Source organism: Serinus canaria, chromosome 2 (assembly GCF_022539315.1).
Source record: "Serinus canaria isolate serCan28SL12 chromosome 2, serCan2020, whole genome shotgun sequence".
NCBI classification, from domain to species: Eukaryota; Metazoa; Chordata; class Aves; order Passeriformes; family Fringillidae; genus Serinus; species Serinus canaria.
In genome coordinates, this window is record NC_066315.1 from 102,702,097 (window position 1) to 102,975,887 (window position 273,791).

The window sequence follows — 273,791 nt, forward strand, 5'->3', positions numbered from 1 at the left end:
TAGATAAACGTTTCTAAAAAGTGCAATTATTAATTAATAATGTTGTTCTGCAACTTCAAATTACTGTGCAGTGGAAAATATAACCTGGAATACACAGTTAGTGAAAATAGAGCTGGGGGAGTGATACCATGCTGCCATAGATTGAGAGCTAGGAAAGCTTTGGAGAGGTAGGAAGGATAAAAAAAAGAAAATGTCTTGCCTCAATAACATGTTGGTTTATAATTTTTTTTCCTCAGTAGGCACTCAACTTTTGTTCATCTGAGAAGTGCATTGCTTGTCAAGTTTGATAGGTGGATTATACTAAGATAAAATAATAAAATGTTGGGTTTGGAGGTTGGGAGGGGCCTTAAAGATCATCAAGCCCCAACCCTCCCCTGCCATGGGCAGAGATACCTCTCGCTAGAATTGTAGAATCAGAGAATCATAGAAGGACTTGGGTTGGAAGGGACTCTAAAGATCATCTAGCTCCAAATCCCACCTGGTTGTCACCTGCTAGATGAACTAGATGACCTGCCTAGGACCCCATCCTAACTAGATGACTAGATGACCTGCACTCTGACCCTGAACACTTGGATGGGGCGTCCATAACTTTGGGCAACAACTTCTAGAGCCTCATTACCCTCAAAATAAAGATTTTCTTCCTAATATCTAATATCTAAAATCAATCTCCTTTCTTTTAGTTTAAAACCATAACCCTTCTATCACCTTTTTTTTTTACCCTGTTTTATCACCATCTCCCCTTTTTTATCCTTCTTTTAAGTACTGGAATGTCACAATAATCCACCGACAAAGCCTTCTCCAGGCTGAACAACCACAAGTCTCTCAGCGTGTCTTCATAGGAAAGGTGCTGCAGCTCTCTGATCATCTTTGTGACCCACCTCTAGACCCTCTACAGCAAGCACACATCTTTGTTGTGCTAAATACTCCAGGGCTGGACACAGTACTTCAGCTGGGGTCTCACAAGATTGGAGTGGAGGAGTGGAATCTCCTCCCTCAACTGCTGGCCATGCTGCTTTTGAAGCAGCCCAGGATGCAGTTGGTTTTCTGGGCTATGAGTGGGCACTGCTGTCTCATGTCAAGCTTTTCACCCAGAAGAACAACCCCCAAGCCCTTTCCTGCAGGGTTGCTCTTGATGAGCTTTTCTCCCTGTCTGTGCTCATGTGTGGGATTGCCCTGACCCATAAGCAAGACAGTTCTCTTGGACTTTTTGAACTTCATGAGGTTCTTGTGGGCCCACTTCTCATTTTTGTTCAAGTGCCCCTGGATGGCATCTCATCCCTTCATTGTGCCAACCACCCCACTCAGCCTGGTGCCAGCTGCAAACTTGCTGAGGGTGCACTTATTCCCACTGTCTGGGTCACTCATGGAGGTATTGAGGAGCACCTGGCCCAGGACAGAGCCCTGAGGGACACCACCTGTCACCGGACTCCATCTGGACATAGAGCCATTGGCCACATCTCCCTGGCTGCAACCAGGGAGATGGTTCCAGCCAGTTCCCTATCCCCTGAATAGTCCATCCTTCAAATACATGTCTCTCCAATTTGGAAATAAGGCACCATGTCAAAGACCATGCTGAAGTCTAGGCAGATGGCATCAATAACTCTTCCCTTGTCAACCATTGCAGTCACTCCATCATAGAGTGGGTCAGGCACAATTTTCCCTTCAGTGAAGCCATGCTGGCTGACTTCAGTTACCTCCTTGTCTTGCACATGCTTTAGCATTTCTTCCATGAGGATCTGCTCCATGATTTTCCCATGCACAGCAGTGAGGTTCACAGGCCTAGGTGTTTCCCTAGGTCTTCTTTTCCCTCCTTTTTAAAAACAGGAGTAATGCTTCCCTTTTTCAACTGACTGGGGACTTTGCCTAACCACCATGACATTTCAAACATGAGAGTGGCTTGACAAAAACTTCAGCCAGCTCCTTCATGATCCTGGGATGCACCTCATCAGGCCCCTTAGACTTGCAGATATTCAGTTTTATCAAGTATTCCCCAACCTTCTCTTCAGATCCAGTGGGAAGGACTTGCTCCCCCAAGCCCTACCTAGAGTTTCAGGGACTTAAAAGACATGGGAAACCTGATGCCAGTGAAGAATAAGGTAAAGAGTCCTCAGACTTCTCCACGTCTATATTCTCCACCAGTTCTTCCTGCCCATTTATCAGGAGACAAACTCTGCTTGGCTTTTCTTTGTTGACCTGTATATTACAGATTCCCTTCTTGTTATTCTCCACATCCCTTGCCAAGTCCATTCCATCTCTGCCTTAGCTTTCCTGATCCCATTTCTACACTTCTGAACCATATCCCTATACTCTTCCCAGGCCACCTGCCCCTTCTACCTCTGGCTGTGAATTGCCTTCTTACTCTGTGAGCATCAGATCCTTGCTCAGAGATTTTGTTTTCCAGCCTGTCTTGCTTGAATTTTTGCGCATCAGGAGGGTGACCTCTTTTGCTCTAAGAACATGTGGATAGAGCAAATTGTTTGGAGTCAGTAAGAGTGTAAGGATGAAATAAGTAATGTTAGTTTAAATATATTAATACAGTTTAGTATCTATACAATAAATATATTAATACAGTTTTTGAATTTATTCAATATAGTGCTTGGAAACTTGGAGACTCATCTTTGCAAACTGAAAACAGATTGGGATAGCCCCTTTCCTAAAGAAAATAAAAGATTCTAGGATCTGGAAAAATGAGAAAACCACACCAGATCCTCATGTAAAATGAGAATGGCAAGATCACAGCTATCATTATGTGGTCTGAACACTGATTGACATAAGCCCTTGTCAGGAGCACCTATTAAAATAGATAGTTGGTCTCCAAGGTTTAGTGCTTTCATTGTCACCGAATGAAGAAAATTTGTTTTTATGTAGCAATCCCTCTTTCTTAGGCCTTGTAAAGGCCCTGTGCTGACATTCTGCTAAGGCATAGTGTCATTCCATGTCAGCATATTTTTTTTCCTATACTCAGATAGCTTAAGATCAAAGAGTAAGTGAAGGCCATGATTAATTTAGTGTGTATTTGATATTTCTTTTAATGAAAATTAGTGTACGTCAGAAAGAAGGAAAGAGTCTCTAAACATGTAAGAATTATGTGTATCTGAGTAGTCTTAACATTTTCACATTGTTTCTTAAAAAGGACCCTTGTGACAGTAGGTTACGTGAATCCCACAGTGCAAACATTCCCTTTGTTTCTAACTGAGAACTAGAAGGGTAAGGCTGAAAACGAAAGAAATAATTTTCAGAATTTACTGTAATTAAACACATTTTTCTCATGTTAGAGTCACATAAAATTAATGTATTTGTAGATGTCATCTGCATTAACTTCCAGGTTTGTTATGGAAACCTATGAATTTCAAGCAGTCAGCCCCAGAAAAAAAAAAATTCATAGAAATACATAAAAATAACTCTGGTTTAAATATTAAATGTGCAGTAACATGATTGAAGGCTAACTCACAATGGGCTACTGGCACATTTTCTACCTAAAAAACCCCTCTGGTACAATATGAATCCATAGATTATTTTTGTTAAATAATTGTATTTGTAGTCAGGACCTTAAATTTGAACACTGGGAATTGTCATCTGGTTGCACAGCTGCTGGGATTCTTACACATCCTGCAGAAGAAAAAAACACTGAGGTGCTGGAGTGTTTCCAAAGAATAGCAAAGCTGTGAAGGGTTTGGGGCACAAGTCTTATGAGTGACTGTGGGAAGTGGGGTTGTTTAACGTGGAGGAAGGAAGGGTCAGAGGAGACATTATTGCTCTCTACAGCTACCTGAAAAGGGGCTGTGCTGAGCTGGAGGTTAGCCTCTTCTCCAAGGTAACAAGTGATCAGACAAGAGGAAATGGCTTCAAGTTGTGCCAAGGCCAGTTTGGGTTAGATTTCAGGAAAAAATTCTTCACCAGAAGGTTGTCAAGCACTGTAACAGGGTCCTCAGGGAGTGGTTGAGTCTCCATCCCTCACAGTATTTAGAAGATGTGTAAATATGGCACTTGGGGAAGTGGTTGATAGTTGGACTTGATAGTCTTTTCCAACCTAAATGATTCCAAGAGTCTATGATTTTGGAAACTGTTCCAAGAAGTAACTTCTCCCATAGAAAAGTGAGAGCCTACATTAACAGTGTGGGGAGAGCAAAGTCTCAGGGCAGAACCCTTCTTCTATCTTTATTAACATAAATGTTCCTTAACTATATAATGCAAAGAGCTGCTCTATATTTCAAATAATTTTAAACTATTAAAGTCTCATTCTGACTCTTTAAGGTTTTGCTGGTCATCTTATTCACCGCTGCCATAGCTGAAGTCAAGCATTTTTGTGCCTTTCATGTGTGCTTCAATAAAGGTTAATTTTTACTGATTTAAGTGTTTTCTTGTATTATCTTGCAATGGGTTTTCTACTGCAGTTTGCAAGAGGAGCTGCTGCTAGGTGAAGTATCTGTAAAATGTTTAGAGTGTTATATTTCATTCTTGAATCTTACTCTTCTTTGCATTCCTCTTCAAAATTTACCTCTGTCATGAAATACATGTGTAATTTCTATCACATAAAACTTAGAGGGTTGCTAGGTTGCTCTTAAATCTGTAATTTTTAAGGGAATTTATAAACTCTTTTTTCTTCTGTGTCTTACCATTCTTGAGTCCAGAATTGACTGAATTCACTTGTTAGTCATGCCAATATTTTTCCAGGTTGTGTTTTGTCTTTCATTGAGCATCTTTTTCAGCTGCTGCAGAGTAAGAGCTTTGATGGTATGGGGAAGGACTGGGGTGATGCTTTAAGAATCCTACATACTTCATATTGAACAGCTCTACAAAGTAATTTCTTCACTTTCCATGCCTTTTACTGCTATTACAGTGTCACCAGTTTAAGCATTCACCACTTTCAGGTGCACTCTCACCCTTGTTCAAATCGCAGCAATCACTTGGCTACTCATTGAAGTTTCAGGAGTGGAGCTTTGAGTAGGGAGTTGAGGCAGTGCAAGTCCAGTGCAGATGTGGAAAGGCAGGGAGTCAGATCAGTTTAATTCTCCTTGACTCTTCTATAGGCAGCTGCTGCTACAAATGTGGGACAATAACTCCCTCATACAAGCAGTCTCTGACTCCCCTCTTCTGGTGCGTGGCTTTGGATGCAGACTTTCGGAAAACCACTAGACAGAGCCAATTCAGTTGTCATTCTCCCTTATATAATGATTCTTTGAGACACTTTCAGTTGTTGTAGATCAAGGCTGAAGTCTGCAAACCTTTGAGGAAACATTTTTCCCAAATCCCTCATCCACAGCCTGTTTTTTGTAAGGCTGGCTGACTTAGGGAAGAGCAGTGAAAGCTGTTCAGTACCTATCCACTAGAGGCTGAGTTAGATGTTCCTTGTGATCTTATAGTTTATGAAAAAGGCCATCTGGTCTTTATAGGTTCAATCTTGTCTCCCTTCACACTGCCTTTTCTCCAATATAATAGGATTTAAATTTTTCATTATAGAATGGAAAAAGCCTGGCTATGAGACAATACAGTAGCCACTGCTCTCCTTGTCCATGCAGTTGTACTGTTGACCTGGCACTAATGAAATAAATTTAGACTGAAATGAGAAACACTTTAAGAAATATTCATGAAAACCTTTAAAATACTATGAGTGATTTTGTGCTTGCTTTTGAGGTGCTTAACCAGTACAGGTGGCAGAAATGGTAGAGAAGAAAAACTAAGAAAGCAAAACAAAATTATTGGGTAAAGTAGTCTGGTTTCAAAACATGGAACTGAAAACCACTCTAATTTATTTTTCTTTTAGTTTGGAATTAAAGACAAAAATATTTTATATAAATTACAAATTCTGTGAGAATTTAAAAATACTCTGATGTCTAATTTTTAATGTTACTCTCTCTGCTCTTTACATATGCATTTCTTTTCTACTTCTAAATAGTAATAGAGTTCCTGTGTAGTAAAAGAAATAGTACTGAATATTAGGCAAATTGAGAATCACATCTGGTACTCATAAGCTGCAGTATGAGAAGCCTTGCTGGGGCTCAGGGGATATATCCCACCTCCCCATTATCCTTGCTGTCTGAAAATCAGGGCTATTTGAGCAGATCTACCCAGACCTTGTTTGTGGTAGCTGACTTCTGCCTGCCTCCATCCACACATGTTATAGTTCCTTTGTCCTGGTATGTCCAGCCCAGATGAAAATCAGTATTTCATGGGGCTGAAGCTCAGCCTTTTGGAGAAGGAGCACTTCAGAGTGTCCTGTTGTCTGCTCTGCTCTTGTTGGTCTGAATGAGCTCTGGGAGAGTCAGCTTGCCTTTGCTCAACAAGTGACATCAAAGTGAAACACTTGGAGCGTGACTCAAGGAAATGCCCCAAAAGAGCTCTGGTAAGTGCTCTTATAGAGCACTGATGCTCCCCCACCTGCACCAAGGAATGCACAAGGCAAAGGGAAAGATTCCTCAGGCCCGAAGTGTGCTCAGGCCCAAAGATTTCTGGAAGGCATGTATGATGTATGCTCCCCTAGCATTAAAAGTTGCTGATTGTGTCTATGACACAGCACTGTTACTTGTCCTTGAAGTGTATAAAAGCAGACTGCTCTTAAATTTTAATCATAGAATCATAGAATGTTTTGGGTTGGAAGGGATCTTGAAGATCATCTAGTTCCACCCCACCTGCCATGGGCAGAGACATCTTTCACTGGACCAGGCTGTGCAAAGCTGCTGCCAAATTAGGGGCAGCATTTTTTCTCTGAAGGATCTTTGATTGTTCTGTCACACATGTAGTGTAATCATTTCTGGAGGCATTTTTTTTCCTTTGGGCCAGGGCACATTCCTACTAATCAGCAGTGCAGGTAGTGTGACAGAGGTCCTGTCTGTAGCTCTAAATTTTAATAAAAAACTCATCTCTTTATTTCTTCTGGTTCTCATTATGAAAATGAACTGGATTCTTTCCATCAAGTCCTCTGAACATGAAACTGTAGACAAGTTTCATTTAGTTTAGAAAAATACGTAGCACAAGAACATGGTCTGACGAAGTCCTGAATTTCATCCCTCCCTTATTACTAAATTCTTCCAAATCTTCTTGTCCTCTGTTATGATATTTAAGCTATCAGTTTTGGACAGATCAGCCCAGTATTTTCATTATTCACTGTTTCTTGAACATGTGCCCCTTATCACCACTTCAATACATATTTTTTACTTCTTTACTTTCAATGTCAGGACTGTTATTTTCCCTTTTTATCTCTGTATGTTACCACATCTAAGAAATAAATAAAAAATGTTTTATCAGCCTAATGTTGATGTATTTAAGGATCTTTAAGACAGTGTTCTGTATTGAGAGCTATAACAATGCACAGATCAATATCTGTGCTACATATTCTGTCCCAAGGGAACATTACAGTAAAATGTTTTTGTTCTTACAGACAAAATAGGTTTTTTAGAGAGTCAGACTGGTCCTTAAGTTCTGGTGAACTGCACCTTATTCCCCAAGTGGCTGTTGATGTGAATGGGAGCAAATTTTTTATTACCTATGTTAGTGTCATTTCCATACTGAAGCAATGTATCTCTGCAGTTATGCATTTGTAGAAAGCTCACAGCTTTCTACAGAAATGTACTACAGAGAATGTGCTACAGAACATACTGCAAAGTTTGTCAAGGGCAAACCACTTTCTTGCATTATTCTTCTTCTTTTTTTTCTGCAGTAGCTGATACAGCTTTTATTCTCCTCAAACATCAAAATCCTCCCACAGGGTTTTTTATCATTTTGACATCCAGAGTTTAGTTTTTCCCAGTTAGGGTCAGGTGCTTGGAGGTGAGAAACATTCATAATTTTTCACCTGTGTAACAGTTCTGAATGTGCAAGTCCTTTCCAGAAAGCTTGTAACAGTATATATTCTCATGAGTGCTGTATACATCTGTTATGGATGGTAGTGCATGAGTTTATTGTTTCTAAGGGTATTCTAATGTGCCCAAGTGTGTATTTATATGCAGGATATGTTTTGCATATCAGACAAAAAATATCCATATTTTGATGTTGAAATCTTTGTTAGGAATTCTTTTTTAAAAATAAGCATTTTATAGACTACTTAATCAATCTTTTGTAAAGAATAAGCAATTTGATCTTGTCTTCACTGTACTGCAGTTTTCCTTATACACACCCAGATTTCAACCAATAATCCTGATAGGTTGTTGGGGTTTTTAATAGAAAATAGGATGAGGAAACTTCTGGGTGTGCTATTTTATCAGTGTCTTCATTATAAGATGAAAAATATTGATGAATGAGTGAACAAAGATTTGGTTAGATAATTGTGATGGAACAAAACTGACAGAATTGTGTGTTCTGCTTTGCCTGTGGGCTGTTCTATCAGCACTTGAACAACAAATCTGAGAAGAGACAAAATTAAATCTTAGAAAAATAAATTGAGACAAATTGTGTAGTGTTAGTTGGTTTTCAGTCCCTGATAATTTGCTGCCTGATGGAAGTCAATCAACCAGTTTTCTGTTTTCCAAGGCTTTTTAAACATAAGATCCTTGGATGCTCACTCCATAGACAAGTCCAAAGAAGTTTAGCAAATAAAACTAATTTAAAAACAACTTCTTGTCAGGAGGCTATTTACTATAGGGAGGACTGTGCTCTCCTGATAAAGACTTGAAGCATGGAGAATCACTGAAAACCATGAGTCTAAAATGAGAAAGAAAACCAGAAAATTAAAAATATGCTGATTATTTATTTGTTTTAAATTATTTACTTTGCTCTTTGATTATTTACTTTTTTAATGCCTTCCTTCTAAGAGAACACTTTATCCAAATCATACTTCATTTTCTGGAAATTTCTGCTACCTGATGACAGAATTACTCAGCTAAATACTTGGACCCTTGCCAAGCTTCTTCTGCTTGGAGGTGAAATGGATTATTAGAAACAACTATCACTTTATTGATCTTGTGTTTATTAGCAAAGAGGATGCAGAAAGCGTATTTTTATGAATGTAGGGAGAACAAAGAGCAGACAATTTCCTTGCTGGAAATGTCATTGCTGCCTTTTAAGCCTGTCCTATGTACCATGGGTTTATTTCTTTATTTCTTTAGCATCTGTATGAGGACACTTGTGCAGTCACACTTCTCCCCTGTTTTCTTGTTGTCTGACCTGATCTGTGGCTTTTGGTTGCCTGTGAATTTTGTAGGTATGGTTTCATGGTATGAGGTGCTCTGTAATAGAAATGTTAAAAGAACTTCTGACCACTTCATGCAGATAAAGTTATTTTATTGCAGCAGAAACTGGACTTTACTGTGGCAATCTGAGAGGAATAGAGTGGGTGTAATGGCACTGAATGGTTCAGTCTGATAGAAATGGGGATTGACATTGCTAAGAATATAATGACAGGGGCATCTTGTCAGTTTAAAAGTCCATTTAGCTGCCTATGCCACATCCTCTCTTCAGTCGTGAGTAATAGCTACTACCATGACAAAAATACAGGTCTATGGCAAACATGCAATGAGAGATATTGCTCCAAAATCATGGGACATTGCAAATCACAACACGTCTACAGCGGGGCATCCACAACTTCTATGTGCAACTGTTCCGCAGTCTCACTGCCCTCATCATAAAAAAGTCTTCCTCATGTCCAATTTAGACCTTTTGAGTTGCCCTTTGTCCTGTCACTACAGGTTCTGCTGAACAACCTCAATTCTCTCAGCAGTCCTTCACAGAGGACTGTCTGTTTCAGGAGAGTCTGTGCTTAGCTATAGATTGTCCTTAATTTGTGTCAGCATTTTTCAAGGTATGTGAATTAGCCCTCAGATATCCTTACAGCTCCTTCTTACTTTTGTCTGGGGAGAAATGTTGTTTCATGTTAATATTTCCAGTGAAGTTGCAGTTTCCTTTAAGTGTGTGAGAAGTGTCTCAGGATTTTTTCTGCTGTTATCTTGTGTCTTTAGGTTTTGCTTTTTCCATGTTTGGCTCACAGTACTATAACACCTGTGCTTTCTATTCCCTGCAATTTTTCTGTCAACTGAAATGTGACCATATCTTAATTTCCTTGTGCTATACAAAATACATATGTATATCTTCTTTCAGAAAAAAACCACTATTTCTTGCATGAGTCTTGTTGACATTATAATCTGCTCCTTTTCAAAAAAAGCTGCCTAGAATGAGACCAGCAGAGTTCGATCCAAGGGGTGCTTACCTATTTCTTTAATTTTCTCATTTGATCAGTAAAGTCAAGAAATTAATATTTCTGATTCAGCCTAAATTCAAATTCTTCTCTTTATTCTCAGAGATAAGTGTTTCAATTTGTTACTTGTTTTGATGAAGGGCATGTGATTTATAAATTAAAAAGAGAAAAAAATTCTTAGTAGCAAATACCTACAAAAAGTAACCTAAGAGAAAACAGCAACAAAAAAAAATTGAAACTGAGAAACACTCAAACATTTGAAAGCATCCCTAGAGAAATGCCAAAATGCCTCAAAGAAGGTTCTTTAATTCAGGGATAAGAGTTTGAGTCTCTGCTCTGTGCTGTTTCTAGTGAATATGAGATAGGTCTTTGACTGCAGCAAACTCCTCTATTAGTATTGAGCTATTGCAGTTCATATTCAATTCCTACAGAAACTGTAAACTGGTATGAGCCTGAAGTCTGATTTAAAAGTTTTGATTCTCCTTTTACTGTGCTTTCTAGAGTCCCTAAAGTTATGGTCAAAATATATACTTGGAGGTTGAAGGTGAAGCACAGCTACTGGTTCCATCTGTGAGGCTACAGAAAAAAGCATTTTGGTGCATTAGGTGATGATACAACTTGTGTTTCCTTGCACAAACAAAAGACTTGTGTGGCCTTCAGTTAAAATCAGGTGTTCATGAAGGCAGCCAGAACTGTGGGACAACTAAACAAGTTCCATGTCTCACTCTTTTCCCTCATGCTCCCTGCATTTTTAAGAAATTCAAGTTGGTTCACTAAATAATTACTCTCTTAATTTGCAGAAAAGGCTGATACTTGAAAGGCTTTGAAAGTATTAAGCAGCTTATTTTTTTCCCTTTGGAGGAGGCTCCAAGTCTTCCATTTACTCATTTAATCTGTCATTCCATTGCACCCAAGGGCAAAGTGTCATTTCTGTGTGCTTCAGTAATTTTGTACAGCACACAGCAAACAAATATCAAGTGACTGAAGCCAAAGTAGATTTCATGCAGGAGGCTGTTTCCTTTTCTTGCCATACATTTTAATGGATATTTTCTCAATTGTGAGATGGTAAGTAGACTTCTGCCCTGAAATTTATAAATATGTTTATAATAGTAGTTGATACAAATTGTAGATCAAAACATGTTCTCAGAATACAGTGATTTTTCATCATATTAAAGACAGTGGTTTCATAAATATCTGGATACCATGAATGTACTTAGTAGTAAATCAAAACAATCTTCCATTTCACTTCTAGAAAACAGGATTTTAGATTATAATATCAGCAGTCATTTAGACTACTTGTTGTTTTAGAGCCTTGTACTACCTGGCATAATGATACAGGATATAAAAAAATAGCTTATAATTCACTCTTATTACATAGTGGTTTTAAATTTAACTCAGTAAGATAGTCCAGTATCTTGGTTCTTTTAGAGGATTAAGCCAGAGCTCTGTATCTGAGCTGAATAAGCCATATTAACTGATGTCATGTTTCTGATAAGGAATATGCTGTGCTTTTTGACTAGAAGCTCAAAAACATTTCCAAAGAAATAACAGACTGCCATAACATCCAAACTAGTTCTTGGGAGATTCATGGTTCTAAAATTAAAGAGGTTTTCCTTGAACTGGCATAACCACTGGTAATACTAAAATTGCAAGTGAAAGTTGTAAGTTTATTTAAGAGAAGGAAACGACAATAATTGAAAAGTATAAATTATATATATCTTACTACACAGAAGATATAAACAAGTTTTCTGAGAAAGTCTAGCATTAATTAGAATACAGAGTCCCTGTTAAATAGTGCCAGATTTTCTTCTCCTGGCTTAAAAACATGACAACCTTTTATTGATCCAGCATCATATTCTGATGAGCAAAATGGATGTCCTATACATCTAAATTTGAAATCAGGAAAGAAATTGTATATTGCTATTACAACTCCTACCCAGTATACATAATTGAGCTTATCCTTCTAAATAACTCCTGTACTTGGGCAGAGTTAGAAAGTGAGCAAAACAAATTGTGGAGATGCATTTTTGGCAGTTGTTAACATTTAGGGTGAGTTGATTTAAGATTGGGTTTGGCTTACTGTGAAGAACTAGAGCAGTTTTAAAATTTAGAAAGAAATTTAGTTTCTGTTTGAATTCTGGACTACTAGCTTTTTAAGATTTTCTACTGTTTAAAAATTAAAATTGCATATTTATGGCCAAATTACATTACATTAGCTTATAATTTATCCAAACATTTATGTAAATACCGAGAGCAAATACAATTCAAGGAAACTGAAATTTGCTTGTTGTACAGTCAAGATTTAGTCATCTTGGTGCCTAGAAGCTTGCCTCTAGTTACTTTTGCTGGGGGAGACATCTGATGTATGTGATCTTTAATTAGTAGTATTCCTAAGCCATTTTTGCAGCTCTCAGCACTATCGTACCACTGCGGTTTCTTTGTTTCTAGTGTAACTGCAGGCTTTAGAATACACCATGATGCCCCTGTAAAAAGGTTTCCCCACCTGCTTTTCCAGCTGTAACCTTTTCATGTTTCTGTGAGCTACTAGCTTAATTTTCTGCAGCAGCCTTTTCACATTTGTCTTCTCAAATAATCTTTTCCGCTTTTAAGGCTGATTGATTTTCACTCCGTATTTTTGAATGTCCTGGTTAGAGATGTCAGCCTAGCAGCAGCTTTCACTTCACCTTTGATTTTGTGTTTACACACCTTGCCACCTTAATTCTGCCTAGAAGAAATTAATTCAAGTAGGGGTTTATTAATTCTGAAATGGCCTGTGCTGTCCATTGCCATTGTAGGAAGTTCTGCCAGTAAGGCAGTGATTCTGCTGCAGTTCAAGCATGAGCTATTGAGAGATTACTGTTCATTTGCTTCAGTGAAAAAAGAAAAAAACTTGATGTTTTCAAGATACTTTTTGAGGTGGGCAATCCAAGAAGCATAGACATTCAAAGCAGTAGTTTTAAAATAGAAGGTCACTGAGAATGTTGTGGCATGGTGTGACAGAATGGAGAACAGGATAAAAGGTGTTATAGGAAGAGATTAAAAAACCTTCTTGTGTTTATAGACTAAACCAGGAGGAGCAGTGGGAGGGGGGAAGGATCACCATCAGTCATCCAGTTTGGATTACAAGGTATATCTAGGTTGGACATGATTGACCTCTGATTCCATTGTATTCTGAGCTACAGTTTTTACACAGAAATTAATCCTTTGGGGAATTAAAGCCTTCATGGATCCTATATTTCAAGATTCTTCATTCAATGTGTTTACAGATCTTTCAGCAAGTGATAGCTTAGTTTCTTCTTGCAATTGTTTCTTTATATAAGAATATATCTATAAGAAAAATTAAGCAACTAGGTTTTGTCACACAGGTTTTTGCACACGTCTTAATTTTATGAGACAATACTAACATGCTTAAGAAGTGCTACATGATTTCTTCACCAGAAAACATTTGATGACCAAACAAAAGGCAGATACACTCTTACTGCTCACCAGAAATTAAAATGAAAGCATAAAACTGGCACAATGAGAACATTTGCATTAAAATGGCACAATAAAACATTAGCAGAATTTCTGTTACTATGTTACAAAAGTCTAAACATTATTTTAATGCTTTATAGATATACATTCATGGCATATATCTGGACAAGCAGCATTTAGCATGAAAGTTTAGTCAAAAGAAATGAAATTCTTTTAGTCTAGCAATGTGTAATGATAAATAACTTTACTTGTTAGATGAGTTGGCCGTGTTGCAATCAACAGAAACTGCTAAATGCATAAAAGATGCTTCTGAATTCTCCATTTTACAGTGGGTAGTGCCTAACAAAAGAAGAAAGAAGAGACATAAATTGATACTGATGTAAGCAGAGGATGCAATGGGTCATCTTGAAATATGGTTGATGGGCTAAAAACAGTCATTGGGGGATAGAAATGGATGCAAAATAGTACAGGTTGAAGGATGCTATTTTGCAGAAATCAAACAGAAGCATCAGTGTCAAAAGGCACACCCACTCATAAAATGTCTCCAGCTTCTGCACTTAAAATGTCTAAACTGCAAATTAATGGAATTACATAATTTTGATTAAGTGAAACTAATGTAGTAACTAATCACTGGATCACTAATGGGAGGACTTGACATAGGGTTATAAGTTGTTTTATAGTTAAAAATGCATTTTGTGGCTGTCTGTACATTATTCTATAGGGTTTATATCACTTTCCTGTGAAATTTTGCAGATTTACACGTTCCCTTCTTTTCAGTCAGAGTTTGATGTGTGAAAATTTAGTGGGAAAGAGGAAACATAACCAGTTGATAAGCCTGGCTCTTCTGTCAGCTCTTCACAGCACCGTAAGCAAGCTTAGTAGCCTATCACATGGTGCAGAAATGCTTTCCCCTCCAAAGTGAAAACCAGTGTCGGCTTAAAAGGCTTGTGATGACAAGGACAGAGCAGAGAGACTGCTCTCAGAGGCTTGGGAGCAGGCTCTTCTTTCCATACCAGTGTGAGGATTTAATAGAGCAATTTCATGACTGGCAGAGAAAACCTGATGGCACACTCACTCCTCTCTGTTAGAGCAGCTTGGGCAGGATATGCGTAGGAGTTTATTTTAAGTAACTAAATAAAAGCTTCAGAAAAATTACAAATATTAACCAACAGCCTAACCAACTGCTTCCTTCTCAAGAATACTTTTGTGTATTTCCAGTTTAAATGCAGCTTATCTCTGTGAAGTGAAATGATATGGCAACAGTGCTTTTGCGCTACAGCATTGCTGACAGTCACCTGATTTGGCCAGGCCAGTGAGAGCCAGTCAGCCTCTTGCTGGCCTCTCTTCCTTTCTTTCTTTCTTATGATGAGGAAAAGCTGAGACAGTTAGGCTTGTTTAACCTTGAGAAGCCTGAGCGGTTCCTCTTTAATGTATGCAAGTGTCTGAAGAGGGAGTGCCAAGGACATGGAGCCTGGTGCTTCCTGGTGGTGCCAAGCAATAGGGCAGGAGGCAGCAGGCAGAAAGTGATGCATAGGAAGTTCCACCTGAACATGACAAAAAGCTTCTTTATTGTGTGGGTGACCACACACTGAAACAGGTTGCCCAGAGAGATGTGGGCAACAGATGTATTTCCAGTCTCCCTCACTGGAAATACTCAAGAGCTGTCTGGATGCAATTCTATGTGATGGACTCAGGGATGGCCCTGCTTGAGCAAGGAGGTTGGAATTGTGGTACTTTCCAACCTGATCCATTCTGTGATTCCTCCCCTCCCATATCACAAAAGTGTCCTGTGGAGGTGAGGCTTTCTGTTTTGTCCTCCTCATTTCCCGAGGTAAGCAATTTCTTCACTTACGCCCTGAAGACCTTGTGAGAAATAGTCATTACCACTGATGGGGACTGCCTCCTCCTACCTGTCCTATTGGTTGGAAATGTGCTTCATGGTCTATACAGGGCTGAACTGAGCAGCTTTTTATGAGAGTGGAAAGATGCTCAGAGCGCTTTTCTGTCCACAATCCCACAAGACTGGAGCTTGATATGGTTAAAGGTAAATGTAAACCTTGTTCAAGGAGGATGTTAAGCTGTCAAATGTTGTCCCACATTTCAGCCAGCATATTGTGGAGGTAAGGAGATGCTGGGTCCATCTCTCCACTGGGACCTGAGAAAGTAACAATGCTTTAACACAGGCCAAATCAGGACTTCTGTTCTTGGAATAAATGATAGTCCTTTTTTTGTGGTGGTGTGATTAAGGATCACAGAGAGTATCTAGTAGTTTTAAGGAGGAAACATTTTCTCCCTTCTCTGCTCCTCTTCATTATTACTTGGATCAAATCACATATACTGGCTTCAGAACAAGCATGTTTAAAGGTTTCAGTTAACTAAGTTACAGGAAATTTTAGAAACTGAAATCACATTGAACTCACACATCTTCTTGTCTGATAATACAATGTATAGTCTGTCTTGGTATACTAGGCAATGAATTCATCCTCTTGTATGAAAAAGAGAATATATTAAAAATCTTATCAGAAGAGAAGGGCAAAGGGTGATTTCAAATGTGTCTACAGTTTTCCTGTCATTTCTCCAATGCCACAAAACCTTCAATTAAGAATTACTATATCTCTTTTCAAGTGCATTTCTGGGATATGGCTACACCTGCAAAACATATGTTGCACTTATTTAGCTCAGTTATGATCAGATTTTAAAATCTTAATATACTGAGACCAGGTGGTTGTTCCAAATTGCTCCCAGTCAATATTTTGTGGGTTTAATTTGGAAATGCCACAGGGATTCATCCTACTCTTGTATTATTTCTGATCTATCACAGTGTTTGCTAGTGGGTGGCTGTCATTTGTTAACATGACATGTTTGTTTTATATGGGTCTGCTAATGTTATGCAACTTCATTTAGGCAGTTACATTGTCGAAAGAGAAGTGATAAAAGACCTGTGAGAAATATTTATTATGACTTTTTCATTATCATAAAAAATGTTTCTGTTGCTTTTCTTTGTTGTTTTCTGCAGAATCATCATATTTTGCATCATAGAATTCATACATTTTTGCCTGTATCATACTGCTTTAGTACCAGAGTAATTGAGGTTTGAAGTTAACATTTATCAATAGCTTGTCTTTACAGGTAGTGCAGTATATGCTTAGACTTGTAATGGGGGTGGATGTAAAATCATTCATATTGCAAGAATAAAAAATGTTCAGTTTGCAGTGTCGACCTTGCATTAACAAAATCCAAAAAATTTGTGACAGAAATCTTGATGATGGAGAATTCTCTTCATGAATGGTATTTGGCTGTAGGGAGTTAAAGCAAGGTCAGCTTTCCATAGAGCAGTAGATGGCTGTGGTAAAAATAGCTGGTCACTCAGTTGCTCAAAAGCTGCTCTTGGAATAGTGCAATGAACAGGTAGTGCAAAGAATGTGTTTTCCCACACCACGGGGTTGCTGAATTCCAGAACCATAGACACAGAGATAACTTTCATCTATATATTTGTTAATATATGAAAAACTTGGAATGTGAATGAAGTACTGCAAATGTCAATCCTTGAAACATTTCAAACACATACAAACCTCTATTCTGAATAGAATGTATATGTACTCTGTTGTTGGACAGTCATGTATTTGCACATGGACCAGATGTTTAAACCCATATGGCCAATATATTTGTTATCTAGACATGTTTGAATATATATTTTTCAGAACTTTCCAAAGGATGCCTTAGACTTTGATATATGACAGCACCTAGTTTGTTGACTTTCAGTAATGACTTCATATTGCTCTTCCAGAGTCATCAATATACATACCGCATTCATTTTTTGTGCTTCAGTAATTTCAGGTGCAGTATAATGTTTGTTCAGCTGTGCTTGCCATCTTTGAAGTAAACTAATGGACTCTGAGAAGGCAAAGTGACTGGCACAGAAATGAATAATTACAGTAATGACTGGTTTTTATTCTTGCTTATTTTAGGGGGTATTCTAATTAGCTGTTTAATAAATGGCTACTTCCTATACATAGCTGATATCTATATTAATTCCTGCGGTAAGACACATTTGATTTAATACTGAACCTTTCACCTCACCTAGAAATAGTGTTGACTTCTATACATACCTGTTCTGTAACCATATGCCAATGCACTGCTACTCCCACTGCTACCAGGCTCTAGCAGGTCCTAGAAATACATTAAATTGCTGTGGAAGACAGTGCAGACTGAAATTACCCCATCCTGTGAATTAGGAATGATTCCACCTTCCCTTTCTACTCCTGGAACTTTAGTTTGGGAGCCAACAACCAATGTCTTCCAAAAGAATATAGCAAAATAGATCCTTTCTGGGTGAGAATCAGTAATGGTGTTAACTTGCCTGTGTGAAATAAGAATGCTGCTGAAAAAGTGGATTGGCAAAGAATTGCAGTGGTTGCATATAAGCAGAAATCCTATTTTGAAAAGTAGAAAAATAAGGTAAAATGGGGGATATTAGAGCCTGGCCACTGGGGTGGAAATATACTGAAACCTAAGGTGTTGAGAAAGTATTCACTTGTCAAATGAAAAGGACCATGAATTAGTCTCTTAAGAGCTAAAAGGTATTCCAGTTCAATTGCATAAACTACGTTTAGCCATGACAGATGAGTCAATACACAGGATGTGGCAATGAAAATCAACATGAAAAAAGAGTTTATCTTATTTTTCTGCCAGTCTTTAATGGTTTTGATCATCCTCTATTTGTCTATTGATTTGATGGCATGATTTTCCAAAATGCTTTCCTTCTTCCTCTTGGGGTTCATGGAGGATATGGCTTTATCATTTGCCTAAAAAAAAATAGGAAGTTTTCATCTTTACTTTTATCTGACATGAAGCATTAAAATAAAAGTCTCCAAGATTCTCAGATCTTTTTTAGTCCATTTGAACTAGAAACCTCTTTTTTGGTGATGTGAAGTAAATTTTGGTAAATGAAGACATACAGGTTAACAACATTCTTCTTCTGCTCGTATCATCTATTTTTATACTAATTGTTTTGATTTATTTGCTGCTTTGGAAGGATATTGCATAGAATTTTTAAGAAAAGGGAAGAGATGGCACTGGAGGGTTTCAGCTAAAGTAATGTTTCTGCTTCTAAACCATGTGCTTCAGGGAGGATTAGGGACCTGCAGGATAAGGATCAGGAGAAATTATTGAGAGAAGAGGCTTCATTTACAATAATTGCTTCGTGAAAAAAGAAAATTGAGAGGAGATACTATAACCTTTACTTAATTGGACGGTTAAGACGAAGGAAACTTATTTTTCCATTCTATAAAGTGTTTGATAAAAACTAGCAGGATTGCTTTTCAGATATTAAGTTTTGGTAGGGTGGTAAATAAAATAACCATCTGCAGTTTCTCCCAGGGCATTTGTTTTTTTTCTATGATCATGAGGAAAGAAGGGGCAAATCAGAATTGAAATGACAGTGTGAAAGAAGTAGGTGTGAGAAAAGCAGTTAATTCTCTGAGGTAGAGGGCTATTTGAGGGTTTGGCTACACAGGAAGACTTTGTGAGGCCCTGGAAATCTAATTTTTAAGAACTATTGCTGTAAAAAATGTTTTAAAATTAATTAGGAAGTGAAAAATAGAGTTTATAGAATTGCTTGGGACTCCTTGTTCTTTAGAGTGATGTTTTGTTAGTAAGTTTTGCAGTTCAGCAATATGCCAATCCTGAGTCTCTAGTTAGCAAGGAGGGTGGTTCACATTTGACATATGCAGCGGAGCTGTCAGTTTGCAGCAAAAAACAGGGCAGGTCATGTTTCCAGTGTTAATTTGCACTTGACATCTGATTTATACCTGGGAAATGCTGTTATAAAATATTAGAACACAAATAATGCTGGCACAGCAGGGTTTTCAAAAAGAGACTTGTGTTGAATTTCTTCCCACAAAGTTAGGAAATAAATGCATCTAATATTAGAAAACTCTGTGCTAATTGTAGGAAGATGCCACACTAGTTACAGCATTCTCAAGCCATTGATTTTTTTCCCCAGGGAGAAAGAGATGAGACCCACTGAGCACTAACAGTAATGAGACTTCTTCAGTCACAGTAATTATGTTTCAATTTAGATAAAATTTCAGCGTGCGCTTGAGATGTTTCCGTTTTATTGTCTGTGTGTATTTAAAGCAGTAGAACTCTGTGTTACAAGCTCCAAACACCATGCATTAAGAAACTGTAGCATTTAGTCCAACTTGCTTCCAGGGTCTATAGGATTCTATTGAAACTTTTATCTGAACTTGAAGTATTAAAAAGTATCTTACCCCTATGGGTAAAAATGGTAAACTTTCAGTCTTATTCCTTCTAGAGGTTTCTGCGGTGCTGTGGTTGGGGATGGGGTATATGTGCTGATTTTACTGAAGACAAAAAATATCCAATATTTTGTCCATCCTTTTGGGGACCAATAACACTCCCTAAGGGTCCGGTTTCCTTCAGTAAATTTGAATGCTGCATTACTGTTTCATGGAAGTTGTCATTCTGGATCTCCCTTAAAAAAGCAAAAAGGTCAATAATAGGTGTTTGTATAACTCTGTGCCCTTTCAGAAGACCATAGGATCTGAGGACAAGTGAAAAGATAATTTCCCCTGCAACATTTTGATTACTATAGATTCGTTTCAAGCCTCCTTGGAATGCTTGAAAGCAAGTCACATAGGGGTATCCAGTTATGGTTTTAGTGGAAAGTCTCCAATCCTCTAACTCACCTGCTACATTTGGTCCCTAACTGCTCTTGCATCATGGTAATTGTGAATGTATAATACAGCAAAGTAGCTCTATTTAAGAAAGAAAGAAAAAAGTAAGGGTAGAGGTCTTTTCAGTGTATTTGAGTAGGAAAAAAGAAAAAGTCCTTTTACCACCAAAAAAAATATCAGGAAGTAAATTACACCTTCTGAATTAATTTTGCCCCTCAAAGTAGAAATTTCAGTAGTTATAACTGAAAACTCCCAGGCATAACACAAGATTTTTTCAGGCAGCTAAGTAAGCTTTAGATACAGCACATGATAGTCACAGTGGACCTATCATAGTTTAAACGTGAAATAAAGTGAGCAGTGCCAACTCAAGATATTCAAAAACATCCATCAAGCTCCAGAAATCCTTGACTTATGTTTCATTTTATTCAGCTGCTGGTACCCAAGTTTTGGGACTCCCTTGGATCTTGTTCTCACACAAGTGATGATTAGAGGCTTACTTTATTTTTGATGCTGAGTGAGTTTCTCACATTCTTTATCACATAGTATAAAATATAACTGTGCTGTTAAACCAAAATGGAGTTTTTTGCTGAGTGTGCTGACATGGCATTCCTTGAAGAAGCTGTGTATGTCTACTAAATGAAATGTGATTCTGTAGTACAGTTAATTTATAGTTCATCCGAAGATGAACTATAAATTAGTCTTGGAGATAATGGCTTGATTCATGAAAGCAGATGACAAATGCAATAGCATCAAATGTAGGGGGATGTTCCTCTTAAAAAGGTGAATTAATTACTTCCCTTATATAGAGATATTTTTGTTATACTCTTCAGGAAAGGAAGCCCTTCATAAAATTGATAGACTACATACATTTCACTTAAAAATTAAAATAAAGTTCTTAATAAATTCACTTTAAGAATTTTTACAAGTCCACCCTCTCTAACTAAAAAACAACTCATAGTAGAAATCCAGACAAAGCCATATATATCCCTCACCTATCCAGCAGAAAACATTGAAACACAATACTGGGGCATGGGCAGAGGAGTAATTCACCACTGAAAAGGAAGAAGAAAGCTTGAAGTCTACAGATTGCTTAGGGAGAAATTTCTTTACTCCAGGCCATATCTATGTAGACAGCAGATGCAATATTTTATGGACAGAGAGGTGCATATATAGTACATTTCTGCAGGCATCAAACAACATGAAACCTTTTACATTACAGGATGAAAATAGTTATTGATGAAAAGGAGAATCAAAAAGATTGGCTTCTGATTTAAAATCAGAAAAAGGGTCTGAGAAACAGAGCTGCTGTCTCTTATAATTACAAAGTATAGTTCATTTTCTTTCCGTTTCCCCAGTCTCTTTGAAGATCTTTGACCAGTGTTATGATCTCACTATCCTCTGCCAGGATAAGCAAACAAATAATTACACTCTTGGGGGATTTTCTGGACACTGGATCCAGTTTTCTTCTTCTGTTTACTTCATATCAAAGTTACTCCTGTCAGTCCCTCAAGCTGCTTCTGGCTCAACTGCCTGCAAGTGAGAGAACAGGCCATCATGGCTGATGATACTCTTAATACACACTAAGTTGACAGAAAAAGGAGCCAAGGAGAATTTCTCTCCAGAGCTGACATGATTGATCACTTTGATTTGTATTAGCTTTCTTTAAACTACCCTCCAAAAATGACAATTCAAAGTCCAATTTAATACTCTCTGTGCTTGTGGCTTCTTTTAACTAAATATCCCTGTTAAGTCTTGTAGGACATGCTCTTAAACACATTTTTTGCTGATTAGAGAATCAGCATGATACTGACAGAATTCACTATTAATAAATTTAGTTCCACATAAAAATTTTTAAACCCTTTCAGTGTCAGAAGACTTGGAGTCACATCATGTAACAAAGTATTGTGTTGTTATCAAGTATACAGTTTTGATGTCTGAAGGGACAACAGATGAGTTGACAATTGTTCCGTTTCCACAGTCTACTGGAAACAGTCGAATCACTTTCTTATTTGGCATTATTCTAGGACTATGACAACTCTACGCAAGTATTTTCAGGTTTACTTTCAAAATAGCAGTAAAAGTAGTTTTGTAGTGGCTCATGTCACAGTGTCTCAGGTCTTCTTTTGCAAGTAAAAAAAAAAAAACTGAGTCGTGTGAATGTTGAGCATTTCCTGAGAGTCAAGTGGGATTTATTTTGTTTTCAGCCATTATCATTATCATACCATTTGCAGCACAAATAATGGTTCTCTTAGGCAATGCAAGACTGCTATTTATCCTTTTTCCTGTGGGATCCCTTCTAGGAGAAGGGAGAATCTTGTATTGCAGTGGGAGACATTATATATTTTTCCTTAATTGTTTTGATTATTTTAAAAGATTAGAAATATGTCTTCAGTGAAATTGTAATCTGAGGTGCCTTTAAATTGAAGAAATGTATTTTGAGTCTTCCTTCTTAAAATTATTTCATAGCTGCAAAAGAGAAGAATCAAAGTATATGCCTTTCAGGGGAAGAAGAAGTAATCTACGTGCTACTGGTTCTAGTTTGGACCTTCAGATTTCCATCATTTAATATTCTCAGTTGCTCCCATTTCTTTCACATACAGCATTAAGATAAACAGCACAGCCAGAGCATGTGATTTTATCTGAACCAGAACTGCGGAAGAGACACAGACAGTCCTTGTTATTATCCCTGTTATTATGTACAAAGATACATTTGATAGGAAGCCCAGAAACCATAAATTTCAGTTCCAGCTCTCCTCCTAATTGCTGTTAATATTTCTATTTCCTTCACATTACACATGGTTCATATTTCTAACTTTGACAGTATCTTTCAGTGGTTCATTTTCACAAAATATTGAACAGCTTCTTCAAGGTCACTTTAAGCAGAGCTGGGAACAGACTTCAGATTTCTATTGCATTGGCATTAAGACTTATTTGCTCTGCCAACCCTGCAACAGGATTATGGAAAATAATTTTTATACTGCAAAACATTTGCACAAGAAGTGAATTTGGATGGTGTTATAATGTTCATTTTAATGTTTTCAGCTAAGAAAACCTATTTTTCTGAAACAGTTTTGTATTCATTTGAATGTGTATATTCAGAGCCTGTTATGGAATCATTTGCCCATTTCTTATATGCAGGACATCTGCTGATGAAAGCTACTAAAAATGTTAACATTTGAGTTAATAAGCTTGTCTTTCATCTCATTTTGCAAGATGCAGCAGAAGTTCTTTAAGGACATGAGATGTCTCAGGCTATTTCTAGTCATGCATAAAGCTCTTCCCTTGCAGGTCCAGTTTGAATCCTGCACAGCTCAGTGTTTGAAGTGCCACTACCATCTAAGTATTTGGAATCTCTATGAGATGAGTTTTGGTCTCATCTCTATGAGATGAATTTGTGAATTTCCAGTTCACTGTCCAAGGGGCTTTGTAAGTTCTTCAGTGCAGAAGCATCCCTTTAGTCTTTGCTGGGTTCCTGGCCCAGCCCAATGAAACCTTGATTCCCTGCTAAGAGCTCCTGCCACTGGAGGCATATTAAACTCACTGCCTATTTGCAGGGGGTGGCAAAGTCATTATTTCTGTGCTTACAGGAAATGAAGTGGAGAATTAGAAGACAGAGAAAAGAATTCTGGCTTGACCTTCTTTAAAAGCCTTCATAATTGGGGTTCTTTTGCCTCAGCTCTTGATGTTTGGATCTGACTTAAGCTTAAATCACTCTGCTTTGGCCATTCTCTTTTCAAAAAACACACAGAGAAAGGGATGGAGTTCAAAGATGATGCTGTTACATCAAATGAGGTATTTGTAACACCGTCATTGGTCAGATTTAGCTCAATCTCCTTTCTGTATTAAATTAGGTCCTAATCCATCTTTCACATTACTTTTGGCTATTAACTGAAGTGGCTAATTCAAGGGTTCAACTACACTCTATTCCCATGTAATCAATATAAACAGGTATTATTTTGTATATTAGGTAATTAAAATTAGATTGGTTTAAATTCAAGCCACAGATCTCAGCAGTCCCTTCTAGAACCAAAACCAAGGGGGTGACTTCTCCATACAAGAAAAATACAAGAAAGGTAGAACTCCAATACCCTGAGGCCATTACTTATTACAAAATAATTCTTTCCCTTTAACAAGAGCCGTTCACCACTGCAGATAGAAAGCTGCAAAACAGGAGAGGAGTGAAATTGGCACCATGAGTAGGGTCAACAAGATGATTAGAGCTTGCAAGATGGGGAGACTGTGAGCTGGGTTTCCTCAGTATTGCTTAGAAAGGAGTGTGAATGTATTGCTATTTTCAGCTTTACCTGTTGACAAAGGAATTCCATTTTGATATTAGGGAAATAATTTACAGGTAAGGTGGTGATTAAGCTTTGGAGCAGATCTCTCAGAGAGGCTGTGGCATCTCCATCCATACTCAGAACTTGACTGGACATGGCCCTGAGCAGCCCGATCTTACTTTAAAGTTAGCTTTAACTTTTAAGCTGCCCTTGTTCTGACCAAGGGGTTGAACCAGATGACTTTCAGAGGTCCCTGCCAGCCTAGATTATTTTATGACTCTGTCCCCCGAAGCTGCCTGACTTGGCAGAGCAGAGCTGTGCTGCAGCCAAAAAGGAACTGCTCTTGTACAGCATGTCCCTTCCTTGCCTGCCCTGGGCCACTGCCCCATGCTGGGCTCTCATGCTTTTCTTGCTAAGTGTGGATGGGAAGAGCAGATGTCAGCTGAGCCACAGCAGCCTTCTACTGTTCCTGGGATATCATCAGCTCTATGGTACAGCCTATATTATTTGTGCAACAGAGAACTGAATGTGCAGCAGAGAACTGAATGTGGAGAGTCAGTGCCTTTGAATTCATCATAGGAACTTTGATCTTTCTGTTTGAAAGTACTTTGACAGTTTCTTTTAAAACATCTGACAAAAATAGCTCAGTCTGGAAGCCAGCAGGTGTTTAGGCACTTTTTTTATTGCATATATTAATAAAAAATGAGTCATTTGTGTTAATCTGTGTTAGGCTGTTACAGATCTGCTTTGTACTGCATTAAAGAGATATTAGCCAGGAATATTCCAACACCTCTATGAGGAATCCTTCACTGTGTTCAAATATGACATGGCAACATACTTATGTCAATACAGATAAGGGCTTAATAAAATGGGGGAAAGTGAATTTACTTTCAATGTTTGAGCGTGGACATATGGTGTCAAACAATTAATTGCATTGAGAAGCAGGACTCTGTGTTCTAGGCTGCCACAGACTGAGCATTAAAAGCTACAGAATTTGCCCCGTAGTCTTGAGAAAAAAATAAAATGCAGATGCAGGTAAAGCTTCTTATATAAACAGCTGTGTCAAATTCAATGCTCTCTTTCTGTTATGCCACCAAATTTTCCAACAGATGTGTAGTTCTCTATGATACATTACTGTCCACATGCTAGTCCATCTTTTACTGTGCTTCCTTTGTGTTTGCTGGAGAAAAAGGAGATAAGGATGGGACAGCTAACATGAAAGCCTCAATTTTTACTTACTTGAGTATTTAGAACAGGGAATAAAAAGGTTGCACTTCAAAGGCTAGATAAATGGTTTTTAATGTTATTCAGCCACAGCACAGAATTACGTCAGTAGCATGTTTTCCAAGATGCTTTGTTGCATTTCATGTGAATGGACTGTAGAAAATAGATAAAGACATGAGGATAAACAACCCTTCTTTTTCTCTGAGCACACCTGTCAGCAAAAGGATGATTTAAGGCCTTTGCCCAGAGAAGCAGGGCCTGGGTGCTTGACACATCACAGGGAGCCTCTGCTTTCTAAAACTGTGCAGTCTTTGATTTCCACTCCAAATATCCTGCAGTGTCAAACAGACATATTTGGATTTGAGCTCTTTTGCAAGTATTTTGTCTGATCCAAAGTGCTGAAGCTGACAGGGACAGATACACTTCCATGAGAGTATAGACATAGAAAATTGCACTGGCTATACTTCGTAGTGTTTTGTAAGTACAACAAGATGGAATTTTTTATCTTTCTAGTCCTATGATTTTAACCAACAATATTTATTTTCATGGTTTTTTAATGTAAATTCCTTATGATCAGAGGATAAAGGTGCCTCCTAGACTTCGTAGAAGAAAACAAACTTTTCTAGATGCCCTGAAAAGTACTGAAGAAACTGAACAATATTAGTGTAAGAATTATGTGCCTCATGAGGTATTAATTACAGTATGTTTAAGGGAATTTAGAAGAGGTGCATGTGCAGAAGGAATCAGGGATAATGTCAGTTTATGCCTCATTTACTTGATGCTTTTTCTTACTTTTTTTTTTTTAATTGGTTTCATATAAAAGAGGCAAACTTGAAAATACATAATATGTGATACAGTGCACAATCTTTTCTCTGAAAGTGTGTAATTATAAAGAGATTGCTTTTTTTGTATAAATTTTCCAGATTTCACATTATTAATTGCAAATTTTTGTATACTAACAAGGACTTGAGATGGTGACTGTATAGGTCACCAGAAGAAAATCAAGAAAGATGACACTGAATCATTAACACTGCCATATGTTTACAGCTTTGTATGCGAAAGGAGAATTTTCCAATGATGACCTGATTCTGGCAGCATGTCTGTTTTCCACCATCTTTTGCAAGTGTAACTCAAAATCAAACAAAATGTACAGATTACTTAAATTTTTCTGTTTAAAATACTGTTTACTTTTTTCTCTCAGACATGAATCAGAGGTTGAACTCATGTTTAGGGAACTGAGCATGCTGCTATTTGAAATTCTGTAAGTTAGCCTGCTTGGCTTGCAGCTGTTCCTCAAAAAGGGCACAGCTCGGGTCTCACTCCTTGTCTGTACCTGCCAGCCCCACAGAAATGTCTCCATGTCAATGCTTAGAGTGTTCAAACTGGCTCAAGCTGCTTTTGTTTAGGTACCTGAATCCTGTTTCTTACTCCACCACTTGGAGGGCTGTTAAGGTACCAAACTGAATTTTCCTTGCAAATTTCATACTTAACCACCAGCAAGTTTCTTCCCATACGTTGATGTTTTTTGCCAATTCCATGAAAGGTCCTAATATTTTCTTGTTCCTGCTATTCATTTGTCTTGATTAGATCAACTGGAAGGATCCTGTGGAAAGATCTTGGGATCTTGGGTGCATGATCTTAGCTGTGGATCTCTCTTGTGCTAAAGCAATACAAATAGTACTAAATGAGTGAAAAGACAATAAAACCATTTGAGAAAGGAGCTCTTTGTTCTGGGATTCAAAGTGCCCTAAACTGTTAACATCAATACACCCTACGCAGGAGTTGTGTCAGCTAATTAATATTAATGGCCTTAGGAAAAAGAAATCAATTACTTTTGTATGAAAACTGAAAAGTTGATGTTCTTGAGTACTACAGGAGCAATTTTGTACTTCACACATTAATTTCTAGTAAAAGGAAGTTTTAATTAAATAAGTGAACTGTTCAGTGGTCTTGGTGATTCTGATTATTTTACTCTTACTAGCTCCACTGAAAGCACTTTCATGTGTTTGTGTGACACTGTGTCAAGCTCAGCAGTGGTACTTCCATTTTGAAAGAAGATAAAAAGGGACATCCCAGCCTTGCAAAGTTCTCAAGACAGTTTACCAGCCTGTGTGCAAAATCTTTTTTTGCATTCTACTATGATGATTGAAGAAAATGTTTTCTATCAGTGTCTCAACCTACTTCTTTGTAACCCAAGTCTTAAAAATTGTCACTTAACATGTAGCTGTTTTGAGGAAATACATGCTGAAGCAAAATATTAAGATCCTCAGATGAAAATGCTATATTTGTCCTCCTAATTACTGTCATTGCTTTAATTAGTAAGATCTTGGCTTTGAGCTATGACCTTGAGGTTAAAAAAATATTAATTATCAGTCTTTGAAAAATGCTAATTAACCTAGTCAACCATTAAATTGTTTAGATTACATTTGATAATTACATTTCATTAATATAAAATATAAACTCAGACTTTTTTAATGTCTGAAATGTCATTTAAATTAGCCTTTACTCCTAAGTAATTTTTCATATTTTAAAACAGCTTTTTTCTCACTAATGTAGACATTCTCATATGCCTTGAAAAATGTTTGTTATGTAGGACATTTTACAAAAATCCAAATTCAGCAGAATACTTGGGAATGTCAGCTTCTTATTTGCACATTAGTGTTTGCTAGTTTACTGGTCAGTGTTGAATTCCTGTCCAGGACTGAATGACCATTTAGTTAATCAGTGTTTAAGCTTCTTCCTGTGGTATGGAAAGACAGCCAGAGTGTTATTGTCTGTAGATTTCTTTGTGACATTTGGTGTTGGGAATGTCTGGGGCACTCTTTGAGCAAAAGGGAAGAGATCTGTTGTCAGAGAAGGGCATCATTAGGGGACCATGTGGTTTGGGACAGCCTAGAGGCACTGCAGATCAGATATATGCTCCACAGAGGATAATAAAAGACCATTAAACAGGGTCTGATCCCAAACAGAATTCAGCTCACAGAAAGATAGACTAAAACCAGTCTTATTCCCATCTCTAAAAGGACTGCACAGTCCATTCCTGTACCACACAGTGGGGCAGTTCAGAACCCTCTGCTTGCTCTCAGTGTGTGGAACAGGAGGAGAAACTGCTGGGAGTGTTAGTCCTTAGAAACAATAATGTGCCATGGTTCCCTGAAGGAGCCTGTGTTCCTGTCAGGCTTCCTGGTACAAGTGCAGAGTGTTTGGGTTTGCACCTGCCTTGTGTTTGATCCCATCTTCTCTGTAAGGTGCTCTGCACTTCCAGCACACTGGTGCCTCCTGTACCAGCAGCTCACAGAGCTGGTGGGAGAGAATCACTGGGGTTTCTTCCAACTGCCATAGCAACTTAGCTGTCTAATTATAGAAATTACCTTCCATTGCCCCATTCTTAATGGGGCAGGGGAGAGCAGAGCAGAGGGAAACAGGGGAGAAGAGGAAAAAAATTACCTTAAAAAATACCTAATTGTAGTCCCTTCACTAGAAAGGATATAGTTTATTAAATAAACTATGTTCAAAACTATCTAAGTTGTATATTTCTCTGCCACAGAAGACTGTCATATGAATTTTAAATTGCTGGCTGTTTTCAGTCTGGGGCTCTGAGAAGGAAGCCTTCCCATTAAATTTCCAGCAGTTAGGCACATGATGTGGTTAGCCTTTCCCACTTCATCCAGGAGTCACTGAGCTTCAGCTGAAGTAAGCCTGTTTGTGCAAGCAAATCTTGTTTCTGAACCCTCTCCTGGTAGACTTTTTCCTTAAAAAAAAAAAAAAAAAAAAAGATCCTTCAAGAGGTTAAACATCCTAGTTGCATCGTTAAAGAGAAAAATCCAGCTGCTTTGCTTTTAGTGATCACTGTGGTCCCTGCTTAGAAATCAAAGGAGTGAGGACATGGGGCCTTGAACCTTGTGACTCTCAGCTCAGTGCAAGGCTTGCTATGTCTGGGCTGAGATGTGCAGAGGAAGGTGTGGATGAACACATTTTAGCTGAGCAGACCCTGCTACAGCATCTCTCAGGCAGGCATGCAGGTCTGCGGTCTGAACATTCATTGTGGCTGCCACCCTATGACCAAGGGGAAAAGCATTTTGCCTCCTCCAGCCTTCCACAGAGCTGACAGACAAACTTAACTAGTTCTCTGATAATTAAGGGGAGAAAACATCAACTCCCTAGACACGGCCATCAGCATCTTTTATAGTGTCAAGTAAGTCAGTGGTGTGACAGTAGTATGACAAGCTGTGAAAAGGTCTTTGGGCACAGCGCAGTGGGCTATACGTGGGGGTGCTGGAATGGAGACTAATGCAGGAATGGTGCAGTGTACTGTTCTCCAGAGGATTTCTTCCTAGGAGGTATGGTGTGGATATGCTTGGATGATGAGTGTTTCCTGAGCTGTCCAGATTACCATAAACTATCAATATCCCCCTAATACAGTAAACACAGATACAGTTTTCATCTTTCTGGGGCAGGCGGATTTGCAATTTTAACTCAAAGGAATCTCATTATTCTTATCCCAAAGACTGAGAAATGCTAAAACAAGATAAACAAGGAAAGCTTTCAGCCCTTTTGCAGTAAATGTTACTTTAACATTTCAAAATGGATTTAATTGAATGGAGGAAATTTCGTTCCAGAATCCTTGCTATGCAACTGAAAGTAAGTGGAGTGCTCCTACATTTGTTTTTTACTGATTTTTTTTTTTTTTATCTAAAGCTTGTCAAAAGAATAATTTTGCTCTGACTGTAGCTTTTTCAAATTAAATATCTGCAGCCTTCTCTATCTTCCTAGACAAGAACAGCGCATTGGAAAGTTGCAAATGAAATGAGATAAAACATCATTTGGCAGAAGGAGACAGGCTTGGCAGTAGTGAATGAATGGGATATTGATATTTTTCATGTTGGCATTGTGAGCAGGGCTAGGAAAGGTGGGAATTTAGGAGCCCACTAAGCACTGCTGTGAGGGGCTCTGTGAACCTGTGAGTCACATAGCAGTGATAGTGAAGATGTTGGAGATCTGGTGATTTGTAGAAATATGAACTCTTGAGATGTCACTGCCTATAGGGATTAATGATATAGGCCCTTCCACCAGACTGAAGTCTTTTCTCATGAACATTGATGAATGTTGTGGCTTTTCAAGGACTGTTCTTCTATTTTTAAGGTGGGGAATAACTCGCCTGCACAGACCTTCTTAGGAATTTTGTGGTGGTGTTCGCAGGGGTCCCAGGATGAGGGAAGAGATGAAAATCTTGACTCCATGTTTCAGAAGGCTGATTTATTACTTTATGATACATATTATAATAAACTACACTAAAGAAAGAGAGAAAGGAGACATCAGAAGGCCAGCAAGGAAAGGAATGGAAGGATAAAGAAATCTTGTGACTGCTCACAGCCTCGACACAGGTGGCTGTCATTGGTCATCAAGTAAAAACAATTCACATGGAACCAATCAAAGATGCACCTGCCACATTCCACAGCAGCAGATAATTATTGTTTACATTTCATTTCTGAGGCCTCTCAGTTTCTCAGGAGAAAAATCCTAGCAAAAGGATTTTTCAGAAAATATGTCTGTGACAGGAAATTGGTAGTTATTAATTCCTATAGTGCCTGACCATGGAAAAAGATTGTGTAGGTTTTTTTCTAGTGGCTGTTGGTCTTCCTTTTCTTTCTCTTCTTCTGAGATACACAATGGGATTCCACATTCTTATTATTCCCGACAGAATGTTACTGAAATAAAATTGAAAGCATAATGTTGTGCATAACTGTACAATAGTTTATAAATTACAGTGTGTCATTCTTACTTTTTGTACTTCACTCTGTCTTCACAAATTTGGAAATGGCTTACTGAGTTTTTCAAATATAGTTTTACAGGAATGTAAAATAGTGTGTAATGTCATTCTTGTCTGAAGAAAATGCTTCTTTAAAGAAACTCATGTAAGCATTTCACCATTCATGTTCCTTGCTGTCCTTCATCTTTTTTTGTAAAGTAATGAATTTCACATTCCAGGTCTGTCAGCTCTAATAGGTATTTAAAATGGCAGCTGGACTATTGCCATCTTACTGTTCAGTATTTTCTTTAAATATGTATTTTCAGTGATATTTGAACTAATTAATTTTTTTAGACCTCCCATTCATTCTCTTATAAATTAAATTTAGGCCAAAATCCATATAAATAGCTTTAAGTGAGTGTTTTTCACCAGCTTTTTCAACCTCTGTAGATAATGGCAGAGTCCTGCTATGTTATTTTCATTGTTATCATTAGTGACAAAGAGTCTGTGGAGTGCAAAGTCCAGTGCAGCCACAATCAGCTGTGCAGGCTCCTTTTCCCATCCTACCCTAAAGCAGATTTTGTAGAGCACAGATCCATTTAGATACAAATATGATGAGTATTTTTTGAGGACTAGTTGTTTCTTTGGGGCTGCTGAAGTTATTATTATTTATATAAATCAGTGTTGATGAAGATGTTTGAAAACTGCACAGCTGGAAATAGTAGCTAATTGGACCTCACATACTTACACATTTTGGTCCTTCCAGTGACTTTTGTAGTAGTACTATTCAAGAATAATTTGGGCTGTTTGCTTACTTTTTTCCTTTTGAGAAAAGCGAAAGTGTGTTTTGACTTGGATGGTGCTCAAAGGCATTTAACAATTTTGAGTTGAAAAAGATCTGTGCAGGAGAGAACATGCCTGATTTCCTTCCACTCCATCAGCTGGTCTCATAAAAATGTACTTTTAAAATCTACCATGAATCCTTTTTGTTTGTCTCAGAGAACCCCACTGGCTGGGGTGGTTTTGCTCCTTTTTGGTTTTTTTTCCAAACTAGGTCCCAGTTATATCTCTGGATGCCCCAGCACAGGAAGCATGTGGACATGTTGGAGTCCAGAGGAGGGCCACAAAGAGGATCAGAGGGCTGTAACGCCTCTGCTATGGGAAAAGACTGAGAGAGTTGGGGCTGTTCAACCTGGAGAAGAGAAGCCTCCAAGCAGACCTTACAGCTGCCTTTCAGTATCCAAAGGCCTGCAAGAGAGCTGGAGAGGGACTTTTTACATGCATGCTGCAATAGGACAAGACATAATGGCTTTAAACTGAAACAGGACAGGCTTAGATTATCTATTAGAAAGAAATTCTTCCCTGTGATGGTGGTGAGGCATTAGAACAGGTTGCCTGGAGAAGCTGTGGCTGTCACATCCCTGGAAGTGTTCAAGGTCAGGTTGAAAGGGGCTCAGAGCAAACCTATCTCGTAGGAGGTGCCCCTGCCTATGGCAGGGTGAGGGCTGGACTGGATGATCTTCTGAACGAAACCATGCTGTAGGTCTGTGGCTAAGGTAGCACTCAGCACAGACAGAACACAGAGAGTTACTTTAATGTCATGCATCATACCCTGAGGTTCATTTAAGAGCCAAGCCAGAGGGGCCTGAAGAGGAAGTCAGACTATTCCCTGAAAGCTGCTATTTGCTTCTGTATTCATTTTTCTTCCAATAGTAACATAATATATAGTCAGATTAGGCTACCACAGCCTTAGATGTCCAAGTGCAAGAAATTAAGGAAGAAATAAGCAAAATGTAAACCTGTTCCACAGAGTGTGACAGATGTGTGTTACTTCAATAAAGAACAGAAAAACGAAACCAGGTTCCATGTTGTGAAAACAATACTCCATGGAAAATGTCCAACATTAGGAGCCTTAGAGCCTCTCTTGCCAAAGCACACCAGTCTTTCTCTAAATGTTTGTATTTTTTACTAGAAATTAATTTTACTTTCTGTGGTTATGTTCCAGTTACACTATGTATAGCTTCTGCCAGCAGCTAACTCACTGTTTTAATGTTCTCTTCCTTCCAGATATTTCAATACCTGTTACTTTTAGTCATTCAGCACAGACCCCACTAGAGAGAATAAAGGAAATGACCTTTTGATAGAAAGTACAGTATTAGTTGCAGCTTTCAACTTGCTTTGAAAGACAAGGTGTAATGAAGCTGATTTCATACTCAGGTGTGTGATGAAGAGGTTTTTTAATATTTTTGGATGTTGTCTACCTACATGTCCTAATTCTTAATCCATTTTTTTTCTCTGACATTCAAGTGAAAGTCTGAGCCTCTGGTACCATGTAATGGGATGACATCATAACCATTTGTCACAGCATTTTCATAGAGTGGTGTACATAGATTATGTGACCATGCACCTTCAGCCTGTCTGGTTTCCCTCCATTCCTTTTTTTTATTGCATTTTTCTGAATTACTTATTGACTATATCAGCTTGTTTCTGTCCAGGCAAAATTACTTTTTTAATGAGGTAGCCAGTTGAGTCATCATGAATGTTCTTGAGCTGAACTCTCGAGCTATTGTTTTAACAAGAGAAAAGATGCTCTCTTTGTTTCTGGTTTGAGTGTCCATGTGTCCATTCCCAGGCACTGCCCAGGAGTGTTGCTGGGGCTGCCTCTGTGAGGTGGCACTGGGGCTGTCCTGTTATGGACACAGGTGGCTCCAGCTGGCTCCAGCCAGCTCCAGCCAACACATCCCAGGGCAGGGCTGAGGCCCTGAGGGACACTGATTGCACCTCTGCAACAACATGTTTAACAAAAAGCAAACAGTACTGCAGAGCAGGTGTGAGAGAGCAGTGTGAAAGATGTGACAAGAAGACACCAGGGTCAGTGAAGAAGGAGGGAGAGGAGGTGCTTCAGGCCCCAGGGCAGAGGTTCCCCTGCAGCCCCTGGTGAAGACCATGGTGAGACAGCGTTGCCCCTGCTGCCCATGAGGGACCTCACTGGAGCAGTTTTCAACCTGCAGCCTGTGGAGGCCCCCACACTGGAGCAGGTGCAAATGGCTTGAAGGAAGCTGCATTCCCTGAAGAGTCCATGCTGCAACAGGCTCCTGGCAGGAGCTGCAGCCCATGGAGAGGAGCCCACGCAGGAGCAGGTTTTCTCACAGGAGTTGCAGCCCATGGGAAATTCACCCTAGAGCATTCTGTTCCTGGAAATGTGGACACCATGGAAAAGATCCACTTTGGAGCTGTTGTTGTGGAACTGCAGCCTGGGGAAAGGGCCCACACTGGAGCAGTTCATGAAGTATTGTACCTTTGTGGAGGGACTGTACTCTGGGAGAGGGGGACAGTGTGAGGAGGCAGGAGCAGCAGAGATGGAGCATGACGATCTCACCACAAACCCCATTTCCCATTCCCCTGTGCCATTGGCAGGCAGGTAGAAGCATCAAGAATGAAGAAGTTGGTCCTGACAAGAATAGGGGAGAAGTATTTGTAATTTTGTCTTTTTTACTTAAATACTACTCTATTTGTCACAGGCTGTGACTTAACATCATTTCCCAAGCTGAGTATGTTTTGCCTGTAGTGTTAATTGGTCCTTGCCTTTATCTCAAGCTTTTTCATCTTATTTTCTTCCCTTTTCTTGTGGAGGGAGGAGAGAGAGAGAATGGCTTGGCAGATGCTTGAGTCAGCCAAAGTCAAACCCACCACAGTTTCTTCATTCTTTGGTAAAAATTTGGACTGTATCCTTCTAGCTGAAAATATGCACTGCCTAACATAGCAGAATGGAGATTGTATTAAAATTGGGAAATTTGTATGTGACTTCAAGCCATGAAAATTATGTGTATGACTCACAAGAAAGAAAGCACACTGTGGAAAGATTCTAAAGATGTTTGTACTGGGATACAAAACACTGTCAGCCATCTAAAATTAGTCTAATGTTGCCTTTTCTGACTTTTCTGAAATTTCATTGAATCTACATGTCTCTGATTAGGAACATTAGGAAGACAGTTCTAAACATACTGCCACTTTTAATTAAAGCATCAACTTGGCCATGTTATTAAAGTATGATCTGAATGTGGTACCCTTTCTAAGCTCAACTTGCTCTTGTAAATCCTTCAAGATTGAAAGACGCAAATGGTGAATTTGGTTAGGAGGGCAGGGCCTCGACTGCCATGAGAGTCTCCTGTATACAGCCAGTTTCTTTTCCAGCTAGAATATTCTTTGATGAAGTTCAGGTCAGCTGCAAACAGCTTTTGATACAAACATCTGTATCCCTATCCTGTAGCTGTTATCTAGAGATTAAGAAAGTCTGAGCTTGGCTAAAGCAGCATGATTTTGTTCTGGTTTTTGGTGTTCACCCAAACCTACTCTGTTTTTCACTGATGAATTTTTTTGGTGCCATTCTGTGTTGTGCCTTCACTGAGTGTTTTTCTAGTGGTAGGAAGTTCCCTAGTATATTCTCTACTGACAAAGTGCTATTGCTAAAATAAATCATGGTCTTGCTGTTGCTAGGATATGGGGTACATTGAACTCTGTTTTGAAGACCTTTAACAAAGGAAGCTTAACATTGACAAAACTGTGTGTGGCATATATTTGTCACAAAATTAATTGCTGTAATTGCTTCCTCATTGTAACTCTGGCTCATAATTTCTGCATGGGCTTATTTCTACCCACCATCATGTAAGAATGTAGGGCAACTGGATGTCTGCAACACAGAGGGTAAAGGTGATGTAAGCACGCCTTTGTACGTTTTTACTTTGGTTATGCTGCTGATTTTTTCTTCTGACCTGCACCAAGCTCTTTCAATGATAATTTGTGCTATTGAATGGCAGAAGTTTCACAACATTGCAATTAGAGACTCTTGCTCAGAGGGCTTGTTAGCTATGACACTTGCAGGATGTAATGTATAATGTAGTGGAAGTGAATCCCTAAGGATATTCTATACTAGGATGTGTGTATGCCAAATTATGTTCAGAGCTGACAACACACCCACATTTGGGATCAATTTTCAGTGATATGAAATGCTCTGTTTGAAATACAAATAGCCAAGACAGTCCTGACAGTGATCTGTAAATCCAGTAACTCATAGAGGCTGTTAGAGAAGAGAATCTAAATGGAGCCATCAGTGCAATATTCCTGTTTTATAATAGGACATATTTTATCTACTGTTATTACCTACAATATATTGAATAAAATACTGCTCTGTCCAGAAACTGAAACCAAACTGGTACATTGCAAGAATCAATACATAGGAGATATCTTAAAACCTAGATATAGAGTTGGATTCAATTTCATTGACATCTGAGAATTGAGGAAGGAAAATAAAGTGTATGTAACTTTTATTAAACAGAAATATTAGACATCAGCTTGAGGAGAAACAAACAGACCTAAGCACATTTCTCGGTCTAGATAGAATATCAGATGTTCAGCTTGAAAAACTGAAAACAACTTGAAGAAAGGCAGTCAAAAATATGCACCCTTAGGGAGCTCAGAACACTTGGAAAGCAGTTTTGTGCCATGAGAGTTACATTAGAGAACATGAAATGCATTCCAAACTTGCTGCTCAGATTGTCAGAGAGAAAAGTTGAATGCAACTCAGTCTTGCATGTCAGATGCCTGAAGAGAGTGCTAACACTTATTTTTTTAAATGTCTCCAGTGAAAACATGTTTAGATCTTTTTATCTGACCCTCAGCATCTTCAGGTTAGGCAGCTCTTGATAAATTCAATTTTCAAAAACCTCCATCAAAACAATGTATGATAGGATAATTTGATATCTTGCTATTTATTTTCAGCTTAATATAGAGTACAGAAATAATCAGTCATTGAGCTTTTGCAGCCTTCCAAATAAACAGGACTTACCAGAAGGGCTCATCTTCATTTCAACAGACTTTAGATAACAATCAAGCAGATTTTAGTAAATTCTACCTCTAAATCATCAGAATTGATGATTGGTCAATAATCAAGACTTTTAAACAAGGAGGGTAACTTGGAAAGCCCTGCTATTGTTTATTCACTAAGAATAGTCATATTGCTAACATGTAGTCTGTACTTACAAATTATTATTCCAGTTTTACACCTATGAGTTACTTATGTCAATAAACCCTATACTGCCTCTGTGTTACCTTTTTCAGTTTCTGAATAGAAGTCACATCCCTTTCCCTTTTTTGTCAGTCAAAGGAGATGAAATGTTAATATGGCAATTTTTAATATATTGCTCATGGTGCCTGTAAGTGTTGTGTACCTGAGTACATACATGTGCATCCTTTTATTAAAACCTACAGCATTTTTTTCTTGTCTTTTCAGCAATAACTGAAATGACTTTCAGCTTTAGTTTTGAGTTTGGCATCTGATTATAATAAACTTACTAATATGTTAAAATAGTAATACTTCTTGATACACCTATAAATATTCTGTATATGAAAATGGCAAAATAATGCTTTCACTGGATAATTCCTGCCCTACTTTTGTGACACTGAAATTAATGAATTTAATATGGTAAAAATCTTAGGATCATTGTACAGTGCATAAGTCACATTAAAAGCAACTGCCATCAAGAAATCACTGAGTAACCCTTAGTATGGGTTTCAATTACTTTAAAATTACTTTTAAAAACTTTTTAAAAACCCCTAACCTCTGAAAGAGTGGGAGTGCATGTAGATTAGCTCCCTGAAGTACTTTCATTTAAGTATTTTTTTGGAATCTACAGTAATTTGTTCTGAGGACTTCAATATTAGAACCACTGAAATGTGTTGGAAGGCCACCCAATTGTTGTAAATCTCTATTCAGGAGAGAAGAGATAAGGAAACTAATTTTGACTTGTTTGCAGAGAAATTTTCTTGTGCTGAATTGCCAACGACACTCAACTTACCAGCCTGTCAACCTCTGAAGGAAGGGAAAAGAGTATTAAAGCAGAATATATTGTCATTTTTAGATGAGATAGCATCAGCAACTTAGGCCAGTGTAGCTTTTCCATTTGAAAGTACAGAGCACAAATTACTTCCATCCCTTAATCTAATTTAAGTTATACTTTAAAAATTATTTCTACATGGTCTTCTATCCTGAGCTTTTGATGGGCCCAGTGGTCTAATTTCTCCAAGCTTCCTTTCAACCATACAGCTTGAGATACAAATACTGTTTACTGTGATTAAAAAATATCAAAACATTGATTTTCTGTCCCAAATTCCTTTGCCAAGCTAATTTAAATCATTAACGACCCCATTGGAGTCACAACTTAAATTCTTTCTTTAGCCTACTTTTCTAATTTTCCTGCTTCTTGAAGTAATATTCCATCCTCTTCATTAATTTTTTAACACTTTTCCAATTCAATCAATACCTGGTGTAAAATTTAACTGTCAGATTTGCTTTGAAAAAACTAAATTAAAAAAAGAAAGGAAAAAAAAAAAGCCTGAAAGGGAACCAGAAATCTCAACAAGATTGTAGAATAACAAAAGCAGTAACTAATTTTTGTTAGAGGCCCTTAAATGGGTGGGTGAGTGTCATTACTCTGTTTTTAAATGGTCAATAAATTGAGAGACAAGCTTTGCAGAGGATAAATGCAGGAACATAGGAAGGGTCACGTAGGAACCTGGCACTTTAGCCCAGGGTGGAAGGCAGTCTGTTTTCTCTGGAATGGACTAGCAGATAATACCAGAATATCTTCCTCTCTGTCCTTCAGGGCATTTCCATTCCAGGAAGGTCAGAGGGGGTACAGAGATTTCAATTCCCTACTGCTATCAAAAGTATGCATAATTTTATATTTTGTTCCATTTTTACTGTACCTCTTGGCTTGGGAGCAGAATGTGGAAAATGAAGGTGAAACCATCTGTGGTAGCCTGCTAGTTTGATGTTTCTAACTTTATTATATACTGTAATGCTGAAGCTGATATAGATCTTGCCTCCAAAAGAAAGATTTTTGCCCTAACTTGCATTGGTTTCAACCTAATTTAATTACCTTAATGAAGAACCTGCATTCAGGTAACTACTTTTGCTCTCTTCTTTTTAGTTTAGTACTAGCACATTTTCTTTCTAATGATACAAAGGTAGCTTTAAGATGGCTAAGAGGCAGCTAATACAGCAATTGCAATTCCATCATGATGCTCAATCAGACTTAAAATAATAAAACTTATCAAACTATGCAGGACAGAGCCTGACATTTTAAATACTATGGAGCTGGGTCTGAGGAATAGCAGAGAAAATCTCAGGTGTCCATAAATAGCAACTGAAACTCTACTCTGAAGTGTTTCAAAGAGGTAGCTGTTTCTTCAGTTTCTTTGACCGGACCCACAGGGACAACAGAAAGATTAGCTTTGCCCCACACCTGCCTTTGAGTTTGAAACCAAGCCACAAGAAAGCGTCTCTGATCTTTGAGATATTGCACATATATGTTTTATTCTGGAGCAGTGGGGATAAGATTATTAAAAATGCATAAGTAGTGTATATATCTTTGGGAAGCTGACTAAAAACAGAGAGGTAATTGGAACAAAGTGCTTCTTTTTGCACCTAAGGGTGAAAGGAGAGAATACAAATGCAGTGAACCTTTAATAAGGAAAGACAGACATCTGATGGTCAAAAAGGAAATTAACAGAATACAGCAATCATCAGAATACAAATCTCAAAACAAATGACAGGACTTACTTGTTATCAGAATCTCAAGATATGTTTTGTTGTTTTATGAGCAGGTATTGCTTCTACTGCTTGCGACATACTCCTTAAGTGTAGTACAGTACAAATAAAAGAGAGCATGTGTGTGTGTTGATATATATTTTCTGTCCCTGATTTCATTTTGGATAATTAATGAAGTCTCAAAAAACCACAATTATAGCCGAAAGCATAGTTCTGCTAATCCAGAATGGAAAACTGAGACTTTGATTTCTCATTGTTGAATATATCCACTTTCAGACTATTCAAGCTGTAATAATTGTAATATATAATATAATTAAAGATTGGTCTCTCTTTCCTTGCCCCAAAAGATACAAATAATGGATTTGTTTTGAAAATATGAGCATCCATATGGTATGATTTGAAATAATGTTTTCAATGGAGTCAGTAACCTGTTACAGTCTAAGCCTGGCCATATGTAATTCCCCTTCACTATCTGAAATTGTCTTCTCAGAAGAACATTTGGAAACTAAATAGGCCTTTCCATCTGTCTTGAGCTCAAGAGCCTTCACAGTTTTAAGGACAGCAAATAAATGCAAGAGATGTGTCTATGGAAAAAGAAGCAAAGCAGGGCTGGAGTTTCGCTATTCACAGAAGTGCTCTAAATAATTTGGATGTGCCATGTAAACTGAGGAAACAAAATTAAAAAAAAAATATTCCAGCCTTTAAATAAAACAGATAAATTCACTATCAAATGCCTGTGGAAATGATACCTTCAAATACCTTTCCCAGAAGACAGGGTCTAACAGCCATCTGTGCAACAAGGATCTGCATGTACAGATCATCCTATATGGCCCTATGTTCTTCTAAAGGCAGTTCATACCTTTCAGTGCATACCTGAAAGCATTCCCCAGACTCATCATTTAATAGCTAATGTAATTTAATCTTTTGGTGAATATGTGTACTCAGTATAAGGCCAAAGAGTCATATATATAGTTATGTACTGTCTTCCATATACATAATAGCTAACTTGAAAACAGCCTTGGCCCTGACCCAGAACTGTTCCTGAAGTCGATGGGGAATGTTTAATCATGGAATGGAATGGAATGGAATGGAGTGGAGTGGAGTGGAGTGGAGTGGAGTGGAATGGAATGGAATGGAATGGAATAGAATAGAATAGAATAGAATAGAATAGAATAGAATAGAATAGATAGAATAGAATAGAATAGAATAGAATAGAATAGAATAGAATAGAATAGAATAGAATAGAATAGAATAGAATAGAATAGAATCCTTGTCCAACTTAAGCAATGACATGATGTTGTTACTGCTCATGAATTTATTCATGAGCTTCCAACAATTATTTAAGAGTACATGCCATATGGCATCAATGAGTTAAGCTCCCTGAAGTTCCTAAGACTTGATTTGTTGGTTCAATACTCTGATTTCATATGAAAATAAGACCTTTAAAAAATATGAAACTGCTGTACATCAAGCTCATGTTTCTTTAATTTTACATCAAGTAGCTAAATACAGTTTTGTTTCCTTCTCTCTATCACTTATATGTGTATATACAGATACAGAACTTCATGTCTCTAAAGGCCATTTCGATGCCTTACAAACCCATCTTTCAAATAAAGGCTTTTAAAGTCTTCCTCAAGCCAATTTGGTCTACTGTGATGGTTTTATCATTTAGCCCTTCATTGAATGGCCTGTGTAATATTCCCTGTAGGAGACCTCCCCCAGTATTGTTCAAGATTTACCAACTGTTCTTCTTTCTGTCTTTACAAATTACATTTCTGCTTCAGTGACACAGAGATGCTCCATCAGCAATTTGGGGTGTTTGTTTCCATTTTCTCTCTGGCCATTTTGTCATTTTCTGGTATCTGCAAGTAGAGCAATTCAGGGTAGAAAAATAAGCTATTTGCAGGCATGTTTTGTATTACAAGATGCAGAGAAACCTGGAATATTTGGCAAAGCTTAAGAAACCCTGTATGGGTTAATTTGATATTTTTTACAATTTGTGATACATACCAGATAGATACCAGAATTTTAATTACTTGAGTTGGAGGAGCAGCAGTGTATATCTTAGTTCTCTTGGAAATACTCTATTTTTAAGAAAAATATTAATAATTTGGTTGTTTATCAGGAATATCAGTGGGTCTTCTTTACTAAGAGCTCTCTGCTTTCTGAATGTGGTTATCAGGTACTGGGCTGTGCTGTGTTATAGTTGTCATTTACTGTATTGGTTATGAACAAAACTGATTTTAACCATAATGATGTTAAATGTTTGCTAGCCAAATACTGAGTATGAAGAACTTAATTGTATCATTTTTGAGGGACTATGTGAGGATCATATTAAACCAGAGTATTTTTAATCTGTATTAGCAAAACAGATGGACAGCTATACTGAAAATATTCTTCACTGTCCTTTGAAAGTTGTTTCATCATTTATGCATCCCTTTTGCTCTTTTAGTAAAGGTAAAAAAAAAATTCATCCCATTCTGAAAGCTCTCTAATGTCATCATATATAAAACTCCCAATTAGAACCACTTATCAAAAAATTAATTTATTTCCAAATCAAAGTGTTCACTGTACTCTTTTTTTATTTTTTCTTTTTCTTTTCCCTTTTTTTCTGCTTCCCTTACCAGTTTCAAGTAATTACTGGTGATATTTATGCTGGTGAAATCCATCACTTGGTGTTACTTTCCCACACATGGGAATTATTCATCCATCCATCAAAAGGTTTGCGTGGGTGATAACGATGTGCACAATAACATTAAGCTGCAGTAGCTCTTTCCGTAGACTCTGACAAGTTCCTGGCTTACAAGTATTCATCACAGGCACTGAGTATTGTTTTCCAAAACTGCACAGAGCATTTTCTAAGCAGGGGGTCTTTACAAGGAAACTCCACTCGGGTAGATGGAGCTGCTGCACAAATTAGAGGCTGTGCTGTTTCTCAGCTTTCTCCTGCCTCTCTTCCTGCCTGCTCTGATAGTCTGTGCTCAGTGCTACTTACTCACAATACTGCAAATACATCCAAAGGAGAAGAAGGCATGCAGAATCCTTCACAGAGCTCCATCAGGGCATGGGCTTCTCCAGTTGTGGCAATAATGAAACCAGTATTCCTTGTGTTTGGTTTTGGGCACTTTATTGTCAAAATGACAAAACATCAAAACGTTAGATGAGGTTTTTTCCTTGCTCTTCAAGAGATTTCCTCGGTGAAAAATCCTGGCAGGCAAATCTCCCAGTCTGTAAAAGTTTCTTTTGAGGCACTGTTGTTTTGAAGATAATCTCATTTGTATTGGTGAGGACTGATGCTGCCCATGGAAGTACCAGCATAGGCAATTGTGCATTGCTGAACTAAAAGGAGGTAAATAACAAGTGGTAAAATGTGTTGGACTATGAAGGGGATGACAACTAAGAAACTGCAAGATGAATATCAAGGAATGGCTCCTGGTTTGAGGTTTGGGGTTGGGTTTTTTTCTTCCTTTTTGCCTCTTTTTTTAAGACTGGGGAGTCTGGAACATGTAATTCATGTTACATAACTGTGACATATAGCTAAATCATTTTAAGGAAATTGATCTAGGCTGTGTGGATAACAATACTAGGACTGTGCTGTTTTCTTTAGCTCTTGAATGTCTAAATATCCTAGTTGCTCAAACAAAACCTTTCAGCAAATAATTCCTTTTATTTTTGCTTAGAGATGCATCTCTCCATCACACAAAGGTTGCTACCATAGAGCCTTCTCATTAGGAAACAGTCTTTGAAATGACTGCTCTAATATACAAGGGAGAGGCTTTAGACACCCTTTGGAAAAAGTGAAGGAAGCATAAAGGATTTAAATATTACATGCTGCCTAAATTGTCTATTTCAACTGGTAGAGAAATTGCCAAGGTGATATTATGACTAAATGCAATTCATCTAAGTTTGTATTCCAGGGAAGAGCAAAATCTGAAAAACATCCGCAATGATCAAAGCTGACAGCATGATAATTTTAATTCCAAAAACTGAGGCAGCCAGAGCAAGCACTGCAGGTGAACAAAAATGCTGCAACTTCTTCAAAAAATGTTAAGTTTTAACTAGAACACTTATTTGGTATGCCATTTAATGCATGAAAGAGAATACTTTCCTTTGTGTAACACCTCAGTTGAGAAAGACAAAGTTTAAGATTGCCTTTGCAGGAATTAATTAATAAGATAAAAAGACAAGGTTTAAGGCAAAACCTTTTCTTGAATCACTACTTTGAGGACAGTGATTACTGTCCCATAGGAGTGATTACACAGTAGATTGTAGGACTGATACATAGTTACAAAGTCTTAATGCAAAGTAATATGTTTGATTTGATTTTGGGGGTGGTTGCTCTGTTGCAGTAGGTGAATCAGAGAAACACCAAAGAACCTGTCATTGGCAAGCTTCAAGAGCAAACTATAAGACCAAGAAATGCAATGTCCAGCATCAGAGTGTGAAGACTCCGTGACTCAGTAGAAAGAGGGATGCTGAAATGAGGTTGTTTTCCACCTCCGAAAGCCCTGTGTGAATGCAGGTGCTGTTAAACCAGCATCAGCCAGTGCTGTAAACTCAGTTCAGTGAGGCCGTGTGGGCCCAGCCCAGCCAGTGTTTCAGCTCTTAAACTGCTCTGCACATTTTTTAGGTGTTTCACCAGCTCTTGACTCTTAGATTCTCATACAATCCCTCAGCTGTTAGTGTCTCATGGATACAGAAGACTGAAATAGAGAAAAAAATTTAGATGCTAGTTTTTCATAATATCCATCTCCAGTTTCCTTAGATACCAAGCTCACAGATTAGGTATCAAAATCAAGATATGAAAACAGATACTTCTGGAAATACCTGATCATGTTTATTCTCTGAAGAAAAGATACATAAAAAACATGGGTCCATGGATTTCCCTCTCAAGTCATTGTGAACTGACAATCAGCACCTGCTTTGTGCTCATTTGTCCCCCTTTGCCCCTTTCCTGGTATTTTTCTCATTTCACTGGAGTGTTAATCAGCGCTGACCTCAAGAGCAATTCGGAGAATTTCCACATTTCAACAGCAATGGATTTCTTGTAAAGATGCCCCTTCTAACAATTTCTTCAAAGCTACTTGTTGTCATCTTGTTTAAGTGTCTGCTAATGAAAACTGACAGTCTGGTCCTCTTTATTTAATGTCACATCAAATATCTGTAATTAAGGGAGAAGAAACCCTTACAAATGATGCATGCTTGAGGCTTTTTTTTTTCCTTCATGTAAATTAAAACCTAATTTGTTACAATATATGCTGGGTTTTCTGGTAGAATGTTCTCTTTCTTATTTCAGGCCTGAATACAATATAATAAAGTACATTTATAGTGCAATTAGATCTCTTTCTCATTTCATTTTTTTAATCTGCCTCTTATTTTCCCCCCTCTTTTTCCATCTTTAATCTTATGATGTATATCTGTATATTTGGTATCGATTTTTCACTTTCATTTCTCAAAATAGATAAAAAAATTCATGCAACTTTAAAGAATGCTCATGAATTTTAATGAAATAACTGCCAATATTTTGAATGTCTGAAGTGACATTTGTGTTAATATTGCAAAATATGATGTTAAGTGTCCAAAAATACTTTTAGTTTCTCCTTCCCTTCACAAAAAAAGATTCAGATGCACTATCTGCAAAAAAAAAAAAAAAAAAAAAAAAAAAAAAAAAAAGAGATTAAAAAAAAGTCTCAGTATGTGTTTTTTGAAACATCTCAATCTTGTATTGATAACTTGTGTTTATCACCTTATTTAAAATACCCAGATGTCTTTATCGGTCAGGCCTCTATTGTACAAGCTACAAGCTACTGTAAAAACATAGAGACTACAAATGCCTCTGTTGCAAAGACCAGACATTTTAGAAAATCAGAGTATTAATGAGCCTAGAGGTTGATTCTTCATGTTATAAAACATTACAGGATTTTGTATAAATTAAGAGAGTGTTTAGTTCAAAACCAAATAGTAATAAGGAATGCATCAACGTAACTTTCTCCCATCATTAATTTACTTGACAAAGTTTTCTTTTTCCTTTAGAAATAGGTATCATTTTTCTTTCTGAGACTTCATGTGGTTTTTCTTTATTCATCTATCATTTCCCCAAGACTTTGAGACTTTGGTGTTTTTTTCATAAAATATCAAATCTTGCTTGGTCTTGTTCATTGACCTTTAGTTCTAATTTATATTCCTTACCATAGTAAAGTTCATGCAAAAATTGTTTTTTGACTCTGTGATAGATAAACTTTGCTTCATATCTTTTCAAAATGGTAATGACTCCATGGAGTTTTAGTGTGAAAAGAAAATAAAATTATGGAAAAAAAGCAGAAAAAGAAGTTCTTTGTCTTTTGGAAATTTATTCCAAATTGAGCTTTCTTAGAAGGATTTTTAGCTTCTCTTATGTTGTATGACTTTTGGATACTGGAACCTAGTGAAGTATTTGGAGGTGAGAAGAAAATAACCTGGTCTGCCTCGAATTTCAAAATTATCAAATTCTGGCCAAATGGCAGCTTCCTTGCATTCCTCTCTTCACAATAAAGGTTATATGGTGAGAAAAATAATTTTAACAAAAAATCTATCCAAAGGAAGTGTGAGGATCCTCACCAAACATGAATCATCTTACCACATCAGTATTTTGGCTTAGAGATAATAATTTTGCTAAATATTTTTTTAAATACTAAAGCTAGAATTTGAGTACAAATTTTTCTGAAAAAAAATGCATTTTGTCATCATTTTCAGCTCACATTTTGTGCTGTTACTAATAACAATCCACAAATTTGAATTTCCATTGGAAATGAGTAACTCATGCACAGCAGTAAGATCTTCCAGGCTGAATAGACTATCTGTGAAATTTTAGTTTTACCTTCGCCTCAGTTGTGTGTGGTATCCTGCCAATCCTGCAGAGAATATTTGAGATTTAAATGAGCCATGTGGTTGATCTACAAGGCAAAGCCAAGTATGTCTCCAGAAGCATGTTATTTCATTTTGTTCTGGTACGGTATCTAAACATTTATCAAATGCAAGAGCAAGCTCTTTTTGCTGTTCAAAGACTTGGAAATGTCTCTTCTAAGCTCCATAAATAGTAACAGTGGATCTATTTAGCACAGAAGAAAGTGGGAGTGTAATTAAGAGTATATGATAGCATTAAAGCAGGAAAAATATAGGCTAAGCATTAGGAAACTATTTCTCATGTCATATTCAGTAGACAGGTAGCAATCTAGGATAAAGAGGCTGAAATGCCTTTATCTTTTCTTGTCTTTTTTTCTTTCTGAGAAAAGATGAGTTACATGGTAAGGAGGAACCTGAATCAGAACAGAAATGCTCAGCGTAGGACACAGCCTACAGAATGTTTAAAAAATTCAGGTGCCTTGTCTGAGAACATCACTACTCTTGCTTTGTGATCAAGGAATGGTCATAGTTTGGAAAGCAAACTTCCATGTCTCAGCTAAAAAGGAGTAAGCACTCCTTGGAGGAGCTGCACCCTCTTACAGACTTTTTTTTTCTTTTTTTTTTCCTCTGCATTTGCAAAGCAGAAAATTAACAGAAATACCTGCATTCCCTGCAACAGTAAATATGCAACAGCATTGCTGAAAAAGGATTGGTTAGCACTTGCATGATTTCCCAGTGTCAGCTTCTTAGATCCATTTTATGGTTGGGCTGGGACAGTTTTTGAGATGTTTGATTAAGCAACTCTCCTGAGCAGTCACGCTGTATAAACTACTGAGCTCTTTGTTAAGCATCTCCTGCTGCTTGTTTTACAGCCCAGAACCAATTTTTGTTTGCCTGAAAGCAGCCTGAGGCTGTTAGCTGTGATGGTTTCAGGATATGCTTCATGTGTGGCTTGCCCATCCATGCAGTGGTGATGGCAACTCATTGAAGAGAAGTAGAGCAAACAGCTGAGAATGGTGACTGTTCTCTGCCACCCAAGTTTAACTCACCTGCACTGCTGAGACAATACTAAAGGCTTTTAAATTAATTGCATCCTTTTCCAACATCTAGCATAGTAAAACACCCTCACTGAAGAGATGCAAAGCTGAAGACTGAGGTGATTTTGTGAACTTTGCTTTAGGTTTTATACAGGCAGATGGAAAATCTTTGGCACTGATCTGGTTCTGAGAGCACAGTGCATGTGCTGGTCCTGCTACAAACACTTTAATCCTCTCCTAGGCTTTTAATTTCAGTTTGAGGCTGTCAGCACAAAGCAGGGATGGCTTATTCCAGGTAAGTAACACAGTAAGTTTAATATTGGAGAATGAGAAAAGGAGAGAATGAGAAAGGCAAGTTATGCTTGATTTTCCTGCCCCCTAATCTGGGAATAAAAATCAATTTCATTTCACTGCTGCAGAATCTGTGTTTTCCAACATCTTGATTGATTTTCCATTTGCTTCAGGCTGTATGTCTTCTGACACAAAAGTAAAGCACAGAAGTTTGAAGTGAGTCAGTCTGAGTGTTCTAAACAAGAAGGGAAAACCTAACTGTCCCTAAACCCTGTGGAGAGAAGCATTTCAGACCAAATCTGCATTTTTAGGTTATATAAGATGAAAGAGACATACAATTACTTTGTAGAAATAATGAAGCTATCCATCTAAAGTCAATTTTCTACTTCTTGTCTTGTTATTTAGTCTTCTGTAAAAGAAAGTTGATTTAAATTAATTGACTGTCTATGCTGAGAACTTTTGATTACAATTTGCAATTTTCTGTTGTTACTGTTGAAGTTTTGAATACTTTCTTTTTTTAAATGTCTTGCAGTTTTCTAGCTTTAGCATGTCACTTTGGACATTAATATGTTTCTTCTGTGCACAGACAACAGAGTTTAAGCTAAAAATGCATTTGGCTGTGCCCGGACTTCTGACCCACAGTTGAGTTGGGTTTCATAAACATGAATATTTATAATCTCCTCTGTAGATTTTCAAAATGTATGGTCCTTTTCCCTTTCCTGAAAATTTTCTTATTTCCTTATGCCATCTTCTCTTACTATTCTCTTTACAACCCATCACAAGAAGACAGACCTCAAATAGGTGATCCTATCCTGTCCATACTCAAATCCTGCCCCAGATGTACTTGTGGCTCTTACATCCCTTAAAGAATTTGCCTGTTTGGCAGGTGGTGCTGTCATTAGATCAAGAAGGGGATTGCTCATCAGGTGAAAACTTGATTCAGAAAGATTTGGTTTAGGAGAATTAGATCACTTTTTGTTGCAGAGGGCCTTCTTGAGGGCTCTTGAGAAGAAGAGGTAATGCCTGTGTTTAAAAAGTATGTGTTATTCTCCATGAAATATGAATAATTTTTGCAAAAATGTGTGACTTCTGTTTGAATCATGAGTATTGGCAAGAATGAGGGACATACTAGGTGAATGATGCAGTTTATTTTCCCAATGAACAGATGGCATCTGCATCTTTTAATAACAAATTTTGCCCTCTGCCTCCTTTGTAAGACAGTTGAGGTTTGGTGCAAAGCTTTTCAATTTCTCACTATTCATTGTTTTGAGATAAAATCTTTTTAGCTACTGAGGTATATTCACTCTTTTGCAAATACAGAGGAAAGCAGAATGTTAGGAGCATGTTGCAAGGCACCTTCCTTAAAGAGCACAGATTACAGCAGAAGTTGTTTGTCCACTTGTCATTCCTTTTCATAGGCTTCAAACCTCAAGAAGTCATTTACATCTCACAAAAGTATAGAATAGCAACTATAAACCTAAAATTCTATGGTCTAAAAGGGCCATAGACTGCATTTGAAATAGAAATCAGAAGGATCTGTGGACACAGATTTCCAGCCTGTGTGTTTGGGGAGTGGATTTTTTAATTTTAGTTTTGCCAGGTTTACTGGAGAGATTTCACAGGACTGTGGGACCGGATGCATGGATGAATCACTGTAAAATTGTTAAAACATTAAGTTAGGTATACTTAATTGTCACTTCAAGCCCCCAGTTTTGATGCACTAATTAGAAAATGAAAAAAACCCAGTAAAATAAGGTCATTTGGAACAAGACTTCAGATTCTGAAACACAGAGTACCACTAGCTCCTGGGGTTTTTTTCATTATCATTATGAATTTAGTATTTTAAAGGATTTGGAGGGTTATTGAGTAAGTTCTTTTTCTTCTGCAAATAATTATATCTCACACACTTCTATTTTAAATGCACAGCATTTCAGAAATTATTCTGATATTTTAAGCAAAGTGTAGAATACTGGACTTCTGCAACTGTTCATGAAGTACTCATAGCTTCTATCTTTATTGAATATTTCTGAAATAAAATAGAAATATGGCAAGTACTGTAAAACAAATTAATTTTTAAAGCCCCTCATAGTGGCTATTCTGTCAGTGAGTGGTTCCTTTTATGGTTATCTTTCACTGGAGGTCACTGTTGTAATGATATTGAAGACCTGGCTAATTGTTTAAGCATTCCTCTCAGTTTTGATGAACAGAGAACAAGAAGGAAAGCGTGCCTTTTCTTTCTTGTGAAAACCAGAATGTGTCCAACAAAACAGTAGCCCTCTCTCAAAGGTATGTCAGGTTTTTTGTGAAAAATGGAGTTTCTCAGGAAGAAATAATTACCTGAGTATTTTCCTTGCTTGGTATATTTGTTTGTTTTGTTGATTGTTGGAGTTGTTGGGTGGTTTTTTTTGTTTTGTTTTTTGTATCAGGTTTAATCTGAATTGAGAATTTAATGAAAAACTTCAGTAAGGATTTCAAATACTGGTTTCTTGGATCCTATGGCTTTGATTTTCTCAGCTCCTGTGTCAACTGACTGCTGAAAGATTCAAATGGATAATGAAATCTCTTAAAATTCTGTCCCAATGTAGCTTTATGAAAGCATGCCCAAAGTTTAGTGGCCTTCAAAGGACCTTTGTTCTGTTAGTTATGGTCAGATGCTTTGTTCTCAATATGCACAGGGGGTTGTTTCAGCCACTTGAGTTTGAGAACTGTGGATTTGTGCTGGTGTTTTAATGTATTTCACATTAAAAGAATTTCTGTTTCAGAAGGCAGGATATGAGGCTCAAAGGGAAGTCCCGGCTAAAACAGTTATTTACTTTTGCCATCAATTATGCTCATAAGAAAAAAAAAACCTCAAGATTTGACAATGGATGAGAGTGGTCAAGACAAAAAAGTGCTTTGGTTTGTTTTGGTTTGGCTTCTTCCAGGATGGCATGCCTGCTCCATCTTTTGACTAGATTTGATTATCTTTCTATATCACTGTGGAACAGAAGAGTTTTCCATGAACATGAACAGCCACCCCTACTGTAGTCTATCAATCTGGCTCTTCAGATATTAGCCCTGTTCAGCAGTTCCATGAGAAAAAGCAAAGCTAGCATTATTAAATTGACAGAAAATAGTGGTGGTCTAAGAGCTGTATCATTTCTTGTATTTAACCAAGGCTCTGTAATGTTTGCCTGGTTTTCTATATTCAGAGCCACAATCTACTGCAAATGATCATTATGTCTCTCGGTCCATAGATACAGAATAAGGAAATGACCTCTGTTTGCTGACACTGAAATAACAAATTTCTGCCATTTCATCATTTTAGTAAAGTTCCTGCACTTCATTCTTGTGCCTGTTGCAGTGTGTTCATTTAACTGTATGATTTAAAATGGAGAGCATTTGGCTAATTAGCAGGCAGCTGTTCACTTAAGTAAATGACTCATAGAGTGATATTTATGGTGCATAACTATTTTTCAAGCCTGGAGAAACTTGGGGAAAAAAAGACACAAAAGCAGATGTTTATGCTTCTACATCCATTAAAAATGCAGTGAAAACCAACTGCTGCTTTCATTAAGGCATTTTTCTCAATATTTAGTGAAAAACTGGTAACCCCAGCTTTTAACTACTATCTTTCAAAATTAGTAACACTGTAAAGCAAAGATCCAAAATACTTAATTTCCAGTACTCGTGTGACTTAAACATGTAAAATGAATGATCAGACATCACATGTAGAGGCCTCAAAGGTTATGATATTTACTAGCTCAATTAACACTTAGATTACAGGAACTTGCAATTTGACTGAAGCCTGTTTGCTTTCTAAAATTATTACGTAGAACAGAGTTCAACTAAAAATTGGCAAATGTCAATCCCCATAAACATTACACAGATTCCATTTTAAAACAGCTTTATTCCAGCAAAATTCCTACAGTGTTCCCTTTGTTCTGCTTTGGGAGTTTATAACATCACAGATTTAGCATTTGGAATTAGGACATTCAAACATTCCCCATTAAGAGTACCTTATGTCCATGCTTCTTCCCATGACCTGGTTGTCTCAGAACTAATCACCTTGGTATTTTGGGAATGGGTTGGAGGTTTCTCCTCTTTCCCCTGCTGTAATTTGCCTGGCATCTGTCCAGTGTGCCTCTCCTGCTGTTGAGTTTTCTTCCACAGCTCCTCTCATCTTTCCTTTGCCTGTTTTAATGCTTGCTCTTCTGGGTGCTCAGGTCACTCAGCTGTAGCTCAGGTACAGTATAAAATCTGTTTTAAATAAAGAAAAAGAGAAACATAAAGGAGAACATTTTCTGTGTTCTCCTCCATTCTTTTTTCTCTGTTTTCTGAGACTGTACCAAGTTCTGAGTATGAGGTTCTGCATCATTGCTGAGTTGTTTAGGCAGGTGGAAAGTTTTTTCTCTCTTCCTTGGTTATAATTCTCCATCCTGCTTTCTTCTCCAACCTTTAAATTCTTCTGAGACTGTGTTATAAAAGGTGCTGGTTAAAATACACAGGTTTTAATTATTTTTAAAGAACTTGATCTTCTTTCTCATATAGATGCAAGGAAACTTTAAAAATGGGCTATGTACCTTCCATCGCAAAATCTGTCTTAGGATTGGGTGGTTTTTGCTTGTTTTCACTAGGACAAAGAGAAAAGACACTTCCTTCATGTAACTGGTAAAATTTTAGAAATATTCTTTTAGAAGTAGAATAGAATCATTGTGGGATATGCACCTATTAAATAATTATTACATCTTTAAAGAGGAACCTGAGGTGCATCAGTATTTTTGTGACAATGGATTAATTGACTTAGAAGGATCCATCTATAGTTTTATTTTGTTCAACAAAATTTTTTTGAAGCTAGACTTGCTGCTGATGGTCAGTAACAACCATCAAGGAATTATAACTGGACAGTCCTGTAAATTGGAACTGGTTTACCATGCTTTGTCATTGTATTCTCTGTGTCTAGTCTGGAAAAATATCTTTCAGTTCAGTTTGGAAATGAGGTGTACCAGAATGGAATGAAAAAGCATGCAAAGCCTAGATTTATGCAACAGAATTGGAGGTGTGTTAATCTTTTATTGCCTGATTTATTACCTATTTTTTAAATTCACAATCATAGGCCACAGTTATATTTAATTACCATGGCATATAAAATTGCTGTCCTAATTTTCTAAATAAAAAGGGAAAAGACAGCAAAAGGCTGGAGAAGCATATTTTATTGTCAAGGTAAAACCCTCAGCTAAACTACCAGCCTTCAGAAGCAGCATGACCTCCCCAGCTTGAGAGTATTTTAAGATTTCACTTTTCATCTCTCAACAGCTTTGGAACAATTCCCTAAGTGAGATTTACAGATGTTGTAATGGTTATTCTCTGATATATCTGAAATAAAAAAATGTGTTCTATATAGAGCAAGATTTCAGCAACCTTAAAAAGATAATAAAAATTATCAGTTTAACACCATAGAAACCTCTTGTAAAATGCAAGACTGAGTTTGTGTAGTACATAGTGGCTTTCTCATTCCCCTGAATGTTATTTGGCTTGGAAGCTTGTCACAATTCAGGCAACAGTTTAACTGAAAAATACTAAATAAATTTTATTAGAAATATGGTTAGGTGAGTTTTCCTTAAAAGACAGCAGAATTACCTGCTGGGTGGCTTGTCTATAATGCTGTCCAGAATGAGAGTATTCAAAACTTGTATGAAAAATTTATCCAGGCAGTATGATTTAAATGGAGGATAGAAAAAGCTTCATGGTAGTGCTGGAACTGAGTTGTAAATAAGAAGGCACCTCCACAGTGCAGTAGTACCACATGATCATATAAACCTCTCTATATATTCCCATTAGATGCGTATTTAATAGCTCACGATTATTTCTATTATTTTTGTCAGATTTAATGTTGTAAAGGTGGTTACCCCTCAGTGTTGCAACATTTTGTAGTAGTGAAGACTTTGTAACAGGGGTTACAGAAAATTCCTGTTGTATTTCTACCTGAGGGAGCTGGCAGAAGAGCCCTCCATCATCTGCCATAAGTTCTGCTTCACTGGGGAGATCCCCAACCACTGGAGGTCAGACAGTGTCATGTCTATCCACAGGAAGGGTTTGAGGGGGGACTCAAGGAACTACAGGCCTGTCAGCCTGACCTTGGTGCCAGGGAAGGTTATGGAACAGATCATCCTGAGTACCATCATGCAGAATGCACAACACAGCCAGGGGATCACGCCCAGTCATCATGGGTTTAGGAAAGGCAGGTCCTCCTTGGTCAATCCGCTCTCCTTTTGTGACCAGGTGAACCATCTGGTGGATAAGGGAAGGGTTGCAGTATTGATGTTCTCCACCTGGACTTCAGCAAAGCCTTGGACATTGTTTCTCACAGCATACTGCTGGAAAGGTTGGACAGCTGCACTCTTCGCTGGATTAAGAACTTGCTGAACAGCCCAGAGAGAGGTGCTGAATGGAGTTACAGCCAGCTGTCTCCAGTCACCAGCGGTGTTCCCCAGGGCTCAGTATTGGGGCCAGTCCTGTTCAATACCTCTGCTGATGACCTGGATGAGGGAATTGAGTGCACTAAATTGGGTGGGAATGTCAATCTGTGGAGGGGCAGGAGGGCTCTATATAAGGATTTGGGTAGGCTGGATCAATGGGCCAAGGCCAGTTGTGTGAGATTCAATAAGGCCAAGTGCTAAATCCTTCTCATGGACCACAACAACCCTACTCAGCATTACAGGCTTGGGGCAGAGTAGCTGGAAATCTGCTTGGCAAAAAAGGACTTGGAGGTTCTGCTTGGCAGCTGACTGAACATGAGACATCTGTGCCCAGGTGGCCAGGAAGGTCAATGGCATCCTGGCCTGTATCAGAAATGGTTTGACTAGCAGGACTAGGGAAGTGATTGTGTTTCAGTATTCAGCACTGGTCAGGTCACAGCTCGAGTGCTGTGTTCAGTGTTGTTCCCACAGTACAAGTGTCGCCCTGTTCTTCTAAGCCTTCTGATGCTTACATTTTTCTGGTGGAGTTTCTCACGCACTTTTATGTAAATAATGATTGTTTTTGCATTCTTTTCTGGAGGAGGAGAAAATTGATGGACTGTTGGTTTGACCAGTGTCATTGGAGAGGTGGTACTTTCATCCTCCAATCCAGGGTCACTTTTCTAATTCTATAAATATGGAGGTTGAGAATAAACTGCCCTTCTTTTTTCTTAGGAGGTTCCGGCATGTACGTCGTTTTATTTCGTGTCCTATTGTGACACTACAAGTAAGACACTGAGGTGCTGGAGAATGTCCAGAGAAGGGCAATAGAGCTGGTGAAGCATATAGAAAGGTGAGTCATATGAGAAAGCAGCTCTGGGAGCTGAGGTTGTTTAGCCTGGAGAAGAGCTCTCTACATAACACTCTCTTCAACCACCTGAAAGGAGGGTGTAGCCAGGTGAGAATCGGCCTCTTCTCCCAGGCAGCAAGTGACAGGATTAGAGAACATAGTTTCAAGTGGCCCAAAGAGAGGATCAGATTGGACATCAGGAAGAATTTCTAGCCTGAAGGTTGTTAAGCATTGGATCAGGCTGCCCAGGGAGGTGGTGGAGTCACCATCCCTGAAGATATTCAAGAAATGACTGCATGTGGCACTTAGTGCTGGGGTTTAGCTGTCGTGGTGGTGGACTCAGTAATCTTGGATGTCTTTTTCAATCTTAATGATTCTGTGATTCACCAGGTATGTCTTCTGACTTCACTTCTATATTTTCAATAGAAAAAATAGAAAAACATTAAATCACTAAGAAATACCACATCTCCATTAGAATACAAAGGTATAATCTTTGCTTAACAATTGCTAGTAAATCTTATATGTTCATTTTTTGCTAAGAGATAAATTCTGAGGCTTTCAAAAAAGAAGCAATATTTTTTCCAGCTTATTTGAAATTTACTGCTTTATTCAGTCCAGGCTTACATTGAGTGAGCTGGAAGCATGTAGAGTACTTGGGAACAGCTTCCTCAGATAAACTTGCATTATTAATGAAACTAGATTGAGTTTTGGAAGGAGTTCACTTTCAGCTGCTGACACCTGTTGCTCCATTAGTATATATCTAAGAAACTCAAGATAGGAGCTTGTTTAGCGAGGGAAAAAAAAATGGTTTTATAAAGGAGAAAAACTAGTCTGGTATTTGTCCTTTTGTGGCAAATATAATGATCAGTTCTGCAGCACACTTCACTGCAGGATTTTTTTAGTAGAAAACATATTACTTCTTATCCAAGAAAAATAAAAAGCTCAGTAAAGTACATTTGAGATGGTGAATTTAAACTCACAAATCCTTTAAAATAAAACACTGCATTTGTCAAAGTGGATTTGAATTCCAGTAGACCATGTGCAAAACATGACATACAAGAGTAGAAAACTACATATACAGTAAGTTGGAAAAGGAAAAAAATGAGAATTACATTGTTCATGTACTGAAGAGACAAAATTAAAGCATTCACTCAACAATTACATTGACTCTGATGTTTTATGCATACAGAGATCATGTAAATGAGATGGAGAAGAAGACAGTCCTCGTATTCAATATTGAAATATTATCTGAGGTAAATAAATAGCACCTAAAATCTGAAGAGGATCCAAGGTAAAAAGGGAACAGTCTCCAAACTGAGTGTACAGAGACCACATGAGAAGCCTACAAACTTGCTCACATCTTTCTCAGTCTTCAGTATTCATTATAAAATGTAAAAAATAAGCTGAATACTACATCTATTTTTTAAATCTGCAGTTTCATAATTCTCATACTTTGTAGAAATATTCTGTGAATTTACCAGTTTCCCGTGAAGTTGCTTCTGTGGGAAGCAGTACAGTGACAATTAAGCATACAGTGTTCAGATTAAGCATAATATCCTTGCTTTCAAAAAGTAGTCTTCCACCACTAGCTTAGGCCAGTAGCTCTTCTAGGCGCAGTGACACTGAGGGCTTTATTTATTTATTTATTTATAGGCTAAGATTAATTAAATATTAATCACTTGAGCAACAATCTAGGAAATACTAGGTTTGCTAAATACACCATTGCTGTAGAAGAGAGGCAGAGGGCCACCACTTTTATGGATCTGCCATCCAAAGTAATAAAGGATAAACAACAATACACAAACCACAGGGTTTTTCAGTGCACAGATATCCTAGACCCTGACTGTCAACAGAATGGATCGGAAGCCTTTCTTCCTATATATGCATTTAGTCCAGACCAGGCCACTTCAAAATAGTGAGATGGCTGGTGGCAGGCAGAGCTGTAACACCTCAGGGCAGTCTCTGGAGAGACATTCCAAGTTTCTGCTCCTGGGTGGGAGGATTTCTCCTAGGAAAACAGAGCTTTCTAACAACAAACTTGAACAGAACTAATTACCCACAGGAATTGCTCCTGTTATATAGACAATTTGGTGCTACATTGAGCAAGAGAACAGAAGCACAGGTTTAAGAGTTTGGCAACAGGGAGGCTTTGCTCTTGTGGTTATTTGCAATGGAAAGCAGGTGCAGTTCCACTTGGCTGAAAAAGGCTTTGGAGAGCCACCAGCTAAATGCTGCAGAGAGAATTCTGTATTGCCAGAAACCAGTGGGGCTGGGGCTGCTTCTCTGTGTTTCCTTTCAGTACCTCTGCCATAGCCTAAAATGTCTCTTCCCCAAAGAAATCTTCCCCAGGGAAAGCTTTAGGACAAATGGCAATATTGCCTCTTACTGTCTGCTTGGAGAAATTGAGGAAAATGCATGATAAGAAGAGTTTCATTTGCTTTTCCCTGGTGGACCCATGAAGTAATTCTAGGGAATAAATAATTTAACACAATTTCAAGCTATTGCTAGAAGTTCCAGCAAAATTGCATGATTACTTTAGCCTAAGTGCATGATTGATAGCTTTATTTGGTAAATCTCCATGAACATATTTTTGGGGAGTTGTTAAAGTGGTGGAGGGATGCACGTGTCTCGTCCCTCTAGCTCAAATGGTGAGTTATTTTTATCTCTTTGATTCTGCTCCATGTTCTTCAAATGGAAAATTGGCTCCCATCCTTCTTTACATTTGTGATAGGAGAAGCATGTAAGTTCTGTGAAAATTAGCTGTAGGTGGTCACTGTGTGCCTCTGCACATCTTTTTCAGCCCAAATGGTTCTATGATGCTAGGAATAAACCTATTTTCCTGCTTTAAAAATAGCCATAGTTTTGAAATCCCTTGCCAGATAAACCTCAGTTTTATCTAGTTTTAAGTAATTTATCTTATTCTTCCCTTTGTACATTGTCAGCCTCAGAAAATGAATTATTTTGCAGGCTGTCAGCAGTAGGCAATACCTCTCCCTGTCATGTACACAGGACTGTAGAGGAGAATTGTTTCACCAGCCACTAGACCTTATGAAGTAATTCCTTTTTTTTTAAGAGCAAACAGTGGGCATTGAGGACTAAAGGAGTTTTGAACCCAGGGTTTGGTGAGCTTGAGAAATGAGTTGCTGACCTTTCTGCTGAATGTGTTGGACTCAATAATTTGATCCAGATCTACTAGCCTAAAGGATCACTAGCATTTCAGCTAAACATGGGCTTTAGGACATAACTATACTTGGATTTTGTGTTTTTCACATTCTGGAAATGTATGTTACTACATGTTTAATGATTACCAGAACTGCTTTGCAAAAACAAAAAGATAATGTGGGAGAGTGTATAAGCTGATGTGTGTCATGAAAGGACTGTGTACAGGAAGGTGTTTCTTTTGGTGGCTGAACTGTCAGTTAACTCTAAGAACAACAAATGGATGCGTTGAAGACATCATGCTGCAGGCCAAGAGGCTGTTCTGAATTGTGAATTCGGCAGGATCTCCAGGATTTTGTGAATGTAGTTTTAGTTATTCCAAACCTATAGCTCTAGGCTTAAGATGAGACCCTCAAAAGTTTTTATATCTGTAAAGTCTCTACTTTAGAAATTAAATTCCCTTAGGAAAAAAAAAATCTAAACCCTATTTTTTTCAGTGCAAGGTAAGTTCCTCGTTATGTTTGCAATTTTGAACCTTCATTTTAAGACTAAGGAGAAGTGACAAGAGGTGCACTAGTCCCTGCACCTTCACCAAAAATAAATGTCATTCCCAGGTTTCTCTTTCACAGGCAGAAGATTGGTTTTTAGGTATGTATCACATACTGACTGTGAGTCTATATGGATAACATCTGCTTGTATTTTGTGTATGTACAGGAGATATATATATATATACATGTGTGTGTGTGTGTGTGTATATATATGTGTGTGTATGTATTTATGTATATGTATTTATGTATATGTGTATATGTAAGCCTTTTGTCCATTTGGTAGTAGTCAGATGGGTACCAGGTCCCATGCATGTGTAACAAAACACGTTGCTTCTACACCTTCATAAGCAGTATCTGCTTGTATATCACATCACATGACTTTATTCTTTGTATCATATTGACTGACAGAAATGAGAACTGATCCCATTCAAGTTTGCTTTTGGGGAAAATGAACCTGTTGGTGATTCTTCATCCAGAATTTTGAAATGCTTATTTAGCCTCAGTAAGTGGGATATTCCAGCAGCTAATACAATGTATTTCAAAATAAGTCAGAAAACTTATCAATACATTCAATAGTTTTTAGGCCAGGCCTTTCAAAATAGAGATGTCATAAATAGTATTTTTTCATTTAGTAAATAGAACAAATTAAGCTAGGACACATCTACCTCTACATATCATGCCAAGAACCCTTGATATCTTGAGAATTTAGATAGGAAATTTATATAGGAAATATTATATTTATAGAACATAGGTAGGAAGTTTATATTTATATATAAATTTATTTATTTATACCTTTATATATATATGAATTTATATAGGAAAATAATTTGTGTACTTATTCAACCATCATATTTCATTTCAACTTTGCTATTGTTTACAACTAAAATTTTTAGTTTTATCACTGTACTGCCCATTTGTGAAATGCTGGAGATAAATACTGCAAACATTCAAATTACCCCACATTTTTCTCATAAAATCTGAATTAATAGACAAGCTAACATCCATCCTCCATCAGAAATGTAATCTTATCAAATTAACAACCATAACCTCTGGGAGATATTTTGCCCAGTCAGTCTCACCAGAAGCATTGGACAAAGTCACAAACTTACTTAAAAAATCAGAAAAGTAACCTTATTTATCACTGAAATAAATGCAGTAGTATACCCTGTTTATTTTTATCCATGCTGGCAGACAGCAAGTGGCATAATGTCAGGTGACATCACTGTAGGAAAAACTCCAAGAATGCATCCTTAACATCTACTTTAAATATGACTTCTTTCAGCTTCTTTGGCCAAGACTCCGTTGTTGAATTATTCAGGTACTGCTCTTGCTGGCAATACTTTTGTCACCATATGTCAACATTTAATATATGTCAGAAAAGTTAGAACTTATTTCCAAAGGAAGTATGTCAGCTTTCCATGTAGCTTGGATGCTGAGTGGTCTAGAGCATGGTGGCTGCAAATCTTTTTTAAAACATCCTTGAGTTTTCCCCAGTGACATTAATATTACCTGAGCATTTCTATTTTCTTTTTAGGAAAAAGTTTGGGTGGGGTTCTTTTCTGTGTGAAACTAGCAGAAATCACTTTTTGTGAGAGCTCCCATAGGAGGGAACGCTAGAAACAGCCCAAGTGCTACTGAGGATAAAATTTAGCTTAAACAACTGGAGCAAAACACAATTTGTATGAATCTATAATGCAAGCAGAGTTTAAGAAGTCCTGCAAGATGGCTCCCCATACTCTAAATTCAGCATTGCAGGTTCACTGCAAATCCTAGTCAAGCACAGTATAATCAATTTAAAGCTGCATTTCATGGCAGGACAAAGGGAAATGGCTTCAAACTGAAAAGGGTAAATTAGATTGGGTATAAGGAAGACATTTTTCACGGTGAGGGTGAGGAGGCCCTGAGAAGATGTGGATGCCTCATCTGACCTGGAAGTGTTCAAGGGCAGGTTGGATAGGGCTTTGGGCAACCTTGTCTAGTGGAAGATGTCCCTAACCATGGCAGGGGTGTTGGGACTAGGGTGTTAATAATAGTTCTAGTGAACCTGGTAAATTCAGATTGTATGAGCATATTGTGTCCTCCTAAATTCTTCCAAGGGATATTTTTTTTATCTTGATCAAATAACAGATACCTGGTTTTAGAATTGTTATCTATTACTGTGTGTAAAAACAGGGGAGAAAGCCAAGTATTTTGATTTTTCAAGTTTATCTCTTTTAATTTTTGTGATTTTTTTTTAATATTTCTCATTCTTCCCTTCCTGCTCATCTTTCACTTTTAAAGTTTATCCATTTTCAAGTTAGTCTTACTGTTATTGAGCCTGATCTTTGTGCATGTATCTGCCATGTAGGTCGCAGAGGACAAATAGGTAGTTTCAAGCTACAGCTGGTTGCAAAATTAGCTTATAAGTACATTTATTTATTAATTTCATGGCCCAGGATGCCAGTGGAAATATTACAAGGGTGTAATGAGACCCAGTCTGCAGTCATTCTTAGACAACCTGAATTTGTACAAAGGCATAGGAAAGACCCTGATATCCAGTTTTGCTGTTCATAACAGAATTACTGCGCACAGCCTGATATTGAAAAGGATTTAACTTTATTCCCTGTCTCCCTCCTGAAAAATAATTTGGGGAAAAAAATTGTCCTTCTGCTCTGAAATATACTGTTATTATGTTTCTAAATGTGAGTCAAATCAACCAATCCGCCACCTTAGGGAAAACAGCTAGGTCTTATATCCCCTTTTGGCATTGCACAAAATTCCAGATTATATACTCAGATGTTCATGCCGAGGGAGAATTTTTTTTTTTTTTCCAAATAAAATGCATCTTTGATAAAAATCTATCACTTACAATGCAGAGAAGATTGAATGCTTTAGCCCAAACATCTTGATTTTTCCCAAATCCTTAACAACAATTACAAATATGTAAAGGATACTTTTTTTCTTTTTTCCCAATGCACTGACAGTTTCAAAAACATCACTCAAATTCATATGTTGCATTTTTCTAAGTGGTCACTTGCTATGCAAAGAAATATGAATTTAGATTGTGAAATGGTTATCTTCTTGCACATATTTTTGCTTACATTATTTATTAAATCTCTTCTGCTGAGACAGGAAAGAAAATTGCACTTTTGGAATCAGTGTGGTGTTATTTTGTTATTCCTTAAGGTGTTTTGAATATTGTAACTATTAATGATGTGTCTTTCCAGCTCCATGCAAAAGTTTTTTGAAGCCCATATTAACCATGAAATATATTATCAAATGAAATACTTGATAGAGTGTCTGACCCCATTGAAGTTTATGGCAAAATAACCTTTGACTTCAAGAGGCAAAAGAGTAAAATGAATTTGGTGGATTTTCAAGGATAACTTGAGCTACATCCCCTAAACTTTGCAGATCCAAGCTGTCACATTTCTCCTGTTATGATGACTGGTTCAGCTGGCAGTTCCTCAGCTTTATATGGAGCTGACCAAAAGGCCAGGTTTTGATTCCATACACCACCAGGAACACCTACTTTCAAATGAAAAGGTAATGAAATTTCCACCTAGATATCTATATAGGCTGGTTCTACACTTTTCTTCGTGCAGTAGATATAGAGGTAAAATAGAATATGGGATTTCTCAAAGCCTTAGTATAAGCTACTTGTCAATTTAAGTTTTACATTCTATAAATAAATAATTCCTTAGCCTCAGGGAGCACAGAAAACTAACATCTGTTGGGTTCATAACAGTGACTGACTTCTCAGGATGCTTCTCCATTAGCATTTTTCACCCTTCTTATCAAAACCGCACGTCTTGCAGAAGTACCACAAACAGTTGCAAAAAGCAGCAATAGAGAGGAATAATGAGGGTTCATACCAGCCATGAAATTATTTTTTCCTTGGGTGTATTTTTTTCCACATTCAGTCAAAGTTCCCCTTCCTTGCAAAACTTTAATATTCATCATTTGAAAACAGCAGTCTTCCCTTGAGCAAATCTGTAAGTAGGAACAGCAGAGGAGGAAGCAGAGAAATGTGTGCAGTGGGTAGGTGGCCTCACTGAGACTGCAAAAGAAGCAGGGTGAATCAGGCCACTTTTACAATTATATTCTCAATTGAAATAGTGAAGCAGCTCAATTTGGAGCTGTTTGCTTCCTTGAAGCACGAAGACAGCGTAGCTGAAGGCTCACCCCACTGGCAGCAGGCAGTCTCAGTGGAGACCCAAGACCTTAAGACATTGTTGACATCACTGTGACAAAAAACATGTTGTTCAAGGTTCTTCAGTATACCAGTGCCTTAAATTCTAATCCTTAAATGATTTATTTTGAATCAGTATTTTCTTTTGAATAATTTTTTAGAGTACAGTGAAAGCTCATTTGTGGACTAATTCAGCAGCAAGCATTGAGCCAGAAGTACTAATTGTATTCTCTGCACCATTAATGTATAATTATTTGCCACTTCCTTTCAAAAAAATGGCTTGGTCTGTTACGTCTCTAATTTAAATAAATTAAGACACTTTAACGTGTGATAGCAAAATAAAAATTGAAAGCAAGATTTCCCTCTGCACAAAGTATTTCAACATTGAAGTAGGCTGAAGCAGTAACTTACCTGGCACAGGAGGTGCATGCATATCAAACTTTAGAGTATTTTGGTATGGTTGCTCTGGTACTTCAAAGATCTGTTCTTTCTATCCTGTGTATTTTTCCACATTCAAAACAATGCTATTTCTCCTGTTATGATGACTGGTGAGGGTGAAGGTTAGATCAGCCTTGTTTAGTGGACAGCATAATCTGGTCTCTGAGTAGGCAGTTTGGCAACCTATGGTTTTTCAAGTGCCACTGAACAGGTAGCAAGATAGGAATTTCACTATGAAATAGCAATTTTTAATCTTTCCAAATTATTTTTTATCTTATTCAAATTATTTTCCTGATTACACTTTAAAGTGTATCTGATTCACTTGCACATAGATTTTATTATTTTTTAATTCATCCATGAGGATAGGAAGTTGTCATATTTTGTTAGGAACAGTTTTTGTAATGCAGAATCCTGTTGCAGCAGTATATTGGCATGAAATTGTTTGAAGGATTGGCCAAGATACTTCTTCCCTAAAAAGTTTGTGGGTTTTGGAAATTTTTGCAGCAGGGTGGGGGGAGAGACTAATTTCTTAGTAGCATGTTTACACTTCTTAGTTCAGTATTCAGGCACAAGATGCTATTTTGCAATTTGGTAGGAGTAATAGTGTAGGTACCTGATGTAAAATAACATGCATAAAATCTAAGGTTTATGTGTTACCTATAGTTTATGTGTACTATGCCTTGTTTCTACATCTTTCTTATTAATTACATTATGAAAATCTGTATCTGGGACCTGAACTGTTGTAAACCTTGATTTTAAATGAATTTATTTCAATATGTAGGTAAACTTACCATTTTTCCAGTTTCTGATAAATTCATATACTGGATTAATGTTACCTGTTCCCAATGATGCATGCACTCAGCTCCATGTGAGAATAGGAGCAAATATCTAGAGCTCACTTAAAGTGAGATGAATATGAGATACAAAGTTATTATGTGACAACTGCTGTGGTATTGAGATGAAAATAAGTAATATCCATAAATTTCAGTACTTTTTTCATGATAGGATAGTTTCTTGGTATTCTATAATCCATTATATTTGTTTAAAACAGGGAATGCAGATCTGTGTTTTGTGTCCCAATTTTTTTCAGTGACTACAATGAAAGAATTCTCTTTAAATAGTTGTAAATACAGTTTAGGTTTGATTAGGTTTGACAGTTACCTTAATACCTCTAGATGCCAAAATAGTCTCTGAGGAGTATCATAATTAGTTGTTAAAAGTGACATGTGCAAGCATATGCTAAGGACAAAAATACTGGCCCAGGTGAGAACTGTCAGCAGGTAAATTATTTTGCTGGGCTGCACAGATTCAGTGCTGTTGCTACATTGAGAATTGTCTGTAGTTTATTGTGGCAACAGTACAAGTGGACTGCTATGCTTGAACTCTCGAGCTTATTCAAATACACCAAATTATGAACCTTCTGGTGAAGACAACAAAGGCTTTGTAATGGAAACTGGAACAAGATTTATAAATGCCTAGATTAAGGCTCAGGACATTGCTTCTAATTCCTATTGTTTTCTTGTGCACACACATCCTCACACACATCCTTATTTTCTGAAGTCTCCCTTACATATGTCTCAAATCTAATGGGACAAATTTTCCTAGAACACTTCTCAATGGCTATGAGATACAGGTGCAGCCTCTGGAAGCATACAGCAGCCTGTCTGTTCAGGAACTGTCTTAAGAGGAGTTGGAAAAGATCTGGTCTCAGAGAGAGCTCCTTTGCTGTGAGAGAAGAGCATTTCTTACAAAATGTTCCTCTCCCACTTACAAGGTTTTTCAGCCAGTTTTTGACTTGGGCTTTTCACAACAGTGCTATGATGGAAACCAAAGTCATTTCCTGGCTTTTGCTCCAGAAGGTGCTGAGTAACTGGAATCCTTTGTTTGTCATTCCTTGCTTGACTTATGCTTGTGTTTCTTAGCTTTTCGCTCTTGAATGAAAAAATATGTTCAATTACTCTTATTCATGAAATAGCTACATTTCAGTACCTCATTTATATAGTTACACTGAATATAATAGAGATTTCTTTCTTTCATGCTTGGAAAGGAAATCTTTGGTCTCAGGAGAGTGGACTGCATTTTTTGACTTTATTTAAAAATTAACCATGAAATAAAATGTTTTTACCTGTAAAGGAGTAAAGTATAACCTGTTCATATTAAGTTACCATGTCTTTTACAACTTCAGCTGTGCAGAGATATTTGCTTAATTTAATATTAGAGAAAGGGATTAGTTTGTGCTCTTCTTTTTCATTGTAAGCTCTCTTTCATTTTCCTGTATTGCCTTTGAAGTAATGTGAATAACACTTTAAAAATGTGTCAAAAGTTATTCTGATTCAGGAATGGACACTGACCCAGATATGTAGTGATAATTTTTAAATTTAAACACAATAGCACTTTCTTTCATGTGAAATCCTAGCTCCTTAGAACTTCTTAGCACAGATTTTCTTCATTTTGCTGTATTTCTATAGCACTTACTGTTTTTCCACTGGGAAGAACATAATCTATTATTTATTTGTAGCTTCAAGAAGACTCTTTGCATGTTTCTTTCAAATATGAAGCAGCCAGCAATATTTCAGCAGGAGAGTAAGTTTTATGGAACATAGGACTTCATTAAAAAGTTTCCAAGTTAAATTTATGTATTTTTACTGACTTATTTGTAATGCTTGATTTTCATTTTGTTTTGCATACGCAAAGCCTCTGTGCAGTATTTTAAGAAAGTACACATGCAAATCCTTTTTGGCTTTGAATGGAATTACCTGTTCCCTTCCCTGTAGTGGTGTAAAGATGTGTGTGCTGTCTTGTGACTTGAAACGTAAGGAATTCCTTCTTTCTCGTAGGTCATTAAAAATTGAAAACAAAGGGTAGTGCTGTAGTGTATCTGTAACAGCGTGGCAGAATTACATTTAACATTTCAGTCTGTTAGCAGTTGTTGATCATCAGAGGATAATCTGGATTGGTGCCATTGAAATGATAGGACAGGGATTTCTTATGTTACCCAAGCAGAAAGGAGGTGTGGTCAGCCACCAGAAAAGAATGCAGGCAATCACTGAAGTGGTGCATTTTTAGGTCTGATGGAGAAAAAAAATTTGGAAAAGGACAAACTGAAATGCTGAGTACCTCAGTCAGCTTGACTCATCTACATTATTCTAGTGAAAGGCATATCCTTCATAAAACACATTACACCCTTGCAGCAATATGCAAAGAAATGAAAGTGTTTCCCTGTGCTCTAACTTTACTCCAGCTGTTTACATATTTTCAGGATTCTGAGCATGGTCAGGTAGGAGCTGTTTCATATTTTCAGTGGCAAAGGACCTGACTTTGCTTGATTTTGCTCCCTGTATTTGCTATAACTCAAGACCTAAAATGGTCAATATTGAGTCTCAATATATTCCAATGGACAATATCTTGCAGTTTATGAATCTTATTTATTACTGGAAGGTTGATAAATACAGTCTCAGAAGCATTTCCATAACCACATAGAAGTGCCTGAGATATCACTTCAGATTATGATGGGTTTAGGCTGTTTTGTAAATTATGTATTCATAGCTCTTTCTCTGTCTCAATCCTCCAGTATTAAGTTTACAACCAGATATAGAGCCTACAAATGTGCAGAGAGGAATAGCACAGTGAAGATTTTTTACAGTTAGAAAATGCCATTAACGTTTCAAAGTTTTTCCCCTTTCACAATAAATATGACACCAAACTTGTGCATTTAAGATATGATTTAGAGACCTTGTCTACACTTGTTTGGGATACAGCATATCTCAGACATGGCTTGGTTGCTCATGAATAAATTCAAGTAAACTTTTCATACATATTGAAAAATCCATCATAACCATTGTGGATTTGAAATCCTTGTAGCACTCTTGAATTCATTCACTCACATATGTAATCACAGAATGGTCAAGGTTAGAAGGAGCCTCTGATGACCACCTGGATCAACCTGCTGGGTTTTGCCCAGAGCAAGGCCTGGCTTAGGCTACCCAAGGACCTGCCAAACTGTCCTGGGTGTTCCCAGTGAAGGAGATTCCACCACTTCTCTGGGCAACCTGTTCCAGTGTTTGTTTTCCCAGTGCAGAATTTCTTTTCTTATGGAATTTACGCTGAAGCAGCTGCACCATTTGTGAAGCCCTTCACCTTTTCTCTTATCAGTGGATATCCTTGTGAAGAGAGTGCCTCAGTCTGCTCTATAACTACCTTTTAGATATTGCAAGACTGTGGTTATATTCCCCTGAGCCTTCTCTTCTCTAGGCTGAATACAGCCAATCCCAGCAACCTTTCTTCCTATGTTAACTTCTCCAACCCTCTGATCATCTTGGCAACTCTCCACTGAATTCCCTCAAGTTTTCCATGACCCTCATGAACTCAGGAGACCAGGACTTGGTACAACAGAGCAGGATAAACAGGGTTTCAACTTTGACCTAACAAGTGCAGGACAGACAGGACATTCCCAGCTCCCTCCATCTGCTGGCTGTACTCCTCCCCTTGAAGCAGCGTAGGACATATTTGCCTGCAGGTTCATGTTCAGCTTGAATGTAAACAAGCCCATGTGCACCAGAACCTGCAGGGCTTTTTCCACAGAGCTGTTCACTACATAGCTGGACCCCAGCCCATACTGCTGTGTGAGTTATTCTGGATTCAGGATTTCACATTTATCTTTGTTAAACCTTATACAAATCTTGTCTCCATCTGCCAGGTGGTTAATGTGTTTTTGTGGTGGCTATTCTTTCTGGCTGACCTCCTTCCATTTTGGTACCACCTACAAGCTTGGTGAGGGCACAGTCACTCCGGTCATCCAGATCATTCCTAAGATATTGAATTGTACTGGACCCATATCCACCCTGACAAACCATCCAGTGGTAACCAGCTGACACTTGAACTTTAAGGCCTTCCTCACCACCCCTTGAGTCAAGTGGGTTAGCTGATTTTCCATCCATCTTCTGATATTTCCAGTTCATTTCTCACCTGCTTGTCCACAACAACTTGTGCATGAGGCATCATGTTGGAGACACTCCATATATACAGGGGTATACATACGTACGTATATAAAAAAGAAGAATATATATCCCTATATGCAGTTTTATCAGTGCTGTGTTACCAGTATGGGTCTTTGGCAGAAGTGATAAGCTCATGAATAATCTTTGTCAGAGAAAATTGTCCGGCTAGTAAGAAAATTCTGAAGATGCTTCAATTCTGTTATCTTTAAACTCCCTGAAAGACTCGTCATAAAAATATTACAATAGTAATTTTTCTCCCTTGGTAGTTTGAGAATTGTTCTTCCTTCATTTTAGGAGTCTACTGTTACAATTTTCTTTTTAAAACAGTCAAATTGCAATAAGTTTAAGAAGCTAAATCATCTTTCTTAAATGCCTCTATCTGTTGTATTGATGCCTTAATTAACAGCCACACTACTAAAATACTAAATCTAGAAATGTCTTTGTGGCAGAGTCTTGTGGATTCATTGGACAAAAGGATCAATTGCTACAGCACTGAGTAATGCCAAAACAAGTTTTTTTCAGTGCAGTGTAATTCTACCTGAACTTTCCTTTTATGACATGGCGTTCAGCCCATTATGTTACTTTGTCTGAAGCACAAGCAGACTGCTTCTTAAAGACATACAGTAAATTAAATCAGTCATTTTTCTGATTGTGAACTTCAGGTTGTGCCCAGTCAAATGGTATTTTTTTTTGCCAAGACAACAAATGAAGTGCAACACAAGGGACCAGCGTGCTGTGGTATCAGAGATGCTCAGCAATAAAAATCTCTCAGCAAAGATGTTGTCAAACAAAAAGATACCTGCTGTTATTACATTGAAGGAGGTAATATTTTCTCACACTGTTGCTGCTAATGATGGCCATGCTGTGTTCAGATTTTCTTCAATCTTTGGAGTGCTAGCAGGAAGGGAAGCTGTAACTTCAGAACCCTGAAGCTGGAGAGAACTGGACCTGTGAGTCCTTGCATGTAAGACAGGTCTGGTATGAACATACCACCTGCCACTCCTGATTTAGTAGACTCAATTGTACTCAGTCTTGACAACACAAGGGAATGTAGCAACTCAAAAGGATTTTTAACAGGGCATAATATGGAGAAATTGCCTCAAACAGGGAAGTTCTTTGATTGACTCAGAGATTTAAAGTGCCTAATATTAATGTAGATGTTTAGACATTGGCAATTCACATGCTCTAGAAGATGTAAATGAGTTCTTCAAAAGAAACTTTGTAATTAATTGTCTCCTAGCTATAACAAAAACTCACAGCTCAAATAATCGTTTAAAGTCCACTCCTGCTTTTCAGTAAGTGATTTTGAAGGACTATAAATCCATCATTTAATACTTTGCTGAGCTTTCATCCAGATTTCATTGGAGGCTGTTTTCAAAATTTGGGCTTGATTTGCTGAAATTTGGCATTAATGAAAGCAAGGCAAAATGCATTTTGTTATGTGTCTGCTAGAATTTCCCTATAGATAAGATATCCCAGTGAGTTACTAACTTCTAGAACCTGTTTCCCTTCTCTCAGAACAAACTGGTGAGGCCCTCAATGCATGTGATAGATCTGGTCAGAGCATACATTGGCAATGATATCTGGCAGGCCTGTACTCCCTGAGGCTACATTCTCATGTTTCCACAGTGGGTCTGCTGCCAGAGTAGTAAAAGCTTTCAAACAGATGAGAATTGAGCTTTGTATGATGCATGTCCATTTATTTTAAATTAAAAGTTGCTTACTAACTGCCCTGATTTACTCCTGTTAAGCAGTGGCTTACAATCCAATTATTCTGAGTTATGAGAAAAATGTTGGTTTTTATGATTTCAGTGGCAAAATTCGATCATGTTCCCTGTGTATTTTCCACCTTTTTTTTTCCAATTCCAAGTGATGTTTTATTGTTGTGACCAGCCTTTAGAATAATTATTCCCAATTGCCTTAGAACAACTTAACTAAGAACTTAGCATATTTGCCACTTATATGACATTTGCATTTTGCTAATTTGGTAAGAAACTCTTGGGATTTTTTCCTGGGAAAGATCTTTTAAGAGGATTTTTTTTTAACTTACATATGTAATAAGTGAGCAAATGGACAATTTTCTAATTTCCAAGAGCAGGTTGAATGGGGCTTTGAGCAGATGGGTCCAGTGGAAGGTGTCCCTACCCATGGCAGGGTGTTCAAGCTAAATTATCTTTACAATCTCTTCTAACCAAACCATTCTATCATTCTACAATCACTAACTGAATTCTCTCATAATGAACTGAATTCTATGATAATCCAATCCTATGTTAATCATCTGATTCTGTGATGATCTTTCTGGATCTTTCAGACCAACCATTTTCATAATCTCTGTTGGCACTGCCCTTTCTGATGCTCAGCCAGAATCCATCTGCCAGACACTGTCTTCTCCAAAGACTGGCTCCAGAAAAGTGAACCTTTTTGGAGACTTTTTACATAACAGTAAAACAGTCTCCAGTTCTTCTATTGATGAAGAACTTCCCTGTGAGACCAGATGTCTGCACTAGTTTTTATGCTGTTTGCTCCCTCTGGATGGGGATCTGTTTTCTGCCCTCCTCACTGAGGGCAGGTAAGATTCCCATGGAACAGGTTCCCTTTCTAAGGGAAAATGATCAGGTAGGCCACCAACGTGACTAAAGTTTTCATCCCTTGAAATATAATCATGTTTGGAAAATACTGGTATCTAAACCATAAAATTCACTGTCGGTTCACAGTCCTTGTTTTATCCCCCAGTTAAGTTGCTTCTTTAGATAACTGTGTTTGAAGGACTTAGGCCAGATTAAAATCATCCTGGGATGCCTCATGGGCTTCTGACCTGCCATCTAGAAATGTCCTCAGTTGAGCCCCTGTCTTCCTAAACTCCCAAGTAGTACCAGACTGAATAAATAACAAGTCTGTTTTTCTTGCTCTGTGGACTTTGCAGAGAATGACCTAAAATATGTAAAATTATCATTTTAGTCATTCTCTGAGTAACTCTTGCTCTTACTGTTATTTGTAGATAGCTCATGGTATGTTTTCAGCCAAACAGGATATCAACATTTGATGTGAATCTGTGAATTTAATTTGACATGCAGACTTAATCTAATAAAGGACAATACTGCAATACTGTCTAAAAAAAAAATATACCAACACCTTATTGTTCCTTAAATTTTGGCTATTTTGGATTGAAATATGCATTTGAACCTGTAAGAGGAATGGAGATCTAAAAATTTTCTCCCGATCTATTTTAAACAAACCTGAACAAGTACTATTTAGAGTCAAGCATTATTTTTCAAATATTTTTCAATAAAGTAATGAAGATGCATTAAAAGAAATATGTAAGAAATATCTCAGAGTGACATGAAAGATGCCTTATTTCTAACAATCTGGATTAGAGTTTCTGCCCTAACTGAATCCCAGACTGCATGAGAGAACGCTCTTGGAAAAGAGCACCGTTGACAGGCAGAGACGGAAGTTTTCATTCTTCCATTCAGAGCTCAGATCACTTCTATATCCTTTGCAACAAAATCTTGTATGGGTTTTTCCTAGCAGCTGCCATCTGTGTTTTGGATTTTATTAAGTGAATTTGTTTCCCTGAACAAAACAAAACATCATTCAGGCTACAAAAATAAGTAGACAGGTGGTCTACATAAAAGATATTTTTCCCATTGTGATGTATGCCACGATTTAGTCTAATTATCCCTATCATCTCACCCCTTATAGTGTGATTTTTTTTCCCTCAGAGGAAAGAAATAATGGCACTACTTTTTGGGAACAAAGAACTAACTTGGAAATCATGCAAAAAAGCAACACTGCCCATTGGTAGCCTTGCAGAAGTGCTTTGGCAACAAAATAAAGAACATAAAAGGACATCTAAAATCTATTAAATCTGGGGGGAAAAATAAGTAAGTTATTTTCAGGTTCTGTGCCTGTCCTTGAGTTTCTCTGCTAGTTCATCTTAGCTTTTTACAACCATTTGTGTTAAAAGTCTGAATAGAAGATAAAGGCTCATTCAGTTGTGGGGAATACTGCTCTTTGTGGGGCTGTGGTACAGTGCAATAAGTTAGGAAACAAGAAACAAAAAGTCTATTTCCAACTTCTTTGAAATAAGGGAGATTACTCTGTTTTTATGTCTTTGCTTAGCTTTTAATACTTCTTTAATTTTCACTATTTCCCTCCCCACCCCACCCCAAAACTACCACAATAATGCATTTAATATTATCAGTGCCTGGCCAAACTAGAGGTAATCAGCTCCAGAAGCGTAATTCTATTAAACATATCCATTACCATGCATCCCCAAAGAAAATCTATAGCCCATTACAGCCCACTCCCTTGTATGAAATGGTAAGAATGCCAAGAGCAACCACTGAGATGAATTACTGTCAAGTGTTTAATTTGGCTTTTAAAGTAAAAGGTAAAGAAAGCTTGGGCCAAGTTCTTAGACATTTGATAGTTTTCATGCATTTAGGTAAAAAATAAGTTGAGGAGTCAGGGGTTCTGTCCTCAAATACTAAATAAAATACAACACTCAATGCATGTTCCCACATTCTAAAAATCTACATTTTTTCAAGTGTTGATGCTTATATTGGTTTTGTGACCGTTAACAAAAGAAAGAAAATTCTGTCAATTAAATGTGCACAAAAAGTCCCATTTTAGAGCACCTAAGCATTGTTAGAATGAACCAGAATAAATAAATGTGTAAATGTATTGCCTGTGTCCAAGTCCTCTTGGACATTTTCACCACTAGTAATTAGAACAATCTCTCAACTCAGTGTCTCAGTGGAGTGGCTGAGAAATGAGAACGACATTTCTGACAGAGCTTGGGGTGTTATTATGTGGGAAACGCTGAGAAACAAGCTGGGATTAAAACCAGAACAATTGCAGCGGGAGTTCAATTCCCTCTTTAGTGCATTTATCAGCTTTGCAATCTACTTAGGTATAGCAGTGAAGGAGGAGAGCACTGCACATCCCTTTTGGTCACAGCACAGCATATTTGCTCCATGAGAAGACAGGCAATAATCAGTGCCTTCGGTAAAAAATGTGATCCTATTGCAAAGAAGGATCCTTCTGCTACGAGGTAGTTTCAGGGGGTTGGGATAGATAGCTAGAAAACCTGTAGGTATTACATTGACACCTTAAAGATGTAGAAATAACACATTTTGAGACAATATTACTATAGGAGGTAATAAAAAAGGTGGTCTTTATTGGGGGCTGGCTCTAAGGAGCAGATATGGAAAAATGCCCACCCCGCATGGGGTGAATACCATTTTATAAATTTAGAAAATTAGCATAATTGATAAGAGTCCCCAATTAGAAGCACAGGTGATGAAGTAATTCCCCCTTTTAGGTCCCACCTCTTCTGTAGCCCCCCTTTAGAGAGGCACTTAACTTTGTTTATGAAAATGTGTCTCAAAGAGCTGCTTTCAACCTCTGCTCCCACCAACAACCAAGATAGGATAGGGGCTTGAAGCCTCTGTAGTGTGTTTTGTCTTTCTGTCTATCAGGGCAGGGAAAAGGTAGGGAAAATTACTGGAGCTGGCTAGGAGCTATATTACTATACAGCAATAGTCTACAGTGCTACAACTATATATGAAGGAAATATAAAAGCAAAAATCATTCTGTCATTATATAAACCCTCTCTCTTCAAAGGGCATTACAGAGGTGGGTTATGATAAAGTTCTGCTTCCAGCATAGCCTGACTTCCACAGTTCAGGTACAGTTGCTAGTACAACTGAATTTGATCTGCACAATGGATCAGAGAAACTGGCTACAAGTGTTGATGTGTTAGACCCTGATAAAATGGGGTGGGGGGTTCTCAGTAACATCATGAAAAATTTATTAGGTCACAGCAGGGCTTTGTCTAATTATTTTATTTAGTCCTCGTTTCTCAAAAAATGGCAAATATGGGAGTATCTGGATATTCATGGTGTTGAAAGCTGTTTTCTGAGAAACATGTAAGGCTAAATTAATGAACTGCATAAAGAGAGGCAAAGCTAGAGAGAAGCCAGGGCCAGATCTTGCTTGTGGCCTTTCTTACAGTTCATTCTCTCAGTCAGTGACTGAGAGAATGAACTGTATTGCCCTCTAGAAAGACCTATCAAGTACATCATAGCTGAGACCATATTGACTAAGATGAAGATCACACAAAAGCACAATTTATTTTCTGTCCCTGTTTCACCCAAAATTTAGGATTTTGATTGTAACAAGTGAGAAAAATGTGAGAGAAACAGCCCTACAGAACCAAGGTCAGCAAGGCAGGAGGTGCTCCAGGCACTGGAGCAGAGATTCCCTGCAGCTGGTGGTGCAGAGCATGGAGAGGCAGCTGTGGCCCCACAGCCCATGGAGGTCCCCAGGGGGGCAGAGATCTTCCTGCAGCCCATGGAGGACCCCACACTGCAGGAGACGTGTCCTGGGGGAAGCTTCAGCCCACAGAGAGAAGCCTGTGCAGGATCATGTTTCCTGGAGCAGTCTGTGCCTGAAGGACTGTACCCTGTGGAAAGGAGACAGTTGGAGCAGTTCTTGTACGACTGCAGCCTGTGGGAAGGACCCACAGAGGGAGTGTGAGGAGGCAGAGAAAACCAATACAAACTGACCACAAGCCCCATTCCTCTTCCCCCTGAGCAAGTGGGGAGCAAATAGAAAAGTTGGGACTGAAGGACTGAAGCTAAGACCACGGTGTTTTTTCTTTTTTTAAACAAGCAAAGAAAAATATTTTCACTAGTTTTGTTTATAGTGGGATTCTCTTGGCTGAAATTTTTAAAGAATATTTCAAAGGAAAGCTCCCAGTAAGAGAAAATGTCAGCCCATATGCTGACAGAGGTGTGTTAAGGTTATAAGGAAGATTTATAAGGTATTTGGCAGTCTTCAGAGTAAGTGGTGCTGTATGCTCATGTATAAAACATACCATAGTGATGCACAGAGCTTTAGTACCACCATTTGGTATGATGGCAAACTTAATGAAGTCAGCTGTAGCTCATACTGCGTTCTTGCCACTATTTCTGGGCAAGTTCTTGAGCTGTGTGAAAGCCAGGGCAAGTTGTGCCCATGTCTAATTCCCTCAAGTTCAACAGGAGTCACTGTGGAAATGTGGCACAGCTGAGAGCACGCTGCTGCAACCTCTTCCCACAAGCAGTCTGCAAGTAACTGAAAAATTCAGCAACCTGCTGTTATCATCTGTCACAGTTCACTTCTCCTTCCTTTCCATTTATTCCTCAGTTGCAGCTGATAACATATCAAGATCTTTTTTTTTTTTTTCCTTGCAAAACACCAGCCTGGTTTTAAGCACTATAAATATGCTTATGGAAGTCTGGCATTTTTTCTGTAGGGTGAAAACGTAAGTCATTGTGGGTGTTGCAGTAATTTACATGCAAACATAGTTTTCCACAGCATTAAAATATGATGAATAGATTCATTTTTAGCCTAATCTCATAACATTGATGCAAATATTTTAGTGATATAAATGTACTACAGTATTTTTTGTCTCACTTGATAAGGATGTTCTCTTTTTCTTTTACACAAAGAATTTTTTTTAATATTTTTTTCCCAAAAGAACCTTAAATGTAGTCTCCAGAAGTTGTAAAAGAAAACTTTTTTTTTTTTTTTCCTTCTGTTTTACTTGAGTTATAACATTGCAGATTCTTTCCTATTGTACATTCCAACTGTTGAAACGCAGTCGCTGGTTACAGGCAATGGCACATTTCACTGCACAAGCAGACGTAATCCAACAATATATAACTTTTCAACAGTGAGATTTTCTTCCTTGTAGTGCAAGAATGGAAACTTTAAAGCAGCCTTCCAAAATACTAGCTGCCAGTTCTTATTAGACTCCTTCTTATGGGGATGTTCCCCTGTGTCACGATTTGCTCCACAGGAGGCCACGGTGTTCCTCACAATTGCATTGCACCACTGCTGTTTGAAAGTTGCCTTGTCCAGGTTAGGGGGAGAGCCCATGGGCAGCACAGTGTGCAATGAGCAGTGTGTAAGAAACTGTGAATCCCGTTCTTGGTCTGTGTCCCATTGTGTCAATCACGAGGAGCTCCTTTGATATATATAAAGCCAGTGAAGGGACCTGGTATTCTGTCAATAATTTTGGATTCAGGACAGAAATTGGTTGAACAATATGTCCTTACTTAAGAAAATCTTCCATAAACATAGAATAACATAGTTTATTGAATAATGAATAGCTGTAAGAGAATGCTGAGCTCACATTTCATTTCATTTTTATTTATGCAGAGATTATGGTGGTCTTGAATGAAGGATGAAGTTGATCACTGATCACTGACTACTATCTAAGGAAAAAGACTATTTCCATTTCAGAATGCAAAATTGTCTGAGGGATTATCTAATGCTTAGAAAAACAGTACTTCCACATCAGTTGGGTAAATTAATATTTATGAAAAGGATGAGTAAGAACACATGTGAATGTGTTTGCATTGTCATGAATATGGCAAGCAGATTTTTTCAAAATAATGTAATGCATAAACCACAATTATCTCTGCCTCGTGGGAATACAGTATATGTGTGCATTCTTAGGTTAATAATTGTAATGAGTTAAATCCATGTCCAGGGGGTTAGGAAAAGATAATTTTTAGGCCCCTTCCAACCCAAACCATTGTATGAATTTTACATGTAGTTCTTAGAAATTGCAATATCTGTAATTCTTCCAGTGTCTTGCAATTTATCATGCATGGTCACAACACCTTAAACCCTCAAGAAATTCCCAGTGGCATCAATGACATGTTCTTTTATAGGCTTACAACTTCATCCAGTACATTGAAAGATTAGTGTAAACGAACTGTAAAGAAGCTGGCAGTATAATTCATTTCATTCCACTGTCTGGTTTCAGCAGTGGAGCTGCATGGAAATACCTTTGTTATAAATGATAAAATTGTGCTTGAGAACACAATACCCAGCATAGCAAGGAGCTGTTAGGAAAATGTGTGTGTACAAAGTCAGAGCTTATAAAAGTGGTTACTCGGTCCCTACCAACAGCATCTTGCTATGACCTATTTAAACATACCTATTTTTGTGCACCCAATCTGGAGGGATCTTCATTCCAATATTTCCTTGTGCAAGCAGTGACTAAGTTTTATGTGTAGGAACAAACAAGAGGGATGTTAAGGAGTGCCAGAACAGTTAGTTTCCTATAATTAATATGTTAAATTGCAAATGTGTATTTTCATATTTGTAGATTATAAAGAGAATGCTTCCAGAGGATATTTTAAAGGTATTTTACTTGGAATAATTTTTGTTATGTAAAATTACTAGTAGTTGACAACATTGAATAATATCTTCAGAGAGAAATGTGATCAGTTTTGCAGGATGCTGTACATGGCAATTTTTTGCTGAAGAGCAAGTCTACATAGTTATATGTAGTTTCTTTTTTTAAACTCTGTCCTGAGAGTTTATAAGGGAGGTAAGATAATTAGAAATACTCTTTTACTGAAATTCTACATAGGTAATTGTTATTTTCAGTTTTACAATATATTCAAGTATTAAGAAAAACATACATTGATACCTGACATGAAGATTACCTAGCTTTAAAAAGACATTTTTCTGTATTAATTGAAAAGACATCTAATTATACTATGTTGGGCAATAATGGTTTTGGCCTACAGGAGAGGCCACAATAGAATTATGCCAGAAATAAACATTGCATGTGTTTGCATTTACATTATAACTAACAATATTCTTTCCTCTGAGGATGCTCTGGCTCATTGCTAATGTTTAAAGAGTTCTTGATCAAATCATTCCTGTATGGCGCCAGTAGAAAAGAAAATTCAATTAATATGCCAAAAAATGGAAGGCAAACATGAAAATAATGTTTTAAGCCCTGTATTCAACTGTGTGTTTGGCAGGAATGTCCTCTATTTCACAAATATTTAGTATTATGAATTTTTATTTGCAAATAGATTAATGTGCATAGGATTATTCAAGCTAGTATAATTGATGTGTATTTGCAGAATGATAGATGTGTATATTAACCAATATTTAACTTGCTATTTAACTGTTTTCCAGTTTTTTATTTTACTTCTTGTCTCAAGTGAAACAATGTACAGATGTGTTATCTCCGTAGCATATTTGCTGGAACCCTTCCTAGATCTCAGATTTGTAGTACAAGTTATGAACAGGGATATAAATAACATGTCAGCTTCAAAAGGAAAATATATTATAATATTAAAATATTTTAGATATATTTAAATATAATTAGATTATTTAATAAATTATTTATTTAAATATAATGTATTTTGAATATATTATAAAATTTAATATAACCCTATTTCTAGCTCATTCAGGACTGGTGAAAGTCAGCTACTTAGCCAACTGCAACACAGGACAGTATATTCTATTTTTCTTTATTTTGTCAGTATACTGCAAATTTCAACACTAAATTCTTGCTGGAATAATCTTCCATAAGGAAATGTAGTAATGTTCCACGTTCCATACATGAAAAGGTAGTAAATGACTTGATCATTTGCAAACAGAGACTGCAGCCCTGCCAAGCATACCAGAATCTGCTACTGAAGAGACCAAAATTTGGTAATCCACTGTCTTATTCACACAGCAGATTTCTGTGGCTTGGGTTTAATGTTTTTCTAAAGAAAATACCTGAAATATCCAATTCCATCAGACTTGAAGTTTTCTCTTTCAAATTATACAGAACATTTTTTCACTGAGGGGGTATCTGGGGGGTTCTGGGGGTATCTTTCATGGGGTATGTCTTTCACTAAAGCCCTCTTGCCTGGAGAGGCTGTTGAGAGCAGGCTTTGCACAAGTTGCTGCCGTGCAGCCTGCGTGAGTTGTAACAGAATGAAAATCCCTGGTAGTGTCATCTGCTGGAGGGATTTTGCAGAGCTGTCAGTCATGCTTGCTTTACAGAAGGAAAGGGTATTCTTGTTTCACACCTCAGTTCATGGTCTCAGGGGTGTAATCACACAAAGGGTCTCTCCAGGGAGGTACCACAGAACCTGATGAATGCCATAGGCTTTTTCCATGGAAGTTTCCCAAGAACTAGCCCTTGTTCTCAGGTCCAGTGGGCTATGTGTAGCAGAAATTTTTTTTTCCACTGACACAAAGCTAGACTAGATATGCATGAAGCATGTGCTTCACTAATCCAGTCTAATGGCAGGAAGCCTAAACTATCCATATGCTCGCTGTGGTCTGGCATTGCAGAGGCATGCTGACAATTTGGCGATGGTGACTGTTCCTGTGGGCGTCACTGAGACATTCCTGTTTCACTTCTTCTCTTCAGTATCATATGATGTTCTGGGAAGCTGTGTACATTCTGTTTCTTCATGCTTCAAGGAGAATGATATTACATACCCCAAAGTCCAAGAAGTTAAGAAATATGTACCCCAAGCTGTAACAGACCAGGAGGTGAAACAGGAAAGGTTTTCTTCAGGCAGTGGTTTAATACCACCAGCCAGTTTCTTTGCTTATGATTATCTTCTTTGTCTCCAAAGCAGCCAAGCTCTGTTTACCATGGACTATTTCATATTCCTCTCACTCCTCTTCATGTTTCTTATCATACTTGGTTATATCTTCTCTTTCAACCAGAACATTACTCTTTAGAAACACAACGCTGCTTACATGTCCCTGAGAATGTACTTCTGAGGCCAAATAATCTTAAAGCCAGGGAAGGTTATCTGTGAAGTTATCCTTGGAAGAAAATGGAAGAATAATATCCCTTGTGTCATTTAAACAAACAAACAAACAAACAAACAATTTAAAAAATACCTATGGAGTTCATTTAGGAATGCAACTAGCTTGAAGAAAAGTCCTATCATTAAGTGTTCAACAAAAAATATTCAGTTACTGACAATTTGGCAATTATTCTAGCTTCACAAAGGGCATCTAGTTAGTCATTAGAAGAGAACTGAAACATTTGCATCAAGTTCATTGTTGAATTTTCTTCCAGAGAAATTGCATTCCAGGCAAATTTCATCCATGACTTCGTGCTTTTAGCCATACTGTTGATGACCAACGGCATGAAAATTGCCAGCTTAGGAGAATAAATCTAACTTTGTTACTCAGTGCATTTTTAAGAAAACTTCTTTCTTTGCATTCTTGCTCTCAACCTGTTTTCTAATCACAGCTAGTGCTGAGGAAAACCAACATGAACAATTGCTGGGGACTTCAGGCCATGGGAGACTGACAACCACAAAGTCTGGTAACAACAGTTTTGTGTGCCATGTGTGAAGGAGTAGGCAGGACCCTGTGACTATCTTGTCTAAGATTCCACAGTTTGCCTATTAAAAGTGAGTACAACCCCACCAAATTAACCAGAGCAGGACGCTACAGCAAACCTGTCACTTTGAGAAGGGGGTGTCATAACCCCCAGGAGGAGGTCAAAGGTTTTGCTGAGGAACACAGGCATCACCCTGAGCAGAACCACTCCAGTCTGAACAGAGCAAGACAATACTACAGGCTTCAGAACTTCTCCCTTTGGATGAGATTTAGAGTGTGTGAAACAAGGACTGATAAATTTTGACAGCTTGCATTTCCAGATGTCAGGTATTGGTTTAGCTACTTATAAGAATATGAGTGAACTAGAATTGAAAGTACAAAAGATTTTCTTCTTTTATTACCTGCATGACTGTGGGATATTCAGACTTGCTATAATAACATGCTCTTTTAAGTAGAAGATTAACAGATATGTTAACAAAAGTGTTTCTATTAGTACAATTTTGAATTTAGAACATCCATTTTAAAAAATTTACTGTAGAATTCTAATCCAGAAAACTTTCTACTACAACACAGTCCAGTTTCTTGAGCTTCTGTCTTTGGAAAGAAACAGGAACATTAATGAAAAGGAGATAGACATAATGTTTTTTACAATTGTCATAATTTATAGAATCATAGAATGATTTCAATTGGGAGGAACCTTCAAAATCACTTACTTCCAACCTGTTGCCTCAGTCAGGGACGCCTTCCATCAGACTAGGTTGCTCAGAGGCCCATCCAGCCTGGCCTCCAGCAGTTCCAAGGATGGGACATCCACAACCTCTCTGGACAACCTGTTCCAGTGCCTCCCCATCCTCACAGTAAAGAATGTCTTCCTAATACCTAATCTAAACCTACCTTCTTTGAATTTTCACCTTTGTTCTATCGCTCCATGCCCTTGTAAAAAGTCACACTTCAGCTTCCTTGTCAACCTCCTTTAGGTACTGTGATCTTCTCCAGGCTGAACAACCCCGACTCTCAGCATGTCTTCATAGAAGAGGTGTTTCAGCCCTCTGTCCTTCTCCACCTTTGGACTCACTCCAACAGGTCTATGCCCTTCTTACTTTGGGGTGCCCAGAGCTGGCTGCAGTACTGCAGGTGGGGACTCATCAGAGCAGAGCAGAAGGGGAGAATCATCTCCCTCACCCTGCTGCCCCTGATGCTCTGGATGCAGCCCAGGATGTGGGTTGGCCTCCTGGTCTGCAAATGCACATTGCTGAGTCATGTTGAGCTTCTCATCAATCAACACTTCCAAGTTCTCTTCAGGGCTGCTCACAATCAATTCTTCACCCAGCCTGTATTTGTTCTTGGAATTGCCCTTCACACGTGCAGGATCTTGTCTTGAGCAAGACAGGACACAGGAATGAAAAAGCTATGAGAAGTGAACTTCTAAATGTTCAGGTCTGGTGTGACTTCCTATTTTTTTATGAGACTTGTAAGAATGTAACCATCTTTACAGGTAGAAGGTTGTCTCAATCAGATTTGAGTTCAAAATTTTATGAGAAAATGGCAGAAAATATAGCTGCATACTCAGTCCAAATAATCACATATTCTTCAAAACTAAAAAGAAAAAGTGTTCTTTTTCACACTTCCCAATAAGGTGAGAATTAATTGAGGTCAAATAAACCTGTGCACATGGAGGAACTTTCCCAGGTCTGCTGTAAGAGTAAAGTAGGAGGTGCTCAGGCAGCTGAGAGGATTCAAACTGCAGGACCAATGGGAGCAAATCGGGTGTCCACATCTGACCCTGACAGCAGCTCCTGCACCAGGCACACCTTGAGGGCTGATTGCAGGAAACCTGAGATGGTATCAATCCACAGAGCTCCTTGGCTTTTCCAGGTTCCCAAACAGAGTACTTGGGAGGCCAGTGGATACTGAAAGAAAAAGGGAGAGCTTGGAGGATCCCTGATGCTTTCTGTGTCTTTTGCTCTTATTCTTTATCTTCAGATGCCACTATTTCCAGCACGGTGTGGCTTGACCAGGTGGATTGTGTCCGTGGTACCTTGTGCCACTGGAGTCAAAAAAGGTCCAAGTATAATTCCTTTCTAAAGAAAAATTCAGCTTCTTCTATGTTTTTTTTCCCACTGTCAGGAAACTGATAGGATTTGCTTCTCTTCCCAAAACTTCCAGGGGTCATACAAATCTTGTATTTCAACCCCTGCCAGTTTAAATTTAAAGCAGGGAGGCAGGGCAGGAGGTAGGGTGGTGGATGGAAAAATGGGCATGCACAGATGGGGGATTGTATAAACCGTATTACTGAGGGAGCCTGGCAAATAATGCTTCACAGATCATTATTGTTGCTGTGCACCATCTCTTCTGTAGCCTTCAAAGTTGCACTTTGTAGCTGTCTCAGATCATACTCCTAACTGCTCTGTAAAAACCATAAAAACCCCCTTTTAAATCACAGTCTTATGGAACTAAAGCAATGTTTAACAGACTTAGCAGGCCTGACAGGTTTCTTCCTATTCACTTAGGGTAGAAGAGATCACAGACCTCTTCATGCTGCTTCCAGAGTTTTATTCTGAACTTTCTCTACATATTCACTTGACCTGCAAGTCTCTTCATTTAGGAAAAAAGAGGAATGACTTTTTCAAAGTATGCAAGGCTCTTCTAAACACAGCTTTATCATCAGCCTATAAAGTACTTATCCTAATAGTGAAAAAAAAAAAAAAAAAGTAGGATCATTCCTTTTAAACTTTCAACATATTCACTGTTTTGAGTCTGGCTGAAATGGAGTTCATTTTTCCACAGCAGCTCTCAAAGTGCTGTGCTTTGCATTGGTAGTTAGAAAGGTGTTGATAACACCATTATATTTTCTCTCCCCTGTCCAGTTGCAAAGGGGGGCAATAGGGAAGCTTTGGTGGTATCTGGCATCCAGATAGGGTCAACCCACTAGAGGGTTTTGGTGCCAAAACATGGGGTCATGTGGATTTTGAGATAAAGATAGTAATTTGGAGAAGTAATGGGCAAAATAAATCGTGAACAGCATCAAAGAGTGGATTGATCATAGGGAATTTTTGTCATAATTGTTGTGAATGGACAAGGGTTGAATTTTGTGTAAATTGTCCTTTTTTTTTTCCTGTGTTGGGATGATGTTATTTTGGGTTTTGTGCAGGGAATTTTGTTTTGTTAATTTGGTTGCATTTGTTGATTTTCAGAGGTGAGGGGTGGAATGTATTGGGTGGAATGTATTGGGTTTGCATGGCCAGGTAGCGGGGTGGAGGGAGGCTACAGAGGTGGCTTCTGTGAGAAGTTGCTGGAAGTTTCCTCCATGTCCAGCAGAGCCAATCCCTGGCATCTCCAAAGAGAGGCGTGCCACTGGCCAAGCTAAGCCAATCAGAAATGGTGATAACACCTCTGTGATATCATGTTTGAGAAGAAGAAAAGGAAGTTATTGCACAGCTGTAATTGCAACCAGAGATCAGAGTGAGAATTTGTGAGAGAAACAACACTGCAGACACCAAGGGCATTGGAGAAGGAGGGGAAGGATGAGCCAGAGCAGAGATTCCCCTGCAGCTGATGGTGCAGACCATGGAGCAGCAGCTGTGTCCCTGCAGCCCATGGAGGAGCACAGGGATGCTGAGATCTGACTGCAGCCTGTGGAGGAGATCAGTGCTGGAACAGATGGATGCCTGAGAGGAGGTTGTGAACCCATGGGAGGCCTGTGCTGGAACAGGGTCCTGGCCAGGGCCTGCAGAGCCATGGAGAGATGAGCTCATGCTAAAACAGGTCTCTTGGCCCAGTACCCACGCTGGAACAGTCTGTGCCTGAGGAATGGCAGAACTGCACCCTGTGGAAAAGTGACCTGTGTGGCAGCATTTTGTGAAGAATTGTTTCCCATGGGACAGGCTCATGTTGGAGAGAATCATGGAGAACTTTGTCCCATGAGAGGGATCCCACGCTGGAGCAGGGGAAGGACTCCTCTCCCTAAGCAGCATTAGGAACAATGTTGAAGAATTGACCATAACCCGCATTCCCCATCTCCCTGCACCACTGAGGGGACAAGCTAGAACTGGGAAGGAAAGAGGAGTAAAAGGAAGATGTTTATAAGATCTTATTTTACTTCTTATTTTCCTGCTCTGATTTCATTAGTGATAAATTCAATTATCCCCAATTCAAGTCTGTTTTCCATATGACAGTATTTGATGGGTGCTCTCTCTTGGTCCTTATCTCAACCCATGAATCCTTCATTCTGTTTTCTCTCCCCTGTCCAGTTCTAGAGGGCAGTGTTAGTGAGGCTTTGGGCATCCAGCCAGGGTCAAGCCATTACATTCACTCATGCAAAGATTAACTCTGTTTGTTGGATCTAAACGTGTGTTCTTATTTTGTGTGATTTCAGGGAGTTTGTAGAGTGTACAAGTTCTGTTCCATCTTCTGTTTACTAATTAGTTTACAAATATCCTTCAGGCAGTTGTCATCTACAAGCTAAAGAATTTTTTTTTAAAAAGCTAAAATATTTGAATTTTAAATAAAATTCATGCTCAAATAGTTTCAGAATGGATACTACTGAAACCAGTGTTCTTCATTCCTGCTGGAAAGAGCTCTACTGAAATCATACATTTCTGGAAGCAACCATCCATGTTATCTTACAAAACTCCTTCTTTGGTGCCTTAAAATGTAGACTCTGAAAGTACACTGAGTATTCCAGTTGCAGCAGTACAGTTTTTGTAAGCGCTGTGTCCTTTTTCTTTGCCAGCGCTCACATGCATTGCTGTTTCTGCAGCGGTCAGCCTGACTGTCAGAGCAGATAACCATCAATGAGTCTGGCTTTACTGTGAACTTCCCAAGAGAGAGGGTAGGCATGCAATTGTAGATTCAGCTACTGTTTTATGGGGGTAGTGTAATTCTGTTTCAGCAGTACAGATTTAACGTTGCTAAAAAGTAGTCGATGAAAATGCGAGAGAAAAATAAAATTAGTTTACTTGAACATTGGGCGTGATTCTGAGTTACATTTGTGAAAACACATGTTAATGTGTCTAATCTCAGTTAAATTCCTTGTAGACTGAGGAATTCACAAGAACAAATCTGCAGTTACTGATACAGCCTAACAATTTCATTGCATATCTGATAAGAACTGTGTCTGATACAAAATGTATAAAGTAGCCAAAGGCTGGATGGGAGGAAGCTTCTGGAGTTCCTAAAGGCCTGAAAATCTACCTTCAGATGTGATTGAGAAACACAGTCACTTTAGGTTAAGATATATAAGAGCATGAAATAGTTGTGTCTCTCAGCAGCAGGAGGGAATGTGAGCTTCTGAAAAGGCTTATTGAAAAATCTCCAGAGCTATCCGCTGGAAGTGGATGCTGGACGCATTTAGCTGCAGCTATGTATCAGTGGCTAATTACCAGAACAATTTTCTTGGAAATGAGGCAGATTCTGTTACTTCACGGCTTTAAAATCAGACCTGCCATCTTTTCACAAGGTGTACTCTATGTCAGCAATAAATTGTAGCTCCACAGTAGTAGTTTTGGATGGTTTTTATAAGCCTCATGAGGAGAAACATGAGGACATGTATGAGGATAAACAGCATAGCCCACTGTGGCTTCTCCTGAACTTACACAATAATGCTGGCATTTAACATATGATGAACCTCAAGTTTTGAGGGGATAGATGAGATTTCAGTTGAATACCTCAAAGATGTAAGAAAGTGAAAAGGCTGTGTGCTTTTTGTTTTGTTTTTTATTCAGGTTTAAGGGAGTATGTCTTTTTAGTACACAAATTAAAGTAGATTGTAGAAAGCACTTATTCTTCACCTTGAAATTAAATTAGAATAAATTGGGAGGAGTAAGCAACAAGGAATTAACAAGACGTTCTGTATCTATTACCAGTTTGATATATATCTGGTAGCCTGCTTATGGTGTTACTCTTCTAAAGAAACATTTTTCTAAGTATTTTCAATGCTATAGAAATATTTATTGCACATTTTCATATTACTCTGCAGGTATTTTTTACAGAATATTAGAACTTCTTTTAAGTAAAAATAACTTCAAATGCACTGCTTCTGTGGGGATTTTTTTAAATACTCATGACAAGATGCTTTGCAGTAGAACCTAGAGATAAAGCTCTTCACTTTAAAGTGTATGGTATTCCAGTATATGAACACTTTATCGTTTGCAATTGCATGTAAAATAAATTTCAGGAGTTTCTTAAAGTGTATTTCATTTATGGTAGTTTTGTGGGATAAAGCAATGAGCTACCCATAACATTCTCTTTTAAAGTGCATTATTAATAGTTTTAAAATTCTACCTACTTAATATTATGGAGAATACTTACTCTATCCTATTATTTTAAACCATCAAATATTAAAAGCAGAAATTAAGTTCATTTCATTATATTCATGTTGGTCTCAGGAGCAATTCCATTGAGATCTGTGAAGTTACATCAATTAGGGCATTGCTAGAAATAGAAACATGCAAAAGAAGGGAATTAAGCTTATACTTCCTCCTTTTCCTTTAGTGCTCTCTCCTTCACTCCCTCCTTCACTTCATTTTTTCTGTATCAATGAAGGCTTCTAAATACAGCAAAGTTCAAGTGAAATGAAAATATTCTTGAGTATATTTTCCTTGATTTTGACTTCTTTACTCTCAATATATAAAGAAAAGTTTTAATTCCCTTCTTTATTATTGTGTTTCATGTCAGCAATGTATGAAGTTCAGACAGGGCTATAAAATAACAGAGTCCAGTGCTTTGGTATTCCCTCTGAGCCCCCAAGAGTGAAATATGCCCTGCATAAATGCCTAATGTGCTGATGAAGTTAAACATCCTTCAGGAGTAAGAAGTTCATTTACCATTTTGCATATCTCAACACAGTGATTTCCGATGAGCTTCTGTACAGCATGCACATAGTGAAGAGAAATTGTCTTCTAATCTGGCTTTCTTACAAACATGGATGTGAAGTTCATGCCCAAGTATTTTAGGTGCCACCTAATATGGCCAGCACCACCATATTCCTCATAGTGTCAAAGCCTCACTGATAAAAAATCAGTCACAAACTGTGGAAGTAAAGAAGTCACAGTTCAATTCTGTGGCATTGCAAAGCTGACCTGTGCAATTCAAGATTATAAGCATGGTTTATTCATTTCATCTGTTTGGTCATCCAACATCAGATTATTATTCATAATAATTCATTTCATCAAATATTTTTTTCAGTTATTTTTGCCTCTTCCTGATTTAAAAGCTATTCTGAAAGACTTTTCTGAAATGTTTAAGCCATGTTCACTGTTTAGAAAATATTATTTCTCTGAATAGGTTTTTCAGCCTGCTTGCAGGGGTTCATTAGTTTGTATGCAGTAATTAAGTTTTGTTTTGATTTTACTTGTATAATAATAGAATCCTTTTCTCATTCTTTATTGGATAATCATAGTTCCTACAATCAAATTCTTACCATGTTCCATTTGTATGCATAACTAAACATAAACAAAAGAAGTTAAACTTCTCAAAGTATTCTCTGATCTTTAAATCTACTTGTTTCTAGGTATGTGCAGTCCATTGGTTCTGTTTATTGGAAAATGCATCCTAAAAAAAAGAGGCATAAGTACGATAGAAGCAAATTCCATGTGCATAAATAATAGCAGAAAAGTCTGAGATATTATTTTTTACTTTTTTATGTTTACAATCAGAATCTTATCCAAAAATAAAATTTACTGTTACAGGGGTTTTTTTAATACTTCTAAATTATTGCTGTTGTAAATTAATAGAATAATGTAGGTGGTGGTTTGGTGGTTTATGTGGAACTGAATGAGGGCTTAAAACAGAAGATGAGAAGTTGTATCTTCTGTTCAAGGGCAGAATTGTCTCCCAGAGGAGATGCAGCCACTGTCTTGTGCTGTGCCTGGGGAAGAACGTTTTGCCCACAGACTTTCTCTTCCTTTTGCTGTCACATTTTACTCTATGACATACTTGATAAGCAGCTTTTTGAAAGTACCAGTAATTTTTTTCAGACATTCTTCATAAATTAAGATTTATTTCCCAGTTTGCCATAGCTCAAAATCATTTTATGGAATTCTGTGAAAAAAAGTCCTCCTTAAAAATAGTCGCTATCTCAATTTCTTCATAACTAAAATCACTTGAGAAGATATTTGTTGTAAATGTTTCCCCCTGAAAAGAAGATTTTAAGGTTTCTTATTATTTTTTTATGCCACTAGAGGTGAAATGAGACAAGTTGATTTGAGCAAGCAGCTTAAGAGTTCTGCCAAATCTAACTATATTTCATAGCATTGCTATAAAACTGGAAAGTATTTCTATTTCATCTACTGTGTAATAACAAATATTGATCAGTTACTGTTGCTACCAAAGATAAGGCAGTTAATACAATTGCATTTCTATACCACAGATAATCCGAGGATTTGGTTCAGGTTTTAGTTGTTTGTGGGCTTTTTTAACCTTAAATTCATGAAATTCAGTACTATAGCCATGTTTTAGGCAATAAAGAATCCTCTTAGTGTCTGCCTTTTAATCAGGTGTTTCATATTCAGTGCCTAACTGAGCTCACAATTACTGGTTTTTACTTTTAGATTGAGCTGAGAGGAACAGGTTGCAATGAAAAAGATTAAGTTTTGATCTAAGCGTGACTATTTTCTACAACCCAATGAGTTTTCTGCCCTGCTGGCTGAGCTCTTTTATCTCACACCTTCAGAGAGGGCTTTTTCTTGTTTCTCCCAGGAGTCAGTTTTCTCCCATGTAGGAGTTAGCTGGTCTTGCATATGAGCAGAACGTTCTTGGCATTGTGCGCCTCTCCTCTTTTCCTACTGCCTCACTGGAGGAACCTGGCTTGGGCACACAGAGCTTGGAACATATCCATGACCAAGCAGGGTGATCATAGTGGTGACATTTGTTGTTACAGTTAAAGCTCCATAATACCAAAATGACTACGAAATGAATTTTCCAGGATGTTCTTACTCATAGTTCTGGTGTGGGACAGTCTCTTTGAGGCTTTGCAGGTTCTTTCTGGTGGGCTAGTGGGGGTTACCAGTGGGCTGCTGTGGTGATTAATATGGCCTGTATTGTCATTCTGTGAAAAGCAGTGACTTCACAACTCTTACTCTTGGTTCTCACAGAGCTTCTGTAGCATTTCCATGGAGTTTCTCCACTAAGACACTTTTACATTAGCTTCTGGGCTCACAAGAGGTATTCAGGGAAGGCACCATTCAAACAGAGCTACGAATTGAAAGCCAAGATAGGAGACCATCTGCAAGCATAGAGATTGTGGTGCTTGTATGTTCTTGTAGCATCCACTTTTGCTTGGACTTAAAATATTATAGTGTACTAGGAAGAGTATTTTCTCAAAGAAATCATCACTATTTCTGCTAAATGAGGTCAGGGTGTGTAAGTCTGAAGCTGTAGATGGAGTCTTGTAAAACTGTTTCATTAAATTGAGTTGAGTGATTTTTCATGGAGAAAGAAATATTTAACATAATGTTTCACTTGATCTCTAAATAGCAAGGAATACAAAGCTTAGAGACAGATTGAATCATGAGATTCGCTGGTCAAGACCAGCAAAGTCATGTAATTATGCAATCACACTGTCACTGCCATCATGGAAGTCAAAGTATGGATTCTCAGGTGTCTTGGGTGGAGTGTAGTGCATAGGAGTACTGTCAGTTCCCTGGCTTTACAGTGAACATGGTTCTGTCAGTGTATGTGTACAAAAGCTCTAGAGAGCATGAAAACCTGTAGCTCAGGCAATAACTTAACTGTGATACCTGTGACATTGCCATGCTACAGAATTGCAAAACACTTTAAAACTGGTAGAAAATGAGTTAATGACCTGTGCAGATGGGATTTGTGTAATGTTGGTGCAAGCTCTGATTAGCAGCTTCCATTTGATCCCTGTCAGTCACTAGTAGCTATAGTGGCTCCTAGACTTAGACATGCTGGTGTCCTTGCAATGAGGATCAAGATCTTGTTTTAGTAGAAAAATGTCCATTTTCACTATGTCAAAGACACATTGAAGACCATGAATTTATCTGCCTTTGACAGGAAAAGTGCACATTTAATTTTTAGGTTTTATCTGCTGATCGCCTCATTCCTACTAGAAAAATTAACCTTTGACATTCATAACTGACTGGCTTGCAAGAATCTAGATACATACCTGTATCTGTATTAGTCATTTAATGGTGTCTGTTTTATGCCATGGTGATAGCCCCTCTATTTTTATCAGATGCCAGTGCTGTAGGAATGTTTGGCCTATCTGTCCCTCATAGCTGCTTCCTTTTGTTATCCAGAGACAGTAAAAGACACCCATATCATACTGATTATTTGCAATTGATAGAAATTAGTGACTGTAGCCCTTTAATTTTAAGAATTCTTCTGAAGAAGGCAAGCAAAATAGAGTTGCAAATTTAGGTGCAACAATAAGGTACCTAAAAGAGAGCAGCCCAGGTAAGTACATGTCAGCCTGATTCCAAATTTTGGTCTATCTTCCCTTTTGCTCTTTCCCCAGACAAAGCAATCTGGAAATGCATTGCAAATTCTGCTTTTAAAAAAAAATATTAAGGTCATAAAGCTCATCATCCCCCAGACTGAGGAGATTAAAATGCAACATCTAAATTTGGGTATGAGGTAAATGCTTCAACACTGTCTATATGACATTTATTCAATGATTCCATTTAATATATTATTTTACTTGAACATTATACAGACGTAATATCCTGTTTGTTTTCCTTCTGGGAGAAGAAAATGTCCATTGGCAGTTCTGAATTCACAACAGGCTCTCCAACTGATGTTCTGTACCTTTTTGAGTCAGACTCTGTCCTACACCACAGGAAAGTAATGAGTAGTCTAATTGCACTGAATATTATTACACACTGAAGCAGATCAGAATTTTTTAAAAGTTGACTCTTAGTTTGAGTGCAAATCAGGAGAGTGGCAGAGCAGACAGTCACAGTTTAGTACTTCTTTTTGTAGAGCCACGATCTTTCCATGCAATCCTGCCAGCCACACTCCTGAGAGGATTGAAAAAATCTGTCTCTTTGTGTCAAAATTTTGCTGACATATTACTGAATTAGAATCTTGCAGACTTTGTAGTGTATTTAGATATGACTCAGAGGTTAATTATGTGTTAGGTTACCTTAGTGACTACAGATTTTATGACACTCCAAGTGGCAAATCAACTTGCTTTTAGCCACAGAGATGAAGAAGGTAAAGCCAAGCCCAAAACTTTTAGGCACATACTGTCCTGGTACTGACCAGCACAGTTGCTCACCAAAAGCACATGTATGGAAACAGTAGTCAAGTTTAAATATGATACCTGATACCACAAATGTATGCAAACTAAAAATTGTTGGATGCAGTCAGAAAAAAAACACGCAACTTTTTATGATGCCATTGGTGGGATGCCTCTCTTCTTGGTTTTTTTCTGATATGCATACCATTCACAAGGGCCTCCTCAAGATCAGCTAAAGCTTAATTATGTTTTTTTTTTCCCCAGTTACTCCCACTTATTGATCTCCCCGTGCACTTGGAATGGATTGACTGGCCAATATATTTCTCTTTATGACTCCCTGTCCACTGTTCAAGATTAAATTATACTGTAAATATCACTTGCCTGGTGTGATTGCTGACACAGAAGAAAAAATTAGATGTTCTCTTGAGAATTTTACCCAAGGCACTGAATTGTTCATATTACATGCCAAAATGTATTAGGGAGATAATTTGAGACCTCATTTTCTTTCCAACACCTTTAATAAAATATGTGGATAGATGAATTTTAGAATATGTATCCTTTTATTGATGTCTAGATTTTCATTAAGGTGATGCAATGTAACAAAAAGGCCCTACATAAAGGCTGCAAAATATCATGACCTTTGCAAAAAAGCAATGTTCTGCATGAGGAGCATGTGGAAGTTTCTTACCATAATCATGTTTTCCATTTGTTTGTAAATTTTGAGAACTGGGGAAAGGAATTTCACTGAGAGCGTTCCATAGTGTGGGATTAAATAAATAAACAAATTCTGAGAATCTTGGAAGTTTAGTATGGAAATCAAAACCTATCTTTGTTTACCACAAAGCACAAAATGAGCGCACAACTATAAACAGTACTGCTAAGAAGCATCATTGGTTCCATTTGTGCTCATGATTAAATGCCCTCCTCGCTCAGAGCTGAACATACACATAAACACATTATGTGTTTACGTTGCCTTCCATCTCTGTCCCAGTGCTTCAATTTCTGGACCTGGGAGACACCTGAAGATTCAGAAGTGTCATCTGACTCTTGGAATGGTATCTTAGAAGAACCACACTCATCAAACAATAAAAAAATCAACGTCGCTCACTCCTTGGTCTCTGAACAGACAAAGATATTAGACCCAAGGTGCTGTGGCCCTGATTATGCCTAATTAGGGTGTGTCTGTTGGTGACTTCTCTGTTGGAGAAGAGAAGACTTCCCCATGGTTGAGGAGGATTGGGTTAGAGACCATGGAGTCAAACTTGACATCCAGAAGTCCGTAGGCCCTGATGGGATGCGATGCACCCACGAGCATTGAAGGAACCAGTGAACATCATTGTTAGATCACTCTCGGTCGTCTTAGAAAGGTCATGGCAGTCAGGAGAGGTACCTGAGGACTGGAGGAAAGCAAATGTTATTCCTGCCTTCAAAAAGGGGCATGAAGGAGGACCCAGGCAAGCACAGATCTATCATCCTGTGGGGTGTTAACCCTGGCAGGATGTCAGGTGCCCACCAGAGTTGTTCTATCACTCCCCTCCATGACTGAACTGAGGAGAGAAAAACAAAAGTCTCATGAGTTGAGATAAGGACAGGGTGAGTTCACAAACCAGTTACCATCACGGGTAACAGTGAAAACAGATTCAGCTCAGGGAAACTAATTGAATTTGTTACCGGTCAAAGTCAGAACAGGATAATGAGAACTAAAACACCATCCTCCTACCCCTCCCTCCTTCCTGGGCTCTACCTCTTCCCCCACTAAGTGGCACAGGGCAACAGGGAATGCTGCTGCTCAAGAAAAGGAGTCCTTCCTCTGCCCCAGCATATTCTGCATTCTGCAGTCCTGTTGGATGAAGTTGGATGGGCTCAGGGGCATATCAGTAAATCTTTCCTAAGGCAGAAGGTTGAACATATATCTAAGGGAAAGAATACGTTTCTCAAATATGTGTTTTATGAGTAAATTTGGAACACAAGAGTAGACAATATGGTTAAATGAAATTTGTATAAAAATAAGGTGATTTCTGCATTCAGGTTTTGTTATTTTGCATTCATTTTCATTTCAATTACATAGGATTTAAATAGGCATTTTTCTAGCCAATAGGTTATTCCAGGAAATTGTTATGCACTAGGGACACCACATTAGGGACAAGCATGAATATATTTGTATTGTTCTTACCAAGGGCATCCTCAAGAAAACAAAAGCAAATGTAACATGAATGTTGAAAGTAGTAAGCATTCTTCATCCTTACAGTGCTGTATCTCTTTAACATCTCCTTTATTCATATGCCATCAAGTAGTTTTGGTCTGCTGTCTATAGAATTGCTATTTGCACTGTTTATTAATGTGTTCATCAATTGTCTTGCCCTACTTCATAAATAATTAAATGTTCCTGTTTTGGCCAAAAATACCAATAAAATAAAAGACTTAATTGGTTTCCTCTCAGCTACTTATGGCATGAACAAATAGGCCTGTCTCCAGCTGCTAATTGCACTAAATGTTGATATATACGTTCAGACAGCACAATCATGGACTATGATACATATTCTTTGAAAAATACTGATGAAATCAGAGACTGTAGCATAGAAATTTTTTCTAGACTTGTATTAACATATTAAAATGGGATTGAGGTGTGAGAGGGACTTAAGTGTGAGACTCAGAGACTGTAGCATAGAAATTTTTTCTAGACTTGTATTAACATATTAAAATGGGATTGAGGTGTGAGAGGGACTTAGGTTTTGTGTTTGGAGTGATTTTGTGCAGAAGAATTGTCCGCTGAATATTTAAGAAAAGCAACACTTCTTTCTTCAGTGTTGAGCATAGTACACTTATTCTTTCCTTCCTGGAAGGTGCAGTATGGTACATAATTGGGTTTTTTCCTAATTCATTGCACTTTAAGTGCTGTGGCAGCAGTAATACAGTTAAGGTAAAATGAAGCTATATTCTAGTAAATGCTTATGTGGACTTTTTAATCACAATTTTCATGATAAAATAAATGTTTCAGTGCTGTTTCACCAGAAAAAAAAACCCTCTCTTAATGCATCCAGCAGTCTAGGAGTTGGGAATAAATCACCACCATTCCTTTTTGTTCCACAGGTTATTTCTTCCCGTTTGGTTTTGGCTTGATTTTTCTATCACTCTCTGGGTTTTGCTTGTTTGTTTGTTTCCTCTTTTTTTCCTTCTCTTTTAAATCTGATTTTTCATAACTCTATGATCTTTTGCTTTCACAAGCATCTTCTCTGCTATTCTCCTTATCTGTTCGTCTGATTCCATTTGGGCAGATCGTCCTATCTAACGTCTGCTTTTTTCTCCAGTACTTCCTCATAAAAGATCCATTGACAGCTCAGACTCAAAATACATGCATTTTTTCTCCTAAACATTTCCATCCTACTTGCCATCCAAGCTCATCTAGCAGTGCTTAGCCAATCTTCCTCCACATTTTTTTTGAAAGCCTGTCGTCTTCTCTATACAGGCAAATGTCACTTTTCATAAGCTTTTTCACTTTTTACCACTTTTTGCACATCCTCTTTAGCATCCATATTGCCAGTCCATCCAAGACACAGCTGGTAACATGGCTGTTCTCATTGGTCAAACCATAACTCCATCCTTTAAGCTTGTTTTTAGTTTCAAGGTTTTCCTTGAAAATATTCTGTCCCAGTCTATAAACCAGCTCAAGAGTTTCCTGATCCTAGCCATTTTCTGTATCAGTATATTAAGGCTACATTTTCTCAATAATTCCATTACATCTCCTGTGCCTGTCATGACTTCACTATGCTGTAAATTATTGGTCCTTTTGGTTCTTTGCCTACATATACTCTTTTTTCCATTGTATATGAAAATTTCATAGCCATTCAGATAGAGAAAAAAATGAACATAAATCACTGTTTTAGGGCATGTCCCAGCTCCCAGTTAGTTGTACTTTTTCATATCTTCCTCCTATCTTTGAGGCAAGGTTTAAATTTTTTTAATCTTATATAGCACACTAGTGTATTTTTAGCCTTAAGAGAATTTATCCATCATCGTAAGGACTGTTGCATGGTTGCAAATGGATTTATGGATTTAAGTAAAAAAAAAAAAAAACTAGCTGAAGTTTTGTTTTCATAAACCTTGATGTGTAAAAGATATTCATAGATAGCAAAGATTGGACTATTTTTTATTTGGTCTCTATATCCTTTAGAAGTACTCTGCTTGATGGGGTATCTTTGTTCAAGTCATATTTTCAATTACCTAACTAATTAATCTACTACATCCCTTTGGATGTTTCTCGATTACACAGACTAATGGATCATATTTTTAAAACTATGGGAGGGATATAAAATTCTCTTTAGAAGTACTAAGTATTGTCACTACTGTATAATTGACAAGTACAGCTCCCTGAATGTATTATTTTCATGCTTTTAAAGGTGCCTTTGGCCATTCTCCTCTTTAGGTAAATCAGTCAGCTTATCCATTTGAAATATTTCAAGAGCCTTTTGTGGTATTTTGAAAACTTTTTTTTTAATTCAAGGTCTCCTGAGAAGGAACATTTTCTGCATTGCAAGGATCCAGTGAGGGGGAATAAAATGCAGGACATCCAGATTAGCTTTGAAGCATACTGAAAAAACCTCCTCTTTGGCTTGCTGCAGATTCAGAAGAAAATGTAAAATAAGTTCTGATGATGTGCGGAGCATGCTTTTCCAGACTGACATTAACTTAATGCTATTTTAGAAAACTTCATTGTTACCAATTTGCCAGTGGGAGAGAGTGCTGGAAGAGCATAGTGGAAACCTTTTTGCTATGCATGTTAGTCCTTACACCAATAAAGATCTCAAGAGCTACATTTCCAAAAGTGTTTATGTGATTAGCCATGCCAGAAAGCAGTGAAGTTGCTGAGTGCTGAGTGACTCCCATTTCAGTGCAGTATAAGAAAGCATCTAAGGAGTCCTCTGTTCTTCAGCTTCTCAGATGGCACCATGAGACTGCTTTGCCACACCTGAAACCTCATAATTTACACATTAGTACCTCATAGGTTGCATCCAGACTTTTGCTAGAGTTGAGGGCTGAAATGAGGGCATCTGGCCTCAAACAGAGTGGTTATTATATCACTTGGGGTGAAGATTTCCATTTTCAGTTTGTTGTAATCCATATTCTACAGCATTGCGAGTCACTTCAGGGACAAATAACTGCAATCAAGAATTAAGTGTTATTGTTATTAACTGTTATTGTTGTGTGCAAGGTTTGGCTATCCCAGTTATTTTAATGGTAGGAGTATGTAGGGATATATGAACACAGTGTAGAATAATGAAAAATTATTAAGAAATAAATCAAGCCATGCATTAGTAGAATAAGATGGGTGTTTTTTTTAGTGAGTAGGAGCCAGAAAATAATAAATACAAACCCCACAGATATATAGGATGTTAAATAGTTGGTTTGGCTTCGTTTTGACAGTTACTGTAATTTATTGTTATTTTACTCTTAATTTGAAAAGAACTTACAGAAATAATGTTTTGCTGTTGCCTTGAAATGATTACAGTCCAGGCAGATGACATGGAGATTGAGTAAATACATTCAGTGAAGTTAGAGAAAGGTTTCCCATTAATTGCACCATGCTTTGCGTTTGGGGAAAAGAAGCCCAGAAAGTGTGCGATTAAAGAAAATATCTTTTTTAATGTGGCCATTTGGCCAGAGAACATGCAGATAGGCAGTTAAGGCATCCTGGAAGAGCCCTGTCCATGAATGTGTTCACGACTGAGGTTTTAGAGTAGAGGTGACAATACCTATCTTGCTTTTCATGTTGGAAACATTGCCTTGTGTCTGTTTGCAGCTAATGGAATAAGATAATTTTTCTTGTGTACTGCTTATACATTATCACCATGCTGGATGTGGGAAAGATTAAAGGATAAAAAGAGTTTGAGAATGTTTATTTCAGTTACTTTCGCCATAAGAAACAAAGAATGTTAAGTGTGCACATGCTGTTTGTTCTCTCAGCCCGAATATCTTATGTGTTCTGTTGTATTTCTTTCTTTTAGGCCTTTCTCTGAGCTCTGCCTGTCGCACAGCCATACGTATTAGATGACTTTGGGACTCGTTTTCCACCAACGATGAAGGGATTATCCAGCAGCCGCAGTCACCACCACGGGGTTGCCTGTGACCCTGCGTGTGACAGCCTGCCACACCACCAGGACAGGAAGCCATATTTGTTAAACCCGGTGGACCCCCACCCCGCAGACCACCCTTACTACACTCAAAGGAACTCTTTCCAGGCCGAGTGCATGGTGCCCTACAACGATCAGATTGCCAGCAGCACGTTTCCCAGGAGGCATTACAGCTCCCACCACGAACTCAAAGACGAGTGTGCTCTGGTTCCCCACGGAACTGCCAACAAGACCAACCGCATTCCTGCCAACCTCTTGGACCAGTTTGAGCGGCAGCTGCCCCTGAATCGGGATGGCTACCACACTCTGCAGTACAAGCGAACTGCCATGGAGCACCGCAGCGACAGCCCAGGCAGGATCCGGCACCTGGTTCACTCGGTCCAAAAGCTCTTCACCAAGTCCCACTCCCTGGAAGGACCATCCAAGGGGAGCGTCAATGGGGGGAAAGCAAGCCCAGAGGAGTCACAGACGATGAGGTATGGGAAGCGCAGCAAGAGTAAGGAGAGGCGATCAGAAGGTAAGCCCAGATCCAATGCATCAGGATGGTGGAGTTCAGATGACAACTTGGACAATGATGTTTGCATTTATCATGGTCCCAGTGGGGTCATGACCATGGGAAGATGCCCTGATCGCTCTTCTTCCCAATACTTTATGGAAGCCTATAACACTATTAGCGAGCATACTGTGAAGTCCTCCAGAAGCAATAATGATGTCAAATGCTCTACCTGTGCAAACCTGCCTGTGAATTTGGACTCCCAGTTAATGAAGAAAAGCTCTTGGTCCTCTACATTAACCGTGAGCAGAGCCCGTGAAGTTTACCAGAAAGCATCAGTTAACATGGACCAGACAGTGGTGAAGGCAGAGACGTGTCAGCAGGAACGGTCATGTCAGTACCTCCAGGTACAGTGTGGAGAACTGGTTGCTGTTAACTGTGCTCTGCCTTGTCTCAGGTGTTTTTGGGGGATGGAGGTTTGCTCTGATGTCTCAACTTCCCCAGAGGTCACTGATCACCAAACAAGGGGTTCTACTACTAAAATTAAAAAATATATCAGCTTTTTGGGTTTTTTTTTTTTTGGTCCAGAATTCAGTATTTCAAAGTAACAGTTCATGTTAGAACAGGATGTTATTTTTTTTCATGTGGGAAAAATAAGACCTTTCTGTGTGCCTTTTGAATTTATAAGGCTGTCACAGTAGGGGTATGGGGAATTTGATGTTTTAGTGCTTTCATTTAGCATTGCAATGTCAATTAACTGAATGTTACCAGGATACAAATTCTTTGATTTCTGTAATTTCAATTTTGCTTTCATTTAGTGCTCATTTTTTAAGAAAGCTTCAGAGACCCTTTTGAGAAACTATGGGGTACCTTAATACTTTCTCCAGCAGGAAAACAACCTACTTTTCTTTTTGCTATAGAATATAAATTCTCTTAAAACAGTTATTGTAATGTGTCCAGATTTGTTTATCAGGCGATTCCTCTTTTTTATGGCTCTGAGTCAAAAATAAAAAAATCAAAAGGTTGAAATTATTGCTTGTTCTGATTATACATTTTAGGAGTACATCACCTACTCCCTCACAAGCTGTTTGCAGTTAATACAGCGTCACTATTTTTCACCAGTATTGTATCTTTAAATGTCAAGAATCAGATGTCTCCTCTTGGAGCTATCATACTGCCGGTGAATGTTTGTGGCAGGAACATGGATCAGAAAATATTAAAACTGTTTCATTCTTAGGAGAGCTGTGGATAGCTTTTATGCACTTTAAAAGAAGCACTTATGGCACATCTAAGTGTATGTGTAAGATGGAACAACGTTGCACAGAGAAGAGAGAAGACCATGAGGAAAAAAGAGGTTTGCTGAGATGATTCGGTTTCATTTTAATGTAGTGGGACTCTTTTCTATTTGTATAGAACTGTAGCAGGTTCTCTCATATGGGTGCTTTAATCAGACAGTCAGCTTCCACATTCTGTTATTTAAGTCAGTATGCAGAGAAAGCGTAGGACTGAGGCATCAGCATTTAAAAATTGATCTTAAAACGTTTTATGGAGTGTCGTGCAAAATAATTTTTATTACCAGCCTCTGGGATGCTAAGTCTTAAATGTAAAGGAATGCATATGTGTATTTTTGATCAATTGTTTAGGAGAGTGGGGTGGGGGAAGAGGGGGCAATACAAATGCTCAGTGTGTTTACAGCTCTGTGTATGGGCTGGGGAGGGAGAGGGTTTCAAAATAGCCTCAGGTTGCAACCTTTTGATGTTTTGTGGGGTTTTTATTAAGTATCTTTTGTGTGAATTTTGTGAGTAAGAAGAAATCATAACTTTTGGCTTGAGTGTTGTGGTTACTTTGAACCTTGAGATTTTTAGATTTTTCTTGTTGGTATTTTTGTTTACTCCTTCAGCCTTCTCTTGGGTTTAGATAAAGTAGCTGACAATTCAGTATGTGACCAGATGGCTAGAAAAGAGTGAAAAACTGTGCCAGCATCAGCTTTAAATGAACACCTCCATAGGGACCTTTAGATAATGTTTAGCTGACAGGAATAGACTCCTCAAGTGGAATTAGAGGGCATTATCTGTGTCTGTATGAAAATATGTCCAACAATTGTCAAGGGCAAGAATGACTAAATTCTCATTTAGAATCACTACATTCTCACTGTGTTTCCCATTCTCACTGGAAGTTCTATTTCAGTTTTCACTTAATTTTGTTTTATTCTTTCTAATTGCATGCCATTGTAAAATCAAGGAAAATATAATTGGTTTGAAACTGTTTTATTTTTTTAAGAAGGAGAATCTTAACCAGACATCAGTTAACATTGGAAGTAATATTCAAACAGAGTACAGTAGATTTGAGGAAGCAGGTCAGGATTATTCTTCTCCCTTGGCAGCTTGAAGAAATGACAAATGCATGTAGGTATTTAAAAAGTCAGTCTATTTTGAATGCTTCCCCTTGCTTTTCTCTTCACTATATAACTTATCTTTTTACACTGCAAGCCCTTTGGGGCTTGGACTTTGTTCCCTTTTGTGTTTCCACAATGTGCATCACAATGGGACACAGAACCCAATTGAGGCCTTTTGTCTGTCCTGCAATATAAATATATATTAACAGCAGCAGAGTTAGTGAGTTGTAGAGTTACTCTGTGCATCTGTTTTCCAGGTGCACTTCTCATTATTGTACTAAAAGGCTGGTGTCCTGTGTTGGAACAATTGGAAAGGCACAAAATGAGATGAAAGCTGCAAATTCACAACAACACTGGACAACCCTGATCATTTAATTTCATTGTTATGATGCTTCTTTGTTGCTTTCTATAATGTCACTAAATGTTAAATAGATTTATCAACTTGCTTGTTATTTAAGTTGTTGTCTGCGGTCCAGGACATAAACTCTGATCATTCAAAGAGCAGCTACTTGTTCATGCAATCTCTTCTTGTCACAGTATCTGAATTCAATGAAGGAGTGACTTTTTTCCAGCTCAGGATACTCAGGATAATTTTCTTTATCCTGATAGATCTGAGTATATCAGAGATCACAGGTGACATTGACTTCACATTTCTTTGTAAGGGCTTTTATCACAAAAGTATCTGCATGAATTCTCAGTGTAAAGACATAGAAATAACAAACAATTATTTCACTTGCTGTGATATTTTCCACTTAACTGTTCTGTGGAAGGTGTTGGCAGTGATTAGCATTACAGATGGGCTTATTTCTCATAATTTGGAATTTGGATCAAGTGCAGAGTCCTCAGCATTGTACTGTCTTTCTTTACCTCACCAGGCTCCACTTCCAGCCCTGGTACTGAGGCACAGTGTCCATCCTTGGAGTTCTAGGGGAGGCTTGGGTCTACGCTGTGCATCTTCAGAAACAGATATTGTCCTAGAATATTCTAAAGACTGTCAAGCAAATCTTTTCCTCATACCCACATTTTGGGAATGGAATTGCATTTTTATCTTCTATTTCTCTTTTCAAAAGTGAGCAGCTGGAAAGTAGAAAGATAAGGTTCTTTTTATGAGCTGATTTTTATTTCAGGAAAGTGCTATTTGATCCAGCTTTACAGTTGGACTACAGCGAAGGATGGTGAGAAGGAATTGTCCATGTTTTATCAAAATGCTTCTTCAAGATGGTTTTCCTCCCTTGAAAGAAAAAATTTTGAAGCAGTGGACAGCCTCTACTTCTCTGCTAACTTCTGCTCTGGAAAAAAAAATTAAATTAACAAAGCTATCAAAGACAACATGTAAGCAGCAGTCCTTTGCTGCAAACAATAGGGTCTAAATACATGGGGAGATATTTCTGACCCTCTTGTTTTCTATGAATTCATGATTTTTGGAGCTAATAGTGTATCAAATACACTGCAAAGTTTGTCTCTGATTATAGTTTTGCCTTTTAATGTTCCTTGTAATTACCATTCCTGTTGTCCTTGGTCCATTTGTTAAGAGACTGTGAAAAATACAAAGAGTATTTGTAAAATACAAAGAGTATATACGCTTTTCAGATTAATTTTCTTTTCTTATATGGGTCAGTCATAAGTTTTCTTTTCATTGCAACTGATGAGACTCATATCAGTTGTGTCAGACACTTGAGGCTAAGGATGGAAATTTTACCTCTGAAAACTGAAGCACAGAAAGTGGGGGCAACAGTGCAGTCATTCAGCCTCCACATTTGCTTTGCTTGTCCTTTGGTGGGATACTGTGAGAAATACTATTAAAAATATAAGCCAAGTCTCTGGGTGCAATAAGAATTTTCTGGTGGCAAAGGGTTCTGGTTAGTACTGCACTCAGTTTCCTGGGTGAAGGTTGCCTGTAATGTGCATTGGTACACAGTGTTTAGTGCTGAGAAACTCATTATCCAAATGACTTGTTTTCCAGTGTCAGGACAAGGCACAGTTTCTTAGGAAAGCTGAATTCCAGTCCCAGACATCCTCTTTTTGTTGCCTGTGTCCATGGATGACCAAATAGACCTAAGGGTCAGGGTGCTAATAAGGACCAGTCAGTGTAATGTGATTTGTTAACATAGAACCTTACATTTCATAGTGTTTATCCCTATGATGCAGCAATTTATGTTAGATCTGTTAAACTAAGTTTATCTATGCAAGTTTTTCAGCATTTTCAGTTTGTGCTTTCCTCATTTACATGCAAAACACCTCAAATGGTGTTTGCATTTCACATGCAGCTACCATATTCAAATTAATCTTCCAGAATATCCTTACATACATACATACATACATACATATATATATATATATATATATATATATATATATATATATATATATATATGAAAGTTGTATTAACATCCATTAATATAGATCTTCTATTTTTCATGTATCTAATTACTTTTTTGGCTCATATTCCATTATAAATTGAAAATTAATGAAGCACATGTTATTTCTCTTCCAATTTTCCAGTCAGAACTACAAAGTATATGAGGTGTAAGTTTCAAGGGTTTTTTATGAGCTCATGAGCTAATTCTTAGTAAAGCTAAGTGGAACAAATTGGACAAATGAGAAATAAAGTGTCAAATGTTTTAATGTATTCTAGGTCAACTTCCAGGTAATGCAATAATCATGAAAACATTTGAAAATTCTTAAATGCTCTTGAATTTTAAAAGGAACTAGTATGTAAGCATATTAACACTGAAAAAACTATTCTCAGAAAGCCAATTTATTTTAGTTTTAAAATTGTGAGGTGGGTAATATGAATAATGGCTATAGCTGGGGAATTTGTGGGAAATATAGATTAGGCACAAAACAGCTTATTTACAAAATGTATATTACTAACAGATAATTCCATTAAACTAGCATCTTGGTTACTTAGCCTACCTGCAAACCCACCCAAGATGTAATTGTTATACTGACAGAAATATGTTGGAGAGTATTTTAATATACTTATCTTCCTCATCTTTGCAGTCCTTTAATTTAGCTAAAAAACAAAACAAACAAAAAAAATACAAAATTGTCTGCTGTGTTGGTGATCATGATCTTACCACTCATTTCACCTTAACAAGTGGTGTGTTCTTATTTGCTTAGTTGAAAGCTGTGCTGACCTTTGGTGTCTTGAGTCACAGGGGCCTCCTAAGTACAAAGAGAGCTCTTCAACAGCAATTTCAGCTGCAACTTTATCTGCCAATGTTCCATAATTTTCTGTCCTTTTGTTTTATTGCCATCCTGTAACTTTTAGGTACTGAATGTACTGGCACTGACCTTATTTTTTCCAGATTAACTTGAATTACTGTCAGTTCATTCTGTTAGCATCCTTACTTTCTGACAGTGCATCCATTAATGAACACAATTCTGACAACTGGAACCTGTTGCTGGCATACCATTTATAGGATTTAGCAGCCTACTTGGGTGACACTACATTACATAAACTGTTAGGTCAGAAATGTTTACTAAAATTATGGCTGCACATTACAGCTGGCATTTGGCAACTATTTCAGTTCCATCATGGATAAGGTTTGTTTCAGTCATGAATCTGATTCCTTTCTGTAGCCTTAAATATTTGGAGTTTTCCAATCTTATTCTTTTCAGTAATTTCACTATATTAAAAAAAAAAAAAAAAAAACAAGAGTAAAACAGAAAATCTTCAAGACAAGTCAAGTCCAGCAAAGAGGATCATTTCAATCTGCCTCTGAGTTTGAAACCATAACTTTTATTGTGGAAACACGAGAAAAATGTGGGGAAGAAAACACTGTGCAATGATACATTTTCCTCAGTCAGTGCAAAGTTAAAAAGAGTATTTCCCTTCATCCAGTTATTGGGTTGGGGTTTTGTGCTTGTTTCAAGAATGGAATTCACAGTACAGATCTTGAGTGAGGAAATACTACAGTGTCAGAAGAGTGGTTTGAGCTGGGTTATCTGGCCACAATTTTTGTTCTGCTTTACAAATGCTTTACAAATTCTCTGCACAGGTGAGCTTCTGTCGCTGGTGAATTAAGCAATAAGAGTATCAATCTGGTGTATATCGTTTGTCCTTTCATCCTCTTACCCTGAAACTGTGCAATGAACTGTCTTTGGGCTTCTGATAGATGTATTTTTCTCACCAAAGACTGAGCAATGTGTCATACAGTTCGATAAGGCATTGTGACAGTTCTGTAGGGCCAGGGCTTCCAAATACAGACTCTGAATTGTGTCCAGGAGTCTTTTATGCAAATAAGTTTGTGTCTAATTTTGCTTTGCTGACATAACCCCAACCTGCTAACCAGTTTGTCAGGAAATTTTTGAGGTTTCCTGCTCTGTAGCAATTCAGTTTCCAGCTGATGAGAGTCAGGACTATGACCTTGATTTCATATCCTATGGGGCACTACTGTAGAACACAGGTGACCATTTGGTGACCATTTGGAGTGGCTAAGAAGACACACTATGATGTTCTGGAACTAGGACAGTTTCCTTACAGTCAAATGAAATCTTATTTCACAGGTGTATACCATTGCTGTAATCGGAAAGAAATCATTGTAAAAATGTCAGTGAAGTGTGACTGCTGGCCACTAAAATGTGACAGAAGCCAACAGCCAGCAGGAGATGGCAATTTCAGGGCATCACTTAGGGCTTCTGCCTGTGAGAGCACATTAGCAAAGCACCAGAGATTACTGAGTTACAGTCAGCCAAAAGAAACAGCATAAGGGCTGCTTCTCAAAATGCTCTCCCCACCACATCTGTTTTCTTCCAAGGATACAGATTCAGCTACATGTTCTCCACCCACTAGCCAGTTTCCTGCTGTCTGCTTCATAGCAGACTTGTGCCTGCATGCAGAGAAAGAAAGGTAAAATGGCATCTCATCTAACAGTATTGCTTTGGATGTGAACCAGTCACTGTATGCAGCTGTTGAAGTGACTCACCTCAAAAGAAGATATAAAGAAGAAATGAACATTTCTCTACTGGTCATTGAAAGTGTCCTTTCAAGGATTGGTATTTGTGTTAGCAGTCGTCTTGTCATCCTTAACTGGCCAAGAAAACATATGTCATCATAACCAATGGCACTGAATGCTTCAAGGGTACTGCGAAAGATGAGAAGGAATGTCTGCCCTCAGCCACTGGAGAATATCATCCATGAGTATCCCTGGAGCAGCTCTAGTTTGAGGTCCTGGCCCAGAGCCCTGCTCTGTGACCTTCAGTCATGTTCACCTCAGCTAATGGACATACTAGTTGCTGTTTGGCTTCCTTTCTGCAGAAGATGTTTACAGGTGGCAAACTTGCGAGGCAGTGGATGGAATCATTGTTATTGGCATGCCCCTCGTCGTGGTTGGTTGGACTTTTACACATAAAGCAGAAGGAGAAATATTTATCTGGACTCAAGACATGGTAATTTTATTTAGAAGACACACATTCCTCGTCATAAAATAGAATGTGAATCAGATTGATGAGCCAATGGTCAAGACTCCTTTTGGTGAATGGGCATCGTAAACTGGAGTAATGCTTGAAGAATTTTGTCTATTGGCTGACTCTCTCAAGATTCATACTGGTTTAGAAGACTTTCCAAACTACTGTTATGTGAAGGAAGATTTCAGTTCTTCACCCCATTTGTCCAGGTTTGATGCAAGGAGTGGGCACAGGATAGAGGAAGTAATGCTCTATCTTAGACAGGTCTTGGTTCTGGGTTAATTCCTTTCTTGTAAAAAAATATAAGTCAGCTAAATTAAATTAATTTATAGTAGAATGATTGTTCAAATAGTACAGGCTAAAGCAAATGTTGCTGCAGATACTGAGCCTATTAAATTTATCCTAAATAAAGGCAACCCTCCTGACTACCTTTTGGAAAACACTTAAGGCTCATTAAACATATATTTTTCTTTCTGCTTTCTAAGGCTTCCTTTTTCTTTCTTTTTTTTTTTTTTTTTGTATACTTCAATGATTCTTAACATATGCACAGTGATAGAAAGAAATGCTACTCATCCTTATTGCTCTGATTAATTCAATATTCATGACTGCTTGGAATAGGCTCAGCAAGTGGAAGATGGCAATTGAAACTTCCTTTACATCATGCAGAAGAGGCATAATAATGGCTAAGAAGACCAAATTGCATGGGTTTGAAAAATCTACACTGAGCAGTCATTAGGCATTGTTCTTCAGTTGTGAGATTTCATTTCATTAAGTATTTGCATACTAATAGAAAGCTAAAGTTACAAGTCTACTGCTGTGAGTGATGGTTAGCCACTCCTTCCAGTCCTTTTGTTTACTTCTGTAGTCATCCACATTGCTTTGGCAAAGCACAGGGAGAAGCTTTAATGATTTCAGCTGCAATAAACCAAAGAAAACTAGAGATCAATAATGAACTTAATTTGCTATAGAGACAGTCTGTTTGCTATTTCATCCAGCAAGGTAAGTTAATAACTGTTTGGGGGGGGAAAAAATTAAAATTTAAAAAGTAAAGGAAAATAGATATTCTAATTTAATTGATTAGAAATTGAATTTTTAAAAAATGTTTTCTTTACCCTTGTCTTTACAATCTGGGCTTATTTCACATACTACTACATGTAAGCTTATGAATATTTGAAAGCTGTGGGGCCAGTATGCCTGTTTGTTTTGTTTCTTTATTAGGGGTCCTAGGCTGTCTTAAAAAATTCAGTTCCTCTATATCAAAAAATGCATTTCAGGAAGTGACAAGTCAGTACAACCTGGCTAATGACAAAGGGTGAACATTTGCACAGCAGCATAAATTTAGTTAAAAATTGGGACAGGTAATCTGTACACTAAATGATGCTAAATCCAGGTAAAATGTTGGCCATTAGCAGGACTTCATCTTTATAGTCTGCAATGTTTACAAAAGAATGTTTTATCAGCCATTTAATCAAAAGAAAGAAATTGTTTGTCAGGCTTAGTGTTCATACATGTAGCAATTTATTGCCAGGGGTTTGCTGAAGTTTTAAGTTTCAGTAAGCTGCATGCTCAGAGGCCTTTGCTGAATATTTTATATCTCTATTCAAGTTGTAATGTTGTTCTGTTTCACTATGCCTTTTCTATAAGTGAAGTACATTCTTGATTTCTAGGCTTGTAAAGATTTGTACATGAGCTTAAAAATTTAGAGAATGAAATGTTTCCAGAATCATTATTGCTTCAATAGGTTGAATAATAATAGTCCAATTTTAATAAAAGCAATGTTCATTGTTAGATCTGAATTTAGCTCTTCCCCCTGTTGTATGAGAATTAAAACAATCATGCAAGTTATGATCTCTCTTGATATTCTGATACTGGAAAAAAGTTATTGCCAAGGTAATTGGATAATATGATTTTCTTAAAAGCATGAAACAGCTTTATCTCAAGTATGTCAATCTTAATCCCATTAATCCTCTAAGGCAGAAGATACAGTGCATTTGCACTTGTGTGACCTTGCAAGGCATAATATTGGCCATTCAAATAACATAAGAGCCTGTGGGAACATTTGTGCAGACCCCCTGACTTGAAAAAAATAAGAGAGCTGGAGGTTCACAGAGACATTTCTCCCAGCATTTTTTCCAGACCAACAGAAGAAATCACACTGCAGGATGTGTAGAACCATATGTGTAGAAACAGAATGTATGAAATAATCTGATTGATTTTATTCTTGCAGTTTTCTTTTTGGGGAGGGATTTATGTTTGACTTTTTTCTCATAATATGAAACACTTTGTTGCGACAGTGAACTGCACTGTCTGCATGAGCTGTTACAGCCACGTCTGTTACAGCCAATACTTTTAGGGACCAAAAAAGCACTCTGAAAATCAGGTCACTTCTTTTAGTAGGTATTGCTTGAGGTATTTGACTACAGGCACAGCAGTATTAGAATGATGACATTATTTTATCTGCCTGAAATGAAAGGAAATGCTGAGCTTTAAGGGTTGTTTGTCCTACTCAAGGAGGACACAGAGAGACACCCTTTTGTAAAAGGTATTGCAATTGTTAATAGCTGAGACAGAACTTCTAAAGTGTTTATTTACCCTGCAAATGCTCTTAATCAATTATATGATGCCTAAACCAAATTTTGAAATCAGGGTTTCTTGCTCTTGTGAATGTAATATAAGAAATATGAAAAAATAAAATAAAGGGGAGCTGGACCCAAATTTTCATCTACAAAATCAATTATATACTGAAATTTTACTGAAAACAAACAAACAATAAAAAAGAGTAGTAACAATATTAGCAAAAAAAACCAAACTTAAATACCTACAAAAAAACCTCATGGTCAAACTTTAATTAAAATAGCTTTTTAATCAAATTTCCATTACATTCTTGTATTGCAGCTTTGTCTAGGCAGGTAAGGTAGTTTGTACAAACACTCTGAATTCCTCAGTGAGTTCTGTGAAATTAGAAGCATGTCTGGGTTGGCATTTTAGTCTGTTCTCTGAATCTGGATGGCTTTTTAACCACAGCCATTCTTTTCTCTTTGGCACATACAGGGTTTACCCTTAAACCCATAGTATGGAAATGGAAGTTGGGTCACTTTTGTGTTATTTCCTTTGGTTTTGCACATGCAGGTGACTTCCAATACCCAAACCAGCCAGTGGGTTTGTGGCACTTACTGAGGCTGCTTTGTCCTTATCTCTGTGTGAACAGCTCAGCTTTCTTTCTCTGCAGCTAGTGTTTTTTAAAAAGTGGAAAAGCTACTAAAACATAGCTGTTGTTTTTCAGTGATTGCTCCCCTCACTGATAGGAGCAGAGCTCAGACTGGGAACTCACAATCACATCATACAAATTGAGGGACTAGAGCAATGTGCTCAAACCTCATCATGGTACACAGTGTTTGCATGTGTAAATAGAAAGTTTTGGGGTAAATCCATTGTAACCAGCATTCAAAACCTGGCCTGTTGCATCTGAATAATTTTGAGAAGCTTTGGGGTAAAAGGTCTTGTACTTATACGTGGGTTTATTGATAACAGAACTCAATAATTCCAAAGTAAGGTCTTCCACAGTAATGACATCTCCTCAATTGTGTTGCACCTATAAACTATGGCATTAAATTTAACAGTGGATCTATTATTCAATAAAACTAAAAGTGTTCAGCTTACCTGGATTATGGGTGCTGTATAAACATTCTAACTTTAAAGGCACCAACCTTAACAGTATACTAACATAGTTTGTTTAGTGCATTAAAGAATAATTCACAGATTTATCTTAATGAGAAAAAGCAAAGATCTTCAATTAAAGCATCATTAATAAAATATTAAACAGATCAAAGTTCATCTCCTCTGAGAATGCACAGATTGTCTACATACTCTGACTTCGATATCCAGTAAGCTGCCTGAAAACTGATTGGAAATACACCAACAGAGGTTTTAAACTGCTGACTGAAGTCTAAGAATGCCATCGAAATGTCAGCAGAACTTGATTTTACTAAACCTGTCTTAAACTCTTTTTTGTATGAGTGATTTGAAAAGTCAAGGTTTTTACACTGACAAATAGAAGCTGTAGGTTCCAAAATGTGGGGGAGAGGTGGTATGAATATAGATTGAATACTCACTGTTTGATGATGTTCTAGGTCTAGAACTAATGCAAGAGTAAGACCTGAAAAAAATGTTATACTCTGTCTGTCATAAGTGGCTAAGGGAGGAATGTAAATACTCTGTACTCCTCTATATCAAAAATCAAAATTGCTACTGAGTGTTACCTTCATTTTGAACTCATCAGCTGTCCAGACCTGTTGTCTAGGCATAAACTCAGAAGCCACAGAATGGAAACATTTCTTCTTCTTCCTTTTATTTTTTTAATTTTTTTTGTGCGGGAAAATATTTGAGCTGTTCATTCAATGCTGTTCTTCCAGTAGATTTTGTTAGTACTTGGTACTCTTAGTTAAAGCTTTACTCTTTCCTAGAAGAATACTTCAAGTGTTGCTATGAGTATTTATTCAGTAATATCCTATAGATGCACAATTCTGCATGGCATCATTCAGTAAGAAAACTGGACTTAGAACTATATTCCTGCCTAAAGGAACTTAGATTCTTGTAGCCCAGGAAAAAAAAATGTTTAAAATAAGCCAAACAAAAAGCCACACACACAGAGCAAAAAAATCCCAAACCCACAACAACAAACTTTGCATGCTGATGGAAGATAAGAATTGTAGAGCCATTAACTGAAGGATATTTAAAGACAACATGGAAATTTACTTTTAAAAGGCACAAGGAAAGAATTAGTTAAATAAAGCATGGAGCATTTGAGAACAACTAAGTCCTGAAAAGGAAGTGTGGGTCTTAAGAAAGAATATTGATAACGGTGCAATCTAGAGTAGATCTGCAGGATTAATCCTCAGTCCTTTGAGGAAAATAATGAAGGTCCAAGTGAGTTTCAAGGCTGGTCCAAGTGAGTTTCTTGACCAAGAGAGGATGGGGAGAGCAGAACACAAGAGGAAAGAAAGACTTTGAGCCTGGCAGCTTAAGGAAGGCCCTTAATCATTATGTCAGAAGCAGGAAAAGAAAAATCAATGAAGGAAGAAGGTTGGCATGGTCTTGGGTTTTGAAATCATCAGGAAACAAATCAAAGACATAGGCTGTGAATAGTTTAATTAATGAAATAATATAATTAATGAATTATAACTAGTAATAAGCCTACATGTACTTAGGACCATTAAATATCTTGCTCCTTTGTATAGCAGAATGGATTTAGGGTTGCAGTTTATAGCATTATGGATTGACAAAAGGCCATAAAAATGTATTTGCATTAACAGTAACATTTGAAAGGCCTTACAGCCTCTGGACTTACACTTAAGTTTGTAGTGGAAATCAACAGCAAAGCCATTAGCAAGCATTCCAATGTTTTAGTTTTGATTGTCTAAACAAACTGGCACGTACACGCTCTAGCTGAAATCTGCAGTGGGATTCACAAGATCCTCAGGTGAAGGTAAATGTTGATGAAAAACAAGCTTCTCATAGAAAAGATTATTCTGGTAGGTGAGAGTATTTGTAAGGTGCAAGACAAATTTAGTAACCTAGATTCATGCCTCCTTATTTAATGTGGCTTGTAAGGTTTTCTGAGCATTATATAGCTGTGGCTGTTTAATAGAGTTGATTCACTGAGAAGAATCAGAGAAGCAGCAAACTAAAAATTCACAACTGCTTGTATTTAAGTCTAACACAATATTTAACTAAAAAACCCCTTTGCAGATTCACTTTTAGATAAAAACAGTGTTTCTGCAAAACAGCTTCAAAGACCCTGCTCCACTGCAGGGACTCCAGTTACAGGAAAGAGGAGGATGCTGCTTTACATGGTCAGAAGCCCTGGGAGCAAAGGAAAGGAGACAATGGGAGGGCAAGAGCACTCTGCTCTTGGACTGTCCTTTGTCATGTCTCAAAATCTCATGAATGCACATTCCCATTGTTCCAGATTTCCAATACAAAGAAGGGACAGCACTGACTTCAGAGCAAGAGAAATAATGCACATCATTAAGAAGAAAAAGAAGGGAATAAAGGGTTGTAGGACTCAGGCACTCAGAATGGAAAAGGAGGCTCACTGCAAGCTGCATATTTGCAGTTGCACCAATTAAGCTATAGAAGCAATACTAGTAAAATTTCACACTTGCAAACCTACTTTTGTGATAATTAGTGCATAGCTCCACTAATTTGAAATGTATCTTGAGCCAAAATCATCCTGGTGAGTGTTCCTGTGTACATTCTGTCAGATAAGATTGTCATACAGGGATTTGTATTTCAGCTTTTGTGCCTCCCCAAAGACATTCAATATGTTGAGCTGAACTAAAAATACTCTGATCTGGTTTATAAAGGCTTTGAATTAAAATAGCTGAAAACACCCAAGATTTCTCCAGTCTGGTATTAAACCTAACCAAGCCTTCTATGTCAGCATATTTGCTAGAAGCTTCCCAGATAAGAAATGGAAAATAGCAGAGAACTCCAGAGGTGCTTGCGCCTCTTCAGGGTGAGAAGTGGACCTCCATTGCAACAACAACCCATGGTCAAATGAGATCAAGAAACGGCCTTTGGCCATCAGAGTTTTTGTTATGGCTCTGTTGTGGCTTACCAATAACATCAGGGAGGAGCGTGCTAACAAGAGAATTGTGTTCATCATTTCAGGTTCCTCAAGATGAATGGTCTGGCTACACTCCACGAGGAAAGGATGACGAGATTCCCTGCCGCCGGATGCGCAGTGGCAGTTACATCAAAGCCATGGGGGACGATGACAGCGGAGACTCAGACACAAGTCCCAAGCCATCTCCAAAGGTTGCTGCACGGAGAGAGAGTTATCTCAAGGCCACCCAGCCATCCCTTACCGAGCTCACCACCCTTAAGTAAGTCCAGGTTCTGCTGTATCACCTACAGCTCTCCATTAGGACATACATTTTCTATGTTTGCTTCTTCTCTTCACATTTCCTGTGTGTCCTATGTTTGTTTCTTCTCTTATTTCTACCAGTTCAGGAACGTATTTGAACAAGTGTGTTCCATCATGCTTATTTTTGCAAGGTTTTTTTTCTTTAACAAGAGTGAATCTGGGAGTGTATTTCAATGTTATTCTTTAAAGGAACCTGCACTATGAGTTTGCAAAGTATTTTAACCTGTTAGTGTTAAGTGAGCACCCAGGTATGTACAGTAGGTGCTCTCTTTGAATGCTTTGCTAAAATACAGCTTTGGCCTGCAAAAACTTTGTGTAACCGTGTATTTATATATACTCAGCATTTGAAATTAGACCTAAGATAGTCTTTGCAACCCCAGACAGAACCTGACATTTAATTAAAAAGAATGAAGACCATCTGAAAGTAGACAAACCCATGTTTTCCACTCAGAATTGCACTGTATTTTGTAGAGAACCAAAATTGGATTTTTTTAAATTGTTTATGAAAGCTTTAGCCAAAAGGAATCTTGAGTTTGTGGGGTTTTTTTAAATGTCACTATCTGTTTTTCCTTTATTCGGGCCTTTAAAAAAGCCACCCAGATTGTCAGGAAAATTGCAAAAATGGACAATTTTGTGTTAACGTTTTATTTTAATTGATTCTAAAATGGAAAGGTCCCTTAAACCAAGAAAATAAATTATATCCATAAAGAAAATAGTGTGGATTTAAAATCAACAATTGTCTCTGTCTTTTTTAAAATTCTTAGCTATAATCATGAATCATAGTTCACTGGACCAAAAATAACCCAATCTTAGTATAACTCGCCTCAGGCTGTAGCTTTAAAATGGGGGGAAAAAACAAAAAGGATCTCTATCTCTTCTAGTATCCATGACCAGTGACAAAAGACTTCTTCTACATTTCCCTGATTAATTTCTTCTCCTTCCTCGTCCTACTCTACCCCATTTTTTTCCAGAGACCTTATCTGAGAAACAGATTTTAGAGAAAACTTTGATCCTTGTTAAGAATGTCATGCTCTTGACATCAGTGATGAATAGGCCAGCAGAAAAAAGCAAGCTTGCTGCAGCTCCCCATAGCAGCCTGCCTGAATTTGTCTCAAGGGAAGCCTGAGATTGCTTCTTCTCTGTCTTTCTATTTATTAGTGACCAAAGGAGAAAGAAATCTCATTTTGTGCAGGGATTTTCATAATCTAGCTGGCTTTTGCTCAAGGGATCCAGTAATTCCTTTCATCATCCAGAAGAATTTACCACATGAGCCAAAACTCCTTCTGTGAAATCAGTTATTGCAACCTCTGCAAGGTGAACATGAATGTTATTTACCACCACAAACTCCATCCAGCCAGGCTTCATGCATGGGCACACTTTCAGACACAGAGCTTATTCTTTTTGAGTTTTTAAAAGCATGCTTTCCAGAGTTCCATAGTATATGTGAAGCTCAATGCATCAATATGAGTGTATTTGCTCTTGGTCATTTCTGTTCTCTGTAGATACAAGATTTGCAAAAAAATATCAATTTATGAAAAATCAAAAGTCCTGCATGTCACTGTTCACCCATGGAGGATGTCAGACCAGAGGTGCTAGGCAGCAGAAGCTTTTAGCTTTCAAGTCATTTTAATTCAGCAAAGTGCTTGTATAAATACTTAATTTCCCATGTTTTTTAATTCTTTCCTATTTGGGAAAGCTTTTAGGAATGTGCCAAACCTTAAGCTGCACTCTGTAAAATTCATGTAAGTTTAGGAGCTGTGCAGAAGTAGGATGTAAATCATAGGGTAGAAGAAGGAAGGGAAACTGGTAAATGGCAGTAAAACAAAAAAAAAGGAGGAAGCATGAAATAACTTCTCTTTTTCAATGGCTTTTCATCATAAATTGGGATGAAATAGAATTATTTCTTTTAATCTATGCTGATATTTTAAAGAAATATATCTTCCTGAGAAACCTTTCACTTTCAGGGACAATTTCTATAATACATAATTATGCAGTGCTTTCATTACTTTCCACTGAACATGGTAATTTCTGGGGGTTTTATGAGAAACAGCTGAATGCTTGCTCTGGGAATTTAAGTCTTCTGTTAAGCTAGGTCTTTGTTTGCAGACTTCTTCATACTTTCTTAATAGTGTGACTTGACCTTCACAATGACATTAGTTTTTCATCCCATGGCTACCCTGATTACCCTGAGAGTTGTGTCAGAGTTTTGCAGGTGTGTTAGACAGAGACTCCACCAGGGCCCCTAACTCACTGAATATAGGTCATCAAGCAATTGTGTGATGTGTGATAACAAGTTATTTCCTTAGCTTGCTGTTGACTTGAGTTCAATTTGCACCTGAATAAGAGCTTTGTGGAAATGAGCCAAAGCCTGCTCCAGGCAGCAGGCAGCCTTTTACTGTCACTAGTGGACCTTCTAGTTGACCTCAAAGGGTATTATTAACACCCTAAAGCTGGGTGGTATTTCAGTCCTTTAATTATGGGTTTTTTCTGTCCGTGAAGAACAAAGCACACTGTGAAATCAGTGTTTCCACAGCTGTAATTGTCAGGGATCTTCCTGATGCATTTCTTTCTGCTACTCCCTTTCTCAGTTTGCTGTATGCAGTCTCTAGTTGGCTGCACTTTCATCTCTGGCAGAGCAAACAACTTAAAAACATGTTCCCTTTTGCTTTCACTGTTGTTCTTGAAGTGATTTTTTCATCTTTTGGGACTTTTCCTCTCTGACTCCTTGAAGTCTAATATTGGTCTCACAACCCACGCTGTTCCTCCCACCTACCTACCTACCATTGCTCATGCGCCTACTCTTCTAAGAAAGTATTTTCATTATTACCAGCGTTTCTTTTTATATAAGGAATAACCTTTGAACAGAACAACTGTGTCATATCTCCTTTACATAATACAAATTTATTTTCTTGGTTCTGCCGAGGATTTTTCCCTGCCATACTGTACAATCTCCCTCCTACCATTTTCCTCCATTGCCATGGTTTCCATGTGGTTACAGCACATGTGTCAAATGCTGTGGTACCATTCTGGATAAAGCACAGCTTGCTGTGATTTTGAAATACACACCTCCGCTGCTGCATTCTCATTATCCTATCAGGAAGTAAGCAGATTTTTTTTCTCTGTCTTTGCTAGCAGTCTGCTCTTGCTGTTTAAGATTTCACAGTCCAGATAAACCGATTCAGCTGGGGAAAAAAAAAGGTGGTATTTTCTTGCCATTCCTAATAAGTGGTAAAAGTTTATCTTTCACTTGTAGGCAGATTGAAAATGGACTGGTCAGCAAACTTCCAAAGAAGGTGCAGGTGGCAGATAACTGATAATTCTGTTGCAGCTGAGCTTGATTCAGGACATAATCCCTCACTGCTTATATGTACCTTGCTTATGTTTAGCTTGGTTTTTTGTTGGGATAAAAAGTGTGCAATTACATTGCTGTCCGCATGCCAACCTGTCACCTCCAGCTGCCAGTAACTCAAATCCATTGGGCAGCTGTAACCAAGTTTTCTAGAGAGACTGAAATCTGAAAGATAGGAAGTTCCAGAAAGCTTTATCAAGATCTGTAGCTGGATAAGGCAAAGAAGGATCTGCAGCCATCACTTTTGTTCTATTGAAGGGCAATGGGCAAGGTAGCTGGTGGGCCAGCACAAGGAATAACATGGCAGCATTTCCCAGCCTAAAAAAAATAGGGAATATGAAAGGGACTGCAAAACTCTGTGGAGGACAAGAGGACTGAGAAATGGATCCTGTCATCACAGGTTTTCTACTTCATTTTCCCCCTTTCCTCTTCTCCATTGCAGGCATACTCACTGCTTGGAACACAGATTCAAATTCTGCTTCTTAACTCATTATTGCTGCTATTGTGGGGACTCCATCCATTTGAATCTTTTATTTGACGGGTTTGTTTGTTTGTTTGTTTGTTTGTTTGTTTGGAGGGTTTTTTTGTAACATATTACCAAACTTAACAATAATTTATCTGTAGACATGGATTTTGGGTTAAATACAGTTGCAGAATTTTTCTTTTGAACTGATATTTGATTACATAAGTTTTTTTCTGAGACAAGTTGTACTCTGTGATCACTACTGAATTGAAAATTTTAATGATCTTGATACTTTGTAAATGCATTTGTAGAACTTAACTGAAAAGGAGAGAAGAACAGAAAGGCTTTTTTCTTAGCATATCTATATTTTCTAGGTGTTTTACTGGGCATGTGGTCTTTTTCAAGTCAGCTGTGATTAGGAGAAACTTATAAACACAAAATCGCTTTTCAATGCACACCAATTTTCACCACTGACAATGAAGAGAGTATGTAAGCATATAATCATTAGACTTTTCTCCTTTTTATCCCATGGTAAAGAATTTTTCTAAATAAATTCCATCATAGCTGCATCTGTTCCTGTGATTTACTGCATAGATGACTTAAAATACAATTCCTGACTTTAATGTTTATCAGAGACATTCCAAAAATATCTCAAAATAGGGGCATGTTGTCTACACCTACATTGATATTTTTATGTGTTAATACAAAGAGAGCAAGTACTTTCTACTTGTATGTTTATGGGAATCTGGAGACAAAATTGTTTTGAAAATCAAATCACAATAAATTATCAAGATCAATTAAGTGGTATAATCTGTTAGCAAGCTTAGTAGCAGTAACAAGAGCAAGGAGAAAGAGAGAGATCTGATTTATACATCCTGAACTCAAACTTTCACATCACCTCCCTGAGAATTGATCAAGTCAGTTCTTGGAGAACACCAAGGTAGGGTCAACCTGCATTACTTACCAAATCCTAAGAGAATTGCAGCACCAACTCTGCTAGGATGACTTGGAAGGAAAATCAAGCCACTCCATTGTTACTTAGTATAAGACATATTTCAAGATAGGAAATCCCCTGGTCCTTCTAAAAGTGATCCTTGGGAAGTGTCTGCACTGAGGGAAATTACAAGGGTTGCATGGATAATTTTAGCCTGAAACAGTGCCCAGGCTGTTCTGTCATTTGAGCTGATGTCCTTGCACTACACTTCACCATACAGCACATCATAAATCCCTAGGTATGAAAACCTCCCAGTCCTGGGAAGGACTGCCTATTTACTTTGAGGTGTTTCTATATTACTGTAATATACTCCAGAATAACCAGAAAAAAAAAAAGTGTCATATAAACAAAAGCACACTTCATTTTTCTTTCCACTTTCTTTCCACTTTCTTTCCACTTTCTTTCCACTTTCTTTCCTTTTTCTTTCCTTTTTCTTTCCTTTTTCTTTCCTTTTTCTTTCCTTTTTCTTTCCTTTTTCTTTCCTTTTTCTTTTCTTTTTCTTTCCTTTTTCTTTCCTTTTTCTTTCCTTTTTTTTTTCTTTTCCTTTTTCTTTTTTTTTTTAAATGAGGTGTTGTCCTCATTCTGCTAAAGGGATCTGATCCAGATCACAGGCAGGGGGAAGGGAGAGGTGGTGCAATACCACATTTTCATTACGGTGAATATTTTTAGACACATGCAGGGAAGCTTGTTAATTTTCTTTCTTGCTGAGTGACTTCCAATTAGGGAACAATGACTTTGCTAATTATTACAAAAGGAATAAGTCTGATTAATCTTTTACTAGTGTTTTACAGTATGTTTTCAGTACAGTTGGTGTAATTGTTTCATGTTGCAGTCTCTTTCATTTTTATCAAACCTGTAGCTAGCAAAGGAATTGTTTCCATGTTCCTTGAGGTGTGTTTTGTTTCTTTTTCTTGAGCAGGGATTTTCTTTTAATTTTGCATTAAAGAGACAGAAGCATCTCCATGTGCTTTGGACATGCAGCCTGAGGAACATAAGTATTCTGGAGCTATTAGTGGCCTAGGTAGTAACTGTCCCAGCACACATTCACTGATGTGTGATTATTGATGATATTAATTTGATTATATTATTCACTGATGCTTGATTATTGATTACTGATGATATTAACTTTTTATTCATACTTTTACAATCCCTTCTCTCTGAAACTAGGCAGAAGCTGTTGGACATATTTCTCACTTTTAAAGCTTGTGTGTCAAGTATGATTAAGTTCTGTGAATAATTTATAAGTCAGAAAAAAAACTTAAAGGCAAGACAATGAAAAATATATTTATTTTGAGGTAGTAGGTGGACATACTTCAGGAGCCAATGGTTTCCTTATGGCAGCTGACATCTGTTTTGTGTTTATGATATTTAAGGAGGAGAGGATATTGATTTATTGGAGGAACTTAGAGCTTGGAGCTTTTAATGAACAGTTGTTAGTGATGGATTTATAAAACACATTCAGGCAGTTATGGGCATGAGAGATATCATGTGCTCCATGGCAGCTTCCCTTCAGGGTTTTGTGTCCCCTATACACAGAGGTATGGATGCCTTTACATCCCTACATTTCACTGCCCAGGACATGGGTAGGATGAGCACTCCTCCTCTCTATTTCTGTGATGATCCCCACCAGTTTATCTTGCAATGAAACAGATTCCCTAGATATCACAGTCTCACTGGGAGCAGTCATTGCTTATCACATTGTAAAGCCTAACTTTCTATTAGTCCACACCTAGCTACATACAGTCTGTTAGGTCAGTATTACCATATTTGTATAAATATTATTTCTTGTTTCTCTGAGATGAGAAGTGAAAATTTTGTTGTAATCCTTGGTGTATTCTGTTATTATTGTCCCACGTGTACTTTTACCTTTACTTGCTGAAATTTGAGGCAATCATACTGTCACAACAAACTTGCAAAAGAGTATCCATAGAATCATAGAATGGTTTGGGTTAGATGGGACTTTAAAGATCATCTAGTTCCAACCCCCATGCTATATACAGGGACACCTTTCACTAGACCAGGCTGCTCAAAACCCTGTTCAACCAGGCCTTTAACACTTCCAGGAATGTGGCATCCACAACTTCTTCCCATGTCTCACCACAGGAATAGTTAAGAATTTCTTCCTAATATCCAGTCTAATCTCTAAACTTGCTTTCCTTTTTTCAGTCTGAAGCCTGTTAGCAAGCTTAGTAGCAGTGACAAGAGCAAGGAGAAAGAGAGAGATCTGATTTATACATCCTGAACTCAAACATTCCCCCTTGTCCTATCACTACATGCTCTGGTAAAAAGTCCCTCTTGTAGGCCCCCTTTTGGTACTGAAAGGCTACAATGAGGTCACCCCAGAGCTTTCTCTTCTCCATGCATAAACATTGGCAAAAAAAGGAAAAGCCTATAATTTCCTAGCCAAAATGTGATTTTTTTTTTTTGGCAATATTATAGAAAAACTTTTGGAAGTCAGTAATCTGTATAAGAAAAGCAGCAACCTCATTTAGATGATTGTCTTATTTGCAGACATGAAAATTCTTGTCCTGTGTGTAGTCATCTGTTTCATTTTTGCACAAGATTTAGCTTTATATGGAACATAGCCACAGATGAAAGTTAGGACTTCCAACATCCTAGCTTCACAATTAAATCCTAAAAACATTTCTGCATTTTACAGCAAATGATGTTGAGGAATGCAAAGTATCACTGTTTTCTCTTAAGAAGCAAAGCTTATCATTGCACTTTATGTATCAAATGGACACTTCTAGGGCTTGTTTTAAGAAAAACAATTATAATTACTGAACCAAAATGTGTTTTTCAGCCATCTCTTTCAGTATATAGTCCTTAGAGCCAACATGCATGTTTGTCTGCAAAAGTGTTTGGTCTTCTTTATTTTTAGCCCTACTTCTTCCCACATACTTAAAATGCTGCCTCAGAAAGGGAGTTAATAATGTCCAGTGGAGGCAGGGAGAAAAAAAGACTGTGTGCCAAGGCATACACAGGCTATATCTTTTGAACATTTTCCTAGCAATAATGATAGTTAAGTGTGGGAGTTGATTGCCAAAAGAAATCACTTCACTGGGCATTTTCAAGAAAAGGGTAAAAAATGTCTGTCAGAACAAATTTAGGTGTTGCTGATCCTGCTTTAGGGTGGAAGGAGGGACCAAATGACCTCTTGAAGACCCCTCCAGACCTATCTTTTTTGATTCTCTGTCTGTCTTTCTCAGGCTGTTGAATATACCCGCTGTCTCTGTTCTTACTTCTTTTCCTTAACTTATTTTTAAATGTAAAAATAAAACTCTCATCGGGACCAAATTATTCCTGAAGGCCTGCTGCTGAAAAGTAAATATAGATATCCCACCCACAGCAGGGCTGTGCAATTCTTTCATGTTCTTTAAATGTTACTTCATTGCTAGCATTTTGAAATCATGTTCCCACTGCTGCTAGCCATACCATGCTTGACCCTTGGTATGTGATCTTGTGCTATCTGCTTTGGTTTGCTGAGGGAAGCTCAGCTGATGTATTGAACCTGCCATGCAGAAAATGCACAGGCATAAAAAGAGATGTGCTTTTGCAAAAAAAAAATAAAAAATAAATAAAAATTAAAAAAAAAAAAAAAAAAAAAAAAAAACCTCAGTCTGGAGTCCTTAATACATAGCAAGACAAGCAAACAGGCAACAATAAGTTAATTATTCGTAATAATTTTCTATTCTGATCAGCTAGAAGGGCAGTCATTTTTCACTGTGAAATGGTGGAGTTCTTTTAGATTAAAAATAGAAAAAGTTAAAATAGTGTTGCTTTTGTTTTAATGTGAAAATACAAGACAGTGTTTCTGTTGACATGCTTTGGGATCTTCTGCTAATCTGTATCATATTAGGGTGAGAGAAAGGGACATTAAGATAAAAACTCTTTCTGCCCTTACGAATACAAGATACTATTACCATCTAAGTCATGTTGATACCCAGCTATTTGTTTCTTCAATTTTCTTGTGCTTGTATTACTATTAAGATAGAGCAACTTTCAGCTTAATTTAGTCATTCTCTGCTGGCTTGGGAGCAGGGGAAGAGTGGGAGCATGGGGCAGCAAAGAAAGTGTATAGCCCCTGTAATAGGTGCAGCATCAAGTACCTCTCTTCTCCCCATGACATATGTAAATAAAGTTCATCTGAAGAGACCTGACTTTTAAAAATCTCCTCTCCTCCTAAAGAAGGTATGAACCTTTTTACAAGTGTGGAAATGAGGGAAAATCCTTAAGGGCTTTTTTACATGGTGCCAGCTTTCTTACTCTTACACAAGGGCAGAGAACCACCATACAATCACTGTTTAATTTGCTGGTCTGGGAAACAAAAGTGTTGAAAGCACCTTTGAAGGACCTACTGAGTCCTTGTGAGAGATTTCTGTGGTTCCATCTGCAACTGAACTACACAGCAATTTCCCATTCCCCTCCAGAAGGGCTGTCCTACCAAGCAGCCTGCACCCCAGCTGCCCAGCAGCTTTGCCTCCAGCAAGCCCAATGCCTGCAGAAAGCACTAACTGGTTTTGTCATCCCCAAGTGCCAGCAGCCACATCCACAGCACCCAAATCCTTCTCTTTCTTCAAGTGGTTTTGGGCTGGCAGACATATTTGAGCTGTGTCTGTGCAGCTCTGCACTCTGACAGTGATGGATCATGCTGAAGGGCAATCTCGGGAGATTTCAGGACTAGTATGTAAATTTTTCTTGTTTTATATGTGACAATTGCAATTGCAAATCTGTGCTAAGCCTTCATTACTCCATGCTTGAAACAAAACCTTGAGAAGCTACTTTTGGGAGGTAGTCCTCCTTCAGTTAGTCCTAAAAGTGTTCACAGTTATTTATTACTTTAAAAGTAATAATTTGGTTCTGAACTTAGCATAAATCTCAAAAATAAGGAGAAATACTTAATGCAGAAAACTTAGAAACACTCTGGGTGAAATGCTGTCTATGTCATCATAGCTGACATAGCTATGATAGCTTCATCATCATGATGAAGCTGTAGCTTCATCACATAATAGTTATGTTTGTAGAAGTGAAAAATTTATATTTATAAAAGATGAAATTTTAAGGGAAGACAATTTCTATTTTGAATAGGTATTTTCTTCTGTATTCTACTGGGTGTAACCAAAATGTCATTAAACCATCCTCATGAAGTTGAAATGAAAAAATGTTAGAAATCTCAGAAACACTGGCAATGCCTTGTCAATAAGGTCCAACCTAAATCTCTAGCCAAGGATTCCAGCTTTGTGCAGGACTGTTGGACCCATGTCAACCATGTGGCTGTAAGAGCTGTGAGACAACAGGGCTTTGGCAGAGATGTGTTGCTCAGACTTGTTTGAAATTCTGGTGAGTCAGGCTGTTCCACGGCAGTTGTTCAGTCATTTGCTGTTGGGTAGGATGACATTTCTGGCAGAGGTAACTCTCTGTCTATTGCTTCCTGTTCTCCACCACTTCCCTGCCCCCTACAAAAAGATCATTTGACTTAGGGCACAAATTAATTGTTGTTTACATGTGATGAACAAGTTTGAATTGAGAGGGAGTGGATGATGCCTTATTCATAAATAAGATGTTAGACTGACAGTGGCTGGAATGAATGTCAGCACTATGTCACTATTTCTGTTGTCCCTTTTCTTTTCTCTCTCTTTTTTTTTTTTTTTTTTTGGGGGATTCCTTAATATTCTTATATTCTTACTTAGCTGTGTCCTTTCTCCATTAAAAGAGACAAGATTTGCATGAAGACTAGCACAATAGCAGTCACTGTCCCTTCACTCAGTGAATGAATGTCCTATCAACTATTTCTATATTTCCACCTCCCTGCTGCCTATTTTATTTCCTTTTATTATGAGTTTCACACTTTGAAAATAATCAGGACATAGCAGCTTCTTCTGCTTTCATTTATTATAACCCTGATCCTTACACATCCTCCTGCTAGAATTTCATCAGTGGTCATTTAATTATTTTATTTCTTTTTCATTAGTGCAGTTACTAACATCATTCTTATCAGTCTTTAACAGCTCTTGTCCTGTCCTTTCTAGTCCTGACTAGAGCCAGTCTGTTGCATGCACTCCTGGATCCCTCTCTTTACATCCTTTCTCACTGGGGAGGTGTGCAGCTTGTGCTGAAAACACCTCTGTCTTCCTTTGGCTTTGGTGCTCCATTGCTGCCACCATACACGTGGTGGGTAACTGCACTCAGTCATGCTTCAAGCTATCTTTGGAGTGATTTCCTCAGCAGCTGGGTGTGCTCCCTGCTCCATTTCTCCAGGCAGAAGTGGCTGCAGTGGCTCAGGATCACAGCAGCTGAGGTGCCCTTGTCACTGGCCAGCAGTCAGGTGGTGCTTGCACACTGATCCCTGTGCAAACACACGTGAGCACCAAGGAGCCTTTATCCCATCATCTCTAATTGTTCCTTCTCCAGAGAAGCTAATCAGATTCTTTATATCTCTGTGATGACTGCAGTATCCGTCTGAGTGCTTTGCCTCTGGCAGAATATGGACAAGCCCTCATTTTCCACTGAAATTGCCTGTTATGGCTATATTTCTTCCCCTGTTCTCAGAATCAGTATGTCCATATAATGGCAGTTTGTTATTTAATGTAACTAGTTTCCCTGAGGGCAACAGCCCAAAGAATAATAAAATAATCCATTTGAAGTTCATACAAAGAATGAATCACCTGAAGAGCTGTCTCTTTAAAAACAGGGCTGTAGTTTGATGCTGATTTTGTAGAGATTCTTCTTCTTTTGAATATGTTCCCAGATTATGTATTTTATTTTATGTAACTCCTTTAAACCAGGTACAAAATAGAGAACAGTAAATAATAGATAGAGGAGGGTTCTTTATTTTTATGGAGTATGTTTAAAGAAGAGGATGAAGTAAAATTGATATGTAAAGTAAAACTTAGAACTCTGAATTAAATTTTTTGAGATTTATTTGCGAGCGTCTTTTGCAACATTTTCAACTATCAATTTTTTTAAAAATCTAAACCTTTGTCATAATATTTATATTTCTAGAGATAAAAATTAAAATTAATCTTGTTTAGCAGCCAGACAGAGATAAAAGTTTACTTCTGGTTTGAATCCTACAGTTTCTATTGTGCTATCCTATATTTCAGTTACTCCCTCAATGCCTCTATGATGGGCAGCATTGCAGCCAGGCAGTATGGGAAGGTTAGATGTGATCCAGGTTAGATCTGAGATGAATGTAAATCTTTTACCCTTCTCTTGGGGCTACCCACTGCCCCCAGTAAAGGCCTGAGGTATCCATTGGGATGGCTTCGTGCTCTGTGGGGAGGTAAGCACCATTCATGAAATAAACACTAGTTTTTCTCCCCAGGGCATGAGACTTTATAGGAATAAGACACATAAAAATGTTTGTTGACTGTTTCTCTGATAGCCCAAGGGAATTCTATGCAATTGGGATATGGGTCCTCAGTGCTGGATTCTGCAGTGGGCTGTTTACAAGTCTCAAGTGTAGCATTTAAAATCTGATCTATGGAGGATTTTTTCTCCCCTGGACAAAGTTGATAAGAGGCTTTAAATGTCTGCCTCCTACCCAGTACAATGGGATGATAACTTCTGCCATGAATTAATCAACCTGCTTGTTAAAAAAACATTATCTTGCCACTCTTCTTCCAAGTCCTTTTGAATTCAGACAAATTGAACTGCTTTCTCTTCCATAAAAATGATACACTAAGGTTAATTACAGTTCAGGAGCACTCTAAGGTATGATTTTGCTGCGTGGTGTTTCTCAGGTCAAAAAAGAGCCAGAGGGGTGCACCTGGAACGAGAGCCTGGCTTGAATTGTTCCCCTAGAAAAGGGGCGGATCAGTTGAGCAATTAAAATGAAGGACTGGAATTGCAAGGCTCTCAGGTGTCGTGCCCCTCTCTGTGCCAGAAGGGAGCAGAGAGGTGGGAGTGTGGCCCCCACACCGGCGTGCTGTGCCTCCATGGCAGGAGGCTGTGCCCTCGGGAGCAGGGGCCAAGGACATCCCACTGCTGCTGTTCCCTGCCTGGCCCCTTCCCAGGCACTGCTGTCTGTGTGCCTCCAGTTCTGGGCAAAAAGGGGTGGTGGCACTCACCTCCTGTATGTCAGGTTGATTCAAAAGAGTGAGTGCAACAATTAGAGAACCTTCTAATGAGGCTGTAGAGATGGTATGCAGTCATGTTAGTCATTGTCCCCTTGCTCTTGGCTCCTGTTGTGTGCTCCTGTAGAGAGGCTTGTGGCAGCATTTCCTAGTGCTCACTGAGATGGCTGGGAAGAGCCCCACCATACTGTGTGAGCAGTGAGGCACAGCATGGGGAGAAGTTAAATCATCCTCATGCTTCCCTGCCAGAGGAAGAGCTGCAGAGGCTGGCAGGACCCCACCAAGGAGTAAAAGGGTCAGTTCTTGTAGTTCCTCCTCAGCTGTTCTTCCCTTCTCTCCTTCCACCTGCTGCACATCTCATGGAATTATTCCCTTAGTTTAGCTGCTGTAAACTTATTTTTTCAGGCTAGCATCCTCCATCTCCCTGCCTGCTGGGTAATCCATGGTGCCTCTGTGTACACACCCTTTGCCACGTGAAAGCCCAGAGGGGAGCAAGCTACTCCCAGCAGTGACACTAAGTAATGCTGCATTTTGCTGTGTCTGTTGAAATTCATAGGTCTGATCTTTTCCTGACTTGACAGACCTCCCATCTCTTTCCACCATGCAGCCCACAGCCACTGCTAACATATGTCCTAGAGGTGGCTCAGATGCTCTCACAGGGGCATGCTGCCCCTTCAGCTGCCTGTACATCTCCTCTTGCCTCCATGACCTGCCCACACACATTAACACACAGCTTCCCACTCACTTCTCTATAAATTTTCTTTGTATTTCTTACACTTCACACTATAGCAGAAGGGAATCTTAAAATGCCTTTTTTCTTTTTCTTTTTTTTTTTTCCATAGGGAAGGCCTTTAGAGCTAGGAAAAGATATTTTAGTACTTTTCAGAGCCTGAGCTGCCATGGTGTGTGCTGCAAGAAAAGCAAGCACACCACACACTGAAAATCACAGTCTGGTTAAGTGGAGAGGGTTCCTACTGTTTGCTCTGTGCACAACTATTCCTGGAAAACCTGTGAATTTTCTGAGGAAAAACCATTTGGAAGGCTGTGGGAAAGATTTGTCTCTGACATATTGTCTCCTGATTTCCCTTCTTTGAAGAGGGTAGACAGCAGCACCAATGGTTCTACACTGATGACAGCCTAATTATCAGCCTAACAAGAGCCAGCCACAGCAAAACCCACAAGGGCTAGGGGAGGAGCAGTTTTCTAGTTACATCCCAAACTCTTAGTGTACTCAAAACTAGATTATCCATGAGCTTTCCTCACTCTTTTTATGAAAAAGTTTTTTCTGCTTAGTTTAAGCTTGGCTTTTTCCTGTTTGGAAAGACAGAACTGGGCCTGCTAACTTAGCAGAATTTGCCTAAATTGAGGAAAAAATGTGACTCAGACTTTTCCATTGACAGACCTCTAGCAAAACTCTTAAGATTTGACCTGCTAAACATCTAGCAATTACCTATCTCATTAACTACTTTCTTTCTTCAGATAAAAGCAACTTTTTAAATTTTACTTAGCATTTTCCTGTTACTGAATATCTTCTTATCAGTGAATAGTGAATAGCTCTACACACAAACCCCTGCTTCACATATCCAAATTGCTTCCTTCCTGCTATAAATGGATGTTTAGCATAGTAATCTGGAGTGAAAGGCACAAGATTAGCAATGCAGCCACTGAGAGTGTGTTATTGTGTTGGGCTTTTCTTTGGTTTCTACTTTCAAATAGCTTTATTCCTAAAGAATATGGAAGTTACATTTTTAGCAAGTTGCTGGTTTCTGTACAGAAGGAAAATACCTTTTTCAACCCCAGTACTGACCTGCCCTTTCTAGTCACTAAGAAAAATACTTTGAATCACAAAAGGCACATAAAAAACCTTTCAATCCTATGATTTTTGTTAATGATATGCTGAATGCTGTGAAATTAAGTTGCCCTATGAATCCTAATCAATTGAAAATCAGGTCCGCAATTCATCTGAGCTATGAAAATCAGACTATACTCCTGAGGAGACATAAAGATTCTTTTTTTTTTTTTTTTTTTTTTTTTGTATGTTTTCTGTTTCTTGAGCCCTTGAACTTTGTGGTTTTTGTGCTTTCTTCACCAACTGTGAAAGCTCGATATTTTTTCCCTTTAACTGGAAAGGTTTTGCAAGCCTCATGAGATGAGCTTTAAGAAAAACATAGCGAATTGCAGAAGCATAATAAATAGCAGTCATTGGCAGCACTAGATCATTCCTCCCTCTAGTGGCTGGCTGGCTCCAGTGACAGTAAGTGGAGCTCTTCGTTAACATCTTGAGGAATTATTCCCTTAGTTTAGCTACTGTGAACTTTTTTTTTCAGGCTAGCATCCTCCGGCTCCCTGCCTGCGGGGTGATCCATGATGCCTCTGTGTACACATCCGTGACTGTGTTATTTGACCAGACTTTCAGTTTTTCAAGGTCACCTCTACAGTGTTCTCAAGCTTTTCCAATCCCTTCTGTACATTTTATTATATGATTCTCAGTAGCAGTCAGGTAAAAGAGGTTGACCCAGTTCTATTGCATTTCTATGGTCCAACACGGTGATTTATCACAGCTGATCTCTGATGTATGCTAAATTGAAGATGTGATGAATTTGAGGCAGCTTAGCTTGGTGCAACACTGGATTTAGACAGTGAGCAGGAGACCAGTGCTTCTTCCATCTCCTTGGATGTGTCAGTGCATGCCCATAAACAGCAGGCAGCTCAGGTGGGCTCATGTCATTAACAACTGACCCATCCCTTCCTGGGTAATTCCAGAAAATGTAAAGCTGCTGCAGAGTTGAAATACTCAACTTGATTTTGTTTAGCTTCAACCCCCAAATATATATTTAGTTGGAGGGACAGAATTCAATTGATTGACAAATTGGCCCTTACCTGACACATCACAAGAGAAATCGGAGTGCCAGGACACTGAGAAGCCTCTTCAAAGGTGCCATCCCACCTGCACACAAAGACATTCATCAAAAGTATGATTTTGAACATCATACTTTGATGAAGTTCAAACATCATCACACAGGTCTCTGCCATGGTGATCCTGAAAAAAAGAAATGGATTAATGTTATCATAATGTTTTCATAATCAAGGTGACAGAGCAGTAAAAATACCTGCTGCGTATACAACAGCCATTTAAGGAAGAGGTCATCTGAGGAAGAGGGTACTTACTCATGTAACTAAATTAAATTATGTAAGTTCAGGGCAAAATTCTGTGTCTCCTCATAAGAGTTGTGAGGCTTTAGGAAGTAATACAGGTTTCCTTACAATTTATTTAAAATCGACGTTTTAGGCATTAAACTTTTCAATAGGTTACTGAAGTTTTCTTAGGCAGGAGAGCTTTTCAAGCAGTTGTGTCGCACCTCAGCAAAGCCATTGACTTGAAATGATATCATATCCATACCACCATCCACAGTCAGTAATGGTTTTAATCAGAAAATATACTTCTTCTCAAGTATCTTTTGACCATCATTCCAAACATTCTTTAGTCTTGATTAACCAGGTATTCTGCTTGATATACAATATCAGTCTCTGGGGCTGAAGATTACTATTTTAGTTGTTCTGTGACCTTAGCTTCCAGTAATACAATAAAAATTTGGTGCTGCTATCCATTTCCATCAAAGAAGCTCAGTTTTGTTTGCTGACTTCAGTTCATCATCACAAAGCCAGCTACAGCCACAGAGCTGCTGTAGGGAAGTATTAACACATGTAATATATTTTCTGAGACTGAAGGGTTTATATGACTTCTCCTCCAGGTCACACAGCAAATTTCAGTCCACACTGAAATCTGAACCCGTGAACAACCATCAATTACCAGTAGTTTTAAATGTCAGCAGATGATATTTATCCAGGAAAATTTAGAGGGGTTTTGGGGGGGGCTTTTTTTTGTTATGTTGGGGGTTTTTTCTGTCATGATATTTTAATCAAAAGCAGAGATATCCAAGTGTTTTCATCTTCTGAGCAGAACCAAAGGCCATCTGCAGCTTCACCATGTAAATTATGTTCTATGTTATATTACGAAAAGAAGAGGGGTTGTTCTCTAAACCCTTTCACCAAGTGTTTGTTTGTTTTATGGTTTAGATGGGATAGAGAGAACACTAGAAATCAGTAAGAAACTAGCTTTATGCCCTTCAGTGCAAGCACAGACATTTGCTCTTTTTTAATCTTTTTTTTCTTTATTTTTTTATTGGAAAAGAGTACCAAAGTGTACCAATTCAGTAAACCACATATTTTCATTCCAAGTATGGAAATCAAATTCAAAAAAATATTTGGAAATACTTGAGAATGCCTACTGTTACAGGTCAAGAAGCTACCTGCATTCCTCAGGAGTTAAGGCTTTCTTCCTTTAAAATGAGCAGCACAACCCTTCTGGAGTTCCACAGCCCTGAAGGGGATCCACTCTTTGGAAGTACTTTTTACATTCTCATTGCCTCCATCTGAATCATTGTACTTGACACTGACAGTGTGATGAATGACATGACAACTGGTTGTCTGTTCCTTTACTAACAGACCCAAATAAAGGTTTCAGAGTATTTCTGGCTCAGGGGATTAAAGAATACCTATTTTAAAGAATTGCAAGAAAAAGATCCCCTTCAGTGCCAAGCAGGATTTTGTATTATTATGAAGATTTCTTAAGACATTTTTTTCTTTGGTTCTCTCATGCTCAAAAATAAAATTAGTGCTACTTTATCAGGATTTATTCTGTACAAGTTTTTCCCAAACAACAGCCTACAACACAGAAAGTATATCCTGGGGTTTTTTTATAAGGAGGCAAAAAAGTCTGAAAATGTGTGTTAAGCATTATTTCACATTTTTTCAACAAACTTCTGTTCATCAGAAGATTTTCAAAATGGATATCAGACTTCAGACTTTGACCTTGAGATATTTAGTCCTTTGGCCCTGTTTATAAGAGCACTGGCCACACAACTTGCCCAGACCACTATATTTATATATACACCTGAAATAACAGGTTATCACCTTATGTTGTACCTCAGAAAAGCAAACAGGTCCTTCTGTAGTTACTACAGAACAAAACTGGAAAGACTTTGGAATGGAAAGAGAGAATATTAAAATATATGTGGATAACTGGGGGATTGGAATTAGCAGGGCTTGTTTTGAGGAATTTCTTTTGATGTAAAAGCATCTGAAGGGAAAGTGATTGCTTCTTCTTTTCCTCTGAGGAATAGCTCTCGTAAAGTTACGTGGAGAGAAATTCTCCCTGCTCCTGGGGTATTGCTTTTGCTTTGTAAGATCAGTGAGAAAAGGGAAAATCCCCCAGAGCAGCAGACTGCTGCCCAGATTATCAGTAAAGAATTTTCCAGAAACCCTACTGCATTCCATCATTTTCTTGTATTACTTGCAATCCAGACATTACTTTAAATTAAAACATAGGTTAAAAGTTACCATTTATAGCTTCTTTGGTACAACAGGAGAAATTGCAGGCTTTTATCTTAGTCAGTTTCCCCAAAAATCTTTGCTTTTTTTATCAGGAAGAGACAGCTGCAAGTCATATCGGAGCTCCAACCTGTACTTACCCAGACACACCTCGAGAAAATGGTAGAGTTATCTAGGAGCTCATTACTCTGTCTTATCATACCCCCACCCCCAACCCCTGTGCCTCAGGAGTAGCTGGACCCTATTTCAAGTCACCATCTTCCAGGTGTCTGCAGGGAAACAAAATGTACCAAGCAAGAAGCACTTGCTTATAAAAGAAGAAAAGGCAGGCTTCTCTTCAGGCATTTTGAACTGCTTGGTGTTCTTCAAACACAAAACAGCTAAAATGGAGAATACTGAAGTAGCCACTTAGTAAGAGGGCAAATGTGATTATTCAAAATTACCCCATCAAGAGGGAACAGGAGAGAAAATCCATGGTCACCACCAGCACATATTATACTCACAGCATTTGGTGGGTAGCGTGCTTTGCCTTGTGTTGAATCTTGCTGCCTCAGATTTTCATTTGGGCATAGGGCTGTTACTCAGAGAAGTAAGAAGGTGAGCTCACCCCCTTAGCTTTGTTGGATTTAGGATTATTCCCTTCTCCCTGGCAGTTCCTAGCCTACCCCCCTCATTGCTTTAAAATGTGCTTGCTTTTCAGTTTCTCCAGTAGTTTGGCTTGTGTTGCACATCTGTACAGATGGTATTGAATCTGCTGCTTTTGCTCTTTTTTGTTTCTCTTTACTAGGTAGCCAAAAGTTTTGAAACGGCATAATACTGAATAGGAAGTGAAAAATTGCTGCATATGTAAAACACATTTTTTTGGAAAATGCAGGTGGCTGTTTATGTATGTGAAGGTTTTGGAGTAATGTTGTTGACTTGCAAAACTAAGATATTTCCCTACTCTCACTGGGAGCTGTTTATGCAGATCTAATCTGGATGTTTGAGAATGTCTTTCTGAAGGAGGTGACTCAAATGCAGATACATGACAGGGCTTGCAGGCACATGGCCATGCAGTGTGTGGGTGATCACTGCCTGGTTTCAAGTCCAGGAGGACCTGTGGAGCTTAAGACACTGAAAGCTCAAAATGCATTGCAAGTCTTCACCAAAAAAATTGCTCTTTAAATAAATGCTGCAGTGACATTGACCAGAGCAAATGCTTTCTTAGTATTTACCTAGAAAAAATTATTTGTAGATAAATACTGCTCAATTTTGTAACTTGGAGTAGCACGGGAGGGCCTTTCAGTTACGGGAAGTCTGCCCAGCAGATGCCTTTTAGTGAGCTGGAGCTCCATCCTCCCACTCCCAGGAGCAAGCCAGAGCTCCTGCATAAATCCTGGTGCTAAGCAGGCAGAGCTGGTTGTGCTGCCAGCTCAGCACAAGCCAGGTGACATTCCTGAAAAGTAGCTGCTTTCCTCTTGTGGCTTGGCAGAGAGCTGTAACTCTTTGGTGTTCCCACTGGCAGAATTAATCAAACTCTTAACATATGAATGGGGGAGACCTGAAAATTTAGCTAAGCAGGTGAGGTCTGAGCTTGTGGAGACTGTGATTTTACAAGGACTGCAACAGGGAATATCTTCTTTATATTCTGTAGGCCTTCCAGTATCTAAAGGGAGGCTACAAGAGAGATGGAGAAGGACTTTTTACCAGGGCATGTAGTGATAGGACAAGGGGGAATGCTCGAATTCCTAAAATAAGAATTAATCTGAGCAGACTGCAGATGACTTTTAAGTTTCACTAGTGAGGAGAGGTGGCACTGAAGTAGCCAAGAATGGAAAGTGACATGGAATCAGATACATAACCCTGGCCTTGATGAGGAGAACTGAAGGAGTGGCTTCTGCAGGAAGGAGGGTATAACTTTTGTGCTGGCAAAGAGTGCATCAAAGCAGTGGTGGAAGGCTTCATTCTCACCCCAGCAAGGTCCAAAGGGCTCCAGGCAAGGCTGTGAGTATGGCTGACCTGCTCAGACCCTCAGGCAGTCTGCATTCTCGTCCATTTTACCTGATGCTAGTCAAGATCTTTTCCCAGCTTGGGTAAATATATGTCTCTGTGCTGAGCAGCACTGGTTCCTGGGATAACTGGTGCCCATTCAAAAGAGAGTTGGGCTGAAAAAGGCAAGAGCTTTGTCATGCATTTGGTCTAGGCTCAGACCTAGATCAAACTGTCCCCAGCAAGGACCTCCAAAATCCCCTTTGAGCATGTACCCAGTAAGATTGGCAGCAGGGGGACATTAAGGCTTACAGCTTTCCTCAAAGGGTCTTCTGAGAGGAGAACTGTTCTTAAGCTGTCTGCCCTTGACAATGTTACATCTTCCCCTGCTTCTGGTGACAAGATAGGGTGGATTTGTCTTCTAGTGTAAACAAAAAATGGTTTTGCGCAGAAACAGCTTACCCTGGCATCACTGGATTGAGCTGGTTCATCTGGGTGGAACTATTTCTACTTTTCAGAATCTCTTTTTGCTCTCTGGGATGGAAGAGTGCTCACAACTGTTCCCACGCACACACACGCACATGGCAATCAGAACCAGCATGGAGACCAGATTTCTGATTAAAGAGAATTGTATAATGTCTGTCTTCATCATCTTCCATCTGCTTTTCTTGCCAGCTCAATTGCATATGTGCCACTTTCGTGCTGTGCTCTATTCTTTCACTGTGTCTAGAAAGCAAGGAGAAAATGCAGTATGTCAAAGACAAGGGAAATCTTCCTTAAATACATTAGCCTGTGGTATTTTTTGATTGTACAAAGTACCTGAGAGGAACTTTGAGATAAAATGGAAGATTTGTTTTAATGTATACATGATTTTTTTTTCAATAGTCATCTTTGTTTGCTAATATTTTAATAACTAACGATTGCTCATGAAATAAATTCATACAACTTCAATACCTCCACATCCCAAAAAGAGAAAAAGGGCCCCAAAGCTTCTGTGTCCTTTGAGAGGAAAGCAGGATTTTAACAAAATCACAAATGGTCCCATGATTGATTCTGAAGCTGGCAGTAGTCAGATGTGGAGGGTTTTAAAAAGGACTGGGCTTTTTAGAAACATTTTCTACCATAAAACATTGATCCAGTTCCTGCTGCCCTCAAACAAACAAACAGACAGGACATCATGTGCTCACTCAAAAACTGCACAACAGCTGGAGATAGAGATGCATAACACCAAACTGTGGGGGCTTTTGGATTGGTCTTTTTTTTTTCCTTTTTAAGTGCTTTCTTCTATTTCCCAAGAGAATCTGAAAAATCAGACAGAGGCAAATACACCATACTGTAATTTCTGCCTCTTCTCAGCATGGGAAAAACCCTGTGTCACACAAAATTGTCCATGCAGCTTTGTGGTATGTGTTGGCTGGTGCAAGCAGCAAGGACAATTTCTGGTCTGGTAGTAGAAGCAAAAGGAAGAAATGCCATTTTTGTGTTTATGGCATTGTTTTGCTCTTCAGCAGATAAGCTTTTTCTGGATATCTCCAAGTTTTAGAATTTTCTTTCTCACACTTGACCCTTTAGTAGGGTCTGGATTTAAAGAGAGGTTTTATTGTGATTTTTTTGTAGTTTCAAGGCAAGAACTCCCCATGAAGAAGTTCACTTCTTTATAAACAAGAAAGCAAAAGGAGATCTTCAAATCCAGAAAAATCTGTAGTGGGGAGGGCAAATACTAAAAACTGTTTATGTGCTGCCCTTGTCTCCATCAGTGACATGACAGCCCCCTGTTCACTGCACCAAAAAGTAGCAGAACATAGATACCAACACAGAAAAATTACCCCAGCCTGGCTGACCCATGTCATGACCAGGATCAGACAGATGCACCTCAGTAAATTGTTCTCTGCATCTTCCTCTCTGGTGTCCTTCAGTGTTCACCTTGGGTCAGGCTGCACTGGATTATTCTACCTTCTAGCAACACTAAAATGCAAATAAAATTAAGCAGGGAAATGTATGTTGGACGTGCCCACCGGCCACGCCAGAGGTGGAGCATTCAGCCGAGGATAATATATCCCCATGGAACAAAGCTGTCAGTTGTATGCAGCAAAATTGAGAGCTGGGATACTTAACAGTAATGGTGGCTTTGAGATTTATTTTTTTCTTGGTTTCATGTTGCATGTGGTGTATTTTTTGACATCTTGTTCTTTGTTTGAAGGCAAATTTTAGCATTGCTGGCTTACAGAAGCATTTGGGACATGTTTCTGGACTTTGACTTTACTCTGCTTTGTCATTTTCTGTTGGCAGAACATGATACCCATCTGGCACAACACTGTGCTATGATTCTGACTGCTGAACTTGCAGAAGACAATACAGTCTCAGGACTACATTTTATTATATTGTGTCTGGCCTAAAGGGAAAAAATAGCAGTAACAAGGCTTGGTTTTCCCTTTCTTCATTCAGAAATGAAATGTGATAACTGAAAGTGCTTTTTATAACGAGCACGTATGTGACAGAGTGCATTGTGCATTCCTAAATTAAAAGGAAATATGTGAAACTAAAATTGCCTGCTTATGTAAATCCCTGTTGTCTATCTTCTCTCTGTCATTTGAAAGACATTTTCAAGGCATAGGAACTCTTCCAATAATATATTCAAAGTTATTTCACTGTTAATTGCTAACACTGCATTTTGAGCCCTTTGATACAGAATCACAGAATCGTAGAGTGTTAAGGGCTTGGAATGGACCTTTAAGATCATCTAGCCCCCTCCCCCACTGCCATGGGCAGGAACACCTCCCTCTAGACTAGGTTGTTCAAGGCCTTATCCAAATTGGTTTTGAAGACTGCCAGGGTTGAGGCATTCACAACCTCCCTGGGCAACCTGTTCCAATGTTTAACCATCCTCGCAGTAAATAATTTCCTCCTAATATCTAACCGAATTTTTCCTTTGTTCAGTTTGTAGCTTTTACTCCTTGTCCTTTCACTACAATTCCTGAAGAAGGGTCCCTCTCCAGCTTCTCCCTCTCCCTCTCTCAGAGCAAAGCAACTGAGTCTAGCTGGTCTCACAAATGCCTATACCAACCAACTCCTTACTCTGTAAATAATCAATGAGGGACCAGAATGTGTTTTCATCTGAATTATGTCATGTAAATCATGTTAATATAGTGTAAATATAAACACATCTCTAACAGTGAGTTAAAAGTATTTCTTACCATGCATGTTGCAACAGTGGTAAGGTGATTAGATGTGCGTGTTTTAAATACTTTTCTCTATTTGAATAAAAACCGGAGACTAGGCTTCAGTGTGTTCAAAATGTACAGAGCAGAAATCTCAGTGCAGTATGCAAAGATTTCCTTTATACATCTACATGATCTTCTGGTTCAGATGCTTCACTAGAACATGTTTTCTGATTAAATGAGCATTCTCCTGCCTCTCAGAGCTTCTCATTTAATTTCTGTGGCATTTTGTCCTCATCGGCAGGGTACCTTGGTCTTCTCTGATGCACAGTGTAGATCAGAGGCACTTGCCTTCCTCTACCCAGGGGAGTATTTATTTATCTGCTGGGACTCAGCAGACTCCATTTCCACCCACTTCAGCTCAGGGCTGGCTCCTTCTCTTGCAAATCCCGTCGGGAAACCCATAATGGCAATCAGCAGAGCAGCAGCAACACAGAGCCCTTATATCTCCTCCTGGTGCCTCTTGCTGTGGTTTTTGGGAAGCACATCCAGTAGTGCTGTGCCTCTCACCCTGTGTGGTATCAGTGTGATGCTGTTTGTGGCTCTGCTCCCATCCTCTGGGGTGAGGCCTGGGGCAAGGGCAGCAGTGTGGGGAAAAAGCATGGTGCAGCCAGTGTGAGGACCTGCCACTTGTGGGTGCAGCCCAGAAATGATGGAACATGCTTGAGGAGCTTGTTTAAGAACCTAAATAATTCACATCCCACTTCTGCCAATTAATACATCCAATGCAATGAATGGAGCCAGAAGACCATTTTGTATTGGCCAAAGAGCTGTCCCAAAGTCTCAGTCCTTGGCATGTTGTACTTATTGTAGAAATTACAATGGCAAAAAGAGAAATTTAGGTAGTGCAGGATAAATAAGAGACCAACTTGAACCCTCAAGGAAGAAAAAGGTATTTTCATTTACACGTTACTGTTAATAGTAACGCCAAGAAAATTAATTATACATTCAGATCTTGCACATCATACATAGTCAGATTTATTCCTAAGTGGCATATTATCAAAATTTCCACTGGCATTTCAGCCGTTCATTAAACTTTACTGTAGGACATAGTGACAATTTATTACACAGCTATAAAAGCAGCAGTAATCACTATAAATGCAAGCTTTCAATGTTTCTTTCTCTAGATTTAAATCCCTTTTATTCTCCTTTTTTCCCCCACCACTACATCTAATGAAACAGAGATTGCAGCAATCAGTAAGCAAGGAGCTACCTCCTTCAAAAGCAGCCAATTACCTCCTCTGGTTTATACAGGAGAGGGAGGTGTGCACAGATTAAGATAAGTAGCCCCCTGTAAAATATGGTTCTGGATTTGTGTAAAACTAGCCAGTTGCATAGTGGGGAACAAAAATCAAAAAAAGCCAGCTGTGCTGAGGATCCACATCTAAAAAAAAAAAGGGGAACATCTAATTTTATGAGGAATGACTTTGTTTCAAGCAGAGTTGTGAAAACAATATACAACACTAATGCATACAGAAAATTAATTTCTATACTCTTTGTGGTGGCTTTCCATGCCACTTCCATGAGTATCTTACATGATCTTTACTCTGGCTGCCACAGCAAAATCTTTGTGCTATGGATACTTGCTGTATTGGTTCCACTCTTTAAAGGACACATGCCTCAGCAATTGCAGATTTCTGTCTGGCAATATCTGTGCATTGAATCTCGTGATGTGCTGCAGTCTTCTTGTGAGCTCAGCTAATCAGTGGACAGCAACAAGCCCCAGGTGACGTATTTGACTAACTGGCAGCTAATCAAGCTGATTTGAATTTTGCATGTCACATATTGACAGCAAACTGTTCACATCATAATCATAAAAGACGTTTTGAACCAATCTAGGAAATGCATTTCAGGCGACGCTGATCAGTTTGCAGATCTGCAGCGTGGTGAAGTAGCTCACATGCATCAGAGAAATTATGTCTGCTGAATTATTCATTCAATTTTTTTTTAATCCAATGACAGTCAATAATTTTTTTTCCAAGAGTTACATGGTTTGTTAGTTACCAAAATCAGTAAACAAATGTAACCATTAGTAACAGTTGACTTTTCATCACTTTTTCTGCCTTTTTTTGAGTTGCTTGGAGCACCACTTATTCTGATATCTAAACAGGTTTTGTCATGTGGAATCGAATGGTGTAAGGAGTCAAAGAGTATGGAAATGGCTGTTGTATTGCACTGTATGCACAGTGAAAATAGCAGGCAAAGGCTTTCTCTTCATCCTGTGACAGAAATATAGAGTAATTAGCATAAGTTTACCTATTTTTATTAGGAAGTAATTAGCAGCCAGAGAATATGGTATTGTAGAGATGGCCTAGGTTTTATTACAGTATTGGATGATTCAGAAATAGACCCAGTTTCTGAACTACTTAGGTGAGTGATTACACAATGGAATCGTCCTCCCAAAATGCATTGACAATTACCAGAATTGTGCATGCCACTGGGAAATTGCTGATACTAATTACCATCATTAGATACTTGAATACAAAATATCTGCAAATGCTTCAGGAAGTAGATATAAAATGGGGTCTCCTCTTTCAGGTCAGCTGTGCATGTATTTCTAAAGACTAGGAGACAAAGATTAAGCCTGTAATTAGGTTACAGATTTTTCTTTCATATACCTGTGAACATCTCTATGAGATTTACATTTTCAAATGGAAAATTTAGTTAATATTTTACGTAGTTTACTTTGTGACACATGAAGAATATTTAAAACTCAAAAAATGCATCAAAGACTCACCCTTTTGATACTTCATTCATTGATGAGTTCTTTCAGAAGACATATCCCCCAAATTAATTGTATTTCATACAAGTGTATTTCACTCACTTTTTGGGACTCACATCTTTGTAGGATGCCTCAGGTTGTGAAGACAGCACTTAGCCAGAGTGCTAAGTGCTGTCATTCAGAGGATTAAGCATCTCACAAGTGGAAGATTGTTCTAGCTGACTCTTAGCATATAGGGCAAGAAAATAGTAAATGTACAAATTCCATGGAAAATGAGGGGAGGGGGGAGGGTTTTTTGTATGGTTTTGATTCCTTGTACATCTCATCTGTCACTTGTATTGAAAAACTGGGCAAAGTTATCACTTCGAAAATACAACCATGACTTTTAAACTTCTAATTTGACATAGTTATATAAAGCTACTTCCCTAGCATGCTTTTTGTTAAGTTGTGGCTTAAGCCAGGTCTAAAATAAAATTTAAAGCATATCAAACCTTATCAGGTGGCCTGTGCTGTTGGAGTGATTTCCCAGGTTAAGGCATACTATGAGTGTGTTTTCCATGGTTTATATGATCTGCCTGCCCTATTGGCCCATACACCCTTGAAAGCCCCATGAGAAACAGTCCTATTTCATGAATACATACATGAGAACATATCAAATTGCATCACCAGCAGCACTTCAAGGTGTGGATGTTCAGTTAATAAATTTAGGGTCATCCAGCTGATCGAACCATCAGGCCTCTTCCTTCTTTACCTGCCTCCCCAGTTGGTTTTGATGGTTGCTGCATTCATCTCTGTAAGGCCACAGGGCTTTCTCTGCTGCTCATCTCAGTGGCTTCTCTTGCTCTTTTAAAATCAACTCATGAAGTCATTTTAGTGTTGTCACTTCAAAAAGTTCCTCATAGTGGGGGGTTGCTGGAGCTGTATGCTGTCAATGTCAGTACAGTGTAAAATTTTTCCATTCTGCTGTCAGTAAAGAAAATGAATGTGATTTTGCCATTGTGCTTAGACATGGTTTACAAAACATGAAAAGAAATCCTTTCCATCCTTTTCTCTTCCTTCCACCAAATAAAAGTGCTGACATAGCCTTTATTTTATAAATATGTAAGACTCTGTCACGACTTGTTCAAGTCATGCTGTTCCAGTGAAAAACATCTGGTTATTCTCACTCCTGGTGAGACCATTCAGATTTGATGGAATCTCTTTTTTCTTCCTTTCTTTTTCTTTTTTCCCCACCCAAAACTCCCAGGATATCCAGTGAACACTCGCCAAAGCTCCAGATCCGGAGCCACAGTTACCTGAGGGCAGTGAGCGAAGTCTCCATCAACAGGAGCCTGGACAGCCTGGACCCCGCAGGGCTGCTGACCTCCCCCAAGTTCCGCTCCCGCAACGAGAGCTACATGAGAGCCATGAGCACCATCAGCCAGGTGGGTGACCTGCACCTGGGGCAGCCTGGAGAGCAGGGGTCACACTGGACACTGCTTGCAGTAGGAGAAACTGGATTTTGCTTGAAGTGATGCACACCAGCACTCGCGTTGAACAGGGTTCTTAAGGATCTTGTGCTTAGTACCTCCAATCAGAAATTTTCGGATGCCTCAAAAGAAAGTTTGTATGCTGCCTGAGGCGCTAATTTAAAATTAGGCTGTTAATAGTTTGTATTCCACAATTTTAATAGAGATTTTATTTTATTTATGCTATTTTATGCATTCTTTACTTTGTGTACCTCCAAACCTAAATAGTACAAATATCACAGGATATGTATTAAGTTAAAAAATCTGTCTGTATTTTTGCCCTGAAATCCTGTAAGAGATCTTTGTGCTCCTAAACAAGAGGAAAAAAGAAGTCTACCATGACAGATTCAGTTTATGTGTTTTAATGTTATAAAATAGTCTGTCCTTGCATTCAGCATGCTCGTACAGTTGAGTTCATAGGGAACAGATCTGAAAGAAGTGCAAAAGTGACAGTACACCACAGGGCAGAGGGCCAGTAGTTCATCTGCTACATCCTCTAGCTCCTTGGTAAGATTTTTGGCTTTTTAGCTCAAGTGGATCATTTGGGTAAATCACTTGGATGAAAGAACTTTCTTACACTAGTCCAGAAGTGCAGCAGGCAGGATTTGTGGTGCCTGATCCTGATCCCTAATGGCTGGCATACCAAGTCATCACCATGTCAAAAAAAGTGTCTGACATCAGTGTCACCAGGACTTAAGTTGTGGCCCTAACAAATACATGTGCTATTCAATATGGAGCTGTAGTTTCCCTTTCTGCAGTCTCCTATGTTTAGACACTTCAGAGTATTTTTAAGTGTATTTTGAAGGGAGGCATTTTGCATAGGGCTTGGGCTGATGCTCTAAAAGGAGGGTCAGGATGTATCTGGGAGAAAACAGCACAGAAATTCAGGTCTCAGAGGCAACTACATGAACATTAGGTCAGGTTACTTGTTTAGCTGCACACCTAACACACAAAGCTGTCAGCCAAGGAGTGGTTATCCTTTGCCAAGGTGAAAAAGTTTTTTTGGTTTAAAAATGCATTAATTCACAGATATTTACTTGAGGATTGGATATTCTCTGCTATAGTAAGATTATTCTTTTTGTGGTACTGCCTACTACTCTTCCATGCTATTTTAAATAGTTTTCCTTTGAAAAAAATATATTTTGCTTTCTGAGATTTTTCAGTTATGTATACAAAGACTCCACAAAACATTTTTCTTGGTAACATTAATCCTGGGAGAGAATTTCTAATGGGGGCTTTTTCTACCTTCCTAACATAGTCTTATCTTCTCCTGCTAACTTGGTCTTGTACATGCTTGAAAACTAACAAAATCCTCAAGTGATGGTTTCCATCTGCATGTTTCATACAGTGATAATTATTGTGCTTTAATGCCAAGCTCAGGGCTCAATGCTCAGTTTAGAAACATGAGCATCCATTAATAATTAAGCCAAAGTAAATGGTTTCCAGATTCTTAAGACCTGTAGGAAGTTTTTGAATGCTCTTTAACCACCATGAGCACAAGTCTTTGTCACCACCTAGTGTCTGCTGCACAAAGGGTCTAAGGATTCCTTTGCATCTGCTCTCAGCCAGAAATTTAGTTCTACAGACATTTTTCCCCAGCAGCAAAGCTGGTTCCCTTACCAACCTCCCTTCTGTGTTTGTTACCCTGCAACTTTCCAGCCACTCAGGTTTTATCAGTGTGATTGCCTGTAGGTTGCATTGATAATGTACTGGGGTGAGGCTGACCCTTCCTGTTTTCTTCCTCAGCCCACAATGAAAGTGTGATTTTTGCTTTATATGTAATGATCACAATGAGCAAACATTCAACCTCTGCCATGGGCTCTGGGATACATAAAACAGAAGGTGCTATGAGGGCTCCAGGCTTCCCACCAGTTTCAAAAGGGCCAAAAGCCCAAACTCTGCTGAATCTTTGCCCAACACCTCTGTCTCCCCTTTTTATATGTTATTTTTTTCCCCTCACAATTGCTGGTATGGGATGTCCCATTTATCATTCTTCATGTGCAAAGGGATCCTCTAACAGGTGCTGGCCATTGTGCCACTGTAGCTTGAGAGCATTCTACTGACTTCACATGACATTTGCCGCTAATTTTTCTTTATCAAAAAGAATTCCTGGGTTAGGCTGCCCTGCTCTGTGTCTGCCCCCCCTTATCTCTGTCCTTTGGCTGAAAGTTTCTCCAAACATAGGCTTTTTACCAGAACAGGCAGTCAGACTAAACAACTATGTTTGCAAGCTACAGACTTAACTCAAAGATGTACATTTCACCTAAATCAAAATGGATTTCTTCTCTGGAAAATTTCCACTCTGTCTCATTTCTCCCCCCTTTCCTAAAAATAAGTAAATTCTTTTACCTGATGCAAATCCCTACGACAATAAGTGTCTCTTAATGCTTTACCATGTATGTTTGATAAGGAGGTTAACACAGCTACTCACTGTGGGATTCTCCAATTCCAAATTAGCAATATAAAGGATAACCCTAAACTTACTCCAACTAATATTAATAAAACTACAGTGGGATGACACAACTTATTAAAGATCCCATTTGCAGTTGGTGACCGCCCAAAGATTACATCCCACCAGTGATGACCTGCATTTTGTTTTATTCTTTGCAGAATTCTGGTTATTTCTTTTGTATCCTGTTGGACAGCAATTGGGGTTTGTGTGGAATATCCATGCATGGGCTGCACTGACCCTGCCCTGTGCCTGTCTGCAGGTGAGTGAGATGGAGGTGAACGGGCAGTTCGAGTCCGTCTGCGAGTCGGTGTTCAGCGAGCTGGAGTCCCAGGCCGTGGAAGCGCTGGATCTGCCCATGCCGGGCTGCTTCCGCATGAGGAGCCACAGCTACGTGCGGGCCATCGAGAAGGGCTGCTCCCAGGATGACGAGTGCATATCGCTGCGCTCCTCGTCTCCCCCGCGCACCACCACCACCGTGAGGACCATCCAGAGCAGCACTGGTGAGTAACACGGAGGGAAATCCAGAGGGGGAGGAAAGGGAAGGTACTTCCAGTGCATTTCTATCAGATCATGCTTTTCTCTGCCAGGTGCCAAGCCCTTAATGGAGTCTTGTGTTTCACCAGGGAGCTGGACAGACTAATCAGCCTCAAGCCATACACAGACCAAGGCTGTGCCTTGATATGGTTCCTTATGTGTTCAAGCTAATTTATTCTGAGCTAAAAGCACATAGAAGGGAAGTCCAAGGTCATGTCTCATCTTGCTATCCACCCCAAAAGAGCAATCACAATTTGGCAAGGCTGAACAAAGAAGGCTCTGGGTTGGCAGTTCTGCTGGCTGTGACCAGCAGAAAAGGGTGCCTCTGATGAGGTCTTCTACAAAGATGTGATTGTATAAGTTACTGGATGTGGTTTTTACTGGCTTGAAGAGACTGTTCCAGCTCTCTAGGCCCCATGTAAGATGTGAGAATGAAGAAAGGAAAGAAGAAGCTGTCTGCAGGTCAACCATGCATGTTCACATTTTGCTGTTACATTCTTTCTGCAGTTCAAACTATTCAAGCCTTGCTAGAGGAAGAAGTTTCGGTGTAAATGTGAGACTTTTAACCTTCCTTTTAATGTTTGAGGTTGCTTTTCTTTTGGAAATAACCATGATGAATTTCAGATTTTGTCACCAAAATAGTGCTTAAGGGGAAGAAAAACCAAGTAAAACCAAATTCCAAATCTGCCTCTCTCATTCAGGAAAGCAAGAGGCAGGAGCCATTACATGTGTGTGCTCTTCCCTGTGGCAGGATGAGAGAGAGCCTCTTTCTTTTGACTTCTGTGCAACCATTCCACTGTTTTACACAAGCTTCATTTACTATTCATATACTGTTCATATACTAATCATGTTCTTGACTAATATTGACTATTATACGTATTTCACTGTACCTGCTATCTCTTTTGCGGTATTTTTTCATTTCTGTTTTCTGTAAACTTTTGTCCTTTTGTGTGTTATCTCACAGGTGCAGTTGTTTGTTCCTTGTAAGTCTTTTTTAAAGCTGCTTGTCAATTGTTCTATGTCATCAAAGAACACTTTAAATCCTTTTACCAAAAATGTTCAGCTAAATTAAAGGTTTTTCTAAAAGTAGCAAGTCTAAGTACTGTCGGAAATATATTGGCAGTACATCACAAACATAAAAGCATTTTTAACAAATGCTGCAGAGAAGTTCTCATCTAAATCACTAAAGAAATAGTATTCACATGACAGCATTTCTGCTATAGAAATTGCCCTTGTGAGCACACAGGGTTTGCACCAAACCACGAAGAAGACAGGATTTGCATAAGGGTGTGCTACTTCATTGTGTGATAGTAGTTTGTGTCAAACATATTCTGAGGCAAAAGCTGAAGGCTGGGAGTTTTCAGGGATTTATCAGTGTGCACTCATCTTTGTTAAATCAGCTTGGGTTGATCCCAAAGAGGGCTTTCTATTCTGACAATGGCTTTGGTAACACTTTTCCTTTATGAAAATAACTGTGATCATTAATACAGAAGAGAATAACTATTTTTTCATTATCTCTATGTAAGAGGTTGTTTCTGTCACTTAGGAAAATTATGCCTGTGTCTGGGGATGATGGTGTATAAATGGAAAAGTTTGGCTGTGTGTGCCAACCAAAAATGCTGGAAAACATGAAAGAGGAAAATCTGTACTGTAAACTATCTCTTGTTGATAGTCCCTTTTTTGTAGTGAAACCATAGAGGCCTGATCCCTTCTCTGGGTAGCTGGCTTTATTTAAAAAATCATATGAACAAAACTGTGATATTGAAAAACATTATCAATGAGTATGTCTTGGGTTATTGCTTCTGTAGTCAGGGTGTTAAAAGCAGAGAGGAGTGATTTGCAGTGCTCTCTTTGGATGTACATACAAGCATTTGAAGATTGCTGTAGATGCCTGTTTTCTGCTGTGGGAGTTTTACTGAGTTATTTTTTTTCATTTTCTAATTCTTGGGCTCCAAGGGCCCATCCCTTCCACTGGTAGGATTTCATACAGCTTGTCTCTTTTAGTACCTGACTTACATACCATACTTAATGGGTATTAGAACTGAATTAATTCTATTCAAAAGCATCTGCATTGACTACCTTGGTATTGCCTGTGCCTGGCTCACAGAAGAGAAATATGAAAGGCAATGTTGATGGTTTCTATTTATATCTGCTTCAATAAAATGGGAAATGGAACAGCAACTAGACAGACATGAAGAAAGGAGTACAGTATCTCAGGTTTATCTTCACTGAGGTGATGTTGCAAATGTTTTTGTGGAGACATGGGAGCAGTTATGATCTAAAAATGGTTTTAACATCCCCAAATCAGAGAATGGTCCTCCTGCCTCTAAAGCATCTCTGCCTGTTCAACCAAGAAAGATTCCTTTCACCAACATTAGTGATACTCTCAAGAACATGGTTTTTAATTCACTAATACCAAAGCTGTGATCATACACTGATATTGAGAATCTCTTTGACAGCTGAAAGTCCAGGAAAATGCCAACTTGATGGTGGAAAAGACAGGAGAGCTGTCAGTTTACTGGATTCAAAATTGTTCCTCTGGAGCTGTGATCCACAGCTTTCTGGGGCATCTGGATAAGGCAAGAACTATGGACAAAAATCACACTTTGCCTGTTAGCCTTTGCTGTTGGGGTGGCAGCCTCAGGTTTTCATTTCCTTTCACCACACAGCGTTGGCATTTCAGTTCTGCAGTCAGGAATTGCAGCTCTAGCTCAGTTCCTCAGGATGTGCCCAGTCTGGCTACAGATCTGTGCACTGACTACAGCACAGAGCTCAGCTAAGGGTGGCTGCCCACCTGGTGGCCTCTGCAGCCTGCACTGACCTTAGTGCTGCTGTGGGGACACTGAGGGGTGGCTGCAGCTCGATGAAACTGAACCCAAATGTAAAAGTGGAGGTGGAGGCACAAACCTGATGTCACCAAAGGGGTGAAATGTTACATTATGACTGGGGAGGAAAATCCTAACCTCACCAAAGTCTACCATCAAAGTTCTTCCTAATGTCCAACCTAAACCTTCCTGGGCACAGCTTAGGACTAAGTCCTCTCATGCTGTCACAGTTTGCCTGGGAGGAGGAGTCAATCCCCATCTGTGAGTCAACACATAATGGCAACCACCAAACCACAGGTGAAATGCAAAGAGCAGAGTTATTTCATTACCTCACCTACATGGCTGGGCAGCAGAGACACACTGGGGCACGGGCTCTGTTGGGCTTAGTTCATCCTAGTGCAAAGGCACAGGCTCCTTTAGGCTCGGTTCATCCTAGGACAGCGTGATGAGAGAATTCCTGCCTGCCCCAGACGTCAAAGGGCCTTACACACGTGTGATTTATCACAAGGCTGTGCTTTTATGATATCTCACTTCCAGCAGAAGGCTCAAGTATGTCTCTGAGTGTGTTGTCTCTACACTGGAATTCTACTTCTCAAAACCAGCAGAGGATGAACAATGCTGGGCATAAGAAATGGACACTCTTCACACTCTGACATTCTTAGCATTCCCAGCTGCAAGGTCACTTTGAGCAAAAACTATTCCCTCCTTGCAAAATCTGGTTTTAACCCTTTCCTCCCAACACCACACCTGGCTACAAACTCCCTTTATCCTTGCTTTTAAATGAAGGGTTTTGGAATGAGGAAAAGAAAATGCAATCTTGGCATTTTATATGGAATTATAAATCACACACAGAATCACTGTGTTGGAAGAGATCTTTAAGATCATGGAGTACAACCCAGCCGTAAAACCTGAATTAGACCATGGGACAGAGTGCCACATCCAGTCTTTTTTAAACACATCCAGGGATGGTGACTCCACCACCTCCCCAGGCAGACCATTCCAGTATTTTATCACCCTTTCTGTAAAATCTTTTTCCTAATATCCAGCCTATATTTCCCTTGATGCAGCTTGAGGGTGTGTCCTCTGATTCTGTCAGCTGCTGCCTGGAGAAAGAGACCAACCCCTACCTGAATGCAGCCACCTTTCAGGAAGTTGTAGAGAGTGATAAGGTCACCTCTGAGTCTCCTTTTCTCCAGGATAAACACCCCCAGCTTCCTCAGCCACTCCTCACAGGGCTTGTTCCAAGCCCCTCACCAGCCTTGTTGCCCTCCTCTGGACACACTCAGGAATTCTATGTAGTAAGCTGTATGTCACAACTGCATCATGCCTTGACAGCTAATCAGCTGAAAAGCTCTGTTCAGCCTCATATCTGTTCTCTCAGTATCAGAGGTGCCCATGGAGGCATCCTGACTGGGGCCATCCCTGGGAGCAGGGCTGTGCAGGCTGGGAGGCAGAGCAGCCCTGAAGTGCTGACATATGTTATACACCATAGGCTGCACTAAAAATTAACACCCAGGTCATTTGAGCTCTTCAAAGGAGTTTAATGAGCTGTGAGTTATTACATAATTTGGTCCCAGGTTATTTGCAGATGCAACTATTGTAGCTGAAGCACTTCAGCCACCAAATCCAGTCACTAAATAAGTAGCCTTTTAAGAATTTTAAGTCTGTGAATCATTTCATTGAGCTTGAAGAATGCAGTAATTAAGAAACAATTAAATGTTTAAGTAGTCTAAAGAACATATTTCTCCCACATTTATTGTGTCTATGTTTCTAAACTTTCCCAATGTAGCCGTGCATGATGCTTTGCTGTAAACAAACCTTATGACATTGTGAGGGTCAGGCATGGGCACACGTGCATACAAATATATATAATATTATATATACACATATATATAATATGGTATAATATACAAATATGTAATGGCATGTCTTTAACAGAGCTCAAGTTGTAACATGAGGGAAACTCTGCACTAGATTGCAATTCAGTTCCTATCCTCTGTAGAGTTAGGCAAAGAGAAATATCTGAGTTATCTGCAGCAATGCCATCTGGTGATTCTCAGTAATATTACACTTCTGCTTAAAAGCAAAATAAATAAAAACCCCAAGGAAATCGTGCTGTGTAGCCAGCAGGTTAGAGAAGGACAGAGAGTTACCACAGTATATGCTAATTACAGTCTTTCAGCTGAGCAAACCATTTTCCCTCCATTCATTGGAACATCTGATCAAGACAAGTCAGGTATTTTGTAGAAAATCTCTAAGGGGCTGCCTAGCCAATTAAAAAAAAAAGCATATAAAATGCAAACAAGTCTAAAACCTGGCTTGTGCCAGGCAGAATTCAAAAATAAATCAAATCCTGTGGATAAGGAAGCTGTAACTGAGTGTATGCCAGATGCAAGTACTTTGGATTCCTCAGAGCTGTCCTTTCAGAGATTGCTCTGTTCAAAGGGAAATAACAAATTAGGATTTCACATGTGATTTCCAGTTGAAGCTAAGGTTGCTTTCTGGATCTGTACCAAAATTAGGACATTTCCACAGAAGGTCTGAAGAAATATAACTATGTTAATGCCTTCATGCAGATGTTGAAACTTAAAATAAATCTGAGGACTGTAGAAGACTGTTTGGCAAAGAATTTACATGGTTCATTTCCTCTCTTTCCTTGTGTAATCCTAAAATGTGTTCTGCCTTTGGATCTGCTATCAAATTTCTCAAATCAGCACTTTAAAATGTTTTCCTTTGCTAATGAGGATCTGACCTTGGAGGAGAATATTATTTCAAATTTCAGAGGTGTCTGACAGTAGCTAGTACGAGTTTCATCTCTTCTATCCTAGTAGTCAACTTGATGAATGTTAAGCTCCACATCACACCAAAAACCACCATTTTTATGAAGCCAGTGAAGGTTTTTAATGAGAAACTCAGAAAGGGTGAGAAAAAGGTTTTATTTTGTAGGACGTGGCCTAATTATTTTTTTCCACATTTGAAAACTTACAATGCTTGGAGGAATTTACAGCAGTCTCCAAAGTTATAAATGTGTTTCAAATACAGGCAATAAAAAACTAGTATTACCCTTTGGTATTCCATCTTTGCTTACTGTTCTTACTCTTTATTTGCTTGATATGCTTCTAAACATTTGGGCTAAGGCTCATAGTGAGGTAAGAAAGAGAAAGTGAATGGGAGAAAGACCTTAATTATTCAAAACCACGAGCTTAAAATGTCTTGAAGGAATATGTGTTTACTTTGTAAACACTTCCAGAAACTCAGAACAGCTCTTCTATTTTGTTGAGACAGCACTTGTTTGGTTGACTTCTCCAGTTGTCCAAACAACCTGGACACCTCCAAGGTTGAAAATGGGTGACTCTGCCATTGGCCAACTCTGCCAGTGTCTGTATTTCTCTCATGCTGGGGAGTGCCATGCTGGGCGCACGCTTGAGGTGTGGCCTCACCAGGACTACACCTCTCCAAACCTCCAGCTGTGCTTTGGCAGAGCCTGGCATGCAGCCAGCAGTCCTCAGTGCAAGGATACACTGCTGTGTGCTGCTCAGCCTGCTGCCCTGTAAGACCCTGGTGGCCTTTTGAGATGCTGGGAGTAAGATGGCCATCAGACCTGTGAGGTGATTGTCTCAAATGAGATGGGAAAAGGCATGGTTTTAGAGGAGAAGGAGAACTTTAACAGAAATCCCTATTGTTCTGTGCAAAGAACTATTAAGTGTATTTCTTATCAAGTGGAGCACAAATAAAGAGGATGCAGGGATTAGTTACTTAAAATGTAATGTTTCATTATCTGTTAGTCTTGCAATAATTTTGATACAGATAGGAAAATTTTTGTGGAAGCCCTTTGCATATATTTGTATGGAATGTGCTTAAATTCATTTTTCCATTAATCCATTTCTTTTGGTTTTGCTGCACGCATGAAAAGTTATAATCTTTTCAAGGTTTCAGATTTACACAGCTCTCTCTAAAGGTGTACAGAGCATGTCTGGATTTGAACTCTGCTTTAGTTTCAGACTGGGTAGTTGTGTTATCAAATGCACCACTTCTGGAGATTTCTGTAGGGATGTTCAGGACCCCAGTTTCATGGAGACCTCCCAGTGTGCTAATGCAGTGAGAGAGTCCTGATCCCATAATTGTGTGCCCACTCCTGCTGGTGTGCCTGCTCTTGTAGGAGTGCCCTGATGGAACCTGCAGCCATGCCCATGTATTACCTGAATGCCCAGCACCTAGCTGGGTAAAAATGCCACTTGATGTACCATAACAAATGTACAGGAAGTCATTACAAGCAAAACAGTAATTTAAAAGTTGTTCTGCTGACTGAGCACTGCATGCCTCACGTCTCATTAGCTGAGAATTAACATTTTTCTAAGCCCATAAACAAGCGTGAAACCTCAGTAATTTTGCCACAATCCAAGAAGCAATGGATTATGGCAAACAGTTTCCCCTGCTCACTGCTGTGAGCAAGGCAAGTCTGCCCTTTACCAGCAGCTTGGGCTGGCTGACAGGTCTGCCTCAGACAGGGGCAGCAGTTTAACTCAGGTCTGGCGTCCTAAGAGCAAACTCAGGACAAGGCTGATGTGATTTCAGCAGCTCTGACTCAGCAGCCTTGTGTATCTGCAGTTTTGGGGAAAGAGTTACCTGACTTGAACACAAGGGTAAGAACCAACCTTCTTTGAAATATGCCTGGAATCACATCACAAGGAAGCATGTTTCCCATAGCAGCACCAGCTTATATTTGCAAACTAATGGGTGGAATATGCAGCAGGATATAAAATAAAATAAAAAACAGTAATTTTTCATTTGTAAATTGTGAGAGGGCAACATAACTTTTATCCCAAAATGTTGTTTTTAGGAACTGGTCATTGCTCTAATTCTCAGAACTCTGAGAACTAGAGATACACCATTCCATAGCGCAAGAGCAAATAATTAAATTTTCCCTTTATGGAAAAGTACAAGAAAGACTGGAATCTTTCTTTGTTCCAGCTTATTTCCATTGCAATGTTTTTGTGATGGCAGTGACAGAAATGAGCGGAATCAGTCACTAAAGGCATGCCCCAATTTATATAATGAGATCACATTTTGAGTGATAATTCCTGCTATTTTCCCAAAATAGATTCATGTGCTTTTAACTACAGCTGTCTTTTGGAAAGCAGGACTTAGGCCTCTTTCCTGAAGAGGCTGTGCTTAATTAATACAGCCAGTGTGTAAAAATAACTCAGGTTTTTCTTTTTAGTTTGCGCTACTGTCCAATCTCCAGCCAGGTGCTGCCACTCACCTTCACTAAGTTCCACATCATTCCTTTAAGACAAGCCTCAATATTTTCATTTTCCCCCAATATAATACTTGCAAAGCTCTCTTGAGCCATAGGATTTTGCAAGAAGTTACAGATGAAATACTTGGTGATGATGAGCTTTTTAAAGTGACTGAGTGATTTTTGATTTCAAAAAACTAAGGATTTTTAATAAGTGTGTTTAATGAGTACAGCTCTACAGGGCCCCTCTTGTAGTACAGTAATTTGTTTGGAGCCATTATATTTCATCATGTCAGTAATTCCCATTTTGGAGTTCAAATATGATGTATTAGGTACTGAATAGTGTAAATAATTGCACATTTTCATGCTTCCTAAATATGTGTTTATGCAACAGTCTAACAGTAATTGGCTCTTTGAAGCTATGGTAGACTATGGGGTGTGTACATTATTAACCACTTTTTGAAACAAACACTGCTTTGTTTCTTTAACAATATGACAGACAAACCCAAAGGAAATGTGGCAGCAAAGAAAACCACCCATTAAAAAAATTGCAGAACCTCTGAAGTATACACAGAGATATGATTTACTCTTTTTATTTCTTGCTATTACACCAGTCTCACTGCACTTCTTCTTACAATGCTTACAATAAAAAGCATAATGCAACCAAAATACTGGGGTCTGGAAAACATCTAATGCTATTTTGCAAAGAGGGACTGTCTCGCTGCCATCAGAGTCTAACAGTTCCCTTTATCAAAAGCACACCGTAGGCAGATGTTGGTAATCTGTTCTAATGCCACAACCTTTGTCTGGCCTCTCAAGGGGCAAATGGATGTGTTGGTCTTTGGAAATTGTTTTCCCTTACTGAATTTAGCTTTGGTCAGATGGGAGAGGGCTAAATTGCATGCCACTTGAAATGCAGTAAGCCATCTCAGCAGAACAATTCCTAGTTGCTTTGATCAAGGATTTGAGCTAAGCTATCAGAGGAGGGAAAAAAACCCTAAAAAACAATAAATAATCCCACAGAACCCTCTGCTGTGACAGATCTCTTGCCTGTTCTGTTGAGGAAGATGCCTACATTTTGTCTTTGCACAGTCAAGATGATGGTGTCTTGATAACCATTCTCTTTCTCGTAACAATTTTCAAATTAATCCTGTCTTTAGCTAAAGTAAAATGTAGATATGTATCCCACAGGGAAGATTTAGAGGAAAGTCAGAATATTTTAATAGGATAGCAAAACAAATGCTGGCAGTCTGTTTCTGTTTTGAATTTTTTTTCTCTCAATTTCTTTTAACTTCCTTCTGAACTTCACGAAGAATCAAATAAAATTATGAATATTTGTGGTCTACTAGACCAAAATAACCAAGCTATGAATAAAACCCAACTCCTCCATAAGCCTCAATCTGACTGCCTCACAAAGTCCTGAGAAAACCTGCTGCTTTCCATTTTGCATGATGGGTAATTTGCACCCAAGTAACAGAACAAGCTGTTACCTGGTGCCATGGCCTTACACTGTCTTATCTCACACAGCCCCCTGAATGCTCATGTGACATTTTACCATTTGCCTCTTTTATTTAAAAAGGGGGAAGCAAAAGCAGAAGAGTTCCAGAGAGATGGAGAAGGGGTGAAGGGAAGTATTGCATCTGTCTTGGAATCTCTGACTGTGGGGCTGGTAGGGCTGCATGCTCTGATCTAGGTGAAATCAGTTCCCATCTTGTTACATACTTCCAAGGAAGCTTGTCTTGCCCTATTTGGGATGTGGCTATGAGGGAGTTAGATCATGTTAGAAGTTAGATTAATGCACAGCTAAACCAAAATGCTTATTTCCCTTTCAGGGAAAAAAAAAAAAAGTAAGGACAAGGGCATCATTAGTTAAGATTTTCGATATCAATACTATCCCTAGATCTTCCTGTAGGATTTTGCCCTCAACCAAAAAGCTGCATCATGTTCACCCAGATGCATACAGTGTCATTTTTCATAAATAGGCAGTTGTGTTTAACCTCCCATGAGCTACCTGCAGGGTTAATCCTTAAACAGGCACTCCTGGTCCACGCAGACTCCGCAGCCTGTGGCGCACCAACATCTGTTCGGTGTCGCGTTCTTCCACAGATTGCACACGGCATTAGCAGTAAGAGCTCCCTCCCATAATCCGATTTATATTGCCAGTTGTCCCCTTTTCTGGGCTTCAGATATGTGCTGCAGTCCCAAGAGCCTTTTTCTATTTCTGTCTTTGCTTACTGAGAGCAGAAGCGTGTATCTCCCTTCTGGAGGGTGCTTACTGCTGCTTTAGCCAAGGAGACTCTCACTGAGGGCAAAGGTTGCTCTCACGTCCTATGAGTTTGGGTGGCATAGTCGAGGAATACCTGTAGGGTGAACTGAACCTGGGTGGTCATTTTTTTTTGATTTAATAGAATACAATAGCACCACTGGAGAAAATGCTTATCTGTAAATAAGTAGCAGTTAAAGCAGTTTTTACTCTTAGCACTTTTTTTTCCTAATTCAGCATATCTGCTTTCATTGAAGGGCAAAGAGTTTGATGGTTAAGTAAAAAAAGGTGAGAAGAATTGACAAAAGGGGAAGGAGGAGGACAAAGGAAAAGTACAGATTTTGAGCAGCAAATTTGGTCCAGAAGAGTTTTATAAAACGAAGTTATGGCCTGCACTTCAAAAATCATTCGTAGAATCAGTAACATCTTTCTCTGTGTGAATAATTGATGGTGAGAAACAGATGCATGGAGCTTTGAACCTGAATTTTTCCGAAATACTTTGTCTTCTCCTTATTCCTTCATCATGTATGAATTGGTGTGTGTAGACTAGGTGGAGATGATGTGCTGTCTAGCACGTTTTATTGATGCTGTTTGAACTCCCAGTGTAGACAGTTTTTGACATTTATTTTAGAACATATTTTCTGGTTGTGATGAGATTCCAGTTTTCCTGCAGGCAGGAGATATAGAGGGATATGAAATGGTCGTCAAGTTAATGGTGTCCAGAATCCCTTTATTGCTTTCAAAGGGCTGGCAAAACTAGTGAATGGAAAATAATGAACATGACAGATAAGTAGCTTGAAAGCTTGAATAGCTGTGGGAATTTTTGGGACCACAGCAGCAGTGTTGGAATTTCATCAAATGAAGGGGAATGCTTTCCCCCATCTGTTCTGCAGATACATGTCTTAATATTTTAAGTACAATATTGCAGACCAGGGCAGTCTGTTAAGTTACAAAGCTGAGACATGTCTTTCTTTTCCTGCAAAATTTTCTCACTGAGGGGCTAGTTGTGCAAGGTGCTGAGTGTCCTCAGCTGCCACCATCATAGCATCAGTTCATGATTTCTGTATGCCTGGTGTCACAGAAACATCTGACTCCTCTATTTCGCTGCCAGTACCTTTACAACCAGAGGAGTCTGGGCAAGAGCATGAATCTGTTGGAATCCAGTTTAGGAATTTTTTTTTAGAAGAAACAAATGTAAGCTTTTCTAGTCCTTTTGCTGTTGAAATCTTAAACTGGACAATGAGATTCTAGGGCTTAATACAGACATGGCTTGCAAAACAATTTCCAGGGAATCTTTTCAGATTTTGGGGTTGGGTTTTTTTTTCCATTTTGCTGCTAAAAAGAATTAGATCCTGAGAAGTGAGAGTGGGGTAAATTTACACTTCCCCTATCCTGCAGGAGCAGGCAAATTTGAGGCAGAATAAAAACTGATTTTATTGCCCAATGTCAGGATTGTTTCTTTCACATCCATAAATGGAAGAGATTGAATGGGCAACTGTATCTTTCCTTCTTCATGATTAACAAGGAGATCATGCTCAGCAGAGTAAGATGGAGCAATACTGGGTGCCCTGTTGTCCATAACACCATGTCGAGAATTGACCACTGCCACAATATTTCATATATGTGTGCTAAACAATGATAAAAAAGACCACCCATTGCAAACTAGCATGACTCCATTAAAGGGGTTGTTTCTATCTGCACTGCAATCATGTGCACTTCTCCCAGACCATTTGTTATTTCCTCCTCTGCACATTAAGTTTGGTGCATTCATGTCCTTTGAAGAACTGGCCAACAACTGACTTTGACAGCTATTGCTGATGTGGAGAGGAATCCTCACTCCATCTTCAGACAACTGCCTCTCCAGCAGGCATGGAAAAGTGTTAGGAACTCTTTTAGGTGGCATTCTGGCCAATGCCTATGAAGATGCACAAGAGCAAAGTATTTTTTATTGAAGCCAAAATGCATATAATTGAAATTGTCAATTACCACCACTAATTTCCAAAAAAACCCCAGTGTGTTTATTGAACACAGTTTGGTACATGTGACATTAATTATGGGTGCAGGATTAGGCATACCCACCTGGTCTAGGCTTCCTTTTTTTCACTCCCAGCATGACATTACCTAATTTGGGGCCTGAGGCATAGTCAGCTTCTGACACTGAAGTGTGCTGGCTGTATCAGCATAATCTGGCATCATCTTTTACATCTAATTTTATTCTCCTGAAAAGTCTATTATTATTATTATTGGAGCATGACAATATGCTTCTTAGGAGAGAGAAAAAAGCCTAGGGAAATTATTAATTCAAACCGTCAGCAATATCTAGTTCATTCATATTGTTATGAAAAACTTCACTTGTAAAATAAAACTGGTGCATGTTTGCTTTTTGATAAAGTATCAGGAGCAAGTGGGTATCTTCCTACCAGGGCAGTTTGTAGAAATTTTGCAAAATCCAAATTAGCATACATCTTCCTGAAATTGCAGTAAGTTATAAAATTATGGCTTTTCATCAAAAAAAGGAAAGTGTTGCATTTCTCAAATTAGATTAAGTGACGATAAGTTCACGTTGCACAAGTGGTAATGTCATTAAATAATTTTATAGGACAAGGCCTGTCAATGCCTTGTGTGCTGCTGATGCATGTCATCTGCCAGTCAGCTTTCCATTTACCTTTTAGCTGCTTTGCTGATTCTTATCAGTTTGTCTGCTTAAAATGTGTTTTATAAAAGACTTTTTATTTCTAAAACTTTGATTCATCTCTACTCTCAATGAAGATTTCCTATTTAACGCCATTGAATTAGTATTTTAATACTTGTTGAAGTTGAAGGTGACTGGCATGTCTTCTCCTGGAGCTGTATTTACACTGATTTCTCTGGTGCAGTCCCTGATGACTTCCCACAATAATCAAGACTGAGCTGTTTGCCGTGCTTCACAGAAGTGGTTGGTTAATGAAGATTTGTTTGGAGACAGGCTGAAGCTAACAGCATGGCTCATTTCCTCAATAAAAATTGCTGTTTAGTAAACTGTATCTGATGACCTCAAGACACTCAAGTCAGTCACTGTTTTTCCTAGGACATTTATTCTGATTTTTACAGATAATGGCTCTCCAACCACTCTTTAATACTGTTTTAGAGAAAGCTAATGATTAATCTAGTCTCATAGATTTTTATCTTTCATCTTTTGCTGCCTATGTAAAATGTAGATATCTTTTAGTTTGTCAGCCAGCAACACCCCTGCAGAAGTCAGACTAAGGACTCTTCAGATGGCCATCATTTATATAGTCATATTTTATATCTGCTAAAAGCATTATGGCATAAAGTTACTGCTGTGCAACATTCCCCACATGCATATTAATCACCCATGGGTGTAACAGTGATTTCCTCTAAATTTTGCCTATATTTTAGTTTTTTTTGTTTCCCCCAGTTGCACCCTTCTGGTTAGCTTGAAGAAGAGCTCTCTTTCAATTCCCAGTCCAATGTGTTGTTGGACAAACAGGGCACTCCAGTAGACAAGTGTCATTCCTGTCTGAAGAAAGGAAATGGGTTACAAGTGGGAAGTGAAGAGGAGATGACAGTGTTTCAGCTCTGGCAACTCGAGAGATTTTTCTGGGTCCCTACTAGGAAATCAAATTTCATTTTTCTTTTTTTTTTTTCTTTTTTGTGTTTTAATTAGTAGAATTATAGTGAGGCCATCTTAGCAGACCAGATATGGTGGCTTGTAGAAATACAGCAGCTAAGGTCACCCACCCAAGCCATGAACTATGAAACCATCATGTTTGCAGCTTCTGAAGTGGAAGAAATGGGGATAACAAGCACAGACTGCATTTAAAGAAAGATCATTGCTAATCTGTAAGCATACAATACCAGTGCTTTTTTTCTAGTTCTTTTTAACTGCATATAATTATCCTTCAGACAAGCTGTCCTTTTTCACAGCTTCTTTCTTTTGTTTCCTTTTCCTCTGATTCTGTTTCATGTTGCTACTTTGAATAATTATGTAACTGTTTCTGATTTTTGGAAGGGATAAGCACTGAGGTGGATTCCACTTGTGTAGCTGGGCTCACAATCCCTCTGTCACCAAACTCAGCTGTTGCCCCATGGGCCAGCAGTGCCCACCTCTCACCATTCTGTTGTTGCTGTTTCACTGCATTCAAGGGCACTCAAGTAGCATCAAGGGCAATCCCCCACTTCTTGCTAAGCTATATATCCTATTCCCTGTTGTGTTAGGGAATCTTCTGTATCTTTTCTGAATTCTTATTTCATCTTATTAGCACCATTTCCACTTGCATAAGGCAGCCATGAGAAAGCTCCAAGCCGTGTGTTCCTTGCAAAAACAGAAATTTGCAATCAGTCCTTTTGTCTTAGTAAAAACATGAGAGCAATGTGAGGAGGCAGAGTTCAGGTCAGGCTGGCAATGAACCATCACAAAGATGTGTCCTTTCCAGAAGAGCATTTGAGGTGAGGCTATCCTAAATTGCATGCGTGAAATTCGTGATTTTAATTCTTAAAATGAAAATTAAACAAAAGTTAGCAGGCTATTGGAGAAGTGCTGGTAAGGCAATCCCAATGCCCCTTCCCACTGTCTAACCTTTAGGGGAAAAAAATACCATCTTTATAGAACTTGGTCAGCCGCATCTCCATTTTTCTTAACTTGATCTTCATTTTACATGGACTAGATTGAAAAAGCAGATTATGCAAGAATGTTTCTTCTGGCCACTTGAGGGTTTTAACAGCAGAATAATAACTAATTCCCCATCCTGCACATAATTATGGCAAATTCTGCTGAGAGGATCAATTTTCTCCAGTCTCCATTCTCCCTTTATCTAATCATATTCAGCAGGAAGCTTTGCCAGTAATCTGGCTGGCTCAGTTCCACTTCACCATAGTTCTTTTACAGAAAACTCTTCTTGAACAAGTTGTTACAAATACAGGACCATTACAGTATATTGTGTTCTTCCAACTTACAGATTTTAAAATGTAACATTCATGGTGAGAGCAAGGCCTATGGTTCATTTAGATGCACGAACTGTGTAGCACAGGGTCAAGTTTTTTATTAACTGCATTTGCACGTGGTGATTTCTCTCATTTGATGCTTTCAGGGAACCCTCCTCTTGCTAATGGGTCAGAATTGATCCTAATGGGTCATAAGATAATGGGTCCAGCACAAGATACAAAACTCTTAACTAGGTTTGGAACAAATACAGTTCCTTTTGCAAGAATTAGGTTGATAATAACAGCAGTAGTTTGAATTGATTGTAGTTCTGATATCCAAAACGTTATGGGCTAATTACTTTTTTCTTTCAATGTACCCTATCTGAAATGTTAAAAACTCTTACTGCACACTGAAGGCAAAACTATTTCCACAGCCAAAATGAATTTTGCCCTAAAATAAGTATATCCTAGATAATTCTCTTTGTACATCAGAAGTAAGCCCATTAATCTCATGTCTTTGAAGCTGAGCAGCTGAGGATACCTGTGAAATCACAACAAAATGGTGCAGGTGTACTTAGTGCCAGTTTCTCCACGGCCTGAGTGCCTGACAGGCTGCCATGCGTGACCGTGCCGTGCTGGAGCTCACAGCAGCCAAGGCTCAGCTCTGGATTTCACAGCTGCAGGCAGCACTGAGGACAGACAGCTCTGAGGAGTGCAGTTCAGCTGAGTGTGAACTGCAGCGCAGCCTGAACTGCGCCAGGGTGCCCTTTGTATTTCACTTTTCTGGAAGTCACGCAGCTGCCTTGACACCATCACCCCCCTCATGTGAGAAAATGGAAACTGTTCTCACAATGTTTAGAAAAACAGGAATAGTGGAATGCTTGGGAAATCACGGTGAGCCAGTGCTGTTGAAAGTGAAAGAGTGGATGATATCAGCTGCACCTCTTGCTTCCAAGGAGACTGACACCTGATCCTGGAAACAAGGAATATGACATGATGGTTTTGATTTGGAAGGCCATTAAAATACTTCAACAGGTGCTCTACCTGATATGTGCCTGTTCTAGTGCAGAGCTTTGCAAATCTGGTATTAACAATGCTTATTTTCTTGAAAGCTGTTGTTGTGCCTCAGTTTTGTGAATTTTTAATTTGTCAGCTTTATTCAATCTTGAAAGATTTCTAAACAGATAGAAACAGACAGATTTCCTGTCTACATTCCTTGCATCAACAACTTGCATTGCTTCCACCCCTAATTTAGAGAGCAAATTGGTCCCAGGCAGAAAGTTGCAGTATGAATCCACATTTCCCAGAAGGATACCTGCTTATGCTTTTGACAAAGGATCATCTCAAACTGGAAATGGATAAAATGAGAATGTTCTTGGAACTGCAAATGTGGGTCACAGCTTTCCAGCAGACCAGTGATGAAAATGAGATGTGTCTGCTTCCTCCTCTGACCCAATTGTTCTTCATTAGCATCAGCAATAAGCCCTACTAAGCAGTGCTGCAGCTCTCTGGCCTTTTAAATTCACACAGAGAAAGATCACTTTTGTGAGGCCTGAGAACAGCTGGTTTTACTTATGCATATATGATCATGTGGGAAACAAAGGGAATCACTTAAAGCAAAGAGCCAATAATTTCTTCCAGAGATATTCACTTAATGTATGGATGCCTGATTTCCTTAAAGTCCTGCTTGTAGCAAGCATTGCTTCCTAATAAAGAGACCAGAACAGAATGTAAGCAATTGCTGTCTTTCATGGTCATCTTTAAAAGAGAAAGATAATGCCTAACATGTTCAACAAGATATTTTTCTTCCCAAAACGAAAGCTTTCTCACTTGCTGAAGGGAAAAAACCCTCTCAAGTACCAGTCCATAGTGATGTACTTTGTTTAAAAAAAAAAAATTTGGAAAAGAGATGTTTAACTCCAGGGCCAAGTGTTTGCCTGAGCCAACTCTCTTGAGGAGCTGCAAGAGCAAATATCAGGAAGACCCTGTAGGATACCTATAAACTGCTTGTTGACTCTTGAGATAGACAAGGAGAATGGCATTTTTATAAGCCTGGGACTGAAAATTGAGATGGTAGTGACAGGCAAGGCAAGAAGACTTAGGTGGCAAGCCACAGCAGGAAGAGTGTTAAACTGTGGTCCCTAAGAGGATCCACCATGATCCCAGGGAGATTCAGCTGGGAGAGAACCTCGAGTCTGTTATGTTTTGAGGTAGATCATTTCCATCCTATTCTTTATAGTGAGTTTCCCAAAAAAGACCCAGGAGAGCTTTCAAACTTAAAAAGCTAAATTTTACTAGACTTTGACCTGAAGTAGTTGGCTTTTAAAATAAAATTCAAAGGAAATTCAAAGTGACTCAAAAAGATGGGATAGAAATTAATAAGACTGAAGAACATTTTGATGAAGAAGCTGTGAGTGAAAATTGCTCAGGAAGGCAGACAAAAGCTGCCCTGTGGAGCTGGATTTTTTCCCTGCATTTGACACAAAGCTCCTGTGTGGTTTTAAACAAGCAATTTCCTGCAGGTATCAGAGAGACACAGAATCACAGATTGGGCTGGAAGGGACGTTTAAAGATCAGCTAGTTCCAGCCCCCTGCCATGGGCAGAAGCACATCTGCCTGCTTTGAACTTGTTTCATGGGTCTGTGACTGGAGAGGGTTATTTGGTTGGTTAATTGCTGGGACAGAAGTGAAGTCACAGGGAGCTCTCCTTTGCCTGTAGGAGGTGATCACCTCCTGCACCCAATCTCTACTGAATTAGTAGCCATTTTTTTTGAAGAAGTAGCCAAATGGGCTGAGTTAAGGCTTATAAAGACTGTGGGGTTTTTTTACAGGTTGAGTACAGGGCATATATTGAGAGCATGCTGGAGGAAAACTTATGTATTATGTGCAGATAGATGGCTATATTGATTATACAGAAAAATATATAATATAGACTTCAAAACTAATCTTCTGCCCTCTGATTTCTCCCCAGCTGCAATTCAGTTTAAATTGTAGCTTATGCCTCTCTGTGTGTGGTTTTCTCTGGGATCTTCAGTGTTTGGATTTTGTAACAATTTGTGTTAATAATGAGACTCTAAGTCATTTCCACCTTCATATGGAGTTTGTTTATAGGCAGAAAATGCAAATGCAGCCATGCACTGCTGGGAATCCTGTAGTACCTGACTAGTTCTCAGAGAGGTCCCCCAGTTTTTCCAGTATCCAATGTTGGTACATGAAGAGCACTTTTTATGCTCTCTGTGCAGTATTTAATGGTCTACAGGTTTAACCAATCATCCTAATAAAATCTCAAATATAGAAAAGCTATTCTTTAAAATAAATGCAGAGACTGAAAAAGGCTGCAATAAAGTTGATCCCATAAGCTGTTACCATTTTTGCATTGAGTTTCAAGCTTTATCACACACAAATTCACTAGACACAGTGTAAACAAGGTTAAAAATCAAGTATTTTTGGAAAGGTGGAAGCAGTGATAAGTAATGTTTAAAAGAAAGGCCTAAACTTTGTTGTTTCAAACATGTTTGCCATTTCAAAGAGCTTCCAGCTTTAGCTTTAAAACCCTCCCAAAATGTTTCCTCTTTAAATTTGGCTCTACCCCCAGAAATAATTTCCTTCTTGAAACTGAAAACAGCAGTGACAGCTCTTCTGCATGTTAAGACGTCACTGCTTAAAATCTGATATTGCATATCCCTGCAGGCTCAGAAACTGGAGCTTTATATTGCTGCAGAAGGTTGATCTCCAGCTGCCTAATTATTCTGTGCAGCTGCTTCTTTCAAATCCTGTAAGAGCCTGATGTATCAAAGTTGAAATTATCAATTTCTGCCATGAAAAGCTTTCATAAGTCTTATATATATATGTTTGGTTTTATGATTTCAAATGGGTCCATAGAGAGTTGAGTATGTAGCAAGTGTACAAGAAATTCTTTGAAAACTCAAATTCAGGTTTTTTTGTTTCATTTTTCTTGTAATATGCCTTCATTCAGGAAAGATGCAGTTTCAGAAGACTTGAGACAGTGAAAACTTACACACCCTGACATTCACTGAGTGCCTTTTGATAGTACAGTGTAATACAATACAGTGTTGGCTACAAAATATGTTTCTTGCACAGCTGTCCTTTGCATTCAGTTACTTGATTTCAGTAATAATGAAAAATAGCCTGTCCAAAGTCGTGTTTCATAACACACTGTAAACAATATCATTTGATCTCAACAGCGTTAGGATGGTCAATTAAACAGAAAGTCGAGCCACCAGCCACCTGTTAAATCCCTTCACTGTTGCTCCATCACCAAGAAAGCTTGCCCTGTGCTCAGGCTCTCCCAGAATGTTTTAGAGAAGATGAAAAGCCCAGAAGGTCACCCCTAGGGACTTCTGGGAGCAGGAGACAGGAAGGCTTGGAACCCTTGAAGAAGGGCTTGGTCCTGTGACAAGTCCCACTAGAGCCAACCAGCTGTGACAACAGTGTCAGTGCTACTGCATTTAATATCTGCTGAAGTTGTTGAATTTTGACAGATCTGACAACACCAATCATGTGTTTGGTGTTAGAAGCTTAGGGTTTGACATAGTGATAGACCTGCATATCTTAACTGAAGTCTTTAACAGTGCTTTGAAATGGAAAGGAAAACATCCTCATGGATGAGGAAAAGGCCAAGCTACCCAATACCTTCTTAGTCTCAATCTTTGTAGGATCAGTTCTCCAGGTATCCAGCCCCTGAGCTGGAAGACTGGAACAGGGAGCAGAGTGAACCCCCATATTCCAAAGGGAAATGGTCAGTAACTTCCTGCACCACTTAGACACACACAGGTCCATGGGGGTGGCTGGGATCACCCAGGGATACTGAGAGGGCTGGTGGAGCCATACTCCATCTCTTATCAGCAGTCATGGCTGGTACACAAGCACTTGTGGTATCATGGTATCATGGACATCATACTTTTGATGTCCAGTTGGTTCACTTTAACATTCTTCCACATTTTAATTGGGACAAAAAGGTGTAGCACCAGGAAGCATGCCAGCATGCAAAATCTAATAGTTTTAGAGTCACTTTTAAAATTCTGTCATTTTGGTCTTACCCTCTTACATAATGTACAGAGGGATCCTCAGCTCACAAAAAGCATTGACACATCCATAGCATTCAGTGTATGCAGTTCATACACTTTGCTGCAGGTTACCCTGTATTCCAGATTCACTTCATTGCTTCTAAATGCTTTTTTAAAGAACAAAATTTAGAATGACCTTGAGTTTATTTTTGAAAGAATAACTACATCAGTGCCTGTTTCTGCAACCTAAACATAAAAATCACATGGGAGTTTAAGCCTTCATATTGATTTAGAAATACCTAGAACATGAGTTGAGTTGGAATTTCTGTGTTTCAGCCATAAATGGAAATGTAGGATTAATTTTGACTGAAAGGAAGCTTGCCAAAGGCCACGAAGTAACATTGTTTTGAATGATAAGCAGGTGCTTGCTCCTGTGAAGTTTTGTTGAGATTAGGAGTGGAAAAGTTAAAGGGACAGAGTCTCCAAAGCATTTCACTCCCACCTTTGTCAGTGGAGTGAATCCTAAAAATCCACTAGGAGAAACAGCTGATATCTCTGATTCAAAAAAATGAAGCCAGACCTTTGCCTGATATATAGACATACACTTTTATAGGGCAATATGGCTAAATTATTTTATAAACAACAGATAAACTGCTGTAATTTGAAAGGTTTGTCATCCATCTTGTTCTACTGACTGCCTGGACATATAATAAGCCAATAATGCTTGTCATGTGTTATCTTAAACTGATGACTTTTGCTTATATTGATTTTAATATTTTAAGGAGATTTTTTCTTCTTCTGTGGTTAGTTCTACTATTATGCTATTTGTGTCCTCTGTGAATTCTCCAGGTGAAAACAGTTGTTTTTTTTAATACAGAGAGATAATTAAAAAGGACTTTGTAATTTCCTTTTTCATGTATCACTAGCTGCTTTGGAATTCACATAACTACAAAATTTTACTAGTTACATAATCCTGTTCTTTGTCAATGCAACCACTCTTCTGTAAAGTGAAAATCTCAGACTCTACCCATACATGCATCAAAAGATACTTGCACTTACGATAGTATTAATTTTCAAAAATTGTTCCATAACATTTTCAGAATGGACCTCCTTAGTTGGAAATATGTGGGGGAAAAAATCATATGGTGATTTGTGAAATTTGGCTTCATTACCCAGAAATAAAAAGATTCATGTCTATACATCACCAGACTACTTCCTGATGAGTTCAATGTTGTGCATTTATGGTTTCAAATACCCCATTTCTTTACTTTTTTGATATATCTTCATTATTCCATTCCCACTTATAAAACTAATTTATGATAATACTCAACACTGACACTGTATTTTTCATCCTTGCAACAATTCACAAATGAGAAAAGTAAGGATTATTTGCCCTGTATCACTGATGGAAAAAACTGAAATAAGAAGGGAATTGGAGCTTGAATTTTACTCTAGACCTTCTGATTCTTGTCTTGTGAGTGCTGATAACATTAAGCTTCCCACCTGAATACTAAATTTTTCTTCTTCTCATAGTATTAGCATCTATGCTATGGTTTTAAATTTGCCTCTATTTTAATTTCTGTTCATTTAAGCTCATTTCAATTAAGATTTTTAATTTATATATATATATATTTACCTCAAAAAATTGTTTTTCAATCAACATTAAAAGTGATTTAGGAGTGAACTCATGGATTTTAAAAGTTCAGAAACTGAACAAAGCAACATATTTCAAAATTACTTAATAGTTATGCTTGTCTAATCAATGCACTGCTAACAAAGATTGGGAAAGTGGTTACCTAATTAAGGTTTGGCAGAATAAAGTTGTTTGTTGTCACCTCGATGAGGACTAAAGAAAGCAATGATGATAGCTGGACTTTTGATCCTCCTTAGAAAGAGAAATGGAAGAGATGAGGTTCCTTTTTTTATATGCATTGGTACATCTGCATGAAAAATTTTGTTCAGCATCTTCCTAGGGATCTTGTTTGTAACCTTTGTGTCATACTTCACTTTTTTTTCTGCTCACCAGATTAACTTCTATCTGAAGTTTCTGGATTTCATGTGAGATGGGAAGATTAGCACTTATAGTTGATTAGTTAACTTTATTTCCTAAAAATGGATTGAATTCTTGAGTTTCTTATTTTTTGCAACACAAATGTTTGCACTCATGAGAAAACTCAGCTGACATCGTTTTGGGAAATCAAGGAAATAAATGGCAAAAACAGCTGTAAGGAAATTAATATTTGGCTAGTTCGCTTGGAGTACAGTGAATTTCTCAGTCAGAGCAGAGTTTCTATCTGCTACAACCATTAATTTTGCTGATTTACTGTAAACATTTGAAATGGCATAAGAGAGCCTAATTTCCTGCCTTTCTTTTAGAAATAGTACTGCCTGATTCCCACATGCAGCCCCACTTCAGCTTGGAGTGTTTATTGGTACTATTTATTGTTCTTGTTAAGCCTGGGTAGCGTTCTTTGAGCTCCCACAGTTCACTGCAAAGAGGGACCTGCAGGTCTGTGAGGCATCCCTGGACATTGGAAGTTCAAAGCTGCTTAGGTTGAGAAACCATCAAGATCCCTTTCCTCAGAATCTCGAAATTGGGAAGTTTGTGTTCTGGTTTGTGACTCGAGAGGTGTGGGTTATAATCTATAGGAAGGAAGTGCAAAATTACCTTGATTTTGTCCAGAATGAGAGTTTCACAAAACTTCAGGAGCCACTTTAAGCCTCTTGTAGTGACAAGATCAGATAACAGGCACAGTGAAACACTAACTCCAGTTAGTGACGCCAGAGAGCTGTGCTGCTCAGCTGGAGTCTGTGTATCCATCATCCCCAGGGCAGCTGCTGTGAGTCAGCAGCTGACCCAGAGCCCAGGACTGATCCCTCCCTCTGATGGCTCAAGAGAGGGGGGATAACATGTCTGTGTAGGACAGATCATCACAGAGGGATTATGGATGGGTAATTCCTGTGCCCAGGGATGGGGGGAAGCGCCTTCCAACAAGGGCAAAAAAGTAAAATGCTCCTGGAGTAGAGCCAGGATCTGTCCTGCTGACAGAACAGCAGACTCTCTGTAAAAAGCAAACCTGGAGACATTTCTGTACTTGGTATTTTGGAGAGTGAGTGAGGCAAACTGGCTGGGCTTGGATAGACAAGATGAGGTGGTCTGGTCAGCCTGGTCGACAGTAGATTGTGCTGCTGTATCACTGGAAGCTGTGCCTCAGCACTCCTCCTAGCTTGCCACAAATTCCTTATGGCAATGTGCACATTTATCAACAAATACAAAAGATCTTCTAAGACCTTTTAAAAGATCTCTCTTTTTGAATTCTTAGGCTCATATTCATCATGTCCTGCAATTAATGCAGTTTATGTCATTTAGGATATTACATCTGACCTGATGAAACTTCCATTCTAATCATCACCTTTTGTCATTATGAGATCATTTAAATCTACATGCTGATGTCATTAAGTAATTCCAGTCTCAACCTCTACCTCTGATTTAAGGTGGCAATATCTAAAAATATTTAACCTTACAGTAATGAAACTTTGAGTAGCCAGTAGCATGTTTGTAAGTGTCCAGGAGCCAGGGCTAGGGGGCTTGATTATTACTGCTGAAGAGGTGAGAATTTTTCTTTTATTAGCTTGTTTCAACCGTCCAGGAGAACATGTTCTTCAATCATTCTAGACAACTAAACTTCATTTTCTGTTTTATAACCCAAATAAAAATGTCATTTTACTTGTTTCCTGTTAACTCTCCCAAACATCTTGTGCCTCTGCCTTGGCCAAACAAACAGTCCGCACACTGTAGTTCTGTTGGACAGCTAGAAACTGTTTGCTCATTTTGTTGACCCAGTTCCTGCCAAGCAATAAATGTGGAATACAAAAAATTCCAATTGTCTTGGTCAAAGTCAGAAGAATCAGGTTGTCTGTAATATTTAGTTGCCAGTGCCCAGAAAAATGGGTGTGAATACTTTCCAAAAGAAAAGCTTTAAAGACCATATGTGATTTTAAGGATTACCATGAGCAAGAGGATTATTATTTGAGAGACAAAGGGAATAAGAGATTACAGCACATTAAAAGAGAGTTGTTTTACATCAAAGGTGTAGGATGGTTACACACTTTGTATAACACAAGGCATTGGCCAGAGAGCCAGACAGTTGGGATTTAGATTGAGCTCTCAAGCTCTTTTAGCTTTTCTGATTTCAGCTCTATATGGCAGTGTCTGAAATATGCAAAGATGTTTGCATTCAGAAGAGAATTAAGCAACAATAATCAGCTTACAGATTTTTGTTCTGTGATATGCTGAAGAAAAGAGAAAAAATCCAGACATTTAGGTCAAATATAAAAAGCCTCTGGGCTGTTTGGAGTGAGCATCCAGTTGAAGGATCACAGGAAGAAATTTCTATAAAACATCCCATCAAAATAGCCTCTTCTCTTTGGCAAAATGCATAACTCAAACATTTAGTGTCTTTCATCTTGTCTTGAGATTTGTTTCCATCATCTGATCGCAGCTGAAATCTGAAAAAAAATTTTTGTACTTTAAAATTATTGTGCAATATATATTTAAGACTAAAAGTTTTGATTTTCTCATAAATTTTAGATTAAGAAAATTTGCAGTAAGCATTATTGTAGCAATAGATCGATATGGCCTAGCCCAAAGGGCAGGAGCTTAATTCTCTTGCATCTCATTTTTCTTCCTCTGCCTGCAGATGTAGCTTCTAACTTACTTGTAGGTCAGATTTGAGCGTCAAAGCTGTGACAGCATTCCTGTAAATATGTTTGCAGCTGAATGACAGTTCCACATTGTCTGTCCCAAAAGCTGAGCACAGCAATTCATTAACTCTGAACTATCATCCAGCCATTTGACATATCCCTATGTGTATCCCAACCCTCTCGGGACTGGATTGGTAAGTTCCAGCATCCATCAAATAAAGCATCCAGACACATTGCAATAAGCCTACTGTTCATGTAATTAAATAAATGCAGGGAGCATGTAAATGAGTCTTTGGCAGCATGAGCCCTCGGCAGCAGCGGAGTCCGGCATTCCACTTTTCCCCATGTAATGTTCCCGGACCTGAGTGCCCCTGGGGCCGGCCCGGTGGAAGCAATGGCCTTTCTGCCCAAGGTGTAAAATGCCATCGGTTAAGGAAAGAATGTTTATAGTTCATACATCATCTGACAGGGTTTCCTTCCTCTGGCAGGGTTTCCCTGGGCTGTGGCGGAGGCAGTAACAATAGCAGGCAAACACCAGAGGGAGTTATTGTTCTACTGGAGAAAGGAGTGCCTCAGGACACAGGGTTTTAAATAGCGTGAGGCTTCTACCCAACGAAAAATGTTCAGGTGACACGACTCTGCAAAATGTAAATGGTGAAACCATTAATTCTAGACATGTTTGAAAGAGCTGGTGTTCTTCACCAGTTTTCAGTGCTGATTTCAGTGTACTGCTTCTTTGCACCAAGCAGTTGCTGCATAACACCCACTCACCCTCCAGTCAATTTTTTACATCTCTTCTCAATACTAGAGCCTTGCAGTTCAGTGTCAAGAGCCAGATGAGCAGGCAATAAGAAGTAACCTTTTTCACTGGTTTGTTAAAGGAGTCTTTTCTCCTGGTCCATCCACACAGACTGATACTTGGTCAGAGTGCCTGTGTCTTGACTGGTAAAGTCCATGTACCCTCAGAGTCCTGGTTCCTCAGAGTCCTGCTTGTGGAAAATGACCAGGCTGCAACCATCTCCCCAGCTGACCTAGACTTCCGTGAAAGCAATTCTGGATACACAGATAGGAAAGAAGCAAGTGGGTTATCTACGTACTGGAAATGGGCTGCCCTTTCAGCAGCTATACCTGCATTTTACACCTGCTGAAAGTCTGGCTGCCTTCTGCTCATGAAGTTTCAGCTGGCCACGACCAGGAGAAGTGCATCCCCTGGGCTCTCCATAGAGAGGCTCTTGCAACTGCTCAATTTGCAGTAACTGATTGAAAGAAAACACAGTCAGCCCCAAGGTGAATCTATGCCAGTATCTTTTAGAGGAACATTTCAGTGAGCAAACTGACCCAATTCCATTACACTTCACACAATGCTGGGGCAGGTGGAAAGCTTCTCCAATTCACTGCTGAACTTCCAAGACAAAGGACTAAAGTGGAGAGTCACTGTCTGCTTTTTCTGTGCATGTAATGAATGCTTCTGCTCTGACTGCTTTTAGTTTCTGTTGTTGAAACGGTGCTTAACTTTCCACAGCCATTACACTGAGTGTCACCTGTGGAATATGAAGCAAAGATCAGCTCACCTGTCTTTTCAGCAGAAGACTTCAAAGCTCTCTTTTCTATTCTCAAAAGGGTATTCTGTAAAAATCACCCTTTCATTGATGAATAGCAAAGTAAATCCCGGCTGAGCCCAATGTTAAATTGTATACCCCTGGCTTTCACAATGCTGCCAAGGTGAAGGATTCTGCAACAAAACTATTTTTCCTAACAGTTTTATTGCAGGTGTGTAAGATCTAATGGAGATGAGCCTATTCTCTTCTTAGGTGTGTCAGCTTTACAGAGCTCACCAGCACAAAAAGAGGATCTTGGCATTCTTACACTGGCGAACCTAGAAGACGCTTCATACATCCGGGTGGATGACTTGCATTGTCAAGATCTTTTAAAAGATCTGGGCGTTATTAGAGGTGGGTGTTTAATTGTTGATTCATTAAAACAAAACCATACATGAATTATCCAGGCAGTCAACCTTTTTCTTCTGATGGGTAAAAAAGAACTCTGACAGAACTGGGATCACACCCTTGCCTCAACTACACCAATGTGAATATAAAGGAGGAGAACTGTATTTAGGTAATTGATGATGCAGATAGGCAAAATTCTCAGAAACCTCTATGCAGACCAGATGTTCAAGTAGTTTTGATTTTACAAATCTGTTTAAATATCAGTATCTCTGTGAAGTCAGGTATGATTCCTTGGTTGCAAAATAATTAAATGCTCCTCATTCTGAAAGTAAAAATCAATATAAATCAGTATAAATTTGATACTTCTTACAATATTAAATAAAAGTTCTTATAAAACCAACCTCAGGGAAAATAAAACTCCCTGGTCAAAACTCTCATAGTCAGTGTGAAGTCAGAGGTTCTTTGCACACCTTAAGTTAGACTTTAGTGGTAGCATGCTGTCTTCAGAAATGATATTGGCATACAGTATCCCTGGTCCTGTTTCAGTTTCTTTCTCCCTCCAACTCTGCTAATACAGCTGATTTCTGGACCCGTGCTGTGAATATGGACTTAAGTTTAAAAAAAAAAATAAGAAAGAGAGAGAAAGCAGGGAGGGGACAGGGGAAGCTGCTACCAGTGAAGACAACTGCCATCAGATCTTGTCCTTAATACGTGCTCTGGAAGGAGCTGAAGTGATCCTTTGTGAACAGCCCATTCACTGGGGACCTTTCCATTACAGACTTTCAAACACTTCCATGTGTCATTTCTCTGTGACTTGCTCACAGCTCCTGAGCAGTGCATGAATTTTTTCTTCTAGCACTGAAGTGATGGGAAATAACCTTTTTTCTACAGCAGCTTTTATAATGAATACTGATGTTTGGACTGGAGAACACTGGCTTGCTGGGAATGGATAGAAGTTGCACAGGAGCTTGTGGCTGTAGTAACTGTCCTGAATGAAGTACAGATATCCAAAACAAATTGTTTTATAGACCTGAAACACTATGTTATCATCACCTAAAACATAAAATGATGGTGAATGGCTCTTTAGACAAAAGTGCCACAGCAAACATTGGAACTGTCATATTTGTGTAAACCCAAGAGAACTATAAACAGTTAAAATCTGAAATGCCAAGCACGACTTACATTCAAAACTATTCACTGTAATATTAACTTAAAGCTCAAAAGACTCTGCCAGGCAGGTTGCAAGGACAGCAGAGGAGGCATTTGTAACATGAAGAGTCATTTCTCACTAGGATCTTTCAGGAGCTGGGTCTGTGAAACGAAATCTTCAATTGTGAGAACAGGAAAAAAAAAAAGATTAGTTTGCCCTTGGGAAAATATGGCTTGTAAAGCTCATATAGCTCTCCTTTAATAACACATTTTTAGATACCTGTGCTTTTGAATGCCTGCTTTAAAGAACACTCACCCTTTGGAGCCTTTTCATGAGGACGTATAATCTATGATTAAGATTTATTTTACTCTTATCAGTGTGTGTGTCCATATGTCAGACCTCAAACAGGGAAGAGAAGGACTGGATAGTAGTCCCAGTGGCAACACAGAGACTGATTCCCAAGAGTAAAACTCTGAATGACTCAGCCATCTTTTATGTTTTCTTCATCTCTATCTGAAGTTGTTATATCAAGGTATTAAGACACTTCATTTGATGTTTGTGGTCTTCTGAAACTGAAGCCTTCCCACCTCATCTGAAATACAATGTCTACATTTCTGCTACAGCATATTTTCCTTATCTCAGTATTAAAACCCATTTACCAAGGTAAATCTAAATTATTTACATATTAAAAAACTCATCACTCCTTTGAATCCCCCCTCTCATTTCAGTAAAGGATATTTCTTTAGCAAGTCTGGATACCTTCAGAACTTGTTGGAAATTTATCACTCTTAGCCTGTCATCAAAGTCATTGAAGTGTTTAATGCTAAGCTGTTAGCATCCACTTGTCCCCTTTGCTACAACACCTTAGTTTGATTTGTGCAGCTGAATTTGCATCAGGAAAGTTTCACAGGCCTCAGCCTGGGCTTTGCATGAGGTTGTAAACTCAGACCATGTTCAGGTTCTCAGGAGCAGCCCCAGAGCCAGTTCTGTTTTGCCTCTGCTGTGTCCAGTCTAATCACGGTTTCTCACTGGAGCCTGGATCCACGATGGGTCCTTTGGGAACCCAAACTCTGTCTAGCCTCTTTTGCTAAATTAGAGAAGCAAAGGTTTAAGTGGTCCATCCTGAATCCTGTCTTCCTTCCACTTTCCAGGATCCTTGGGGAGTATATTTCTCACCCTAGTTCTGGTGTTGGCTACAGAAAAGACAAAATGTAAGCAGGACACACTTTTGTATATAAGTTTAAGGGACCTCTTTATAATAATGTGATGGTACTGTGATGGCAGTAACAATGTCCATTTCCATCATTCTATCTTCCTTCATCCCTAAAATGGCGCACAAAACACCTGCTCCAGAATGTACTGTGATTCATATGAAAGCCTTGGCCAAGCCTGTACTTGACAGCTCTTGTGCTTTGCTGAGGATTATTTCAGGGGGCAGTCAAGGAGAGAACAACTGAAGACTGAAACTGTTTGTATACACACAGATGTGTGTTCCTGGACTAACATTTCTCTGCCTGACCTCAGGAAGACTAGATGAAACACAGCACTAGCTGCTGAGTCAGTGAGGCTCTTTGAACTGATAACTGTGGCACGTTCTGTGATGTGGTTTGCCTGGAAACATATTTGTTTCTTTTGAAAATACAAAATACCAAAATGACATCAGTTGTAGTGTGCATTGAAAAACCTAGGCTGAGATGGCAAGCTGTTTTAGTCCATAAATGATTGCAGATGTTTGGGTGAGGCTACAAAACACGAGGCTTTTCAAGCGTGTACATTTGGGGAAGGAAGCTAGGGACACATATAAACATGAACATAATTGTTATATATTGCAGCCTGTCAGCTGGTCCCATTTTGGAATGGCTATTATTAAAGATGTGCAAAAGTAAGTGGAAACTATGATAGCTGCAATGCATCTGGTTTAGTGAGTGTTTTCTATTTCTGACCCTATAGGCTTTTCTTCCCTTTGTCTGATGCCAGTTACATACTAAACACACAGAACTATCAACAGGCTGAAAAAGAGGCCTAGGAGGTATACTGCTGGTTCTTATTATCACCAGATTGCAAAAGCATATAGCCTGAGCTGGTTTTCAAGCAGGCTGAGTTGCAGCCCTATGTCCCAGGAGCCTGCTTTGCAGAGCAGGATCTGGATGGTACCAATTTAGAAAGCTCTCTAAGTTTGTGATGCCCTTTAAGTGAATGAGTCATTTGCCAGAGTCACAGGCCTAGGAACAGGATAGAAAGAAGAGCTACTAGATAAGGAACTATTGGCATTAGGTCTTCCTCCTGATCTTCAAACTTGGGCTGTTTTTCCCTGAATTCCAGAAGGCAGGTCCAAGTTGTTCTTGCTGACACAGACAGTATTGAGAAGGTGAGTGACAAGGGCTGTTGGAGAACATGGACATCTTCTTCCCAGCCATAAGAAAAAACAAGTGATTGTGTGCTTTCACCTTCAAAAAGCCTATGGCAGGCAAAATCTGTCATGAATTTTTTTTTTTTTTTGGCCCAAATTGCAGCCTTTTAATAGCTTGCCATGTGATAATTCTAACAAATCCTTCATCTGACTTGTTCAGCCTTACCCTCTATGCAGCTGTGGGCAGAGTGAGGAGGGCCTTGCTGCAGTGTGTTTGCAGTTGCTCTGCAGCATTATCTCTAGTTATGTGTTGAGATCCTGTAAACCCAGCTACTGACATCTCTGCTCTCCTGTGTTTGTTACTGATGAGAAATTAAAAATAAAGCTTCAAGTATTAACATAGCAGAAAATCTCGTCCCTCAGTTCTCTTAAAAATTAAACTGTCAACTACTTTTTCAAAGTTGTCCTTTTAGGAAACTGCAACTTTTTCAATGTGCAGTTGGAAGATGGATAACATAATTTCTTTCCTGATCAGTGTTGTTCCTTTCTATTTGACAGACATTTTATTTTAAAGTGCGGGTTTGATATAAGTGTGCCAAAAGTGCTAAAATTGAAGTGCAGAAGCCTAGGGATGAAAATTGGGAGTTTTTATGAAATGTCCAAAACTATTTAGATGTTTTATTTTTACTGTATGGGTTCAAGAAGCAGTGATGCAAATAAATCAGAATTTTTTTTCATTAAAATAAATTAAAATCTACTATGGAATTGCAAAGGATATCACATCAGACTAGTAAGTAATTGCATGTAATTGAGACTCACCGGTTATTCAAAAAAAGTCTGTAAATATTGATTGTGTGTGCTAGAAGGCAAAATTTAGTCAGTGATTTCAAAATTCATTGCTGATATTTGGTTGTTTGTTCTTTTCTCAGTACCCCCAACTTCATAAATATGTTTCTGTTTAAAATGTCTTCTCAATGTCTGAAAGGTTCAGTAAAACTTTGCAGCTGAGAGGAGAAAAATGCACAAAGTCATTGCAGGTTCCGTCCTCACGAACAGCAGCAGACAGCAGCTTGGAATGAAACTGGTGCCCCAAGTGGCACCAGGGACTAAGGGTTTCATCAAGAGCAGAGTTATTCATAGGAATAACTGAAAAATGGTGGGACAGCTCACATGACTGGAGGATTGTGATGGATGGCTACAGGCTGTTTCAAAAAGACAGGCAGGGTAAAACTGGAGGAGTCTTTCTCTTTATCAAGGGGAATTTCTGATACATAGAAGTCAACCACAGCAACTGTGAAAGCCCTACAGAATGCCCTTAAGATCAGAGAAGTCATCTTCAAGGGGAATGTTTCAGTAAGCAAATTCTACTGACCTCCAAACCAAGACAATAAGACCAACAAAGCCATATTCAGGGCACTTAAGCAAGCTGTGGAAGGTTCACGGAACCTGTTTCATGTGGGGGATTTCAGCTGTCCAGACGTGTTGGAAGAACAGTACAGCAGCTCATGTTATCCATGAAGTTCCAGGAGTGTCTAGGAGGACTACTTCCTCATACAAATATTAGAGATGTGCCAAGCAGGAATGAGGCACTGCTGGACTAACAAAGCGAGGAAACCTGTTGTGAAATACCTTGGTCAGTGATAGCCTTGGCTGTAGTGATCACAGTATTGTGGAGTTTGGGATTCGGCTGGGCATGCTGAAGGTTAGTACTAAACCAAAGCTTTTAGACTTCAGAAGAGCAAACTTCATCTCTCTCAAAGCTCAGGTGGCAGGAGAGGCAGGTGGAAAGGGAGGATGGTAGTGTCCTCTGGAACCTTCCATGAAGTATAAACATGGAAACATGTTGGAAAGCTTCCAGAGAAGGGAAACAAGGACAATCAAAGGACTTGAAAGTCTGCCATATGAGGAAAGGACTGCGTTTGTTTGCCCTTGAGAAAAGAAGGCTTAGAGGAGACCTAATCTTGCAGGGGACCCTGTCTAAGAGAAGCTGCCACTGCCATGCTAATAACATTAACACAAAGCAACAAGTACCTGATAGCAAGATGGAAGCATTGCTGAGACAACAGAAGTGCTTGGTTGCATTAACTTTATGGCATCATCCAAGCCCCTGAGTCAGTACTTCAGTGTCTTGCAAGCTGTACTCTCAGTGGTGGTGGTGAGCATCAAAAGGAAGGGGAGACAACACTGCACAAGCTGTTGTGCTGCAAAGAAGGTGAAGTGAATTTTTGCTTACATCATGCAAAAGCATACGATTCTGCTCCATAGAATGTAGCATGTTTCTGTGCTTCAAGTGATGAGCCTTTCACATTTGGCTGGTTCTGGGGTAAGATGTAAGCCTGGGCCATGTCCAAGCAGAATTTACCTGCAGTGATGGCAATAGTATGTTACACCAGCAAGGACTAAAGACATTCTGGTGCTGGAGAAAATTCTCTATACTCTGATTGTTTTGGTCTGAGGGCTGAGGAGCACAGTTGCCTTCATGTTCCCCTTGGGCAGCAGCACATACCAAGCAGAATGATCTCCACATCACTCTAAACTAAACATTGCTGGCAATTACACCTCATTCTTTAGGAAATGCCATCTTGATGACATTTGAGGTATTGGTCTAGAAGCTATGTTAGGTCTGGAATCTGTATTCCTATTTAAGTCTCCCAGTCACAAGAGGTAATGGCACATAGACAATTGGAGAAAGGTTTGCTTGGCCAAGGTGCTATGCAGCAGAGGTAGTTCCTCTGTAAAACCAGTGGCTTTGCTTAATCCCCCAGTATGCCAGAATGGGCTTTATTAGGCTTTGCAAGATGTAATCCAGAGGACCTCACGGGTTTTTTCTTCTTTTTGTTCTGCTTTGGACAAGAAGATAATTTCAGATCGAGGCATCTGTAGCATATGTTTTCTGCAGAGCTGGTAATAATAGAAACATTTCAGTGAGGTCCCTGTATGAGTTACGTCACTTGTTTTTTGACTGGGCAATCAGAGAGGAGCTAGCAAGGAAGCCTGCTGTCAGTGCTGGAGAAAGGATGTAGGTCCTGGCAGCAAGCCCAGGCCTGCTCAGCAGATCAAAGGCTCTTCCCTTGGCTCCCATAGCAGCCGGAAAAGCAGCTGCCCAGTACCCTTTCAGCATCCTTCGTTCCTTTCTCCTCTGCCAGCAAATAACTTCTTTTTGCTCCCCACCTCAGCAATAGTCCCTTTTTTTCCCCCTCAGTATCTGCCAAGCGAGGTCCTTTTATGGAAAGGGCTTGTGTTTACTACCTGCAGATCTTGGGGCCAGCCAGTGGGAATGCACTGGGAATACTCTGGTTCTTACATGCTCCTCCCTTTCCCCAGATATGCTCCCAGCTGAGACTTTAACCTGGAAGATGAGGCAAAGCTGAAAGGAGCAAGCCATGGTTCTAAACCACATGCCATTTTCCAAGCCAGCCTGATGGAAGATTTGAATTTGGAAAAGTACTTTTTGTGCCAAAATAGCATAACAGCCATGCTTTGAAACCCTTCCCACTCACCTCCCAGAAAAATAAATAATGTGGTTTTTTTGTGGGCTTCTTCGTGGTGGTTTTTCCTTTTTAAATACACAACTGCCTTCCTCCAAAGCTGCTGCTTGTCAGTGCTGCTCCTGGCTGTCCCTGTTAACTGGTTCCTGACGGGAAGTTTGTCGGCCATGAAAGGACACTCAAGCAGACGTGTCAGAGAACTGCAGACTCTGCAAGAAGAATACTGTGTCTGCTATTACACTGCTGTTTCTGCTTCAGTTACACTATGGGCTGGCTGATGGGAGCCTTTAAAAACAGCAGCACTGAGCTTCAAAGGCTCATGCAGCCTTACATACCAAATTACTGCTAAACAGGGGATGAAAGCCTGACCCTTGAGTGCCCCGCTGGCAGTGTCTGCATCACCAGCACCTTTTCTCCTCCTCGGTTTTGAGAGTTGATCAGCCCAGTAGTGGTAGGTGAATAAGCTGTCCTGCACGAGTCTGCTAAAGGTCTTGAAAATATTTTTGTAGTTGCTTTTGTAAGCACTGTGAGGCACTCCAGCCTGCAGTCAAACTGCACTGTGGATATGAGGTTTTCTTTTCTCAGTTGGCTTGGGTTTGCTGATTAATTATCTGCCATCATCAAGATTAGTATGGGAGCAATATCTTAAAAGATCCTTGTTCCCAATGTGAGCTTCTAATGGCTATTAAAACTGTGAGTGTTTGGAGGCTCCTCAGGGGAGCTCTTCTCCCTGTGTTCACACACTGCTAATAGCACCTTCACACGGGTTTGCCTGCTACAAATTGCCAGTAATTAATAATATTCTATATAGAAGCATCAGAAACAGTTAAAGCATATGACTACAGGCTGGCCCAGTGCCTAGCCCAGATGCTTTGTAGACAAGATTTTCTTTGCCTCAGTTTCTCCTTCAGTAAAATCAGGAGAATATTAGACTTAGTAAAATGGGGAAACCATTGGAAGTGACAGGTGCAGAAGCGTAACAGGTTATTTTCCATAGCTTTCCTTATTATACCTGATGCTTTTTTAATGGAATCTAATTTTCTAACTCATCTTTTGCATAAATATGCCATATTAGACAGAGTGGCACTGTGGGGAGAGTTGGAATAAGTGGAGAGAGTAAACTTCAGGATCATTATTACCCGAAATACATATCATTGTTTATTATCATACCTCTAATGAGGTACAATTATTCCTGTAAATTTTTTCTCATTGTTGTCCCTAATTGCTCTTCTCGCTGTATGTCCTACCACCATTTCTTTACTATGTGTATTGCAAAACTCCTCATGGGTCTAGTGAGGCACCAGTATCACAGAGAAGCAGGGAAGCCTCTTGAGTATGTGCAGACTTTTCTTTCTGTCTCCATTTTCTGTCCTCTCTGCCTTTATTGGCATCTTCCCGCTTGCCTCTTCTTTCCTCTCTGTGAATCTGGTTTCCTCTTTACCACGACTGAAACAAATAATTTTGATGAAACAAATATAAAGAAGGAGGGCAAAACACTCTCTTGTGTTTTGTTTAGTAGTGAAACATGCAGCATTATAAAATACCAAAACCCCAATGACTCTGTAGGGAAATTCAGGTAACAAGTAAAACATATGGATACCCAGAGTAAATACGTGAATGCACCAGGCAGGATTCAATTCAAGACCATGATGTGCCTTTATCCCAGGAGGGATATGAGATAGTCATAGGCCGTGGACTTCAACACTTTTTAGAATTCTGGAAAATTAATCATTACAGTAAGTTTTTAAAGGATTTCAAGGAGTGGGTGAAGAAAGTAATTTATCTTGAAAGGACAGCTCAGCACTTTCTTGATCTTTTTACTGTCCCGGTAAATCATTTATCAGGGAAAACTTTCAGAAAACTCCCACAAAAACTATGCTAGACAGAGTCTCCCAAAAGTAATATTACTCCTCCTTTATGCTTTCCAGACCTAAAAAAAGAGAGACTGTAGTACCAGGGTGGTACAGGACCCTGCTTGATAGTGTGAGGGCTTCAAAGCTTCCCTTTTTTCTGAAATATTAAGTGAATTGTTCAGGACTATTTCAGGATGTGCATTTCTCATTTAACTTTGCTTTTATGTATTTTTTTTTCTGTGATACCTAACACAAAATTCAAAATAGTACCACAGTGTGAGATCTTTTCTCTTTTGAATTATTAAAATGGAATATAAGCTTTATTTTTCCCCCCATTTAATTGTTCTGGTTGATTTCCCTAGCTTAGAGCAGAGGTGTGGTTTGGAAGGCTCAGATTTTAAAATATTAAGAGAAAGGGGAAAAAAAAAGGGAAAAGGAAGAATGTCTCCCTGCACATTAGAGGCTCCCAGAAAATCTGGGATCACATACATGACTTCTGGAAGGATACATTTTAACTTGTGTTCATCAGTTATCTCTGGTCTAAAATATCCCAAACTATTCACTGTCATTTGTATGCAGCATCAACTCCAATCTGCAGTAACAATAAGGAGGTATTAATAAGGAATTTCTCCCTGTTTATATTTTGAGTTTCAAAAAATTAAAATTTATTTATTACAGGAATATTAATTTAATTCAAGGACCAGAGCTTGGAGAGCTTTCTAACAAAATGTTAAGACTGGCAATACAAATGGGGCTATGAGGAATGATGGATAATTTCTATTATTGTTTTCTCCATGGCCATAACCTTTTCCCCATCATAGATATTAGCACATTGTGAAAGGAAATAGTCTAAGAGGCACAAGGAATAACTCTGTGTTAATTTTCAGCAAGAAAAACAAAAGCAGGTGTTGAAAAAGTTTTGTGTCAATGAAAAGTGTATGCACAGAGAAAGTAGCTATACATGCAAGAGATATGTACCTTTTTTTAATTATTATTATTTGCACCTAGCATGAACTGATAGATTTTAATAAAGCTCCTTCATCCCAATTATTTAATTAGCCACACTTCTCATGGGCTGTGAGAAACCTGGAGAAACTGAAAAGGGGTGAAACAATGGGGTAGGTGGAGATTATAGAGAGAGAAGGGGCTGAAGTGAGAAAGAAGTAGTCATGGGGAAAACAGGCTTCATCTGCTATGTTTCTCATGGAAAAATTGTCCTCACCCTTGCCAGCCTTGGAACTTGGAGGCTTTAATTGTGGACTCAAAATAAGAAACCTGTGGTTTTCTCATTCAGATGGGCTCCGTCTGCCTAACCGCAACATCTGTGAAGCAACTAGGGTGTTCTAAGCTCTCCCAAACCTAGAATTTTACAACTAATTTTCTAATTTTTAGTAGGAAGAGCTACTTGAAACAAAGTGACAAGGGCCTGTATTAAATGCTCAGTAACATGTCCATGAGTGACACATGAGTGTCAAATATGATAAAAATCCTTCTTCCCCCCACCCCCATACCTATCCATACCCCAGCTCACCAAGAAAACTCGATTCCCCTCACCCCAGAGAGCATTTACCTGGCACACAGACCTGTCCCTTGTGCCCTGACTCATCTCTGCTCTGGGACTGTGTCTGTCTCTTCTGCCTCCGTGTCTCAGGAAGACAGTGTTAGCTGTTTGCCAGCATTAAAGCAAACATGGCTGCAAAATCCCTTCCACACAGCAGCTATTTCCAACAAGCTGCTGTGAAGGAATTTCTGCTAAAAACAGAAGAGGAAAAAAGAGCTGGTATCTCAAAATACTTTCCCAATTGCAGCAGTCAGATGAGGAAGCGTGTCAGGAGTGAACAACATAATGCTGTTCTCAGGTGATGTGGGGTAAGGGGAAGAGGGTAGGAGACACTGAAATCTGTTCATAAAGGAGAGAAGGAAACCTCCAGACACACAAAGAGGAGAAGCTAATGTGCCTTCAAAGTACATTTAACGTGGGATTGCTGACATGTCATCACAAGCACCAGCACAGAGCTATTACATGGGTCACTGCAGGGACAGGGTTACTGTGCCCTTCTGTAATCCTGTTGGATTTATTTTATATTTAACTTTGCCAGTGAATTCCACCTTGTATAATGTTTGGTTTAGGAAAAACTGCTACAGTATACCATTTTTTTAATTCTCACCTGGCAATACGACTTCTAACCCCAATTCCCCCCATATAGTTTTTGTTTGAAAAGTAATGTAAAGTCTCTTTGAATAGTATCCTTCATTCTTCACAGGTATTTTTCATGAGAAGTTCAAAGAGAACTTTTCATTTCTCAGATACTCATGTTGTTTTTGCAGGTGCTTTACAAAAGTTTCCATTAACAAATAAACAGTAAGAGTCATGTGTGATTAAAATTGTTCAGGCACCAACCATCAGCACTGAATATGCTAAGATACAGTTAAAGTGAGTTGCTTAACAAGGGCTAAAATCTGACCTAGTTCCATAAGACGTCTTATAGAATGATGCTGCACATAACAAAAATATACCAACAATCTTTTTCCAAGTTTTGTGAATAGTAAAAGAGGTGACTATGTTCATTATTGGTTACAAACACCCAAGCTTCTTCTTAATGCAGTTTCACTGATACACTCACAGCCTTCTATGATCCAAAATACAGAACCATCATCCTTCTGGAAAGAAAAAAACAAAAAAGTGGTTTTAAAAGCAAGCGAAAAGAAAGCAAAAAGCATCAGCACCTCAATGATGTCAGAAAACTTGTGGCAAAAAACCAAATATAACAGCTTCCAGTTCTCATAGGTGGATTTTGGTATGGATATGGTGGAAGGGTGTTGAGACAAGGTCAGGGTCTAAACTGTATGTGCTCCAAGCATTTGCACGGAAACTGTGAGCCCTGGCTTGCCTGGGATCCTAGGAAAGAGGACTTTCTTAGGGATGTTTCCTTTGAAGGGAGATGCAGCATCAGCAGGTCAACAGCTGCCTTTGTTGAGGACACCTGAGCAGCAGCAGTCATTAAGTCCATCCATAATTTCCCCTTTGGTGGCAGTATGAAGAATATCCCAAAAACACCTGTGCCTGAGCTCTGCCGCCCCTGTCTGGGTCACTTGTGCATGAGGTGACAACCCTGAGCTGTGCAGGTGGTTCAGGACACAAACCCTGAGCTAGACTCACCGACTACAATTGATTAAGCACAGAAGCGATCCCAGTAGCTTCATGTATTTGACAGTGGTGGCCTTGTATCATTTCAGAGTTTATATACTTCCTCAGAAATCCTCTTACTAATTTTGAAAGTAGTAGAAGTAATGGATATTTCTTTCTGCTTGTTGATAAATACATTGAAGACTGTGAACAAAATCCAGACAAAATGTTGCTTGGGGCAGAAGCCATTATATTTGAAGAAGTCCTTGACATCTTCTGGAACAGAAGATATCTTGCTTTTTTTTTTTTTTTTTTTATTTTTAATGTATCAGACTCATGAAAACAAGGATCTATTTACAAACCTATCTGAACAAATAGCTCCGAAGACAAAAGGTAATTGCCTAATGATTGCCACTGTGGTAGCAAAAAAAATTTAATTATTAATGGTAAGACTTCATCTCCACCATTTTTGCAGACTAATATGCCTTGTGGGATAGGGAATGTGCTTCATTAGGGGCTTCTCTTAAAAAACAAATGCAAACCATATGCACGTTCAGCTCAAGGTCTTTACCTCAGAAATAATTATGTCCACAGCTACACACTGCCTGTTAGCTAAATGTCATTCAAGGTCTTCCTTGTAATATTAGAAGCATGAGTAATAACAGATTAACCAAGTTCCTGAAAAGTATTTTGAGGGCTATTCTTTAAAGCAAATTAGCTTGTGGGACATTGCTCAAGGCACAGAGAGGACACTGGAAACCTTAAGGAGCAAAGCAGTCCTCTCGCTATTTACTGCAGGGTTGTCTGTGTATTGTTAGGCACAGGACTTTTGCATGTGAATAAGAACCACATGTACATGAAGAGAGAGTAAAAAATTGACATTTTGGGGAAATTAGTTCAAATGGTGCCTTCACATTTGTGATCGCCAAGGTCAAGGATAGCAAGTGCACAGGCTAAGGTCCAAAGTTCCAGTGAGACACAGAGAGGGATCACAATATCCAGAAATACAGCATTTTATTTGGCAGGAAACAAAATACAGAAGCACAAGTGTGTAAGCATATGTACTGTGTTAAGCATATATATTGTGTATTGTCCTTAAATGTGGTTGCTGGTAAAAAGGGATTCTGCTATAAAGAAAGAACCATCTCTCTACTCAGTTCTTTGGCAATTTAACTACTGTTTCATCACATAGGAAAGATTTTCACCCTGACAAGGGGTTCCCTCAGATCTGGGGACCTTAACCAATTGTAGTTTGAAGAAACTTAAAGTGGGCATGAATTATTAAGGACAGAAGGAAGAGAGCATGAGGGACCAGCATGTGTGTGTGTGTGTGAGAGAGAGAGAGATAGAGAGAGCTGATCCTTGTAGGAGTTAAGCTGGGAAATGATACCAGTCCTTAGGTATTGTGGTCAGTGAAGCCCAGTGTTGGGTGTGGACCTGCTAGCTTAACCCTTACAGTATCAGATCTGACCTTCTGATGGCAGCCACATGGCCCTGAGTCTGTGAAATGGCATAAAGCTGGCAGCTCTGCCTTGCAGTGTCACAGTCCCATATGAGATCTCTCTATGTACAGGGCAACACTGAGTGGTCCTCAGAGGGACAACATTGTGTTATGCATCACAAGCTGCTTTGTGCCCTGCCACAGTGACCCTCCCATTCCCAGAAAAGCACCTGCTCATGGCTGGTCAGTGGGGCTCTGGCTGTGCTGGAAAAATCATGGTGCGTTCTTACTACACAATATACTGTACACATTCACATATCTGGATCTATTTCTTTTCAGTTTATACCTGTCTAGTTCTGTTGACCTTGGTGGATTTATCCAGGTGTATGTCAGGCCAGAATCAAAGCCTCTGCTCTGTCAGTGAAAAGGGAGTCAGAAGCTGGGCTGGTGTGCTAAACACAACACATGATTACTTGGAGAAATGACTTGGCAGGAGTTAAAGCACCAGACATACAGAAAATGTTTGCTTTGAAATTCCAGAGACTTGACTGTCCCTTTGGTTTTTTGGAATGCTTTGATTTAGTCATGTGGGGTGGGAGCTGGCTGTAACCTTGCAAGGGCACTGGGAACAGTACCTCTTGTGCAGCTACAGGAGATGTGAAGGGAATTAACTGTCAGCAAGCTTCAGGCAGACAGCAGATGTATACGTGGTTAAGAGAAGTTTGGCTGGCTTGTAAAATTTATTTCCACCACAAGATCAAAAGTGTATAAAATATGTAATCCTTGGATGTGTAATGTATAACAGGACGTAGCAGTGTAAGTGAGGGAAGAGCGAATTCATTGCATGCGAATGACTGAACAGTTTCACTCTTAATTACTTGAGAGCAGGAAAAAAGAAGGCTCCTGCAGTTTCCACGCTTACAAATTACACATGCCCACAAGGAACTCAGGATTTGGTGCATTTTAATAATCCATTTCATTATTCATTTTCAGAAGTAAACATTGCAAGCCAACTCTGCTTGCTTTTGGGTGCAATTTACAGGAGAACCCTTGCATCAGCAGAATGAACCATTGACGCAAACCTCCTCGCTGTACTTGAGCGCTCGCCTGATTTACTCACGCGCTCCTCAAGTTAAAGGTAGCTTGCGTACAATTTCTGCTTCTGCTTCTGTCACTAGTTCAAGCGTGAGTGTAGATGGTGCGACTCCAAAAAAATTTCAGTGCCAAAAAAGCTGCAGTGGGGCAGGGTGCTGTTCCCATGTTGCCAGGGTCTCCTGCTGGACTCCTACCCCATTATGCATCCAGGACCAAAGGCTGCATTCCTGGAGTACACACTGGACATTGTTAATGAGGTTTGCACGAGAGAAGAGAAAAAAAACACATGGCTGAAATTTCCTAACAATAGCTTCAGTAATTCAGCCCTCTTCTGTAGCTTTTGTATATTGTTAATAAGTGGTTCCATTTATTTTACATTGTTACGCTGGCATTTTTTTTCAAGGATGATAATAAAAGTAGGATGATGGGGAAGAAACACTGATTACACACTTTAAAAGTAGATGTAACAAAAGGAAGGAAAAATTACTGCAGTAAAAATATGCTTCTATTCCACTTTCTTAATAACCCAACCATGGAGAAATATTCTCATAAGATTTTTTAAAAATATGTGTTCCCTCTGAGAAAGCAGCTGATTCTTTCTGATTTGCCCTAGACTCTGAGAATAGTCACATGCATAAACCTCACAGATGATCTTCGATGAGCAAATTGGAGGACACAAGAAACATGCTGAACAGGGCACCAGCGCAAGCCAGACTACCCAAGAAAGTTAGATTTTGTGTGTATGGGACCTCTTATCTGATGTAACTCATTTGATGTAATCTAGAAGACTTTTACTGAAGCGAGTTTTGATGGAAAAAAGAATAGGTAGGTTATAATCATTGTTGACTTCTTGACTCTAGGCTTGCTAGTGAGGCATCTTCCCATGCTGTTGAATCTCCTTTGGCTGAGGTTTGGTTTTTTTTACCAGGCATCCTAGGAAGGTGGTTGATGTCCCATCCATGTCAGCATTTAAGGGACATTTGGGCAGTGTCCTTAATAATTTGCTTTAAATTCTCAGCCCTGAAGTGGTAAGGCAGTTGGACTAGATGATTGTTTTAGGACTTTTCCAACCAAAATATTCTATTCTATTCTATTCTATTCTATTCTATTCTATTCTATTCTATTCTATTCTATTCTATTCTATTCTATTCTATTCTATTCTATTCTATTCCATTCCATTCCATTCCATTCCATTCTTTGGCATTCTGTTTACTTAACATTGCACTTCACTGTAAGGTTATGTTGAACACTTGGGTGAATAAGACCTACTTTTAGAGTGCAATTCTTGTGAAGAGCAGCTGAGGGAGCCTGGGGTTGCTTAGCCTGGGGAAAGGGAGGCTCAAGGAAGACCTTATTGCTCTCTGCAAGTACCTGAAAGGAGGTTACAATGAGGCTCATCTCCCAGGTAATAAGGACAAGAGGAGGCAGCCACAAGTTGTGCCAGGGGAGGTTTATACTAGACATTATGAAAAATTTCTCTGCTTAAAGAGCAGTCAGGCATTGAAATAAGCTGCCCAAGGAAGTGGTGGAATCACCATCCCTGGAAGTGTTCAGAAGACATGTGGATGTGGCATTTGGGTGTATGATTTAGTGATGGACTTGACAGTGCTGGGTTAATGGTTGGAAGTGATGATTTCAGAAGTATTTTCTAACCTTAACAATTCCATGATTCTAACAGGTTTTAAACTGTGTTAGAAAGTGGGATAGGAGTTATAAGAAGCTGATTGCTTTCAAGAATTTGGATTTTAAGGAATGAGATAGAATTTTATTTTAATTGAATATTGACAGTTTCTTCATGGTGAGTTCAGTTGCTGTAGCTGTGTCGCTGAGAACCCTGCAAGCCCTCTGACAATGAGTGCTGCAAACAGCAGTTAAATGTGTCCACAGCAGACGGGGAAATTGCATTTCATACATAATTCACAATGTGCTACAACAATTTCATAAGGTCAATATCTATTGTTAAGTCGGAAGAAATCATAGAGAAAAGAAACAAGCATTTGTCCTCCTGATCTGAGAAAGAGCTGTCTACAAACTCTTGATTTCCTCTGCACAGCACTACACAAACAGCAAAGAGCTCTTCTATGTAGAGACAAGCAGTGTATCTGAGACAGATAAACTCTGAGGGTACAATAGTATCTTTTTGCCTCCAGATTTTCATCTCAGAGCCCCACAAAGATGGAGAAAAGAGACTAAATATAAACAAGGGAAACTCTGTGCAGCAACATGCTGAAGCTGTTTAGCTTTGGGATTCCTCTTGCCTAATTGGCCATCCAAAATTAGTCATCTGGGCTTGATGTTCAGCAAAGGGAGGGAGGCTGACATTGCCAAAGGGTAGTTCATCCCCTTCAAATATACCTCTTATAAGAAGGGTGGGATAAGTTACTTGACAGAGTACCTGTGGTTTCCAGGTATTTATAGGCATTTATACAGGTTCTCACAGATTTTTCCTCTTTTTGTTTTCTGGATATATTTGCTAAGTGGAGTGTGAGGGTGCTTTGTATTTGTTTCAGATTTCCTTTTGCAGCAAGGAACTGAAATTATCCACATTGAAACTGCTCAGCACACAGAAGCTAAGTCATAACTGGGATTTTCAGACAGACAGTACTGCAACAGGACATAAACAGCATGTTGGAAAACTTCAGGAATTTTGTTCATACTCTGTGCATTGAATAGGCACTTAGACAGGGTCTTTTTCCTTCTGGACAATGAGGGTGACATTTACTGTGTTGTTATAGAAAGCAAAACAGCAGAGGCCCAAGAGGCCGGTGATCAAACAATGCATTGAACTCCAAAGCAAAAATATGGTGTCCTAAGATTCTGTAGGAAAGAAGGAATTCAGCTGTAAGTACACCAGTTTTGGGAGGGCAGTGAGGCTCAGAAAGAGCATCTGCAAGGCTGCAATGTGAGCCTGGGCTGGGGAAGGGGCAGAAAGCTTGGAGAGAGGCCACAGTAGAAAATACAGTGAATGTTTGTCCTACAGACAGAGAGATGTGGACACTCCGAGGTAAAGGGCTTCTTTTTCCTACAGGAAGCATGTTTTTGTTTGCCTAGATGCTTGTTAGAATGGAAAACTGTCCAGGAACAGTCAGGACAAAGTCAGGAGAACAACATGTATGTCTGTGTGTGAGCAAGGGAGAAGAGAGTAATATTTCTGTGAGCAGTGCTCACATGGCCACATCTAGGCTAACAAAAACCAAAAAGACAGCTATTCCCTCTTTGGATGTAATCTGAAAACCATCATTAATTAAATAATGCTGTCCTTTTATTTCCTGACTAGCTTAAGCTGTAACAGAGTGTAATCTGTTGAATAATAAATATCCTTGTGTTTCATGGAATGTTCTTCAACTACATAATGATGCATGTCAAGAAGAAATCTGTGGTTCTCCTTGAGCATCTCCAAAGTTGTTTAGATTTGCCTTTTTAACAAGGTTTTAATGTAATCACTGCAGAGAAATATCATAAGACAATGGTGGTCTGCACATGGTCTGGAGACCACATTAAAATAATAAAATTATAAACCAGAGAGTTAAAACACAGGCAAGAAGAGTGCCAAGCAGGCCACAAATGTGTGGCAGGCATTTCATTTGCAAACACAAGGGATTACCCAAAAAGGCTGATGGAAGTTTCTACGAGTTTTCACTGATTTCTCTGGCGTTTTGCATCCACCAAAACCTTTTGTAAGATGTGAAGAGCTGGGAAGGCAGTGTGCATGTCTGTGTGCTTTATCCCATGGGGCAGGGCAGGGCAGGGCAGGGATGTGAAGGCATTTTAGCAAAACCAGGATCCCATCAACAGTGGGAGAGTGGAGCTGGTGAGTCACTGAAGCTGCCACTTGTGGTGTGTCAGCTTCCACAAAAAAAAAAGTGTGCTGCATGTGGTCTATTATCTATTTATTTGAATGGACAGTAGAGTAGACTCACCTGCCTGTTTCACCTACAGTTCTGGCAGCACAAGAGGGCTGTGATAGGTGCTGCCCTTTAGGCTGGGTTACAGCTGCTTGGTGGCACTGGAACAGGAGTTCCTGATATACTGGTGATCTGAGTGTTTCTGAACATACAGTTAAATTTTTACTTAACAAATAGTCTACAAATAACAAATATCCTCAAATGTTGGTTCTTATTTCAAGTTCAAAGCTGTTATGTTTTCATGAATTCCAAAGGGAAATATCTACTCTGTACAAGATACCTTTCTAACCCATAACTGACTAATAAAATATTTATAGTCTTTATATTCTATTCAATAGCACATCAAAAATTACATGGACTTCTGTGTTTCTCCCCTCTAAGGCTGTGCACTAAAATGAACACAAAATTACTTTCCATTATGCTGTAGCCTCCTTAGTGACTCATGGATTCCATCTACAACAGAAAACAGGTCTGTATCTGCGTTCTGCAGGCACCTTTCCTCTGAGCAGCCAGACAAAACCCCCAACTCTGCATGCCTTAAAGCACTGGGATGTAAAAACTAGGAAGGTCATTTTATTTTCTAAGAGAAACTAGCCTGAAAATAATTTGTGTTCTTTTTACCCTGTGTTAGACACAGATTATTAGTCTGAAAGGTAAAGAAAATTCTCTTCAAGTAAATGAATCTATTCATACTTAGATGAGCTATTCTTCTGCTTTGGCAACCTGTGGAAATGGTAATCTAATCATGCCACTGTATTAGTATCCAATATGCTGAAAACTTGCAATTCATAGCTCAAGGGGAATGTGGAAGATAGTTGAGAATCCAGTAATTATAGGGTTGGTGTTAGACTGAGCAGTGAAATAACGTGCATTATTTTGCTCCTTAGCAGAATATTTTTTTTAGCCCATAGTGAGCAACTGAGCCACAGGATTTTTGTCTGACAAAAAGCTATAGGACATCTGGTGCTATTAACTACATTTCCCTCCTTGTCCCCGTAACACCTTTATAAAAATAGATGCACATGTATGTACACTTACCTTAAAGCTGAAGAAAACTTTTTCAAGAAAACATATTCCCGAATATATCTCCCTGTGCTGTTCTGTGAAGAGCTGAAGAGGGAACTAAGTTGCATTTGGGTCCAAACCGGTTCATGCTGGGGACACTCAGCTCTTTAACCTGTGGCGTTTACCTAGTTTTCCTGTCAGAAAGGATCACCTGGGCACATCCATCCTCATCTAGAAAGGCCCACGTGACTGGCCAAGCCTTTGAAGCTCTTCTGCTCACTTCCCATAGCATTTTAGTTTTGAGGTTTTAGCCCTTTTATTACTGCAAGTTCTATGTGTTTTTATTAGTGTTGGGATTTGAGTCCACATAGTCAGTGTTACAAGATACTTTGGGATTTAACATGAAAGCTGTGGATAGACCAAATAATCCCTCCCTGTGTCATATGCTGAGGAAGCTATGAATGCTACACAAAAGGAACATCCCATAAAAAAATCCCAAAGATACAATTCCAAGTTTGGGAGAAAAGTATGCCTTGAAATTTGTTGCATCATGCAAGATGAGAAGAAAAGCAAAACTCAAAGGCAGAGTTGAAGATGAACATAGCTTTGCATGTGTGTGCATGGGTGGCTGTATTTATGTGTTCAGGCAGGTCCAAACACACAGGTATTTATTGTCCTCGTGGGCTCCTCTTCCTTGCCCCACACGCGGTGCCTCGCCCACCTGTCACCCTGACGCGCCTTATACAACGCGGGGTAAGATTTTCCAAACACGCTTCCAAGAAAAATAATGCCATATTGCTTTTATTAGAAAACTGCATGTGCACAGTAACAATTCATCCAGCCTCTGCCTCATCTGGCAAAGTGCAGAAAAGCACTGTGCAGTCAGGAACATGTGTTACTGATGCAACTGATGTTAAAATTGTCACGTAGGATGTATTTCACACATGGCAGGCTGTGGAAGGTCATGGGAAGCTCAGTTCTTGACCAAGTGGCACACAGCAGTTTAAAAAATGTGAAATATAGCCTTTTTAACCCGATTTTTCTTTTGACAACATGTTTTTTATAAGGGGGAAGGAAGTAATGTGTGCTCAGCTCTCCCTAGCAAGGCTAATACCATAATCTAGGTCTTACTTTTAACTTGTAAAAGTGGAAGTGAGGAAAAGAAGGCTCTGGAACATTTCAGAGCATCTTAGGACACAAACTAATCTAACTTAAATTAGAGTGCTTTACATCCTGAAAAACTTTTAACATGCTAAGCAATGGAATGGGCTCCCTAGGGAAGTGGTGGAGTCACCATCCCTGAAGTGTTCAAAAACCAAGCAGACGTGGCACTTCATGACAGGGTTTTAATGGGTTGGATTCTGTTGAATGTTGGACTTGATGGTCTTGAAGATCTTCTCCAACCTTCATGATTCTGTGCCCAACAGACCACATGCACTCTCTTGTGTAAACATGGCAAAGTTTGAGATTGTTTCTCTCTTGAAAGGTTTTGCATGTTTTTTCCTTTATCATTACAGAGTTGTGCATAAATAGAAATTTGTTTTGCCTTATAAGAGTCTAAATTCCACTTCATGTGCTTAAAAATAGACACAAAGTGATTCCACACAGGCATGTATAAAGAGCATTAAGGGTATGCTTTTCCAACTTCACATTTTAAACTTTTATGTAAAGAAAATTATTTCTGTATTTTTTGAATTATGTAAAAGTATTAGAAAATAAGAAAAAAAATTCTAGACTGGTGACTTTCTGCTTGGCTCTAGAGGATTAAAAAATTGCTCACCAGAAGAAAATAGGGAGAAATAAGAAACAATCTTGTCCTGTTGAGATGACATTTTTTTCTTGATAAGCAGGTCAAATCAGCAGGTTCCCAATCTCAAAGAAAACTGCTGTGGTGGCCTGCTTGGCTGTTAATACATAGCACATTCAGCACATGTATGGAAAAGTCAACTGAATGGGATAACAAGAAAAATATGACTCACCCATAGGACTAAGCACTAAATTCAGGAAAACTGCTAAGAAAGTTCCTCTTCATTTTTTGAGTATATTACATTCCTGGTGTATGAAAATTAAACAGCAGTCTTAGACACAAAAGAATGGCATTGAAGAAGAATGTGTAAGAAGCTGCTTTGAAATTATTAAAATGTATTTGTTCATGCTTTTTCTAATCATTGTGTTGTGCCCTGAGAAACAGAAACTAGTTCATGCACACACTTTGTTGCTGTTTTCTTCACCCAAGTCACTCAGCCAAAGTGTCTTGCATATTGCCCTTTTTTAGTCTTTTAAAGCTGAAGGGAGTCAGACCTGCCCAACCTTTGACAGACTCTGAAGAAAACAAAGGTTGTGGGAGAAGACTGCTGGCTCAGTGTGCTGTGCTATATTGCTCTGTAACAAAGTCTTTCTAACTCTGGAAATTCTCCAACATTTACTGAGGTTATTCCACAATAGCTCTTCATCTGGAAGCCCTTAATCTCAAATAAAAAACGGAGGTGTAGTGATTCAGTTTAAACCGTTTCCAAAATGCATAATTACTCCAGAGTAATAGCTCTTCTGGAAGGTGTCCAGCTAGCCTCAGCCCATCCTCTCAGCTGGGTGCAGTGCAGCCCTGGATGATGCTGCTGACCTAGAGCTAGGCATACTCTGTGTATCCTTTTACACCTCCTGTGATAAAAAGTAAATTATATTAATATTGTTAGTAATAAGAGCTGACTGATTTACTCACTGGAACTGATTTTAATCTTGAATTTTAATTTTTTTTTCCCAGTTCACAAATTGTTTGTAAACAGTCATCATTATTGCAGATGTGTTTGTTTTTCATTTGTTAACAGGCAGTTTAGGAAAAGCAGACCCTGGCCTGTGGATTATTCATCATCTGTCCATTTTAATTATTTGCTTTTTGTGCACAGTGATTGGCATTTGACAGTGATGCTGCTCAGACTCTGTAATTTGATGAGAATAACAAATAATGAGTAACCACATGTTAACCAGGCAGATAAAGGTGCTGGCGTTAAGACAGACATTCTTCAAACATCCATGCAAACAGAAATTGAGGTCACAGAAAGGTTTTCAAGCAAAGCAGAGATGAATGAAGCAGCCTGAGTTGAACCAGGCTGAATCGCTCTGCTTAGCATCCTTGGTTTTAACCAACATTTGCAGCTATCTGTATTAGTCTCTTTATTTATTTATTTATTTATTTGTTTATTTATTTTTAATGGAACTATTTGTACAAGAGGATCCAGACTTGATTTCTTCCCCTTTCTTTCACATCCTGCAAGCCTATGGTAGCATCCTCAGTCAGAGATTTGGGTTTACCCAGTAAAGTCTCAAAAATGGATTTCCAATCCAAAATAAATACCAAGTCTATATGGGTAATATGGGGGTGTGATAAAAGGGTCTTATTAGAGGGATGACCAAGAAGAGGAAGTTTCAGGCTGGGGCAGGAAACTGTAAGGAGAAAACTCAAAAATTGAGCCTTGGTTATAAATTTGATCTTTCTTGCATTTCATGCACAGAGAGGTCTGGAGTGTTAGCTATGTGCATGTGAAATTGTATGGATTTGTAGGACTCATTTTGTTGGCATGGCAAAGATTTTTCTTTTGGCCTTGTGATCTACAGAAAGCATTTATGTAGTCTAAAGATTCAAAAGGTCTAAATAATTTGAAGTGTCAAAATGTGTTTGGGCTTGTTTACTTTCTCTTCTTGTGTCTCAAATAGGAGTCCTGGGTTTATGTTTTGACTTAGCCAACCCAGAATGTCTGGGTTTATCTTTTAGCTAAATCACTACAAAGTGCATTATTCACTTTTTTACGCTTAAGTAAAGACGAGAAATGCTAAAATTATTTTGCTGTCTAGGTGTTAGAGAAAAGGGAGGTGCTAATGATGAGCACTAATTCCAAAATCTCTTGCTAAAGTACACTGTAAGTGGAAAATAAAATGAGTGGTTTGGAGAAAGAGTTTATTCTCATGGTTCTGTACTGTGACAATGCTTCTTGTCCTTGTAGAAACTATGTAAAATAAACCCATTACTTTTGCCACTGCAGTGATATGGCACAAATTCAAGGTTTCAGGATCATAATGGCAAGTTTTAAATTTTCTGCTTCTACTGAGTGATTTCTTTTTTAATAAAAAGTAAATGAACAAAAAATAAGGAAAAAAGCTGTTAGACCATTATCAGGCATGCAGCTAGTGTCTCCAAGGAAGATATGTGGGTTTGTGTCTGACAAACTGTGAATCTCCTTCAAACTGTGAATCTGTATTACAGGCATTTTTTTAATAAATTGAGAAATATGTGGAAAGAAATTGCAATGCCTTTCACTCAAACCTTGCTTAAAAGTCACACAAGACTGGTCTGTCCTCTTTCATGCATGCCAGGGCTATATGAATCTTTCTGTATCTAAATCTCTTCTGGGTGCTAATTCAGGACTCCCAACAATAAGTGATTTTTGTGCTCAGATTTATTGAAATGCTCTCATCTGTACACTATAATGACTGTAAATGAGATGTCAGTATTTTTTGTGCTCAGAGCACTTGGGCTGATCATTAGGAATTCTTCACATTAAGAGTATTTTCAGCTGACTTGTTGCATTATTAAGTAGGATCCTTGTCATAAAAACAAGCAAATAGCTGAAAGGATGAGGTCATTCATGGTGACCTCAGACCTGTCACTGAGCAAGGACATAACTTGTTCATTAGAATGTAAAATGAGAGGACAGAAATCAGGGTTTGGTGTAGATTTTAATTCCTGTCAACACCAAATGTGTATTTCAAACGTATTTTCCATATGCATTGCTCACCAAACAATTCAATTTTTTCAAGTTAATTCAAGAAAAGTGCTGACATTCTCAAGTCTGTTTTACTATTTTACCTGAAATTAGGCCAAAGATAAGTATAATTTCTTGTGTAAACACTCTGTCTACATTTCCTCCTTATTTGAGACGGGATTGGATTTTCCCTCACAGTGCTAGAGGATCTGCCCTGACAGGAGACTTTTTGCAGGTCATCTGATAACCCTGTCAACAGAGGCAGAACTTTGGAGCTGGGGCATAATTCTCTCCCTCAGGTGACAAGTCACTGTTCAGCCTAGAACACAGATTTAGCTGTAATTTTCCTTCTTTCCTCCCTTCTTCCTGCAGCAAGCAGCTCTTGCTTTTGGTTTTGGTTTGATTTTTTTAGGAAACACATGAGCATAATTTGCTTGTTTTAGGCATTCCTGCTTGGACTGGAACACTCCAACAATGATAAGCATGCTGAAAAATGCAGTACTGGCTGCTTAAAAACAAGTCAGTACTTCCCTGTCTGAACAGATGTTCTTGCTCAATAGGCACGTGATACTTTTCTTCCTGAAACCTGATTTTCTATGGTTATGTTTATAAGGATTTTATCTATGAGAATAGCATGGTGTGCTGTTATACCTGCATAGGTTTTTCAACCCTGTAGTGTTACACTGAAATTAACAGTAAAATAGTTGAAATCAGTTCTTGTGGTGCTTCATAGCACTTCATAGTAGCTAAAAAGTTGTTCCTACTGTTTTTATCAATCACATTCTTCTTTTAGTTGACATTGGCTTTTATTTTCTTGTCTTTGGTACTCATGGAGTTTCTTCCCAAAATCCATCTGATTAAAATATAGCAGCCCTTCATCATCACTGTCATTTGAATAACTTTTAATTTGTAGACAAACTATTTAATAAAGTCTTATATATCAACTAGCATAAAGCAATATCTTCAAAACTCAAATGCTGACTTTTGAAACCATGTCAGAGAAGAAACTCCTTGGTGGCACCAAGTACTGAGAAAAAAACCCAACATATAGTTTGTTTTTAAGAGTTTAAAGAGATTTGAGTTAATTGCTGGATCAGGGGACAAAGTGCTTTCTGCTCTGAGGAATCACAACCTATACTCAACAGCATCATAAAGTAATTTGATTAATAAAGTAGGTGTCTACTGTACCAAAAATAGTAAATCCCACCTCATATAGTCTATATTAAATGCATTTGATTAGTCTATATCAGAGCAATGACTTTCTCATTTCTTAAAATCTTCTGAACAGCCTTAGGGTTGAATAGCATGCAAAACTGGTATACCTACAATTCTGTATTTGGTGTGTATACCAGTCCCCTAATGACTGGATGAATATAACTGTCCTACACGTGTATGAATATGTATTATTTTTATACATATATAAAAATAATATACATTCATATCCACACACACACAGAGCTATCTCATAGTGCAGAACTTTCCCACTGTGGGTCAGGTTTGAAAATTTCATTAATAACAATGCATTAGAACAATGCGTGTTCATTGTGTTCTCTGGTTTAGTGTAGTTTTAAAAAAATCCCAGATAATAAAGTAAGCAAACCATGCAGGCACAAATGAACTCAAATAAAGCAACCCTGAAAACTGATTATGGTGCAGAAAATTAAATTTCACAAATTCTTACTGGGTTAAATGATACTTATACAGTTTTTACTGGATTCAAATGGAAAGAACTGATAACAATGCACAGCTTGTTTGCACGCCATGGCATAAAAGGAAATCACTTTAAAATCGTCAAACTGATGCAGTTAATTGCAATAATTGTTGAAAGAATCAGTCTTATTCCCTTCATTTTCATTTAAGTTTAAAAATAGACATTAACAGTTATATTCACTTCTAAATATGTCCACATCAGGGGTGGGTTTGCAGCAATTTAAACTAATTAATTTCTAAGCCAATTTAGATGCATCACTAATCAAATTCTGTGAGACCAGCTTGATACCAATGTGTGCAATAATACAGAATTCTGCTTACCCTTCCTTAAGTTTATTAAGTATTCGGAAAACCACTGGGAATACAAACCAGTAGAAACTTGTTTTCTTGCTAACATGAGCAGCAAACAAAGAAAGTACATTTCCAGACTGAGGGAAAGGGAACAACTTTTAGACATTTCTTTTAATACAGAAATCACACTTTGAAATGTCAATACCCCAGCCAAGTGTTGCCTTTTGAAAGTTAGCTGCAGTGAAGAGCTTAAAATAAAATCCTTGCCATAATGTTGAAAAGAGTGATGCAACATTAATACCTAGCTAATTTAAATGCTACACTATCAGATTACTGAGAGATAATTGGCTTGCTTAAGTCCCCTCTAGGCTCACAGGTTGGTTTCTGGGATTCAGAAGGGGAGGATCCGAATTATTCTTTAATCCAACCTCCTGTGACAAGAACTATGCAATTTCAACTTGCAATTTCTCAGTCAAATCTGTGACAAGCTCCTCCTAAAATGACTGACTGGAAAACTTGCTTTATCATCAGTCTGCCACCATGAAAGGATGAGACATTGGCAGCAGAGGCTCAGGAAGGACAAAATGCAGTTCTTCTTAACAAACTGTGAAGGAAGGCACATCACACTGTACTTGCTTCAGTAAAGATCAGGAGATCATTTCTTATATGGGGGCTTGTTTCTGCCCACATATTTGCCTTGATGTATGTCCAGCTTTGATAGGGTTTAAGCCTCCTGGATGCTCAGATATTAACTATTCCTTCTGTAACTGAAGGGACAGCATATACACAAGAGTGTATTAATATGGCCAGCACCAGTGGTTACTAATATATTATATATGGTAATTTCAAGAAACAGCACCTACAGTGACTTACCCAAACAGAGTGGGATGTGTGGGCTCCACTATGGCACACTGACTTCTGGCATGTTGAAAGAGTTACTGATACGGTCTGGAAATTAGGTTTTATATCCATATTTTGGGAGAGGTTTTGAAGAATCCAAAGTCAATTTAGAAATGTAATCAAGACACAGGTTTTTGAGTTATTAACACCAGGAACTTGCAATGTGCACTTGCAGACAAAGTCTTTACATTCTACCATTACTCAGTAGGCAAAAGACTAAGTGATGAATTCTTCAGAGCATGCTCAGTTTGAAAACTTCTAAATACACTTTCTAACTACAGTGACTAGACACTTGTACCCTCTTCAACGCCTTGTGTTTCTGAAAATCTTGGGTTTGGTTCTCCTACTGTTTTTACATAAATATTTGTTCACATAGATGTGTCTGTATTTGGTTAGCACCACTACACATTTTTTTTTTTTTTAATGCACATTTTGTTTTTTTAACATTATTGCCAAGGGGAAAATATGCAAATTCTGGAACTCAAAAGTGTTGCAGTAACACATAACAAAGTATATGTCAAAGTGCCAGCAAAGTTGCTTACTGGAAAACATACAGGAAAAGAATCTGATTTCATTAAGCTGAATATTATTACATTTATTTATTGTTACACATTCTTGATCTAAGTGGGATAAACTACCATATTTCACAAGGTTTTTCTTGTTTTCCATAAATTCATTTTACAAAATTAAAGTACTGATATTCAGAAAGCTTATTAATTTTTTTAAATTATGATTTTATGGCATATAAGTTCTGAAACATAAAATACTTTCAAGTTCCCTATTTTTATCTAAAATTATAAGGTTTTGTGTTTTCAATTACTGCTCCCAATATGGGGGGAAAGAAAGTTTTGGCAAAGTGCAGAAAGCATTTGAATGGTTTGCTAGTCTTAGTTTAAGCAACAGATCAAGCAGTGTTTCCCCAATTTTCTCAGAAAAAGCTGCTGCACCTGTGAAAAGATGGTAAATACTTCACATGCTAACTAAAAAAGACTACTCTGCTGTACTGTTTTTCTTTTTTCTTTTCCTTCATCATGTTTCATTGCATGTAGAGGTTGATATTCTGTATCAGAGACCTTTTACCATGACTGTACTGAAGCATTTGAAACTTCAAATCTGTAGGAGAGACTCTGTCCTGAGCAGACTCACATCCTTATCCTTGAAGTTCTGGGTGGTGTTTTTCCAGATGCTTTGTTTTTAGCCAAAGGTTAGGGGCAAGGCCAAAACTGTTTCTCTCCTGATTTCTCTCAGCCTGAGTGAATTTCAGCAGGTATATATGATACCTGTGTGCATATATCTATAAATAGAGCCAAGTGCTAATTGCTTGACACCAGTAAAGTTCACAAGTTTTGGGAGTTAAATATTATAAGCCATCAGCGATCCACTCTGGGTAATAACTTTCAGTTAATGTGAAATCTTTTGTCCAGAGATTCAGTTGCTTATAGACTCCTGACTTTTGGGCCACAAGAGTTGAATTGCTTAAGTTGAGTGCTGTTAATGTACTGGTCATTTTTATAGAGAGAGAAGTTCAGCAGCAGCTGTGTAGTACCAGGAATAAAGTGGGTCTCCTAGGAAGCCTACATGCCCTGGATTTTGTCTGTGCATCCATAATTTGTGATAATATCCTAGTGATAAACTGCATTTAGCAGACAACTTTGGCTTCCTCACCTGTTCTCTGCACAATAATTCAGCTTCCCTGGGATAGCAATTAAGCTTCTGACTGGCATCAGCAGCTTCCAGCAGAAGAAATTAAAAGGAGAAAAAATCTGCTGGAGAAATATTCACCTGTCATCCACTGGGTATGCACATGCAGATTTTCCAACTCAACTCATTTGAAATGCAGGATGAGCCATATTTAGTCTCACCTTCAGGAGATCCTTCACTGTATCCAGCTGGGAAGCTGGAGGCACACTACTTGCAAACAAAAATGTCCAAACTTATGAAAAGTCACCAGCAACGGCTTTAAACCTCTGAGTACATGGGATAGTAAGTCTGTGGTGCACCTGTGTGCCATAAAAATAGTTTAAATACTTTGTAAAAATTTCTGTAGGATTTTAGGTTTTTTAGTTTTGCCTGTTTCCTAAGCCAGTGAAGCTTAGGCTTTCATCAAATAAGGTATCAGCTTGGCAGTGAGGGAGGTCTGGAAAAAGCATGGCCTTGGCAGAATTCCTGATGGTGTGGTATCTAGATTTCAGTAGTTCTCATTTGGAATAATGACATCCATAACTCACTGTGGTATTATTCCCTCGGGCAGTTTAAAACTTCTTATAAAAATCTTTGCTTCAGTTTTGTAATAGCAAATCTCTACATCCTCAGAAACCATCTGCTTAGTTTTTTATTAAGATAATGCATGCTCCTTTTCATACCAATTTTTCGCATGCAAAAATAACTATACAGGATTTGAAACTCTACTTTCAAGCATTCAAAAAAAAATCTCAAAAAAATCTCCCAAATCTCAAAAAAAAAAAGGAAATATGTATATGGTTTGAGCCCAACAAGCCAAATCAAGAACTGGCTCTCTAAACCCAGAGGCTGCAGTACTGAAGCTTACGTCTGCTGAGATCTGCTTATATCTGTGTTTTGTATGGCAGTTGTGTGGGGTACAAGGGCACCACTCTTAACACACCCATTCAACAGACAGTAAATCAGAAGACTCAGGTCCATCTGTGCAGCACGGAAGAACTCGTGCTTTTTATCCTCATACTTAGTTATGTGCAAGTTAGAATCATTGACTCATAGAATGGTTTGGGTTGAAAGTGATCTTAAAGATCATCTCTTTCTAATCCCTGTGCCATGGGCAGGAACACCACCCACTAGACCAGGTTAATCAGGGTCCCATCCAAGTGGCTAGCCTTGAGCACTTCCAGGGGTGGCACATCTGTAACTCCTCTGGACAACCTCCAGTGCCTCACCACCCTTGGAGTCAATTCTGCTTAGCATCTAATTTAACCCTGCCCCTTTTCAGTTTAAAACCACTGCCCTTGTCCTGTCACTATCTGCTCATATAAAAAATCCCTCTCCCTCCTTCTTAAGATACTGAAAGGCCACAGTGAGGCCTTTGTGGAGCCCTCTCCAGGCTAAAAGTCCCCAGCTCTCTGAGCCTGCCTTCACAGAAGAGGTGCTTCAACCAACTGGTCATCTCCATGGCCCTCCCCTGGACCCACTCCAACGGGTCCAGGGGAGGGCCATGTTGTTCTTGGCCTGAGCAAATTGTGTCCTTTGTTGCTCCTTTCAAACGGTGGGGCTTGTGCTTTTTCTCAGAAGAAACACTATTATTTTACTTGAATTTGTACATTCATTTATTTTTGTTAATCAAGTTTATATAGGGCTACCAAGTTAGAAAGCTATTACTGATGTGTCTCATCACCTGAACTGTTCAAAGCACTGCATGAATTTGATCCCTTCTCAAATACTAATCTGCGTTGGGGTTCTCCTGAGCACCCATTCCCTCAGTGAAAAATTTGTGTTTGCATGCTGATGTTTATTCCTGAGGGCTCATCTCCCCTAGTGAGCATGTTTAAACAACTGAAGTACAATGAAACATTCAAATTCAAGCCTTTATTATTATGCAATCTGGGATTCTTTTTTTTTATCATTAGACTTCCTTCTGAACTGGGTGGTTGACACTCCCTGTTCCAAATTCCTGTCCCATGAGCTAGTTGTTTGGAAATACTGGCTAGGAAGACAAAAACCGTGGCTTCTCCTTTTTTTTTAATCCAAAGAAAGTGGTTTCTTTTCACTAGGTGTTTGGGATTAAACTGTAACCTGAAGGCAGTACAGAAATAGGGTAAAGATCAAAAGGAAATGGAGAGCATAACTTGGAGGACTGATGCACTGGAAACAGTGAGCCTGATTCAAAGTGGTCTGGCTGTCTGAGGATTTTTGTGCATGACTTAACTAGTTTCTGGATTAAACCTTGCATATGCCCTAGGAGAGGAATGTGTACCTGCTTCAGCAGCATGTGCTCTCTGGAAAAAACTGTGGAAACTAGTCCATGTTGTGTCAAACTGAGGTTCTTTTACTATTCAGAACAAGAGATTTCTGATTAACTCCATATCTAAACAATTTTAATGATTCACAGGACTACTTTGACTTGACTCTCCAGTCAGATCAGTTTCCATACAGAACTTCACTCCTTGATCTACGTCCAAAAACATATTTATGAGGGAATTTATACAGCCCTTTAAATTCACTTCCTTATGTGAATTGAAGTAGCTTTCATTGTTTGAAAGTTCCCTGTGTGTGAAGTGAGGATTCCTCCAAATTTTTCACCTGTCCTGTGGTCCTATCGTGCTCTCCCTCGGGGTCCTCCTGCCGGGCAGTCTGAGCCGCAGGAGAGCCGCAGAGCTGAGTGCAGGGGAAAACGCCGCATGGATGAGCTCTCTCTGCAGCGACTGAATGCTCAGCCTCTCCCGGCTGCACAAGGACAGCGCCAGCCTTTTGACAATTTTCTTGGGGAGGACTCGTTTTATTTTTCGGGCAGCTTAGCATTCAAAATACCGTGGCCACTTGAAGAGCCGCAGATGCTTCAGGTTGCCCTGACACAGGCTGCCAGGTACTTGAGCACGAAGAAGAGCTGCTGCCCCGAAAGGCTCTCGTTGCCTCAGCGGCTCGGAGGGCCCGGCCAGCTCCAAGGCTCTCATGGCTGAGCCTCAGCGGCTCGGAGGGCCCGGCCAGCTCCAAGGCTCTCACTGCCGTGCCTCAGCGGCTCGGAGGGCCCGGCCGGCTCCAAGGCTCTGACTGCCGTGCCTCAGCGGCTTGGAGGGCCCGGCCGGCTCCGGCGTTGGGAGCAGCTGTCTCCGACAGCGGCAGCGACCCCGCATTGTTTTTGTGTCGTTTCTGCAGAGGAGCGGCAGCAGGAGCTTACATCATTTCCAGTAATGAAGTGCCTGGGGTTCTTTTATGACTTGCACACTCTGCTTCTCTGGAGCTGTACAGTCTGTGCTGCGTGACTCCAGGAAACCGAGGATTTGTTTTGACTTGCTAAAAGAACGTTTTGCTATTTCTCTTTACAATTTCACCATGTGACTTGTCAGTTCTCTCCCCCTCTTAAGAATAACTTCAGATTTAATTAGCTGAGTGCAAACATCTTTCATGGCGGTGTGGATTATACTCCTCATTGAATACATTTACCAATGGAATGAAAGACAACTTAATCAGGCAATTCTGTATTTGTACTGCTGTGTCCAGAGAACATGGTAGTTGTCAATAGACAGTTGCTATTGACTTTCTTTCTAGTGCGGGATGCCTAGTGATGTGGGGAACCATCTTGTTAAGGCTTGCTTTTTGGTTTTGATGCTCTCTCTCCTACCTAAGACGCCTTTTCAAGTGTGTTTCATTATCATTTCCCTCTCTGCTATGTAAGAAAAATTATACTTACGTGCCATGCTGGGATGTACTGAAGGTGCTGGCATGTCCCCAGAAGCTCCCCAGTACCTTTCCTAGCATATTTTAAATAGTACAATTTATACTTTGCTGAATTGCAAAGTGGCATTGCTCGTGAACCTTTATTAGACAAGTTTGGCAGCAGCTTCCCAAAGTGTTACCTGGATAAGTGTGTGTGTGTGTGTGTGTGTGTGTGTGTGTGTGTGTGTGTGTGTGTGTGTGTGCACTTTGAATTCCTGTGTGCTGAATTTCAGATTGCATTTCCACAACTCGGAGAACATTCTCCTGACAATGAATCACCCACAATATTTCTGGGGTACCCTCACTCAAGCAGCAACCTCCACAATTCTCCATGAGTCCTGGAGTACACGACTGTGCTGCAGCAACAGCAGCTGGTTTACCTGCATATGCTGCCACAACAAATGCTTTTTGACAGGACCAAAAACAGTGACAAACAGCAAAACATTTATAATCCCCTTTGTAATACTGTCATCCTTTCTGTTAGTTCCAGGTATTGACCTTGTCATGAGCACTTTATAAAATACCTTTAAGTCTATTAAATATTCACTTCCCCAGAGTTAAAATTTGACAAGTCCATTTTTAGCCATCTCTTCTCTCAGACATGCCGTGGTTTCAGTTTGATTCTTCAGAAGTGAATCACAGTTTCAAAACCCTCACTACCTGAAACACTTTTTTTTTTCCATTAGTATTCAACATGTTTAATATTGGTTCAGACATGTTATCAGAAACTTATACTAGAGTCCTTTAAAAAAATCCTGTGTGATTTCATGCCCTGGAAACACCTTTCACACTGTAACTGTTCCTGCAGCTATGGGGAGATATGCAGCATATGGATGTGAGCTAGTCAAATTAATACCATAATGGCTCCTGGCTCGACAAGCAGGTACAGTGCAAACAGAGAGCAGAACAGCTGTAGCAGAGTTACCTTTTATGTGGGTGGCATAGACGTCTGCCAGTTAAAATGATCTGATGAATCATTTCTTGCCATATGATTACTGTTAATAAGAATTTATGTTAACAAGCTTGTGTCTGAACTTTGCACAGGTTCATGCCTGCATTTTATTTTGTAAAAAAATAGAGCATATCATGGTTGTTTTTTGTTCTTAATGGGCTTTCTTTCCTCCCTTGAAATCGTTCCAGGACTTCAGTAACGCAGAGCTGCCAACTAACCCTTAAAGGAAGATGTTTTAATCTCCATGTAGTGCTTTCTGTATGCAATTCTGTATATACAGAGCAATAGTTTAACCTGGAAACTTTGAGCTAAGCTTATCATTCCACATAGCAGCACTTGCAAAGAGAGCATGGCCTTCAAAATATGAACTTCTATTAAAGTCTTTGTTATTGCAAACATTTATACCTACACTTTACCACTGACTGACAGGTTTTAGCCATTGACTACATTACACTAACTCCCTGTGTGTAAAATCAAGCAATTTTTTTTTTCCAGAACTGATGTTATATTTATGGTGAGAAATTAGGCATGGCAAAATGTTTTTTTAAATATGTCCTCAGTAACTCGCAGAGCATTTTAAAGTATTTGAGAAGTCTGTGCAACAAGTGAGACATTTTATGGAAAGAAATACACAAGTCCAAGCATGGTGAGTGTTAATAAACTTTGATAAAGGATAATTTGAGAATCTCTTTTTCATCAGAAAAATGTGGTTTGAAATTCTGCATATAGTAGGACAGGGTAGAGAGACAGAAAACAATTGCTTGAAATAACGCTGCTTGAAATACAGTTTAGCTGGGATAAGTGGTTGGAGACATCATCCTTGTGAATCTTGCTTGGGAGCCATAGGCAGAACAAACGTTTTGGTGGAAGGTCTTGTTCCCATGGAACTTAGAACAGTTAGTAGAAAATATATTGAGGAAAACAGTCCTAAAAAGATTAAGGAGGAACTTGGCAAAGAGATACTCCCAATTTGCCCTACTAGCAATTCTGCCACTCACAGAGGAGGAATAGAAGACACTGATAAGCAAGGCATTACTATGGCACTTACATTGACTTTTGGGGGCACTTTGGCTAAGAGCCTCCTCCTTACCTCTGCTCTGTCCGCACTTATTGATGCTTTGAGATCACATTTGCACCCATTTTCCCCATTTTGTCAGCATCAATAAAACAAGAACTCTGCTATGTTTTTTCCAGTGTCATCCTGCATTACCACCTACAAGAAGACGCCGCCTCCAGTCCCACCGAGAACCACCACCAAACCCTTTATTTCCATCACAGCCCAGAGCAGCACAGAGTCTGCCCAAGATGCCTACATGGATGGGCATGGACAGAGGGGAGATATCATCAGCCAGTCTGGACTTAGCAACTCCACAGAAAGCCTGGACAGTATGAAGGCACTGACAGCTGCTATTGAAGCTGCCAATGCGCAGATCCACGGCCCTGCAAGCCAACATGTAGGGAACAATACTGCCACTGTCACCACCACCACAACCATTGCCACTGTTGCAGTAGAAGATAGGAAGAAGGACCTCTTCAAGAAAAACAGATGCTTATCTATTGGAATACAGGTACAGTACATGACATGCATTATATGCTTGCCATTGTTTTGGATTCCTACATCTGTTTTACTGCTCATTATACAGTGTTTTGTGTATTTTTCTTCTTGTCCTGACAGGTAGCTGTGTAGAACTTGCACCAGCATAATCATTCTGCATGGTACTAATGATGTTTTCCTAATTTATCATAAATACATCAGATGCAAGCATTTGTTTGAGTCTCTGTGCTGCTTGTTATTCAGCTCTGTTAAATTACACACATGAGCACTAATCTATGAATCATAACACAGCGGGGGTCAGAAAGGCATGAATTAAATCATTGAAAGGGAATGTGTAAAACAATGATTTACATTACACTACCACCAAAAATATATTTTCATCCAGCCTCACTGAATTAATTGTTACTGCTTATTCATGCATTTCATAATGACTGGTAGCCACTTGAATGAGGCAGCATTGTTCCTATCTCAACCTCAAGAACAGAAGATAAGTTCCTTCTGATTTGCCCTTGTTAAAGAAAATTACATTTTGTTACCTTTAGTGGAATGAAAGAAGAAAACTAACCCTGCCAAAGTTCATTCATGTTTACAGAAAGGACAAGAGTAAATAAACTAGTCTCGTGTAATCTGCTTTCCTAATTTATCTTTTCCATCCCTTACTCCCCCCCCAGAAAAAAAGATGTGCATAGGACTCCCAACTATCTGTTTGCAGAATTAGCTTTTGTAACAAAGTGCTTGAACTTAAAATCAACTGAGAATCAACACAAGTTTTGACAGGAGATGAATCTCAACCAAATACAATAGCAATCCACAGCTTATCGGCCTTCACAGGAAGACACAGTTTTTATCTTGCAGAAGGTGCTTGTAAGTACATCACTATGTGCCTGGACAGGCTTATCTGATTAGTAAAGTCTAAGAATTTACCATGAAATCTCTACATCACCCTGATGAGATAGATGAGAGGTGCTGTGCTAAAGTAAGCTATCCCAGGGGTAGCTGCTGGAGAAGCTGTGACTTTTCTCTCATTTCTTCTTGGAAGGGCAATAATAACTATTGCCTGTGGGTTCAGTCCACTGCCTTTGTTGTAGACTTTTTCTGCTTCACAGCTGTTTGTTTTGGTTTTATTCTGAAAGAAGGGATGATGATCAATGTTAAACACAGGAGAAAGATCCAGGTGGGACAAGGATAGAGAAAAACTCCTCTGTTAGGTATTCTCATTCCCAGCCAAGCCTAAGATGCCATTATATTATTGTAATCCCTTATTTCACCAATCCAAGAAACCAAGACTTCTTAGCAAAGACCCTGCAAAACAATGGGTACAAGGAAATAATTTCCATGGTTGCAGAAGCCAAAATGAACCATGGTAATGTGAGTCACAGTTCTTGAGAGATTATCTCCCTGCTATCTCTTCTTAAAGTGGTTACAAGTAACAAATGCTGCTTTTGAAAGGTATAGATGACTCGGTTTCCTGAGATCTGAAGAAAACAGACCTCCATATGCTCCTCAAGCTTTTGACAATCTTCCTCTTAAACTTTGAAGTTTACAGATGACGAGTATAACCACATGAAATAATCGTTAAATCTGGGAATGGTATGTGAGAGTCTGCCAAGGCAGGCTTTGTGTACAAACCAGTGAAGATGTGGTACAAACCACCTGAAGCTGGGATGACATGAAGCGAAACCCTCAGCAGTGATGCAGCCTTACAGGATTCCTGCCTGTGTGTGGTGCCACCCTCACAGCTGAGCACATCAATGAGCTTTTTAGAGTCAGACAGGCTTCACAGGTAAAAGAAACTGACTTTGCTAGTCTGCTGTCTGATCCATTTTGCAGCATCGTTGCACAAGCAGTCATGCTGGTACAGCTGAAGGGGTAGTGTAGGAGTAGAAATACCTTAAGATAGGTGTTGATGCCAGAAATTACTTCTCTTCTAAACAACTGCCCTAAAGGAGGTAGGTACACTGTCAGCCCTATGACTGGCAGTGGTCAGTCTCTCTTCACCGAGTAAAGGGAGCCTAGTTCAGGCTTAGTCTGAGCTCAGACTGAGTATACACCTTGGTGATAGTTCAACCCATCTCTGTAGAGCAGGACAAGCTGCAATTACCACAGGTATATTCTTGGTTTTCTTCCTCCTCTGCCAAATAAATCTAATGTGCACTTCTGGTGAACCTCCATGTGTGTCCTCTACACCCGTCAGTCACTCTTAGGACATTGCAAGCCTTTGCTGTAAATCTGCTGAGCAAACAAGCAAAGTCAAGCAAAGAAAAGCCTTTCCATCAAAAGGTTGCTTCACTCTGTCAGTTATGGGATTTAAGGTGTATTTATCTCCCCAGAACCCCAGTATCAAGGAAGTACTTCACCTCACAGAACAGCTTCTGTAACTCCCTTCCCTCACTGAGCACTTTTCCAGCACAGGTTGGTCAAGTGGCTCTCAACAAGAAGTTGCTGGTGGAACAGCCACTACAGCTGGATATTTTGCACACCCGTGGTCCGTTTGAGGCTACAGATCACTTCACAACACTGCTATGGCCCAAAAATTCTGTCTGCTGTAAAATGTATTTCTTGTATGACTATCCATATTATATATAGCATTGGGAATTAACAACTACACTGATTAGACCCAGAATATTGTGATTTTGTTCAAAGGCACATCTGTGGTTAAATTTTAACTTTATACCATTGGCACAAATCTCCTCATGGAGCTGGAGATGTGGGATGAAGTTCCAGCCTGTGCTCCTGGGAACCACCTGTTTGCAAGGTGAAGCAGTAAAGAAAATTAATCTAAGACTCATATCTGCTTTCTTAAAATCTTTTCTCTGCAGTGCTCTGATTTGAGGCACTAACATTTAAACAAAATAAACACCTGATATGAGTTCACATATGCATGCACGTATAGATAGAAGGTAAAATCAAACCGTGAGGCACAATGCCTGGAGTTACAGCTGCTCAGAGATATGCTCTAACAAATGTGAACATCCAGCCTCCATAAAATACCAGATAAAATCCATCTGCATGTTGCAGGGTGAATATTGTCTTACAAGAAATGCTTTATAGATTAAGAATAATGAATATTCACTAATAACATCAGAAAAGAGCACATCACAGAAAAACTGACTAGATGAAGGACCTCATGGTACAAGCTCTGTGTGCAGACACTCAGTAGTTAAGGTGCATAGAAACTGCAAGTAGCCAGCTGATATCTCTGCTAAAATACATTCTAATTACCTGTCATGTTTTGGGTTTTTGTAAGGTTGATGGTGCTGAAGAATCCACCATACCAGGTGATAATAAAGCAACCAGTAAGTTCCAGTCCATAGGAGTTCAAGTAGAGGAGGAGAAGTGGTGAGTAAAAGTTAATACTGTTCTTCTAAAGTAAATAATTATGCCACAACTAATTTTTAAGAGCCCTAGTTCCTGCACACATGACCACATAAACCTGCTTCCTGGATGAATTGTTAGATCACCCAGCTGAAAAGCTGAGTCTTATAATTGTTGTAGCTCTTGTTTTTCAGAGAATCCAGTGAGAAAAATGGAAGAGAAGTGCCACATATTTTGAGGTCTCATGTACTTTTAATGATCTCTTTTTCCCCAGAAAATCTTCCTAAGCAGTGAACAGAGTTGCAGCTGGAGTATTAGTATTGGGATGGCTGGAGCAGCATAGAACTGATGAGGAAAAGTTTACCTTGTTTTTCAGCAGAATAATTTCAGCCACATGCAGCAGTGCAGTGGCAGAGCCAAACTGAATGCTTTTATTCAGGTATCTCACCTAGACATCTCTGCATTACAATTGCTCCCTTGCAAAAAAAATTGTTGAGATTACAAAGCAAGCCTGTAAAACTCTGTTCTCCCTACAATCTCCCTACAATCAGTATATCCTGAGTTAGTAAACAAATATCCTCCAAGAAAAAAAAAATTAAAAAGAGAAAATAAACTAGAGCAGCTGTCTTAAAAGCTTATGTTTCTTATCTCATGACAAACTTGCAGGTACATTGCCGGGCAGCATAACTGTGCATAACACTTGGGACACATAAACTTTTTGAATGTGTGGCCACAACTGCAAATCTAATTTCCTTCCCAAAACTGGACTCAGTGGCTGAAGAAAAGCCAGACTCTCCCCTTGCATTTGAGCGTGCAGGCCTGCCCAGTGTTGCTGTGACTCCAAGCACCCACACAAATCTTGCTTCTCTTTTCTCAGGCCACTTGGGCACAGTGTGACTTTTAAATGCTGGAGTCACATCCTTGATAACGCTCAGTACCTCCTGTGTTACAGGCAAAGCCTCGGAGCAGTATGACTTGTCAGTGAGGGAAGTTATCCTTGTAATTTCTCCAAAAAAAACCTGGGTGCAGCAAATCCAAGCTGACAAAATTTAGGCCCTTTCCCCTTCTCTGGCCTGCTGACTGCAGGAGCCAGTGGAGACGTCCATTTTCACACCATTTTTTTCCTGCATCTGCTAAATATACTCAAAAATAGCAGGTGTCTCTATACCATTTTCGATTCAACCAAATCTCCCTGTAAAGTGGCAGAGCATTTTCCTGTGGTTTTAAAAGACTAAAGTGATTTCAGCAAAAAGAAACGTGATTTTGCAATGACCCTGCTAGGCTGTTACCAAGTTCCTCATTAACCTGCTGAAACATCTCTTGCTGGCAGACATTTCTTTATGTGTTAGACCTTAGCCCCATTTACCCTCAACTCTTCCAGCACTAGATAAATGAGCACATTAGAATGGATGCTGAAGGAACATTTCACTTCAGCCTGGGCACAAAGGAAATAACTACCCCAAAAGCCCAACCCTCCCCCTCCCCACAAAGAAAGAAAGAAAGAAATGGCTGTTTGTAAATACCTTACTTCCAAAGTCCTCTTTCTACGGCAGTTTTTATTGCTCCAGAGGAAAAGGTAAGATTTGCTTGTGAGAGTCTGCCCTGAGAAAGCAGTATTTCTGCATTACTTACTGACAGCAGTGTTTGGGGGTTTCCTTGCTGATAAAGTTGAGGTTGCTGCTGTTTGGAGCAGACGGGAAAGCAGCAATCTATCATGTACTTTCAGAAGTGAACTGCCTGATAAAGGACAGCCCCTAATCCTTAGAAAATGAGTGCACTCAAGACACAAAGGGCTTATCATCACAGTTGGGCACTCATACTCCTTTTTTTTTTTTTTTTTTCCCCATAACACAGCAAAGCACAATGTATTGATTATCTGTTACAGGAATAGAATTGTAAATACAGTACATTCTTCACTGTCCCTGCGCCATAACATCTGCAAAGCCTAAGAAAAGCCCTTTTTAGCTGGATCTGTGAGAAATTATTGTCTTTAAAAATATTCCAGAAATACTAAATAAATGTAAAATGAGAAGAATGACACAGCAGGAAGGATAAATACAGTAAATTGATCATGTTTCCTTGACAGTCTAAGCTATTAATTACAGTGTTACAAAACAATAAAGCTCTTTGCCTAATGCACCAAAAGCCTACCACAACTTTCAGTCTTCTTCTTGGCTTCCTGCTCTTTCCTTTCCCTTTCCGTCACCTCATACAATGTGATTCTCACACTAGGCAGTCTTACCTCCTCATGTCCTTTTAAATATTCCTTCTCCTGTGTTTGGACCAGGTAAGCAAAATGCTTTGCCTCCATTTCTTGGACAGAGCATCTTCACAAGACAGCTCTCTCTCTTCAGTCTTCTATCTCACCTCAGACCTTTCATTGGCCCTTCACTTTCTCATGGGTCTCCTGCCAAGACAAATGCCTCAGCCCTCCTCCTCCTCTTGTGCTGCTCAAAGGATAAATGTGCTTCCTGCTACCTGACCACATTACGACTGGATCCGTTGCTGCTGTTTATCTTATTCTCAGCTTTTATGCTGCTGGTTCTCAATAATATTTTTCAGACCCATTCCCTAACTGCAGCTCTGTGATTTCTAGCATTTATAGAGTAACTCTGTCCAGTAATTCTCTTGGAGAGAAATTGGTACCCATTTCTTTCAACCTCATGATCTTACTGCTGTTAGTCTTTTATATCTCACCTGACCTTCCCCATGATGCTGACAAAACCTGAACCAAAATGTTCTTCCATTTTTCCTTCCAGGGCAGTTTTGAAAAGTGTACCTAATGAAACTCATCCATGCAATCTCAGGGCACTTCAATTTCTGTCCATTTCTGTTTGTCCTTTCTTTCAACATGTAACTTCTTGACCTCAAGAGACCACCCTCCTCACTTAGAGAAGATAACTGAGTTGTTAAAAGTCAACCAGTTCTACTGAAGCAGAAAACAAAGAAATAATTTATTCTGCCAAAAACAATTAGCATGCATTCTTCTTGAACAAGGAGTTTTCAGACCCATGGCTCTGTAATCACTTTTAGTCTCTCTCGCAATTTATCTATTTATTTATTCCTCCTATTACATTCACACCATTTTGGAGGTGTGAATGTAATAGGAGGAAATCTCCAAGATTTCCTCCTCTTACATTCACACCTCCAAAATGGTCTCACTCATCCTTCTAGGTGTACCATCAGCTGGTAATTGTACCTGATTTGCCATCACAAGAATTTTTGAATACTGAAACAATGGTAGTTTCTAAAGGAAGAACACTGCTGTAGGAGACTGCAGTAGACAGATGGTCAATCTCCCTCTTCTCTGGTTTCTGGGGCACCAAGGAAGGTGCCCCCATATCTTGATGCACAAAAGTGTGTCTTACCACAAGATACACAAAGTACATCCTACCATAGCACACCTCTTGATATGGTATATAGTAGAATAATTTGAAATAGCAATATGGTAACATAAAGCAAACAAAAACAAAAACCCTGTCTCTTCCAGGAAAAAAAAAAAAACTCAAATTTTTGGATTTTGTTACTATATAAACTCATATTTTTCTGTTTTTTTCCTGTAGGTTTTTGGGTTTGGTTACTTACTGTCCAACAAAAAATGCTCAGCTTTTGGTGTTCTTCCCTAACTCTAACTCAAACTTCTCAACACTGTACTCTTTAGAACTTTCAAGTCTGTATTTTGGGTAAGCTAAGCAGGAAGTACATGATATGACATTTGGGGGATGTCCTGTGCAGGGTTAAGAGTTGGCCTTGATGATCCTTTTGGGTCCTTTGCAACTAAGAATATTCTGTGATTCTGTGAACTACTTGCATGGCTTTTCTCAGCAGCATTTTCTGGCTTCCGTGGTGGAAGCCATTCCAGTGACAAATTCTGAGGGTTGTAGGTTTCCCATCCCTGGAAACATTCAAGGACAGGCTGAACAGGGCTTGGAGTAACCTGATCTAGTTGAAGATGTGCCTGCCCATTGCAGGGAGGTTGGACTAGATTACCTTTAAATGTCCCTTGCAACCCACACCCATTCCTCTGGCAAGTCCCATCCTGGTGGGATTCATTCCCCACATCATCTCCCAACCTGTGCATGCTTGGAGGAGGAACTCCTGCTCTGCTCCACAAAAGGCAAAGCAGGCCCTGGCTCTGACAGGGCCAATCTCCTTCTCTGGCCACAGCTGCCTGTGAGCTGAGGGAATGCTCACAGTCCTGGTGGCTCCCAGCCAGCTGGTGGGCTGCTGCAAGCCTGGCCTTGGCAGAATTGGCCATGAATTTCTGATCACACCCTACTGGTTGGCAATAGCCCCCCTACACCAGACCAAGCCCTGGAGGGAGGCTGAGTGCTCCAGCCAGCATCTCTGCTCTGCAATGAAAAGGCCAAGAGTTAGGGAAAAAATAACCAATAAACCAGCCAGCTTAAAACAATGTGATTAGATGATCAGCTGCAAGGAATGGGGTTGGAGCAGGAATTTTGTTCCTGCCATTAGAAACACAGTACCCTATCTGCTAACTCCTTCTGCAGTTTGTTTTGTTCTGCTGACAGCAGCTGCAACCTTAGCAGAGAAGTCAGTGGGTAAAGTAAGGCTGAGTTTAACCTAAATGCCTGTGAGATTGACTATGCATCAGTTGGTTTGAAATTCAGATCTTTTCTGGAATTTTGGGTTTGAAGTTTTTTTAAGGAAGGAATTATCTAAATTGAATTGCAAACATGTTTAGAAAAGAAAGCCAAAGATTTAGAAGCTGAGGGTTGAATGCCAGCAAGTGACCACGTTGTTGTTCAAAACACATCATTCTGTTGTTCTCCATACTGGTTTATCCAGTCTCAGGTTTCATGGCTTTCTGCACCCTAGGCCAGATATCTGCTGCAGTTCTCTGAAGATGTAATTGTTACACCTTGTGCCTGCAGGGCACAATTGAGTGCAAAAGGGCCAAGCCTGAAAGCAGAAAATCAAACCTCTGTTTTGAACCTTTTCCATTTTTTTTTTTAAGGTAAACTTGTGAATGTTTTATATGGTAGAAGTAGGAAAAACTTTATCATTACCTTCTCATCTAGTATGGAGTTTTTAACTGTGAGCAAAGCAAAAAAGGCTCATTTGAGACACAAATGATACTTTGTAAGAGTAAGACATCCTGGAAGTGAGTGAGGAAGCTGTGTCAGAGACTAAAATTACCATCTATTAGGCATTTTATATAGATGAGTTGGAGGCAGGCAGATAGTAAGTGCCTTCCTACATTTCCATGTTATTCAAAATACGTTTCCTTGGAAGTATTTTTTTAATTTTGAACTGATTCTATTGCCAAGTTGTTTTTCTTTTGAAGACAGATAAGGTACATAATACAGTGCCAAGAAACTGTCATGCAAACCTGTAGCATACTATTATATAGATAAAACAAAGGCAAAAAAAGTAGGCCATTCTATTTCATTTGTTCAGCAGAGTCTGGGTTTGGTGGTACTGGCTCATACTGAACCCAGTAAGAGCACACTCCAGAAAGCCTTGAAATGTAGAGCTTCCAACAATACATCCTCCTGTCAAGCAGACTTTGATGCTTTCACATTTGGGTTTTGGCCCTACAGTGAAAAACCAGGGTGTTAACTGAAAACACGAGTGGTCATCTGAAACAGAAGAGTGTCAGCCTAGGGCACCAGAGAAGCAGAAGGTGGCTGTGACATGGAGGCAGGGACATGGAGAAGAGCAAGCCCAGACTAAGGCATGTGCTTTTCTCACCAGAACTATGGAAGGTGTGGAAAAGTACACTGTGTACTAATGCCTTGGCTCTCAATGAACCCTGACTAAATTACTAAAAAGAAATCCTCAGTCAGCATGTGCCTGTGTGAGCACACATGTTTTTGTGTGTGTGGTGTGTGTGTGTTATGTGTGTTTGTATATCTCAGTGCAGATAAGGGATTTGTCAGGTTGGTGGTCAAATTAAAGCAATTTCTAAAAAAAAAACCTAACATGGATTGGATTCACAATAGATTTTCACTGTAATGTAAGCCTAATGCTAGTGTCTCTCTAATCACTAATACTAGTATGACAGCTTTTCTCTGCCAGGCGCCCATAGCAGATACTTAGGAAAAGTATAAGGGAGAGTGTATAAAGTCTGTGAACTAAGCAGTAATTCTCCCAGTAGACAGTCCCAATATAGTATTCTGTTGTTCAGGAACTTCCAAAGCCAAATATGAGATGTATAATGGCTCTTCCTGTAAATTTGATCAAGTTCTCTTTGAATCTATATTTACCTTTACTTTTTGCAGGATTCCATGGCAATTTAATCACACATTATGTGAAGAAGCACTTCCTTTCATTAGATGTAGACCTTTAAACCTCTAAGTCTTGCAACTGGCTGCCTTCCTCCCACAGTTATTGCACTCAGAGAAATGGTGAAACATCCCCTAGTCAGAATTTCATAGATCTCCCATAGTCTTCTGCTCAGCCATGTTTTCTAAACCTTTTCTCCTGTGGAAGGGATTCCACCTCCCCAGTGACCTTTGTCCTCCCTTTCTAACTTTTTCTGCTATATCAGTCCATAACAAAATGCTTTTCTCTGCTTTCCAAAAGATAAATACTACCAAGCTGAAGATACTGCACACTCCTTATTTTTCAGTTTGCTGGTGCATATCATGCACAACTACAGTGGCACAACCATGACTTTTGTATCATTTAACATCTGTTATGAAAGAACTGCAGGCAGCAGACACTATGTTAAAATGCTTGGGATTATTTAAAAAATATGTATGCAATCTCTTATTAAAAGTTTTCCTGGAACTGGTGTGGCTGAGATGTTAATTTGAGCCTTCTTGTGCAGAGGAAGAAGGCTCAAATTAACATTTTTTTTTTTTTTTTATTGGAAGACCTTTCTCAACTCCCGTTTTGCTTTGCTCTACTCCACTCAAAGCCCCAGATCAACAGCCATTAATTTCCTCTATCAGCAGGACCAATTACAATCCCCCTTGAAGTTGTCCTGAGCTATCTGGATGCACCAGGTATATAGGACATGAAATTCTCCCTCAGCATCCTTCCATCTGCTCCCTCACCAGCTGCAGACTAAACACATTTGATGAAATTTTGCTCTCAGTTGTACTTGTCTAATTGGCTATTGCTCTTCAGTGGAAGGTGGAATATAAATGAAGGGAAGTGAAATGGTGCCCAGCATCCAGTTCCTCCATCTCTTCAGCATTTTCACTGCTGCTTGAGTGCAAACTAAAAACAGAACTGGCAATGGCAAAACAGCCAAAATATCACAGGGTAATTGGTCCTAACACTAGTTTCAAGTGTAAATGTGAGATTGAGAACAAATTGGAGACTAACTACCAACTGCATGAGTGCACAGGCATCCTGGATTTGTAAAAAGAAGAGATGGGAATTTCTCCCTATTCAGTTCACAACTGTTAATCTTGAACCCTAAATATTACTGATTTGAGGAACATCCATGGTTATTTTATGGTTCTACCTTCTTTTTCATCATGGGGCAAGACAGCAGTCTGCCTCACTTGTTTTCCACTCATACCTCCACAATTCACTGCTGATCAAATGGGCTTTCATTACCATCTCCTGCAACAACATTCCTCATTCCTTGTCTTTCACTCTTTATACTTCTCTGTGCTCCTCCTCTGTCAGCCTTTTCATTCAGACTGCAGAATCCGAAGTGCTGTTCACATAAAGAAAACCCACCCAACCCAAACCACCAAACCCCCTCTCTCCCCTGCTCGTGCCTTTGCCCTCATGCCCCAACAGAGGGGAACTCTGCAAAGTGAGAGGAAGCTGCCTACAGGAGAGGAGCATCACAAGGAGGGTAACACAGACAGGAGAGTGCTAGCTTTGGTGAAAAAGAGATCATTTTGAAACTGAAGTTTGAATGTGAAAAATAGAATGTCTGGACACTGGCAATGGGCACTAACATTGTGAAAGATGGCAGATATAAAATTATGAAGAGTAATTATGAAGAAGCAATAAAAATATTTATCTGAGTTAAAAGTACTCTTTTGTATAAATGGAATGTATATTATTACAAATGTAGTAGACTCATTGGTATCTTAGTGATTTCACATGTATGATTTTTAAATGTGGCTTGTGAGTTTGGATGTATAACTTCAAAGGGGTGTGAGTTAAAAATTTTGTAAGATAAACCACTTCTGAAAATTGGTCCCCTTTAACTTTTCATTAATCAGTAACGTAAAATCCTGAGCTACTGGCACTGTTAGGTCTCTCTTGAGCTGGCCTCTGGCTTTGGTAAATCACATAACAATTAGAGGTCCTTGTCTCAATAAACAGTGAGTTTGCATGGAAAAAGAGAGATGCTTGTTTGTTTGCTTATGCTGATCATTTCAAGAAAAAAACCACCTGAGTGTAGCACTGAGAGGTGTGACTGCCAGTCTTAGGAAGAGTGGCAGAATCTCAGGAAGTTCTTCCATGCCAAATTACCTAGAAAAAACTTTCTAAACATTTTCTGTTTGTGCTCTCCAAAGCTTTCGCAGGTTTACGCGATCTAATAGTGTAACAACAGCTGTGCAAGCAGACCTGGATTTCCATGAGAACTTTGAAATAATCGACCCTCAAGAGGACAATACATGTTCTGGACAAATATCAAGACAATTTTCTCGAGATGCAAGCACCTCTACCGTTAGCATACAAGGGTCAGGAAACCATTACCATGCATGTGCAGTGGATGATGACTTTGAGACAGATTTTGATCCGTCAATTTTACCTCCTCCTGACCCGTGGATTGACTCTATTACTGAAGATCCTCTAGAAGCTGTTCAAAGGTCAGTGTGCCCACGAGATGGCCACTGGTTTCTGAAGCTACTTCAGGCAGAGAGAGATCGTATGGAGGGTTGGTGCCAACAGATGGAGAGAGAAGAACGGGAAAACAACTTACCTGAGGACAGTAAGTATCCACACACAATAATATTGCAACTGCAAAGAAGTATTTAATATAGGTCAAATTCACTCCAGTGAATTCTGTATTGTGCCCTTTCTTATTCAGCTAATGAAGCTCTGGTTGTGATTCTCAAAAGGACTGTATGTATGTATATCATAACCCTTATTAAAGCTGACAGGGAATGCAAATGCTTGGTGCTTCTGAAACTCCAGTGGTACTCGTTTCTGGGATTGCATAGTTCAATGGATAACTAGGAGACTGTGGTTAGGGATCTTGTAGTATTAATGTTTCTTAACTCTTCTGTTTGAAATCACTTTTCATAACTTTAGACTATAGTTTAACAGATTGAAGTTCCTTTTAATTAAATTCATATTTCAGTTGCCTTTTCAGATGGTGATTGGCATGAGAGTATTTAGATGTTTCTCCCTACTGAAAGAGATTTCAGTTATGCTTCCAAATTGTCCCCCCTCTCTCTCTTCTCCTCTCCAGCCTCCCTACATCTCCCTTGCAGTTCTCATTTGCTTTGACCATCCCAATAAAAGAAGCTCTTCATATTGTGTGATAAAAAACCACACACATGAAACTACATCTCAGTTGTCACCACTGTCAGCAATATTAACCTACTTGTAAGGTAATAGGACTGTCTAGTAAACCTTCATTACTCGGAACTGTTGAGGGTTGAATAGTTCACATCTTATTCGTTTACTCTAATTAGGGAAGAAGGGCTGAGCATGTGTTTCCCAGTCCATATTTTTTTCTCCCAGTAAAAATAGAAGGGTTTTTTTCATTTATTTCTCTTACAAGGAACAGTACTATTGCTAGCTGTCAACTTTAGACAGACGTAAATCTGTGAACATACTCCTTGCAAATAAAGTTGTTTCAAGTTTTAGAAGTGAGCTTCTGGAAAGCACTAAGAAGCAGCTGCTTATAAATTCAGTTTTTATATAATTTAGACATGCCTAAACATATTTTCCTGGATATAAAAGTAATATTTTTCCAACTCCCAAATTAGCTTCTACCAAAGCAAGGACTATTACTTCAGCTTCAGCATTGCTTCTTAAAAATTTTTAACCTTTTCTCTCAAGAAGAGAGATGTTTGAATTCTTCTGAAATGTAAAGATTTTGATTTATGAAAATAATTAACACTGGAAAAAAAATTCTTAGAAATGCACAAGCTGTTTCTGCTGGACCTTTCCATTCAATCCAGTGAATGAAAAGATAGTCAAAGTTAGACAAAATTGTAAACAACTGGAAATTTATTTTAATGGCAAGTATAAGATAACCTGAATTTTAAGACATGTAAAGGTTTTATATTTATATAAAATTTATGTTATACAATAGGGTAACAATTTCTTCTGAAGAAAATATATGGAAGGTTTGATGTTAAAAGCAGATCCAGATTTGCCAAGTTCTAGAATTTTTGTATCTCATTTTTAACTCACATCATCAATGCATTCAAAAATCTCTTTGCAGATGTATCAGAGTAAAAGAGTTTCTGTAGTATGAAGAAATAAACCTTGTGAACTATGAGATTTTAGATTGAAAAAGAAGTGTGGACACATAACAAACAGGAAACACACAACTTTTATAAGTCATAACAACTTAGACAGGACATAAGGAAAACATACTCTATGATGAGGTGGTGAGGCACTGTAATGGGGTTGCCCAGGGAAGTTGTGGATGCCCCATCCCTGGAAGGGTTCAAGGACAGATGGATGACTTTGGGCAACCTGGTCTAGTGGAAGGTGTCCTTGCCCAAGGCAATGGGACTGAAACTGGATGATTTTAAAGGTCCTCTCTAACCCCAACTATGCTGTCATTCTATGAACTGATAATACTGAAAAAACCTATAAATATTTTATTTGTGCACCAAGGTAGTTGGTGCACCAATAAAGTCATAGGAAAAGAACATGAAGTGAATTTTAAAAGGCTGATAGATGCAGAAAATGCATATCTGAGACAGAATTGCATTTGAGAGACAAAATGCATATGAGAGACAGAATTGTCTCTCAGTGTCTTGGTGTCTTTGATATAAGATGATTTTAAAGGGCTCTTTGAGCAATCAATGGAAGGAGTCAGTTATAGGGAAGATAAAGGAAAGGTTAGGCTGGAATATTGGCTATTCCAAATGCCTCCTCACAGCACACCCAGCATATGTCCTGGCGCTTCTTGTGGTCACTGGAAATGGCAGGAGGAGAAGGGTCACCTGGGTTTGGTAGCCACTGTTGCAGCACTTGTTTCGGTGTGACACTGTCAGCTGCTGTGGCACGTGGCAGCTGCCTCCCACAGAGGCTGTGCAGGGCTTTCTGCTGTGCCTCAGCACGTCCCGCTCTACCTGGTGCCAAGGAAAAGCATATGGCCAGAGCCACTCTGCCCGCTCAGCAGTGCCAGGAACAAAAGCCTGGTTGTTACAAACCCTGCCCCAAAAAACATCTTTTTCATACATCTATACACTTTAAAGAGAGAGGGGAAAGGAGCAGAAGAGGTGCGTTTGCTTTGCTTTCCCTAATGAAACATAACCAGAGCGGGAAATGCAGCCTTTGTTTCCAACCTGACATCCCCAGCATGTGTTTGGCCAGATAACAAAATAAGGAGAACGTGTGATGAGCGAGGTTTTCTCGATGCCATGGCAGCTGACAGAGGGCTCATCCCCCCAGCGCTCCACGTAAAACGATCCACGCTTCCTCCAGACAATGCGGCCCTTGTGCGGAACAGCTGTCTCGGGGAGACGGCTCGCTGCTGTTTGACAGTAGCTTGTATGTTACATAGATACGTAGGGTATTATCTAGCTGGGAATGGATCTACCAGATGGGATTGAATGTTTCTAGCTGGGAAATGGAGTCTGCTGCTCTGTATAAAAACAAGCTGTGGTTCAGCGGCTGCATGATGAAATGCCAATATAGAGAGAAATGTGGCTTCCCTTCCGCCATGAATTATTTATTGGATAGTATATTCTGGTTGTATCTGAAATCATTTTCTGATAAAGCTGTAGCATGTGTGACAGGCAGATGAACACCAATCACACTTTAAACTAACATACTTGATGTGATTTCAGTGTATTTTGCAGTTACCAGGAAGTTGGCTACAAACTCTAGGTCTCTCATAAAAAAAAAAAGAAAAGATGTTACACATCTGAGGCTAAACACCTTGTGAGACTTGATTGACACTTTGGATCAGGCCTCAAGTGAAATCAACTGTTGATTTTTTTGTTTTTTCCTCAGCCATCTGCTTGCTCCTCCTACCTCTTCCCTGTAAAATTTCAAATAGTCGGAGCCTCACCACAGTTGTTGACTTTTGGCTCAGACTTCTATTGTCACCATTTACATACAAAATCAGCACCACCAGACCTGGCTCCCTGCACAGCTCTGACCATATTTTTTCCCAGCAGGGGTGGGCACAGGAACGTATTCCTAGGGCCTTGGCCTGTCTTTGGAGGGGTTTTCTGCTGTTGTTCGTATTGACCTTCTTGGAAGAACCAGAAAGCTTCCCCTGCCCCCCCTCCAGAAGTTTCTCTTTCACATGAGGTTGTACTGTGGCTTTGGTGTGAAGATAACCATCAGAAGCAAACAGCAGGCCTGATTCACCACAAGTCAGGTGTAATGTGGGTTTACTGGCAAGAAAAGCCAGGCCAATCATGTAAAAACTAAAACAGAAAACCAAGGCTCTCACAAGACCTGTCATTATAACTCTCTTGCATGTATACAGTAGCCCTCTGGGCTAGTGTGAATAAAGGTTGACCTCAAATCTGCAGGAACCTCATTGCTCAGGACCAGAGCCGCTACAAATTCATCCAGTTCTGGCAAATTATGCAGTGCTTACACACTGTCTGCTGTTTTGGTTTGTTTCAATTGTTCCAAAAGAAAACACAAAAAGTAAAGGTTAGATGTGAGAGAATAAAGTTTAGGAAAAGGCACATTTTTCATAATAGTTGTGCATGACAAAATAAAAAGAGACCCATGAGCTCACTCTCAGCCATAAGCACAGAAAACCATTTGCCATTCCTCTGCAGGGCTTCTCCAAGCAATCCTGGCCTCTGCTGTTCCGGGGAGTGAGACAGCCTCATCCTGCAGTGGGCTGGGACAGCCGTGCAGAGGGATGGTCACCAGCCTGACATTTGGCCGAGTCCTGATGGAATCCCCCTGGCTACGTGCCTCTGGCCATATGCCCAACTCATCCTTTTCTTGTTCTGGTTTTCTTTTGTCCCCAGAAGGGACTTCTCCATACACGAGGGTTTCTCAAAGGAAAGCCAGCAAGGAAAGCCCTACCAGTGCCCAGAGGCTAGCAAGGCAAAAAGTGAAATCCACAAGCAAGGAAATGAGCTAGTTAGGGAAAAAAAAATTAAATGTGCTAATAAAAGCCAAGTAAGTCAGAGAACACATGGAAACTACTTTAATCCAAATGAGAAGCATTTGCTCATGCAGACAGCCCTATTAATTTCAATGAGATCACTCCTCTAAGTATATATGACTCAAAGAAAGGACTGCTCCTTCCCTAGTTTGTTCCATTTGGCTGTTTTCTCCTTAACAGCTGAGCTTAAGACCTGAGCAGTAGCTTTAAGTTTGAATTTCCTGGCTTTTGTCATACTTGGCGTTATTTAAATGTAGCTCTGTCAACATGAATAGGCTAAAATGCTGGTCCATCCTGGCTTGGAAATGGATTGTGACAGCTCTGTGGCAGGATTGCTTCATATGCATAGTGCCCAGCCAACATCTGCAACGCAAATGTCAGGCTGTGTCCCTGTAATTTCAGCTATTGTTCCTGCCACTTGCTCCTGGGGCAATGAGCAAGTCCCGGTATTCTGTTCCCTAGCTTGGACCCTGCCTATCAACCAGGTGTTTTCACGTTAAGGGCATTTGATAGTCAGGAGTAGTTAAGTGCCTCCTTTGTCACTTGTTAGACCCTGGGGCCTGTCAAAGTTCAAATGCAAATACATCAGTTGGGGTTTTAAAACAGGTCCTATGCAATTCTTAGAACCAAGAGAAGCAAGAACTTACTACTTGAACAGCACAGAGTCCCAGTCTATTTTCAAGAATGTTTTAAAAGAAGAACATGTTGGGGGATTAAAGACACAAGGACACACTGTCATGTGTCTGTCCTAGAATAATATTCTGTGATTCCTAGATAAGATCAGTAATAGTGAGGAGGCATTCCACAGTAGCTGAATTCCATCAAAATAGCTATAAGTTCTTCAAGAATTGACATAATTGTCCATGTCTTAAGAAATGTCACAGGAGAGAACCAGATTTACAAAGAAGATAGGTCAAAGCAAGATGGGAGACAAAAAAAAAAAAGGGAAAAAATTCAAACTATTAAAACAAAACACTGCAGTACACACACGTCTCCCTCTGGGGAAGAGGTGACAGCAAAGCATATGATGGATGTTAATAATGTTGCTTAATGCATTACTGGAAGGCATTCAGATCCAACAGTGCTGAGTGTGCTGTATAGTCCTGTATGGAACAGAAAGCAGATATGAATAACATTATATAGGTGTTTTAAATCCATTATGATTGCATCTTGATGGGTTGGGATTTTTTGTTGCTTGGTTTTATATGTTTTCTTTGTATCCTATTAGCTGAACACATCAATTTGAATGTTTATGTGTTTTTCCTCCTGTACCCCATCTCCCTTCTGTTGATTCTTTTCTGATTTGTTTTGAGTATTATCTTTGTAATTCCATTTATTTTCTTGGTATTTGGCCTCAAACTTTGCAGGCTTTTCTTCTAAGAAAATCTATTGGTCTATTTTTGCTTTTGATTTTTCACTACACCTTGGCTTTTCTGTTGAGCACCAGAGATGTTGACTGAGTAAGCAAAATGAGCACTGTGCCTTGAAACACTAAAAGCAACGTGGGTTTGGAAACAAAACTTAGGCTATTGATAAGGCTTTGTGTCTTCTACAGACATTCCTTTCAGCTTTTTGTATGCTTTGTGTTTTGTCTTTTTTTCCCCCTAACTTCCGTGACAGAGTTGGTTGTTGACCAGTTGCACATTAACAGACCCCTTGCTTTTGAGGGGCGAGGAATCAGTGACACTTGACTAGATACAGCCACAGCTACAGCAGAAGTGGCAACAATAGAGAACAGCATCAGCATGCATCCCACAGTCAGCTGGGATGATGGTTTTTAGGCAAATAGCCAGTCACTAGGCAGCCAAGGACAAGGACTTCCTTTTCCCTCTGCTGAGATCTCTGAATATTAAGCTCTTCTTCCCCAAAAGAAAGAGGCACATTACCATCCATCATCAACAAGTTGTATATACATTTCTTCATCTTGGGATGTGATTTCCAAATCATTTGGTGCAGGTTTCCCGGAAAAGCTCACCTTTTTTTAATCTTTTTTCTTTTAATCCCAAGAAGTTGAGAGACTTTTTTCTCCCCTTCTCAAGTCTTGGGAAGCATCAGAGTGGCCTAACTCCAGATGAGGCAGCTGTTCCCAAATATACTCAGTGGGAAGAGTTTTCATAACAATGGGAACCACATGAAAGCTCTCTGGAGTAGCTCCTCCTACTATTGAAAAGTCCTTTCAGTTGAGTGGTTTGCATATTGGGTTGCATAAATGACTAGACACACCAAGGGGTCCATTTTCAGCACTGTGCGCATAGAATTAGACACGCAAGCCTTGCTAACAATAATTAGAGTTGTGTGCAAAACTCCCTGCGCAATATGCTGAAAATACTCTGCTTAGTGAATCTTCCAGCTCACGGCTATTTCCTGGCAGTGCTGAGCTGAGTTCTGGGAACAAAATGAAAGTCCGGGCTCTGTGTGTGTTCACAGAGCTCTCTCCTATAGGTTTGGAAAAAAAAATGTGAAAAGACTCTATTCCCTCCCCCTTTTTCCCCCACCCCCTTTGTATGTCTGAAGTATAAATGAACTCCACATCCCACTTTTCCTTCAGCAGCCTTGAGGAGTGAGCTTCGAGGCTGATGAAGGAAAAACCATTTGCCTTGAAGGAGGAGAACACAGATTTCATATAAATGTGTATCAGGTTTTGGTTATCATAAGTATTTGTGCCAGTCTGCTTAGCATGTGGCTACTCAAACCCTTGAAGAGGCCTTTCTCTTACCAAGCACTGGATGGTGGCATTCTGGTAGCCAGCACTGCAGCCAGTCACAGGACCAATGAAATGCTAAAAATCTTGTTAGAAGGGGTTATAGTAAAGTTGCATGTGTCTGTGTATGTGTGTATGTGTTTGTTTATTTATTTTTCATTGTGGTAAATCAAAATACTTAGCAGTATTTTCCCAGGGGAGCTCTGTTAATGCTGTATTAACTTTCATGCAAAAAGTGACTGTGCCCAAGGGATGGTGCAGAAGATGGCAGCTTAGGACTAGTATTTCTTCTAGGCTCTACCAGCTATTCACTCACCTTGAGCTGGCCACTTCATCTATCTGTTTTTCCTGTTCCTCCTTCACTTGTCTCTTATAACCAGGCTGTAAATTTGTCACAGAAAAGTTGCTGTGTCTATTTAAGGGCTGGGACAATACGAGTATCTCTGAGTAGAAATGTTAGCAAGAACTGTGACACAGTGGCTGCCAGCCATGTTTTTCATTAAGGAAGTGGTAATATTTAAAAAAAAAATTAATTTAAATTAGTTGTTTAATTGCTTGTTAACCAGAGAATTGGTCATAATAAGTTGTTTCAGCTGAGAGAGAACATTAATGAAGGAGTCAGACAAATCTGTGATGCCAACCTGGTTTTTTTAAAGACTTTTCTGAGCACTGGAAATCTCAAACAAATCGGTAGCTGCTTTCTTTCTCATAGCGTCATTTTTTTCACTCAGCAGTCCCTAAATTCACACTCTATTTTCTGGATTCACTGTGTTACTGCCAGCTGAGGCCATGTCTGCCTTTTTGCTGTGTCTCTGCATTCTTGCTTCTTTTTTCACACACACAAAGGTACACACATACACGTGTGTTCACACATATGTACAAGTACACACACACGGAGTCTCCCCCAGACCAGAACTCCCCAGGGAGCCCCTGAATGCACCAGTCTATGGCTTGCTTTTGGGCAGTGTATTCCCAACTACCCTTGTAAAATCCCAGTGTCTGAATGCAACCAAAACAGTGTGAGTTCCTGCTTTATTCAGAGGCATTTACTATAGGCTGTCTTCTGGTTCACTGCAGCCCTTCACAGCACTCGGTCAGCCCAAAGGGGCAAGAAGTACCCAGCTGTCTATACAAAGGAGTCCTCAGCCAGCTGCGCTAGGACTCTGACACCTCCCTCCAAATCAGCAGCAAGGAGGAGAGGCCAGGGTGCCATTGCTCCCTGAAGTATTCCTGGGCATTTGAATTCAAAGGCAGAATCAGCCTTGGGTTGTGCTCCTGGGAAGTACTCAGAAGGACCTGATGAGATTCACTGGCGTGCCCTAAAACAATCATCCCCTTTCTGGGGCTCTGATCAAGCAGCGCTCAGCTACACCTGACAATGAGGCCTGAGTTGCTAAGTCAGGTGGAGAAGCAAACAGGGTTTGAGAGCTGCATGTCCTTGTGCAGGGAGTGGGGTTTGTATTCAAAGCCTGAGCCTAGGTCATAGTGATAGGAGTGGTGACATTTCTGGTGAGCTTTCTATACAGCCTGCAGAGGCTTCTGATTAGCCACGTTTACACTGTCATTACAACTGGTCACAACTGGTCTCACTGGAGGAGTAAGAGTAAAATGCAGCAACCTTTTACATATTTTTTGCCTCGTGGAGATCTGACCTTAAACATTCTCAACTTTTCTCTTTTTGTGACTGAAAGATAACATACCTTTTGAAAGCCAGAGCTGGCTGCTGCACAGCTTTCTCCTCTCTTTTTATAGGCTTTATTTGCCTGCAGCAAAGAAAGCATTGTGACTTACTCTTCTTTTCCTCTCAGTTCTAGGGAAAATTCGAACTGCAGTGGGCAGTGCCCAGCTTCTCATGGCTCAGAAATTTTACCAGTTCAGAGAACTTTGTGAAGAAAACCTGGTATGTAATTTTTCTGCTAGATACTAATGTGTGCCTTTTACTAGCCCTGTGAATAATCCTACATAAACCAAACTGATTTTCTGACTAACATGGCAATTTTTCCAGTAAAGGCCCTGATATGAATTTGGGATTAACTCAGACTTGTCAGAGTCAGCATGAGTTTCACAATAGCTTGAGACCCTTAAAATAAAGGCAAAAAACTTTGGGTGAACAATCACTGAGGCTCTGCTACTGACTTTAGAGGAGCAAGGATCTGTCCCTTGACTCTTGAGTTCATGAGCACACAGATGGGTAAAACACCTTAAGGACTTTGAGGGTGGATCAAAAATCTCCTGAGCTGGGCTTTCCCAGGTGCTCCTGGGAAACAAGCTCCAGAGTTAAATTTTTCCTTGATGGAAAAATGCAACAGAAATTGGCTCTGTCTTAATTCTTAATATAAAAACTGAAAAAGCCTTCTGCTTGCACATCTTTGTGCAAATAACAGCCTACAACTGGGCAACCTGCTAGGGTCAAGCACTGCAAAACTAGGAATCAAAGTGTAATCTCTGGTCTCCTTATGATTCTAAAAGTATATATTTTATTGTTTTCAATAATTGCACCTTTCATTGTACAATCATCCTACCAAAATCCTTTATCAGTTTGACTGTGAAAAGCACAAGTAGAAATTTTATAAGGCAACCAACTGACTCTTTTGGGTTTATTGCTTCTGAAGAGGAAGAAAACTAAAGGCAGAGTAAAACTTGAGCCATGTAAAACATCATGCAAGGTGCTACTAATAATTTATTTATTAACAGCAAAATTAATAACAATATATCAGTGTAGTCTGACAAGGCCACAGCACCCACAAAGCCTTGCTGACTGATTTACGAACTCCTCAGCATTTATGAAAAACCATGCTTGAAGTGAGTGCATGCAACATTTCATTTTAATTAAACAGTTTCAGCTGGGAACCAGCTTATAGGGACACATCCTGGAGAAAGCCTTTGCTCATACAAGCCTTGTCAGTGGAGCACAGATTAGGTTTTGGGTGCGCCCACTGCATGCAAAAAGTGTTCACAGCTGGGGTGCACTGAAGGGACAGGATTTATTGCGTCTGGCCCAAGCTGTGTTGAAGATGCTGACTGTCCAGATATGCTCTTCTGAGCAATGCTCTTGGGCTGATGAGTTTGCACACACAAAGCAATGCTCCCCATCTGTGTCTCAGTTTCATTCTTCCCAAAAATCTGCCTGTAAATATTGGTTTACTGTGTTTCTGCATGCAGTCTTCTGTGCTTTTCACCCAGCACAAGTTATTCTTGACAAAAAAAAAAAAAAAAAAAAAATTGGCCTGAGGTCTATAAGAGAAAATGTTACTTAGTGTATTTTTATAAACCTTACATTCTCAGAGTGCAGAAAAAGTGTTCAAACATTGGTATATCAGTGTTTGTACATGCAGGAAATGTACATTTGCACAAGTATCACTCTTTTTTGCAAGTGTGAGCATGGTGGGGAATCCTTCCTCATGAAAGTGAAGAGGAGGATGGCAGTTCATTTCAGTGCAGATAGGATTGCCACCAGTTGTGCCCAAGAACATCCCTAGGCAGATCCTGACACAGGGGCCCTTTACCCTTAGTCTGTGGGGGAACCTGTTGTCTTTGGTGAGTGGGTGTTTGCACGGCACAGCAGCTCAACGCCAAGCCAGATTCCTCGAAATAAAACCTGCCAGTAGGTAATGCTTTCCTTTGCTCCTCTCTCTGGTTCTCACCCATCACTTGGATCTGCTCAAACTGCTTTGCTAGCCAGACTTGTAACCACTTGCATGAATTCTTTACATTGAGAAGTACTAAAGCCAACGTGTTTTTTTCTTCTGTTACACAGAATCCTAATGCACATCCACGGCCGACCTCCCAGGATTTAGCAGGGTTTTGGGATATGCTGCAGTTGTCCATAGAAAATATTAGTATGAAATTTGATGAACTTCATCAGTTAAAGGCCAATAATTGGAAACAGATGGATCCTCATGACAAGAAGGTAGAACACTGTAGATTTTGTATGCTTCATTTAAAACCCTGCACAAATACTGGACAGATTAAATAGGCCTCTGTGTTACAGCGTTGACGTTAAAAATGTGAAATGAAGCTCATATCAAATTAATTTCATTGTAATAACAATGTTTACATAATAATCATCTGGGATATTATCTGTAATATGTTTCAGGCATATTTTTAAACCAAATCTGTCTTTGTGAATTGGATGATGGGAATGTGGTACTTTGTTAAGCTTTACATTTAATCATATTAGACGATCAATCGTTGGAAGGAACTGCCTTATATATTGATTCTTAAAATTAAATAAATCACATTTACGGTTCATATTATTGCATACAGCAAGAGTTCTAGGTTGTGTTACTGAAAAAAACAGGGAAGCACTGTAACCATCACTGACTTTGGTAGCCAGGTTACAAACAGCAATATCAAAAATATGCCTTCCAAAATGTTACATGAAAAAAATTAGATTTTTTTTGTCCATTTGTTTGCTTTTTATTTATTTTGGGCTTTTTTTTAAATGGGTGATTTCACAAACACATTCGCTTTCCTGGTGTTGTTTACCTGAGGTAGCAAAAAAATCATCTGGAGCTTTGGTGGGGAGTTTTTCTCTTTTTTTTTTTTTTTTTTTTTTTTGTAAATGTAGTCTTCTTCTGTCACCATGAAAAACTACCACATCCAAGTGTAAGTCACATTTCACGTTACATTCTCATTTGGCACCATCACCTTTTTTTTTCTCCTCACTATCCACCTCAAGACAAACAGCACTTGGGTGAGCCAAAATACACAAATGTTTCAGAAAATCCTTAGAGCACAGACCCATTCCTAGAGGAACCAACAGTCTAATGTCGCACTGCCGTAGGTATGTAATTTGGTGGCTGAATTTGCGCTGTGACTGGTCTGATAGCAATGAACACAGCCAGCAGGTAGGGTCACCAGAAGGAGGGGGAGCACAATTTACAGGTACAGTGGCTCAGACAGGAGTCCTGGCTACCTCAACTTATGGTCAACTGGCTGCCGATGACCAAAGTGGTGTTTTCTTTTGGACAAATAATCATAATAATATCAAACCCCATTAATCTTGCAGCAGGAAGCTTGTACAGGCAGTGCTGGTAGCACTATTCCTCCTCCTCCTCCAATCAAGACTAAATATTCATTCCTGACTTAGGAGTGCCATGTTCACACCATTTGTGCACACCTAGTGTGTTTTGTAGGGGAATGAATGGGAATGTGTTTTCCTAGCCCAAGGTACTGAAGGCAAGTCATTTTCTTATCTTCTTTTTTTCTTCCGGTATCTATCAGAAAAGGAAGTTAAAACTACCAAACATGCATGCACAGAAATGCTGGTATATGGTCTTTCATTAGCTTTTACAGTAAAGTGGGTAGGCTGAGTGTTTGCAATTGCAGCAGTAAGAAATGAGAGCTTTCCTCGAAAAAAAAATGTGCCTTTTCTTTGCTTCTGAAAAACATTTCAAAGACTTTCCAACAAAAAGAAGACTCTAACAGTTTAAAGGAAGTTAAGTAGTGCTGAAGAAAGGGACCTACAATAGGAAGGTAAAGATTTTAAAGAATTACACTGTGTTCCTGTTTCAACAGCATTTGTCTATGATTTTAGATGAAACAGATCATCTCCTTTCTTAAAAAAGGATTAAAAAAAAAAAAGGAAGAGAAAACTTTCTGTGGAATTGGTATTTGCCTTTGGCCTTTGCCACTGGGCCCTTTTTAAGCAGCATAGATTAATTCTTGGACGGAGAGAAAAAGCAAAGTATGAATAAGTGTAACTAAGCACCTTTATATTTTGAGCCATGGAAGCAGATTGTGAGCAGCATGAGAGAAAACGAAAGGGCAGAATGGGACCTTTGTAGTGTGATAAAATCCCTTCGCTCAGAGACCGTGTTCACAGTTGGAAGGGGATGTAACTTAAAAGACAATCTAATTAACTTGACAAAGTCTTTGTGGATGCCTGAAATGCAGTTCTGAATACACTTTTCTTTTGCGGGAGAGATCCTTCTCTGAGGGGTTTGGGTTTTTTTTGGTTTTTTATGTGTATGTGTGTGTACATGCACCAGGATATACATAAAAGCCCTCCTTGTTGGTCACATATCTGGAGCTAGCTACCACCATGATGATTAATGCATGTTGTCTTAATGGTTTTTAAGTTTTTCCTACCAGATTTTCTATTTCTAGCCTATTTAGCACAAGGCCAGAGTTTATGAGCTTGCACAGCGAGACCCAGAGCATGGGATTTTTGAGCAGTCACTAAACTGCTATGAAATAGATACATAAATATGTGGTGTTTTTTTTTTTTAAACTACTTATTCTGATGTAGCAGCTGCAGACAGCTAGCTCCCATCTGCATTTGGGAATGCCAAAGCCATGGCACCTCGGTGTTGCAGGAGCACCTAGTGCTATGCACGGATAGAAGAGGGTGGCCTGGGAGCTGGGGCTCTCCAGAGTTCCTCCACTGAGAGCAGCGTTCCCTCCCGGCTGCCCCGGTGGTGGGAGGTCAGTCTCTTTCCTAGTCCCTGGCACTAAGCAGGTAGCAGTGGGGGCCCCGGCCCTGGCAGCACCGTCCCCGAGGAGAAGTAGCACGGCGGCCGGCCCTCCCCTCCCCTTTGCCCTTGCCCCATGTTTATGAACCCTTGAGCACAAAAGCCAGTTGACTGAAGACAGAAAGGCAGATAAGAGCTAACAAACCTTAGGTAAAATGTGTGTTCTAACTACTGATATATCCTAGTTTTTCCCGCCTTTCCCTGAGAAGCTGTATAATGCCATTAACCTTCTGCTTTGATCAGGAGAGAAGGGTCCCTCCTCCAGTGCCAAAGAAGCCATCGAAAGGTCAGGTGCCACTCATACGAGAACGCTCTCTGGAAAGCTCGCAGCGTCAAGAGGCCCGGAAACGGCTGATGGCTGCCAAGCGCGCTGCGTCGGTTCGCCAGAACTCAGCTACCGAGAGCGCCGAAAGCATTGAGATATACATCCCCGAAGCCCAGACCAGGCTATGAAGGGATCCAACCGGGAGGACTCTCTCTGGCAAGACAAGCCTCATGTATAATCTGCCCCTCTAGGCTCCTGCTCAAGGTCACCACGAAGTATTTGTACCTCCTCCTCTCTCTCGCTCTCTCTCCCTACTCTTCCCCTCCCCTCTCTGTACGCAGCTGCCCCGATGCTCCCAGTGAACTCCACTGCTGTGGCGTAGTTGTCGGTCCTCCGAGAGATGTCCTCTAATCACCCTTGCTTTCTGAAGGTTCACCCATGTCATCACGATGCTTTGTCACATGTACTGATGCTGCCACTTTGCCTCATGTAAACGAGCACGATCCTTTTTTCTTTTCTGTTGGGAACAAATAAACGCAGCACTCAAACTTCCACACACCCGCGCACCTGTACAGTAGATGCTCCATTTAACTTACTCATGATCTTTAGTTGATCTAAAGCTAGTCTGTTACCCGGTGTACAGCAATATCAAACTGTAGGGGACTTTGGTATTTTCAGTCATGCAGGGTGATCCTTTCGGACTCTGCCGTCTTCCTCACAAAAGATGAAAGGAGCTATGACTCGGATTCCCTTCTATTTATTACCGTTTTTTTTTTAAAGCAGATGGCGCACTTTATTCTAAACCTCCAAATCGCATCTTCACCTGAATTAAGGAGTCACACAAGGGGAGGGAGCTGGGGTGGGAGCGGGGAGGGGGGGACGAAAAGAAACCCCACAGCTCTGGCAGATGAAAAAGTGGAAGTATATCCCACAGGTGAGATGGAGAGGGATATAAAAGATCCTGTGGAAAGATACCTGCACACTCACAGCTGCACAAACTGCCTCATTTTTATTTCATCAATCTCTACTTAAACATTTCAATCAGCAGAAGATTGTAAATTCGATCTTCCAGGGAAATAATCTATTTTGAAAGGCAATAAAAGAGTAAAAAGGAAGGAGATAAGAAGCAATGACAGTTGAAGAGATAATATAAAAGAAGGATTTTTCTTGTCCAAGTATTAAGAATTTTTAAAATTGTACTGTATTGTCAATTCCTCTTGTATTGTATTGTATGGATTATATTGGTTAAAAAAAAAAGAAAAAAAAGAAAAAAAAGCTTGGTTTTGTTGATGTCTTAATCTCGGTGGGACCATCCAATCTCATAAATCCATGCAGCCACACACGGACACCTGTAGGTGAATTACTGTACATGGAGCCTCTAATGCTTTTCCAGGCCAGGCTTGCTTTGCTCTATCCACAGCTGGTTGTATGCTACAGTTCAGACTGCTTATCACCAAACCGTCCATATTTAGGAGTAAATTTCTAATTCAGCCTCCTCTTAATAGTATACCGTACTCACTTGAACAAGAACAATAGACTATTTTTCACAAGTTATGGAATCAATATGAACTTAATATTTTTCACGACAAGCCTTCCTACCCTGGCTTCTGCCATTGTTTTGCAATCACGAAAAATATGCATCCTAAGTAGCTCGTTAATAGTGGGCAGAAATGGCAGATAATAGGGCTGGAGAGCAGCCTGCGAGGTCAGCTCCTGTGTGTCTGTCCCCTCCCGCCACCTCTGGCTGGGACAGGGGCTTGTCCTCCAGCACCTCTGATGAGGAATGATGCCGACCATGCTGCTACTGGAATCTCTTGTGCCAACATTAGGAAAGCTATGTCAGGCATGTTGCTGAAAGCGAGTTGTGTGTGTGCGAGCGAGCGTGTGTGAGTGCGCACACGTGTGCCTAGCTGGCATGTGCTGCTGCCAGCAGAATTAGCGTGAGCTGCTTTGGGTGACAGGACTGCTCTGGGTGACAGGGCTGGTGTGAGCAGAGGAGCGCCGTGCAGCCCTCAGCGCGTGTGCAGTCCTGCAGCGATGTTTTCCAGACACCTCTGCTGCTCCCTACGTGCTCTTCACCCTGTCTGCCAGGGCAAGGGTATGCGGGTCCCAGTGGGCACAGGGACAGGGACAGGGACAGCCTCACCGTGGAGGGGCACAGGTGGCAGTCCTTGCTGCACGCCAGTGCTGGCTGGCTGTGCCCATGGCAGCTCAATCTGTATGGACAGTCCAACCAGTGAAAAAACCCCACTGCACATGTGGCATAATTCTGCAGCTTGCACTTAAAAAGCATTGAAAATTGTCATCGAAAAGTTAAGCTCTTGCTAAAAGTTTTCATCGAGACCATGCCAGACAGCTTCTTTTCCTATGACATCATAGCCAGGTGCTAATTTAATTTTATTCGAGAAAATAGGAGAGGTAATAGGTTCTGGCACCAAGTATTTTCATGAGAGCATACTAAAACCACTAGAGAATTTGCTACCTCTCAAAGCCATCGATATCTGAGCTATGTCTTTATAAACAGGGCACAAATATTTACTGCTGTGGTTTACAAGATAAGGGCTAATAATTTAATATATAAAAGACTTTTAACTAGAGTAATCAGAAATCCAGTGTAACTCTAGAGTGCTTGGTGTTACAGGAGCTTCAAAAGGTTTGACTCTCTAAGCGTTTGAATACCAGTGTATTTGCTAGTTTTGAAACACTGCGTTTAACTTTTAGCAGCAACAAAACATCACCGTGTTTGCAGTATGTAATAGTGCCAACTGCCACTTTTGAGCATATATAGTCATAGGAAGTATTAATTATTTGGAACTCATTTGTACTGAAGTATTCAAAGCAGTACCTAGGTGAGAGTCCACATTCACAACTGTGTCGCAGACTTACTTAGTTTTGTGAACGTTTTACGAAAGATGAGTTAAGACTTTGGTTGACAAGTGGCTACAGAAATTTATATCCATCAATTTCTCCCCTGAAAAAGCAGAAAAGTGAAGACTATCTAGTCTTGTACATTACAAATTATTGTATTTGTATATCATAGAATATTTTTTGTATCTATTTTAAATGAATTTATTCTTAGCTGAATGCTTGTTAGTTCATTTGGCACTGGAGAGGTTATTATAATGTTTGCCTAGTTTTTTAGCAAAGTATTAAAATACAGCCAATACCAGAAAATACAAAATAAAATAATTCTGCCCATAGAATGCCACTAGTTAACCACTTGACTCATTTACAAACACTAATGCTAGTATATTTGCTCCATCATCTGTTTTAGTATAATTTGTAACTATTTGTTTTTAGTCTAAACTGCCCAGTGTATTTTAAAAATGCCTATATTCTGTTTCACCTTGGGACTAAACTATGGCTTTTTTTTCTTGGGGGAAATTTTAGAAAAGGTTGGTTTTGTCTCCTGCTTCAAAAGTCAAAAAAAAAAAAAAAAAGAGGTATTTATTATATTTTTTGCAGATGTTTCCATAAAATTCTCATAATCTTTTTGTAAAGAAAGATGAAGAAATGGATTAAAGATTTTTAATATTTGAAAAGGTAAATAGAAATAATTTATTTGTAATATATTTCATTTTATTTATTGGTGTTCCCTTAACGCTTTGATGTGCACTATCACTTTAATTTAAACTGTATCATTGTGAATTTATTGGGGGTTTTGGTTTTTTGTTTTGTTTTTTTTTTTTTAAGGAAAATGGTCAAATGCATATTTTAAGTAGAATGTAAATCACTGGCCTACCTGCATTCCCAAATGTGATTTTAAAAATGTTTTTGATTTGAAACAAAAGACACAAATTTGAAAGCCTTTAGACAGAAAAGAGTGTTTTTATGGCTTAATGATTTGGGTTTCCATAGGATTATCTATCTGGTTTGTGTGTGGACCGGAAAATGTAAATAGATGAATGTTTCCCATAATGTAAAAAGAGCAAATTAATAAAATAATTAATGCACTGCTTGTAAGAGCTGTGGGTTTTCAATGCAAATTCATTCTTCCAGAACTGCCAAGGCATTTCATTTGATGTGGTCAAGGATAAAAGCACGACAACCAGAATATTTCTCTTAAGCTCTCATTGCTTAAGACTAGCCCTGCAAAGTCTCATCCAAAGCATCCTGCTGAGCACCCTGGAAGTGTTCATCTGCACAGAGTTGCTCACAGGCATAAAAGTTGCCATGATCAAGGCCTTGAGCCTTAGCAAAATCTTCAAAGGCGCTTCTGCACAGAGCCCAGCCAAACCCCACTGAAGATGCCAGGAGTTACACTGGGGACTTCAAAAGAAGTGGCAAGAAGACCCTAGCCTGTTTGGTTTTCCCCTCACTGGTTCTCTTTCATTTTCTGCTTATGTCCCGTGATGTCTGAATTTTTGGGGGCAAAAGAGATTCCTGGAAGGCATAGCTAACTTTCCCTTCAATGGAATCCTGCTTCCATATGGGGTTTTTCTCACTGGGTGAAATAAAGACAGTCACCAAATCCCACAGAAGCATGTCCTGGATGATGTTCATGGTTATACCAGCATTTAAACAGGTCCTGATTCAATTTGTAGTACCTAGTAGTTACATTATTTGTATGCCAGTAATGCACCATGTACTGTCTGCCCATGTTTAGACCCTCAGCACAGAAAGACCAGAAAGATTTGTGCTGCAGATCCATGGGCAGGGAAAATTCTGCCAACACCAAGATGAAGGGATTTTTCTTCACATGCTGGAATTTATGTGCTCATTAGTCACTGATAGATGGATGCACCAGGGATGGGGGAAAAAATGCTTTATTACTTAAAAAACTTTCTGAGGTGTCTGGTACCTTTTTGTAATGAGAACAGCTCAAAGAGAGTAAAATAGAAAGTACGATTCACACTGTTCTCCAGCAGAGTAAGGAGGTCCAAGCCATGGCTCAACCCTGCCTTTCATGCAGGTAAACTTTCTCTGTATTTATACTCAGTGTTTCCTTCCAAATCAAATCAGAAGCCTTCCCCAGAAGTATATCTTGCTGTCAGTTTGTTGGCCAATGTCTGTTCTCTCCTGCAAGACATTGCTTTTGCATCACGCAATAGGCAAATAATTCACTTCAGCCGTCAGTTTGGAGCATGCTCGCCTATCAAATCTGATGACTTTAAGCTGATATTTTTGATAGCAATTAATGATAAAAATATTGGCTGCTCTGCTGCTACTGGTATTTGTCATTGAGGTCATAGGTTTATACGTGATTTGGAGTGCAGAGAGCAAGAGAATTTCTCTTTTCCCACCATGCATCACATAAGGGGGTCGGGTCAGGCCCACTAACCATGGTCCTGCACTGTGCAAACCTGAGACCAGCACTCACAGCTGAAAGATACTCTTCCCCTCTCCCTTTAGTCTGATGCTATGCCATTGACCTATAAAACATTTCTGTGCTGTCACAGTAAGCTCATTCACAACATCATCCCTTCCCTGTGCTTTTGCATGCGGGGAGGTTTTTACAGCCCCTCTTCTACGTGGCAGCTTGGCCACGGTTGTGGCAGGAGAAGGTAGCTGCTCTCACTTGATTCATCAGGATGCATTTGGATGCCAGCTGCAAAACATGACATGACTGGCCCTTCCAGCCGGCAGTCAGGCTTTCCCACGCTTGGGTCCCATCGGAGGACAGCACCCTTCTCGGTAGTGCGTGAGATTACAGCCGGTCCTCTATTGCTCCGTGAGTCACATGCCCCATTCGCAGTGAGACAAAGAGGTGAGCTAAGGAACAGGGCTTCCTGGTAATTGTGTTTTTCATGGTTCTCTTCACTGATCCAGTAACAACATAATCACTGAAATTAGAGACAGAAAAGCTCTGCTGGGGCATTGTGTTAACACTCTGCCAGTTCCAGATTGCGATCTGCCGAGCTGTAGCAGGTAAGTCATCACCTTCCCAGCTCTGCTCCACCCAGATGGGAAAAAAAACCACACACAAAACAAGGAAAAAAAAAAGTGCTATATTTTAAAACAAGAGTTGTGACATTGTCACCACCTATTATCGGCTACTCCTGGCGCAGAGGCTTTCATTGTATTGACTCTTCACTTAACTATCTCCATGACAGGGTGCCAAACTTTTCCTCATTTCCAGCCAAGCAGAATGGAAACAAATTATGGATTTTGCCACCTCTGTTCAAAGATGGGGAAGTACTGAGGTGTTGCAGAGCCTCTGGAGAAAGCAACCACTGCACAGCCCCTGAGCTACACCGACGGCAACACTGCCATATTTCAAAGCTGTCAAAGGTTTTGGAAGAGGGATGGGCCTTGCCCCGAGTTAAAGAAAAGCAGTAGGACACAGTGTGACGGATGTTTTATGGGTATCAAATATCTCACCAAGGTAAGATAAGCCACTGTGTAAACAACCATGTGCTGAGGCAAACACCTTAGTTTGGAGCTGGTAACTAGGGAGCTGAGATGTTGAATAGCAAAAGGTAACCCATTCCAATGTAACTAGCCTATTTCCCCAGTGGGAATGTCCAGCCTATCACTTATCCCTGGCTTCAAACTAGAGAATTATCAAAGTCGTGTCCTTAAAAGGCTATATCTTACTTTTTCCTGTTGAACTGACTATGGGTTGCAGTCTGGAATGGTTTTGTGAGTGTGCGTTCAGGACTGTGATCATCCCTGATTTTTTTTGAGAGCACTGAGAAGTTACTGCATTGCACAAGTTGGGCTATATTATTTGTTATCTTGCAGCACGTTCTTTTGTCTTTTTTTTTTTTAGTAAGTGGTTGTAATAACTCACTGTGCTCCAGTCCTTTTGTCAGTCTTCAGAAGAAAACTCCTATCACCTGAAAAACAAAAAAAAAAATACTGAAACTTCTTCATTTGGTAGACTGTTCTGGTAAATCTTGGCTAAGCTAGGCCTAAGGGGAAGGAAATCGAGATAATTGATGCACTTAAGCACGTGTCATTCTTCATCTCTCCAGTCAATAATTGACAACAAAAGGGGAAAAAATCATATGGGTCAGGCAGCTCACAGATGTTGCACTAAAGCTGAGATGGCATTTTGTTATGCTGTAGGACAATCACACCTGTAGCAACAGCCGAAGGGAAAAATCCCTTCCCACCCTTGGTACAACATTTCCGTAAATAATTTTTAAATATGTGACATCCCTTCCCAGTGCATCAGTACCACCATGACCACAATTCTACAATTTCCACAAACCATCAGATGCAGGGCGGTATCGTGGTGCCAGCTGAGGGCAGGGAGATACAAGCCCCTGGGCAACAGCAGGCCTTGCACAGGGCAGGGCATTGCCATGGGAGCAGTAGCAACTCTAGGGGAATGTGGTGTGCATTAAACACGAACTAAAAGTAATCCAGGTCAGATGGCTGCTGCTTACATGAAGTAAGCTGTCATAGTGGGAAGGAAGAGTTTGAAAGAGTGACTTTTCATCCTGCTATCTACTGTTTTAATCCAGCATAAGAACCAGGCTTGGAATTTTAGTGAAGTTACACAATTGCATTTGTAGTGTTAGGAGAGAAACCAGACTTTATCCCAGACTAATTGCCAGCTATAAAATTTAGTGGAGGCATACATAAAGACAAACCTGTAGCAACTTCAATGGAAACATGTCCATGTGTCAGTCTTCAAGTGAATCCAGAAATGCTTTGCCTAAAACACACAAATTTTAAGTCATGATCCTCTGCAAGAGGATCCTCTGGTCTTGCTCATTACCCTGATTCACCACATAGTAAACACTGCTGTTATTTAAAAAATGTAAAAAATGGTGACTTACGTCAAAGAGGCTGTATGAGAGAAAACACATGAGAGAAAAACACCTCTGACAAATAGATGGCGTGTATCGATCTGAAAGACTCCATGAAGTACTCTTTTGTATTACTAACCTAATGCTTCAACTGACAAGAGTTTCCTTTTGTTTACATCTTTCCTGGCAATAGCATCATGACAACTGCAGCCTGTCTGCAAGAACGTACACGGACCTGGGAACCCAGCCATACACTGGCAAACTGCAGTGTGCTCCACGTGTTTCTCATCCTTTGCTTAACAACCTTGTGCCTGTAAAAAAAGCTACTTGTGTGCAGTATTGCATTCATTGGGATGATTCATGTCTATCAGGTTCTGCCAGGCAATGCTGTGATTTCAGGTAGGATGCAGCCCACCTCCTGTATTTTCTCTGATATAAAAATTTCCTTTAGTGGAAGGTGGGAAATAAAACCAAGAAATCAATCCAAAAGAAAGAAAACCTGCTGAAACATGCAGAGTTTGTCATTAAAGTATAATCCAAGCAGGTTTTGTTTGTCAACAGCTGCATAAGTGAAAATAACAATTCAGAAATGATGTCTAACTGGAACTGTTTCCATATCAAGTAGCACATGCGAGCTTAACGCTAATGGTTCAAGGCCTTCCCAAGTATCAAGTGGTGTGATTGCAGGTGCTGTCACAGCATCCCTGCCACATGCATCAGCAGCAGTTGCCCTTGCCAGGGGCTGTCAGCTGCAGTGCTGGTGCCCAGGAGTCCTCCCCTGTGGCACATCCCTCGCTCACATGTACGAGGGCACTGTGCTCTAGGAGCCACGTGTTTTCTGCTTTACCTCACGCTGACATCACAGCAGAAATTCCTCCAGAGCAGGGTGAATGGATCTCCTTAAACACCAAAATTACACTCAAACACCAATAATTACACCTGCCTGGGATGGAGATTTATCTTTGAACTCATGCAGCTTTTGTTAAATTGTCTTTACACCTAAGATCTCTCTCCGCTTTTCAATAGACAACATGAAACTCTGCTCTTACACCTCAGGAGCCAGTATATTACATTTGCTCTGGACTTTCAGCATTGTAACTGGGAGCAGAAGTTGGATCTGTTTTTTTCTTCTCCTCTTAAAAGGTCAGGGAAACATGAAACCACAAAAGGCTAATTCTTCTCTGTGTCTCATTTCTGTGAGCCCACAGGGCAACATAGCAGTGGTATTTTTAATGCTTTTTTCTCCCCCTGACTTTTCAATCCACAGTCTTTGGAACAACTGGTGACAGCTCATACAGTAACACACTTACTCTTGCATCATTCCTTCTAAGTTGCTTCTGATGAATATTGGGAGCACCAGAAAAGATCCTGGCCACCACAGCACACGTGTGATGAGCAGAGGGAAGATGTCACAAAGCTTGGCCTCCTTACAGGTTTTTTGGTTCTGGTGCTGCATGCTCACAATCCACAGTATTTGGCACGCACATGCTTGGTTATCGTTAAACTGTAAATATTGCAAGAAGGCATTCAACATGATATAATATTCCTATTAGTGCCTCTAAAGGCCCAGCCAGAGAAGCTGCACTGTGCTGGGATGAACACTGTGTAAATATTGATGGTTTCTGTCTTGCAGTGTTTACAATCCGAGAAGGAGTCCTGCACCAGAGCTCTCTGGTACGGTTTTGTTATTTGTCTTTGGAAATTATTTGTCTGATTTAAAGCATCATAAATGAGCATGTCCTTTCTTCTGCCACTACTACAGGAGCAATTACTTTACAAAGAGCTGTGAAGGCAAAGTTCTAGACCTAAATATTTTATCATCCTGATCAAGTATTAGTCTTTTGATATAAACCCAGAATCCAATACCTTTTCTGCAGCTGTAATATGCTACAATAAAATATGATCTCACAGTTCCCAAACCTTTGCCAGGTAACAGTGATTCAGCACAAGCACAGCAAAGCATCACTTTGCTCCCCTCAACAGGGACACGCTGTCAGGTAAACTCACTTTAAGGCTTGATAATGCAAGAGGCTGCACCCAAAGCCACCACACTGACAAGACACAGATACGTGGCAGTGGTTGTGGAGAAACCCACACTAGGAATCAGGTAAGTTAACATTACACAAGTATATAGCAGGAACAGACACTACAGGAATGGCTTTTGGCCCAAGGCCAACAGCCTTGCTGAGGGTGCTGGTGTTTGGAAAGGAAATGACAAGTTTCTACAGCTGCAAGAGTCGGCACTGACGCACAGCTTGCTGAACCCTCCCGCCAGCTGAGGATAAAACCTCTGCAAGGGAGTTGGGAGCTGTGCTATGCCTCAGAATACGGCTGGGCGCCGCTGCCATCCATCGTGCAAGCGTAAGTCCTTCAAAAGGCAAAGTTGCAAAAGACTTGTTATTCCTCAGAGTGCTCTGAAGATTTATATACTGTCACCTACCTGGGCGGTGGGAGATGTTTACCTGTCTCCTGTGTCAGCTAAGCTCAAGGAGCAGTGACATGATTACAACACCTGAATGCTCAGAAATGCTTTCTGGCTCCTCATATCTCCTCATCTGATCTCCAGGACACCTCACCACTGTTAAAAAAAAAAACAACACCAAAGCGCCACCCAGCTCCAAACCATCTGAGGTGTGGGCCCAGAAGCAGCTCTAGCATTCTCCTTTACCCCTGCTCTTGCAGCCTGCAATTTCATAAATATTTGTTCTTCCCACAAGCCTTACCTCATCTGGGGTCAGGGGGAGGCTTAGAGTCAGGGGTTTCACCTGAGGCAGGTTATACCTGCAAACAAAAGAGTGGGTGTGGAAGGACAGCCTCACGCCGCCACCACCATCACTGCAGTGTTCATCAGAGCCCTTCAACAAGAGCTGGAGGCTGAGACTGAAGCGCTTGGCTCTCCCTGTCCCCGCACGGGGAAGCTCGTACCTTGTCACTGCTGTCCTGCTGCCGCACACCCTGCGCCTCGGGGCTGCCACCAGCGCTTCCGTCCGCGCTGTGCAAACACCGCTGCGCCCTTTCTCCGCACGGATAACAACAGTGCCACCCTCTCTTCCCGCGCCCGGGAGCCACGGTGTGGGCACCCAGCGGCAACTACAGATGGTGACCCAAGGTCTGGTTAATGTTTCAGAGCTTTGAACCCACCACAGGTTGCCCTTTGAGCCGTACATAGCACGTTATTGGCGGTCCTGGTGTTTAAAGGTTTTTTTCCACTAACTGGTTGGGTGCCTGCTCCTTTTTTAGGGAGTGTGACAACAGAAATCTCATGTCCATGTCAAAGTACCTGATGTCCACCCACACTGGTGAAAAAACAGTAAGCATTCTGTTATCACCATAACCCTGATTTCCACAGTCTTGGGGGGTTTTTGCAAGTGAGAAGAGGCTGTGGCATCACTGAGTGCTGTTAACAGCCAACAGGGCAAAGTTCTTGTTTCCTTTGTAGTGAAAAAGTTCAGGGCCGGATTTTGATTATCACAAGGAATAGTAAAGTACATAGAGCAGAGATCACACATTGGGTAAGAATTATCACCGAGGTGAAAAAACCAAACAGAAACAGCAAAACAAACTCCTGCCCAGCTGATGCAGCACTGCCCCACATTCTGGTGTGTGCAACTCCCGTACCTGTGCGGTATATGCAGCTTATGGAAAAGTCTGGGCAGTGCTCTGGATGCAGCACAGCCTTCCCTGGCACAGCACACCACCACAGCATGGTACCAGGGGAGCCCAACAGGGCAGCTGGGCAGTGGTGGGCTCAGCCTGCCTTTGGATATCTTTCTTCAACATGCAAATTAAAGTAAATTGGGTGAAGTACCAAAGTCCAGTGTCATGCCTCAGCTTACACACCCAAAGGAAAAAAAAAAGAGAAAAACAAAAAGTACGAACAGAGAAGGTATCAAAGGACCTCTATTTTTATTTTTTATCAGGATCTGTTACCCTGAGCCATGGTTACGATGTCAAGCACTCTTGTTTTGAATGTGGTGTTGCTGATGGATGAACTCCCACACTACAACCAACCTGTGTCTTTACAAGGGCTTTGACTATTCTTTTGCAAGTCTGGGAAAGAGGAAAATTCACATTTTACACAGAATAAAAGTCCTGCCTGACAGCTCCCATCTGCCGGCCATATCCCTCTTGTGTTGTTGCTGTTGTCCTGCCTTGGTTTGGCTCTGGTGCAGGGTTATCTCCCCTCAAGTTCCCAAATAAATTGTTTTGTGTCTTACCATCAGATTGACTCACCCCATGCAAACATCCCCAGCCGGCAAAAGTCGTGGGGATTTAGAGGCAAAACATGAACACAGCACTCACAGTGGTGGCTCGGAGAAGAATGCAGACGAAGGACCGAGCTTGCAGACTCTGCCTGTAAATGCCACCAGCACACGCAGGGGGAGATCTGAAAAAAGCTCGCCGCTGCAGACTTGCACAACTGGACGGTGAGCAGAGAGGGGTCGGAGCCGTGGGAACTGGCAGCGGGGTGACACAGGAGAGAGCGGGGACTGCCAAACTATTCAGCTGCCATCCAGAGACTGACAGCTGCGGCAAGAGCCATCTTCCCCCGCTTCCTGCAAAACATTCCCTCTCCTAGGGATTTGCATAACCCCGCGTACATTTCCTGCAGTCCTTGGGCAACGAATAGAGTTGTGGTTCAACAATTTACAGGATCAAAGGCAGATTATGATCCTATCGCTGGAACAGTTAAGTTTTTACATGTGGGCTTTTTATATATCATTTCTCAAAGATCAAACTCCAGCGTATTCCAGGGAAGTAAATTTAGGCAAAGCACAGAGCCGGGGAGCAGGCAGGATCACTTTTTTTTTTTTTTTTTTTTTTTTACCTTATGTATAATCAAAGGTTTTATTAGAGTTTTCTAAAAGCCCGCCGCTTTCATTCTGCATCCAGCCAGTGCAGACTGGCCACAGTTTGAGATCCCCAAGGTGGATCTGCTGGGCTGCCTTACAGCAGGGGATTTCCTAGGGCAGGAAGCCCGTCCTGCAGGGAGGGAGGCTCAGCCCGCTCTTACTCCAATGGCAGAAAGGGCTGAGGGTTTTACAAGCGCCTTGCGTGCGATTTCCCTCTCTCTGTCCAGGGCCCTGGCAGCTGGAGAGGAAGCAGCACGTAATGAGCCCCAGGTGGAGGCAGCAGCTTAAGCTCTGCAATGGCAGCACCCCACATCCCAAAACAAGGGAGCCCACATCCCAAAACAACCGGCACCGGGAAGGCATCTGGGGCAGACCACTTCAGCCCGGGCTGGATAGCAAATGCAGATGAGGGCTGGGGTAAGGCAAGGACTAAAGACAAATCTTCAAGGAAATAGAGGATGTGAAGTCAAACTCCCCCTGAGCTCAACAAGCCTCACAGTGCCTGGGTCATGCCACCAATGAGTCATTTCTGCCAGATGGGGAGAGTCTGGCCAGCACAGGCATCAGCTGGTCCATGCAGCCCTCCTTGCTCTTCTGACCCCGTGGAAGGAAACCTGGGCTTCTGCATCACTGCATTTCAAAAGGAAAGGAAATTAAATTTTTCACAGCGGAAATACCTGTTGCTTATCAGTGTAAATATGAGAGAAATGACACAGTCCCCCACACCTCCTTTCATGCCTCCTGCTTATTTAAACTCACACTGCCACATCAGAGGAAGCTCAGAGAGTGGCGCTGGCTGTGGGCACAATACCCAGCTGGGCTTCACACGCTGCCCTCCCCAAGACCACCAGCACCCCGTGATCACACGGAGCTGAAGGAGTAAGGTGTTGCAGGACCGAGTGCGAACTCTCCCATGGGGAGATCTGTATGTCTGCATTCCCACCACCTCCTCCTAGGGTTCAAAGAGATGGCAAGGGATGTCACTCTCCCTTCAGAGGCTGAATGGGACATTCCTCTCTGCCCCAGGTGTCATGGACACAGTAGCAGGGGTCAAGGTAGGTTTGGTAGAGGAAGGGAAGTGGAGGGACTGACTGTTTTAGGACAGACAGTGTGTGCTTTGCAGATGCAAATCTATACACTAAACCGAGATAGTTACAGAAGGTTTTTTCCACATATCACCAGCTAAGGAAGAAAAACTTTTGAGGAGGCCTTTGGAGAAAGCTGGCAGCACATCACTGGAAATACCTTGCTTGAATGCAAGCCAGCTGAATTTAGCATGAAGAATGAGTTACAGGAGCAACTGCCTAAGCGGTGTTTAATACAATAACCTGAACTAACCTTTTCCTTCAGGTTGGCAGAGGAATGTCTGCTTCACACCTCACCAGGAGAAGGTTCATAGCAGCAGAGCCAGGACTCTGAAAGCACACTGAAACCAGCAACACCACTGACTCCAAACTAAAAAGACCCCCTCCATTTTTGAAAATGCCCAATGGATTTTATTATTAATTGCTTCTTTCCTTGCCTTACCCCTGTCACAACACAGAAAGCAGAAGTTAGAAAAAAAGCTATCTACACAGGGAAAATGTGCTTTCTCTCATGAACAGAAGTTGATCTGTTTGCATCAGAGCAAGATTTGCTGTTGTGGTTAGTGTAGTGGAGTAAGAGAAATCAGATGCCTTTCAAACCAGTACAAAACTAGTCAAAATATCTCTAACCTAGTTAAATGGGTGATATTATGTAAGCACTCTCAAGTCAAACAGAGAAAGAAATGATAGAGAGAGAGTTCAAACAAGGAATGAGACTAGAAGTGCAAAAGAAAACAAAATAAAACACTGGACACAAGGTCAAGCAATCAGAACTTTGCAGGCTAGAAAAGGAAGTGAAATTACAAGCTCTGGCAAAACAGCTGAATGCTTACTCAGGAAAATTACAAAACTGTTGAGATCCTTACCATCAGCTATGTGTCTTCTATCCAGAAAAATTTCCAAGACAAGCTATATGAATTCACAAAAGCAGGCTTAGGAACATCACATTCTTCTCACATCTGTCAAATTACTTTATTTAATTTTTTATATAAATTCCAGGGCCAATACATATATGGTATCCTTACTAGGATAAATATGGGATATTGATATACATACACACACACAATATTGCATCTTGGTAAAATCTATAAGCTGATGGCAAATTATGATCAAGACTATATTCTCCATCAACAGCCTCCACAGGAGAGGCTTCTAAAGGCCCAAAGCCCCCAGCTAAGCACTAAAATTTATTTGCCAATCAACAAAAATACCGATTTTGCTCCTGCAAAAGAGCTAGAACACAGAGGAAAAGTTGAGCTAGGGAAGAACACTTGGTTTATGCTGAAACTAGATAGGACACATCACTTAAAGAAACCAAATGGTTTATCCCTTATGGAAGCCACTCAGGCCCTAACTCTGGTTTTGGGGACGAAGCAGAAGCAAGTATGGAGTATGTGACACATGATTTCCCATTGAGCTACCAGGCTGTAGGGACTTCAGAGGCAGGATCAAACATTCTGTGTACACTTACAGAATGCCATACTAGTAAAACTACAGGCCTCACAGTTGGGAGTTATTTCTGTACTACTACATATAAAAATGAATATTCCCAAAAAGAAGGTGAGTCCTGCCAACTTGTGAAATGTCACTGATAGAGGAACTCCAGGTCAGTATTTCCCCAGCAGCGTGGCAACTCTACAGAGATGGAAAGACTCAGAGAAGCCAGGCAAACATCTACAGTAGATACATCTACTGCAAAACCCACAGCTCAGTGACCTACTCTCACCATAGTCAGGTCAATCCTCTTCATTGTCAGCTAAATGATGTGGTGAAAGGCTCATAACAAAAACCATGTGCAGGGTTTATATATGCCTAGACAAGGGTTCTTCACTCCAAGAGGGTCATGTTGTTACACACCTAGAGATAGGGCTTGGTGCCCAGGGCAGGCACTGCCTAGGCTGCAATTAGAGAAAGCAGCCACAGCCCTGGTCTGTGGTCCCAGGGAAGCTATCCAAGAATAAACAGGGTTAGATGGTTGTCAGCTGCACTCATTCAACTCACAATCTGCCACCTGTGCCCCCCCTCCTCCCCCCAGTTAAGTCACTAATTCAAAGTACTCCTATCTCTGTGCCTTCTTACAGGTTTATTACACATTGTGTAAGCAGCTGAAAGATCAACACCTTGTTTGTCAGTAGAAGCACATGGAATTTGGCAGAAACCCTGCTATCCAGTGGAACACAGATTAGCTGGGAGGCAGATGTGACTTTTTCATGGCTGCATCAGCTTCAGGGACTGTGATTCATGTTGCACAATGAAGTAGTTCTGCAGAGCTACAAAGGGCTGTGAAGTCAACCTGTGGGGGTGAAAGCTACCCTGCTCTGCAAATGTGTGTAGCAGGACTTGAGATTCCTGCCAGCTGTAGTCCCAGACCTGACACCTCAGCTTCAGAAAGAAAAAGGAGTTAGAAGGCAAATAAAGCCAGTTTCAAAGGGAAAGGTGAGCAAAATGGCTTTGAGCTGTCAGCAGGAGTGCATGCAAAATATAGATGGAGAAAGCAGCCTGAGTTTTTATTTTGTAGCATAGCTAGCACCAGTTTACGTGATTTTCTGTGTGTGCAGAACTCCAGGCACTCATTGTCGTGACAGGGACTGGAATAGACACTGAACCGCATACAGCACACATGGGTACAATTATCATGTCTGGAACAGCAACAGCTCCAAGTGACATTCTGCTAGAGTGAGTGGCTAATCTAATCTCTTCTCCTTCAGTCTGAAGGCTGGAACTCATGGGAGAAGAGCCTGCTGAACCAGCGAAACAGGATAGAGATGTAACAACTCCGGCAGTTGGTGAACAGGAGACTTTAAACAAGTAATGTCCTGAAAAGTGAACATGAGCTGTATTTGTGCCAGTAATCCCTACTGGGAAAAAGCCAGGCGGGAAGTTGACAATTGCAAGATGCCAAGTAGAGAAAGAAAAGAAAAAAAAAAAAAAAGAAAAAAACACCAAAACGAAATGAGTTTTAAAGAGAACATAAAGTACTCCAAGGGTTACCAAAAACCCCTGCATAAGTGACTGAAGAAAAATGGCAAATGAAAACAGACTTTGGCAGGCAGGACACAGTTAAGTGCAAGTGGCCTAAATACCATAGGTGTAAAAGTGACACTGAGCAGGGTCACGGTGCACCTGGACTCCCAGCTGCACTGCCCCTTCTGTGGGCTGGGCTTCCCACTGCAGCCTTACCTCATCTCCAAGGGGAAAACTGATTCTCCACCACACGCCCTCTCTCCCTGGTTGCTGCTTACTTTCTCCTGCTTCCCCTTTTCCAGTGAAGCTCTGAGCGGGCCGGGCCGCAGGATCCTGCAGCTATCCGAGCCAGCATGGCCCGGGAGGTGCAAGTTAGCCCAGCTTCCAGCCCTGCTCGCCCCATTCCCACTCTGCCTGGGCCGCAGGATCCTGCAGCTATCCGAGCCAGCACGGCCCGGGAGGTGCAAGTTAGCCCAGCTTCCAGCCCTGCTCGCCCCATTCCCGCTCTGCGCGGGCCGGGCCGCAGGATCCTGATGCTGTCCGAGCCAGCATGGCCCGGCAGGACACAGCCGTGCAAGCCGGCCCAGCCTTCCAGCCCCGCTCGACCCGTTCCACTCCATTCCCTCCCCCACAGCACGAGGCCAGCTGCTGCAGCTCCAACGGTTTTACAGCCCTGCCGGCTGACCTCATGGCACAGGCGGGGAGGGAGACATGTGGGACACCACAAACCACCCCCCGCGACAGGCAGCGAGACACCACCCCCTCCTTCCCTCCCGCCCTCCCTCCCTGCGCGACAGGCAGCGACGCCAGGGTCAAGATTCCCTCCCTATTGTAATTATTTTTGCTTTGCGCAGAGATTTATCACATGCAGCTGCCACAACTTGTTTACAAGACACAAAAGCCATGAAAACAAGGTTGACGAAGTCTGCGTGTGAGCTGTTTTCCCTGGCAGGAATTTGTCATACCTCTTCGCTCGCTGACGCCCTGGCTGGCCACACAGCCTCCAGTAACACAGGGCAGTGCCTTCCCTTCAGAGTAGCCAAAGTGTGTGTTTTCAACTTCTGTTTTCAGCCAGAGGCTGGGTTTTGACAAAACTGCTTTGCATTTAGGTTTATCACTGCTGCAAGGACAGCAAAACCACTCATGTTGTCCCCTTGCTTCTTTATATTATTTTTTTCCTTTCCATGGTAAAATAAGTTTCACAAATAACTTTTTGTTTGCTCTACCAGGGATCTGTGGCCAGCACTGGAAGCCTTTGGTTTGTTACTTGGACTCCTGCTCAGTTCAGGATCCTAGCTCCACCCCATGCCCTACATATACCTACCTACCTGTGATAACTTTAGATAAAGTTACTTCAGGTTTATGCTCAGAAAGAATAGGTTTAGGTAAACTTCAATAGCCAGCACCAAAACTATCAGCACTAGATTACAGGAGAGCAGAAACTCCCTTTTGATACATTTTAGTGGGCACTCAATGTGAGTAATTTTCTTCTTCTAAGTTAAATAACACCTCAGGCCAGGGAAAAGCTTTTACATGGTGTGGTGTCAGGTGCTACTCAGCCACAGCCATCTGATATATGACTACAGCCAAACTTCTAGGTGTAACCTTAACACGAGTCATAATTTAAGTATATAACTAGACTCAATCAGAATTGGTCACCAGTGAAGTTCCCAGGGTAAGTCAGTCAGTAAAAAGGAAATGCAGTGCTCATGACACAATCAGGACTTGGGTGGTCATTTACATGTATATCACTTTGTATAATAGTAAATGAAAACAGCAGAGAGACCACAGGCTTTTACTTTCAATGAAAACTGTTAACCTGAATGGCAACAGCTTTCTTAGCTTTCTTCCTCATTCTATTTTCATTTTCAGTACTGCAGCTGCTATAGTGAAATTACAGAACTGGTTAGCTCAGCCAGCAAAGTTTTCTTCTTTTTAAACTTGTTGACATTTTTTATTTTAAAGGGCAAAGTAATGAAGAGTAAAGATCTCTGAAAATCCCCTGTAATGATCTGAGTGCCCCACAGCACACCAACATACTGCGTTGAAAAAAAAAAAAAAACAAAAGAGGAAAATGTCGAGCAATTCAAATAAACAATGCAAACATAACTGTGAGGCTGTTTTTCTTTCACTTGTGAAGCATGGGTGTAAGGAGTGAATAAAGATCCTTCCTGCAAGAACAGGAAAGGACAAGGCATCTTCCAAACCTTTATCAAAGATGACACTCCACTTTGGGCGTGTAGCACCCCTTAAGATAAATCACCTATTCCACAAAACCATGTCTATTAATCAACTTCCCCCTCAACATGAACCTCACAGTGACAAAAAAATACACTTCCATTTTACAATTAGTAATTTAAAAAAGCCAACCAAACAATACATACATAGGTACCCCAGGAAAAACAGCTCAGAAGTACCAAGTACAGGGTGTCCAGAGATACTAGACTAGGCTCTTCTGTACCCACCTGCACTGCCTTGCAGACAGAGTATACAGCCATCTGTATGTTCAAAATTATTTTCCAGCTTTATTTCCAATGTTTTAAAAAATAATTCTATATTCATACTGTATATTAGGATGACTGTGTTACCAAAGTAGTCATAAGTAAACCAGTGTTTACTGTTTTCCATTTTGATTTTAAAAATTAAGGTTCAAGAGAGGCACAAGTTCAGAAGAATTCCAAAGAACACTCCAGAGAACAAAGAATATATCTGACACTAGAAAATTATAAAGGCCAGAGCAAAACAGTATAGCAGTCAGAATATTGTAGTCTTTTTTCTACTCATAATGATATCCTAAATTCACCAACTCTCATACTCCTCAAAGCCCTCCCCCAACCTCCCAAACAGACAACTGGTTTGTTTTTAAAGATTAGCCAGAACCATTTTTTTACCCTGGAGGTCTCTTATTTCATTGTTGCTGGAAGGATAAGGGTGGGCAACTGGGGCAACTGACATTCAAGTAAGTTGAAATGTGAGCTGCAAGTCTTCACCATTTTCAGTAATAAGTCATTTTGATAGCAAAGTCCTTTTCTGAAAGGTAACTTAGATTCTGTTGGCAAAAATACACCCCAATACAGCAGGGATCTCTTCTAAATCTTAGCCAACCACCTGTTAAAGTATCTCACAAAGACCTGGCTCCCAGAACTCAGATTTCAGTGCAATACAGCCTACTTTATTTCAGTCTACTAGAATTACTGAGTAAAAACCCTGTCATTGCTAGTCCAAGTAAGGCTAGAAGCCCTTGCCCTCCCCTATCAAAATTTGTCACCAGTCATGTCTAGGAGCTGCATGACAAAGATCTGCAAAGAACACTTGTCCCAGCCCCTCTTCTGGCCTCTTCCTTTTATCTCCAGATCTTCCCCATGGGCCATCACATTTCCCAGCCCTAAAATATTTCAAGGAGCCAAGAGCTGGAACTCTTAGAGAGGCCCAAGGTTTCCCTCTGAAATTTAGTCAGAATTGCCCACATAGCTCCCTTTGGCCCCTTAAAACATTTCAACACAGCAGAACACAATCAGGTACTTCTGGCCCACTTTTCAGCATTCTTTTAAACATCTGATTAACAACAACTGCTAGTTTGGTTCGTGGCTCTCTGAACCAAACAAAGTCAGTACGAGCTCAAAAATTTCTCACTTCCATTTGTTTCAAGGGTAATTCATGTTTTCTGCAAAGTTTGTATTCAACAAAATACTCTGTATGCATCTCTTTTAAAGAAAATACTTTATTATATTATGGGAAAAAAGCATGATCATCCAAAGTTTGTATTGTTAAAAAAATTGAAAATTTAGACAGCGTGTCGGTATATTCCGTTCCACATGGGAATGATAAGAAGACTCTATATCATTACTAGATATTGCACAGTCTGAAAGAAACAAAACAAATCACATGATCTTGGGAAACATCTCACATTATGAAAAATCTACAAAGAAAACATTAAAAAAAAATCCCAACAAAACACACAATCCTTTCTTTCTACAGTAGCTTTAAGTTCAAAATTCTTGGAATGACCGTATTCCACTGAAGACCATCTCAGTGACAGGAAGCTTCATTTCAGCAATCCCCTTGTGCAAATAAGATTAATAAAAAAAAAATAATAATAACGCAGTGAAGTCTTTTGATATCGTGTGGGTGGCAATAACCACACAGCTGTTAGATCCCTGCCTGGTAAAACAAAACGGGGAAGGAGAAGGAAGGGGATTTAGGCCATAAGTTTTGCCTGCAACTCCATCTCTGCCGCCCTTTTCAGTGCAACATCCACCAGAAGCTGAAATCCACTAAAATCCTGGTTAAGGTCTGGTGGTGTTGGAGGAGGAGTGTTAAAGAGCCCACTCTGTGTGTTTGCACCAGGTCCCAGTTTGGATGCGTCCTCGTGGCAGGACAGGGGGCTATCTGTGAAGCCGCCAGCCGGGGGCTGCTGCAGGTCCGTGGTCTGGCCTACATCAGCTGGCTGGCAAAAGTGGAAAGGGGCATCTTTCAACGCAGTCACAGTCGTGTGGCAAATCACCGACGGCCGAGCCAGGACCGATCCCGGGGAAGCTGGCTTGGGAGAGGACACAGTTTTGCCAAGCGGAGCGGCAGCAGGAAGGAAGGCAGTCTCATCCAGCAGGGGAATGTAGTTCTTTGTGCTGATGGCAGACTCCACCAGGCCGCCCTCGGGAAGCTTGGTCCCTCGCCGCGAGATAGTGAACTGATTTGGGTCTTTGCCATCCTTCCTCAGCATGTCAGGTAACAGCCTGCGGCGTGCATTGATAAACCAGTTGCAGACCTGGGAATATAATGACATCTTAATTTCTACCTTCATTCATTCCCAACTATGTGCCACTAGAGCGGACAGTTAGATTAATGAACCCCTCCAAGCAGTTTCCTTCACTGCACAACAAAATAGAGACCTACTGACAAGTTCTGACATGCCTGGCAAGGGCCCTTCCCTTGTCCCGGTGCTACCAACTCCCTGCTCCTGTTACAGAAAGCCCCGGGACATATGAAGTCCAAACTAGGGGTTTAGCTTTTAACTCTGTGCACACACATTAACCTATTGGCTATTGTTCCCTAGCTTAGGTTAATTAACAACAGGAAAACCTTTTCTCTCTGAAGAGAGCCACTCCTCCCACAAATAGTTACTGATTTTCCTTGTTCAACTGACTGTGTCGACAGACATAACATGAATTACCTCACTTAAGTTTGTCCTTGTTTAAATATCAACCAGTTTCCTGGGCAATGCAGGATAGTTTATAGTTTAACGTCTTTTTTCTCTTTACTACATAAAGGAAGTCTTCTTTATAATTTTGCATTAAGAAAATTTTACTCTGTAGCCAATTATGAACCTTGCACTGATGAATTAATATGGAAAAATAAAGCCGAGGACTTAACTGGAGTGCTCTCTATTTAGCAGCTCCCAAAGCCAAACCCTGGTTTACCCAAGTTCTCATGCAGCCACCTTCCCACAACATGGGATGCAGCAATGGGCAAGAGCTGTTCGACCCAAGATGATCACAGAAGATGACAATGATGCGCCCAAGGGACCTCACAGATGCCAGTGGCATCCCAGGATGAGAATCCAAAATAAACATACAAACACCTCATCCATACCTGCACTAACACCCTTGAGTAGCTCCATCCCATATAGGTTGTTGCACTGATTTTTATGGCAGTGATCATACACATAATTATATATGTCCATGTTCTACTGGAACGAGCCTCAAGTTGCCATTTTAGAAGTGAAGAGTTACATGTTAAGCTGCACATCTATCACCATAAAACCTCTGTTGACAAATAAATACCTCCTTCTCACAATAAATTACCTTGTACAGACACTTTATGTCTTTTGGGGCACGATTCCGCAAAAAATTAGCATGCATGCTCCAATTCATGACTGTCTGTTCTCCCACAAAAATAATTTTATTCCCAATAAACTAAGATCATCATAACACATAATCTGTCCCTATCTCTCCTTACGGGTGCCATCAACAGGAGAGCAGCAATAAAAAGGAAATCTCAAATGCAATGTAAACATTTGTATCCACGGCTAGACCACAGGTGAATTAAAACAGAAAACAGCTCCTTAAGAAGGGAGAGCAACTTTTTTAAATACCTGTAGTGTGGAAAGGTGTGTTTGTCGGGATAACAGCGCTTTTTCTTGCTCTGAAGGATAAGCATTGTATCGGTGCTCATAGAGCCAGTCCCGAAGAATCTGCACAGATTCCTTGGGCAGGTTGCCACGTCTCCGCCGTTTGCCTGAGCCAGCAGATGAGGAAAGATCCAGTGGGACATCCATAGTGTCATCATCCTCCGTTTCACTGCCTGATATTGCAACTACACCTACAATTGTAAAGACAAGAACAATCAGCGTCCTAAATCCGTAAACTCTTTGGCTCCAGCACTGTATGGCACAGACATTTCATATCACGTGAACTGTGTTTGCTGTCACAGCCCCTCGTACGGGAGATTCGTCCTGCAGCGTTAACTTGTCATGCTGTGGCTCTTCTGTCAGCTGAACAAAAAAGTAGCACCAATGATCTGTTCCTAAAGGAATTCTTCTCTGCAAACCTTCATTTTCTTGTTCCCCTGGCAACCTTTTATCTGCTGAACGTTATCAGATAGCTTATATCTAATGAGAATATTGTCCAAGTTTTCTGGCTGTGGTATGCATCCTACTTTTTTTCAAGGATAACTAACCAGTGGCTGAGCAAAAGGTCAACAAGGAAGAACTTAAAACACCCCAACTCGAGCAATAGGTTATTTAATTATTTCTTAACATCCTGATGCTTGTCTCTTGGGAGGGATAGGTTGTACATTTTATAAAGGAATAATTACACCTATTCAGAAAAATTAATGGAAGAAAAAAAGGGAAAAATTGTGTTTCTCATCACCCGTAAGGAGGTTTCCACTTATTAAGGAAAAAAGTGCAGAAGAAGGGAAGAACCAGGTGCCTAAGAGTTCACCAGTTTATCAGGAAATAGACTCGCACTGTATTGTATTCTGTATCAAAGAACCGTGATCATTTAGAGGTACCAGTTTTTATCCTGACTAATTTTTCAACATTGTGGTTTTCATCTCATATTTTTACCCCTGGAAACGTGTGTTCTGTGCTATGCTTACTATAAGGGCTCCAAACTTGCCAATTAACTGCATACCTTCCCCCTCCAACACAAAGGAAGGAACAGATTTCACAATCTGACTATTCCTTTATATATAAACACCACACTACTAGTAACATGAAGCTATGGAATGTAAATCAAACAAATGAGCAGGTATTCATTAGTTAGGAAGGCTACAATTCTACTCCTTTGGTAGGATGCACAAGTCACTAGTTCCATAAAAGACAAAGAAAACCATGCTTTAAACTCACCAGAAATTTTAGGAATCTCACAAACTATATACAAGTCCAAATAAGATACTACCCAAATAAGACACTTGTTTCAAGTGAACTCACACTAGCTTTCAGAAGCAGTTTCAGAACCTATAGAAGGAAAACTAGCCCTTAAAAATTTTGTCTTTTGAACTTAGACTGGGGGGTTGATGGGAGGAAAGGAAGAAATTTGCTCACTTGTAACACCAAAACTAAAAACGTTAATCGTAAAGTCAACTAAAGGTCAAAAGTAAGATTTTCTGTGGGAAATCACCCATAATTAAAAAATTATATTCAAGGAAATAAAGTAAGCCCTAAAAAACAAGAAATGAACCAGTGAAAATATTAAACTATCTAAGATTATGTTATATCCAGAAGTAAAGGTACTTACAGAAGCGAGAAGCAAGAAGGAAGTAAAGCCCTTTAAAAAAACCAACCAGCCAGCCACCAAAGCCCCCACCACCACGCAAAGAAAGACAGAAGGTATGCATGTGCAAGTTTTCCTTAATACTTGGCAGCAGAGTAGGGAGAGACACAGAGAAGGACCTTTCCTCACACTTCCAAACTTCAGCCAAAGCTGACATGGTAAATTATCTTTCCTTCCCCTATTTATGAATAGCTCCAACATCCTTAAATTTAGTTTAAGTTGTCCAATTTGAAACACACAGTTTTGATATGCAAGCATTCCCAACAGGATGATCAATCCGCAATCTGTCTGGCATAGTTACTTCAGTAACTTACTTGGTATTGTTTTCATTCTCCCAACTGCTGATTTATGTAACTGACAAACACCAAACTGACATACCAAATTTTTAATCTGATGATTAGCTACATAAATTATCCAGTCATGGAATAGGAACAATAGGACAATATTTAAATAACCAACACAAGATAAAACTCCAAATTATGTAAACAGTTTCTTAATTTGTGTAGAAAGTATGTCAAAAGTTTGCCTTACAATGATTCCAAGCAAACCTCTTTGTCATAGCTTCATGGAAAGTGCTGTCATGCTTGCAACCTGACCTGAGCACATGCCTTGCACCACGGGCTCCTGGAGCCATGAGGAACACTTCTGGGAACAAAGATCCTGCAACAGCTCTGCAAAGCAGCTCAGCCCTTTTAAATTGAATTTAAAAACTAGCTAAAACTAGCCCATGCTATTCAGACAATGTTTTGAAGTGCGCTGTTCTTGTTTGTCAGGAACCAAAACTGTTGCAGCACTTCACAGGGTTGGGTTTTTTGTTTGTTTTTAAATATAATGGCCAGTAAGGCAAGACCTTGGAAAATAGGGAGAGGCAAACAGCAAGGGCTGGGAACAAGAGGGAAGGAGAAACTACTATGAAAAAGGTACATGTCTAATGGTCTGCAAGCAGTACTTACATGGCCTAACAAAAAGTATTCAAGGTACACACCACACAATCTGAAGTGACCTTTCCAGGATCCACCACACAACTAAAAGACTCCATGGTCATCTCCCTGAATTTCAGAAAACTGACTTAACAGCAAAACTTCTCCTAGAACTGTTGCTTTTCCTTTAGCAGAAAAAAAAAAAGAAGTGATAAGATACTGTGTGCAAGCCAGCAGTATAAAAACGTTTCTCCCTTTCCAAATAAGATCTTTTGCTAAAGTAAAAGTTGTCATCTGACTAACCGTAACCTACCTAGCAAGAAATGAGTCACCAGCGGAGCCAGCCCTTTGACCTGCCGGCTTCGCGTGTCATATTAATTGACACAGTAAGTTAGCGACACAAAGCAGGTTTTGGTTAAGCAGGAAACCCAGTGTAGTACAGACTTCTCCTCATTTAAATGAGCTCATTTAAATAGCTGATCAGCCCTCTGAACTCGTGGCAGATCTCTCAGGCGCAGGACAGAGCTGGCAGCAACAGGAAGTCATGGCTAGAAATCTCGCACTACCCCAGCTGATATTTTTTACTAGAGCAGGATCCACATTGTTGCTGTCAAGGCTCTGTTTTCATTAAAGCATTCCTGCTGATTACAACCCAGCTTTGTTTTTCAGTCTTGTTAGTAATCAGCCCATTCGCTGCTGGTTTCCTGTTTTAACAGGGCCCAGCTGAAAAGGGTCCTCGCCACGCTCCGTGACTGGACCATTGGCTTACTGTTATTTACACCCAGAATAAAGGCCTGTGGACACCATGAGTAGCCCCAGCTGACCTACTAATTTATTTTGTATTAAAAGCAGGCTAGGGCCAGGCTATTTTATGTCTCCCCCTAAACACATTTAATCCAAACAAAAAAACCTGCTTTTATAGAACTACAATTAAAGAACCATAAGTTCATTTGTGGAGAGATCTGAGAAACAACACAAAATCCCACTCCTTCACTTCCTCATTGCCACTTAAAAGAGTAGTCTATGCTCTTAATGATCTAAGGACTACATGATCAGCATCCATTCCTTATAAATTACTTTATCCTCCTGGCTTCCCAGCTGAAGTCATATCCATGATTGAATGCACTGTTGCATTGTATCACAGCCCAAAGACTTCACAGGTCCTCCCCGTAATCAGCTCAGGGAAGATTACACCTAGGATCTGGAGTCTGGGCTCAACTCCCAAACGTTAGTTAACAGCTTGAAACAACTTGAGTAAAAGTACAGTGATGACTAAAGCTGATTTCAAAACAAACCACTGCCACTTAAAAAGGTATGCTGAAATACTCTGAGGGGGAGGACAAAGTATTTAGAGAGGCTGAGACAAATGTAATGGAAGTTAAGCAAACGAAAAATTTAGGCTATGAGGGAGAAAAAAAAGGCATCAAAAAAAACAACTATCCCATTGTGTCGAGGAAGAGCTTCACAGAGGAAGTGGCAGAAGCCAATTGTTATTCAAAAGAGGACAAAGTATACCACGAGGAACAATCTCTGCCCTCTGAGAGGGGATGGACAAAAATCACTTTAAAGAAAACCTCCCTCCCCTTAGGGTTCTCTGAATTTCTTCAGTGAGATTTTTTTTTTAAGAGCGTTGATAAACAGAACCAGTTCCTATCCAAGCCCCCGATCCTGTTGTAACCAAGTTCAGTAAGATTCTTCACATGTATAAACTTGAGCACATGCCTGTGCCTTTTGGAGACTGTGTTCTAAATCAGCTAATTAACAAGCCAAGTAGGTTCCGTGTGACTGCTATCACGTTACTATTTGTAAATTAAACTATCCATAGAAGAGTCCTGAGGTTTAAATCGTCTGCTAGCTTAAAAAAAAACCAAAAAAACCCCAGAAAAAACAATAAAAAAACCCTCAACAAAACTAACCATCAACAAAAACAGCATCACACACTGAAAATTTTTAAACTCAACACGCATACCAAAAATCTAACTAAAATGCAATGCGAATTTAAAAATCAACAACAAAAATACATTCGTTTAAAATTATTCATAAGCAGCAAAAAGCTACAAAAATACAGAAGGGAATTTCCACAGTAAAAAAAAAAAAAACCACCACCTCTTTCCTCTGAATGAGTTTCATAATTGAGGAACCAGCCCATTTGTTTTCCTCTGTACTTTACAGCTTGCACTCTATTAGTTGTAAAGCAACTAGACTTGGCTGTACTACACTTTTTTTTCTTCTAAACGGGATTTTTCTAGGAGCGCAAGCAAGAAATCTGTAACAAAGTCACTCTTTGAAACTTCTTGAATGATCTTCAAATGCCAGGAGGTCACAAATAAGTACAAGCCCAACCTTTATTAAAATAAAGGCACCCTAGCCCTAACATCTTTTTAAAAGATTCCGCCTTTGTCTCCTCACCTTTTAATTTGTGCCACGCAAACCCCAGGCCCATGGCCCCTCTCAAAAGTTCTCCCTCCCGCCTGTCACCTTTCATTGTTTCCATTGTTTCAGCCCAGGATTTGCAATCCTCAAAGCAGAGAGCTTACACACACATACACACACTCTCTTACACACAAAGCCCTACACATGCATACCTAGAAATTACGTCAGCGTTTTCCACACGCATTTATTTCGGGGGTGGCAAGAACAACAGTTGAAAGTGCAGGGAGTTTGGTATTTCACCAACCAGCAGCTGCCCTCGGGGAGAGAAGTCTGAACAATGGAAGCAACAGCAGACAGGAAACCAGCTCACCACTGCTGTGCAAATAGGCAGCATAGGAATGTCCTAAAAATAACTGGGCTAAATTAATTCAGCGAAACTATAAAAGAGGGGGGGGGAACAAACCACGAACTGCTTCCAACAGGGTGAAGAATCTCGACCTACCTAAGAAACATTTAAAAGCCAGCGCTGCCTCTGTCTCTGGGCACAGAGGGGTGAGCTGGGCGCGCAGCCCCGGCTGTGCCTGGGATCAAACCCCACTCCGCTCCCGCGGGACGCTGCGCTCCTCAGCACCACCCTGCCTACTCTTTAAACTTTGCTTTGTGGCTCAGTTCCCTTTGTGTGCGCTCCTCTTAGCCGAGCGGCATGTCCAAAAAAAACTTCTGACGAGGGCTACAAACCATATTAGTACACACCATGTCTGCAGCAGCCCAATGATTTCACGAACTACATATGCATTAATTGCTCCAAGGGTACTAACAATGAGAGCCTGCTTTACTACGGAGCCGCAGGAATGCATAGTAGGGGGAAAACAGCACAACTCTGGAGTACTGAACATGCGCACTGCTCCCCTCTAACCCTCCACTTCGGAGCATTTAATGGTCTTTGAATGCAAAACACTCTTCAGCCACGCCGCCGACTGGCAAATCGCAACTGAACAGACACTGCTTTGCTAGAACTTCTTCCCAGGCAGCGCAGGAGAGCTGGATCCGAAAGCACGTTCCGCGTCTTTGTGGCCAAGCGCTAATTTAAGGGCACTTAACGCACCACGAGTGCGATGAGTAACGATCCTCTAACTGACAAGTTTGTCTCTTTGGAAGTGGACACAAAGAAAACTCAAACAGCCTTATGGTTGGGGGGAAGTCTTACTCCTTTTAACCCTGCGTCAAAACTTTTGTACTTTGCGTTTCGTCCCCCTGTTTTAAGGGATAAAAGGGATAAAAAAAGGCTTCAACTTTCAGCGAAACAAGGCGGTCGAGGGCGCGGAGGGGATTGAAGCCCTGCCGCCGATGCCCCCCCCCACACCTCAAGCCCCACGCTGCCGTCCCCGCGAACAAAGAGTTGCCGGACGGTCCCGCTCTCCTCGCCCCAAGTTGGGAAAACCACCCGCACCTCGTCCCCCTCGCGGGGACGGCGGGGCTCGGTGCGGAAAAGCGTTCAGAAGTGTTTTACGGGAGGGCAGGGGGAAGAGGCTCCACGGAGGGGGCGAGAACAAAAGTTGGCGGAGGATACGAGGCGAACGGCTGGACATGTTTTTGACAGGGAGCCAGCGGCGCAGAGAGGCGGCCGCCTCCAAACAACAGCCCTGCATGTTTTGTCTGGGAGCGGAGCATCCACTGCAATCTTCCACGGGATACAGGCCAGGGGGCGTGGGGGGGGCACGGGGGACAAAAGGCCGAGAAGGCAAAGGGACTCCGGCTGGCTTAGCGACAGCCCCCCCCTTCCCACCCCGGCTAGGGGCGCGGGGCACCCCGCTTTGTCCCAGCACCCCGTCACAACTACCTTTTTTACTTTTCATCTTGATCGCGAGGACCGAGCCGATCGCCGGACACCCCACGCACCGACCCAAGTTTCTCTCCCTTCGCCGGACGCTGCTTTCCCCCTTTAAGCTCAGCGAGGAGGAGAAGGTCGATGAAGAAAGAAGAAACACCGCCGCGGAGCCAGGCGCCCGGTCACCGGCCGCGCTGCTGTCAGCGGGAGCCGCAGGGCTCTGCCTCCCCCGGGGGCTTTCTAGTGCGGCCGGGGTGGGCTTCCCTCCCCCCTTCCCTTTGTTCCCTTCTGCTGGCGATTGGCCCCGGCCTGTTAAAGTGAGGAAAGGCACGGGAGAGAAAGGTACACAGCGCCCGCCCTCCCCCACCTCCCCGCAGTGAGTACGGGAGAGTAACCGTGCGCTGCACTGGCACTCGCGGCGGCGGCTGCCTCCTCCTCCTCCTCCTTTCTCCTCCCTCCCCTCCTGTCTGACAGAGCCTCGACAACCGGGAGGGGAGGGACCGGCCGGAACGGGGGGGGTGTCCGCCTGTACCCGCTCGTTCATGCACACAAAACAGCAGCGGCGGGGGGAGCTCTCCGTGCCTCCCGCTCCCTCGCCTTTCTTCCAAGCAGACGTTTGATCATTAAACTGGAAGGAGGAGAAGGAAGAGGCGGGGGTGGGGGGGAGATTTTGACAGCTGCCCTTGACTAGCCTCCTCCTGTTGCTGCCGGACGAACCACCCACTCCTTCGCGTGAATAGAGGAGAAGAAAGGAGAGTGCGTACGGCAGGGGAAGGAAAGGAGCCCTCCAAAGATCGGCACCCCCCTCCCGAGTGTCGAACGGCCCGGTCGGCGGGGGCTGTTCCTCCCGATCCCCTACGGTGCCGAAGGAACCCCGCCTGGCCGGCGCTGGCCACACACACCCCCACCCACCCCTGCGGGGAAGGCGAGCCCCGTTTCTGCGGTTATTTTTACATCAGTTCGTAAAAGGTTGTTTTTCTCCCCTTCGACTCCCCCCCTCCCCAGCCCGGTAGGTTTTGCTGCGGCACATGATCGCAGCTGTAAAAGAGAGAAGTCTCACAGCTTGACTCATCGCTGTCGGGCGAGCACGCTCTGCAGCAGCAACAGTTTCTTTTCCTCCGGGATGAGAAACGTGACACCCGCCAGCAGCTCGCTCCAGCTTCCCTGGCGAGGTGGAGAGCTCTCCCTGGGCACAGGCGGCCTTGGCGGCGGGTCCCGGCTGTCCCCCCGCTGCCCCCCTGACAAAACCAGGTGCAAAAAAAAAAAAAAAAAAAAAAAAAAAAAATCAAAACTGCTGAACGCCCAGCCGCGGTCTAAAGTGTCACGGGCGAAGGTTTCGGTGTGGAAAGGAAAAGCCGCCTGGCCGCGGAGCAGGCGTGCGGGCGCGGCGTGCACTTATTCCACGGGAGCGTGTCCGTGTCATTCCCGCACCGGCACGTGCGGGGCTGTTCCCGGCCGGGCAGGCGCGGGGGGTGAGCAGCAGGCGCTTGGAACGGCTGATGAAATAATGGATTCCTACGGCAGAGCGGGGATCATTCCCTACCCACCACCCTGCACACCCCCCCCCCCCACGGCAGCGCGGGAGTCCGCGCATTCGCTGCACAAGGGAAGCAACAGCGCTTTAGCAGCAAGCCCTCCCCAAGTACCTTGTAACTATTTTTATGTGGCGTAATTACAGCGGGAGATAAAACAGCTGTTGTATGGCGAACGGGGGATGTGTGAGGGGGGAGGGCAGCTGGTGAGTCACGTCACTTCGCCAAGGACTCCGTGTCGGCGGCTCTGCGGGGCCGGAGGTTCGCTCCGGTATGGGGTGACCCTTGTGCTTGGCGGCTGCTGGGCGGCGTGTCCGGCTGTAGGTCAGCGAGGCACGGCACACTGACTGACTGACTGACTGACTGACTGACTGACTGACTGACTGACTGACTGACTGACTGACTGACGGCGCCGCGCCAGGCGGGAGCTTGAGCGGCGCGGTCCGAGGTCCCGCCGGCGGCAGCGCGATCCGGGCCATTACCCGCCGAGCGAGCGCCCTCCGCCCGCCCTTCCCGCCGCCTTCCCGCCGTGTCGCCGCCGGCGGTGTCCAGGGGGTTCCAGTGCTCGGTGCTGCCGCCCCGCGCGGTGTCAGCCCAGCAGGACGAGGCTCGCTCGGGGCCGGTGTTTTCATCCGAGCCGTGCCCCCGAGGGACTGGTGGCTCAGGGGCGGGGGTTGTGCGCGCACGCCGCCGTATGGCTTTATTTTGGCTTTTGCTGTTTTGTTTTTGTTGTGGAAAAGCCCTGCTTCCCAGCTGTGAGGGCTGGCTCTTCGAACTGCTTGTTCCGAGCGTCCGGGCAGTGGTCATGCCAAAAAAGCAATTATGGGAAGTTAACAAAAGACACGTCAAGGATTCGAAGAGATTTCCCTTTCTCCGTGCCGCCAGAGCCGCCTCACGCCTGTTCATTGTCCAGGCAAATCTGTGGAATCTGTGAAACTAGCTCTTTCCTTATTTTTTCTTTTTTTTTTCTTTTTTTTTTTCTTAGAGGTTTGTTTAAATGGGTTTGGTTTGTTTTGTTTCTCTTCTTTGACAAGGTCATTTCTATAAGGAGAAAAAAAATAAAAGTTTTATTTTCACACTGAGCTCAAGTTACTTTTCAAAAGGTTTAGAAGCAGCCTTTCTAGGAAAAGATAAATTTTGACTTTGTGTGGCAGATTTTTAGCTAGTAGGAGAAGGCCATGGACCAGTGGGTGTTCATTCCTATCTCCTGAGGTATAAAATGCACGTGAAGGCATTGTTCTGAAACAAGTTCCTCCATGGATGCGAGCATGGAGGGCTATACCCATAGCTGGGATCCATGGGAAAGGCTGAAAGTGGGTTTGTGTGAAAGTTCACATTGAAGTTGTTGCCTTGTGCAGTATCTCAGGTTTGTCCACAAATTTTGGCTGCCTTTCCCACTTAAAGACTTTTGATACATGTTCCAAGTGGTAGTGGGTTAAAGTTTGCAAAAAAGTAGTGCACTGGAAGAAAACCCCCACAGCTCTCTCTGCCGGTAAAACTTCAACACACCTGAAACAAGGCTGTATCTAAAAGGAGGGCAGGTGATTTGCCTGAGCTCAAATCTAATGGATTAATCAGTTTAGTTCTGTAGCAAATAACCTGGTGGCCTATAAGATGATCGCATGTATTAGTATTGGCTGCTGCTTGCAAGCAGAAGTAGACGGTATGGAAGGCAATGTGTAATTTTCTGCAGTTTCTATTTTTCCTTCAGGTGTTGGTGAGGCTGTGTTTAGTTACTTAATCTGCTAGAGCTGCATCAGCACTGTGAGTTGTGTCTCACAAGCAGTTCAAACTGCTTCACGCTGAGCAACTTTGGCATCTGTGCAGCTCCTTGGGTAGGTAGTGGTGTACACGTGCATCAAGATATGTCTGTGCCAACAGGTTGGAACAGCTTGGTTTAGTCAGAGCAAGTTCAGCTCTGTCTCGACCCATCTCCACAGACATGCTGTGTTTGTAAAACTGGATTCTAAAAAGGGAGAGAAATTAAACTGGAGGGGCTGGGTTTTTAATTACTCTGTGATTGTCCAGCATCATAGATTTATCACTTTTCAGCGGTGGTGTGCACATGTTTCTGTCCTGTCACATTGCTGCATGCAAAATACCTCACACAACTCATTGTATGTTTCTTACTTTGCAAGGGCTTTGCTTTGAGGTGCTGGGACTATGTTTGCCTAACTGCTGAAGTCTCCAAGGCGATGTTTCGGACATAGAAACTATTGAAGGAAATACTCTGGGAAATCAGGCTTGTGGACATTTGTTATCATGGTCTTTTTATTCCAGTTTCCCATTTATTAACCGGATAGCATTTTACCCCCTCCCCCCCACAAGGTTCTTATGAAAATAAATCCATTGACACTTAGATGTCGTTGAAATATTTGTGATAAAATTTATGAAATTGTAGTCAGAACAGAACTAAGTAGCACAAATTTAAGCTGGTCATGCCTATAGCAGTAAGAGTAAAGCAATGCAACAGGTGAACAAATCTGTCCACAGAAAAACAGGAATCACTGCTGTAGGTCACAGCTAACTTTCACTTTTTCTAGCCCATGACAATGAGTAGTTTCATTGTATCAGAGGAGAGAAGAGGCTACACAAAGCAGATGTGAGATAATATCTCCCCAAAAATGTCCCATCCAAATATTTAATAGTTCAATACAAGCACTATTGGAGGAATAGTTTAATAGAACTTCAGGGTTTCTTACTGACCTAGCTGTATAATTTTTATACTGGTATAAAAGTTTAATATCTTCATAGCACTAAAATTCTGTAATGGCATTTGAGTGGCAGAGAAGCATGCTGAGTTGTGAATTACATAAAAATGCATTTCTTTTTTTTTTTTTTTTTTTCTTGCTTATTTCATTTAATAGCCTCTTGTGCTTTGAGAAAAAAAAAACCCACAAAAATTCCTGGTTTGGTACCATTCATTATTTTATATCTTTACACGCAACTGTCTTTTGGCAGAAAATTTCTCACTCTTTTCATATGAGAATTACTCCCAACTTTTGCTCATTGCCTGTTTTTCTCCCAAGTGTATTTAATCCTACAGAGTTTGGTTTTTTCAGTAAAGGTGACTTTTGCTGCTTGCAGTATTTCAAACAAGGTTATGCCTCCAATTAGAATATATATGTATTTGATATTACTTACTTTCTGTTCTATTCTTGTATGGAATCCAGCATATTAGGCTTTATCTTTGGCTGCTGCTACATACTGAGCATGGGCCTTTGGAGGTTGTATAGCTTGTATGAAGTTTCTCTTCTGCATGATTTCATATTCATATCAGTACTGAATCTTTTGACATTGCATTGTTCACTCATGTGACAGAAGTCACATTGAACATATTCACAAATCTCCCTTTCCCCAAATACATTTTTGATATCTGCAGACTCTATCACTGTTCTTTACCTGCCCGTCTCTCCCTCTCTCACTGGTCAGAGTTATTATGTTAAAAAACACTGAGCTGAGTAGAGGATGCAGAAGTACCTTGCAGTCAACCTTTTGTCACAATAAAAAAAAAAAAATAGAATTTAATCTTAGTTTTAATCTTTTAATCTTAGTTTTAATCAGTTTAATCTTTTGATTCACTTACTCCAACCATATAATCATCCATGATGCTTGTTTGCCTTTTTTCCCTAGCAGTATCTTGATTTCTCCAGTTGCATAGAACCCTGTCAAAAACCTTTCTGACATCTGAATAAATTATGTCAACCAGCTGTGCTCTCACAATTAGAGCTCACTTTGCTACCTTTGTGCAAGGGCAGAAAGGGTAAATCTAAGTCATGAAGACCATTCTAAGATTTCAGAACTTCTGCATAATAGGCTCAGCAACCTGAACACACTTTTCACTTGTTTTCTGTGTGCATTCTTGTGGTTATCAAAGATCAAAAGAGTGCAAAAACCTCAGAAATTCTTTACATAAAATCATACTGATTCCTGACTGCTACAGCATCATGTTTGCAAGCTTTTGGTTCTCAGCAAGGACTCTAGGCTGGACTCAAGGTAAGGGGTAGTACTTAGGATTCCTGACGAGGATCAGCTGCTGGGGTGATCTGTGCTTGCCACTGGGGTTTTCAGACATTTACTGGCAAAGAGGAGCAATGGCTGCTCTGGCAGGATGTAGTGCCGTGTCTCTCTGGGGCCTCCTTCAGCTATTCCCTGTGCCAGCCCTTTGCTCCGTCATCTGCACATGGTCCTCCCTTATGCCTGTGTTTAGTGTCTAAGCATATAATAGAATAGAAATAGAATATTATTCTTACTGTAGAGACAACTTAAGTATATTCAGTGATGTTAGTTATGATTATAAGACAGTGCAGAAACTTCTTGAGTGGTGTAATCACTTCCATCTGAGACTAAAATCTGTGTAGCTTCCTCTGGAGAGTGGTTTGTGAAACTTGCATTAATGTAAACGCAGTTTTGTTTCCACAGTTTGAAGATAAAACCCCTGTGTAAAATTAAAGATTAAAAAAAAATAGTGAATTGTAGGTTTCATCTTGTTTGGAGTTAGAGTCTTCCCTTTCAGGTTTTAACTTAAAAGTACAGGAACAGACCTCATGTGTTCCTTTCAGTGATGCAGAAATTTCAATTTCTGTCTACCACAGGCATCTCATAATTGCTTTGTCCTCTCGTCTAAGAGGGGGTGCTCTGGCTCTGTTTTATTTTGTAGTACGAGTGAGTATAACAAGATCAGCATGACAAATGGCACGATTGTTGACAGTCTCAGCTTAGCTCAAGAACTTGGGGCATGAGAGGAAACAGATCGCTCTTTCCTGAAATTCGACACTCTGGATGCAATTTATGCAATTGGGTTTTGCTTATCTGTAAGAAGTCAAGCAGGTAAATCAGGTATGGCTGACTGAAAAAAAAAAAACGTTTTTAAGGTTTTTTGTTTTGTTTTAATTATGGGATTCCTAACTTGCTTCTACCACAGACTGGTAATGCATACTGAAGGAGGACAAGGCAGGAGGTTTACTGCAAGACACCCAAAACAAGAGTGACCTTGCTTAGCTGACTTAGACAGTCTAGTAGTTAGCTGGACAATCTACACTTAGGGCTGTGCGTTGGCAAAGTATGTCTAACTGTATAAAAATCACTGTATAAAGCAACAAAAACAAAGCCTAAGAGTTATCTGCACTTGGCAGCTGTTTTTATTTTTCAGGGTAGAATATTAATCTTGAATGAAATAATTCTTTTAAAAGAATAATAGCTATATCTGGGCACTTATATTCTGTTTAGTGTAGTCTACTCTAAAGGAAATAACATTATGGCTAGCCAAATATTTGCATGGTTGAGTCTACATTTGAAGTTTGTTTTGTTTTTTAAGAACTGTATTTATGGAACGTTGTCTCTGAAGTTATTTCTGTCCTTACAAGACAAGGTTAAATTTGACTTCCAGAAGGACAAAGAAATGTAATGGTAGTGAATGAAATATGCACAACATATTACCTGGTAGAAAATAAATTACATCACTAGTTTAGAGGAAAAACCTAATTTGGAATATTTGTTATGCCTGTGAACTAAGGAAGAAATGGTACCACATCTTAATACTTAGGGCAATAGCAAGTTTTTGCTGAAGACATGCAGTCACCTTTTCCTCTCACTAGGGTGAAAGGTTTATGTAGGAAATAAGAGTGCCTTCTGGCACTGCAGAATTTGTACCTTTTTAGCAGAATATAAATGTGAGTGTTATTTATGAGGTATAATACTACAGAAAAAACTGTTCAGATGGATAGCTTCATGTTCAACAAAGATTGAAAAGGATACAGACTCATTAGAAATCAGTAGAATTTTATGACAGGCCACTGTTAAACACTGTGTACTGAATTTAGAAAAGCTATCTCTACTGTCTGTGCTGTACCTGCTCTGAATATATTCTGAGAGCTTTGTTTTCAAAGCAGCCTGATTTGTACATCTATAGGTTTTGCATCCGCTTGATTGGTTTTGCTGCTGTTACTGTTCTCTTAATCTTCAGGGTTACACAATTTAAAATTAATGTGACTGCAGAGTTGAATATTGACTTTTTACAAGGGCTTGTAGTGATAGGACAAGGTGGGGGGGTGGCTTTCAACTGAAAAAAAGAGCAATTTTTGATTAGGTATTAGGAAGAAGCCCTTCAGTGTGCCTGTGATGAGACATGGAACAGGTTGCCCAGAGAAGCTGTGGCTGCCCCATCCCTGGAAGTGTTCAAAGCCAGGCATTGAGCAATCTGGCTTAGTGAAAGCTGTGCCTGTGCTTGGCAGCGGGGTTGAAACTAGATGATATCCGAAGTTCCTGTCAACCCAAACCATCCTGTGATTTTATGTGCAAACAGAATATTCTTGCAGTATTATGGATGTGTTAAAGAATTTCTGAGTGACCTGTCAAATTTACAGCCTTATGGGACAGGTTTTTCAACTGAACATATAAGTAAACTGTTAACATTATAATTAATTAAATATAATATAAATTATAATATAAATAAATTATATATAATTTACTGAGCATTTCTGTGCATTGAAAAGATGTAGTGCCTGCTTGAGAGGCTCAGCCTAAAGGAGCAAATGTGTAGCATAAGGGGTTACTGTGTCTGTCTTGCAAGTGATAGTAGTGAGCTTGTCTTTTCAGCTGTGTGAAAAGTCATCAAATGATGACTAAAGACAACCTTCCACTGCCGGAGTTGCGTAAGGTTGTTCAAGTGACAGGTACTGGGTGTTGGCTACCTTTCTATAAAATCCTAGCCATAGCCTGAGGCTTTAGTCTCCTTCAGGGAAATGCATGCTGAGATGATTTAGGACTGAATGCCTGCCTGCAGTTATGATTTAGGGCAGCAAGGAAGATCACTAAACCTGCACGTGGCCCATCCAAGAGTGAGTATCATGAGGCAATGAGAGAGAGAGACAGTCTAACAAGTAATTTCATCAAGGTTTTGTTGGTTTTTTTTAGAGTGGATCACATCAGTTGGATGGGGGCTTCTGCTCTTTCTCCCTCAGTACCTTTTGTACTATGGAAAACAAATGAGATGTCAGTGCTTAATTTTAAAACCCTAGTCCTGAAGGTTTGCAGGCAAAGGAGGTTTGGGCAGCGCAGAGAAATGGGAATATGTGCTGTTTTTTGGTGGTGCTGACATTTTGAGTCTGCATGGAGCTTTCTTCTCTGTGTATGGTAACTATTAAGACACTAAAATCTATGGGTTTCCTCCTTCCATTGCAGCTGAGAGATGTAGTAAGAGCTACCATCCTACTGCCAGCAAATATTAGAATCTCTTATACCTGCTCCACCTCTGTCCTCCTCATGAAGTGTAACAAAATATGATCAGTAGGTAGGGTTATTCGCCTCCTGAGGAGCTGGAATTGAATCACCTGAATGCTTACAGTCTTATGATTTACCTGACTTGAGCTGTTCAGAGATAAACCTCAAGTGTGGAGCTGTTTGATTAAGTGGTTAATCCCGAGAAGAGTAACAAAAGGCCACTGCCGGTTCGAATGCCTTTCAGTCTTTCCGTTGTTTGCAACTTTGCAAGGTGCTAATTGTCTTACCTGTGGCATCTGTTCCTGTCTTTTGTAAGTGTGCCTGCAGCCACAAAATCTAGGAAAGCTGCATGCAGCTAGGTTCTGGCTAGCATTTGTATTCTTAAATCGTGCTAGTTTAAGACTGACTAACTTCCCCTTCGAAGACAGAACTTTTTAGCCTTAAATGTGAAACGAAAATGTTTAAAGTTTCAAAACCACCATACGTATATTTGGCTTGTTGGCTGAAAGCTAAGCAGTATTATACCGGTGAGTGTGTTCACTCCCATTTCACTAGAAAAAACCTGCTGCCTGTTTGTGATAAATCATGTATGCTTACAGTAAACTATAGCGGACACAAAGCACTAAATAGCTGTGTTCTGTCAAATTGTCAACCTGTACCTACCTAGTCAGTGTAGTCATAACGTGCCTATGTCATGCTAAAATGGAGAAATGCCCATCTGTGAGTGATTGCCTTGTGGATAACAGGAGCCATGTGCCATGAGCAGAGCATTTTTTTTAGTTTCCCTGCTTTAAACTGTTTTTTTATCTGATCTTAAACACAAACCACATATTTGAGAGAGACAGTGATAAGATTATCTCTGTCACATTATGTAAGTGATAGTACTCTTTGCTTGGTAATTAATCTGGTGATAGTGTCATCTGCCAAAATGTGATTTCTCAAATTGTTTGGTGTTTAGAAGTGGAATAGCTTTTGTTTAATAAAGATTAAAACTCTAACTCACAGCTATTATGCATTCTGAATAAGAGTGTTCAATGACTTTCTTACTCAGTATTTTTTTTAAATGCCAAACTCTAAAGCTTGTTGTGTGCCATAGAGATTAAATACTGAGAGAAAACTGCTGTTAAGCTGAAAACTTTCTTATACTGCTGTATTGTTTCTTGCTTTATTTCATAGGAACACCGTTCAATTATATATAGTCTTGGTATGAAAAAATTATAACTGATTCTACCAAACCAAAAGAGTAATAACATGGAATGCATTTATCTAATATTCTTTGCTGCCTTTATATACACAGCACTTCAGGCTGATATTCTGTTCTATATATATGGGCATGTTCTGAGCTAACAAATATGTATGTGCCTCTGAATATATATAAGCACAATACAGTAACCTCTAGCAGGCTTCACTCTTGGTGTAAATCTTTGAAGAAAATACAAAGCAGAGGACATTAAGTACTGTTTGCATATACCTGTGAATGTGTAAATATGCACATAATGCTGTTAGTTATTTTATGTTCTTTGTTGTCTTACTATGCTAATAATGATAATAATGCATGTCCAGATGGAAGATACTAGTCTGCAGATTTGGTGACAATAGTATTATTTTTGGAAGGCTTAATGAATGGAATGCCTAGCAGAAATGATCGCTCTGGTGTGCCACGTCTGCTGGGAAATGATAAGCCTCTGTAAAAGTTCTCTGTAGACTGGCCAAAATTTAAGTCCTGTCCAAGTGACACATGCCATGCTAAATTAACTCTGAGCACTGGTAACAGTATGATCTTGTCATTGTGGCATTCCTGCTTCACTGACTGGCAAGATGTAAGGCTTAGTGTTGGTGAAACACCACACTAATATAGCCATACTACTTTTCACTCTCAAACCAAATTTGGACTTTCCTTGTCCATGTACCCCCATGTTACACATGACCACTGCTAAGATAGTCATGATGATTATTATTTTCAGCGATAACAACTTCTGTTATGTGGCTAAACAGTTTATTAAATGCTATTTCAGAAATACAATGTCCCTGTCAGAAATGTCCATTATCCTTCAAAAGTGTTAAATTCAGTACAAGTAAGGTAAGACTTGTTGGTGGCCGTGTCAGGGGTAGTATAAGGCAGCAGCAGTGAGGCAAGCAGGTGTTGGTGAAGATAGATAAACAAAAGACCACCTGGGACTGTGAACAAATGGAGGACTCAGTACTATTCAAGTAGCCACAGTTAGGGTTTAGATGGTCTTTGGTGTTTTGAAGCCTAGCTCAGATTTATGGAAAAACTTCTGTGGACTTCTGTGAGGAAGGTGCTATAGCTTGTAGTTCTGCTAGCATTCAAAGATGCTACACTTTTCATTAATTTCTGCAATGGGAAAGGACCTGATCAGCAAATTAATAAAGTGTAACTTGCTTTGACAGAGCCAGAGGGAGATATAAAAGAGATATACTGGAGACAGGAGAATGAGATGTGCAGCAGAAGAAACAGTGAGGCTGCCATGAATGCCTGGTGATGGCATATTGTGCTTTGCTGTCAGTCTGTTGACTCATGCACACTTCAAAAGAGCTCTCAGGGGAGCCAGTTACACGAGTCGCTGCCTGATGCATTGTAAATCACGGCAGTACTTTTTTTTTTTTTTTTTGTTTGGATGGGCCTTGAGTGTGCCTAATGCTGTTTTGAAACAGCACATAATGGCACTGGAACTTGGGAATTTCACTGAAAATGGGGCGGAGGGATAAGGAAAACCTGCCCCTGCAGATGGGATCAGTCAGAGCTGCTTCATTGTTGGCTGAAGGTGTGTTCTTGGACAGGGTTCTTTAACAGCTGCTCTTGTTCAGAGCTGAGAAAGCAGCAGCAGTCCTGAGCTTCGTGGAAGTTGAATAGAAATGAAACCAAAAAGCTCAGTGGGGTCTATCTCCATGGCCTGTCTAAGGGGTGTTGGACCCCTAAGACTTGGTCAGAAAACAGGGCAAATGTTTCAGAAGGTCAGGTCTGCATGGTGCTGCTTTAGCGTGGAGTTTCTTCCTAGGATCAAAGAACTGTTTCTCCTCTGAGGAGCAGGCAGCAAGGGGTAGCCATTGGCACCCAGTGAACCTTGAAATGGTGCAGCCATAACATTATAGGAGAACAAGGTCTGGAATTTTAGGATTCCAGGGGAAAGGAGTTTTACGTAAGTGTGTTGCCCTTGTCTCTTGGTCTGCCTAGTTCCTCAGTAACTTTAGAAGTTGTAGGGCAGTTCCAGATAAATTTTACAGAATTCAGAAGAATCTCTCCATGGAAGGAAAGTCAGCAACAGGAGTTCAGTT

The 273,791-nt window shown here is 39.8% G+C and overlaps 2 protein-coding genes and 1 long non-coding RNA gene across 11 annotated transcripts; 1 reads left to right on the forward strand and 2 right to left on the reverse strand.

Annotated features, from left to right (window-relative positions):
* The first annotated feature begins 98,404 nt into the window (after positions 1-98,404).
* On the forward strand, positions 98,405-232,441 carry DLGAP1 (DLG associated protein 1). Of its 2 annotated transcripts, XM_050971425.1 has the most exons (12): positions 98,405-99,359; positions 113,432-113,646; positions 141,114-141,291; positions 144,087-144,331; positions 168,545-168,557; positions 176,211-176,223; positions 205,910-206,283; positions 209,518-209,609; positions 218,042-218,460; positions 227,311-227,402; positions 229,260-229,412; positions 232,222-232,441. In XM_050971425.1, exons 1-12 carry the CDS (start codon positions 98,406-98,408, stop codon positions 232,429-232,431), a joined length of 2,958 nt encoding a protein of 985 aa, XP_050827382.1. In that variant the 5' UTR covers position 98,405; the 3' UTR covers positions 232,432-232,441. The 2 variants fall into 2 exon arrangements, with proteins under 2 accessions (XP_050827382.1, XP_030082519.1); XM_030226659.2 differs by lacking the exons at positions 168,545-168,557; positions 176,211-176,223 and having other exon boundaries at positions 144,087-144,327.
* Positions 228,170-243,035, reverse strand: LOC108961411 (uncharacterized). Of its 5 annotated transcripts, XR_007776966.1 has the most exons (5): positions 242,869-243,035; positions 242,667-242,724; positions 239,785-239,849; positions 238,977-239,022; positions 232,677-232,760 (listed from the first exon to the last, which is right to left on the reverse strand). It is a non-coding gene; the product is annotated as an uncharacterized LOC108961411 (long non-coding RNA). The 5 variants fall into 5 exon arrangements; XR_007776965.1 differs by lacking the exons at positions 232,677-232,760; positions 242,667-242,724 and adding an exon at positions 228,170-228,696; XR_007776964.1 differs by lacking the exon at positions 242,667-242,724.
* A 9,511-nt stretch (positions 243,036-252,546) lies between these two features.
* TGIF1 (TGFB induced factor homeobox 1) lies at positions 252,547-263,746 on the reverse strand. Of its 4 annotated transcripts, XM_009102281.3 has the most exons (4): positions 263,388-263,746; positions 262,802-262,979; positions 254,937-255,163; positions 252,547-253,610 (listed from the first exon to the last, which is right to left on the reverse strand). In XM_009102281.3, exons 3-4 carry the CDS (start codon positions 255,117-255,119, stop codon positions 253,044-253,046), a joined length of 750 nt encoding a protein of 249 aa, XP_009100529.1. In that variant the 5' UTR covers positions 255,120-255,163; positions 262,802-262,979; positions 263,388-263,746; the 3' UTR covers positions 252,547-253,043. The 4 variants fall into 4 exon arrangements, with proteins under 4 accessions (XP_009100529.1, XP_050827147.1, XP_050827146.1 ...); XM_050971190.1 differs by lacking the exon at positions 263,388-263,746 and having other exon boundaries at positions 262,802-262,987; XM_050971189.1 differs by lacking the exons at positions 262,802-262,979; positions 263,388-263,746 and adding an exon at positions 261,754-262,767.
* Positions 263,747-273,791: the final 10,045 nt, after the last annotated feature.

Coding starts and splice junctions, on each gene's coding strand:
- DLGAP1 (XM_050971425.1), top strand. CDS start 98,406: ATGAAGGGATTATCCAGCAGCCGCAGTCACCACCACGGGGTTGCCTGT. Junction 99,360..113,431: donor GGTCATGTCAGTACCTCCAG/GTACAGTGTGGA, acceptor TCATCATTTCAG/GTTCCTCAAGATGAATGGTC. Junction 206,284..209,517: donor GCTTATCTATTGGAATACAG/GTACAGTACATG, acceptor GGTTTTTGTAAG/GTTGATGGTGCTGAAGAATC.
- TGIF1 (XM_050971189.1), bottom strand. CDS start 262,285: ATGAACGAGCGGGTACAGGCGGACACCCCCCCCGTTCCGGCCGGTCCC. Junction 255,164..261,753: donor CAAGATGAAAAGTAAAAAAG/GTAGTTGTGACG, acceptor TTACAATTGTAG/GTGTAGTTGCAATATCAGGC. Junction 253,611..254,936: donor CACACCTTTCCACACTACAG/GTATTTAAAAAA, acceptor TTATATTCCCAG/GTCTGCAACTGGTTTATCAA.